This window comes from Marmota monax, unplaced genomic scaffold (genome assembly GCF_021218885.2).
Source record: "Marmota monax isolate L192 unplaced genomic scaffold, Marmota_monax_Labrador192_F-V1.1 WCK01_AAM20220418_F8-fsc00106, whole genome shotgun sequence".
Lineage (NCBI taxonomy): Eukaryota > Metazoa > Chordata > Mammalia > Rodentia > Sciuridae > Marmota > Marmota monax.
The window spans coordinates 6,045,685-6,259,596 of NW_026695218.1; the positions used below are offsets into that span (position 1 = coordinate 6,045,685).

Consider the following 213,912-nt stretch of genomic DNA (forward strand, 5'->3'; position numbering starts at 1 on the left):
TTTCCTCAGTACTCAAGTATGATTCATCACTAGTGTCATTCTAGATGCATAAGATTTAATGTGGTGCATACAAGGGATGCCTTAAAATGTTGGGGCTTAATTCCCACAGAACTGGTTGACAAGGGTTGCTGTGTCTTGGTACCAGATAGTCTTCACTCATATTTCCAAATTTGGCTTCTCTGGTGCTAAGGAAATTGCAGATCACACTGTCCTTTTCCTGAGATTGGATTGTATTCCTGTCCTTTCTACCCAAAGTGGTGGCCTGGCTTCTGGTTGGTGGTTAAGACACTAAGGGTCAAAGGACAACTTCTGGTGGCACCTTCAGAACAGGACTTTTTTCTTCATCCTTTTCCGTTGGTGGTAGTTTCTCACCATCATACTACTTTCCTGAGTCCAAAACTCATGCACTGAGTTGTCTGAATGGTGGCTACCTCCCTTGGAGCAATCCACAAGTATCTGTCTCAAAGGCAACATGCCCAAACTGAAATCCTCTGTGTCCTGGATGTGGCAAGCCACAAACCTCTTTGTTTACTCTCTTTAGTTAATTTCATTATCAGCCCTGTTCAGTTTTTCCTTCATTACTGGCTCTCAAGTCTGTCCACCTTTTCCCATTGCTTCTAACTCTGTATAGAATATATTGCTTTGGGTAACCTAATTTCCATTGCCTCTTTTGAGCCAGTGCCAGTAGGGTCTTTCCAAAATGCAAACTGGTTTGTGTGATTCCCTGTTTTAAATCTTGAAATGAACCCTCCAACTACATTTTAAAGCTTATATAAAATCCTGATATTCTTTCTCTAAACATCTATAATTTAAAATTTAACTTAACTACAATGGCACACAAGGCTATCAGGGATTTGGGTCCTGCCCACCTCTTGAGCCTTTCATGGGGCTACTTCTCCAAATATGCCTGATGGTTCAGTTTTAGTGAACCCCTACAGTTTCCATGCCACTCTATGCCCTCTCAGGCCTATTCTTATGAAATGAGAGGAGAATGCCACATACTTCCCTCCTCTCCTCTGTATCTCTATTTTCCAGGCCCCATTCTTCAGCTGAAGACTCATTCATTTTTTGAGATAGCTCTAGTGTGGCAACCTCAGGAAATCTCCAATCCCTGTGGCTTGTTAGGTATCCTCTTCTAAGGTAGTAAATAAACTAAACCTTTATTCCAGTATGCTTGGGCTCAGTTGCTTTATGATCTGGTAGGGTTTCTAATCTAATCCCACAGGGTTGTTGTGATGGCTAAATGAGTAATACATGCAAGCATCAAGCACTGTGCCTGGCACACAGTAGGATTGCTTTCCTTCAGTACCTACTCCTGTAAGCATCTGTTTCTATTGTTATTGTTAGGTAACTCCTCTAAATCCCTCTTCAGACTGCTTGAAAATTGCAATACAGTGTCTTCCTTCTCTGCATCCCCCCAAACACAGGAGAAGGCCACATGTTTGAGGAGTAGGTGAGTTTTATTTTGGTCATGAGTTTGAGGTGCCTGTAGGAATGTTCAAGTGGAGATATCCATTTGGCAGTTGAATCCAATTAGGTGAAGCTCAGCCGAGAAGTCCAAATTGGAGATAAAGTTTGGAGAGCCAGTTGGGAGCATGTCAGTGGTTGAAGGAATAGTTTGGAAGTAGTCACTGCTATAATTCAGGTTACTTAGAAAACTGAACCGGAGTCAGGCATGATGGCACATGCCTGTAATCCTAGCAGCTTGGGAGGCTGAGGCAAGAGGATTGCAAGTTGAAAGCCAGCCTCAGCAACTTAGCAAGGCCCTATTTTCAAAATAAAGAGGACTGGGGATGTGACTCAAGAGAGTAAGCACCCCTGGTTTTAAACCTGGTACCAAAAAAAGAAAACTGAACCAGAGGTAAAGTTTAAATGCCAGTACTTTATTGGAAGGTGCAATCAAAGAGTGAGAGTGAAAGGAAAGGAGGAGGAAAAAAAATCAAAGTTTGTAGTGAGTTGACTGCTGCTTCACAAAGACACAGCTGGCCACTTGCCCATGTGAGATGTCTCTGTGTAGACCATATACAAATCCTGTGCTTGGGGTTGATGGAGGATAGAGAAGTTGCCTGCTCTCCTTGCCTGTCCTTCACTACTTAAACATTGCCCTGAGGGGTGTCAGCTCCTTCTCACTTCCCAGGATTGTGTGCAACATGGCATTTCACCCAAGACCTGAATGGCTGAGGGGAACAGAATGTGAGCAGGAGCCTGCAGGAGTTAATGAGGGCAGAGCACACAGCTGGAGCCTAGGATTCAGATAAGTCTGAGAGAAGCCAAAGTGACAAATCAGCTGAGGAAAGTGAAAAGAGGAAGGTGGAATCCTTGGCAACCTTGAGAAGTAAGGAGCCCACAGCACAGCCTAAAGGAGCATCCACCAGGAGCAGAGGACCCCTGGAGAAAATGCAAGAAGGCCAAAGGGGATGAGAGATTTAGGAGCTCAGAGAGCAAATGAACCCTGGGAAGTGGCCACTGTCATTCACAGATGTCTGGTAAACTGGCAGAGCAGTCTCCCTGAGATAGAGGGAGCAGAAGCGGTGATGATGATGAGAAAGGGAAGAGGAGCTTACCTGTACTGCTGTGTCCCAGGTGGCATTGAGTAAGTGGGAGTTGGTAACTAGAATGTGATGGAGGAGAGGACTGGCAAAGAGCTCTTTGTACCAAGGATGGAACATAGCATGGTAGTAGCCACTTTTGATCTATCCAAAACCAGAACTGCTTTGTCACAGAACCAAAGATTGACTGGAAGTTGGCAGGATGAGGTATGGTTATTCTCAACTCTATCCTGGGAGCCTCTCTCTTTTGGGGGATCTATGGCCTATTGCCAGGGCCAACATCACCTACACCAATTTGGAGGCAGCTTTGTGAAGTAAGAATAGGGCTAATATCCCAACTCTTCATTTGGGGAAGTTGTTTACTCTCAGACTCAATTTCTCTATCTGTAATACAAGAGCAGTAGAACCTTCCTTAGTTGTTATTAACTTCTCAGGTAATCTTTAGGGGGAAGATTAAATTAGAGTATGCTTGACACAGGTGCTCAATAAAAAAAGGATACCTGGGAGATATTAAATTAGAGGAAAGAAATACAAGCAGCCACATTCCCAAGATGTACATGTGATGTAGATAAATCATATTTTGAACCTGAAAGCATAGGTAGTCCTGTTACCCCAACTTTCAGATGTTTTTATCGGTGGTTACTATTTTATTTTCTACCACGTTGGCACTGTTTTATCTTACTCTAAGAAAGTCAAGGCCCTATCTCAAGAAATGAAACTTGGAAATACTCCCCTTACCCTCCCACAATTTGTTACCTGCTCGGTTTACATTTTTTTGTGCTATCCTACAATGGGGAGCAAGGTAGGGGCAATACAGAGATCCAAATCTGGCTAATTCTAGGAAAGGTGAAGGGATCTTGAGCTTGATACCTCCCTGACCTTAAGCTGAATCTGAAGGTGTGTTCCACAGCTCAGATGCCAAACTGGGCAAGTATCATAGTACTGATAACCTTGGCCCCTGAGAAGTGGGCCCAACACACCTGAAGAACACAGGGTCTGAGGGTGATTGGCATCTCTGCTTCTCTGTGGGCATTATATTCCATGTAGCTGGCTCCTCCTACATTAATATAGAGAAGTGTGTCCATTCATCCAGCCTCCCTTCATCTGTATTATGTATGCCAACCAAAACAGGCATTATTGCTTCCAGGGACAGACCTCAGCCCTGCTGAGATCCTCAGAGCAGCAGCCTGGGACATTCCTCTTCAGAAGCTGGGGATTTGGGGGTGTGGGAACTACTCTTGCTCAAATAACCAGTATCAGAGTGAATATTTGTCTTTCACCTGTGTTTTATTACTTTTTATTGTGGGAAAATTTAATATACAAACAAGGATAATAGAGTGTTATGAATCTCTGCGTACTGTATTTATCATTTCATGGCAGTTTCTTATTTCATCTGGATCCCCTCTCTGTTCTTTCCCTACAGATTATTTTGAAGCAAATTCCAGACATTTTATCATTTAATTATTTTATTTGAATTTATTCTAGTATTTCTAAAAGATATAAAGGTAAAATACCATTATCACACCTAAAATAATTCATCAAATGTCCAATATTCAAATTTCCCTGGTGCCATATTAAATAGCTGCAGTATAGCCTATAATGGCACACAGGCACCTAATGCAAATACTATTTCATTTAGATGGTCAAAAGTCAGAAGGAATTGCATGATCTGCAAGGTTCTTTAACTTGTATGTAGTTATTAAAACTTAAATAATTCAAGTATGGTAATATAAAGGTAGGCAATTAAAGTCTCAAATATCATTCTAAAATTTTAAACACAAAAACTGTTTTTCCACTCATCATTTGCATGGTTAGATATTAGAACCTTATTGTAGAAAACATTCAGCTACTATATATGGTTACCCAAGAAGATAACCTTCAGAAGTCACAGAAGGTGTCCAGATCCTGATCATCTTCATGCTTTCTGAGTTCGTTTCACTACTTTATTCATAATAACCAAGTCCAGCAAACCTCTTTTCAAGTCAAGATGATATCTTCAACTTGTATGCAATCTTTTTATCCTATTGGCATTGGAAATTCAACATTTTGTTAATGAACTTCACGGCAAGGTCTTTGAGAATATCCACTGGCTCTGATCATTCCCTAAACCTATATATCATACACCATAATTCTATAGAAAAAAGTCTTGACTAACATACAAACAAATGTATTTAATACACTTTGTAGTGGTGGAGCTTGATTGTAGTGTTTCTTGTACTCAACTTTATGGTCTATCCTTGAAGTCCAGATGCAAGTTGGGATGAGTGTCAATTTCTGAGATCTTTGGAACATCTCAGATGCCTCTCATCTCACCTGCCTTATCCACTTGAAATTATTTTGTAAGGAGATGCTAAAAGACATCATTCTGATCTATGAAGCCAATGTAGGCACTATGAAAAGCAGAATGAAAGCACTATGCCTGCCCACTGTCATCCTGGAACCACATTACAAAGTAGTTGAAATATCTGTTTCCTCAGCAATGCCAGGATATTATTCTGCTGGTGCTCAAGGAAATTTTATACCCAAAATACGGACTTTGAAAAATAGTTCTTTCAACAAATTAAATCTTGATCAGGATTTGGACACCTTTTGTGATTTCTGAAGGTTATCTTCTTGGGTAACCATATATAGTAGCTGAATGTTTTCTACAGTAAGGTTCTGATATCTAATCATGCAAATGATGATGTTTTATACCCAAATTGGCTTAGGTAATTTTCCCTTTTGAAATAATTTTAAGGTGACCAATCTAAGTATCTGGTCCTGATTTCAACATGTAGCACTTACTGGGGCAGAATCTGGTAGATCTAGCTCATATTCAGGACAGGTTTATTTTCTGACTGGGTCACCATCTTGACTCTTTCCTCTGTGCCTATTAAGTCTCCTTTAGTGTCTAGCTTCTTTCTTGCATGCTTATATTTTCCTTTATTTTATTTGTTGAAAGAACTATTTTTCAAAGACTGGATTTAAAAAATCTGCATCTTTATGATATTATCAGTTTCCTCTGTCTTATGCATTTCTTAATTGTTAAATTGTTAGTTGGATAGAGCAATGATTCTCAAAGTGTAGTTGGCCAATAGCATCAGTATCACCTGGGGATCCTACCTATGTCAGAGAGGCTGGCCATACAGGTCAGCTTCTTGATGAAGTCTAGCATCCCATTTCTGTGAAGTTACTCATGTAAACAGAAAGATCGAAACAGGATGAGGAGGGATGATATATTGGGTGAGGTCTGAGTAATTGGTCTCTTGATCAGGTAACATGCTCATTATTGCTAAGTTTTTATTTTCTATCAATGAAAAATTTGGATTTCTTTCTGCATTAAGAGCAAATGGAGAGTTGAACATATTATGATTAAATATTTAGCTGATTTAATACACTTTGAAAACTCTATCATTACTCATGATTCAGTGTTTCCTGCCCTTCACCAAGTGAGGGGATAAGGGTTTACACTACCCCAAAGGTTAGGCCATCAAATCTTGACACTTTCTGGAAGATAAGGTAGCTCAGATATGGCAGACCCTTCTCTCTGAGATTGGAGTTTTAGGCCCTCTACATACTCCACAGACAAAGGTACCTGGTTTAGAAAGGTCCTTGGCTTGGGCCCTGTAGTTGTAGGGAGACTATAAGCCAGGCTTGTTTTTCCTTTTCAGAAGGGAACTTTCTGATCCTGGTAAAAAGGGTCAGTCCAGGACTGGCCATCCACAGATAATCAGAGCCTACTCAAGCAATTGAGCAAGAACCAACAGGTGAAACTGAACTTTTGTGAACTTGGGAGTAAACACAACTTGCCTACCATGTTGTGAAATCAAATTGTTTTCCAAAGTCTCAGTGAACAAATCTGAGGTAAACCACTTTTAATCCAACTTGGTACTCTTTTGTAAAAAATAAAAAGTAAAGGATAGGCTCTAAGTATTTTTAAATACTCATAGAACTGAAAACTAAAGAATGGATTTTATTGCATATAAATTTTAAGAAGTGAAATTTACACTTTTTATTTTTTAATACTGGGTACTGGGGATTGAACCCATGGGTGCTTTACCACTGAGCTCTATTCCCTGTTCCAGTCCTTTATTTATTTATTTTTCTTAAAATTTGAGACTGGGTCTTGCTAAGTTGCTGAGGGCTTCACTAAATTGTTGAGGCTGGCTTCAAACTTGCTACCCTCCTGCCTTAGCCTCCTGAGTCTCTGGGATTACAGGCATGCACCACCATACTTAAGGAATGAGTTTTTAAAAAGGAGTACTTAAATTTACAATAAGACATGAGAACACTTTCTTAAAGTTTTTATACATTTTAATGGTGATATTGGAAATTCATTTTTCACTGTGGAAAAAAAATCCTAAAATATATTTTAGAAGTAGGTAGTTAGGCTCCTGTTTTAAATGAAGATATGTTGTCTGAAAAAGTAACATGCAGAGTGAAAAGCAGTAAAGAGACTGCAATTTATCCTTTTTTTTTTTTTTTAACAGGGATTGAACCTGGGGGCACTTTACCACTGAGTCACATTCCCAGCCCTTTTTATATTTTATTTAGAGACAGGACTTGCCCAGTTGCTTAGGGCCTCTTAAATTGTGGAGGCTGGCTTTGAACTTATAATGCTCCTAGCCTTCCAAGCCTCTCAGATTAAAGTCATGTGCCCACACCCAGGGCCATTCTACTTTTTTTGTGGGGAGGGTGTAAACTGGGAATTGAACTCAGGGGCACTCCACCACTAAGCCACATTCCCAGCCCCCCCCCTTTTTTTTTTTTTTTGCATTTTATTTAGAGATAGGGTCTCACTGAGTTGCTTAGCACCTTACTTTTGCTAAGGCTGGCTTTGAACTCAAGATCCTCCTGCCTTAGCCTCCTGAGCAGCTGGGATTACAGGCATGTGCCATTTGCTCCTGGCCTCATTGTACTCTTTTTTTTTTTTTTGGAACTGGGGATTGAATTCAGGGGCACTTAACCACTCAGCCACATCCCCAGTCCTGTTTTGTATTTTATTTAGAGATAGGGTCTCATTGAGTTGCTTAGTGCTTTGCTGTTGCTGCAGCTGGTCTAGAACTTGTGATCCTCCTGCCTCAGCCTCTTAAGCAGCTGGGATTATAGGCATGTGCCACTGTGCCTGGCTGCATTTTACTCTTGATGGACCTTTGGCTTGCTTCCAAGTTTGAATAGCTACAAACCATGCTATATAAACATCCTTCCTTGTTAATGTGCCTTGGTACACACATGCAAAAGTTTCTCTAAGGAGTGAAATTAGTCATTTGGTATGTGTATTTTCACATTTATTAAATATTGCCACGTTGCTTTTACAGAGTGGCTGTACCGGTTTACACCTTCACCAGTAGAATGGATCCCCTTGGCTGGATTCAAGTCTGTCCCTTTGGGGGAGGGGTGGGGTGGGAAGATAAACCTGGGAAGGAATGAGGAAGCCAGGCAAGGGAGGCCCTCAGTGCCAATTCAAGGAGTTCCAACTGGATTTGACTGCACTGGCAAGCCACTGGTGATTTTGGAACAGGGAACAAAGTACAAAAATGGGTTTTTAGAAAGGTGAGTCTTTAAAGCTCTCTTTTGATTTGGGTTGGGAGAAGGGTGGTAATGATGGTGGGATTTGGCTTAGGCCAGTGGCAGGACTCAGGCTCACAGGAGAGGAGATTTGTGGAGAGAGGGCACAAAGGGGAAACTAAGCAAATGCCTGGGTGCAGAGAACTGGAGCATCTCAGATCTACCAACTGGTTGTCCTTACATAATCCAGTTAGGTTCTCACATACTGTTTGTGGGAGTGTAAGCTGCTACAACCACTCTGAAAAATAGTGTGGCATTATTTAGCAAAGATAAAGATGCATATGCCCAAATGGCCAAGAAGTCCCAAAATATACCAAAGCAAAACAAATAGACAAACAAAAACACCCCTAACAAAAGAAGGAAAGAATTGTCAACAATGTGAGATATAGTAGAAGAGTCTATGAAGAAAAGACCTGAAAAGCGTCCACTGACTTTGGTAGTTAGGAGTCCGATGATATACTTTACCACAGAAATGCTTGTAATTCTGTAGGGAATGTGGTGTCAGAGGGGGGAGGGGGGAGGAAAGGGAATCAGTACAGGGCCTACTGTCAGGTTGGTTGGCTTAGAGCAGACTCAAACATATGGAAACACTTAGTTTGTGATCAAGGTAGCATTTCAAACCAGTGGGTACAGGATATATAATCTGACAATTGGTGATAAAACACATGGGAAAAACAAAGTTAAATCCTTGTCTGACACCATATACCAAGTCCAGATGGATTGAATATTTAAATATAATAAAACACAACAACTAAACTAGGAAAAAATATAGATGTATGTAAGCTTGGAGATGGCTAAAGCTTTTTTCAAACTAACAAAACTAGAAATCTTAAAGCTTTAAAAATATGGATAAATTTTACTTCATTAAGCTTCACATACGCACACACACACACACACATACACACATAAAGAAGAAAAACAAATGACCATAAAATTGAATGAAAAATGACAAAAATATTTACAAGACAATCAGTCCCCTGTGTGTGTTTTATTTCCATGGATTCAACCAAATTCACACAATATATTCAGGGAAAATAGCTGCGTCTATACAGAACACAAATAGACTTTTTTCCATGTCATTATTCCCCAAACAATAGAATATAACTATTTATATAGCATTTACATTGTATTAGGTATGACTAATATAAAGATGATTTAAAGTACACGGGAGTGTGCTTAGGTTCTGTGCAAATACTACACCATCTTATATAAGGACTTGAGCATCTTAGGATTTGGGTATGAGATGGGGAGGGTGGAACCAATTTCCCATGGATACCAAGGGACAAAAGGAACTCATAAACGAATAGGAAAAAAACACATCAATGTCAATATGAATATGAATATACCCCAGGTCACAATTGCTCAGTACCAAATGAAAAAAACAACAGAAAATGGAAACTCTTAGTCAAGATGATGAGTTGAATTTTTGTATTCTCTTTCTTTCCTAAATCCAACTGGAGCTGTATTTTATAAAAAAGGAAAGAAAGAAAAGGGGAAAAAATTCCCAAAGCAGTGCTGGAAAACAGAAAGGTTTACAGTAGATATCTATCTCTCCCTTCTGCAGAAAAGTCCTATATCCCTGCTTCTGTCATGGGTTCCATATGGGATTGCCATGTTCTTACATAGAGCTGGCATCCCAGCCATGGAAAATGGCCCAGGCATGGGCACTGTTAGGGGTAGGGATGCCTCTCCCCACCTTAGGTTCTGTTTCATAGAACAAACATGAGAGTCAATCAGAAAGCCAAATATATTTTTACTAAGTTGGTAAAGAGAAACCCTGTGATAGATTCTTGGATTGGCTCTTAACTTCCTTTTCATCCTCCTAATTGAAGAGATTAGAAAGCTGAAACTTTTATTTCCCAGAACCTTTTTACTACTAGAGTTTTGGGTGTGAATTAGATACAACTATATCACCTTTGCTGAGAAACTTGCCTCCTGGTAGAGGAAAGAGGAAGTCACCTAAATGAGTAGAATGGGAAATTCAGGCTCAGAGACAGTAGAATCAGGGAGCCGCTTCAGGGCACTGTGGCAGTTGTGGGGGCTTCAGGTTGTGTTCCTCACCCCTCCACTTTGCCTCTCTCTTTGCTCACACAGAAAAGTCAAGTGACTGTCCTTGTGTAACAAGACAGAAAGACACTGTAAGTAAATATGGAACATGTTTTGGTTAACAGCTAACTAGGCATTAGGGCTGAGCATTAGGGAAACAGGCGGTGTACCAGCCAACTCCCTGGACACTGGACACAAAAACAATGTTTCCAGGGTAATTCCTTCCATATTTCCTCTCTCAGGAAGAATCCTCAACCTGTTCTCTTTTTGTATCCTGGAAGGAAAGCTCTCCACTTTATATCTTTCTTTCCCTTCACTTTCCCAAGTGAAGCTCACCCTCAAATCCTTATATCATGAGGAAAAAAGAAAAAACAACTAAAATATTTGAAATAATTGTCCAAATGATTTGAACAAAATCTGAGTAGGTAGAAATCAAAGGGTTTCACTTGAATGCTTTGGAGTAATGTCCCAACTGATCTTTCCACCTATGTTACAATCCATTCTTAAGGCAATTTTTCTGTTGTTGTACAAAGTCCCATTCCACATTTCTCAGAATTCAGGCACTTTTGGATGTTTAGGTTTCTCCATAGAATGGCCCAGCCTGTCGTTACAGGCTTCAGCCTTTATCTCCCCAACCTGCCCTGTGCCCAGGGAAGATGTTCCCCAGTTCACAGGTATTTAGACTGTGTTCTTATACCTATCAGGTCTTTTTTTAAAAATTTTTTTTTAGTTGTAGATGGACAAATGTAGATGTATATTTCTAAGGCCATTTCCTCCATAGAGCATTTCTTTGTCACAGAGAGTCCAGGCTAGGTTTAGGCCTTTAGGAGGTAACCAGTGAACATTTGTGGAATGAATTAACACACACACACACATACACACACACACACACATCCAAATGATTTGAACAAAATTATGTGTGTGTATGTGTATGTGTGTGTGTGTGTGTGTGTGTGTGTTGCTGCACCTTTCTCTCTGCTGCTTTTTGGGGATTCATATTCTGCCTGTGAATTTGTCTAATTCCCAACTAGCTGGAAACTCCCTAACAACTGAGACCATACTTTAACCTTGGACTAAAGGGGTTTCCTGGGTCACAGACCTTTAATTCTTAAACCAGGAAAGTCTCAGTCACCCCACAATGTGTTGAACTCCCTAATCTTGCTTTTCTTTGTTTCCATGGATTATTAAGAGAAACTAGGATGTAGGGTTTATGTGTTGGCTCAGCCTTGGCTTCCAAAATGTACCTTTCTATGTGCCTGTTGTTGACCATAGAAGTGAAAACCATGTGATGTAGGAATAAAGAGGTCTTTAAATTGGAAGGTAAATTTCCTATATGAAAGAGAAGGCAACCCATGAAATATAAAGACTGAAGACACTCAGGCCACAAAAGGGACTGTAGAAGAAGAGGGGCAGAGTTCATTTTTTATTGGGGCTTCCAACCTCTGCTTTTCCTCCTGTCTATGAGTCCATAGGCAAGTATTATTTTCTGAGCATGTTTCCAAATCCATAAGGTTAGGGATGAGGATGTTCTCCTTGCAGGACTGTGGAGAAACCTCCACAGGGGAACATGTGTGTATGTTCAAGCACAGCACCTGGTCCCTGGAGAGGCTGTGACTTCCTGGCATGTCCTCTCCCTGTCCCCAACACTGTGTCTCTATCCTCTCTACTTGACCTTCTGTCATTTTCCCTCATGTCCACTCACTGACTTTCTCTTCTTCCTTCCTACTTCCCTTCCCACTTTCTATTCCCTACTTATTTCTCTCTTATATCTTTCCTACTTACAGAAAAAAAGAATTGATTTTTTTAAAAAAGAAGCCCCCAAATCAGTATAAAACCTAGAAAACCCACAAAGCATACAACATTTTTCTTACAGAATGTGGCATGTTCAAATGCCTTCTTGTTTTCCTTGTCCGCATCCTCTGAAGTCAAGATTTGGGATTTGCAGAGTTGGGGTTATAAGTGGGATATAGAATGTTCTTGATGTCAGGACCATGGAGAAAAAAACGTGAAAGTTCTAACATCTTTTCTGAGGATTTTCTATTCAAAAGGATCTGACTCTCTTCTGGGAAATGCCTTGGTTTTGTTGTGCTTGGACAAGCTGAACAGGCAAGTAACAAATCTACCTAGGACACACTGATTAGATAAGCAATGAAAACCATTGAAGACACAGACATGAGATTAAAAAACATAAATGTTACTTTTATAGTGTCTAAATAGACAAAGACTTTTTGATTCAAAAATAGTTGGTTGGTGAGGCAATAGAGGAGGGGCTATGTTAATAGCAGAGGTGGGTGGGTTCCATCTGAAAGGCCCACCCTTAGGGATTGAATTCAAGGGCCCAGGACTCACGGGCCACTACATTGGGGGTGAGTAGAGTGGATTTTAAATATATGGAGTTATAGTTTAATTGTAGATTCTGGTTTGGGAATGTGAGTGAAAGGAAACTGGGCAGTACAGGCAGGAATCCCCAGCCCACTGAAGGTCCGGTGAGAATTTTATTGCTTTCTGTTAAAGGGTGGTGCAAGACCTAGAGAGCAAAAACATAGGGCAATCTGATTGTTTAAATTAATCTGTAACTATTCCTACATAGTAAAGTGCGAAAACAGAATGTTGGCGTTGTTCTGTAGTGTTGGGCTCCCCTGCTTCCCTTGGTTTCTCTCCTTTAGAAAGGGGATCATGTATTTGTATGCACATCTGTGCAGTGTCAGATGTCTACACTAAGGGGCTGAGACCTATATCTAGTTATATTTTCTGCACAAATGTCTGACTTTTGAATCCTGTGCTCTTGAGCCATGGAAGGCACAGTGTTTTGTAGTGTGCCTACTTCACACTTCCAATTCAATAAGGGTTATTTATAGCATCTTCTCTGAGTATACTTGGAGTACAGAAAAGATAGACTTATATAAAAATCCCCACTTCAGCTAAGCTTTCTGGCCTGCAGAAGGCATCCTTCTTATCAAGGATTTGCTTCTTGAAGTTTTTAGAGAATGAGTTAGAGGGAATACAGATAGAGTGTCCAGGGAGCTTATTCCCATCTCCTTAGAAGGGAGGGGCATATCATTCTTGGGCAGCAGGACTACTGGAGATGGGCTGGCTTTCCAGAGAAAGACTCACTCAGCCATTGATGAAATTCTGACTTAGAGACCCAGTCCCTTAGCTTTGTGGGCTTCTGTCCTGAGAGAGCATCTTATCCTTATCCAAGCAGGCATCCTGGGATTTGGAATTCATCTGTGAGCTGATAAGTATGTGATGTTCCTAGGAGTACCCTGGAGACAATCCAGCCATGTTATTACCTACCCCTCACTCACTTATTTTGGGTGGACCAGTCTAAAGAGAGTTCTCTTTCCCCATCCACTGACTGTACCCAGTAGGTAGCTCTTGTTTGACTCACTTCTTGCCCACCCTATCACCAGTCAAGTTTATCTTCTAAGAGAGGCACTAACCAAACAATTAGTAATGAAGACACTCAACATCTCTTCCCTCTACTGCCCTATGAGCAGGGATGGTGGCCATGTCAACAACAGAGGCATTCAAGCACCAATGATAGCATCATGAGAAATGGATGATAGGGTATATTTTCCAGTGTTCCCATTCCCCAAACCAGAATCAGTTGGTTTCAAATTTCCTTTTCTCAGCCTTCATCTATAGAAGAGTTTCTTTCTTGAGTGACTTAAGATCTACTTCCTTATCTTAAGAGTTGGGCTCTGTGCAGTTTCTGTTAATTTGTTCTCTCAAAAGTATATAATTTGGATTTTGAGAACCGGGCCCTCTAAAATTCTCTTACTCAAAAAATGGTTTTAGCTCTGTTTGAGGCCTACTAGGTAACTGTAGTATCCACTTCTGGTACCACAGGATTTAAGCTGGGTTGGGCTGAGACCTTCTCTAATGTTTAAGCCTTCTTATTACAGAATAGGAGCAGCCTTAACAGAAACAGAAAGTTTCCACAACATCTTTGTTTCTGCCATCTTACCCTGTCTGGGACACCTGCAACACCATTATCAGACTTACTAGAAAACAGACTCACTTTTTAGGAAGAGTCAATTCAATTTTACCAGGATTTATATCCATCTGTACTGTGCTAGACACCATGTAAGCTTAGCAATGTCATGGTGCTGCCTAAGGTAGAGTAATCCCTCTTGATCAGCAGTTTAGTCCACAGCCTATCAGTGTCTCCTGGGTTTGTGCAAGGCACTTTCCTAGGCTTTGGGAGACTAGCAAAAGATATGGGGATAAAGAGCATATGGGCTGGGCTGGGGTTGTGGCTCAGTGGCAGAGCGCTTGCCTAGTACATGTGAGGCAGTGGGTTTGATCCTTAGCACCACATAAAAATAAATAAGTAATTAAAGGTATTGTGTCTACAACTCAAAAAATTTTTAAAAAATGCACATGGGTTGTCATGTAAACTAATTAGAACAAATTTTAAAAAAATAATTAAAAAAAGAGCACATGGGCCTCTTTGGAGAGCTTATAGTCTAGTGGGAAAGACAAGTTATATGCATATTAATCAACAATCAAGATAATATTATGCATCTGTTCCATTGGATGATCATGATTCATGGGGTAAGATTAGAAAGCAACTTGATTTTTGCCTCTCACTACTCTTTTAAATTTATTCTGAGACTCCTGATCTTGCTCTGTCCCTGAATGATTATTCTGATCACATGATTGTTCTGGTCATCCTTAATCTTAGTTTCATTTCAAGAATTATAATGTCTACTCCTTTCAAGTTTCCATCCTGATGAGGCCTCTTCTGCCCATCCTTGGGTGCTGCAAAAGGGAAGCCTGAGGGCGAAGGAGGGTGAGGAGTCCCTGGTTTCCACTCTTCTTCACTCATTTAGCTACAGGGTTCTCCAACTCTTTCAGGGTTGTTGCCTGGAGATGCAAAGAGGTAAAAGATACAGGAAAAATTTCTCTACATATTTTTAGTCTTAAGCCTCACCAGGATCCTTGGTGAAATGTGGTGATTATTTTATGAGTTCCTGCTCTTACCCCTGTTTTTCCCCTCAAAAACCAAACTTAGAATTCCCCATCTGCTTATCTCCCTCCTCAAGGAGAAAGCCTATGTGGCCAGGTGGAAATTTCTCCATTTCTACCTGCAACAGTCATCTTTTCCTTTCCCTTCTTTCCCCTGACTTGGGAAAGCTGCTATCCTTCCCTGGTTTAATATCACAGATCCCCAAAAGTCATCCAGCAGAGTCAAGCAGATCTGTTTGGCATAGAAAATGAGACCAACATTCCTTTTGTGTATAGGACCATTCTTCACCAGGACTCATAATACATCTTGTAATTTATCTCTACATTTAACATAACCCAATCAAAGTAATAAAGGTATGTTTTATTGTTCTTTTTGTGGTAAAATAAACACAACACAAAACATACTAGTCTAACCATTTTTAAGTGTGCAATTCATTGGCATTAAGTACATTCACAAACAACCATTGTCACCATCCACCTCCAAAACTTTCTCATCATCCCCAACTGAAACTCTGCACCCACTAAACATTAACTCCTACTCCCTGCTTCTCTAGCCCCTACTTTCTGTCTCTGTGAATCTGACTAGATTCGTATAAGTAAATTATACAATATTTGTCCTTTTGCTTACCTCATATAGCATAATGTCCTCAAGGTTCATCAACATTTCATTACTTTTTAAAACTGAATAACATTCCATTATACATATGTATCACATTTTGCTTATCCATTCTGATGAACATTTAGATTGTTTCTACCTTTTTTGCTATTTTAGCTATTGTGCAAAACACTGTTGTGCATATTGCCTTATGAGTAGCTCTTTGAGTTCTGGCTTTTTAGTTCTCTTGCTACATATAATCGGAAGTGAATTTACTTAGTTGTTTTTGATTAGGAAATACACATATAGTAGAAAATGTAAAAGGCACAAGAGATCATACAGTGAATGACCTGTGAGGCCCTGCCTCCCAGTTCCTCTCCCAGGAAGCATCACTGGAACCAGTTTCTATGACTTCTTCCCTGGAGAGACCATGTACTCATAAGCAACCCACATACAAATGGTGGCCATAAACACTCTTGTACACCTTGATTCTTCCACTTACAGTATTTTAAATTTTCTTTTTCTCTTTTATTTCCTTCCCTCTCTTCCTTTCTCCATGGAAAATGAACCCAGGGACTCACATATCCTAAGCAAGTGCTCCACTGCTAAGCTAAACCCCTGGCCTTTTTTTTTTTTTTTTTTTTGAAACAGGGTCTCACTAAGTTGCCCAGGTTGACCTCAACTCTGTGATCCCCTTGCCTCAGCCTCCTGAGTAACTGAGAACTGAGATTACAGGTGTGTACCACCATGCCCTACCACTTACCAATATTTCCGTTTTCTTTCCTTCTTCTTTCTCCTCGTTCTCTTCCTCTTCCTCCTTCCTCTTCCTCTTTCTACTATTCTTCTTCTTCATTTTTTAAAAAAGAAATTCTAACCTTATTTTTTTTCAATACTGGGAATTGAACCTAGTGTCTTGTGCATGCTAGGCAAGCCCTCTACCACTGAGCTACAGCCTAGCTCTTCTTATCAATATTTCTTTTTTTTTTACTAATAAAAATTGTATTTAATTAGAATCATTCAGAATGTCAACAAAACAGCTGCAACTTTTTTTTTTTTTTGCAATTACAGAGTGGTATTCAGTTAACAGAACAACAATTATTATTATTATTATTATTTTAATATTTATTTTTTAGTTTTCGGTGGACACAACATCTTTATTTGTATGTGGTGCTGAGGATCGAACCCGGGCCGCACGCATGCCAGGCGAGCGCGCTACCGCTTGAGCCACATCCCCAGCCCCACAACAATTATTTTGTATATGCTGTATCAGAGACAATTGAAGATGAAAAACTACCATCCCCATATATAAATAATTTGTGCTGTGCACCAACAAGAACCTGCTTTAAATTCCCATGCCAACTTATAACCCCCACAGTGCACCAGGCAAGGTTAGTGGCTATTGAAAATACCATCAGGACAAGGCTATCTAAAGACATATTCGGTAGTGTGTTAACTATACCAAAAAAAGACACTGTATAGTTGAAAAACAAATCTTAGCCTTACATTCCAATTTTTTTTTTCTTAAAGGGAGTGAGTTTTTAAAAGGGGGGCTAAATACTTTATAGTAAAGAAAAAAAACTGTGCTAGAACCAACTTATGTATCATCATTATTTTCTTCATCATCTTCTTCTTCCTCTTCTTCATCCTCTTCATCTTTGTTATCTCCTTTCTCTTCCTTCTTTTTGTTGCTTTTTTCATTCTTGACAACTCCTTTTTCTTAAAATATTTTATTAGTTGTTGGTGGAGCTTTATTTTTATGTGGTGCTGAGAATCAAACCCAGTGCCTCACGCTGGGCACACTCTCTACCACTGAGCCACAACCCCAGCCCGACAACTCTCTTTTTTGCTGTATCAGGTTTGCCTTTAGCTCAGTAGGCAGCAGTATTCTTTCATATTTTTCCTTCAGCTTAGCAGCTTTCTTTTCATAAGGCTGCTTGTCATCTGCAGCAGTGTTACTCCACATCTCTTCCAATATCACCAATGGATAGGCCAGGATATTCTCCTTTGATTTTGGGGCAATAACCAGAACAGAACAAGAAGAAGGCCGTCGGAGGCCTCTTTGGTGCATTGGGATCCTTGAACTTCTTTTTTGTTTCCCCTTTAGAAGGAATATAGATTTTCATTTCTTTTTCATAACGAACCTTTTCCACCTTTGCCATGTCTTCATATTTTCCCATCTCTTTAGCAAACATGGTCTTCCACCTCTCTGAGCACTTCTTAAAAAACTCTGAGAAGTTGACGAAGAATCTGGATGCTTCTTCTTGTGTTCCTCCTGGCAAGTTTGCACCAAGAACACATATGATGACATTTTGCCTCTCAGCTTCTTAGGATCTCCTTTGCCCATGTTTAGTTGCTTTTCCTCAGTGAGGCACAGTCGCCCAGTGCCCATCTGGCTCTCACTTGCTCCAGCGCTATCTCCATGGAACTCAATGTACTACAATGGCTGTGAAAGCTGGAGCCGCTGCCACCTCCTCACTCTCTCTGCTCTGTACATTAGTCTCTAGCCAGTGAGACTCCTATTGGCTCTCTTACCAATATTTCTAAAAGACCATGTCATAGTACTATCCTCATTCTATCTAAATGCTTCATGGTTTTCCAAAGTACAGAAAAAAATTTTTTTAGATCAATTCTCTATTGATGGGTATTCAAGTTTTTTCCAATGTTTTGTTGTCACCAACCATGCTATAATAATAATAGTCAGAATTTACTCCATGCTAATAATGTCCTAGGCCCTAGTTAAAATCCTTTCCATGTACTTATCATGTGATTTCCATGACAACCCACAAACATGTACACAGAGAGGTAAGTAATTGCACCAAACCATTTATCTATCTTTGTCCACAGATGAGAGTGTGTCTCTAAGATAACTTTCTAGATGAAGAATTGAGGTTACCAAAAAGTATGTGCATTTTGAAGTTCTGTATATACTGCCTAAGTGGTCATGTTGAGGCTGTGCCTATTTATAGTCTCCCTGGCAAGTGTATATATGAGAGCCCATTGCCCTCTACACTTGCTGTTGTGAAACTTCTTGATTTGCTAATTTGAAAGATGAATAGTGGTATTTTATCATGGTTCTAATTTGCTCTTTTTTTTTTCTTTTCAAATATTTAAGGGCTGTTTGATTTACAATTACTGGTTTTTTTTAAATTCATAAAATGTTTCCATATTTTATCTAGCGGAATCTATGGGCAAAGTGGCCTGGTTTCCTCTAAATTTTAGTTTTGTTTATAAATTTTCTTTTTGTGGCTCAGAGACAGAAGCCCAGGGCCTCCTGCATTCTAGGCAAGCATTCTATCACCACTGAGCCATATCAGTAGCTACATCCCCAGTCCTTTTTGTTTCATTTTGATACAAAGTCTCACTAAGTTGCCCAGGCTGGCCTTGAACTTGATGTTCCTCTTGCCTCTGCCTTCTAAATATCAGGGAATAAAGGTTAGTGCCACCATGCCCAGCTTATTTATAGATTGATGTTTGTTTGGGTTTTTAAAATAAACAATAAAGACACAAGATAGAAAATTCAAAAGGAGCGAGGGTAGAGATAAGCTCCCTTCTGTGTCTTTTCTCAATTCTTGTTTAAGGCAGGAATTAGGCCTCGTCTTCTCCAGTGTGTTCTAATGGTCGTAAGCTGGGCTGTGCTGTTACCCTGAGTTGCTCTATTTCTGAAATGTTAAATTCTAACATCCCACTCTGACCCCACCACTGTCCTCTTAACTCCACCCAGCACCTGACCTTCAACTTCAATGTGACTCCTCTTGGGTCCTTTAGAGAATGAAAGGAGCACACTAATAATTAAACCAAAACAATAGGGGCAGATGGTGACTGCCCAAGGCAAATAAGGATGTAGTTGTCTTAAGGAGTAGTCACATTTAATGTCAGGGTAGGGATGAATAACCTGAGCTGAACTCAACCAGGGGGTAGTTTCCTGCATCCACAGCCTAAGCATCTCTTCTAGCTTGATTTTTAAAAATAGTTCATTTCCCCAATACTATCCTTAAAATATCCTTTAGAATACCAGTTTCAGATTCCCTAAACTCAAGTGTATAGAAACATGTTTATTTGTAAAACTTTCATCTGTATTTTGAGTCCTCATTTTTAAAATGTCACTGACACTTAATCCCAGTTGGTTCTGAGTTTCCTTTGTAATTTCCATTTTGAAGCCAGTTAGAATGGAGTGGAGGATTCTAGACCCTTAGGGGCCTTTGTCCTTATCTTATTTGGTCTTGGTTATTGGTACCTGCAGGCCATGGTAGGAATTAGTCTTTCTCCCTCTTCATGCTGACTACTGAATTTGCCTGGGTTCCTCTTGGCTCAGATACAACCAGCAGCCTTTCTCTTTATACCTCGGAAGCAAGACACAGTTTTTCTCTGCTCTCAAACCCACAGAGCTATAAGGTATGCTACCTTCATTTTGGGGCTCAGCCCAGGAAGAGGGATCAAGACCTTGGTCTTCAGGACCCACCAACATCAGTGTCTCTCAGTGTCTCTTGTCTTTGTCCTAGGGAACCCTTCTTGGATGAGAAGTTGGGGATGGTCTTGAACTTTCTTGTGATCATTTTCTCCCTTACTTTACTTTAGGTCTAGGCCAGGAGTCTCTCCTATTCCTAAGTGAAGAGGCTATTTTACCTATTTTTATTTTCACACATCCTCTCTGAGGCACTGAGCTTGGAATGGCTGAGCTATTAGAATGGGGGAAAGGAGGGAGGTAAAGGAAATATTAGGCTGGTGGAGGCAATTGATAATATTGCAGAATGTAATTTTGCAAGGCATAAATAAATGTCTTATTCTAAGATGTGCTTCTTATATTAACTATTATGATTTTATTATTTTGTAGATCTTGTAATCCTTCCTACCCTCTTCCTCCAGGGCAGTTCAGCTGTTCGCCAGCCGTGTGAATTTGGGCAAATTACATTATCCTCTTTAAGCTTTAGTTTCACATCTATAAATGAGAAAAATAATAGTTCCTATCAATTAAGTACTTATACTTGCCAAGCACTGTTCTAAATAGTTTGTTTATTGGTTCATTTAATCCTGGCCATAAACTTCTGTGATAGCTACTATTATTTCCATTTTATGGGTAAGGAATCACCTCTCACAATTGTAAGCAACTTGGTAAAAGTCATGTGATCTAGCCAGGCATGGTGGTGCCCGCCTGTAATCCCATTAGCTTGGAAGGCTGAGGCAGGAGGATCTCCAGTTCAAAGTCAGCCTCAGCAATGGCAAGGGACTAAGCAACTCAGTGAGACCCTGTCTCTAAATAAAATATGAAAGCGATCTGGGGATGTGCCTCAGTGGTTGAGTGCCCCTGAGTTCAATCTCTGATACTTAATAAAAAAAAAAAGTCCTGTCATCTACATTTGACCTCTGTTCCATCCTGTCCTTCAAGAATATTAATAATGACTTCACAGGGTTACAATGAGAGTTAACCGAGGTAAATTATGTAAAGCTCAGTCCAGCATCTGGCAGAGTTCTGAACTAAAACTTTAGTGATGCTTTTTTATTTTTGTTTTATTTTATTTTATTTGGTCATTCTCATTTAAAATGCCACTGGAATTGTATTTGACATGTATATAAATTTCTGAATATTTAACACATTTGCCCTATTCAGGTTTCCCATCCAGGAATATGATGCCTCATACATGTTCCTTAGCAAAGTTGCTTTTTTTTTTTTGTATATGAAACATGCATTTCTAGACAAGTATACTTCTAGATGTTTTTACGGTTCTGTCACTATTAAAAATGACCCTCCCCCCCAAAAAAAGTCATTTCCTTCATGGTATCTTTTAATCAGACAGTGTTGGTGTCCCCAGTTTCCTTTAAATTAATCACACCTCCCCACTAATGCCTCCAGAGAGGTGGTTTAAATAATTTGAGCCCTCTCATTTTGAACTGTTGACATAAAAATCACTTTTCCCATAAGGCAACATGCTGTGACACAATGTGAGGCACAGGGCGAGAAGCAGCTTTCCAGGGTGGCTCAAATTGGCCAAGGTGACCAGAGCCTGTCCCCTAGCTGAGGAAGTACAGTCTGGGGGACAGGGGGAAGTGGCCAGCCCTTCTTGCTGCCTGCCTGCTCTGGTTTCATTTAGGGGACATGTCTGAGAGGGGTTCCCAGGTACCTGCAGCAACTCTGTGGTCTTAATGTATTCCATTTGTGTTTGCCAAACGATGGCTTCAGTGGCAGCTTTGCCAAGGACCAAGCTTGCCACCTTGAGGGTCTGTTTGCTTAACAGAGAGATGTCATCCAGTAAAGCTTCAGTTTTCTCTGTGGAAAATAGGTAGTCATCCGTGTCTCTGAACACAGTTGACTGCCTCCGTTTCAGACCTCAAGTGGGCAGCAGAGAGCAGGCAAGAGGAGAGAACAGGACCTTGGTTCAGGGTTTGTTGGGGATATTGGTCCTCAGAGAAGCAACAAAGTCTGCTCTACTCCTGCAAACTGCCAAAATAGCACTCATCCCCACACCCCACCTCCTTAGATATTGCCAGCTTCCACGGGTATGATCATTGTAATAATGTTACCAGTTAATAGTAATTACTCCCTGTGGGCCGGATACAAAGATTTCACATACATTGATTTACTCAGATAGCGGTAGATGTGATTATTCATCTTATTTTTTTCAGTTGAGGAAATTAAAAAAAAAAAGAAACCTTAAAATGACTTGCCTGAGGTCCAACAGATTGTAGAGCTGGAGTTTGAATCCAAAAAATTGAGCCAAGCTTTATTCTAGGTATCAGAGATACATCTGTGAACAAAATAATTCCTTGCCATACTAGAGGGAAGAGACAAAAAATAAATAAAAAAATTAAACAAAGCCAGGTGGTTCACACCTGTAATCCCAATAATTCAGGAGATTAAAGCAGGAGGATCTCAAGTTTGAGGCCAGCCTCAGCAACTTAACAAGACCTGTCTCAAAATAAAAGTAAAATGGGCTATGGGTGTAGCTCAGTGGTAGAGCACCCTGGGTTCAGTCCTCAGAACCACAAAAACAAACCAACCAAATAAAAAACCCAAACAAGTTAAGATAAAACAAAATAAACAAACACAGATGTGGTTTGGGATAGAAGTGATATATGTGCAAATAAAGTAGAGTTAAGGACAGAGAGGGGCATTTTAGATATGCTGTCAGGAAAGATATTCTTGGTAGATGGCATTTGACCAGATAGTTGAATACATGAGGGAACAAGTCATGCTGAAAGTTGGAGAAGCAGTAAGTGCAAAAGTCCTGAGGTGAGAATGAGTTTGGGGTGATGGAGGAGCAGGAAGGCATACATAGTGGTTGATGCAGTGTGAGCTGAAGCTGTAGTTCACAGCAGCAGTCAGAGAGGAAGGGAGAGCACCATCCACAGCATAACCTGGGCACGGCCTCCTAAATTTTCCCAGCTTCTCTTTAAAATATCTCTCATCATTTTTTGCCTTCCCGTGGCGTTCTGATACCATCACAGTATGTCCCCTGCTCAACCCTGGATACTGTTCAAAAGCAGCTAAAGCCGACAAAAATCTGGGGCAGCCAGTTATTGTATCACCTGCCAAAGCTTGGCACTAACAATCTGGAAGCCAAAGAACATACACACTGGAGTGAGTCTTGCCCAGATTAGGGGGAACTTCTTGTAGTTAAAGTTCTAGAAAAGTCTGCCAGGGCCTCCGAAATGACTCCTTAGTCACACTAACAAGGATAGAAAGCTTCTTCTGTCTTTGTGGAAATTTGCCCCATGTTAGAGTTCTTACCAAACCTGCCCAAACCCTGTTGAATGTTAAACCCAGGTAGGATTCAGATGGATGTGGCCAGGAGATGGAAAGGAATCTGTCTCTATGAACAAGTTTACCCATCTCCTAAGGAAATGGAGGTAACAGAGGTCAAACGCTACAAATTACTAAGAATCTTTGGCTCTCCCTCCTGGTAGAGTCCTGAAGAGTGAAGTGGCCCCATATTGAATTTTCCATTTCCTGGGTTAGACCCTAGGACTAGAGGAGCCGGAATGGTCTAATCCAGAATTTTTTTGACCACTGGGGCTAACTCTCTTTTGTGGAGGCTGGCCTGTGTATTATAGGATGTTAGCAGCAACCTTGGCCTATCTGCACTATGGGCCAGTAGTACCCTCCCTTTGGTAGGGATCTTCTCTCCAGTGTCTTCAGATGTAGCCAACTGTCTCTAGGAGGGGAAAACACCTCTGGTGGAGAACCACTGGGGCCAACAATCTTCCCCTTTCCCCAACCAATGCACAAGTCTCAGTTGTTACCATTCTGTTGGTGAGAAGGATTGAAAACACCCCCAAATATTTACTGTACTACAAATACCAACTGGTAAACTAGCCTTCTTGGCAGAAGGCCAGAGGACAGGGAGAGGAGAGAAAAGGGGTGGTTGGATCTTCTCTCAATATTTTTTTTTTCTCACAAAACTAAACCATGGGAAGGAGCAGGGATGGAGTTGGACATACACATCATGGAACTAGATCTCTCTCTTACCACCTCATCCTTTCTCCAACACACACACACACCTACACCTCTGCCACTGTGTATTGGCTGTGTTGCTGTGTTCTCTCACACTAAAGGCTGTGTTTCTCCAGAAATGAAAGAGAGCTTAGCACAGGAAGAGAAGGTTAATGGATGGGCTGATTTAGACCAAGAGTTGGCAGGGCAGGAATAAGAGGCTAAGATTATCGTTGAGGGAGTCCGTAAAGGGATCTGTCATGAAGTCCAGGTCTAAAGGCAAGTATATGAAGTCATGAGGAGCTGGCATAGAGGGAGAAGAGAAAGATGTTTGAAGATTAGAATATTTTTTGAGTGGGGGTGGTTGAAAAGCAAGAAAGAAGGGAGTCAGAGATTAAAAAGTTGTTCTTCTGGGTCTCAACATCTGACCCATCTCCATGAATATATGGTTGTTCTGCTCCAAAGACAAATCCACTTAGACTTATAGAATCATAAGATATTAGAGCTTGAAGAATTTAGAGATCACTGAGTCCAGTCAACTCCATGAAGGCTCTTTCACTAATTCCACAGTATGGGACTTGTCTATGTCCTCTCTGTGCTTATGAACAAATGAGAAATAAGACACAGAAGCCAAGCAGCTAAAACTTGAAACAGATTTATGACAGAGCTGATTGGAGAAGGTTGTTTAGATGTACAATCAGGCCTCCTAATTCTTTTTTTTTCTTTTTAAAAATATTTTTAGTTGTAGATGGACACAATACCTTTATTTTGTTTAGTTTTTTTTTTTTTTTCATGTATGCTGGGATCGAACCCAGTTCCTCATGCATGAGGCAAGTGCTCTACCACTGAGCCACAATCCCAGCCCAGGCCTTTTAATTCTTTCTCACAGAATTAAACTTATCTACCCAGAACTGGAAGACTTCTCTGTCCCTCAAGGTAAGAACTCTGGGAAGTTTAATGTGAAAAGAAGAGGAGAGGAAGGAAGTGCAAGCCTTCTCTGGGGCATGCAGTTCCCAGGAGAAGAAAACCCAGAGGAATCTGGGTCATGGCCCCGGCCTGCTGTATTTTACCAAACTCCCCAAGCACATGAGCTACTCATCCCCAACTAGAGGGGGATGAGTGAGTCTAGATTTTCTCAAGACTTCAGAAAAGACAGAAGCTCCTAGCTTACAGGGCAAGGTAAAAAGGCTAGGAGGGAGAGTGATAGGTTGCCCTCTAAAAACCACCAATTAATAAGTGCAATGTCTGAGATAAGGACATTGAGGCCCAGAGAGGTGAAGCAATTTCACAAAGATCACACAGTTGGGGGACAAAATCAAGTTCTCCAGACAATGGCAAAGTTTGATCATTTCATTTGTGTAATTGCAGAAGGTCTTTTCTCCAGGTAAATCAGCATAATAATAAGAGTTTCCTATCATTTAGAAGGATTTCTAACTCTTCCTCCATCACCGTACTGTTCCCACTTCCTCCATCTACATCTCCACCTCTGTCTATACCACACACCTCCATTCTACCACTTATTACCTCCATCTACACCTCCACTACCATTCTGTTACTTCCATCATTGACATCACCTCTGTCATGTCCTGCATCATTGCTCCCACCTCCCCATTTGTCAGTAAGCAGCCACCAGCCACCCTCTGTGGGTGGAGAGGCAGGTGTAAGGCTACTTACATGGTTCAATCTAGAGAAGTCTCCAGTGCCTTACTGATCAAAGGTATCTCCAGTTTTTGGTGTCATTTGATGCCTCCAAAAAGATCATCTTACAGAACTTTATGAAGATCGAGACAGTAATAGCTAAATGTAAGTATATGTTTTTATACAAACTCATAGTATTGAGCGCCTAAATCCTAAGTCATGCCCTAAGTTGACATCTACATCTATAGGTACCTACAGTGTGATAGGATCCATCACCAGCATTTCAGCTATCTTAAAGCTCTTATCACCTAAAACTTGAAGATGTTCAAATGAGCTGTAACTTTGAATCCACTGGGGTCATCCCAATATGTAGCAACAGGCTCAGTCCTCTGTAGGATCCTAGAAATGCTGTCGTGCCTCTCTGGGCCTCAGTTTTCCCCAGTATAAAATGGGCAATCTTGGAGTAGGGCTAGATCATCTCTAAGTTTTCTTGTAGCTTTAACATCCCTCTAAGTCAGAATCCAAAAAAGACCTGGGATAAAAACCATGCAGATCGATAAACTGGCATTTGAAAAATAAGGCTGGAATATACCACAGCCATAAAAAGATCTTCAAGTTAAAATCCAAGAAGAAATTTGGAGCAAAGTCATCAACCTATGACTCTAGTCAGACCCTGCCCTACCCTGGTCAGTCAGCCAACCAGGCATTTGTCCCTGACCCTGCAGGAGTGTCCCTTCCCCCACTCTGGTCACATGGCATGCTGCCACTGAGCCCCAGAAGTCAATCTCCGATGCCCCAAATACAGTTCAGCCTGGAAACCACAGAGAGCCCTTCGTGCTACCCAACAGGAATAGAGCAAGTGGCTCTGGCCTCCCTGGGACTTGGATCCTGGTTTCCAGCACTAAGAACAGGAAGGTAAGTTTGCAGCTTGAAGCTTCAGAGAGTAGATGAAATCATTGAGGTGAGGCAAATGTGCTTCCTAGTATGAACAGAGCATTTAAAAGTGAGTTTCCCACATTCTGAGAAGGAGAAATACCAGGAAAGCTGGGTAAATCCTTCAAATGAGCATTGGATGCTTGCCTTTCCTTTAAAACTTAATAGTGTATTTGTTCACGGTTTTGGATGCAATTTTCATTTCAAATTAACAAAAAAGTTCGGAGACTCATACTATCTGACAGCCTGGTGGATTAGTTCTATATTGTTCTCATCTGATGGAACTGAGAATCTTTCTCTTCTGGGCATATAAATTTCTGTTGTGTTTGCCAATTGTGTGAGATTGGTTGAAATATTTTCAAAGTAGGTGAAAAGCCTGAGACTCTCTTCTTTCCCAGAGAAGTTTGGGGAAATAGATTACAACTGTTAAAATAAATAAAGTAAATAGATAACACCTCTGAATAGAAATAGAATAGGGACTAGCCTTATTTCATTAGACATTTTTGTTTCTGGGTTTTGAATATGGTACCTGGTGTTATTATTGCTAGGTTGCTTATGGATATTTGCTTGTTTTGTCCTTCCTCTCCAGGGGCATGCATGGGTGTTTGCTCTGCAGGCCCTGAGGCAATGGACAAACCACAGTTGGAAGGTGGTGTTTCCCTGGCTTCTAACTTAGCTTCCTAAAGCCCAGCAAGATTCTGTGTCATTCTTGTTGATTCAGTTCACAAAAATAATTCCAGGTCGACCCTTGGGGGAGTCCTTTCTGAAATACTCTGGGCCATCAAAAGGGCTCACCAGATGTCATGTGGATTGGTCTACTTCTTAGATGTTAAGGTCAAATGCCTTTAAAATACAGGGTGGAAGGAAAAAGCTCTCAAAGGGCTGATTAATGAGTGTGGTGCAAACATTTTTTCTAGTTATTTTCCTTCCAGAGACATGGATGTCTAATCTTGCAGATTTATTACCATACTTTGCCCTTCCTCCCTATAATTAAGCTGTTTTGTTCTGTTTGTTTCCAGCATCTAGAACAAATATCTGGAATAAAATTGGATACTCAATAGGATTTGTTGAATTGAACTGATGTATCCTTGTGGATGGGGAGGGAGTGGGTACTTAACTGGCAGATAATTCCATCGCCATGGTTTTGATGACTAAAACATGCTGGGCATCTTTGGGATGGCTGTTATCATTACCCTCTTTCTGTGCTGCATGTGACAGCTATTTGGGGAGGGTGCCTTGAGCTTCATTTTCAAGGGTAGCATTCTGGTTCTTAGCCTTCTAGACTTAGAGTATTGATTTTGTCAGTAGCATTTTAGATTCTTAGGTATTGAATATGGTATCCCAGATGTAATTCCAGGGTAGTGGTAGGGGAAGTGAAACGGAAAGGAGCCTCTTAATGACCAGGAAAGTAAAAGATTTAGTCTGATCTCATTGATTCAAAGGTGATTTATAATATGAAGATAGATGGGAGAATAATGGTGACCGTGGCAGTGGAGGGCCTGGTGGTAGGAAAAGCTGCCCTTACAAATTCTTCCACTTGCTTATGAGTTCTTCCACATGCTGGGACCATCACCATAATTCCTGTGGCAACATATTATAGTGGATGGTTTTACTGGTTAGAATTTTTGGGCAAAAGTAACTCAAATCAACTAAAGCTAGCTGAAAAGAAAAGAGGGTCTTATTATGAGGCCATTGGGGGGGGGGGACGTGTTTTGTATATAGGAATTCAGGCAGACTTCAGTAAAAGCCTGGGACTCAGAAGTGGAAGGCTACCAGAAACCTATACCAGACACCCTCTACCTCTCACATCTTCACTTCTCTTTATCCTCTTCCCTTCTTTTCTTTTCTTTCCCTTCCCATCCCTCCCTCCATTTCTCCCTTACTTCCTTGGGTTTGTGAATCACAAAGAATCTATTTGAATCCTGGCTCCACCATGACTGTCTCTATGACCAAGGACAAACTACTTACTTCTTTTTGTTTCAATTTCCTCATCTGTAAATGGAGATGAAAATTATGTGTTTCACTGAATTATAGTGAAGATCAAATGAGATTATAAAAGCAAAATATCCAATATTTGATTAATATACATTATATGAAATGTTAGAGATAGAAATTGTTTCATAAGTTAGGTCAGGGCTTTTTTGGTGGGCAGTGCAGCTGCTGATCAGAGCAGTAACTAACCCAAACACTTCCCATATGGCCAACACTCAGTTTAAGATGAATGGCTTCTTTTGATGATCAGGGGTAGCCTGGGTTCTCCTGATTCTGCACATTTCTAGAAGGGAACTTTTTTCAAGCTGTGAGAAAGTAGGAACTAGCATAGAGGAGGTGACAGGTCAATGGTGTCATCTGGTCCAGAACTGGGAGGTATGCATCTACCTGAACATTAGCTACATCATATCTCCTTATGTTATGGTTTGGCTATAAGGTGTTAATGCAGGAATATTCAGAGTTGAAATGATTAGATTATGAGAGCTATAACCTACCCAGTTCACTCTAGTTTGAATGGATTAACCGGGTGGTAGCTATAAGCATGTGGGGTATGGCTGGAGGAGGTACATCACTGGGGGTGTGCCCTGGAAAGGCTCATCTTTCCTGCAGCACCTTTGTACTCTCTCTGCTTCCTGGCTGCCAGGAGTGGAGCAGTGCTTTTCCACCACACCCTTCTGCCATAATATTCTGCCTCACTTTGGACCAGAGCAATAGAATCAGCCTATCATGGACTGAACTTCTGAAACTGTATGACAAAGAAAACTTTTCCTTCTCTGAGTTGTTCTTGTCAGGTATTTTGGTTATAGAGATGAGAAGCTAACTGACACAGCACACGTCTAGTTTTATGGAGTTCTCATCTCTATTTGTGTCTGTATCATCATTTTGTATTTAATTTTCTCCCAATCTGAGAGCCCACAGTACTTCAAATATGAAAGAACACATTTTCAGGGGATGGGGTTGTGGCTCAATGGTAGAGTGCCTCCTAGCAGATGTGAGGCATTGGGTTTGATCCCTGGCACCACATAAAAATAAACAAGTAAACTAAAGGTATTGTGTCCATCTACAATATATATATATAATATATATATATAATATATAATAATATATTAATATATAATATATAATATATAATTTTTAAAACATGCTGAAAAACGATTTCATTTGTGTTAGTCAGGAACTCTCAGTTTAAAACATCAGAAACCCAATTCAAAGATGAGAAAAAAAATGTAAATTTAACAGCTCAACACAACTGAGAAGGTCAGTTCAGGATTAACAAACTCTGGGAATCATCAAGTGAGCACTTCTCTGATTTTCTTCTCTTGAATACCTCCCTCTAAATGACAGGCACAATAGTAGCCCCCAAGCTTATTAGTTTAGCAGTGCCAGAGTGAGCAGTGTTTGGGGATGGATCAAGCAGAAATGTCCTGGAAATTCTGATGGGCCCACAATCTCTGTGACTGGGAATAGGGAGTGTTTGATTGGCCAGGCTGATACATGTAGCTTTTCCTGATTGGGGCTGGAGAAAGGTGGAATTAGCCCCCACTAAGCCACTTGTAAGAGCTTTTATGTGGAAAAGGGAGTCTGTTACTCAACTTCTCTGTACTCTTCACACTATGGTGGATAGCTTGACCAATTTTTTAAAAAATGGGCCCAATATAATGGAAAATACAAATTAGACTCTGAAGGTCAAGGGTAGTTGGTATGTTTTCTCTCATGTGGAAGCTAGAAAGGACAAAGGAAAAGAAAGGTGGTGAGGAGAAGATCTCATGAAAATCAAAGGGAGATCAATAGAGCAGAGGAAAGGGAACGGGGGTGGGGCAGGAAGAAGGGGAGAGAAAGAAGAAATAATGGGAATAATGCTGGCCAAATTATATTGTTGTGTATATGTGTAAATATGTAATAACAAGTCCTATCATTATGTACAACTATAATGCACCAATAAAAATACAGAAAAAATTACACATAAGGAGTTATTGCCTTTAAAATGGTGATTTTAAAAGTGCCCCTAGATCAGCAGCTATAGCTATAGCTATAGCTGCTTGTTGAAAATGGAAATTCCCAGTCTCTACCCCAGATCTACTGAATTCAAAATTCTGCCGTAGGATTGACATGCTGCATTTTAACAAGCCCTAAAGTGACTCTGAGGCACCCTTGAGTTTGAGAACTACTGCTTCAAATTGCTGGTCTGGGGAAGTAGCTCAGGGGTAGAGCATTTAGTGCAAGACGGTGGGTTCAGGGGGCTGGAGGTGTGGCTCAGTGGTAGAGCTCTTGCCTAGCATGTGTGAAGCACTGGATTCAATCCTCAACATCACATCAAATAAAACAAAATAAACTTATTGTGTCCATTTACAACTAAAAATATTTAAGAAAAAAAAAAGGCCCTGGGTTCAATCCCCAGGGCAACACAAAACAATAACAAAAATATAATTCATGGCCTGGGATTGTGGCTCAGTGGCAGAGCGCTTGCCTCTCAAGTATGAGACACTGGGTTTGATCCTCAGCACCACATGGAAATAAATAAATAAAATAAAGGCATTGTGTTCATCTACAACTAAAAAAAATTTTTAAATACAATTTACTATGATATATCAAAGTGCATAAATATATTCTACAGTCATCTATGACTGATTAAAACAAAAAAAAAGTTTAAAAAAGAAACATGATTCACTTTGAACAAGTAGATTTAATCATGAATTTTCAAGGATATAATTATCACATAAAGTGGGGACACATGTATCATATTAAACTATTTGCCTTAAATTTTAAGATAAAAATAATATAAAGCCATAATTTAAAAACCAATTAAAACATGTAAGAGCTTATGATAAAAAGCAATATAACTCCATCCTGACTTTTCTCATACTCCAAAGTGACACTTCCAAAATCCAACCAAAAAGGCTTCTTTTTAGCTTTTCTGTTGATTATATATAGAACAACAACAATAATAATTCATTTATGTAAAACATGGAAGATATAAGTAAAATAACACCGTTAAATCTTACCTCTCTTGGAGGTAAACTGAAACTAGTGTGTGTTGATTCTCTGCATGATTTCATACTTATAAATATAACAATAAGCAAGATTGGTGGTGTTTTACATGTTTTAAAATTTTATATAAATAGTACTTTGTAACTTTTTATAACTTGCTTTTTTAAATCATTATGTTTTTGAGATTTATGCTTGTTATGGAATTCATGCCTAGGGTTGGGGGAAGTGACTATTGGCAATCAAGGGCCTGTGTCACTACCTGAACAAAATGGAGTTCTGTAAACAGGGAAGAAGAGAAGGGAATGAATGTTGGACAGTGTAGGAGACACTTCTAGATGATCACTCAATGCCATTTCTCCTTTCTTTCCTTACTAAAAGAATGCCCTAATATAGCATATTATTTGCCTACTTAAAACTTGATTACCCAAGTCCTTTGTGACATTGTTCCAGAGCTAAAGCCTTTTGAGAAACTGAGGCAGTTTGAAGATCCCCCTATTTAAACCCCGATTCTTGCGACCAAGTCAGAAAGATTTCAGACATATTGCTTGGAGTAATAAGCATGCTTTATTGAAGGGCTGGGAAAAGGGAAAAGGAAATTCTCAAGGGGGAAAGTGGGTCCTCTCAGAGAGGAGAGAAATGATGTGTCTCTCCTATATTCCAGTTTTATGAAGATCCTAGAGAATCTTCCAGAGAGTCCTGCCCAGGTCCACCTCTTGACTTTTGACTGACAGCAAGGTGACATCAGACTTTCAAGTCCCCAATGTCATGGCATGTCTAGGTCCCCTTAGCCCATGCTGAACCATCTAATTGGCTTCTTAATCATACATTCTTATAGATTTTATGGTTAGGAGGAACTATCCTTATCTTCCAGAATCTGGTCTGTGCAAAGGGTCACAAAAGTCTCTCCATTCAACTAACTTCCTCTTATCAATGTTATTTCATGTCTGCATTTCCTTGCAGATAACAGGTAGTTTGCTGAGGAATCAGACATATCCTTTCCACTTAGGCCAGGCAGGGCTGCAGGCAAATTGCTTTTTGGCAAAGAAAGCGTGTGGGGGTCAGCACAGTGGGTCCATTTTATAGAATTTTTCTCTTAACCTAGTGTTCCCACCATCCTCATCTATCTGTCCCTTAACAATATGACTCATATGTGGTTGAATGACAAAAGATAGTTAGTAGTTTAAACAGGTAAATGGTTTCATTGTTCTCCATAACAAGATGTTGAAGTACAGGATATCCGGCACTGGTAGTATGAAGACATTAAGAACCTGACTTCTTCCTCCCTGTGAATTTGTAGTTAGCTTATGACCTTCATTCTCTACACTCCAGGAATAGTTTGCCAGATAAAACATAGTTTGCCTAGTTATAATTAAATTTCAGCTGTCAATGAATTTTTTTTAGTACAAATAGAGCCTAAAAATTGCATGGGACATAACTTACATGAAAAATCGTCATTTATCTGAAATTCAAATTCAACTGGGCAAACTATTTTGATTTGCTGAATCTATAAATGCTATCTGGAAAGAAAGAAGGAAAAGCAAAGGGACTTTCTTTTGTAGAGACTTTATCTAGGAAGGGACTCTTCCCAGATCTTTCTGATATTTCTTTAGCCAGAAACAGCTAAAGGGCATCTTGGGGAAGTGATTATTTTTAGTTGGCCACAGGGCTGCCTTGAATCCAATCAGAGCAGAAAATGAGATGGATATCAGGCAGGGAGTTTATAGCATCCACCACAGATGTCCTATGACATCTTTTATCTCTCCATCCTCTGAAATAGTTATATCCAGTGGTGATATTCAAAGTATTTAACAATCAATATGACTTTGACACTGACCAATTAGAGTGTAGCTGACCATGAAGAATAAGCACCTGCCAAGATCAGCAGCCAATGTTAGTCATATTGGTGGGTACCTGCTAATATCACAATTTTTGGTAAAATTAATATTTACTTTTATTTACTAGGACTGTAAAAATATTGATTACAGTTGAGTAGAGGGTGCCATCTTTACTTTCCATTTTTCTAACTCTTTATTCTTGACAGATTTTTGATATCCTCTCAAATACATCAGTCAAATATATCAAAATAATTTTTTCTTGAATACATCATGTCCAGAGCCTGCTCTAAGACATCCTCATTGTTTTTTGAGCCTCTGTGTAGCTCCTCTGCTAGAACTTCACTTTGCTAGTCTCTTTCTCTCTCTCTCTCTCTCTCTCTCTCTCTCTCTCTCTCTCTCTCTCTCTCCCTCTCTCTCTCTCTTTTTTTGGTAGCAGGAATTGAACCCAGGATGCTTAATCACTGAGCCACATCCCCAGCCCTTTTGATGTTTTATTTTGACACAGGGTTTCACTGAGTTGCTTAGGGTCTTGCTAAGTTGCTAAGGATCTTGCTAAGTTGCTGAAGCTGGCTTTGAACGTGTAATTCTCCTGCCTCAGCCCCCAAGGTTGCTGGGATTACAGGTTTGCTCCACTGCACTCAGCTACCTTGCCAGTCTTTTTTTTTTTTTTGGTGCTAGGGATTGAACCCAGGGCCTTGTGCCTCGTGCATGTGAGGCAAGCATTCTACCAACTAAGCTATATCCCCAGTCCCTTGCCAGTCTTTTGTGGTAAATTTCATTTCCCAAATCCTTGCTGTATTCCTTTCTTAATATTCCTTCATCTTGCTGAAGTTCTTCCTTCAATCATTTCCTGAGGGAAAAAGTCATAATAAATAAATTTTTGAGGCATTTTTATGTCTTAAAGTGCCCTTAATCTACGGTTTGCATTTGATCGATAGTTTGATTGGGACTGGAGTTCTAGATTGGAAATATTTTTTTTTCCTCACATTTGGAGGTACTCTCTTATAGCTTCCACTGTAGTGATCGAGATAATGACAATTCTCATGTCTTATTCTTTGTAGGTGACTTATTTTCTTCTGGAAGCTTTTAAGATTTTTTAAAAATTTTTGTTTTTTAGGAGTATTTTTTTGGTAAGTACTCTTAACCCATGATGTTCTAACACTTTATGATGATGTGACTTGCAGTCTTACCTGAATATAAATATAAATGTGTGTGTGTGTGTGTGTGTGTGTATGTATATATCTTTGTATTTGTGTTCTATTACCTGACATATTGACATATTCCTTCAGCTTTATGTTCTCTTTTATTAAAGGTTTTTCTTCTAGAATTTTAATTGCCAAGTATTCTTTCCTATTTGAAAGTTCCAGATTTATAGCATTCTACTTTTATTTTTGTCACAGATACAATGCTTTTTCTTGTCTTCTTAGAAATGTTAATTATGTAGGTTGTTTTCAATGGTTTCCTTCTCTGCTTTCTATGGTTCCTTGGCTCCTTTCTCCTAGGAGCCTTCTTGTCTATTTTGGTCTCTGTCATTCTGATGATTCCTGTCTGCCTGCTCATATTTGGAGTGGAGCTGTCAAGTCTGTGTGGACAGGCCAAACTTATTGAACGATGGGCTTACAGTGGGCAGTTGGATGGAGCCTTCACCATTTTGTTAGAGGTCCCCAAAATATAGAATCTGTAAGTCTTCCAGTCTCTTACCTGGAGGATCTAAGCTTCATTTATTTTCTAGGGACCAGATAAGCAGAGAACTGTGGAGTAACGGTCTTTATTTCACTCCCTTTCCTGCTTAGCTATCTAGGGGCCTTCAGATTTAGCCTCTCCTTCTTCCAGGAGTTTGAAGCCTAGAAGAAATCTGAGATTTTTTTTTCCCTCTGTACCACTAGTGATTGAGCACAGGAGCGTTTTACCACTCAGCTACATCTCCAGCCTTCTCTCTCTCTCTCTCTCTCTCTCTCTCTCTCTCTATATATATATATATATATATATATATATATATATATATATATATATATATATATATTATTATTATTATTATTTTGCTAAATTGCTAAGGCTGGCCTCAAACTTGGGATCCTCCTGCCTCAGCCTCCTGAGTTTTTGGGATTTTAGGTGGGCTCACCACACTTGGCTGAGATCTGAAGATTTAACTGACTTTTTAGGAAGATTCTCAAAGCAATTCCCCTGTCTTCAGCACCACTGTACATCCTGGTCTTCAGTTGTAACTACTGCCTCTGATTTCCTCTTTTTCTATTTTTAAGAAACATTTTGCATAAGTAGAAGCTATCTAATCCCTGAAAGTTCAGATAAAGGTTTTTTTTTTTTTAATGTGTTCCTGGTATTTATTTATTTTTCTACAAAAGTAGAAAAACCAATGATGACCCTTTTGAATCTATTATTAATAGTTATTGTTGATTCAGGTTTTCTAATTCTTTTTAAGTCAATTTTGAAATTTCAGTTATTTTTATAGTAAAGTATCTTTTATTAACCTTATGACTAAAAGATATAGTTCCAGAAATAAACTATATGGGTTTGAACCTATTTCTCCATCTGGACATTAATTTAAGCTCTGTTTTCCTCAGTTTGCTCATCAATAAAATAGAAATAATCAGAATAGGGTTATAATTCAATGGTAGAGTACTTGCTTAGCGTGTGTGAGGCCCCGGATTTGATTTCTAAGACCATAAAAAGAGAGCAAAGTGGTAATGTTATTTATCTCTTAGTTGTTGTTGAGAAAATTCAGTTAAGTAGTACACACAAAGCATTTAAAATAGAGCCTGTCACAGTAATGGCAGCTATTTTATCTAAGTTTTAAAGTCCATTTGCATGAATTTTTTTCATAGAATTCTCTTATAATCCTTGAATTCTCTACTCTATTTTTAGTTATGTCCTTTTTTTCATTCCTTATGTTGTTACCTTGTGAATATTCTCTTTTATTCTGGAATCATCTTGTGTAGCGTGCCTTATAAATAACCTTTCCAAATAATTGCCCTTGGATTCGTTAATCATCTTTATACTTGTTTTCTGTTTTCTGCTTTTATCTTTTATATTTATATTCTTCTACTTTCTTTTCTTTGGGTTTTAGTTCTTGTTCTTTTGGCTTCTTTAGTTGAATGCTTATCACATTTATTTACTTCCCTTCTTTCCTTCTCCCTCCCTCCCCCCTTTTCTCCTTCTTTCTAATTCCTTCTAAGTGTGCTGCATTCCATACATTTAAATATATAGTAGTTGAAACTGTTGCGTTCCAAATATTTAATAATTTCCATTGCGATTTTCTATCAAATCATGACTAGAAATTATTTTTAGTAACACACAATAGAAATACTGAGGCTTTTTGTGGCCTGCTATGTGTGCTCTCTTTGTAAATGCTCCATTTTTACTTGAAAAAAAGATATGTTCTATTTGTTGGAAATGCACACATATATACATATATATGTATATTTATACACATACCTATATATGTAAATTTGAGAATCTTCTTTTGCTTTAGTTTTTTTCACGTGCATTAAGGTCTCCCACTCTGAGTACAGGATCTGACAACTTGTCCTTGAAATCCTGGCCTTTTTTGTTGCATACATTTTTGAGGTTTTGTTCATCTTTTACTTTATAGTCATGAAGGTGGAAGAAGAGAAGGCTGGGGCAGGAAAACTGGACCCCATGTACTACAGGAGATGTCCGGATCAAGGTAAAGACACTTTGAAAACATGATGCAAATCCTAGGAAACTCTGAGAATTCCTTGGTGTCAGGCTCGGGATAGAGCTCAGAGATAGAGTGTGGGCTCAACATGTGCCAGGAATTCTCCTGAGAATTCCTGGTCATAACAGCATTTCCAGTTAGACACTCTGGAGAGCTGGTCTTTTTCCTTGACTCACCAGTGTCTCCTCGAAGCAGGTAGGACCAACCTTCACCATGTGTTAAAGTGACCATGTGATTGGGCAGGAGATAGGAAACTGGCACTCTGCCTGCATGAATTAGGTCACAGCTTCATCAGCATAAATTTACCTAATTTTACCAGATTTACAAACTATGATTAGTGTTAAATAGCAACATTTAGTAGATTCTGAAAATGGCAGCTTAATTAAAAGCATTGCAAGAGGTATTGAAAGGGTGTTTTTGTTGTTGCAGAATTGCCGACTCAGTGGCCCTAAGCTTTCAGCACAGACAGATGGTTTCTGATTTAACAACATTTTGATGTGATTTTTTGATTTTACTATTGTGCAAAAGCAGATACATTCAGTAGAAACTGTGCTTTAAATTTTAAATTTTGATCTTTTCCTTGGGCTAGCAATATGCTGAACAATATTCTGTCATGTTGCTGGGCAGTGGCAGTGAGCTGCACTGCCAGTCAACTAGGAGATCTTGATGGGAAACCATTGATACTTCCTCACTCAGCCAGGATGCTAACTGCTCAGAAGGTTCAATGTATTAAGTGCATTTTCAGCTTATGATATTTTCAGTTTATAATCGGTTTATCTAGATGCAACTCACTGTAAGTTGAGGAGCACCTGTATTCTATAGAGTACAGATCTTAGGAAGGGGCAACCTGGTAGGCCTCGTGCTCCTACCATTATCCCAGCCCTACTTGGAAGGAGGCATTAACCTTGCTTCCAGCTGGACGCTTGCTGAGCTGCAGAATATGTAGGACCTCTCTGGGGCTGTTGATGGATCAAGAGGAATGCAGTGTAGAGTTCCTAGGAGAGCTTGGCATGTGTCCTGAGCCAAAGTCTGCAAGATATTCACCATGGGAAAAGAGATCCTGCAGAGCCAGGAAGGAGAATTTGGGGTTAAGGGAGGAATAACCTCTCCCCACAGTTCACCAACTAAACAGTCATGCTCTGATGATTATGATAGGAGTCAGGAAAAAGTGGGACAAGTTAGATGTGGGGCAGAGAGTAAAACATTCCCCCAATAGCCATGTCCTCTGGGTTCTTTAGTATGCATATTCTTCATGTGTATAGTCCCATGATTACAATTTTCATAAGCATGTTCCCATACATGATCCCATCCTATCCTCTCAAATACCTTGCCAAACCAGTAGAGAAAAGATTTTCATTTCCATGTTACAGATGAGGACAGTAAGTCCAGAGAGGTGGGAGGCCTATGGCCACAGAGTAGGTAAAAACTAGCCAGAGATTACTGAGGGTAGCAGACTCTTGGGTAGAGGCTTTTCTGATGCACGTATTGCTTCTCATTTCTGTTCCTGGCCTCAGTGGTAAAGAACAGGAACTTGAAACTCCCAAGCATGCTAAGCTCTTAGACTGGAACTATTTACCTCAAAATACTGGTGTTCTAGAATTACAGCTTGCTTAAGAAAATGTAGTGCAGCTTAAGAAAATGTAGTGTAGGGTATAGACCAGTGGTTTAGCACCTGCTTATCAGGCATAGGACCCTGGGTTCAATCCCTGGTGATATACACATATGAAGTCACACTGTACTGGGGAGGTAAAAGGATGGAAGAGAGTTTGTCATTTTGATACTATTGTAGAATTAAGCAACCAATCTATGACAAATAAAAAAAAAACAGGTCCATCCTGAAGCTAAACTATGAGAAATTTCTAAAATATAGTAGTAACAAACAAAAATGACCACAGAGATTTCCAGTTTTCACTTTGACATGTAAAGAGCTTCAAAGTTGTCACTCCCACTCACACAAAATAGCTGAACAAGCTGAACAATCAATCATTTTTCTTTAATGCAAAAAAGAACTGAGGCCACAGGAGCAAAATACCATCCCAGTAATTGGAAAGCAAATATAGAGAATACAGGTCAGCTTATCTAAATCCAAACCTGATAAAGCAAGTAACTGGTACCAACACTGAAATGGTAATTTCAACAAATCAATGAGGGCTGAGTGTGGACTAATTTGAGAGTTAGAGATTCCCAGGGCCTAGTCTAAGAAGCCCTCACAATTTCATGACTCTTACCTCCACAAGTCCTACAACCATCTTTCAGTGAAGATCAGCAAAAATTTCTCTCATGTTTGTTCAGGAGGGGAAATGTTTTGAAATATGCCCAGAGTGTTATCCACAATAAAGATCTACCCATGGGGTGGGGGGAGACTTTGCCAGAGCCTAATCCAACTTTGTGGAAGAGAAAGTACCCAACTCAGTTTTCTGCCTCAACTAAGTTGGGAAAAAACACACTTGAAAGACACAGCACATGGATACTGGCTTGCTAAAAGGGTGGGACCTAATCATAGGATTATACAATTCTTTGCTTCCTCCCATAAGTCGCCACCACTTCAGCAGGGCTTCTGTATAATAGCAGTGGCTCATAACTGAAAGAATTGCAAAGCTCAGACCCTAAGAAGGAGTTTCTAGGGAAACCTAAAAACAACAGAGGTACAATAACAAGGACACAAGAGGAAACGGAAAATCTCTGACACTACTATAGCAAATAGTAAACATTGCCTAATCACTTACTAGAGAAACATAAAACCTCACACCAAAGGCTTACTTACCTCATAGTAATTCATATTGGGACAAACAATATCTTTGACTTTTAATTTTCTGGTATTAAGGCTCTAACTTGAATCACTTACATTCTGAATACTGATGCTACTTTCTTCTTTTGGATGTTACACTTCATTTGTTTTCCTTTATTCTTCTCCCTCCTCCTCCTCCCCTCTTCATATTCCTCCTCCTCCTCTTCTTCTTCAATTATCAGAACTTTACACTTTGTTTTGTTTTCTTTTTTTTTTTTTTGAATTATCAGAACAGAAATTTAAAAATAACTATGATGAATATGCTTGGAGTTCTAATGAGAACAGTGGAAAATATGCAAAAGTAGGTGTATAATCTAAGCCGATAACACTCTAAGAAAGAATACAAAATAAGTGCTCAAAAATACTATAACAGAAATGACTGATGCCTTCAATAGATTTATTAGCAGACTTGGTATGGCCAAGAAAAGAATCAGTGATCTTGAAGCTATGTCCATAGAAATTTCCCAAACCCAAAAAGAAAGGGGGAAAAGATGGGGGAAAAAATGAAACAAAATATACAAAGACTGTATAGAACAACTACAAAGGCAAAACATACACATAATAGGAATATCAGAGGGAGAAGAAAAAGAGAAAGGAACAGAAGAAGTATTTGAAGTAATACTGGCTTAAGATTTTCCAAAATTAGGGCTGAGGCTATAACTCAGTGTCAGAGTGCTTGCCTAGCACACGTGAGGCACTGGGTTTGATGCTTAGTACTACATAAAAATAAATAAATAAATAAATAAATAAGGGCATGCTGACCATCTATAACTACAAAAAAATTTTTAAAGATTTTCCAAAATTAAAGAAAGAAACTAAATCGCAAATCTTTAAGGAAGATCAGAGAACATCATGCAGGATAAATATCAACAAGCTAGGCATATCATATTCAAGTAGGAAAAAAAAACCAGAAGAAAGAGAAAGACTGTAAAAGTTGGAGGGGAAAATCTCTACCTCTATGGAGGAACCATGTGAGCAAAAAGATAGTGGAATAAAATATTTACAGAATTAAAAGGGGGAAAAATTCCACTACCTAGATTTTTTTATCCAGTGAAATTGTCCTTCTAAAGCAAAGGAGAGAAAATGACTTTCTCAAACAAAAACTGAATTTGTTGTCAGTAGACCTCCTTTGCAAGAAATGTTAAAAGAGCTTCTTCAAAAAAAGGAAAATTATATAGACCAGATACTCAACTGTATACAAATAAAGAAATAGCATCATAGAAGGAATAACAGAAAAGCATTTGTTCAAAATAATAATAGTAACAACATATTAGAGATTATGCACATGGATAGGTAATATGAATGGAATGAGTGGTTAAGAGGTGGGAGGGAGAGATTGCTTTTTTAAGTGTCCTGCACTACCCAAGAAACAGTACAATGTTATTTGAAAGTGGACTTAGATTAGTTGTAAGTATATATTGCAAACTTTAGGGAAAATACTCGAATTTTTAAAAATGTATACTGGGACTTGAAACCAGGGTTTTGCACATGCCAGGCAAGTATTCTACTGCTGGGTTACATCCCAAGCTCTAGAATTCTTTTTTTTTTCCAAGTCCAGTTGATTTGCTGAAAGAAGGTGAAACCATATAAAAGGCTCAATTAAAACCAGAGTAGGGGGCTGGGGTTGTGACTCAGTGGTATAGCGTTTGTCTAGCATGTGCAAAGCACTGGGTTTGATCTTCAGTACCACATATAAATAAGTAAATAAAATAAAGATTCATGAACAACTAATAAAAATATTTTTTAAAAAACCAGAGTAGGCATAACAATGAGAGAAGATTTCAAAAATAAATAAAGAATAACTAACATGAACACAGTCACAAATAGAGTAGACATTAATCTAATTATATGAATGATCAATTTAAATACAAATGGTTTAAACATATAAATTAAAAGAGTGTCAGTGAATAAAAAAACAAAATTCATCTATAGGACAGGAACCCCTACATTAGATATACAGGTACAGCTAGATAAGGGGGCTGGGGGTGTGGCTCAGGGGTTAATTGCCCCTAGGTTCAATCCCTGGTTAGGGGGTGGGGGATAGAAATAAATAAATAAATAATGAAGGGATGAAGCTGGGTGCTATGGTGAATACCTATAATCCCAGCTACTTGGGAGGCCGAAGCAGGAGGATCACAAATTCTAGGTTGACCTGGGCAACTTAGCGAGAGCCTGTCTCAAAAAAATTTTTAAAAAAGTAAAAAAAAAAAATAAAAACTTAAAAAAGGGTTGGAAATGTAGCCTGGTGGTAGCATGCTCTAGGTTCCATTGCCAGTATTGCTGGAGGGGTCTGGGGGCAGGGTGCAGGAATAGAAAAAGATAAATCATGCTAACACTAATCAAAAGAAAGCAGTAATAATTATTTTAATTCCAAGGTAGACTTCAGATCAAAGAAAATTTCTCTCTTTTTCTTTTTAAACACGGACAGAGGTAAGCATTACATAATGATAAAAGGGTCAATTTTCTACAGAGACTTAAGGATCCTTACCATGTATGCACCTAATAGTGAAGCATCAAAATACATGTGGCAAAAACTGATAGCACTGCAAGAATGACAGGCAAATCAACAATTATAGATTATAGTTGTGAACTTCAGTATCCTCTATCAGTAAGTGACAGATACAGCAGGCAGAAACTCAGTAAATATATAGTTGAACTGAACAGCATCACAAATCAACTGGATTTCATTGACATTTATAGAACACTTCATCCAGCAACAGTAGAATGTACATTCTTCTCAAGCTCCCAAGGAGCATTCACCATGAAGATCAGAATCTGGGCCATAAAATATAACTGAACAAATTTAAAATAATAAAAGTCACGCAAACTATGCTCTCATATCACATTGGAATTAAATGATAAATCAGAGAGAGAAGACATATTATTAGCATCAGAAATGAAAGAGGGGCCATCACTACTGATCCCATGGACATTAAAAGGATAATAAAGAAGCTGGATGTGGTCATGCACTCCTGTAATCCCAGTGACTCAGGAGGCTGAGGCAGGAAGATTGCAAGTTCAAAGTCATCCTCAGAAACTTAGTGAGGCCCTAAACAATTTAGCGAGAGCCTGTCTCAAAAATAAAAAATAAAAAGGGCTGGATATATAACTCAGTGGTAAAGTACCTGGGTTAAATCCCCAGTACTAAAAACAAAAATATTAAAGGAATATTTATGAACATTCTTAAGCATACAAATTTGATAATTTAGATGAACTGAATTAACTCCTTGAAAGACACAAGCTACCAAAATTTACATGGAGAAATAGGTAATCTGAATAGGTTATTCCTATTAAAGAAACAAATAATAATAACAACATCAATAATAATAAACAACTTTCTAAAAAGAAAGCACCAGGCCCAGATGGTGTTAGTAGTGAATTCTACCAAACTTTAAAGGAAGAAATGATACAATCTTCTACAACCTCCTTCAGAAAATATAAGCAGAGAGAATATTTCCTGACTTATTCTGTGAAGACAGTGTTACCCCGATTCTAAAACCAAATAATGACACTATGAAAATGGAAAACAATGGGCTGGGATTGTGGCTCAGAGGTAGAGCGCTCACCTAGCATGCGTGAGGCACTGGGTTTGATCCTCAGCACCACATAAATATAAAATAAAGACATTGTGTCCACCTATAACTAAAAAATACATATTTTTTAAAAAAAGAAAATGGAAAACAACAGACCAATATCTCCCATGAACATATATGCAAAAGGCTAAATATTAGCAAGTTGAATTCAAAATATATATAAAAAGTATTGTATGCCATAACCAAGTGGGGTTTATCCTAGATATGTAAGATTGGTTTACTAATTGAAAATCAATTAATGTAATCACATAAATCATGTTAATAGCATAGAAGATGCCAAAGAATTGACCAGAAGACTTCTGAAACCAAAAGGTAATTATAGCAAGGTCATAGGCTATAAAGTTCATAAACAAAGTCAGTTGCTTTCCCATATACCAGTCGTTGCAATTTGAACTTTAAAACATTTGCATTAGCACCAAAAAATCATAAGCATAAATCTAACAAAATATATACAGGATCCGTATGAAGAAAATTGTAAAACTGATCAAAGAAGTCAAAACACAGAGAGATTTCATGTTCCAGGGATAAGAAGATTCAATATTGTTAAGGTGTCAGTTTTCCTAACATGATTCAATAAAGATCCCAGCAAGTTACTATTTGGGATACTGGTAAATTTGATTCTAAAGTTTATAGGGTAAGACAAAAAGCCCAGAATAGCCAACACAATATTGCAGAAGAATAAAATGACACTATCCAACTTTAAGACCTTCTATAAAGCTCTGATGGTCAAGACAGTGTAGTACTGGCAAAAGAATGGACAACTTGGTCAATGGAACAGAAGAGACAGCCCAGAAATGGACCCAGAAAAATATAGTCAATTGATCTTCGACAAAGAAGCAAAGAGAATTTAATGGAGAAAGGATAGTCTTTTCAACAAATGGTGCTGGAACTAGACCTCCATATTTTAAAAAATGAATCTAGACATAGTCCTTACACCTAAATTAATTTGCCAAATTAATTCATAGTGGATCTTAAACCTGAAATTCAAAACCATAAAACTTATAGAATGATAGCATAGGAAAAAAATCTAGGCGACTTTACAGTTGGCAATCAGTTTTTAAGATACAACACCAATGTACAATGTGTGAAAGAAAAAAATGAAAAGGTAGACTTTATTAAAATTAAATTTTCTTCTTTGTGAAAGACATTGTTAAAAAAATGAAAGGAAAAAATCATAGATGAGGAAAACATATTTGCAAAATACATTTCTGGTAAAAGACTTGAATCCCAAAATATACAGAGAACTCTTAAAACTGAACAATAAGCAAACAAACAACCCTTTGTGTGTGTATATATGTGTGTGTGTGTGTGTGTGTGTGTGGTGTTAGAGATCAAATCCAGGGCCTTGTGCCTTCAAGGCAAGCACTCTACCAACTGAGCTATATCCCCAGCCCAAAGAACCCAATTTTTAAATGGGCAAAACAAACAGACACCTCACCAAAGAAGATACCCAGATGGCAACTAAATATACAAAAAGAAGCTCAAGGTTGTATGTCATTAGGAAATTGAAAATTAAAGCAAAAAACACTATGCTCTTGTTAGAATGGCTAAAATCCAAAACAAATAACCTTGACAATGTCAAATGCTGATGAGGCTGCAGAGCAACAAGAATGTTCTTCCATTGCTGGTGGAAATGCAAACTATATAACCACTTTGGAAGATAGTACGGCAGTTGTTACAAAGCTAAACATAGTCTTATCGTATGAACCAGCACTCGTGGTCGAGATATTTACTCAATTTTATTAGAACAAGCAGAACTCCCATCTCCTCATTCTTGCTTGTCTATAACATTGATGACCAGATATGGCTTTGACAGGTAATCCAGGAGCAAGATTCTCAGTCCAAAATGCCAACTACCCTCTTTGGTTGTTACTGGAAATCATGCATTCCACTGAGTGCCTTTTTTTTTTAAACTAACAACCAAGAACTACACAGACTACTTACCTAAAAACTTTTTACCAGAAAAGGGTGTATTTAGGTTTCTCAAAGTCAGCAAGAACCTTAAGTCAGAATTCCACCAAGAAGCCCAATTGCCATGTAACCCTGGATAATACACATTGTCCCCAGTAAGTCTGTGAACAGAGGCAGCTGGAATTCCTCAGTTCTCAGGAGGCATATTCTGTTACTAGTTTAACATCTGAGTTGTCTTGAATTAGTCAACAAATTTAAAAATAATTAATAAAGTTAGTACAGTTTTAGATTTACAGAGTAATGAATTCCTTCCTACTCCCACCTTTACCCGAGCCCTACCCCCACATGGTTTCCCCTATTGTTAACATCTTGCATTAGTGTGGTACATTTGTTACAATTAATGAATAAATATTGATACATTATTATCAACTACAGTCCAAAGTTCACGCTTCCTGTTGTACATAGATACTTCTGTGGCTTTTAACAAATGCATAATGACATGTACTTATAAACCATTACTGAATCATATGAAATAGCTTCACTACCATAAAAATCCCATTTCATCTACTAATTCTTCTCCTCCCTTCCCCTAGGTCTCTTTTCTACTATCTCTATTATTTTGCCTTTTTGAAAATGTCAAATAATTGGAGTTATACATCATGTGGCCTTTCACACTGGCTCTTTCAGTTAGCAATATACATTTAAATTTCATGCATGTGTTTTCATGGTTTGGTAGCTCATTTATGTTTATCTCTGAATGATATCCCATTGTAAGGAAGTATCATTCTTTTTTTATTAATTTATTTTTTTACACAAATGGAGTACAACTTTTCATTTCTCTGATTGTATGTGACGTAGAGTCACACCATTCGTGCAATCATACCCATACATAGGGGTAATAATGTCCATCTCGTTCCACCATCTTCCCCCCTCACATATCCCCTTCCCTCCCCACCCCTGCTCAATCCAAAGTTCCTCCATTCTTCCCTTGCCCTGCCCTCCACCATTATGGATCAGCATCCACTTATCAGAGAAAACATTCAGCCTTTGTTTTTTTGGGATTGGCTTACTCTGCTTAGCATGATATTCTCCAATTCCATCCATTTTTTACCTGTAAATGCCATGATTTCATTTTTCCTTAAAGCTGAGTAGTATTCCATCATGTATATATGTATCACAGTTTCTTTATCCATTCATCTATTGAAGGGCATCGAGGATGTTTCCACAGTTTAGCTATTGCGAATTGAGCTGCTACAAACATTGAGGTGGCTGCATTGCTGTGGTGTGCTGATTTTAAGTCCTTTGGTTATAGACAGGAGTGGGATAGCTGGGTCAAATAGTGGTTCCATTCCAAGTTGTCTAAGGAGTCTCCATACTGCTTTCCAAAGTGGTTGTACCATTTTGCAATCCCATCAGCAATGAATCAATGTACTTTTCCCCCTACACCCTTGCCAGCACTCACTGTTGCTTAAATTCTTGATAATTGCCATTCTGACTGCAGTGAGATGAAATCTTAGATTGGTTTTGATTTGATTTCTCTAATGCAATTTTTTCATAAATTTGTTGATCAATTGTATTTCTTCTTCTGTGAAGTGTCTGCTCATTTCATTAGCCCATTTATTGACTGGGTTATTAGTTTTTTGGTGTTAAGTTTTTTGAGTTCTTTATATACCCTAGAGATTAGTGCTCTGTCTGATGTGTGTGTGTGTGGTAAAAATTTGCTCCCATTCTGTAGGCTCTCTATTCACCTCACTGATTGTTTCTTTTGCTGAAGTAGCTTTTTAGTTTGAATTCAATGATATAATGCCAATGTATAATGTGTGAAAGAAAAAAAAACTTGTTACATACTAGCGTACAAGGTACTCCTTCTAGCAACTACTAAGGTGGTTCAGAAATGGAATTCTGTCAAACCTAAGTCTTGGGACTTTGGCCCCATCCAGGCACCCCTTTGGTTTTCATTTTGCTTTTGTGACCCCATCTTTTTGTAACTAGTGGATATTATGGAGAAATGCCAATGTTTAGTAATTCTGCATCCCCTTCTCTTTTGTGCTGTGTTCGTAGACTGCCCTTCCATCCATATTGGGCTTCCAGTCCCACGTTACTCTCAAAGAAAAAGTGACCAGAAGGGACATCTTTCAGGCCTACAAAAAGTTCGTTGGGGACTGCGGCCAGACAAGCCACAGCAGGAACAACTGAACAACCCAGGGAGAGGAACAAGCAGTCAGCACGGCAGCGTGGATTTTATCAGCAGGACTCGTGAGTTCCTTGACGGCACATATATTATGGGGATTCATCCTGCTAGTGGGTCCAGAGGGGCACAGCAGGGCAGAGGAGATTCTCTGGAGAATGTGGGTAATGCCCTTGTGGCTCAACTTTGCTGTCAGGGCCCCTACTGCTCTGGTTCCCTTGCTGATCAGCCTCCGTGCCCATGAACGCTTACAATCAGCCTGAAGCCCTATGTCTCCCTATGTGGATTTTGAAACCTCCACATAGGTGTGTATGTGTATGTCAAGGTTTAATTCTTGGAATTATTTCTCTCTAAATTCCTAAATACTACACGGTTGTCTTAAGAACCAATAACAAACATGAGAATTTTGCCTGGGATGTTGCACTCAATCAACTTAACTCCTTGTTATATACCTTGAACGTAAAGGGTTGGGACAGAATTGTCCAGTAATCTTGCATCATAGGGACCCCTCAGAAGCATTCTTTCAGGACCACAAAGCCCCCCCAGTACTTTCTCTATTCCTGTAGAAATCAGTTATAGGCTAATTAAAAGTCAGTATCTTGCTCCTTCCTGTGGAAAGAAAATTGTTAATCTTTAAAGGAGTAAAAAAGGATTGGAATTCTAGAGAATAGCTATGACATTTGATTCTTTCTAGGCTTTAAAATGTTTCTGGGTACATGATTTAACCCTCAGCATATCTTAAATCTACCTAACAATGGTATTTAATTGGTTTCTACTATATACTTGTACCATCTTGAGCATGGCAAAATGAGTTTATTTTACTATCTACACTTTCAAAAGAGTGTCAGATCAGTGACTGTGTCTTAGTGTCCTGGTAGGAAACCTATGCACCTCCTAAAGGTCACTGGAGCCACACTCTATCATGCAGATTCCTATACCAAATAAGACTCCTCATTGGCACCAAATCTACCAGGGGCCTGTGGCTTTTCCAGAGTAAATATGTCTGTGTTAAAGATGGAGTAGTGAGGAGTCCTTTGAAAGAGTCCAGAATAAGAGATGTACTCTGATTAAAATATACATGCACCCATAAAAACGCACATGCGTAAGTACACACACACACACACACACACACACACACTCAAGAGTAAGAACATTAGAGGCTAAGAAGAAACCAAACCTGGTGGGCAGACCTCCTGCTCCCCATGTGAGTTCTGGATGCCAAAAGCATACTGATATGGTCTCATCCCCCAGAGCCCCCCACCTACATTCAGGGGTGAGGTTGCCCTTTGAAAATTTAATCTGCTGAGTCCCTTCTGAATTAGAGAAGAGGAAAGAAGTTTAGAATTGATGTTCTATGCTCAAAGGGTTTGGAGGAGGTAACACACCATATCACAAAAGTGACTATGAACAGTGGGGTTTTGGTTGCTTTGGTGGTTTCTGATCCAGTTAAGGGAACATTGGTTTAAACTGGAAACCAAAGGAGAGAGAACCAAAGGAATCCTTTGGTATATTTGTTCATTAGATACATTTCCTTTGTGGCCAACTCACATACCGTGTGCATTATTGGCTTGTCCCTGGCATGACTATGGAACAGGGGAGATAATGGGAAAGCCTAGTAGGTCAGGACACTTCAGGTCATGTCTCCCAAGCTGGAATGAAGTAAGGATCCCTTTTGAAGAGAAAATAACTTCTTATGATTTCATGAAAATGTATTTGTATTTATTCTTCATCCCTTTTGTCATTTGATGCCTTAAATCCTGAATCTCTAGTAATCACCATTGTAAACAGCATTCCCTCCTCAAGCACAAGAGTTATTCTCCTAAAAGCAAAACAAAAAACTCTATTAGAAGAAAACCCTGAGTTAGTAACCCCTTAAGGAGGACTCATGTGGAGCACCCTAGTTTGCAAATGAACAAATGAAAACCCTGATAAGTATAAAGTTTTAATAAACTTATTCTTTAAGAGTTACCTAAAATGGACTCCAGCCTCCTCACCCACATCCTGGGGAGGTCTATGCCTTTGCTTAAATGTCTATGGGTTTCCAGAGGCTTCTAGTCTCAGTATCACCCTGGTTCTGAGTTCATGCCTGTGAGCTCAGTCTTGCTATGTTTTGCCTCCTGTATCTGCTCACTGCTTTCACCTCAGCGACAATTCAGTTGTGGAGTTTTGTTCTTTGGTTTCCATTAAATTGGTGATTTAAGGCCTATGTGTGAGCAGCAGGCTTTGTGGAAGTTTTGGATTCGTGAACCTTGCAGAGATGCACAATCTTGAAAATGAGACACTAGGTATCCCTATTGTTAAAAATTCTTTGACCACTGAAAATTTGTCCTTGGACACCATGGTCTGTAGTATCTCAGTCTCCTACCATATTTTTGGTGCTTCCTAGCCCACCATCACCGCCCTTTTGGGTTTTCTCACAGTACCTTGTTGCTTGGTTTCTGAGCTCCCTTTTGGCTTAGAAAGGAGAAGAAGCAACTGTGTTGGTTTTAAATGATAATATCTTTACTTTATTGCATTCATATTCACAAAAACAAAATAATAAAAACAACATGCAAGTGGAAGACTGAGACATTTTATACTTCCTAAATTATGAATTATGTGGAACATTCAACTGCCTTCTTCCATTTTGGTTCTCTCAGAGTGGGTGAACGCCAGCAAGATGGGTGTCATCATTCTCTTTTCCCCGTGGGGTCTCCTACAAATGCTCAGGGTCTTTTTAATTTCACACCGAAGTTGATACCCTTTCTAAAACTGGAGGAGCACAGTGACCTGGGGGACTCAGAAGAAAAAGGCTGAGAGATCCTTTGTTTAAATTTCTCAGCGAGCCTTGGCAGAAGTCCCCCTGCTCCAATACACTTGAGATCTTTCTGATCATGCATGAGCATTTTGGGGGAACTAGCCATGCACATGCCAGCATCTCCCAGTCCCCCTGACCCAGCTGAGCTTTCTTCCTTCCTCAGAGCCAGGGCCAAGGTGACTTTCCTTGAGCTTAATCTGCCTCTGCTTTGCTCCACTTTCTTTGACCGATTCCCCACACCTTCTTGTTCTATTTCATCACAGTGACTCAGCATTCCTTTATAACTCTTAGACTTACAGTTTTCAAGAAGGTTCTCCATACCCTAGAATTTTACATGTGGAGACTCATGATTGAGAAGGTAATTTTATCACAGTATCAGAAACCTAGTTGAGCTGGATTGGGCAAGGAAGAAGAGACAGAAAGAGAGAGGGGAGGGAGGAGAGAGAAATCACTTATATTGTAAAAGCAAAGGAGTTTCTTACAGTCCCAAGACAGTAGAACAGTCAGGCTCCAGTCGGAGGATATGACATCTTCTCAGTCCCCTCTCTGGGGCTGCATGGTCTCCTCTGCTTCAGCTCCAGGTCTTCTTCATTCCTGTTTCCCTGCAGCTCAGCCCTTTCTGCCTGTCTGTGCCCTAGGCTAACTACAGTTTATATGTTCTCTCTCCTGGGAACCATTAGGAAAGGCCCAGCTAACTCAGAGACATGGTTCAAAATTTCAGGCTTAGGTTAGGTGTCCAATTTATTAACTGCTCCTGATCCAGTTAATTGTGGCCAAGGGCATAGGTCATGTGTTACCCAACAGCTCCCAGCAACTCATCCTTATGAAGCTGGAAGACATGGCTGGACAGACAGACCCATATGCACAAATGGGAGGAATCTCTCCTCTTCCTCTCTCAGAAAGTACATTTGAAGTTTATGTACAGTTTCAGAGAAAAGAATTTGCCCATGAAACTAGTACTGGGAGCCTCCAAGTTCCCTCTCAAAGGCTTTCATGCCAGGTGTAGTGGTGCTTAACATGCTTGTAATCCTAGCTACTCGGGAGGCTGAGGGAAGAGGATGGCAAATTCGAGGCCAGCCTGGGACAACCTAGTGAGACCCAGTCTCAAAGTAAAACATAAAAAGGGCTGGGATGTAGGTCAGTGGTAAAGTGCCCCTGGGTCCAATCCTCAGTCCTAGGGCATGGGGAGAGGCCTGCTTAATACAATGGGCAAGAAAGACTTTAGCACTCTCAGGTTTTGTCTCCCACTCCCCAATACTCTGTGGCCTCAAGCCACTCAAAGCAACTCCTGCTACCCCCCTGCTCAACCCCCAGCTCCATTTCCTTATTCTTGGCTCCTTTCTTGCTGCAGCTAATCCCAGCTGATGTGCTCATGAGTGTTAATCAGTCAAATTCACTCACCCAGCAAATATTTATTGAGTGCCCTTGCTGTGTGAGCCCCATGTCAGGGGCCAGCAGCGTGATGTGAACAAGACAAACTCTGACCTCCAGAGCTGAGTGTCATTTAATGTGGAGCCTAAGAGAGATGGAATCTCTGAAATCCTGATGCTGACTTCCTGGAGGTCAAAAATACCTCCTGAGTCTTTACTAGGAGTTGAAGTCTCCACCCTGCTTCCTGAAACTCATCTCCACTGAGCTTGTGTTTCTCCCAGTAACTGCTTGTTGAATTCATTCCTCCATTTGTGCCCATGCTATGTGACTCTTACAGTTGGCTAGGTGGCATTTCTCATTATGCAGATGAACTTGTAAGTTACTGTATGCATGTAGGACCTGCAGTACATTAGAGAAACCCTGATGAGGTAGGCCAGCTTGTGGTGAGCTAAACTTTCTGTGGGCAGGAAGGAGGGGCATCAAGGCAGGGGAAGGACAGGGGTGTTTAGAAACTGGAAAAGACTGAGCCCTTGGAATGCTCAGAGAGGACAGGCTGGTGACTGGTAATAAGGGAGGAAGGGTCACACCTCCTAGATACAGCAATAATAGCAACATCATGTATTGAGTGTTGTATTCCAAGCACTATGCTAGCTACATTATATATATAATCTCCTTTACTCTCCAACAATCCAGGATAGTAGGCATAATTATTCCCATTTTATGAGTGGGAAAACTAAGGCTCAGAGAGTTGAGTGCCTTACCAAGATCCTACCACTAGTAATTAGTGTAAAGTGTTGAACCCAGGTCTTGGCTGATGTTAAAAGAGAGGATCATTCTGGCATCCTTGGTAATCTCTTTTTCATGTTTTGAAGCCACCTGATTTGGTGTGACCTGCAGTGGCTGCTCTGCAGCACTTAGGAGGGACTGGGCCAACCTCAGCCACAGTGCAGTGCAAGCTGTGGGGCCCAGGACCCTCAGGGGAGCCCAGCCACTCACTTCCCATGAGGGCAGAAACTCTGGGAGGCTTGCTACAGAGGTCTATGTGATGGAGGCTTTGCTTGGAGCCCAGCATTCAACACATGGCCCTCACTCTCTGCCTCTGTTTTTTCACCTTTATAATGGGCATGTCAGATTTTCAAGACTTAGGTATGAACATGTAGTCAATAGTACCAGTCAATGGGACAATGTGGAGTGGAAGATGTCAGAAAGTGTGGGCTCCCTCTCTCCCAGACCCTGCACTGAAGCCTGGGGGGCCTTCTGTGGTGTAAAGTGAGTGTCAGTTTTCTAATCTGTGAAATGAAGTGTTTGGACACAGCCATCCTTCAGCTCCCTCTCAGCTCTAAGACTTAGTGAAATTCAATGTTTGTAGCTTCTTGGAGCTGCCACCACTCAGTGACCTCTAATCAACCTTGGCTTATTCTAAGTACTCAGTAAGCACTTGCTGAACTAAACCCAGGAGATTAGGAGTTTCTCAGAGGAGCAAAATAATTCCCCAGTGAGGTTTACCACACACCCTGAAGTGACCCGTTCCCACTAACCATGGGCTCTCAGAAAACACCCACATAATAAGAACTTTTGGAATTTTATCTCACATGGTCAAACAGGAAGAAGACCCAGAGTTTGCATTTAAAGTTGGGAAAGGAGAGAAAGCAGTTATATGAAATGCTATTGAAGAAACATTGCTTGCTATGAAAGGTTGAGCCCCCACAGCAAACACCTTCTTCCAGCACCCTACCTCCACCCCAAGGCCTTGCCACGCCACTCTCCAGACAATTTACCCTAGGCAGGGGCTCTTAAGGAGGCCCCGGGAGTCTCAAGGCAAATCCTACCAGGGCCTTTATAAAGGAGTCTGAGGAGAGGGGCCTGGGCTGTCCTGGAGCTTCCAGGAAAGGAGGAAGGGCACACTGGGAGAGGGAGGGGCAGCTCTGCCAGTCCTCTCGCAGGTCCTTAGCCGCCGCCAACCGTGCTACTGTAGGGAACAGCTTCTTGCTAGTTTCCACTGCAGCCACTCAGCCCTTTTTTCCAGTGCACCTGAGATCTCCCTCTCTCTCCTTCTCTTCTCTCTCTCACATACTGTATCTTTAATTCACTTTCAATGTAGTGTTTCTCTCTCACATAATTTCTTATAATCTCTTTCACACTTACCACATCTCTGTTCTCTCTACATATAGCCCTCTCTCTCCATCACCCTAGTCTTCTTTCACACATTCTTTCTCCTCCTTTGCTGTCTTCTTCTCCTCCTCCTCCTCCTCCTCCTCCTCCTCCTCCTCCTCCTCCTCTTCCTTCTCCACCTCCCACTACATCTCTCCAGCTGCTTAACTGGAAACAAAAGTGAGTTTGTTGTGTGAAGAACAGGACTTGTGGAGGCAGTGGCCAGAGTGACAGCAGGAAAAACAGGCTGGGGTCAGAGGCAGCACCGACAGCCGGAGACTCCAGCACTCGGCTATTCCAGGGAGCAGGTAATGCCCCATTCAGGGTTGGCTCAGGCCTCCTGCCCTCTGGCCCACCTCATCTCTCCATGGTCATTCCATTTATTTTCTTTCTTCATGGCTTTGAAGGGGGAAGGGGACTCCAGAGTTATGGAGTACTAGGCACAGAGTCTCAAGGGGTGGCTTGCCCTCCTCTTCAGAGAACCATGTGTGCTCTGGTGTGGCTGGGATCAGCAAGAGCTGGGGTCAGGACAGCTGGTATCCAGGGTTGCTGGGATCCAGAATGGCTTGGTAAGGGACACACCAGAACCTAGAAAGACAGACAGGTCAGGGCCAGATCACAAGAAATGTTTTGAGTCTTATCACGAAACTTAGGCTTTAGGCAGTGGAGAGCTGGTGAAAATTTTTCCCCTGGATGGTAACATAATGAAATCTACATTTTAAGAGTAATTATTGAGGGCTGGGGATGTGGCTCAGTGATAGAGTGTTAGTGTGAGGCTCTGGATTCCAACCCCAGCATTGCCAAAAAAAGAGTAATTATTAAACTCTGATCCCATGGAGAATTGGTGTGTGGTCCCTAGAAGCAAACAGTCATAGTCTTCTCCCAATTTGAAGAAAAAATAGAGTTTTCTCAATTGTTGGTTTTCTTCTATAAAATTTCCTTAAATCTTGTGACTGTCAGCAATCAATAAGCCAGTGAAAAGGAAATAAATTAAAAACAATAATAGAAACTTTTAGAAATAAAATCAACATAAATAAATGAGTTACTTTGATCTACATAGTGTTTTCTGCTAGTAAAATTATTTTGAACTCATGCATGATATTCTAAGGTACTACCTAAAGAGCACTGTGACTCCCAGGAATCCACTACATGAACATGTTTGAAATGTGTTAAAAACAAACTCTGTTGCTACTTGGGCCATGGTGATACCTTGCAACCAGAGGCAGTGGGACAGAGGGTGGCTACTGCAGTGATAGGAGCAGGAGATGATGGAAGGCAGAAAGAGCCATATTAGTCAAGAGGAAGGATTCCTTTTGTTCAAAGATGGATGGCAGTAGGAGTGAGGACACAGAAGGACTAAAGAGAAGACTCTTGATGGATTTCATGCCTGATAGCCTTTATTTTCTTGGTGAAGTGGGGTAGAAGATGAATCAAGAAGCTTAAAGAGAGGAGCAAAGGTTAGGAATGGCATCGAGGGTAAGAAGGGTACAGGGAGGGGAACTGATGGGGATGAGTGGGAGGTGGCTGCACTTGAGACCTGCTGAGGGTAGACCTCTCCATTTGCACTGTTGAGTGGTTTCTATAGCAGGGCTCATGTACCTGAGGTCTGGGATTGGCAGTGAGGGGAGGTAAGCACCTGTGAAAGTGGCTCACTTTCATCTTTTTCATCTTAAGCCCTGTGTCAGGTATTTTATTCTCCTTAAATGATTTCCTCCTCCCCACAACCCTGTTCACTTAGGCTGAATTTACCCATGAATAAGTGACAACTCTGAGATTCGTGCCCAGGTCTGCATAGATTAGAAGTCCATTGTGCACTTTGCCTCCCCCTGGAAACCTCAGACACCTTTGCAGAGAAGAACAGGTCAGTGAATTCTTGTTTGGGCCTTGACTGGCTGGTTTTATCAGCAAGTCAAGAAGGAATCAAGTGAAAGACATGATGAAAGAAGAGTTGAAATTACTGACCATGGGGGGCCTGCTGAGAAATGAGTGAGGGCAGAATGGAATGACAGACTGAGGGTATGAGAGACTGGAAGGAAGGAGAGGGTGATGAGGTTGGGAGGCAGTTGATGGGAGATTGGATCAGGACAGGTCAATGGGGTTGAGGAGGAGTGGATGTATCTTGAAAATTCTAATGTGGAAGTGGAGATAAGGGAAAGACAGGTGAGGTGATGAGAACCCTAGGGTATCTAGCCTGTGCATTGGAGGGGACAGAGATGCCTTTAGCCAAGGCATTGCTCACCACTTCCACATCATGCTATTCTTCTCTCCCACTTGCTCACCATGTTCCAGCCACACAGACTGGCACATTCCTATCTCAGGGTGTCTGGAACATCCAGAATGCTCTTCTTCCAGATGTGTGGAAGTGGCTCACTTTCATCTTTTAAATCACAATTCGAATGCCTTTCATGATCTTTCTATCTCCTGTAGCTTCCCTGGTCATGTTTTGTTTTTCAGAACACGTATTATTATCTGAAAAGGTCATTTATGGGTTTGTTTACTTATTTATTATCTGTTTCTGCCACTAGAACAGAAGCATAAGACAGCAAGGACACTTGGGTCTTTTCACAGCAATATAGTCCAATATCTAGAACAATGCCTAGCACATAATAGGCTTCCTAAATATTGGAAGGAAGGAAGGAAGGAAGGAAGGAAGGAAGGAAGGAAGGAAGGAATGTTTGGGAAGGGTGCATGTTCAGTATAGGTCACTGAGATTTGAGGAGACACTCAGATGGCAATTTCCAGTGATCCATTGGGGATCAGGCTGGGCACTCAAGAACACGCCCACCTTGCCAATGAAGAAAGTGGCCCACGTGGCACATTGGTGCAAACATGTTCTTTTGCATAGCTAACTACCTCTTAATGATCACCTTCCAGGAGGTAGTCAGCTCCTGAAAGAGTTAGTCAAACCAGTCAGTTTTGGAAAAAAAGGACCCTCCTGGGTTTGTTAGGATCAAGTTGGGTTACAGCATATTTCACTTTTCTATTCTGTTCTTGGTTCTTGCTGCTGTCCTGACTTTGGCTATTTTCCATCCTTCTCCACTGTTCAACCACCAGACTCTTGAGTCTAAATACAGACCAAATCCTTATCTTACCCACATCCAACCAAAGTAATGTGAATTCAGCTTCATCCAGAAGCTAGACTTAGTTTTACTAAATCAGGACATACTTTTCCTTTTCCTTTGACTCCTGCCCCATTTCTTTTTTTTATCATTTTTTTTAGTTGTAGATGAATACAGTATCTTTATTTTATTTGTTCGTTTTTATGTGGTGCTGAGGATTGAACCCAGTGCCTCACACATGCTAGGCAAGTGTCTACCGCTGAGCCTCAACCCAGCCCTCTTGCCCCATTTCTGTTGGTCTTGTAGCCCTCCTGCCTTCCATAGGGCACTCAGCACAGCCTCCCACCCTTCCTTTTCAGGGTCTCCAGCTGCTGAGCAGCTCCAGGACATCCTGGGGGAGGAAGATGAGGCTCCCAACCCCACTCTCTTCACAGAGATGGACACTCTGCAACATGACGGGGACCAGATGGAGTGGAAGGAGTCAGCCAGGTGAGGTGGAGCCCCAGGAGGGAAATAGAGGGTGGCTTCCCACTGCAGTATTCCCCAGGGACCCAGTTGGGCTGACCCTCCCAGTGGGAGTAACACCTTGCAACTTGAGTCTGCCAGGGAACTTTCTGGACCACACATACTCTCTTGCCTTTCATCCTTTGGGTCCACAATTGTATTGGATATTAAAGAGCAAACAGAAACTTGTTTTTATCCTTAAAGAAATAAAAAGCGGGAAGATAGCACAGTCACCCATGAGACCTTGAAAGAATAATAAAAGAACATATATTCTTTAATGGTAATATCAAATGGCTGAAAGTATATGCTGCAGAAGGGAAACTACCAAGCAACTGTGGTGGGGGTGGGGCGGGGGCTTCCTGGAGGAAGGAGAATGTGTGCTATGCACAGAATGATTGTAAAATTCATTTTGTAAAGTAGGAGCTGGGGGTGTGGTGGGTACTGGCTGCAAAAATTCTGACCTTTCTTTCCCCCAGCAATAAACTGTTTCTATAGGCCAGAGCCTCTAGAGGTTCTTGTGGGAATGGGACCCATACTGGAGTAGGGGCACCAGGGTACCCAAAACCTCACAGGTACTGTGAAGAGTTCATTTATTGGGATGATGGGATCGCTGTGAGTGGCAGGGAAAATCCAGATGGAAAGGTCTAGTGGGCTGCTGGGGAAAATAAAAAAAAGATGTGGTATAGCATTTTTGGCTGAACAAGTAGAATGAGCTTCAGAGGTGAAGCCATGAGGAAAGAGGGGGTGCAGAAAGAGCTTTAGATACAGGGGAAGGAGAGAGAATAGGAGACCTGGAAGGCTGGAGGGGAAGTGCTTGGTGGAGTCACAGGAGCTGAGGGAGGGTCAGAGTAAGGAGTGGTTAGTGCTGCCCATGTCTCTGGTGCCTGCCACTGAGTGGCCCCTGAATTGAACTGGTCTGGTCAACAGTGTCACATACTCCAAAAAGCCCAAGAAAAAGGAAGGAAATGATAAGAGCAGCAGGAGGGACAATGGGAGGAATGTGAAGAGGGTCTGAAAGATAGTCTGTCCTGATGTTTTTCAATCGTGTGTGTGTGTGTGTGTGTGTGTGTGTGTCTGAATATGCCCCTCCTCCCCCAGGATGGAAAATAATTTTAATTAACTTTATGAATTAAATTTTAGTTTATTCTAATGAGAGACATTAAATATTAAGGAATAATGTTGGTCATATTTGAGCTCTGGAGTACTGCAAATCACTAATGGTTAGTGTCAGCTACCATTTTTTTTTTCATTCTCTTAAAAATCGGTTTTTCCCTCCTGGAAGGCAATAGTGCCCTGTTGAGAATGCATGAACTAGCTCCCAGCTGTGCCCAGGACTGGCTTTGTGTGGCGGCCACCATGATACCCAGGGCCTCTTTGTGTGGCGGCCACCGTGATACCCAGGGCCTGACAGCTCTCTCCAACTGTAGCCTGGGCTCCTCCCTCACCCACCTTCCTCAGTGGCCTGGGCAGTTGCTGTGCAGTGAGAAGCAGCAGATTTCAACATCCTTGGGATTCCCTGGGGCAACTGGGAAAAGGCCACACTGGACTAGCAAGTCCCCACAGGCCTCGGGAGGAATGAATCCCTGCTCCACAGCTGGGCCCAGCCCTGTGTGCAGTACCAGGAGCCTATTCATTGAACTCTACCTGCTGAGTGATTCACAGTCTCATCTCATTCAAGCTACACCAGTGACCCTGATGAAATGGAAACTATTTCCTGTTTTATTGATAGGATCCGGGGGTGAAGAAGGACAAGCAGCTTGCCAAGGGTCAGAGCACACAGGTGGCTGAGTCTGGATTCTAGCCCAGGCCTGTCTGACTCCCCGGCTTGAGGGCTTAGACACTTTGTTGGGTTTTCCTTATTTTCTCAGCCACTTCCCTGCCCCTCTCCAACTTCTAGGGATTCTATTTTGACTTCAGAGGAGGACTAAAGGCAGGTCTAAAGGCAATTTAATATTAGAGTTAGAGATAAATGGGAACAGCTGCTGAGCCCAGCAACCCTAGAACTCCATCTATCCAGAGTTGACAAGAGGGGGCAGGATATTTCAAATGACCAGTGCCCAACCTAGATTATTGTGGCTGTGAGGGCCTGGGGCCAAAGCCTGAAGCCCTGTGCATGTGTCTCTTCTGCTCAAAGTGTGTGCAGAGTGAGAAAAGTGTCTTTCAGAGGTCTAGAAAATAGACGGTGCCTTCTCCCCACCCTGGGCAAGCTCTGCACTCAGAACATCCCCCACCCCCGGAATAATTGCCCGAAAGGATCACACCCACTATGTGGGACTATCACATACCCATGAGCCCTTGCTGAGAAGGCTTCAGGGCCCTCAGAGACCCTATTGTTGCCTGTTTCTATTCTTCCTGTTTGGATGCATAGTGCCCCCAGCACCACAGACCAAGCATTGAAACTGATATAAACTGTAGAAGAAAATGTTCTAAGAGGCTCCTCTTAAACTGTAAAGTGTTCTGGCAGGTACCATCTGCAAGGTGGTAGGTTTTTCTGCAAGGCAAACTTTCTGAGGACAGCATCTGAGGAGACCCTGGAAGGGCCTCAATATAGCTGGCTCAAACCCATGCTGAAAAGAGAGTGGTGACCAGAAGTACAAATGGCTGAAAACAATTCCAGGCAGATCCCAGAGGGGACTGGCTGAGGGCCAACTTGGAGGCAGTGGAGGAGAACACCTGAGGGCCTCCAGACCTGACTCCCTTTCTCTACTTCTGCCCCATCCTCCTGTAATCATCTCTCCAGCTAACTTTTCAAGGTATGACCAGCAAACCCCCAGTGAAGTCAGAAGGATTTGACCATTGGCTAAAAGGCCCGCTGTGGCCTGGACCACTTGTCTGGGTCCTCCTCCCGGAAAACTGTGAGAGAAGAGGGGCTTGAGTCAGACCTATTTGGAGCCTATCACACTATCAAAAGAATGGGAAGCATTTCCCTGAGCTAGCAGACTCTGGGACCCACCTCTGGGAAGCCAGAGTTCTCAGAAGTTTGCAGAATCCAAGAATTAGAAAATTCTAGTCAATTCTGGGCCTCCTTGAAGTAACAGAGGACAATGATGGAGAGTGGGAGACATCCCCCCACGAAGACTCTCAGGGTCCTACAATATCCACATCAAAGAGAGTGGGGGAGGGAACCCTTTAATAAAAGTATTTAATTTGTTGCAGGGAGTGTTTGCTTTATTGAGTTAGGAGATTAAAAGAGTGAAAATCTCAAATCCGCAAGGAATTTTCCCTGGCGGTGCTTTGTCGGGGTTATTAGTTTGGGGGATGTTTCAGGCCCTTGAAGGAGTCACTCCTGCATGGGTTTAAGTGGCTTTTTGAGCTCGGCTGAGCCTTGCCCCGTGCACATAATGGGGACTGTGTGTGCCGCGTCATTTCTAATGTGATCAATGCTGGTAGGTCAGGCTGTTAATAAGATAGATTTTTATTAACTCTCTCTTTAACATTCCCATGAGAGAAATGCAGCTTGCCTTTTGCTGATAATGACCTTGCCTAAAGGGAGGGCTGGATCAGGTGGGGTGGGGGTGAAGTCCTCACCCTGAGTAAACAATTTGCCCAGAATTCCTTCCTCTATCAAGCCTACCTCTGCCTGATTGTAAGGGGAGGGATGGGGAGGGGTTGGAACCCACCCAAGTATGGAGGGCCCTTTGGGGTTACTCAGAAATAACCAGAGCTTAACGCCTTCTAAGAGCTCTGAAAGCAAATTCCAAATCCAAGCTGTTCTGGCCTTAGCTCTGAGCAGACCAAGAGTGTGAACTTGCCAGAAGGCTCTTATGAGATACATAAGTACTGAGAACATTCTACAATGACAACAAAAGAGCAGAAAGAAGTGCATGAGAAGTGGGTCAGCTTAGTTGGGCCAAACCAGAGCAGTACATTTTCAAAAGCCCTGTATGGTTCTCCACACTTAGGCAGAGATGCTTTTTCACTCCATACAGGATAGAGGAGAAAGCCTGTACTTCCTGTCTCAACTCTGAATCTGTTCCCATTCAAGATCTTGTGTAATGCCCTCTTAGGATCATTTTTCCCTCTCAGTGTGAGGCAGAATGCATCTCCTGCCTTCCAGTGTCTCACCCCACCACCTGCTCCATAATCAACCTTATAGGGCCCTACATTAAAGCAGAGCAGACAGCTGAGAGCTCCCAGTGCAGAAGTCAACAAACTTTGTTCATTCATTTGGGTAATGTTTACTAAGTGCTTACTATCTGCAAGCCCTGGGCCAGATGCTAGAGAAAGAAAAATGGCCAGGGCAATGCCAGCCTTGCTCTTTTGGACTCTTTTGGATACCCAGGGAAATAAGTAGGTTCTGGTAAGTGGGGGGGGTGTGTGTGCTGTGAATGCACAGCATAGGTACATCTAACTCAAGCAGGAAGGGCTGAGGAAGGCTTCTGGGAGGAAGAGGTGTTCCCACTGAGAACTTAAGGATGGATCAGAGTTAGGTAAGAGAGGTCAGCAAAAGGGGAAGAGGCTCCTAGGCAGGATAAGCAGACACATAGAGGAATAGACAGAAGTTCCCTGTGGCTGGACTAGAAAACAAGGGGCAGAGACTGATCATGCAAGTCCTATGCACACTATGCTGTGGAGTTTGAACTTGAAGCTGAGAGACTTAGAGGGCCACTGATGGGTTTTAGTTAGGAAAGGGGCAGAATTGCGTATGTATGTGAGAGAGATTATCTGACTTTAGTGTGGAGAATGGTAAAAGGAAGCAAGACTTGGCTAGGAGGCTGATCCAGGGAAGAGATAATGAAACCCTGGACCCCATGTTGGCAATGGGGATAGAGAGAAGGGATGTACTTGAGATAGAACTTGAAACATAGTGTTGGAAGGACTTGGTGACATGTGGCATATGAGGGAGAAGGATAGTCAAGGGAAATGCCCAGATTTTCAGTCTGAGCAAATGGATACCTCCTGGTAGTAGTTTAGGAAACATAAAGAGTAGTAAGGTTTTAACGTGTTGGGCAGTTTTGTTTGTTTGGGGGCCTGGTTGATGATGAGTTCTATCTTGTATAAGTTATATTTGAGGAAACTCTAAATGGAGTTGTCTAGCAGGTCATCATATGGACATCGAGGTCTGGAGTTCAGTACAGAGGCAGAGAACTGGGAAGCATCAGATCTAGATGGAAATCAAATCATAGAAAAGTCTAGGGCTACCCCCAGGGTCTGTGAAGTGACAAGAGAGCCCAGGACAGAGCCCCAGACTTTCAGGATGGGTAGAGAAAGAGAATGAAGCCTGAGAGGGAGAAAACTGAGAGCTAGAAGGGGAAAGAGTAGGGGCTTTCTCTTGAAAACCAAGGGCAGTGAGATATTCAAAATGGAAAGAGGGGCCCACAAGGAGGGGAGGAACTGTAGAGTATACAGAGGGTAGAGCATGGAGAGCAGTCTCAGGTGGCAAAAGCCAGACAGCAGTGGGTTGAGAAGAGAGACAGAAGGAGAAGGTGGTTCAGCTAGACAGTTCTGCCAAGATGTCTGTCTGTGAAGGGCAGGAACAAAAGAAGTCTCTGGAGACATAAGCATGAGCTCAAGAGAGGTTTGTTTGTTTGTTTGTTTTTTAGGGGATGTTAGATTTGAACATACTTAATGCTGATGGGAAGAGACCAGAAGAGAGTTGTTTAAAAGGGCTACTGGATGGAGTCAGGTCCTGGGAGCAGGTGGAGGGGCTCCTTGCAGTGAGTTGAGAGAACTGTGGGCTAGACACTTTGCTTTGAGGAGAGGGAAGTAGAAGAGCAGATGGATTGCTGGTATACCTGAGCCAGGGAAGCAGGTCCAGCCCCATGGCCATGGCTGTCCGGTTTCATTGTAACGGAGTTATGCATGAAGATTTGCAGTCAGATGAAAGCCTTTTGAAGGCTACTTGATTTCCATCTTCGGCTGACCTACTGGTCTGAATTACCATGCTATTTGCCATAACCAAGCTGCTTTTATATCCAATATCTAACTTGGTTCCTTCCCTCTTTCTTCACTAAACACTAACACCTGAGGCTTATGCTAGGCTAGCAGGGATTTTAAAAAATAAATCTGAGCCGAGCACAGTGGTGCATGCCTGTTAATCCCAGCGGCTCAGGAGGCTGAGGCAGGAGGATTGAAAGTTAAAAGCCAGTCTCAGCAATTTAGTGAGGCCCTGTCTCAAAATAAAAAATAAAAAAGGGTTAGGATGTGGCTCAGTGGTTAAGTGCCCCTGGGTTCAATCCCTGGTGAGAAAGAAAAGAGGATGAAGGGAAGAAGAAAAAAAAAATCTGAACTTGGATCAAATCCCAGGTAAAAGAATGCCTGTGGCCTGAGAGGCCCTGGGTTCCAGCCAGGGCCCTCACCTGCTAGCTGTGTGCACACAGAATAGGGGTTATCAAGGCACTCTTGTTCCCCCAGGGACTTAGTGATCACATACAGTTAGCAGAGCTTAAGACAGGGCCACACAAGAGGAATCCAAAGTCCTGCAGACAGGCTGGGGAAGCATCAGTCCATGCCTAAGGTGACAGCCAAGCAGTGACACAGGCCACACATGGTTGCTCAGTATGGTAAGATTGAATTAGTTGGCAAGTAAGTGTTATAGGAAGTCTAATTAAGTGAGGAGAGACTAGACCATTCACATCTTCATCCTAGATAAAGTGTGACTGGCAGCTCTTCAGAAACCCTGGAGGGTGGCTAGCAGGAGGATGACACAACCAGAGGCATACTTGGACAGTTCCTTCAGTGGCAGTTGTCATGAGGGGAGGAACCCTACCATCAGACCACTTGCATGCCAAAACCTCCATTTAATTTTCCTGCCTATTTTTTATCTATCTATCCATCTATCTATCTATCCATCCATCCATCCATCCATCCATCCATCCAAAGCCATATCTACATATCTCTTTTTATGGAACATCTCAAACACAAAAAGTAGAGAGAATAATATAATAAATCCTCATGTATTTATCACTCAGCTTTATTAGTGATTAATATTTATTCATCTCCACTACCTTTTTTGTTTGCTCTTAGGAATTTAGTTTTGTTGCTTTATTTTGCTCGAGCATTTTAAAGATAATCCCAGGCATTGTGAACATTTCAGTATATATCTCTACAAAAATCAGACTTCTGATATAAATATAACCACAATGCCATTATCTCTCCTAACAAAATTGAGAATAATTCCTTAATGTGTGTGGATATCTAGACTAGAACCAAATTTCTCTTGCTGTCTCAAAAATATCTTTGTGCTGTTGGTTCGTACAACTTAGGATCAAAACAACGCCTACACACTGATTTGGGTGCCTGTGTCTCCCACCTTATCAGATTTAGAATTGTCACATAGCAGAGGCCAGAGAAACAGTCCCCCTGAAAATCCTTCAGCAACAGTATTTTATACTCAAGTCAAATGTTCCTGTCTTGATGCCCATGTCTTAGTTCCTGTAGCTAAACTCAAGTGATCTCATAGAAACCGTGAGTGATGCTCAAGGAGGAGAGCAATGTCACTGTCATTGTTAGGACATTTTAGGCTGCGAGTAACTGACTCCCACACAGCTAACTTATGCTGTAACCTCATGGCACTCAGGGGCAGTGATCTCTCCAGTGCCTGCCCTCTTTCTCTACTTCTCTCAGGACTTTTTGTTTATCCTCTGCTGCTGGTTTCTTCTGTCTTTGGCCAGCCTCAGCCTCCATGTTTACATCTACTCAAGGGATCCTCCTACAGTGGATGCCTGTTCCTTATTCCCAATTCCAAATTCTTCAGAGATTGATCTGCCCAACTTTGACTGTCCCATCACTGTGGCCCAGATTAAAATTATGGGAGGTTATGGGAAGGACTATCTATATCCTGGGAAAAACATCTCCATGGATGATAGGCAGAGAATATACCTCAAATAGACCTTTAAAACTTAGTAGTAAAGATATGCACTTAATATGACCAATTTTTTCACCACAGTGAATGCATCGAATGCCAACCAGGACTTTCAGGATGCTTCAAGTTGCTCTTGAGAGTTCAGGTGGTGGAATTTTGCAAATTCATCCAGCTCTTGGAGGAATCACACCCTGTATTTGTCTATGGAGATCTGATGTCTTGGCAGTACTCTATTAATCCCAGAGCAGTGGAAAGGTAGAAGCTCTACCTGTGGGTCTGATAGAACTTTGGAAAGTTTGTCTTATCTATACTGCTCTTCTTTCATTCTGAAAACAAATGAGGGAATGTTGTATTAGGTCCCATAGAAGAATTAAAATCAGTAAGGTAGGAATTTTTTCTCAAAGTGTTCCTGGCATCCCTGGCCAGAGGCCCTACTAGGGTTCCTTCCCATGAACTGATTTGTCCACATCAGAATAAAAAATTACATAAGAAGGAGAAAATGAATTTAATCACAGTTTGGTTCAAACTGGGAAGGCAGTTAATCTGCCTTCACCATCCTGTGGAAATGTTACAATTTATAGGATTTTTTTTTTTTACATTTAAAAATTTTATTCCACTTTAAAAAAAAAAGACTGATGTAATTCCCTAAATTGATTTCATTATGCACACTAATGGGGGTTAATCCAGTATGAAAAACTACTTCAGGTACTCTTTACTGAAGGTAGTGGTGAGCACTAAGCAGTCATGTGCTTTGGGAGAATCAAATTAGCCACAAAAGTGATTAATATAGACCAGGCAGGAGAACGCAATAGTGATACAAGACCTTTTTTCTTTAATATTTTTTAGTTGTAGCTGGACACAATACCTTTGTTTTATTTATTTCACATATGCTAGGTGAGTGTTCTACCACTGAGCCACAACCCCAGCCCCTCAAGAGCTTTTTTAAAAAATATTTTTTAGTTGTATATGGACACAATGACTTTTATTTGTATGTGGTACTGAGGATTGAACCCAGTGCCTCACACAAGCTAGGCTAGCCCTCTACCACTGAGCTACAACCCCAACCATCAAGAACTTTTTAATTATTTATTTCTGGTACTAGAGATTGAACCCAGGGGCACTCTACCACTAAGCTGCATCCTAGTCCTTCGTATTTTTATTTATTTATTTATTTATTTTGAGAAGGGTCTCACTAAATTGCTGAGGCTGGCCTAGAACTTGTGATCCTCCTGCCTCAGCCTCCAGAATCACTGGGGTTACAGGTCTGTTCCACCTCCTGGAATTAATACTGTTTTAGACAAAGAATGTTGATGGCAATTGGAAGAAGCTGGTAGTAAGTAACCTGAATAAAGTGCAGTAATTGGGATTTGAATGAAACAGAAACGTAGGGTTTTACTCCAGAGAGGATAGTTCAAGTTATGACAGGGGATGGGTTGCCCTAGGAAGAACACAAAGAAGAAAAAAAAGATGAGGGCAGTATGCCTTTATGTTTAAGAAGCAAGAAAAATCCAAGAGGGGCAGGGGTACCACGAGAAGGTGAATTAAGAGTGACAAAAGCTAATGAGATAGAGAGCTGAGGATTGAGGAAATAGCACGTTTGGTAAACAAGAACAAACGGTATTTTGAGTGATGTAAGAAGCCATATTAAAAAGGGTTAAGCTGTGAGTGAGGGTAAGAAAGAAAAAAATTCAAGTTCATTTAAACCTCTTCTCACCCCTATCTTCTCTTGCCCCCCCCCCAACCATTGTAGTGGCAAAGCTCTCCCATCCCACCCTGCTCCGTGGCCCTCCAGATAGTGACTTGAATGATGAAGTCGCACTTAAGTGTCCTTGTCCCAAGTCAAAATCTGCTTGTTGGTTTCTTTCGCTATGTCACCGTTCAGTACCAGCGCCAGGTGTGTCCCGGCTCCTCGCTGGGTTCCTGGCCCGAACGTGGGAAGCGAAAGCGATGAACATTTCCTGAGCGGTGAGTTGAGCGCCACGCATTATCAGGCGATGCCCGTCTCCGAACAGCACGTCCACGCAGGGCTCGGAGCCGTCATGCCTCATGTCTGCAATAACCATGCAGTTGAGATTGGTGGCGCGGACCTTCTCGCTGCTCACTGCTTGGAGAAAGGTTCTCGTCGACTCCACGTTTTTCTCGAAGGGGCAAAACTGAACCCGAACCTGCTTGACGGATCGCAGCCGGAGCCGAGCCAAGGCCGCCGCCATGGTGACCTTCGCCCCAGAAGGCAATTTATAGGATTAAAAGTCAGGAAATATGTATGTATAGATTTATCCAGGCTATGCTAGCCAGAGGGATGGCATAATTTCAGTTTTTCAAACCTTGCTGGCACCTTCCCAGGCGTTGGGGCCAGTTGCTCAGTTTCCACTCTCAGCATGAGGAAATTCAGTTGCAGAAAATAACTTATCAGAAAATCAGGGACATTGGGGCTTTTAATTGTTTTCTTTTTTTATTTGTTATATATATATATATATATATATATATATATATATATATATATATATATGGCAGTAGAGTATATTTTGACATATACATGGAGTATAACTTCCCATTTTTGTGGTTGTACACAATGTAGAGTTACACTGGTTGTGTATTATATATGAACATAGGAAAGTTGTTTCTGATTCATTCTACTGTCTTTCCTGTTTCCATTCCCTCTTCCTTCCCTTCATTCCCCTTTGTCTAATCCAATGAACTTCTATCTTCCCTCCCCTCCCTCTTATTGTGTGTTAGCATCCATATATCAGAGAGAACATTTGGTCTTTGTTTTTTGGGGATTGGCTTATTTCACTTGGCATGATAGTCTCCAGTTCCATCCATTTATTGGCAAATGTCATAATTTCATGATTCATTATGGCTGAGTAATAGTCCATTGTGTATATATATCACATTTGCTTTATTCATTCTTCTGTTGAAGGGCACCTAGGTTAGTTCCATAGTTTAGCTGTTGTGACTTGAGCTGCTATAAATATTGATGTGCTGTGTCACTGTAGTATGCTGATTTTAAGTCTTTTGGGTATAAACTGAGTCAAATGGTGGTTCCATTCCAAGTTTTCTGAGCAATCTCTATACTTTCCAGAGTGGTTGTACCAATTTGCAGTCCCACCATCAATGTGTGAGTATACCTTTTAAAGGGACTCTGTTTAAAAAGTACTAATGATTTAGTACAGATATTTTTTCTATTGAGGGCCAGGTAGATTTTTTTTTTTTTTTTTTTTTTTGCTCACAAATGATCTCCTCCTGTACCTCTTCTCCCTTCCATTTTCCTCTTTTTAACAACCAGTAAGTATGTCAAAGAGTTCCCTAGCCATCTAGACATACAAAAACAGGCTGTGGGTGCTTGTAGCCAAGTAGGCATGATTTCCAACCCCTGAGATATTTTAAAAGGCAGGTGTGTACTCAGACGCAGTAAAACTTGAGTCAATACTGGCTCAAAGGCCTTTGAGAACACAGGCTCAAAGGCCTTGCCCTCAAACCCTGTCTCTTATAAATTTCATAACCTTAGGCAGGCTTCTCATCTCTAAGAGTCTCAGTCTCCTCATCTGTACAATGAGAACGTGGGAGAGATTTGAGGATTTCATGAAATAATACATGTAAAGCACTTAGCATACACCTAGAACCTAGAAAGTGCTCAGTAAGTTTTAGCCATTAGTCTAAGATAGAGAGCCCACCCTCTGTCATTTTCATTATTAGTAATGCTATGTGATAAATGACACATAGAGCAATGGCAGACAAAGGAAGAAGCAAGCTCTGAAACCTGGGCCCCTGGAGAGGCCTCATCATGAAAGAAGTAGCCTTGGACTAGGACCTAAATAGCAGAGGTGGAAGAGAGAAGACCTAGTGGAAGAGCAGTCCTCTCCTGACAGCAGTGAAGAGAAGGTTCCAGCAGACACTGAGGGAGACTGATGAGCCTGTGAACACTGTTCCCATGGGGTAACTACAGCTACCTCCTAGACACAGACAAGGGGCCCTTAGAGAGGTTTGGTTCCAGAAGACTTTCCCTGAAGGAGCCAGTTCAGGATTTGCCAGTAGCTTTGTCTGATGGCACTCATTTAGCTGTGAGATCCCCTCCCTTCTGAATGAAGGCATCATGGACTTTTCACCTGATGGTGGGCTTTGGAGCAGAGGCCAACCCTCTCCACTCACCACAGTTCCTGGAATGTATACCTCTGCCCCACCTTGCCAGATGCATGGCGGCAGTTACTCCCTCTCTGGGATGGGGTGGTTCTCCAGGAAGTCCTGAACTCCCTGCTTCACCAAGGCCCTTAGCCAAAGCTCTTGGGCAGCAAAAGGAGAGGATTTCAATCACAGGGAGTTGTTCAGCCATGGGAGAGAGTGGGTTCTTTCCAGAACAGTCAAAGATAGAAGGCCCCATCTTTCTGGTCCAGGTCTCAGACATATCTCATCTTCAGAGATGGAGGCTTCCAGACATCTTATTCTAAGTCTTACACATTTGACTCACTTAGTTAATGTGCCTCATTCTGATACTAAGGGACTTACTGATGATAATTTAGCTTTCCCTGTGCATCAGCCTATAAGAAGAGAATGCAAGGGCTAGAGGAGTAGCTGGCCTCTAAAATTGTTATAAATCTCATTTTAAATAAAATAAGTTGGCCTTTAGGTTTATCTAGCAGCTCTCGTGAATTTGGTTATCATTAGTCATCCTGTCTGGACCTCATCATCTCTGGGACACTAAAAAGACAAATTTCTTTCTTTCTTTTTTTTGGCAGGGAAGTGGGGGTACCAGGGATTGAACTCAGGAGTCCTCAATCACTGAGCCACATCCCCAGCCCTATTTTGTATTTTATTTAGAGACAGGGTCTCACTGAGTTGCTTAGCGCCTCACTGTTGCTGAGGCTGGCTTTGAACTCATGATTCTCCTGTCTCAGCCTTCCAAGCTCTGGGATTAAGGCGTGTGCCACTGCACCTGGCTAAAAAGACAAATTTCTGAGTCTAGACTAGGGTGAATACCTCAATAGGCCTGTGAGGTCTTGCCCCTTCTTGGTACTTTCTAAATTTCTTATGTGTGTTGACGTCAGCTCTATGGATACCTGGTCTTTTATATGTTATAATTTTCAGATTCACTACTAAGTTTGGCTCGTGAATATATACACCATATTTGTAGCTTAACACTTAACACTTGTAGAAACAACTTGTTACATTATCTCACATGCATATTTTCATGTATGTGCTTTTATCCAGTATGGATTTACCAAGTAAATTGTAAAAATGGGCCAGAATTTGTTTAGGTGTTCCCCTTTTGAAAATAAAAATTTCTTCCATAGATCATTTCTTGGTAACTATTTCAAAGACAGACACTAGAGAGTACCTGATGTTTCCTCAGACATCCCTAGAAAAAAAATTTAATTGGATCATAAGTGAATTAACATGAGTTTTCATTTTCTGCTGAGTAATTCAGAGTCCTGATATGACTTACCTGTGAAGTAAAATAGCTTTGCTGGATAATGGAGAAAAACTCACATTCATATTACTTATAAAAATGGATCTGTTAAAGTCACAACGTTTTTACAACAGGCCTTAGGCAGAAAGCAAAAACATGTCTTGATGCTTTGTAACCACACATGGGAATCAGGCTTTTGGGTGATGGTGATGAGTGATGGGATGGAGTGGGAGAGCTACAGAATGGTCTGTACAGAATCAAGTCTAAGGCCACATTGGTAATGGCCACAGTGTGGGTGTGCACTTTGCAAATTTGGGGTGAATAAACTTAACTTCATGAAAGAAACAAAGTCACACAAATATAATTCTTCAAACAAATGTTTGAGACAACACGGCCTTAACATTAAATGTTGCATTTTTGTTTATTTTGACAAACTAACCAGGACACAATTTAATAATAATGATATAAAAATAGGTATAGAAAGAAAGTACCTTATCTCTGATCACAATATGTATCTATTATCTGCAGATTTACTCAAATCCACCTAATGCCAGATCGTTTTATTTCCTTCTCAAAGAACTACTGATGTCTGATTCTCTGCTCCCTGAGATTCTAGTGTAATTATACTGAGTTTCAGTCTGGATTTGGAAATCTGTAAAAAGCTGTCAGATGATCCTAATATAACCAAGGTTGAGAACCGCTGATACTTACTGTAGCCAGGCAGGTCTCCACCTGAGGTGGTGGGTGGGGGGGACTAGAATTCAGGTCTCCTGGTGTTTAGCCCTTTCCATATCTTCCTTGAAGCAGATAGCCTCCTGTTCTCACAGTCCGTGTTTTGAGTGTTGGAAGCTCTGGCTGTCCTGGGTGGCTCACCCCATGATGTTTTCTTCTGCTCTTTTTATTAACAGAACAGCAGTGACCTCTAATTGTCTCTATGACCAAGTTACTAGGTATAGAAAAGGCCTCAGTTCTGGACCCCCTCTGTGTGACAGATAACAGCCTTCTGTGACATGTGACTTTTCAAGGTTCTGTTCAGCTCCATCCAAGACGAGAAAGGGGCACCTGGTGCTGCCCCTGGCAAATGTACAGGTGGAGTCTACCCGGCTGCCCAGACCTGAGCGAAGTCCCTAAATGTCTTTTTCCAACCCAGAGACTTTTCTTTCCACTTGACCTGCTTTTCTAACTCTAATTCCCCACATATTGAAGCCAACTATGGTATAAAGGTCACTTTGCAATGAGTTGTTTGGGATTACATTAACCATTTTATCAGCCTTCCATGAGTTTCTAAGCCTGTTTTTGACCAGAGACTTTTTAAAGAGACCATTTCTTTATTCAGTTTAGAATGGTTTGAACATTTTATTATGGAAAATTCAAATTTCTACAAAAGCAAAATGCAGTAGAAAGTTCATCACCCAGCTTCAACAGTTACCAGCTGACTCAGGGTCAATCTTATCCCTCTATTCTCTTCCCCAACTAGTTTTCAGACACCATATCAATCTATCTGTAGATACTTCAGTGTGTGTCTCTAAAAGATAAGGCCTATTTCTTTTCATTTTTTAATTTTTTTAATATTTATTTTTTTAGGTGTAGATGGATACAACACAATGCCTTTATTTTTATGTGGTGCTGAGGATCGAACCCAGGTCCCGCCCGTGCTAGGCGAGCGCTCTACCACTGAGCCACAATCCCAGCCTCCTATTTCTTTTTATAATAACACTGTCATATATAAAAAGAAATGATAGGAATTCTTAATTTCACCAAATTATCCAGGCAATATCCATATTTCCCAGATCATTTCATATTTTTTCATAAATGCAATCAGTCTACCCACTGCATTGGGGGAATATATCTCTTAAACCACTTTCAGTCCACAGTTTCCCCTTCCTTTTTTCCCCACTTGCACTTGTTATTAAAGGAACTGCATCATTTGTCCAGTCTGGTTTTCCACATTTTGTTCATTGCATACCTGTGAGGTTGTTTAACATGCTCCTCTGCCCCTTGTGTTTCCTATAAATTCATGGTTGGGTCCAAGCTTGTCTGACTCCAGTCTGACTTGATTTTTCTTTTAGTACTGGGGATTGAACCAGTACTAAATTGAATAAAGAAATGGGGATGAGCACGTTACCACTGAGCTATATCCCTACCCCTTTTTATTTTGAGACAGGGTCTAACTAAGTTGATAAGGTTCTCATTAAGTTACCCAAACTGGCCTCAAACTTGCAATCCTCCTGCCTCAGGCTCCCTGGTTGCTAAGATTATAGGCATGCACCACCACACAACATGCCCAGCCATCCTGGCTTTTCTACAAGACCATTTCATAGATGGAGGTATACACGTCCACCAGAAGGCTGCTCATGTCCCACTCATCTTTGTGCATACGTGCTTGATGTTGCTAGGCTATGATGATTCTTGCTTATGCCATTTGAGTATTTTAGGACTTTTTTTGCAATGCTGGGGATCCAACCAAGGGCCTCATGCATATTAGGCAAGCGTTCCACCACTGAGCACATCCCTAACCCAACCATTCTGAGTATTTTAAAGTGTACTAAACAGCCTGAGTTTCAAGCGGTTTTGTTTTTCTCAGTCATTTTGTCACGGCCAAACTTTACCCAAAGTGATCACAGAGGTCTCACAACCCTTAGGCAGTATGGGGAAGCATTTAAGGAGAAATAATTGGGGGACACCAGAGAGGAAAACAGTGGTCCCTGTCCTCAAGAGGCTTCATATCTATTTAGTATTTGTTAAATACCAAAACTGAAAGCAGTATTGACTACAATTAATTGTTATTTTAGGGTCTGAGATGTTGTCCTGGTGAAGTTCTCTAGTATCCTGGAATTTTTAAAAATCCAGTTTTTAGGATTCTGGTAGTAGGATTCTGGCAATACCTTGACCATGGAGACAGGTAACTTTGTTTTTCAGCAGATTGTGCTCAGGTGGGTTGGTGCCCTTGTCTCTGTGTGCATGGAGTTAATGTATGGTAACAATACAAATAGTTGAAGTTCTGGGAAGCAGAGAAGGTACCTCATCTTTGCTATCTGGAGTTAATAGAAGAGGCCTCAAAGAGATGGTGTGCTCTTACCCACTCCTTACAGATGAAGTTGAGTTTGCACAGGCAGAAAGTCGAAGCATGGATGTTAGGGGAGAGATGCTGAGGATGTCCAGCATAGGAAATTTGTGAGATAGTGTAGACAGCAACAAATCCAAGTTGCCCGACTGAGCCACATAACACCCTGGAGTTGGTAGATGGAGTAAGGATGTAGAGTAGTATCAGAAGCATCTTTGGCAACAAGCTGACAGTATAATTTATCTTGTGTATTTTTTTTTTTTTTTTGTACCAGGGATCAAACCTAGGGACTCTTAACCACTGAGCCGAATCTCCAGCCTTTTTTTATATTTTATTTAGAAGCAGAGTCTCACTGATTTGCTAAGTGCCTTGCTAATCTGCTGAGGCTGGCTTTGAACTCACAATCCTTCTGTGCCTCAGCCTCCCAAGTTGCTGGGGTTACAGCCGTGCCCCACCACACTGGCTATCTTGTATATTTTTTAACAGCAGAAAGAACATACAAAATTTATTACATACCTAAGGCCTAGGAGTATTATCAAATGTTCATGTATTTTTGAGCAAATTTGGGGCCAATCTGAATAGGAGAAAGGTTGAGCATCCCCTCAACTGAAACATTTGGATTTGTCTACTGATCTCTTCCTTGAAAACTCTTAATACAAAATAAAACTTTTTGATGCTATACAAACTTGGATCTAACATAATTTAAATGATATTCCCCAAAATGGATTTTCCATTGAAAAAACTCAGCTGCAAATTGGAAGTCTCCAAGGAACTCTGTCTCCAGTCCTGTTTTAGGTGTTCACATTTCAGCCCTCTCCTATCAAATCTTACCATCTTGTGTCTAATTCTCCCAAGGCTTGCCAGCTTCCTGGTTCACTTGTCTCAAATAATTTGTATTCAATTAAGAATTAAATACTGATAATGCATAGGACTTATACAATTATGTGAAGAGGAAATCTAAGGAAAAGTTGTTCAACTGTAAATGAAAGAATACAAATGTGTAGTTTTTCAAGTAACAAACAAAAGAAAAAAAGAATGAAAATTATAGAATCTGAGAGACTTTAATGAAATGTATGGGCTCATGAACATTTTAAAAGACTCTAAAATGATGTGTATATTTATGGACATGAAAGAATGCTCACTAACTTCTATGCCCTATGGCCCTTGTGATGCCATTAATGTAAAGTTAGTTAATGTAAAGATCTAGAATGGTGGTCAGAAATATCATCCATGATGTCATCTGGTTGGAAACACTTTGAATGATTTTACTTTCTTCTTTTTTATTGTTTTTGAAATCACAAGAGTTGAATTCTGTATTTTTAACTTATTAACTAATACTATCAGAGTGTATTTTATGTGCTGGCACTTCACTGATTGCTGTACACGATTATTCCTGAAGAAAACAAAGGTGATAAGAGATTAAGGAATTCACCCAAGGTCCACTCTAGGAATTGATGGAGCTGGGATTCAAAACCTGGTAGTGCTGCTCCACAGACTGGGCTCTTACTACACTAATTGCCAAATAGGATCAAATTAACTTAAATCCTGCCCCCTCAAAGGCCTACTCCCTTGCTCAAAAGTAACTATGGGTAATAGGTCCTTCAAAAACTTTTGCTAGGCATTTTCAGACGTGTGTGTGTGTGTTTTTCTTTTTCATAAAATGGGGTGGATATGTCCCATCTATCAGTATGTATAATTCACTCTCATGATTTTTATTTACCTCTGGAGGGCATTCTGCAGTATGGATGTGTGGAATTGATGGAACCATGCTTCTGCTGAAAAACTGGTGTGTGTGTGTGTGTAGAGCTAATGTTTGGTATATGCCTACCACAATGCAAATAGTTGAAGTTCTGGTGGGCAGAGAGGTTTTTTCCAGTATTTTCTTCCTAACAGATAAAGTTACAGTGAACACTTTGTATGCATATTACTGGATATAGATGTGCAATTGAAGTCCTGTGATAATCTCCTGGAAACAGAACCGATGGGTCAAAAGGCATGCACACAAAGTGGAAAGAAGCTTCCCACATCAAGAAGACCATGCCAGGGGCTGGGGATGTTCCCCGGTTAGTGTGAAGTGCTGATCACGATCCCCAGCACAACAAAATAAAATAAAATAAAAAGGCTGTGCCATTACACCTGCAGCCCATGAGTGGCCCTGTCCTCATATGTTCACCAACATAAGAAGTTGTCCGGGGCTGGGGATGTGGCTCAAGCAGTAGCGCATTCACCTGGCATGCGTGCAGCCTGGGTTCAACCCTCAGGACCACATACAAACAAAGATGTTGTGTCCGCCAAGAACCGAAAAATAAATATTAAAAAAAAATCTCTCTCTGTTTTAATTCTTATGAGAAATGAAAGAATGTTAGTTCATTTGTAATAATTTAGAAGCTCTTGATTACTAGTGAAGTTGAACATCTTTTCATTTGTTTCTTGGTCACCTTCTTTTTATTGGATAATTTGTGTTTTTCTTATTAATTTGGAGGATCTCTATTATAGATATTGTCTTTTTTTTTTTTGATACTGGGGATTGAACTCAGGGGTGCTCAACCACTGAGCCACATCCCAGGCCTATTTTGTATTTTTATGAGAGACAGCGTTGCTTAGTGCCTCACAGTTGCGGAGGCTTGGCTTTGGACTCACAACCCTCCTGTCTCAGCCTCCCGAGCTGCTGGGATTACAGGCATGTGCCACCATGCTCTACTAGATATTGTCTTTTTTAATATTTATTTTTTAGTTTTAGGTGGACACTATATCTTTATTTTATTTTTATGTGGTGTTGAGGATCAAACCTAGTGTCTCATGCATGCTAGGTGAGCACTCTACCACTGAGCCACAACCCCAGCCTCTAGGTATTGTCTTTTGATGTTCTGTTTGACACAAATGTTTTCCCCAGGGCATTTTTTTTTCTTCAAACTAGCTTATTTTTTATATTGAAGTTTGGTTGTATTTATTTTATTTTTATGTAATCAAATCTGTCAATATTTTTCCTTTTTGGTTTTATATCTTGTTTAGAATGTCTTTTCCACAATATCTACCAAGAATATAATGCTCTCCTAACCCTCTCTTCTTGTACATCTACGTTTTTGATTATACATTTATTTCTATATTTTAATATTAATGAAGAATTTGATTTTGTTCAGTGAAAAGGAGAGATTTATTATTTTTTTATTTTTAGGCTGGTCAACTTTAAAACAACTCCTTCATCTAAACCCAAGTTCTGTTTCTAGACTGTTCCTTTCATCCCTTTTTCTATATTTGACCTAGGATCACATTGTTTAGTTACTTATGCTTTTCACCAGCAAGTTTTTGTATCTGCTAAGGTATGTCCCATCCCCATTTCTTGTCTTTTTAAAACTTTCCCCAACCCTCCCCAGGCATTTACTTTTTCTGAGTAACTTCAGAACTAGATAGTTAAGGTCCAAAAATACTCCTTTGAGATTTCAGTTGGGGCAGATAGAATCTTCTGCTAATTGGAGTCTGTAGCCTGGACACCTAGATCCCTTGGCAGTTCTCTAGGCTGTCCAGAGCTGCCCTCTGATGGGGAAAGACAGGAGGTGCTGCCTCTACCTGCTCTCCAGGGTCTTCCCACTCCACCATCTCCATGAAACTTGTGATTTCCAGTCTTCATGGAAGCACGCATTCCTGGTTAGTTATTTCCTTCTCTAAGTGACATTTGGACTTTAATCTGAACTTTCAGAGCCAAAACCCAGAATGAAAAATTTTGGAAACCTCAGACCCTGCAGCAGAACCCAGAAGGAAATACTTTTGTCAAGGAACAATTTCCTTCTCCCAGAACGCCACACTGACCTGCCTAGGGTAAAACAGGTTCCAGTTGAGACTTAAAAAACAAACAAAATTAACAATATTGTTATAAAATAACCTAAATGTATCAAATTTTAAGTGTATAGGTAAATAAGTTTTAGTTAATGTCGAGTTGTGCAGTCATCACCATATTTCAATTTTTAAAACACTTTCATTACCCCCAAAAGATTCCTCAAGCTTATTCAAGGTCATTCTCTGGATGCAACCTTGTCCTTAGCATGACAGCATCAGGAGGTGTGGGGACAGTGAAGGGATCCCCAAGAGAGCCTCCATTCATGAGTCTACAGCCAGTGCTCCCAACAACATGGGCCCAGAGACCTACATACTCCTGGGGATACCCAGGTGGGGCCTCTTCCTGGGGGACTGGCCATGCTGAGCCCCATCCTTACCCCTTCCAGGTGGATAAAGTTTGAAGAAAAGGTAGAGGAAGGAGGCGAACGCTGGAGCAAGCCCCATGTGTCCACGCTGTCCCTGCACAGCCTCTTCGAGCTCCGTACCTGCCTGCAGACGGGGACAGTGCTGCTGGATCTGGAGAGCGGCTCCTTACCACAGATCATAGGTGAGGTGGGGGCCACCACAACATCTCTCCTGGGGTCCCTACAAACCAGGGCAGCTCTTCCTGCCTTGTGCCCATCTTCAAGTCTTGTGACTGGCTTATCCCTGACACCTGCCTGATTCTACAGAGACCAGCTTTGGCTGTGATGTCCCCCAGTCAGCATCCCAGCTCCTCCAAGTTTCAGCTCCATGTATATCTCCCTCAGGGAGGAAAAGATCATCCTCTGAAATGCTGTCCAGGAATGCAGCAATAAGAGAGAGTACTTCTACCATGGTCAGACAAGTATGGCCATGACAACCTGTTTCTTTTCAGGGTAAAATGGATCATTGTTCATCTGTAGGAAATTAGCTGCCACTTAGAGGAGTGTCAGAAGGAAGAAGTGGCTTGCCTTATCCTCCCTAAAATGTCTATGTGTTTTGCTGTAGCACATTTGATTTTGCCAGAAGTATTTTGCCCAAAATGCTTTTCTTAAAAAATCCATTTTAGGACTAAAACTATTTAATAACAGTACTTTGTGCTTCCTGGGACACTTCCATATGTTCTATTTCATGGGATTTTCATAACACTGACAGAAAGATAGATGCTTCTATATACACATGCACAAACACAGAGACAGGCACATGCTCTTGTACATGAAGAGACTGTTTGTGATGTGCCCAGGTTTCCACAGTTAGTGGCAAGGCTGGGACAATTTCCACATCCCCTGTCACCTTTAGCTCACTTTCAGTCCCACTAATAACAGGAGAAATTGAAGACCCTCACCTTGGGTCCATTCTGTCCCACATGGACCGGGCATGTTCGTTTCCCACTCAGATGATGTCATTGAGAAGCAGATTGAGGATGGGCTCCTGCGACCAGAGCTCCGGGAAAGGGTCAGTTATGTCCTCCTGAGGAAGCATCGTCACCAAACCAAGAAGCCCATCCACCGCTCCTTAGTGGACATTGGAAAGTCAGTCTCTTCCACCTCAAGTAAGTTGGGCTCTCCACTGCTAGCCATTGGGTATATGAGGACAGTATCAGGCCCCAGTGCCCAGGTGAGCCCATCTTGGTGACTAGGAATATCTGCCTTCATGACCTGGAGAAATTCTGCTGTTGGGGATCCCTCATCTTCCTTCTCTGGTAGGCTTCTGAGGACTCCAGTTGCACCCTAATGTGACTTTATCACCAGAGCAGAGCAATTCCAGGAAGAGAGTTGGTTCTCGGCCTATTTTGCATACTACAATCACTTGGGATGTTGGATCTTGTCCTAATGCCTGGTCCCTGGCCTGGAGAGTGGGATTCAGTTGGTCTGGAGCATGGCCTGGGAGAGAGAAGAATGTTAGAAAAGTGCCCAGGAGATCCTCCCATGCACACAGTACTGAGGAATGCTGATAGGATGGCTTGTTTAGGAAAGGACCTGAGAGTTTCCCACTGAGCTCCCAAGAGGAGCTAAGAGCCTTAGCGGGAAATGTCACACATGGGGGTTTGTTAGAAGTGGCTGGGTTTGCCTCAAAGGTTCCAGGACTTACATGCCTGGCAGCTGGTATCATTCTGATTAGCAGAGCCTCAGGCCTGGGAAAGAGGATTGTCTATCTCCAGCCCTCTGTTCAGTATCTCAGTAGAGATGCCCAGAGACACTGACCCTCCTGAACCTGTCAGATAAATGCAGGAACCAGAACAAAGTTGATAAAGTTGCTAATAAAAACCCTTCAGGACTGGGTGATGTGGTGCACACCTGTAATCCCAGCAACTCAGGAGATTGAAGCAGGAGGACTGCAACTTTGAGGCCAGCCTCAACAATTTGCTGAGACCCTCAGCAACCTAGCAAGACCCTGTCCCAAAATAAATGAGAGCAGGGGAAGTGGCTCAATGATAAAAGACTCCTGGGTTCGACTCCCAGCACCAAAAAAAAAAAGAAAGAAAGAAAAGAAAAAGACAGCAAATCCTTAAAGAATCTCTTAAATGAATTATGTAAAATCAGGAAAGTGTTTAGCATATCAGTATAACAGCAGCTACATACTCAGCACTTTCCATGTTCCAGGCAGTGTTGGGAGTGCTTCCTCCTCTGTGAACTCATTCCATTCTCACAATGACTTGTAGCATAGGTGCTGTTCTCATCCCCAGATGAACTGCCTGAGGCAGAGAGTTTAGATAACTTGCCATAGGTCACCCAGCCAGTAAGCGGTGAACTCAGGCATGAGTCCAGGTAGTCTACTATACCTGGCACCAGTTTAATCAATTGTCTATCACTTTCAACAGTGCAAATATTTCCTCTGTAATCTTGTTCAGACCATTAACTGACTTCTGGAAAGGAAAAGGACACACTTGTGCAGCAAGCTTTATTTAGTTGAAGTAACTGTACAGGAATAGCCTGCTAATCGGAAAGACTGCACTGTGCAAGCCTTCCAGAACCAAGTGTCTTCTTCTTGCCCCAGATCGCAGTCCTGCCCGGAGCCCTGCAGCTGGCTCAAGTCTACACCGCTCCACTGAGGACCTGAGGATGAGACAGAGCACAAATTATGGACATCTGCGTGAGTGTGTCCTCTACCACTCAGTGACAGCTTCGTTCTGATCATGACAGCTATGGAATGTCCATGTTTTCATAGATGGAGGAGGTGGAGGACAGGATCTATCTAGAATTCTCAGAACATGTACCAGGAGTAATTGAACTTTTACTCTAATTTGGGTTGTTCTGAGGGTCTGATTGACTCCTACAACTATTCCAAATAATTCCTCTGAACAATGGAGCTCAAAGTCAATCCCTGGCATAACTGATACCAACCCTGTGTTCTAGGCATGTTTCTCTTAGTCTAAACCTTGTTTTCATCAAAACGATGACTTGCCCTGTTTTCTGGTGAAAAGTCTTCCTAGAAATGGAATTAAAAACAGGTGAAATCCTTTACCCGCAGGTCAATTAGACAGCATTTCCATCCCTGATGACAATCTTTCCAACAGGAAAAAGAAATGTGGGCAGAGTTGTTGCCTTTTATTTGCTATGAATGGATTAGGGGGTTTGCGAGGTGAAAGGTCACTGACAGGTGATGATCAGGTGAGCTATGAGAAAAGAGAGAACTTAGAAAATGAAGAGAAAAACAAAAAGCAATGTGGCATATTTTCCTTCAACTACTTTTACTAAAATTCTGACATTTGAACAGGTGCAGCCCAAGACTGTGCCACTGACCAGGTTGGAGGAATGACTTGGGGACCATGTGCCTCTGCCCATGGCCTCTGCTACTGAATGCTCATTTTTTCTTTGTACCAATGCCTGAGTCCCAAGTCTCCCACCCTGTTATTCCACATAAGGCTGCTAGGGGACAGTGGGTCAGTACACAGAATGGGGATTGGGCAGACCTTCCCTTCATTATCATGGGAATGCCATGCCTCCCTGCTTCCTGGTGGGAACCCCAACAACAGGCTTGAGTAAGTGACTACAGGTTTGTGTGAACTGTGTCATAGTCAAGGTGTGCACCCCACCCCATGACCACCCACTGAATGGGCCACAATGGAGAAACCTCAGTGAGGAGGGAACACACAACTGAGTCTTGGAGATAAGCAGGTTTCCAGAAACAAGGGGGAGGAAGAGGCTGTTCTAAAACAAAGACACAAACAGCAGGCAAAGGGAAGGAGCTATCAAGGGAAAGAACACTGGTTCAGTTCACCAGGCGCATAAGGGTTGGGGAAGAGAATGTCAAATCAAACAGGGCCTTGTGTGCCCAGAAAAAGTACCCAGACATCATTCTGAAGGTAATGGGGACCACTACAAAGCTCAAAGCAGGAGCAGGCCATAATCAGAATTTTATCTGAGAAGAATAAACAAGAAATGGGCAAGACTGAAAGCAAGAGACTGAGCCGGCATTCAGGAATACAGAGGAACGGACCAAGGTGGCATATAACCACCTGTGGGAGTAGGAGAGGAAGAAGAGGGAATAGCCACAGCTGGCTCCTAGGTTCCTCTCTGAGTGACCGGTAGGCGAGAGGGAGGAGGCATTGAATGGAATTGAGCCTGTGGGGAGAATAGTTTGGTGGGAGATAATGAGTTGAGTTTGAGGTGCAAGATGAGGCTGCTCTAGTGAGTCTGGAGTTCAGAAAAGAAATGGGACTGGAGATTTATCCTCAGTGTCATCAGGCCAGATTTGCAGTAGGAACACCAGCAGTGAATATGATTGGCCAGGGAGGGAGAGGTGAGGCCTCTAAGGGCCTCTTGACAAGACAAGACCCCGAGGCAAGTCAAGAAGGAGAGGATCCTGGGATGGAAACAAGAGAACAATGTTCTGGAAGCAAAAAGTGATCATAGGCCAAAATCAAGAAATTCTAGATCTGAGAGGGTCCACTGGATTGGCTGCTTGTGGGAAATGAAAACTGATTCCCAGAGGAAGGAACTCTTGGCAGTTCAGATGATACTTTGACTGTTGGAAGCCTATCTTCCTTCCCTCTTTCAGCCCCTCTCCAAACACTGTCATTGGTCATGGAGGATGGAGGTGAAACGAGTCTCTCTGGCTGACGTATTTTAAGCTTAGTGACATCTGGCTCCTCACCTAAAAGTGCATCTCTGTACCTTCTCACATCTGGAACAGACATCTTAGTTAAGTCCAAGAAGTTGAAGCCAAGAGGTAGAGACCAGAGTGAAGTAGATTCAGAAGTGAAAAGGAAGAAGAGGAACCAAGAGTCTAGTTATTCTTTCAAGAAAGTCACCAGTGAAGGGAAATAGAGTGAGAGGATGTTAGCTTAAGGGGGCTTCAGGATTAAGGGGAGGAGTTCTTATTTATCTTATGAACATGGGAAAGGAAGGAGTAGGAGCCAAGGGAAAAGGACCTGCAAGATCCTGGCTTCCTCTAATGACCTTCTTTTCCTTTTCTCCTAGGTCACGCCCAGAGCAGAAGTATGAATGACATCTCTCACACCCCAAACACAGACCAGGTAGAAAAGCCCCTCAGCTTGGCTGCAGAAGGGCTGGGCAGGCAGATCCTTTGGGTTTCTTTCAGGGGCAGAGAGCTCCTAGGGGAACAACAAAGGAGTGGCTGTCCCCAGGAAGTACTCTTGAGGAGGACTCTGGGCTGCCTTGGTGACAGCCTTGCCCATGAGTCAGGTACTGACTGAATTTGCAGTGCTGGCTCTGTTCCAGGCCGCGTGGCCAGGAGTGGGGGACAGATGAGGTACCAGCTGTCCCTGAACTCTGGATTTGCTGGAGAGAGGACACAGCAAGAACATATAGCTTCACCTTCACCTCATGTACCACTTGTACCTTTAAAGATGGGACAGGAATTGAGAATGGCAGAGAGGAGAAAGGGGAGTCTCCCCATGGAGGAAATGATGATAGCTAATTAATTGGACTGTCCAATGGTGTATCTTCTTTCTTAGCGAGGGCAGGAGAACATTGACCTAGTCTCCCACAAGCTGGGCTGCTTGATGAGATCAGAATACCACAAAAGGCTGAGTCCAAGTCCTAAGGCCCACAGCCAGGAACTCAGGGACCTTACCACCGGGGGGAGCTCACAGGAGGACCCCTCAATCCTGACCTCTGTGTATCTTAAGGGCAGGATGTCCTGTGCCCCAGAATAAGTAAGGAAGGTGACAAAGAAAACTGAAACAAACTCCCTGAGGAAGGGGATTCTGAACTGCCTTGGTGACTCTGCCTAATCCATCAGTCAGGTACTGACTGAGTCTGGCTAGAGTGCTGCCCCTTCAAGGCACCCCCAAGTCTGGTGGAAATCAAAACAAAAGCAGTCCTCATATCCAAAATACTAAAATAATAACAATAACATGAACCAACATTGAGGGTCCATATACAGCATGTACTACACTGAGACTAGCATTTTCTGTGCATCATGAAGGCAACACCATCATCCCCATTTGACCTATGAGAGAACATTGAGGCTGGACATGGTTAAATAACATGTCCAGGGCCATATTGCCAAGAGGTGGCAGAACCATGACCTGACCCAGACAGTCTGACTTTAGAGTGCTTACTTGGGAACAATTTAGAAAGCAGTCAGTCTCCTGAAATATTATTTGAAGAGGAACACCACTTCATTATAGTCATGCACACTGACAATGGAGTAGGATAAGAAAGCATTACCTAGAAAAATCTTTCATAACTTATTTTAGTAAAAGTCTCAGTGGAGTTAAGAATACTAGCTGTCACTGTACCAGGCAATGCTTTGATTTAAGGATTGGAACTTAGCACCTGATACCAGCATGTTTCTCCTGACTGGCACCTGATGCTGCTTCTCAATATTTGTGACATCAGTGCTTGGTACCCCTTTATCTACTCTTTAGGTGTGAGCCCAGAGGCATTGACCCTACACTCTTTCTCCATCATTGGTTTTGCAGGGTTAAGCTCCATGCTCACCTCCAGCTGGTGGGTTCCACATCTCCCCCTGCTGCCGACCCTGTACTGCAGGACTAGGCCAGAGCCTTCTGGTTCAGGAAGTAGGGTCCCATGGATCCCTGGTTGGACAAGCTTGTATAGGCTGTAGCCAAGTCAGTGTGACCAGAAAACCAGTATGACTCCATTTCTGTGTTGCCACTACCCTGATTTCCTGATCAAATGTGTCACAACCTGCAAGAAAAGACCAAGGCCCTGTTTTCAATTCCTCTTCTTTTCTAGATTACAAGTGGGTGTGTTGGGCCACTCTGTTGTGGTGTTGCTCTCAAAGCCTCATTCTCCAGGGTGCTCCTACCCACCCCAACTCTTCTTTTCTCCCCTGGACTCCTTCTCCTCCCCCACCTCCCTCTCTTCTACCAGTCTGATGCTTGGGGGTTTGGGTGCTGGCATGGGGACAATGGGTTTCCTGGCACACCCAGCCTTCCATCCTAAAGAGCACTGCTTATTAATCAGCTGACTGTGCCTGAGACAAAGAGATTTTTTGAGTATTAGGGACTCTGGCCTTCCCATCAACTCCTGCCCTTGCTTATTCTCACCATGTTAGGATCCTCAGGACTGTTGCTGATTGCCTGGGAAGTTGTAGAGGTTTGTTTTCTTTCCCATTGAATTTAAAAGATTATAAGGGTGCAGGCCTTGTTCACGTGTTCTTCCTTGTGTTGGTGGACCACCCTATCCAGTGTGTATCATACCCTCCAAGAACTAAATCAGGAAACAATTGGCATAGAGGGGAAGGACCTGTTGGCCATGTCCATGCCCACAACTGACCCCTCTACTGGTACAAGAAGAGACACAGGGGACCTGTGTCTTCACTGAGCCTAACAAGAAACAGATATTACTGTGCCCACTGGAGATATTCCAACAGAGAGTAGACTGGAGGGCAATCATGATGTCCACAGAAGCTCCCTTCAACCCTGGCCTCCACCTGAAGGTGCTGGCCTCCACTCTGTCTGCCACTGTAGACTGAAACCAGCCTTGCCCTCCCTCTCCTTCCTCCTACAATATCACCTCTGCCTCTTATCCATCCCCTTACTGCCCAATGAGTAGGCAATCTGAAAAAGTAATTTATTTTAGGATAAGGAGTAAGAAGAGTTTGTATGTGACTGTCCCTGGGGCATTCGTATCATAAGAGGACTCAGGGGAAATACAGTCATAAACAGAGAGAGTGGGAACAATACCTGGCATATCCGACCCTATCACTGTATTTTATCTTCCTGCCCTGGACAGACACTAATCAGAGAGACTCCCCAGTCCCAGGCCACCTTGAGAGTCTCACCTGGAAAGTTGCAGAAGTTATGAGTTTCCTAGGAGGTCCTGTGGTGATCAACCTGGGACAACTGCAGACTTAGAGAATGGTCACCAGTCTTCCTGTGACCAGGAAGCATGTAATGAGGGGAAAATTAAGCCATTCCATGCTGACCATCAAAACAGGCCTCACCCACCCTCTACCACCAAAGGTGAAGCAGAGAGGAGAGGTCTGGTCAGCTGGACTGTAAATGCTGAGATTCCCATCTGCTTGGACAAAGGAGGTTGTCCAACAGATCTCAGGGCTCTCTTCTCAACCCCTTGACCCACACTGCAGTTAATCAGTCTTCTCCCATCAAAGAATACTTCAAGGGTCAAGTCACTATCTGTATTTTCCCATCTGCAAAGACTTAATTGGTCTCTGGGGTTAACCACTATTCAGTCCCTCATCTGCAGAATCAAGGAAAGTGTTTGATTATTTCTTTTAGTCTTTTGAGAAGTACTGGGAAATTTTTTTAAGTTAGGCTCCCAATGAGGGAGGAAGAGCATGTGGAACATTCTTGGGTATCTCATTTCCCCCTCCCTGAGCAGCGGAAAAACAAATTCATGAAGAAGATCCCCAAGGACTCAGAAGCCTCCAATGTACTTGTGGGTGAGGTGGACTTCCTGGATCAGCCATTCATTGCATTTGTGCGTCTCATCCAGTCTGCCATGCTAGGTGGAGTGACCGAGGTGCCCGTCCCTACCAGGTGAGAGAGAGCCTCAGAAACCTGCCACCATGCCAGTCCTGAGAGTGCCAGCTGTCTGTGTGTTCAGCAATCTGTGCTTATAGGGACACCCCTAAATGTAGATATTTGCTGGAAAAGAATTTTATAGTTTATTCAAAAGAATCATAGAAGAGAAGGCGGCAAGAGAAGAGGGAGAAGCACTTGGGTGGGCTCGGGCAGCAAGACAAAGGTGAGGATGCTCCAGGGGGAGCTTAGTGCAAGCGAAAGAGGAATGTTTCTCCAACAAAAAGATTCAAAGGAGGGAAGCTAGGGGCTGGGGTGTAGCTCAGCAGCAGAGCACTTACTTGCCTAGCATGCATGAGGCCCTGAGTTCAATCCCCAGTACTGCAACATACACAAAAAAGGAGAGAATTCAAAAATTTAGCAATGGATACTACCAAAGAATCCTTCTCTTCAACTTGATCCTATTTTTCTTTCTCATTTTTCTCCTCCTCCTTATACTTCATCTTCTTTGCAGATTTCTGTTCATACTGCTGGGACCTTCTGGGAGAGCAAAATCCTACAATGAAATTGGCCGTGCCATTGCAACCCTGATGGTAGATGATGTAAGTGGTGACTCCTGAATGTCATAGCTCCTGCACCAGCACTGTTCCTTCATTCACTGAGTCATCTAACAGGCACATTTGAGCACCTACTGTATACCAGACCCTGTGCGGGATACTGAAGATTATGAGATTCAGGGAATAGTCAATGGGTCCTTTAGAAGCACCTATCAAGTGGGAAGGACACAGTTATAATAATAAAATTAACCATGTGCTAGCTGCCTAGGCAGTCAAGGAGGGCTTCACAGATGAAGAAGCTGTATAACTCAGATGAGCAGGAAGTAGGTGGCCCAGTACCAGTCTAGAAGACAAACCCTCCCAACGAAAGGAACAGGGATCAAGGCTCAAAGAAGCTGGATGGAAGTGATCCAATACAGTCTCAGTATAAGAACTTTGAGGACAGGAAGTGATACCAGAGAGGTGAGTCAGAGATTATGCAGAAATTGTGAGCAGATTCTAGAGTTCATGAACTCTGTCCCCAGAGTGATAGGCTGCCCAGAGGACTTTCCACATTGGCATAATCTGTAAGTCAGACAGCATGCTCTGGAGACAGCAGGCAACCTGACCCTCTAAGAGTGAAGGGCTAGAAAGTAATATATGGATTTGAAATATGAGCGTCTTGGACTGGACTTTAGGTTTTCTAATGTGCTCCTCTGTGGAAAACTGAATCCAGAAGTGTTCAGCAATTCAACCAAAGCCCTATAGAAGGAATATGGAAACCTGGGCTTTGGATAGCAAATAGGCTGTCTTGCCTTGGTGCTGGCTCTAATTGGGTCCTATTTTCCCCCTGGTACTGTGTTCTCACCCACCACAAACTAAGTAAGTTGGCAGTGGGAGCAGCAATTGAAAGTGATTCCATTGCAGCTAGCTGTGATGTGCTCAGGAAGGTGGAGAAGAAGGGAATGTCAAAAAGAGAGCTGACCCCTTTTTTGTCCCTTGATCCTTGCCAGCTCTTCAGTGATGTGGCTTATAAAGCCCGCAATCGCGAGGATCTGATTGCAGGAATTGATGAGTTTTTGGATGAGGTCATTGTTCTTCCCCCTGGAGAATGGGACCCAAATATCCGAATTGAGCCACCCAAGAAAGTGACCTCTGCTGACAAAAGGTGTGTATATGAGTGGAAGGGATGGGGATGAGGAGATGAGGGAAAGCAATTTTGTTGGTATCATTTTGTTTCTCTTTGTAAAAAATCAGAGATAAATATGGCTAAATGTGAACATTTGTAAAATTGGGGTGACCTCTGTGTGGGTATTGTTAGAGCACTTTCTGCATTTTCCCATCTTTTGAGATATTTATTGAAGACGTGAAGATGTTCCAGGGACAGTCCTGAAGGGCTGGGACTCTCCTAGCATTGGAAACCCCACTCGTTCCCATCCCTCTTCTTCTTTTTTTTTAAATTTTTTTTTTGAATTACATTTTTATTTAATTGCTCTTTATTTGTCAGTGGTATGATTTCAGATATTTGTGCAGCCATTTGTTGATGCTGTTTAATGTCTAATACAATCTCTTATTTAAAGTTGATATTCCAGTTGGGTATGGTGACGCATTCTCATTCCTGTAATCCCAGAAGCTCTGGAGGCCAAGGCAGAAGGATCCCAAGTTCAAAGCCAGTCTCAGCAATTTAGCAAAGCTCTAAGCAATTTAGTAAGACTCTGCCTCAAAATAAAAAAATAAAAAGGGCTGGGAATGTGACTCAATAGTTAAGTGCCCATGGATTTAATACCTAGTACCATTAAATAAATAAATTTTATTTATTTATTTTTCATGTATTCAAACTATATTTTTTATTGGTTGTTCAAAACATTTATTGTTCAAAACATTTATTTTTATTGGTTGTTCAAAACAAAGCTCATGACATATCATCTTTCATACATTTGATTCAAGTGAGTTATGAACTCCCATTTTTACCCCAAATACAAATTGCAGAATCACATCAGTTACACATTCACAACTTTTACATAATGCCATATTAGTGACTTGTATTCTGCTGCCTTTCCTATCCCCTACTATCCCCCCTCCCCTCCTCTCTCATCTTCCCTCTCTACCTCATCTGCTGTTGTTTAATTCTCTCCCTTGTTTCCCCCCCGTTTCCCCTCACAACCTCTTATATGTAATTTTGTGTAACATTGAGGGTCTCCTACCATTTCCATATGCTTCCCCTTCTCTCTCCCTTTCTCTCCCCCCCACTTGTCTCTGTTTAATGTTAATCTTTTCCTCATGCTCTTCCTCCCTGTTCTGTTCTTAGTTGCTCTCTTTATATCAAAGAAGACATTTGGCATTTGATTTTTAAGGATTGGCTAGCTTCGCTTAGCATAATCTGTTCTAATGCCATCCATTTCCCTGCAAATTCTATGATTTTGTCATTTTTTAGTGCTGCATAATACTCCATTGTGTATAGATGCCACATTTTTTTTTATCCATTCATCTATTGAAGGGCATCTAGGTTGGTTCCACAGTCTAGCTATTGTGAATTGTGCCGCTATGATCATTGATGTGGCAGTATCCCTATAGTACACTCTTTTAAGGTCCTCAGGGAATAGTCCGAGAAGGGCGATAGCTGGGTCAAATGGTGGATCCATTCCCAGCTTTCCCAGGAATCTCCATATTGCTTTCCAAATTGGCCTCACCAATTTGCAGTCCCACCAGCAGTGTACAAGTGTACCCTTTTCCCCACATCCTTGCCAACACTTATTGTTGTTTGACTTCATAATGGCTGCCAATCTTACTGGAGTGAGATGGTATCTTAGGGTGGTTTTGATTTGCATTTCTCTGGCTGCTAGAGATGGTGAGCATTTTTTCATGTACTTGTTGATTGATTGTATGTCCTCCTCTGTGAAGTGTCTGTTCAGGTCCTTGGCCCATTTGTTGATTGGGTTATTTGTTATCTTATTGTTTAATTTTTTGAGTTCTTTGTATATTCTGGATATTAGGGCTCTATCTGAAGTGTGAGGGGTAAAAATTTGTTCCCAGGATGTAGGCTCTCTATTTACCTCTCTTATTGTTTCTCTTGCTGAGAAAAAACTTTTTAGTTTAAGTAAGTCCCATTTGTTTATTCTTGTTATTAACTCTTGGGCTATGGGCGTCCTATTAAGGAATTTGGAGCCCGACCCCACAGTATGTAGATCGTAGCCAACTTTTTCTTCTATCAGACGCAGTGTCTCTGATTTGATATCTAGGTCCTTGATCCATTTTGAGTTAACTTTTGTGCATGGCGAGAGAAAGGGATTCAGTTTCATTTTGTTGCATATGGATTTCCAATTTTCCCAGCACCATTTGTTGAAGATGCTATCCTTCCTCCATTTCATGCTTTTAGCCCCTTTATCAAATGTAAGAAAGTTGTACTTTTGTGGATTGGTTTCTGTGTCCTCTATTCTGTACCATTGGCCCACCTGCCTGTTTTGGAACCAGTACCACGCTGTTTTTGTTACTATTGCTCTGTAGTACAGTTTGAACTCTGGTATTGCTATACCTCCAGATTCACACTTCCTGCTTAGAGTTGTTTTTGCTATTCTGGGTCTTTTGTTTTTCCATATGAATTTCATGATTGCTTTATCTATTTCTACAAGAAATGCCATTGGGATTTTGATTGGCATCGCATTAAACCTGTAGAGAACTTTTGGTAATATCGCCATTTTGATGATGTTAGTTCTGCCTATCCATGAACAGGGTACATTTTTCCATCTTCTAAGATCTTCTTCTATCTCTCTCTTTAGGGTTCTGTAGTTTTCATTGTATAAATCTTTCATCTCTTTTGTTAGGTTGATTCCCAAGTATCTTATTTTCTTTGAGGATATTGTGAATGGAGTGGTTTTCCTCATTTCCATTTCAGAAGTTTTGTTGCTGATATACAGGAATGCCTTTGATTTATGCGTGTTGATTTTATATCCTGCCACTTTGCTGAATTCATTTATTAACTCTAGCAGTTTCTTTGTAGACCCTTTTGGGTCTGTTAAATATATTATCATGTCATCCGCAAATAGCAATAATTTAAGTTCTTCTTTTCCTATTTTTATGCCTTTAATTTCTTTTGTCTGTCTAATTGCTCTGGCTAGTATTTCAAGAACTAAATTGAATAGAAGTGGTGATAGAGGGCATCCCTGTCTTGTTCCAGATTTTAGAGGGAATGCCTTCAGTTTTTCTCCATTTAGGATGATGCTAGCCTGAGGTTTAGCATATATAGCTTTTACCATGTTGAGGTAAGTTCCTGTTATCCCTAGTTTTTCTAGTGTTTTGAACATAAAGGGATGCTGTACTTTGTCGAATGCTTTTTCTGCATCTATCGAGATGATCATATGGTTCTTGTCTTTAAGTCTATTGATGTGGTGGATTACATTTATTGATTTCCGCATATTGAACCAGCCTTGCATCCCAGGGATGAATCCTATTTGATCATGATGCACAATTTTTTGACATGCTTTTGTATTCGATTCGCCAGGATTTTATTGAGAATTTTTGCATCCAAGTTCATTAGAGATATTGGTCTGTAGTTTTCTTTCTTTGAAGTGTCTTTGTCTGGTTTCGGGATCAGGGTGATGTTGGCCTCATAGAATGAATTTGGAAGAACTCCTTCTTTTTCTATTTCTTGAAATAGCTTGAAAAGTATTGGTATTAATTCTTCTTTGAAGGTTTTGTAGAACTCCGCTGTATACCCATCCGGTCCAGGGCTTTTTTTGGTTGGTAGTCTTTTGATGGTTTCTTCTATTTCTTCTTTTGTTATTGGTCTGTTTAAATTGTGTGTGTCTTCCTGACTCAATCTGGGTAGATTGTATGACTTAAGAAATTTATCGATATCTTCATTATCTTCTATTTTATTGGAATATAGGGTTTCAAAATACTTTCTAATTATCTTCTGTATTTCTGTAGTGTCTGTTGTGATATTGCCTTTTTCATCCCATATGTTAGTAATTTGAGTTCTCTCTCTTCTTCTCTTCGTTAGCATGGCTAAGGGCCTGTTGATCTTATTTATTTTTTCAAAGAACCAACTTTTAGTTTTTTCAATTTTTTCAATGTTTTTTTTTGTTTCAATTTCATTGATTTCTGCTCTAATTTTAATTATTTCTTGTCTTCTACTACATTTGCTGTTGTTTTGCTCTTCCTTTTCTAGGTTTTTGAGGTGTAGTGTGAGTTCATTTATTTGTTGGTTTTTTTCTTTTTTTGAGGAAAGAACTCCAAGAAATGAATTTCCCTCTTAAAACTGCTTTCATTGTGTCCCATAGATTCCGGTATGTTGTGTCTGTATTGTCATTTGTCTCTAAGAATTTTTTTTATCTCCTCCTTTATGTCTTCTGTAACCCATTGATCATTCAGTAACATATTGTTCATTTTCCATGTGATGTAGGATTTTTCCTTCCTTCTTTTATCATTGATTTCCAGTTTCATTCCATTATGATCAGATATGGTGCATGGTATTATCTCCACACCTTTATATTTACTGAGAGTCGCCCTGTGGCATAATATATGGTCTATCTTTGAGTAGGATCCATGTGCTGCTGAGAAGAACATGTATCCACTTGATGATGGTTGATATATTCTATATATGTCGGTTAAGTCTAGGTTATTGATTGCTTTATTGAGTTTTATAGTTTCTTTGTTCAGCTTTTGTCTAGATGATCTGTCCAATGGCGAGAGCAGTGTGTTGAATTCCCCCATAATTATTGTGTTGTGGTCTATTTGACTCTTGAACTTGAGGAGAGTTTGTTTTATGAACGTTGCAGCATCATTGTTTGGTGCATACAAATTGATAATTGTTATGTCTTGATGGTGGATGGTTCCTTTTAACAGTATATAGTGTCCTTCTTTATCCCTTTTGATTAACTTAGGTTTGAAGTTGATTTTATCCGATATGAGTATGGCCACTCCTGCTTGCTTCTGAAGGCCATGTGAGTGGTATGATTTTTCCCAACCTTTCACCTTCAGCCTGTGTATGTCTTTTCCTATCATATGAGTCTCCTGAAGGCAGCATATTGTTGGATTTGTTTTTTTAATCCAGGTTACTAGCCTATGTCTCTTGATTGGTGAATTTAAGCCATTAACATTTAAGGTTACAATTGAAATATGGTTTGTACTTCCAGTCATGTTTATTTATTTATTTATTTTAGTTTGGCTAGTTTTTCCTCTTTGGTTATTTTTCTCCCCCTTTACTGAGATACCTCCCACTGTTAGTTTTGGGCACTATTTTTCAATTCCTCTTCTTGTAGTATTTTGCTCAAAATGCTTTGCAGTGCTGGTTTTCTGGCTGCGAATTCTTTTAGCTTTTGTTTATCGTGAAAGATTTTAATTTCGTTGTCAAATCTGAAGCTTAATTTTGCTGGATACAGTATTCTTGGTTGGAATCCATTATTTTTCAGGGTTTGAAATACGTTGTTCCAGGATCTTCTCGCTTTCAAAGTCTGTGATGAAAAATCAGTCGTTAACCTAATTGGTTTACCCCTGAATGTAATCTGCCTCCTTTCTCTTGTGGCTTTTAATATTCTCTCCTTGTTCTGTATGTTAGCTATCTTCATAATTATATGTCTTGGAGTTGGTCTATTACGGTTTTGGATGTTTGGGGTCCTGTAGGCTTCCAGGATTTGGCAATCCATTCCATCTTTCATCTCTGGGAAGTTTTCTAGGATTATTTCATTTAATAAGTTCTCCATTCCTTTGGTTTGATCCTCTGTGCCTTCTTCTATCCCAATGACTCTCAAATTTGGTTTTTTTATGAGATCCCATATCTCTTGGATAGATTGCTTGTGAGATTTAAGCATCTTTTCTGTGTTGACTATATTCTTTTCAAGTTGATGAACTTTGTCTTCATTATCTAATGTTCTGACTTCTACTTGATCTAGTCTGTTTGTAATATTCTCGTTAGAGTTTTTAATCTGGTTTATGGTTTCTTGCATTTCTAGGATTACTGTTTGGTTTTTTTTTTTTTTTTTAAATCTCTATCTCCTGGTAAAGCTCGTTCTTTGCAGTTTGAATTTGTTTGTTTAGTTCGTTTTCAAAATATACTTTCAATGCTTGGACTTGCTGTCTCATGTCTTCTCTAATATTCCGTTCCATCTGAGTTAGGTATGCCTTGATTTCTTTCCCTGTCCATGTTTCTGATGCTTCTAGGTCCTCCTGTAGATTTAAGTTGTCCTGCATTGTTTGTAGTCCTTTTTTCCCTTGTTTTTTCATGTTGTTCACATTACTTTCCAGCTGTTTGACTGCTTTGTAACTGCTTTCTCCTATACATTTGTTTTGGCTTTGTATATCTCTGTTGTCTCTCCTTTGTGGTGGGAGATTATGTCTAGAAATGTTGGGCTTTATTGTACTTTAAAGCTGATTCATTCAATTCATAAAAGGCTTCCAGGTTCTGTATGCATATAGTGATTTGTTGTTTGTTCTTAGGACTATATGTTTAGGTTAGGTGCTATGATGGTACGAGGGTTAGTATGTCTTGGCTACTTTAGAAGATTGCTCTACTGAAGGTGGATACTAACAGGCAATTGGATCAGGGTGTTGGTAGTAGCTAGGTATTTAGGAGCCCTATAGACAGCCTTGAGACATTCACCTATTTACATTTAGACAATTACACGTAATGGAAGACGTAATGCTTGGGATGAAAGTTGGGGGGTAGGGGAATGAAGGTGCTCTTAAAAAGAAAGGAGAGAGAGATAGATTAGAGGAGAATGAAAAGAACAATAAAACTTGAAACAGGAAAGAAAGAGAGAAGGAAAAGGGGAGAAAGGAACAGAGAGAGAAGAAGAAAAAAAAATATATTGAAGTCTTAGAGATCCATTTTCTTCTCTTCCAGTAGGCGGAGCTGTGCCCTCCGAGCGGAGCTTCTGCTCTCTACCTGCCCATAGCAATCCCTGTAAGGCGTCTCCTGGGAGTCTCTCAGACTTGTCAGTCCAGAGCCGTTTCACTTCTCCGGCCCTTACCCCCCTTCCTCCTGTCAGCCAGCCAGCCAGGTCCTGTTCACCAGAAACGGTTCCCCAGAAATCTAGTTACACTTGCAGCCCCACCGCGTATCCCATTTAAGCCCCAGTGCTGTGGTAAACTGGCGGCTAATACCTTGGGAGTCACTGCTGGTGATATGGGGGGTTGGGGGTCAGGGATCCCCTCTGTTTCCCTACAGACACGACCCCTGAGAGGTCCATGAAGTTTCCTGGCTGCTTGTATCTGGATGGGGAGGGAGTCACACACCTGCTAAAGTGGATTCTGCTGGGAAGGAATTCTGTCAGCCAAACTCCGATGACGTCACCTCTCTGCTATGGCAGGCCCCAGGCTCCTTGCCGGAGTGTCCAAAGGGAGGGGTGGGACTGGTCCATCCCCGGTTGGCTTCAGCTCCCAGCTCGCTATTTCATGAAGGCTTGGCTAAAGACTTCTTCCTGCCAAGCTGTGTCTCGGAGGCTAGCGGGACCCAGTCACATTTGCTGCTGGCGGACAGGCCGGCAGCCGCGCCACAGCACACGGACTGTGGCTGGCAGATCTGGACCTCTGTGTCTCCTGGCAGGGATTCGCTCGTCTGGGGCAATCTGTCGCTTCAAAAAATCCTAGTAGCTCCCGGCCGGTCTCTCTTCAGTGGAATTTTGCTAGGAGATTCTCCGTTGGTAGAATCTAAGCGTTATCTATGCGTCTTTATGACCCCATCACTGGGGGGGTATTGAAAACGCTGCCTCTCCGCCCGCCGCCATGTTGGATCTCCCATCCCTCTTCTCTTCCAGGAAATCTGTGTTCTCCCTGGCTGACATAGGCCAAATGAATGGCTCCGTGGGAGGAGGTGGCGGCTCAGCTGGAGGAGGAGGCGGTGGTGGCGGTGCTGGTGGCGGTGGCAGTGGTGCAGCAGGCGGCGGGGATGATGGAGAGATGCCAGCTGTGCACGAAATTGGGGAGGAGCTTATCTGGACAGGAAGGTGCACACCCCAGACCTGAGAGAGACCCTGCTGTGCTTTCAACTTCTCTCCTTCCCACCACTTTTCCTTTCCCACCACTGGGTACAGCACCAACATGGGGCCTTAGAACAGACCAGTCTTTTTCTTTTTCTTAGTCTTTTTCTTTCTGAGCCCTCCAAGCCCCTCTTGGATCCTGAGGAGGGTTGCCAGAGCAGGGAATAGGCAATCTGTCCCAGGAGTGGAGGAACCCAAACTTTTCACTAGACATCCTTTGGTACCTGTATTCATTTCCTAGAGCTGCCAAAACAGAGCACCACAAACTAGGTGGTACAAAACAACAGGTTATTTGCCCACAGTTCTGGAGGTCAGAGGTTCAAAATCAAGATGTAGGCAGGGCCATGTTCCATTTGAGACTCTGGGTAGAATCCTTCCTTGCCTGCTCCTAGTTTCTAGTGGTAGCCTACAGTCTTCATCATTCCTTAGCCTGCAGCTGTGTCTCTCCAGTTTCTGTCTGTGTCATCATGGGCCTTCTTCTCCGGGTAGGTCTGTCTTCATGTAGCAATGCCCCTTTCTTTTTTCTTTTTTATAAGGACACCCATCTTATTGGATCATAGCACACCCTAATGACTTCATTATAAACTTGATCAAATCTGCAAAGACCCTGTGTCCAAATAAAGTCATATTCATAAGCCCTGGGGGTCAGGGCTTTAATATATCTTTTAAAATATATTTTTGATATATTTTTTGATAAATTCTCCTAGCCTGGGTTCTTTGCCAGCTCTTAGTGTCTCTCAGGTTAATCTAGGCTTCAGAAAGGACTTTGAGAACAAAGTCATGCTTTATATACCCTTGGCTCTATACCAGTGATTTTCAACTGAAAACAACTTTTCCCTTCTTTAATCTTCACCCTACCCTCACTGGCTCCTGCTGCTCTCTCTACCTTTTGGCTCAGGGAATTTGGCTGCAGACCAAATGTCTTTTCATTTGTCATAACTGGAGAGGAAACACTACTGGCATCTAATGTGTAGAGGCCAGGGATACTGTTAAATACCCTACAATACAAAGAAGAGAATCATTCCAATAAAGGATTATTCAGTCCAAAATGTTAACAGTACTGAGGCTGAGAAACCCTGCTATAATAAGTGCTGGTTTAGGAGCTCTGTGGAATAGCATGCTCAATAAAAACTGTCCCCAAACCTAAATTTCCCACTCAATTGTTCCAGGGAGCAAAGAAACCAATTATCAAGGTTTGAATGTACCCTCAATGAGTTCACGTTATAACCTGGGATATCTCCATCTTCTATAGTTGGCCATACCTATATTTACCATGCACAGGGGCCCTGTAGATAGTCAGGGATGTGAGGAGGACCACCATCTGAGGATCCCAGAATGTTCATTCCTATGGGATAGTCTCATCGGAACCTTCCTCCCTAAAACAAGTTATGTCCACCCTTCCCAGGGTGAATGGTGCTGACTACAAATTTTGGATCCTGCAAGAATTCTGCTCTGGTTCCAAATGTGCTGGTGAAAAGATTCTTGTCCCTAGCCATCCCCAGTCAAATTCCCTTCCTCACCCCAGATTCTGCAGGACCCTAAAAATAGCCCTGCCCCTGCACTGGTGTTTGTGGTAAGAAAGCTACCCATGGGCCTGTCTCAAACAGGTTCTTTGGTGGACTGTGTCTGGATATCAAGAGGAAGTTGCCTTGGTTCCCAAGTGACTTCTATGATGGCTTCCACATTCAGTCCATCTCTGCCATCCTATTCATCTACCTCGGCTGTATCACCAACGCAATCACCTTTGGTGGGCTTCTGGGAGACGCCACCGACAACTATCAGGTGAGTGTGAACAGGGGACATGACAGAAATTGTAAGTAAAATCTGCTGCCACATGGTGGCAGGTTTCAGTCACTGTCTAGGTTTATGCCATTCTTTTTTATAACCCTTTACCCTTTCAAAAGAAGGAAGGAAGGACAGAAGGAAGGAAGGAGGGAAGGAAGGAAAGAAGGAAGGGAGGGAGGGAGGGAGGGAAGGGAAGGGAAGGGAAGGGAATGAAATTAATAATTACTAAAGATCAAATTTAAGGATGATATAAATATGCCAACATTTAAAGGGGAATTATTTACTTTGTTATTTGGCACTTTACCCCCTGATAATTGAACGAACTTAATCAACACAATTAGTTGAGTTGTTAATTGTGAACTTCTCCCCACTTTTTTTTACACCAACTTTGGTTTCTTAACTTGGAGTTAAGACATTTACAGAAGGATGGTAATTTGTTACCATGACAATAAGGCAGACCTCCCTGGGGAAAATAGCTCAGCAGAGACACCCTCCTTCCTCTCCAGTGAACACCTTATGGGGATAGAGTCATTGGGAAGCTTAGGGTTCCAAGGAAAGGACTCATTTCCCCAGGTAGGTCAGATGAATGCCTATTGCCAGCCCTTATCTCTTCCCTGAGTTTCAAGTTGAGTATCCAGCTACCTCCCAAGCATATCCCTATGACTGCCCCTTGAGATCCCCCAACTCACACAGATGGCATTGTGTCCATTATCTTCTCTCCTGACCTGTTATGCATAAGCCTTTCCCAGTATAACAAGTGACACCATAACGCATCCAGTTGTGCATGCTAGAAACTAGGCATCATCCTTAACTCCTAAATCCCGGCTTCCCCTGGTGGCCCTTATGGCATGGCTCTACTTGCCTCTTAAGCCCTCATCTCCTGCCATTCTTTCTTAGAATTCCTGATCTACTCATCCATTGTATTATCTGTTTTCTATCAATCCTGATCATCTTTAAGTTCTTCAAAGACATGCTTCCTTTCAGCTCCAGCCTTTGAATACACTGTTCCCTCTTTGAGGACACTCATTCTCTTTACTCCAGTTAACCCTGTTCTCTTGAACAATCCCTGTTCATGTTTTCGGTCTTGGCTTCCATGTATCTACATCTAGGGTGGCCTTTCTGACTACCTTTTCTCTCCTATTATATATTCCTATGACACCCAGAACCCATCCCACCTTATTGCACTCCTTGACAGAAGTTCTCAATGGGGACAGTTTTGACCTAGGAGACATTTGGAAATATTCAGAGATAGATTTGATTATGACAACTGGGAGGAATGGCTACTGTCTTTTAGTGGGTAGAGGCCAGGGAGGCTGCTAGACATCCTATAATACACAGGACAGATCCCACAACAGAGAATTAGCCTGGAATACCAATAGTGTTGAGGTTGAAAACTCCTGATATATGGAAATTGGTTCCTTATCTATATCCCACTAGACTGAACATGAGTTATCTTATTCACTGATGGGTCTCCAAACCTAGCACAATGCCTGGTACCTAGTAGGCACTTAATGGATTTTGAAAGAATGAATGATCTTAATTCTAAAGATATCAAATAGATGTTTAAATGAATGAATATTTAGATGGATGAATGGGCTGTCCTCTGTGAGTAGGATGGACACAAAACAAGCATATCCATGGTTTTCCAGAACCTGGAGTGCCAAAAGCAGGTCACAAAGGACCTTCATCCAAATTGAATTAGGTTAAAACTGACATGGTAGCAAACTGTGGGAGATGGGAAGCAAAATTTGGGGAGAAGAGAGGCCAGAACAAAAGATGAACAAAAGCTCTTGGAGAGATACCTGGGTTGCAACCTGAATGCGGAAGCCTCTTCTACTACTTCTGCTAAGTCTCACACTTCTCATGCCCCCAGGGAGTGATGGAGAGCTTCCTGGGCACTGCCATGGCTGGCTCCTTGTTCTGCCTCTTCTCGGGACAGCCTCTCATCATCCTCAGCAGCACAGGGCCCATCCTCATCTTTGAGAAGCTCCTCTTCGACTTTAGCAAGTAGGTATCCTTTTGGTGATGCCCCCTGCCATCTCTTGCACTTAGGGCTGTTAGCCAAAGCCAAGACACAGTAATAGGCAGGGACTAGGAAGTGCCAAAGCTACCTTTAACAAGGGAGAGATTGTCAGGTGGATCCTCCTGGCTTCTGCCAGCTACCTGCCTTTAAGATGACTATTTTAGTGTGTATTAGCACAGCCCACAGGGAGCAATCCAGGCAAGACAAGGGAAGAAGACTCATACCATTCTGTTCAATTAAAAGTCAGTGTAGTGTTTGAAAGTCTTGGGCTGGAGGTCAGAAGGCTGCACCCAGACCCAGGCAACTCCCATCACTCCAGGCTCTGCTGCCTCATCTACACCCCAAGGGTTTGACTCAACTATGCCTAAGGCCTGCTCCAGCCCTATTCATCTGAAATTTCCTGTTTTTCATTGACGCTGGGTGTCTGTGACCAACTATGTGGGCACTGAGTCCCTCAGCACCTTCCTGCATACCTCCATGGGATCTTTTCCTAGACTTCTCAAAGATCAGGCAACCCCACCCAGGAATTGTCCCTGTCCCCAGTCCTTTGACTGTCCCTAGGAGGGAACCTGTGCCATGGGAGGGGAAAATGAGCTGCTAAGGGTGGGTCTGGGAAGCCAAGCACAGGAATCCTGGACTGGAGGACCCCCCCCACTTTCCCTCTGCCTTCCAGAGGCAATGGCCTAGACTACATGGAGTTCCGCCTCTGGATTGGCCTACACTCAGCCATCCAGTGCCTTGTCCTGGTGGCCACAGATGCCAGCTTTATCATCAAATATATCACCCGCTTCACCGAGGAGGGCTTCTCCACCCTCATCAGCTTCATCTTCATCTATGATGCCATCAAGAAAATGATCGGTGCCTTCAAGTACTACCCCATCAACAGGGACTTCAAGCCCGACTCCATCACCACCTACAAATGCGAGTGTGTCGCCCCTGACACAGGTGACCGGTAACCCCAGACATGCCCTGCCCACCCCCCAACATACTCTCCCCTAGGACCACAGCTCTGTCAAATGCAGGAGAGCCTGTTTGAGAGGGGCTGTTCAGCCCATCATTCCAAGGGAGCCGCACAGGGTATTAAGCCCAGTTTTTGGAAGGAAACCAAGAGAACAGTAGCCTTAATATCAACTCCCAGGGCTATGATCAGAAGGGTATGGGGGTATCTCAGGAAGGCATAGGCACAGTTTGCCTCAGTGCAGGGTGATGTGGAGGCTACACCTGTCAGCCTGCTACCCAAGCCAGAGGTAGATCTTTTGGTGCCTAATGTCCCTCCTCATATATTTTTTCTATCATTGCATGACACCTTATTCCCAAAACATTGCTGCCAATGTGGTCTCATACTTTATAAGGCGAGAGCACATCAGATGGATGAACATCTTTATAAACAGGAACACATCCAGTGTGGAGGGCTTGCCAATCATGCCAATAGAAAAACAGTTGGATAACCTGGGGTTATTTAGCTTCTTAGGGATAAGAGAGGCATGAGAGAAGAACTGTCATGCCACAAGGGACACAGGATGTAGAACAAATGGAGGAGCCGAAGTTTCAGGGAACCAGATGCTAGCTGACTCTGGGAAAACTGTGCAATGGTGGGAGTCGCTATCATGGGAAATATCTGCCTCTTGGTTGATAGCCAGTTACTTGGACTCTCTGGAAGTCTGTGTGCCAAGAGATCCCCATACTAGGTGGGAGGTTTAATCAACCCACTGGTCAACCTGATAATAAGTATTCAGTGCCATTCTTGTGGAGTTACTTTATGGACCAAAACCTGTCATCTGGAAACTTAGAATTTCTCATAGAGTCTGATCTCCTGACCTCCCTTGCAGCCATAAGCATGGCCCTGAGAGCATTCAGTGGGGTGTACCCAGGGTACTGCAGAGCAGGAACAGGACATCCACCCCACTTCTCCAAGCAGCACCAGGCTGGACTCACAGAGAGCAAACTGAGGCCCAGAGGCCACCCAAGGTCACACCAAACCTCAGTTTCCCTAGATATAAAAGGGGGACGTCAATGTTGGCTCTACCAGTTTTGTGGGGCTCTTATGAGGTTTTCAAATCTATGCCCAGGTTTGATTAAAGGAAATAAGTAAACATTTGGGGTTTTCAGTCCCTTAATACATTACTATGAGCCAGACAGAGTGATCTCAGCCTCACCTGTGATCGTAGCTACTCAGGAGGCTGAGGCAGGAGGATCACAAATTTGAGGCCAATCTGGGAAACTTAATGAGACTGTTTCAAAATAAAAGTTTAAAAAGGACTGGGGGTGCAGTTCAATAGTAAAGTTCTTGCCTAGCTTGATTAAGGCTCTGGGTTCAATCCCCAGTGCTATCAAAAAATACAAACAAATAAGCAAGGAATTCAAAAGCGTTACTATGTATATTAAAAAAAGGTGATCACAAGTCAATCAAAAATATTGGTGGCACAATTTTTTAGGGTCTTTGGAACTTTATGGAAGATAAAATGCCTTGTCTTCAAGGAGTGTGGTTTTGATTACACCCCTGCTCCCTGTCACTGCGCTGATTTTGTAAAGAAGTCAAGATTTAATTTTTTCTTATATTTTTCTATCATTAATGTTGGGTTATTCTATTAAAATCCAGTGATAGGTAAAGCTACCCTTGGTCCTGAGTCAGGGCACATCGCTTGTCCAGAACATTGAGGAGATGCTACCCACTGGCCCTTTTTATTCTGCCCTGGGGCAAACCCTGCCTCTGGGCCAGGTTCCATTTGGGTGCTCTTGTTTACAGCTTGTACATTCCTGACTCCAGATTCATTACACTGAGCACAAATTTCCCACAAACATGACTTTTAGAATCATATTCCTTGATCTCTTTCTATAGACATTCGAAATTCTGGAGTCATATGAAGACCTTCGGCTATTCTGAAAATCATCTACCCACAGGAGAAACCAAACCTAAAAATGCCCTAGAAACAGAGGATGAAGGAACATACAAAGTAGCATTCAAGGAGCATAATGAAGCCACTTCATTTCCAAATAGCTTCCTCTCTGGTCTTGCCCAGAGGCTTCATGTCACTTCATTCTGGGTCATGCTGTTGTCATGTTTCTCAAAGTGTGGTCCCCAGACCCACAGCTTTAACACCATCTGAGAACTTGACAGAAATGTAAATTCTTGGGCTCTACCCCAGACCTTCTGAATCAGAAACTGGGGCAGGGTCCAACCATCTATGGATTAACAAACCTTCCAGGTAATTCTGATGCCCTCTCAAGTTTGAGAGCTTCTGCTCTCTTGAACTATTAATTAATACGCTGAGCCATTATTAACTACTAACTCCAAAAAGACTAGGTCTTCAGGGGTTGGACTGTAGTTCAGTGGTAGAGTACTTGCCTCTAATGTCTGAGACACTGGGTTCAACTCTCAGCAATATATACAATTAAAATAATTTTTAAAAAGATTAGATCTTCAGTTTCTTCACTGAGAATAAAGGAATTGGAACCAGAACAAGTTAGTTCTGATTAGGAGAATATAGAAAGGAAAGTTCTAGATATGTAGGAAACTAGGGAGTGGGGAACTAACTGTGGTTTCTTTCCAGTTCATGAGTCATCTAATTACTAATTGTTCCATATTCTTAGGTTTACTGAAAAGAAAAAAAAAACAGTTTAACTATGGCATACTCTCATTCTTTGTCATTCTTCCTAATAAGCGCTTTTTCGGGGGCACTTTCTTTTTATATTTAACTTTGTTTCCATTGTAACTGATTTGTATTCTGTTTATGGATGCTGCAAACACTGATTTGGCTGCTTTCAATCCCAAGTGAGTACCACTTTTTGCACACTAGAATTTTACAATATTTTTGGACCCTTTCTGGAATTTTCCATGTTATATTTCTTCCATCTTCATCTTGAGTAGCTTTCAGATAAACTCTATAAAGTTCTTGATATAAAATAATTGATAAGCCTAAGGAAGACATCAGGAGGATGTCTGGCCTGAAAACACTGGATGGTGGAAAATGTTTGACCTCCCCAAGTTTAAGCACTAACAGGGAATTCTCTAGCATGTCAGTGGGTCGCCTAGAGGCAGCTTCTTGGCCAGCTTCTCTGTCCCTAATGTTAATTGTGCATCATGTTCTTTTGGTCAACAATGTGAGGAAAGGCAACAGATGTCCTTGATTTCTAATAAGTAACACTTTTGTCAGAACAATCTGAACAAACCACTGGGTTTATAGAACTCCTAGTAATGTTCTACAAACTGAGCAAGACCGCGTTTGTCAGCAACCCAGTCCAGCTGCCCCAGAAATGAGCACCTTAGCAGGGCCCTGTAGTCTATCCAACCCTGTGGACAGCTTGTTAGTGGTTGGGAGAAGCTTCAAGATTAAGCTCTTCTCTCTGAGTTCCTAACCAAATGTGGATAGTCAGCAGGGGCCAAATGGGGCTTGCAGAGCCTCTCAGGCTTATTGCCAGCAAACTGGCTGGGGTTCCTTGATCTCCCCACACCTGCCACAGGAGAACTGCTTAGTCTGCCTTTGCTTGGAGGAGGAGAGTGAGGCAGGCCTGGCCTTCACTTCCACCCCTGCAGTTCAGGAGGAAGAGAGAGGGCAAGCAGTGGTCCTCCGAAGCCTGCCTTTGTCATGAGTAGCCACCAACCCTGGGGAGCCCCCCATGTGGGTGATGAGCTCTCCCCACAGGAAGGAGCAAGAGAGGCCCAACAGAGAGAAGGGAGAGTGGAAAAGTCCACATGGAAATGAGAGAAGGCAGATTATGTTTCCTCCAGCTTTCCTCAGGAACTGAAGGGACCCATAGGTGCTCCACTTAAAGGGACACTGAGGCCAGGGAAGGGAAGTGCCCAGCAAGAGACACAGTGAGAACAAATAAAAACAGAACCTTTGGGTTCCTGATTCTTCTTCAGGTCCTACACCCAGGTTATATTTTCCTTGTCTTCTATTAAAGGGGCAGATTAAATAAGAGACTATCAAAGCCAATAAGTTCAAACAGGCCCAGCTGACCTTACAAAAAAAAAGCACATCTGGAAAGGGGCAGGAGAGAAGGGAAGTGTTGGTGGGGGGCGGGGATGGCAAAGCTTGCTGTACCGAACTGGGAGGTTTATATGCTCTGGGCCAGCCTGCCTGGGATGGGATCATGGCTCCAAGTATGAGCTCTGTGACCTTGGGCAATAGGCAGGTTAACCTCTCTGGGCCTCAGTTACCTCATCTGTAAAATGGGGATACTTTACGGAGATTTGGGAACTTAAATGAGTGTGTGTGTGTGTGTGTGTGTGTGTGTATATATATATATATTTGGCATAGTGCAAAGCATGTAGTTAATCCTTTAAAAATGTTAAGTCTAACAGCACCCAAATGGGTCTAGTGGCCAGTAGAGATTCACAAGGCACATTATTCACCAACTTGTCTTAGCGTCAGATTCTTTATTTCAGTTTTTTCAAAACCAGCTGTTTATTGTCAGGCAGAAGATGTCCTACAACAGCTGGCCCAGCCTTATGTCTGAGTTCTGGCCCAGGCCCCCTCCCACCAACCCATCCCTAAAGACAGGGGCAAGAGAGGCAAAACAAAGAAGGTGAAGAAGGGCCAGATATGATGAGCTGTCCTCATGATGGGAACCAATTTGGCTCTAAGGAACTGGAGTGAAAGGAGAAAGGGTGGGAGCTTCGTGGGGATTGCAGGTTCCCCATCCCAAAGCCTCTGACCTTCCCCATGTCCTTGCTCATCTACAGTGAATACAACTGTGTTCAATGCCTCAGCCTCGCCAGCACCAAACCTCAATGCTTCTCTGGTAAGTCCCCTCCTCTTAGGTCAGACGGTCAGGTGCTGTTTTGTGGGTGGGGGTAGTGAGAAGAGACTTGGGAAATTGAGACCAATTCATGGCAACTCAGACTCACAGAGGCCAACCCCAGGGGCACCCGCAGAGCTTTGTAAATGTGTACTTTTATTTTAAGATGCTTATGTACTGTAAGCATCCCATCTTAAAACATGCCTCTTCTATTGCATGCATTGCAAAAATATGATATATACCTACAAATGAAGGGGAGGTAGCAGTGAGGATGGTAATAGGGCTGTACACACAATTGGAAACAAAGTTTCCCTTTCATCTTTCTTGGTTTTCCTTCCCTTTCTACCTTGGACCACTAGTTCCCACCCAACAATTCTCTAGTCCCAGAAAATTTAGTAGTGCTCCCCGTCCCTAATGAATCTGACCTGTCCTTTGACCTCCTTAGTCCCTGGGACTTCTAGGTCTGGCCTACCTTTCCCAATAATGACGGGTGGTGGCCTTCAGGAGCCAATGTCCCAGCCTAAATGGGTCTAATGGTGGGAAGCTCAAATCCAGGTGAAGGGTAGCCTTCATAGGCCTTGGGAGAGAAGTGGATGCTTTTAGGTTGCTTCTTAAGTTACCCTGCACAGGCAGTTGGTGACTCTGCTCAGACAATTCCAATTGACAATTTAACCTAAGGTTTTCCAAATCCCAGGTCTTGAGAGAGAAAGAAAAGAATCAGTCAGTGCCTATTTCTCAATTCCTATTGTGTTCAAGATGCTATGTGCACTAAGAAATCAATGTGGGGCTGGGGGTGGAGTTCAGTGGTAGAGCACTTGCCTGGCACATGAGAGGCCCTGGCTTCAATTGCCAGCATTGAAAAAAAAAAGAGTAAATAAAGAAGACATAGATAAAGTTGGTCCCTGCCTTCCAACTTCCTTTTGATGTGCTTGTGAAGATGCACGTGAATAGTTATGGGAGGCAGGGGCTGGGATTGTGGCTCAGCGGTGGAGCGCTTGCCTATCACAGGCTGGATTCGAGTTCGATCCTCAGCACCACATAAAAAATAAAGGCATTGTGTTGTGTCCATCTACACCTAAAAAATAAATATTAAAAAAAAAAGAGCTATGGGAGGCATGAGCAGGGCATGCCATGCATCAAATCTAGGCCATGTATGTTCTTCCAACCCTGGTGGCAGGAAAGAAAACTAGCCGAAGAGTCCAGAGAAAGCCTCATGGAGAAAGTGGAATGTGCTATAAATATATTTATAGTCCGTGGAAACATCCATATCCCTGTATCTGCAAAAAATTTTAGAAATTAATAAGCCCATATGATTTTTAAAAAAAGACAAAGTGGAATGTTTAAGGTTGGGAGAAGGTTGATTCAATAGAGAGAACATTCCAGGCGGATGGAACATCAAAGACAGAGGGCCAAAGAAGAAAAGCACAAAACCTGTGCAGGAGACAACGAGTGGACTAGTTCAGCTGATATGAGAATGGAAGATTGGGGAAATCCCAAGAGGCAAACTGGAAAAGAAAAGTAGGACAGACCTGTGGGGCAGTAGAGGAACAATATCTGCAGGGAGCATTTTAAATTATATGTGGTGATTGAGGGATATGGCTGACATTCAGTGGATGGGGTCCCAAAATGCAAGACAGCATGAGACAGTCTCACACCAGACCTCCTCACTTATGTGTCATTAGCAAATCTTGAGGCTGAGCGGGAGGATCGTAAGTTTGAGGCCATTCTGGGAAATGTAGTGAGATCCTGTCTCAAAATAAAAAATAAAAAAGGCCAGGGGTATGGCTCACACATAACACACACACACACACACACACACACACACACACACACTGGATTAAAGCAATAGAAGCAGCAATTATAATTCTCATAATTCTGTGGGATGACTGGCTAGTTCACTGATTTCACCTGAACTCAGTTTTGTGGCCTTTCAAGCTGGCAAGCCTGGTAGGGATTTGTCACAGGTGGAACAGAATGGCTCTACCTGTCTCTCCATGTGGTTTTCTCAGTCTTGAGTTTGTCACAGCATTGTGTTATCAGGTTTCCAAGAGTGTGAAGGCAGAACCTGCAGGCTCCTTTCATTGCCTCCAAGTCACTTCCTCCCTCACTCTGTTGGTCTAAGCAGGTCAAAGACCAGCCCATATTCAAAGGAGTGGGAAAACAGACTTCCCCTTTGATAGGAGGACCATCAATGCCACACCGTACATGAGTGTGGATGAAGGAAGGCATGATTCATTAGGGACCTTATTGTAATGCTCTATTACACTTGTCTTAATACAAACATCCCTTATAGCTAGTTGTAAGCATATGTTTACTTCATTATGTAACGTTTCTAAATATTTACACATTAACTTTTTAGGTTTTTTTTTTTTTTTTTTTAGGTTTTGTTTTGTTTTGTTTGTGGTGCTGGGGATTGAACTCAGGGCCTTGTACATGCAAGGTAAGCACTCTACCAACTGAGCTGTATCCCCAGCCCTTACACATTAACTTTTAAAAATATGTATTAAATTGGGGCTGTAGCTGTGGCTGTGGCTCAGCGGTAGCGCATTTGCCTGGCATGTGTGAGGTACTGGGTCCTATCTTCAGCACCACATATAAACAAATAAATAAAATAAAGATCTAACAACAATTTTTAAAATGTATTAAATTGTATTATATTTATATAATACATTTTCTTCCTTCTTTTACTACTCTTAGGAATACATAAATACAGATATTCTTCAGTATTCACAGAGGTTTAACTCCAGGATCACCCAAAGATATCAAAATCTATAGATGCTGGGGCTGGGGTTGTGGCTCAGTGGTAGAGTGCTTGCCTAGCATGTGTGAGGCGCTGTGTTCAATCCTCAGCACCACATATAAATAAATAAAATAAAGTCCATTGACAACTAAGAAAATATTTTTAAAAATCCATAGATGCTCAAATGCTTTATATAAAATGGTATAATATTTATATGCCCCATCTCCTGGATATTTTAAATCATCTTTAGATAACTTATAATACCTAATACAATCTAAATGCTATGGAAATGGTTGTTATATTGTATCATTTAGGTGGTAATAGTAGTCTGTACATGTTTAGTACAGATGTAATTTTTAAAAAATATTTTTGATTCACAGTTGGTTGAATTCAAAGAAGAAAAACCTGTGGATACAAAGTATATAAAATTTATATTTATATATAAAATTGCGTTGTTTTGCATGCCCTGAATTTTAGGATCTGGGACACAAACGAGGGAAATAGCTGAAATGACTTAAGAATGGACTGGCAAAGGAGTGACAGAAGGGAAGGAGAGGAGAGAATAGTGTGAGATGTCAATAGACCCATGGTTGGTGGACAGGGACAGATGTCCAGCCTACTGAAGGGGAGGGCATTCCCGCCACTGCTGCATAGTTTCTCATTGCTAGCAAAGATATAGGGTGCACCCCAGAACACAATGAAAAAACAAGTGTCAGCTTCCAGTCCTCCCAGGGTGCTGCCTGCTTATGACTCCTTGAACAATCCTGTCCCCTGGAACACCATTCTGTTACTGAAGGCATCATGGTGGTGGGTGTGTGGGCTGCCTGGGATAGCAAGGGGAAGGACAAGGCCAACCTGCCAGGAAGGTTCTGACCCTTTCTCTCTTATGTTTGGTCTCCAAGTATGATCCCCTTAACCTCACAGCACTGGACTGGTCCCTGCTGAGCAAGAAGGAGTGTCTGAGCTATGGTGGGCGCCTACTTGGGAACTCCTGCCAGTTCATTCCAGACCTGGCACTCATGTCCTTCATTCTTTTCTTTGGGACTTACTCCATGACCTTGACTTTGAAGAAATTCAAATTCAGCCGCTATTTTCCTACCAAGGTAAGTGCACCATGCAGTTAGGAAGAACCTATAGTCAAATAACTATTGAGAAAAATGTCATCAGCTGGGCTGGTGATGCCTGCCTGTAATCTCAGTGGCTCAGGAAGCTGAGGCAGGAGCATCCCAAGTTCAAAGCCAGCCTCAGCAAAAGCGAGGCACTAAGCAACTTAGTGAGACCCTGTCTCTAAATGAAATACAAAATAGGGCTGGGGATGTGGCTCCGTGGTTAAGTGCCTTTGAGTTCAATCCTTGGTACCCTTTGAAAAAAGGGCCACCATGTGGGCACTGGCTCATGTGGGTTTTTCAAGTTAAAACACATACTTTGGAGTTAGGGAGAATTGGAATCTCTTGTTGATAAGCACTTTGGCAACAAATATTTCATATTTTCAGACTTTTACCTTTAGTCTTCCTGTGCAATAATACCTCATGTGTTTTTTAAATTTTTCAGTGCACCGACAACTAATGAAATTGAAAATCTTGTCATGTGTTTATTGACCATAAGGCCATTTGACTTTCTTCTTGGAAGTCTCTGTTTAAATCCTCTTGCACAGTTTTTATTGGGTTGTTCTTTACTTTCTGATGTGAAAAAGTTCTTTATATATTCTGAATACAAATTTTTTCATGTTGTGATATCTTTTCCCACTCTGTGACTGACCTTTTTACTTTTTTTAATACATTTTTTAAGTTGTAGATGGATACCCTATCTTTATTTTATTTGTTTATGTGGTGCTGAGGATCGAACCCAGGGCCTCATACATGCTAGATAAGTACTCTACCACTGAGCTACAACCTCAGACCCCTTTTTACTTTCTTCTTCTTTCTTTTTTTTTTTGGTTGGTGCTAGGGATCAAACCCAGGGCCTTGTGCACGCAAGGCAAGCACTCTACCAACTGAGCTATATCCCCAACCTAATTTTTAATGCTATTATAAATACTCACTGCTATTTTTTAATTTCAGTTTCTGTTTGTGTCTGGAATAAAATATGTATTAATCAAAACTGCACTTGCAGGCTGGGGTTGTAGCTGAGTGATAGGGCTCTTGCCTGGCACTGGGTTCAATCCTCATCACCACATAAAAATGTAAATAAACAAAATAAAGGTGTTGTGTCCATCTGCAACTAAAAAAAAAATTAACTGCATATGTGAGGAATGGCTGTGCCATGGGAAGGGATGTTTGGAAGAATTTTAGCAATTCACTCATACCATAAATCCCATGCATGCTCTCCTAAAGCCATTTTAAATAAATAGTATGACTAAGGGCAAATGAATATTATGAATAATAAACTCATTTAATAATAAATGAATATTATAACTATCATATGAATAGTTGAATTTTCCCCAATATTTTCTAAAGACTAAATAAAAGGTTCATTAGGAAGCTTTGCAAAAAAACAACTAAGTAAAAACTCATGGAACTGCAACACAAATGAATCCTAAAAACAAGCTTCCTCACATCCTCCCCACTCCCACCTACATCATCTCCCTAATTTCTTCTTACGTGAAAATGCTAGAGCAGTGGCTGATTCAGAGAATGTCTGTTATTTTCAGGATGAAAAATAATTTGCATAATATTTCTAGGGCCACCAATATTTTTGCCTTAAAATACTTAAAAACTGTTTTCTTGTCTCCTGGAATTTTGTGTTGCAGAGAAAAATGAGGTTACACTATTTTACACTCATCAGGTTGGTTAGCACTCCAAGCCTTGGAATATCAGGTATTGGAGATTGAAAGTGATAGATGAGAGTGTCAAGAGGTATGTTCAATTTGGAGGGCAATGGGCATTCTATGATAAAGCTGGAGATGACAGGACCTTCAAACCAGTACATCCACTCCCAGGTATATACCCCAGAGAAATTCTCATGTGTGTACAAGAACAGTCACAGAAACATTGATTCCAAGAGAAAAACTAAAATGATCTAAATGTAACTATTAATATGAAAATAAAGAAACAAATGGAAAATAATCATGCAAAGATTGAGCTGCAAATAATATAGACTACAGCTACATTTATCCACAAGGAAAAATATCATAAACATAATGTTGAACAAATAAAGCAAATTGCAGAAGATTACAAATAACATGTTACCCTTTATGTAAAATTTAAAAACAAGCAAAGCAATGCCATGTTTTGTTAAGGGATATGTACACACTTAGTCTAAGTAGAGACTTCATGGGAAAAGTAAACTCTGAATTCAAACTAGTGGTTCTCTTTAGAGAGCTAGTACAGGGATGTCACTGGGTGACAGGAGAGATCGTCCACTGGATGGGTAAATTTTTATTAAGGAGCAGGGGAGTTCACAGCTGTTTATTTTGTCTATCTTCATATGGGATTGGACCATATGAAATGGCCTATATTTGACTGTTTTGTCCTACAAAAAAAATGGCAGATTCACATAGTTAACTTGATAACATTTTTATTTCAGTGCTAGGAAAATTGTGGAAAAGAAATATAAATGTAGCACACTACTTGGTTCTGCTGTGACCAACGCTGATATGATCCTAACAACATAAAGATGTTATTGCTTTTCACCTTTCGGAATCCACTTACAGATAAAACACAAAAGATGTGTCTACACAACAGTGTATGATCTCCTCAGCTTTGACATGTAAAGATCAAAGTGAAGGCATCATAGGTGGAAGGGGGACAAGTAAGAGAGGTGGTGACAAGCTCAAGTACAGTGATCCTCACCTCACGTGACAGAGAATGAGAGATATTGGCAAGAGTTATGAGATATTTAATTACATAACACAAAAGTACAAAGGAAGCCCATAGAAAGAGTTTTAAAATGAATAACAGAAATTAGGAATGGGGAAAGGGAAGGAGGGGTAATATAAGTAAGTCTAAACTTTATAGTAATGCCTTTAATTAGTAAATCAAAATATGAAACTATAAACATATTAACTGTCATGGAATAAACCTCCAGAAACAACTAAAACCAAGACATATGTCAGGAAGGTGGGACCAGAATTAGAAAAGCTAAGGTAGGGACTTTGCTCTCCACTGTCTTTTTTACACTAAGTGATTTTTCAGTCAGTCACATGTTATATTAATACAATTTGAATGGGAAGTAGGATGTGTCCTCACCTGCCTCTGCCCCTTCAAATTGCTTTCTCTGAAGAGATATAAAATAAAGGTGGCAGATAGACATTGGGGGACCCTGTGCCCTGAGACTTCCCAATATAGAATAAGGGGAGGGATGGGGTCAAGAGGATGCTTTCAGAAAGGGCAGGGAAGTCAGATCCAGAACTAGCCTGGAATAGGTCTCCCAGAAATAAGAATAATGGGCTGGACACTCTTGGTGGACAGGTTTGAGAGTAGCTAGAGGTCCCCTATGTAATTGGGGCAGGGGTGAGAGTTTCCCTCCCAGCCCAGGGGTGTGACAACCTGTCATGTTTTTGAGAGCTAGGGTTTCCTTCCAAGTTTAACACTTGCCCTCACCACCCGGCAGCTGGCCCCGTCCAGTGTGTCATATCAGAACACATCTTCAGCAAGGGTTTCCAGGGCCACCCAACATCCTAACAACTCCCACTTTGACCACCGGTATCCCAAGCACTCTAAATGTGCCACAGCTCCTTTGCACCTGAAGGTAGGTGCTATCTTTATCTTCTTTTCATAATGGAAGAAACAGACTCTATGGCATGCTTCCCCAAGGTCACACAGCCAGCAAGGAGAAGAACCAGGATTTGAGCATAGGCCTGCTGACTTCAGGGTCCTGCCTTTAAGGGGTCTCCTCTTTGCCACCTGCAGATTGGGTCAGCCTGGAGCAGGGTGGATGTTTCACTCACTAGCTTCTCTTTTTTCTGTAGGTCCGTGCCCTGGTGGCTGACTTTTCCATTATTTTCTCCATCCTGATGTTCTGTGGAATCGATGCCTGTTTTGGCCTGGAAACCCCCAAGCTGCACGTGCCCAATGTCATCAAGGTTTGCCCCTTGCCCCTGATCCAGGCAATTGCCCTGCCTGCCCATGAGCTATAGTCCTTATCTCCTCTATGCTCAACATTCTTCTCTCAACCAAGTCACCCTGTAGGTTCTCAGTGTACGCTCTACCATTTTCTGCACAGCCTCCCAGGGGCAGTCCTTTGAGAGGTGGGTGGGGACATATTTAGAATGAAATCTTGCTGTGTACCCTAAGGAGTAGGGAAGGTGCTAGAATCCACACTCCAGTCCAGCTGAAGCCTTTTGACTTCTATTTATGGGTTTCCAATTTCCTCACCTATGACAGTCTACAAACTTGGCCAACTGGAATCTACTGAAAATGACCCCTTGTAACAGTGATTCTCAAAGTGTGGTCCCTGGACTAGTGTCACATTGTCACCTGGGAACTTGTTCTTGGTGAGTCTGTACTCCAGCACTCCCAAGGTGGGAGGACTGCTTGAGGTCAGGAACTCCAGACTAGGTTGGGCTAGTGAGTCCCTTCCTAGAGAAATGAAGGAAGGAAGGGAGGGAAGGAGGGAGGAAGGAAGGAAGGAAGAAAAAAAGGAAGATAGGGAAAGGAGGAAAGAAGGAAAGAAATGCAAATTCTCATATTCTTATTCCCATCTCAGAAGTATGGAATCTGAAAGTCTTGTGGGTAGAACCCAGCAATTTGTGTTTTAACCGGCACTTTAGGTGATTCTGAACATGTTTAAAATTCAAAACCACTGTCAGAAATTACCCATTAGTCCATAGTTGGTGCCATTTGTTTGTGGCTAAGTTCAAGCCCTGTTCCCTCACAAATGCACCTGCCATCTAAGCAAGGTAGGAAGTCCAGGTTCTAGAATGTTCCTCTGCCTTTGAGGCCTTGATCTTCATGATATTTTTTCAGGGTTTTACTGAGTAGCTTAAACACATCTCATACAACTCATGCTGGCTCTTCAAAATAAAAGTGTCCCTTTCTTTTAAATATAAAATATTATAAAGGTCAGCTTCTGCAATAGCTAACCCCTTTGTCCCCTTTGCCAGTCTGAGTTGATATTCGGTGCTTTGTTTTGAAGTACTGGGAATGGAACCCAGGGCCTCAATGTACGCTAGGCAAGTGTTCCACCACTGAGCTACATCTCCAGCCCACGGTGTTTGTTGTTTTACAGACAATTCTATAATGCACTGAACCCAGAATGCTTTATTCTTGTCTCTTGGACCTCATTTCTGCTTTTTGTTCTTTTGCAATTAGTGACTGCATATTCAGCTGCCTTCTGATCTTTATTTCTGTTTCCCAACCAATCCTAGGGCAATCACAGCAAATTATCCCATTAATTCTGTAGCCCCCACCTGTATTCATGCCACTTCCCATAGCTATGTGCCTCTGTGATCTATTTAAAGTTGTAGGTGCCTAATGTCCTTAAGGGAAAAATATTGTTCTTAAAAAGTTCTCCCAGTTGGGGAAAAAGTGAGGTGGTAGGAAAGGGGCCAGCAGGCAAGCACCTGGCAAGAGAGAGAGGAAAGGGCCCTCTTCATTTGCTCTGCTCAGCCCACACGGCCTGACCGAGGCTGGTTCGTGGCCCCCTTTGGGAAGAACCCGTGGTGGGTGTACCTGGCGAGCATCCTGCCCGCCCTACTGGTGACCATCCTGATCTTCATGGACCAGCAGATCACAGCTGTCATTGTTAACCGGAAGGAGAACAAGCTGAAGGTAAGGCTATCCTTTGCCAGGAGCAAAGTTAGAAGGATTAAAGGAGGGAGAGGCTTCTTTCAATACTTTGAGCAGAAGACAAGTTCCCACTTGATGTGTTGTGGAGTGGGTGGGGGTGGGGTGACTTCCAGCAGGGCCAGATGATTTTGAGGACCAGGACCAAGCCCAAGCCCTAGGCTGGGCCCCTGCATACAGAACCCTTGCCTCTTCCAAAGTGACCCTTCAACTCTGTACCTCCTGAGAGTGAATTTAGGAGTCTAAGCAGTTGCTGACAGGAGGACAAGCCTGAAGTCATAAGGCAGAGGAACTTCCTTAGCCTCCTTGGTCCCTGAAACTCCTCTCTCTCTATGCCTCTGGGTCCAAGAAGACTTGGGCTACTCTCTCCTTGACCCCAATATAGACCAATCGAGGGTCCCAGCTGGGGCATCTCATTCAGGAACTGCAGATACTGTGGCCACTGGGTGGAAACCTTTTTCCCCGGGGACCCAAACCTAGGACTTTTCCAAGCCGGAACATCCCTCTCCTTCATTACCTATGTCCCTTACTTGGTTCACCCTTTCAGACAAGGTGGCAACTAAAGCCACCTTTGAGGGAGGTGAGACCTGAACACCTCTAAAGTTCTTACAGAGAGCACCTCAGAGTGGTAGCCCCTCAGAGTGCACTCTGGAAGGCAGGGGAGCCTTTGACTGTGTTCCACAAAATGGCTGTTCTGAGGAGAAACAGGCTCCCAGAAGCTTCTCCCATCCTACCACCTGTGCAGAAGGCTGCTGGCTACCATCTGGACCTCTTCTGGGTGGGCATCCTCATGGCCCTGTGCTCCTTCACGGGGCTCCCCTGGTATGTGGCTGCCACAGTCATCTCCATTGCCCACATCGACAGCCTCAAGATGGAGACGGAGACCAGCGCCCCTGGGGAGCAGCCCCAGTTCCTGGGAGTCAGGTAGGAGGAGGTCAGGGCCTGGATCACCTAAACAGGAGTGACCCATCTAGGGAAGGGGAAGGCAGCTATTCTTACCATTAAGGAATCTAGGGACAAAGGGTCCCTGCTCTGACAGCCCAGGAACTAGGAACAGGAGTGATATTGGAAGGGAGGGAAGAAGGGAGATGAAAATTTATTTCTAAGTGGTACTTTCTAAGAAAAAAGTTAAGACTATTAAGAAATAGTCTCCAAGTAGCACATGCACATGCACGCATGCATGCACACATACATATACAAATATGCCTATACACACGTGAACTCCAAAGATTCACCTCATAGACCATGATAGAACCTCTTCCTGTCCTTCCCTTTTCTCTTCTTCAAGACCCTCCAGTCCCCTGGGTCTCCTATTTTCCAATGCTTTATATTCTTCCAGAAAGCCTTCCTGGGACCACCACTATCCTCTATACCTGGTCCTGACATGTTCTTTCCCTTGCTCCTCATGTCATGCCCCACGCCAGGTCCCTAAGCTGTTTTGGGCTGGGAATCACATCTGCCCTATAGAGCCTCTGAGGCTTACACCAAATCCTAGCATTCTCCTAATGGAAGTTTCTCCCTACTGCCTTGGGATATGTAGGCTACCTGATTTGCTCTGTGAGAGGCTTCTCTGCCTCATGTAGGGCTCAGGACTAGATAGGACACTGTCCCCTTCCTGTCTCCTGAGCTCCTGGTCTAAGCCATCTTCCCCAGAGCCCAGGGCTCCAACCTGGGCTATGTTAGTGCCTGGGCACTCAGGAAAACTTACCTGCCTCAACCTCTGACATCTCCTCCACTGGAAGCCAGGCCCCCTTCCCCAGCATCAGTCATGCCCTGCCAAAGTGGGATCTTACTTCCAAAAAGCAAGGTAATCAGCACTTTTTATTACAACAATCTCCCAATGTAGATGTCATTATTATTTCTATTCTACTGGCTCAAGGTATCATGGTCTTGTCTGATATCCCACAATGAGTAAATGGCAGAGCCAAGATTCAATGGAAGTCCATCAGGATCAAGCACCCAGCTATTAGGCACTGTACTGAACAAGTTCCTTGATGCCCCTTAAAAATGCCGTGGCCTCCTTCAGGGGCGCCCCTGTCTTCCCTGTGTAGGGCAGCTGGGCCTTAGGCTAAAAGGCAGAGCCTGATGCAGAAGCCATGGCCTTGGACACAAGTTTGAGGGCCCACAGAGAGGCAGGAGGCTGGGAATGGTCACCAAGTATCTCTGGATCTCCCCTGACTGTGCTCTTCTCCACCAGGGAACAAAGAGTGACTGGGATCATTGTCTTCATCCTGACAGGGACCTCTGTTTTCCTGGCTCCTGTCCTGAAGGTGAGGCTCTGCATCCCACCCAGGGCCCCGTCACACCTGAAAAGACACAAAGCAGAAGACTCAGGCATGGGGAGTGTCCCTACACAACCCAGATATCACTGGCCAACCGATCCCTAAAAAGGCAGGATTTTCAGTAGGCTAAAGTGATATTTCAGAGCCATTGCCACTGTTCTCTGTAAAGTGGTATCATCTGTGATCATCACCCATCCTCTCTGCTCTCTCACAGCCGCCCACACTCTCACCTTCCCAGAGGACACTGTCCCCTGGGAAAATTCTGCCAAGTTCTGTCCCTGCTTAGATCAGGAATCACCCAAGCTCACTGGAGGCCTTCTTGCTCACCCATTTTCTGAAGTTTAAACCTCTGAGAGGAGAACTCTTAAGCTGTGTTCCAGGCCTATTCTCTGCTCCTCTGATTTGAATTTGTCGAGCTCCTAAGTGACTTTTTCCCATACAGTTGGAAGATTCTCTTGCTCATGTCCCACTGGACCCGCTGGAAGAGACTAACTACAACAGGGGGACATTGAGCCAGAATGGTCACTTTCCAGTCAGGACTAGGGTGTTCCCACCAGTTCTCTCAACTGCAGCCAGTCGCCTATCAATGGCCCTTTCCCTCAGTCAGTGCACACATAAGACTTTCATTGCTGAATTAAGGTTACCTGTAATTGCTCCAATCTTTGCGGTTCTTTTCCCTCTCTGAATGTCTTAAAACAGCTCATTTTGGGGTTGACCTTATTAAAAGACAAAGACTAGAGAACCATGATGCTAATTGATTCATTTAGTATAAAAAAAATATTTCTGGCTTGAGAATCAGTGCTGGGCACACCTGAGCAATTGGTTTAAGGTTGGGGAGTTTTAAAGAAATGTTTTCATTGTGTAGGAGACAGGTTACACACAGATGGTTTCGTTTATTTAAGAGTGTATTTTAAATGGCCAGAGAATGCTGACTTTTGTGGAAAGGGCTCAAAAGAACCATCATGCGTATCATTCCTGATACCGCCTGACAAGCATTTGTGTAAAAAAATAATTTGAACCTAAAAACAGCATACTTTAGTGGCCAAAAGTTACTAGAAACACTTTGCACATAGCACCTCTGGCTATCTTTGCAGACTCAGACTTCAGGCAGTCCCAGGCAGGCCACCCAGCTGCTGAGCATGTTCATTAATTCAGTCTTTGCACACGAGCTTTTGATGCATAGCTGAATAGAAACAAAGCAGTTAGAAAATTCCACTATGGTTTCCTTCCTTTTGTTCCTTTTACAACATGATGGATTCTTTCATGAACACATTTCTCATATTCTGTGTATACATTTTCTAGGCCTTTACACTCACACTTTTGACCTCTGATTTTAGTAAATTATTGTTTTTGTTCTAATGTTGTATATCTTCTTAATGTAGGTCACATGCTGACTGCAGTATAATTAAAATAATTGAAATGAGGGCTGTGGGGTATAACTCAGTGGTACAGCACTTACCTAGCTAGCATGCAGGAAGTCCTGGGCTTGATCCTCCGCCCTATAGGAAAAAAAAGAAAAGAACAAAAAAGAAGAAGAAGAAGAAGAAGAAGAAGAAGGAGGAGGAGGAGGAGGAGGAGGAGGAGGAGAAGGAGAAGGAGAAGGAGAAGAAGGAGGGGAGAAAGGAAAATAGTTCTGTGCATAAAATTTGCATTGCTAAAGCCTTTGGTGTGGTCATCCTTTAAATGATGTACAGTCACATTGCTCCCTCTTGGGTGACATTTTGAGCAATAATAGAAATTCCCTTTTGTTACAATTCTTGGGCCAAATGTTGTAACTCTTTCAAGCTGTGTACTGTATTTCTCTATAAATGTATGCACCTTGTAAAATACATTGTTTAAAGAGAGTAAGTCAGATATGGGGAAATGTTATTGTTCTGACAGTCAAGGAAAAGTTTGCAAGGTTCCATATGGCTCCAAGTGCTTTGATAGTATCTTTGCATTCAATCAAAGCACAAAAGGATTTGAAAATCTGCCCACCAGTATTCTTCCAGAATAAGAGTACCCCCCCAAAAAAAAGATCAATACACTTGATTTATCCAACGTTTAATCTATTTGACAAATTTTGTAGCAGAACTGACCTGTCTAGGGTTTTAAATTATAAGATTTAGGATTTCTGATTCAATTTTATTAAGGTATGTACTTTTTTTATAAAGCTAGGCTTTCAAAACTGTTAGCTAACTAACTAAAGCATAATTAGTAACTGACATCAGTACTAAATACTGGATTCATTTTATATTTAAGACAAGAAATTTGGTGTAGCTGTTCAAGAAAAATATAATTAATCAAGACGTGAGATCCTAGACTCTATCTAGGAGCTTCTCTCTCTGCCCCTTCCCCCTCTTGTTCTGTATCAATGAATGGTTGTGTTGATATTAGACAATAATTTTTATTGTTAGAGGATCAGTGATATTCTTTAGGCCTTCCATCACTGATTTGTAAATATTTCATTATCTTGTCAAACGAAGCTTCAGTAGGAGGAAGTGAGCATGTATTTGATGGGTGATGTAAATTACTTAACATATTGAGCAAATTTCCCAGTCCACCCCAAGGCTGTGAAGTTTTGTTTTGTTCACACCTTCCCATGGCTTTTTGAGACCGAGGATTTCTGCATTCTGCCTCAGAGGAACTCCTATGACGCCTTAAAACTCCCTTATGGACCCCATGTTATTCTCCTGGTCCCTAACATTACAGAGGAAAGTTCTGACATCCTTATGATTGTAGTACTGTGATGATTGTTGATCTAAAGCTGACACTAGAGGTAACTTTCTGCCACTTTTTAGTTTCATTAATGTTTGAAAAGGGCCTTTTCCTGGACAGTCAAGGAAGATTTGTGCTGATGAATCCAGAATTCTAGATCACAGCCCTATCACTGGTAGGAAGAAGAAGAAGAAGAAGAAGGAGAGAAAGGAAAATAGTTCTGTGCATAAAATGTTATAGGCATTTGGGATTTTCTGGGAAAGTTGCAAATTACAAGACAATTTCCTTGACTTGAAAATGAGGTAACTTTTTATCAGTCACTGATGACTACAAATCATTTAAGACTTAATCCAGTTTGTTTTCACACTTAGTAGAGTAAAAAGGGAAATTGTAAGTGAACTTGAGTTTGTGTTGCTACAGATGATAGCTAAGTTTTTAAATTTAAGTGTTTATTTCTCTCTCAATTGCCTCCACACTTTGAGGGTGATTAGGACAGTGATTCCTTAAAATTTTTACCTTATCTCATAATTTGGCAAAAATCTCATAAACTATGTGCTAATGAAATGATGGAAGGGCCACATATTTCCTTTTATTTTTTTTTTGGGGGGGGGGTACTGGGGATTGAACCCAGGGCACTTTACCACCAAGCTACCTTACCAGGTCTTGCTAAATTGCTTAGGGCCTTGCTAAATTGCTGAGGCTGGCCTCAAACTTACAATCTTCCTGCTTCAGCCTCCTGAGTCACTGAGATTATGGCTGTGTGCCACTGGCATATATTTCCTTTTTTAACCTTTAGTTCAAATGTCTTGGATTGTTTATAGCATGTAGGTCCAAAGTGTGCTTTGTATGCAAACAAATATAACTTATCCTAAAATAGAAGTTATTTACTTGTCTGGATTCATTAACATTCTTAAATGGCATCTACAAGTTGAGCAGCCCTTGTTAGCATCATACTTTGTGATCACCAAAGAGTTCTACCACAACCCAGAGCAAGGCAGGACAGCCTTTGTTCACAGTGGCAAGAATTGGGTACAGCTAAAGGAGAGGATAAAATAGCAGAAATACAGCTTGGACAGAGGTGAAGAAATGCCTCAAAAAGTTTTTAAAAGCCAGGTGTGGTGGTGCACATCTATAATCCCAGTGACTTGGGAGGCTGAAGCAAGAGGATCACAAGTTTGAGGCCAACCTAAGCAACTTAGCAAGGCCCTGTCGCAAAATAAAAAATAAAAAAGCTGGGGATGCAGCTCAGTGGTAGAGTGCCTCTGGGTTCAATCCCTAGTACTCAAAAAAAAAAGAGTTTTAAAGATTTGAAATGCTGGGGACAGGATTGTGGCTCAGTGGTAGAACACTTGCCTAGCATGCATGAGGCATTGGGTTTGATCCCCGATACCACATAAAAAATAATAATAATAATAAAATATTTTCTAGTTGTGTCCATCTACAACTAGAAAATATTTTTTTAAAAAGATTTGAAATGATGATGGTAGTGCAGTATGAATTACATGAATCTACTTTTGAAAAAGAAAACAACTGCTGATGTGTGTGCACATCAAACTCCTACTGTTAGTTGATGATTAGTGGTTTTTATGTTACTAACACATTTGTTGGTCCCCCTGGAATATAGAACTTAAAGGGGTCCTTTTTCCATTCAATATCACAAAGCAAGTAACTAGACTGACTTGAGCATCCATGGCCCGAGCCTTTATTCAGTGACTGAAGAATGGAGAAGTAGGTTCCCAGCTCACATTTGACTTAACTTACTTAGAGCTGATAAGTTGGGTATAGAGCAGCAGAAATGAGGGGAGGGAATAGGTTAATGAAGGGAAGGAATATTCATGTAATTTCCTGCAACAGGTAGAGACTTCTACAAATTCAGATGCACTCTCCTTTTTGATCTACTGTTTCTGGACACTGTGTGGCCAGTGAGCGTGTCTTTAGCATGGAAACTAGATTTTAATGAAGCTGGAGATCAGCTGTTACTCTGGCAAACATTTTAGATCCAACTGGTTTTGGCTAGCCTACCTGAAGAGGAACTTTTGGTGTTCAGACATCCTGTCATCAAAGGATGAGGTAGAGATTTAGTAGGCAGTACCCTGGGCAACAGTTTACATACTTCTGTTTTGCTTCTTTTTTGTGATTGTGTATGATATGTGATTTTTGTTAAGTGGCCTTGGTACTTCCTATGATTTAGGTCAACTCACCAAAGGTCCCTGGCCCCCTGCAGGCCCAGCAGCTTTAGGGGCCTCAGCTAAGGCTGAAAGTGGAAGGGGCTGGCAGGAATAAGCAGTTTGTGGAGCTTTCCCACTTTCTAGAAATGTCTTCAGCCAGACCACAGGGCTCCCGTGGGGCTGGGAGATGGGCCAGACCGGAAGAACAGCAGCATGCTGTGCATCCCCACCTGCACCCACACTCTGGTTCCAGATCTTCTCTCAGACACCCTCAGTTCCTCCAAATATACACCTCCTTGGCTGCCTCTATGGTTGGCAGACACATTTGTCCAGAACAAGGAGACCAAGGACTCATCCCAGGCAGAAGTTCAATCCAAAATTCTGCTCTCATTTCAGTACATCCCCATGCCTGTGCTGTATGGAGTCTTCCTCTACATGGGCGTGGCCTCCCTGAATGGCATCCAGGTAAGGCCCTCCCCTCCCCACCTGAAGTCAGCACTCCCTAGTGTCACCAAGACCCCAAATTCTTACTCTCCTGGTTCAGTGAAAGAATAATAGCAATATTCTATGTGAAGCAAAATAATTATATGAGGCACTTTACAGGTGTCATTTAATCTATATAATTAGGTCCTTTGATCCCAACCTCACAGGTGGGGAGACTGCAACTCATAACTCAAAACCTGGGTCAAGCCAACTCCAAAGAGCACTTCACTGTACCTTTCTCTTCTCTTCCCTAAGACAACTCCACAGAAGAAAGTTTTTTGCTTTGTTTTGTTCTATATTAACCACAAAATCCCAAGATGACTTGGATAGTTCATGGGTCCATTAAATTGCATTTTCCTTGAACAGACCATGTTCATTTTGCAGCCCCACCTCCAGGTCCATTACCCTCACCCAGGCCTCAGGATCCTCCCTCCCTCCAATATTGCATACCTGTCTAGACACCTCCAGAGTGTCTTACTTAATGCCTGAACAAGAGTCCCCTCCTGAGACCCTACCAAGTCACCCCTTCCCTTAACCCCATACCCCAGCGGACCTGCGGAGGGATGTCGGGGCGGGGAATATTTCCTGGCAACCTTGCTGAGCCCTCACTATCCTTGTTAGTTCTGGGAAAGATGCAAGCTCTTCCTGATGCCGGCGAAGCACCAACCAGACCACGCCTTCCTTCGCCACGTACCCCTACGCAGGATCCACCTTTTCACCCTGGTGCAGATCATCTGCCTGGCTGTGCTTTGGATCCTCAAGTCCACTGTGGCCGCCATCATCTTCCCTGTCATGGTAAGGTGGGCGCGGGCTTCGCCGCTGCTGGGCAGGTTGGTCTAGGCAGGCTTCGCCTAGGAGGTCCAGCAGTGCCACAAGTGCGTCACCTTGCAGCACCCTTAGCTTTCTCCCCAGTGGCTTGGTTTGGTTCCTTTGGGTGACAGAAGCCAGTCCAGAACAAATTTAAAGTTGTGAGGCCAGACCAGGTGGAGGATAGAGAGAAGGGTGGAGGAAAGAATGTCAGTGTGGCAGGTGGATCCTGCAGTGACAACCCGCATGCTGAGGTCCCCACCCAACTTTCCTGCTGGGGGAAGGCCGGAATGTGGAGAAGCTGGACACATTCAACTTCAGACCCGAATTCTCTACTGCCAAACCTCAAGCCAATCTCGAAAGCCGATGCATACTAAATATAAATCTTCTCTCCGTGCAAAATTAACGAATTTGAAATGGTAAATAGTATGTTAGTGGTGCAGAGAGGGAACAGAATCAGAGATCAGGAATTTCAAAAACCCAATGACAATATAAAGTTTGAGCTGGGCATTCTTTGACTATTCTTTTATATTTTATGGAAATTCGAAGTTATTCCAGAATAAAAAGTTAAAAACAGCCATGCCTGTAATCCTAGTGGCTGGGGACACTGAGGCAGGAGGATTGCAAGTTCAAAGCCAGCCTCCGCAATTTAGAGAGGCCCTAAGCAACTCAGCAAGACCCTGACTCAAAATAAAATATAAAAAATGCTGGAGATGTTGGGCTAGGGTTGTGGCTTATAGGTGGAGGGCTTGCCTAGCATGCATGAGGCACTGGGTTTGATTCTCAGCACCCCATAAAAATAAAGGCATTGTATCCATGTACAACAAAAAATATTTTTAAAACAATGCTGAGGGTGGGGATGTGACTCTGTAGTTAAGTACCCTGGGTTCAAACCCTGGCACTAAAAATAAATAAATAAGGGCTGGGATGTTGCTCAGTGGTTAAGCCCCCTGGGTTCAATCCCTGATCAAAAACAAACAAACAAATAAATAAATAAAAATAAAAACAAACAAAAACCTGTTGCATCTGGCCCTCTAGATAACCCCACCAGAAGGAAGCTGCCCAGCCCTTGCTGGGGGACTGAAGCTTGGGGGCTAATGCTCCCAGAAAGCCTGCAGGCCTAGGTTAGGAACCAAATCAAGGACACTTGTGGAAATGTGCACTCCTAGGAGATCTCTAGTAAGTGGTTCTTGACTCTGGCTGCTCTTTAAAAACTATGAAATCAACTAAATCAGAATATCTTCAAGAATCCCAGGCTTTGGTATTTTAAGTAAGTCTACAGGGAGCATAAATATGCAGCCAGGGTTGAGATCCACCACTCCAGGGAAAGGGACATGGATCCTCCCCAACAGTATCCTCCTGGGCCTCAGAGATTAGGAAGGGAAGGATAGTGATAGTCATGATTGCCAGTACTGAGTGCTGTTCCACTCAGCCCACACCAGCCCCTGAAGCACTACTACTTACCCATAGTTTACGATCAGAAAGATGAGGCTCAGAAAGCACAGGGAATGACAAACTCAGGACAGGACAGAGCAAGATCTGCACCCCTCCTGGCCTTTTTTTTTTGGTACCCAGGATTGAACTCAGGGGCACTTGACCACTGAGCCACATCCCCAGCCCTACTTTGTATTTTATTTAGAGACAGAGTCTCACTGGGTTGCTTAGTGTCTTGATTTTACTGAAGCTAGCTTTGAACTCTCTATCCTCCTGCCTCAGCCTCCCAAGCTGCTGGGATTACAGGTGGGCACCACTGTGCCCAGTGCTCCTGATTATTTTTAAATACAGTAGAATTCACTCTGCTCTGTAGTTTTGGCAAATGTAAAGAATGGTGATTCTACCACTGTAGCTGTGATACAGAACAGCTCCATCACCCCCAAGTTCTCTCTTGTTGCCCTATATGTAGACAACCCTTTGCCACCCCTGTCCCTAGCAACCATTGATTTGCTCAGAGTCAGGAGTTTATTGTTGTTGTGGTGTTTTGATTTTTTTTTTTTTTTTTTTTTGTGGTACTGGAGATTGAACCTAGGAATGCTCTGCCACTGAGTTACATCCCCAACCCTTTCTTAGTTTTTTATTTGGGACTGGGTCTCTCTAGGTTGCCAAGGCTGGCCTTAAGCTTGCAGTTCTCCTGCCTCAGCCTTCCAATTAGGTGTGCACCACATGCCCTGCCAGATCCAGGAGTTTTTAAACCCAGGTTTATCTGACGCCTGAGCTCTTCATGCTCAAAAAATTATATCAGTGAGGAACCAGTATTAAATCCAGCTAGAAGGGTTTGCTTCCTTGCCTCATTTAATGGCCAGTTTTCAGTGGTAAAAAAGACAATATGTATAACAGACCATCCTGGGTCCACTGAATTTGTTAAAAGATCACTTATTTCTCCCTTTAATTTGTCCATTCTGAACAGAACCAAACTTTCTTTAGAAATTCCATATAGCTTACTATATTTTATTTGGCTTTTGTTAATGGAGAGTTTGACAGTTCTTAAAAATGGGAACAGAGCAATTCACAATGGCCAGGCTATGGAACCAACCTAGGTGCCCTCCAATAGATGAATGGATAAAGAAAATATGGTATATATACATGGTGAAATATTACTCAGCCATAAAGAAGAATGAAATAATGGCATTTTCCAGTAAATGGATAGAACTGGAGTCTATCATGTCAAGTAAAATAAGCCAATCCCCAAAACACCAAAGGTTGAATGTTCTCTCTGATATGTGGATGCTAACACACAACAAAGGAGGATGAGGAAGGGAAGGATAGAAGTTCATTGGATTAGACAAAGGGGAATGAAGGGACAGGAGGAGGGATGGGAATTGGAAAGACAGTAGAATGAATCAGATATAACTTTCCTACATTCATATATGAATACATGACCAATGTAACTCCATATCATGTTCGACCACAAGAATGGGATCCTAATTAGAATAAGTCATATTCCATGTCTGTATAACATGTCAAAATGCACTATACTATATCAAAAAAGAACTAATTTTAAAAAGAAAAGAAATGGGAGTAGAGAGGCAATGGGTCTCAAAATGTGATCCCTGGGCCAGCAGCACTAACATCACCTGAGAAACTTATAGAGATACAGATTCTCAGGCTCTACCCCAGACCTGATGAATCAGAAACTCTGGGGTGGTACCCAGCAATGTTGTATTAACAAGCCCTCCAGGTGACCCTAAAGCACACTCAAGTGTGAGAACCACTTAAAGAATGACTATGGTTCTCCAGCCATGGTCTCTGTGCTGGCTCCCCACTTCAGCTGACACAGGCTCTGTCCCACACAGTCACTGGTAGTCATAGTCACTCACCTGGGAAGCCAAAGGAGAGGAACCAGGGGAGCAGGGGAGGTGAACATGGTTTGTGGGGACTTTGGAATGGCTCCAAAGACCGATCACAAGAGCTGCCTGAACTCAGCTGACTGAGGAAGAAGGAATTATTTAGCCTATCATTTTCTCTGAACTCTCACAAAACTTCAGCCTCTCTGTCTTCTACCACAGATCCTGGGCCTCATCATTGTCCGAAGGCTTCTGGACTTCATCTTCTCCCAGCATGACCTGGCCTGGATTGACAACATCCTGCCAGAGAAGGAGAAAAAGGAGACAGACAAGAAGAAGAAGAGAAAGAAAGGGGCCCACGAGGATAGCGATGAGGAGGTGGGGAAGATATGAGGCCTGGGCAGAGTCTGGGGACCAATAGATCCTTCTGCTTCCACCAGGGCCAGGGAGAGGGTGGCTTTTCACGCAACTGTAAGAGTGCCTGCACCCAGTCCAGGATAAGCTAGGGCTTCTACTTGGCCTTGGTCTGGGATGCTGAGAGCTCATCTGTTCTTGTAAATGTCCTCAGGTTGGGCCAGAGCCAGTGAGCCTCCCTGCCCAGGAGCAGTTGACTAGCAAAGCTCACTCCCATTTCTGGTTTTCAGGGCCATTGTCAATAGTGGCACAGATTCCTGAGAGAATGGCCCAGGAGATGGTTCCAAAATGGAAGCCCTTTATAAGGAGTATCCTCCAAAGAATGGAGCAGGCCTGTGGGGAGAGGTCTGATGGGGACTTTTAAGTAGACTGGACTCTGGGATAGGCAGGAGGAACTAGAGATAAGCTTTGCTTGGGCCTACCCCGAAAGTATTGGGAACAAAAATTGGGGGAGAGGTATGTGTCCTCACTGAAAAGAGAATGGCTTCCTCTTCCATGCCTGGGACCACCTGATTGCCCCATCTATCCCTCTCCTCTCCCATGCTTCCTCCACATCCCACCCCCAAACACTCAGTCAGCAGACAAGGAGCCAGCTAGAAGTTATAGCAAATCTCAGAACATTAGGCAGAAAGAGTATCTGGTTCAAATGTTCATTACAAATGGTGACACTGTCCCTCCAAAGGGAAGTGTTTTACCCAACATAGACAGACAGCTAAATGTCTAAGAGGGAATTAGGAAATCATTCTTGAACTCATGCTTTCCATATACTGAACTGCCATGTCATTTCCTGAGACCATGCCTGACTCCCAATCTCCCGGTCTCCCAATTGTATCTGAATCACAATCCTTTATCCACCTTGTCCTGTTTTCCTGGGATCTCACCTTTTGCAAATTAAAGCTGTTCACAGGCAAATCCTTGCTCACTGGTTGGTGATTAAACCATCCTTTGATGGTTGTAATTGGCCAAAACTTCCTCTGTCTTGCAGGAAGGGGAAGGTCTCAATTTTTTTATTTGTTTATTTTTTTATGTGGTGCTGAGGATTGGAACCGAGTGCCTCACATGTTCTAGGCAAGCGTTGTACCCCTGAGCCACAACCCCAGCCCCCTTATAATTTATTCACATGTTTTTTTGTAGATAATTTTCAAAAGTAGATTCTAAAAGAAAGAAACAGAGTCCAGGTGTCTTTTAAAGACAAATGCTTATTTTTTTTTTCATTGGTTCATTCAGTAAATATTGGAGTGGATCTCAAATGTCAGGAACTATTCCAAGGTTGAGGGTAAAGCATCTCAGGATTATGTGATACATTTAATGGAAAAAAATGGGATTCAATGTTCACAAATTCATTTTATACATGTCTTTATAGCAACACAGATATTGTGAGGTTCAGTCCCAAATGACTGGTTGCATGATAGATGAAACTGTTCTGAGGAGCGACATTCCTGGATGAATTCCTTTCCTGTCTACTGGGTATCTAAAATGGTGGGCCAATTGTGTCCATTTTTCCTTAGTGGGTCCAAGAGCATTTGCAGCACCCCCTGTTTAGTCTGAATGTGGAGGAATGGTGGTTTGCACATTGTGGATGCATGCATTTTCCATTTGGCAAGAAAGACAAAGTGGTTGTGTTGGTGTTTATCAGCTTTTCCCACTGTTTTTCTCCAGCCCCAGTTCCTCCCTCCCTCAGTTATAAAGATTCCCATGGAAAGTGTCCAATCAGATCCCCAAAACGGTATCCACTGCATTGCCAGTAAGTAAAACACATGGTGTCTCTCCCTTCTTACTCACTACTAATCCTCCACCTATTTTCCTAAGGAGCTTCCATCTGTAACTCAGGGGATCTAATCATTTTATATGCCAGAGTGATGAACCCAGCCTAATTCCATCTTAAGATTGGGAGCCATCTCGTCACAAAGTCATGAAAAGTTAATTTCTGTTTTACAATAAATTATTGTGATTTCTAAACTTGCTTGGAATGCCAGCCCATGCCTTGAACTCACCCATGCCTGGTTTTCCCTGACCAGATAACAACCCTCTCTGAAACCTTAGTGGCGCCTCATAAATTCTGGTGTTGGGATCTGAATTTACTCTCTAACTTGAAATGTTGTATTATCCTTGTCAAAATCCTATTATCTGTAAGTTCTCAAGACACCCACCTTTTGTAACTTTTTGTGCTATAAAACCATGTTCCTAGAGAGCTGGGGTACTGTTCTCTAACCCAAGGATTTCGGGAGAGACAGTCCCGGCTGGAATTACAAGCCTGCTTTAATTTGATTTAAAATTGGAGTCGGTGGTCTTTTCTTTGCGTCGTGGTTAAACAAGAGGACTCCTGTGATAGGCAGAGGTTAAAGTGAACTGGGCCATGAGGGTTGGGACTCCAACCAGATGAAAATTTCAGAGCACACCCTGAAGTCTACTCCTTCACTTTAGGCAAAACTCCCCCATTTCTGCCTTTCCTCTGGCGCCTGCAGCACCATCCTGCCCTTTCCTGCCTTGTTTCAGACCACATCAGTCCACCTGGCCCATGGAGCTGCCCATATCTTCCAGTCATTGTTGAAATGATTGCAAGCTCAAATCAGAGCTGAGTGTTCCCCTTTAGAGAAATAGGTAGGCATCTGGGCAGCAAGTCAGAACTGAAGGTCCTGGGGTTGGGCTGTGATTCTGTATGAAGCACAAGCATCCTCCATGTGCTGAAAGAGAAGGCTTCCAATCAGGCATTGCTTACAAAGACCCTGCAAGATTCTCAAACTGCTTCTAATCCTTCCCAACTGCTGGACAGTGCTGTCTTTAAGACCACACAAATATCCTGATCCAAATCCTGACCTGGTGCTCCTAAGATAGTGCTTACTTACCACTGTCCTCAAAGACAGAGACTGGGGGAGGTCACCAGAACTCCTGCCAGGACACTCCAGAGCCCCAGAGGCTTCCCCTCACCTCTCTCCATCACATTGCCTCAAGGTGTTTTTTGTACTCCTCACTCTCCCTCCACCTGCCTCCTGCCTCAACCTCCCAAGCTGCTGAGATTACAGGCATGTACCATGCACCACTGGCTCCCCATTCCCTTTTGTTGACTTCCATCATCCTTCCTCTCTCCTCCCTGGGCCTCCCCATGCCTCACTTCCTCCTATCCTGGCTCAGATCCCTCTCTGTGAAGGATTAATTGACCCAGAGCCACCCATCTCTGTGAGGCCCCAGTATTCCTCTGGTATACTGTTGGCCATGGATCACAAAATAGAAAAGAGGAGGAATGGTGGGGAAGCACGGAGAAATAGGATGCTCTCTGGCGTGACTCTCAGATCTGCTTCACATCTGACTTTTTCTTCCAGGAAAAAGATCTTCCAGTTGGAGTTATTCACTCTGATTCTTCTTTCAGTGGCTCAGAACTCGATCGAAGGTAAGGGCTATTAGGTAGATTCCTTGGGTATTAGCTAAGAGACTAAGGAATGGTCAGATTGGGGGACTAGGATTTCCCAGTCCAGCTGACATCTTAGTAGAGGAAGACAAAGGCTGACCAACCTGATTATTGGGGGGGTCAAGTAACAAATGTGTCTTCTTACTGACATCAATCACACAGTGACAAGCATCTTTCATGTGCTGATAGAGTACACAACTTTAGAAAAGGAAATTTAAAATATTATGTAGAATACTGAAAGTAAGTATTGAAAAAAAAGGAAACAACATACAAGAAAGTTAGACATAGCTTAAGTACATGTTAATAAAAGCCCAGATACTAAGGATCAAAATACTAGGTTCGCAGGGTACAATGGCGCACACCTCTAATCCAGGCAGCTCAGAAAGCTGAGGCAGGAGAATCACGAATTTAAAGCTAGCCTCAGCAAAATTAGGTGCTAAGCAACTCAGTGAGACCCTGTCTCGAAATAATATACAAAATAGGACTGGGGATATGGCTCAGTGGTCGAGTGCCCCTGAATTCAATCCCTGGTACCAAAAACAAAAACAAAAGCAAACCCACTAGTTATTCTAATACTCTATGGGGTCACATAACAGCAGGACCAATTATCACTGGTCATAAGGAAAGCTAATTAAAAATCAAATATTAAATGAAGATAGAAAGTCAAAAAAGGATTCAAGACCTATGCCAACAATGTGATTCCATGGTGTTCTTGATGGTTAACTATCCATGAAAAAAGCAGAACTGCTTGATGATTATACAGGGGGCCCAAAAATGAAAAAGAATTCAGGGACAAGGAAGTCTTTGCCTATTATTACTAGGGAAGCTGGCAGGGACTGTGCTAACCCTAATGTATTATTCCCTAAATTGGACAAGGAGTCATTCTGTATAAGATCCAATTCGTAAGTGTAGAGGTATCCCAATTACAGAGGCAGGTAATTTTCCATCCTTAGATAGCACTCAAGAGTTTTTCAGGAAGCATATAGGATCTCCTGAATTTGGGGGCAAAGCTGCTTCACAATGCTAAAATGGAGATACTTTTCACCAGTTCAAACCTCTGAGCTGCAGGCTCAAGGACACTATATCTCAGAAGTGTCACATCTCAAAATATGTTCCTTCATATCCCATAACTCCAATCTGGGCTCCTAAGCCCTTACTGACACTGATCTTTATGTATGGATAGTCACAGAATAACAATTTGTCTATCCTGATTTATCTTCATTTAAAAAATAGTCTACACCAAATCAAATCTCTTAATTGCCCCCAATTTTAGGCAGTGGAGAATTTGGACCAGGAAAGGGCATTTCCAAATGCCTGATAAATTATACAGAGCTATGGTAGGGGTCAGAAATGGAAAAAAAAAAAAAGTCATAACTGGATATTTCCCAATCACACTGGTGCCTTACCCAGTCTATGGAATTAGATGGAAGCAAAGATGACTAAATAGCAGGATTTTGCTTTGGTAAAGAAAAATGCTTAGCAACATGACCCAGTTAAGTAAGGTTGAGCATCAGAGATCTACCAGGCATGATAGTTGGTCCCTGGGGTTGTAGAGGGACATGTAAACAGAAGGGGAGTACCATGTGCAAGAACAAGAATGGGTACACAGGAGAGAAGGCCAGTGGTCTAAGGAAGGTTATTAGCCTTATCAGGAGAATCTACCACAGATAAATAGGACCCTGACAGAAGTACAGTGTGGGACAGAGCATCTTAGGCAGTGGGAACATGTCTGAAGCACCATTTGAAAACATACAACACAAAGAGGGGACAGAGTGGCACTCAAACTAGGAAAGTAGGCAGGAGTTCAAGCATAGGTGGCCCTGTCTTGCTTAGGAGCTTGGATTTTATTCTTTAAATAATAGGGAACCAGTCAAATTTGTGATTTAGAAAGTTCGACTTGGTAGCAATTTGAAGAATGGGTTGAAAAGGCATGAGATCAGTTCAATGGCTGTGGCTAAAAGCCCAGCAGACTGGATGCTTTGTTTCCTTGGTGTGTTGAGAATTCATAAGCAAAGACAGAACTGTTTGCATTAGAGCCCTGCTCTGGAGAATAGGGTTCAAAACACCCCAAATTAGCTAATCATTCTTCCCTCCTCCTCTTTCTTGTTCAGCATCACCTTGCACTTCAAAATCTCCTGTCCAACTTCACCTGCTTTCAGCTATCCCAGGAGCCCAGTCTTCATGGTGCCACAGGTGAAGATAGAGATGGAGTCTGACTATGACTTTACAGACATAGAAGAATATGGAAGAGAGGCCCACGGTGAGACCACCCTTTAGGATGATGCAGCTTCTCCCTGCCTGGGCAAGGGCCTGGTTTAGTTTTAATTGAGTCTTAACTTCTCTGTGCCTGTCTCGTTATGTACCGGAGTGGGTCCTTCTGCCCTATAGAAAACTGGCCATCCTTCAGTGGAAAGTCCTACTTAGATGCAAAGCTCTCTTCATCCCTTTGTAGTTATTACAATATCTAAATGTAAACATTATACCTTATTTTAAAATGCAGTTCAGCATAGAAATCATAACATTTCTTTTGAAATGAAAAAAAAAATGCTTGCCTCTTAAAACCATAAGATAAATGGGCAATAGTCAATTTTATACTTAAGACAAGTATTAATTAAAAATTTTAAAGGTTAGATTGAAATCTAGGTGGTTTTAAAGAACTCTTAACATACTCTTACAATAGGCCAAGGCTGGAATATTGTTTTGCAAAATTGCATATTTTTATGCAATTTTGGTTGGCTTTAACAGGTTGACATGTTATTACTTCTCCATGCAGAGTGATGCTGGAAAGGTCCTACCTTTTCTCTGAATCTCATTCAGCTCAGTTTGAATCTGCATTGTGGGCCTTGGTCTAGAAGTGTGACTGGGGCTTTCCTAGATTGAAAAGCCAGTTCCAAAAGTCTGTTAATGAAGGAACCAATGCATCAGAGTGGATAAAGTTTTTTAAAATGAAATAGTCACTGTTAAAGTGAACCTCAAATCACATGAGATCCACAAAGTGATCCTTTAAATTTATTCACTGTTTTTTTTTTCACACCTGGATTCCAATTTCTTTATTTGGAATAGGTCCTTCCTACAAGTTTTCAATGACTGATCCTCAAAGTCAGATTTCTATTTACATGAACATTACATGTTAGGCAGCTAACACTTTGGAAAATTATAACTTGGCAATGTTAGTCAAACTAGTCCTTTAAAAGAATGATTAGAAGCAATTTGGGTAGATTAACACCAATTATTAATGAAGCAGACCCTTTCCCCATTAAACTTAAAAAGATTAGACATTTTAGGTTTAATACACATTGAATGAGTGAGCACCAACTGTTTATGTAATACCTGCTATTGCCAGATAACCACATGCATCTGACATTTTCTTCTCCAAAACAACTATGGATTTGAATTTTCCTTAAATTTAACCTCAGAGCTCCCTTCCAAGGAATACTGCCAAGAGGTAAAGCTCTAAACTTCTACCTGATAGCAAAATTATTTAGCTGTTCACTAATCCAGAACCATCCTATTTAAGTACAAAGTCTTTATCTTCATTTGTACCAATCCTGGGAGAGCTAACAATCTAACATTTAAGTTTTAAAGCCTGGCTGATTTGAAATAGTACTGTCCCCATTAAATTGTAGAAATGTTATGGATTCAGGAGTAAATGTGCTTGATTAATAAAACAAACTGGAAAAGTATGATGTTAGTTTTTTGTTGTAAATTGATCCATGTAATTTTTACCTTATATATCCTTTATATTTTGTATATACATGAACATTTTAAGTCTTTAACAGGTTGACATGTTATTACTTCTCCATGCAGTAATTTTTTCCACTTTTAATGTAACTAAAATTCAATAAAAATTAATCCTGTCTGCTCATCTGACTCCAGGTTTAATAATTTAGGAAAGTCAGCAGGCAAGACATATAGACATAAGCTATACCTCACTTACAAAAATATCGCCAACAAACTAGCAAAAGAATAAAGCAAGCTAGAAGAGCACAAGGAAGGAGCAGATCAACTCCCCAGAGTTCTCTCCCTTTTGGCTTCAAACTGCCTAGAGCAGGAGCTACTTGCATGAAAGTGCAGATACATAGCTGTGATTCATAATACGCAGGGGCCTATGTCAAGTATCAGGATGTGCACCACACCGTCCCTAATCAAACTGATACTTTAAACACATGCACACGCATGCACGTGCACACACACACACACATGCACATACACACACAGGGTGGGCAGAGGTGGTGATGGGGAAATAAATTTACTTTTACTATGTATGTGTGTGTTGAGAACACAGAAAGGAGAAAATCCTTTGTAGTGATGTGTAAATTGAATGCCTGGTTTAGAAAACACTCAGAACCATTTCAATGAAATTTACAGATTAAGTTCCTAGTTTGACATTACCTGCTGGGATTAAGGACTAGGCTGGTTTCTTCACAGTTCTTTAAACCAATTTGTTTAAGGTTAGAGGCTGGGTGTTACCAAATATAGAAATAACTAGATTATATCCAATGAGAAAAGTTCACTCTGGTTAGACTACAACTAAGACAGTAGTAGGAGACAGTATTTCAGAAATTCATTCCACACCAGACAAATGTGTTTTATTTAAAAAAAACAAAAACAAACAAAAAAAACCCACCTTTCTTTAAAAAACAAAAACACACACACCAAAAAAACTTTCATCAGAAAGTCTAAATTCAATATTAACTCAAGCTCTTTAAAAATCTTTCAGGAAAGCTCACAGAAAAGCAGGCAGCTGTGACAGTTCTTTGGTGGAAAAGTTGCATATTTACACCAGCTGCCCAGTGATTATCAAGCCCAAGTGTTATTTTTCAAAAATAGGTTTCAAGACATAACAAAGAACCATACAGATACCCACTAAAATACAAAAACTGAATAATAAAGTTTAAGGATATAGCAAAATGGATTTAGCAAAAAGGATACAGCCAAATATGGCAATACACATGAATAATTTATAAAACAAGCCTTTCAATCCTAGAAAACTACAATGGGGAGAACTCACTGAAGGCCAAGGAACACAAAGCAATAGCAAATGGAACAACCCAAGACATTTCCTAACAACGAAGCCAAAAAATAAAAAAAAGACAGCTAGTAATGTTGTTTTTCTTTTTTCCAGCCAATTCAGTTCCCTTTGGATAAATTTGGTTATTGATCAATATGTATAAAAATTATGGTGACTTTTTTTTTCCTCTACTCTATTACCATTTCTTCCTTTCCCCTAATTTTCTCTAACATTTTTTTTTTCCTTTGGTTTGACCAGTTGAACTCAAAAGGCTTGGAACCTAAAATGAGTATCAACTCTTATTGGAAAAGCACTTGGGAAATGCAATCCTAGAAAAGGCAAAGTTTTAACCAGAGTGGCTTGACAAAGTTAAGCATCCATTCTCGATGTGACAAGTCTCTTATATTAATCACTAGATTAATGGCTTCTCTTGGCTAGATCATATGATCCAGCATGACACTGGTGTGTTCCCTGGTGAGGTACTGCAGAGCTATGTGTGCACAAAACCCACCCATTTTAAACTTTCAATAAATACAAAGCATCATTTTAAACCATTTCAGTAAAATAAATTAAAAGTATTGCATTTCTAATGACCTGCTTGATCACCTCGTGGACTGGCTTGAAGTGCTATTCATGGCAGAGTAAACACAACAGTTAATTGGTGGCTACTCCAAGTTCTTTAGACTTCAGCACTTCCCGCTCTTCAGGCCTCAGCACTTTTTTTGCAGCAATAATGGTATTCTTCATTAGCATTGCCACCGTCATGGGACCAACACCCCCAGGGACAGGAGTGATATAACCGGCTCTCTTCCTGACTCCTACATGGAAACAAGACAGGCTGATTCAGTTACGGCAAAAAACATTATGAAAGGTGCATACAAAAAAAAAAGCAATAATAAACATAAGCACCTTCATTAGCCTCAAAACTCATTAAAAGAAAATTATATCTACATCACTGAAGAGTAAATGATTTTGAACACACTAGTGAAATAACATGCACATAACATGCAGTTGTTCAATGAATATCTAATAACCTATAGTTTTCTGGTCATACTTTTCTTCCATGTTAAATAAATTTAAAAAGAAACATCTTGGTAGGTTAACTGTAGGGGAGGTAGGGAAGGGTGTAACTGACAATAAGCATTACCTCAATACCCGCCTACAACATTTTTTAAATCTTGAGTATAATTTGCCCAAAGTACCAAAGAAATTTTGTACATCTAATAACCTGTAGTTTTCCAGCCATACGCCATGATTTTTTTTTTAATTTGGTTACCAAGGATTGAACTCAGGGGCATTCAACCACTGAATCACATATCCTTAGCCCTTTTTCGTATTCTATTGAGAGACAGGGTCTTGCTGAGTTTCTTAGGGCCTCACTAAGATGCTGAGGCTGGCTTTGAACTTTTTTTTTTTTTAACTATTCATTATTTTTTAGTTTTAGGTGGACAAAATAAAATATCTTTATATTTATGTGGTGCTGAGGATCGAACCCAGTGCCTCATGCATGCTAGGAGAGTGCTCTACCACTGAGCTACAACCCCAGCCCCAGGCTTTGAACTCTTGATCTTCCTGCCTCAGTACCCTGAGCTGCTGGGATTACAGGTATACACCACCATGCCCTGCTTATTTGTTGTTTTTATATATTTTTAAAATTACATCATTTACCTTCAAAGTCTACATCTCCAACCAACTTGGGTTTAGCAGTTATAGGATCCTGAATTCTGTTAATTCCCACATCAATGACTGCAGCTCCTTCCTTGATCATATCTGCTGTGATCAGATTTGGAATGCCTGGCCAATGGAGATAGGAATGATCAACTTAGTACTAAAAAGAAGATTCCACCAGTCAGATTCTTGCCTTTCAATTTCTAGAGACTTAAAAGAGCTAATTAACGTATTTTATAACATGTTAAAGAATCAAGGGACCATTTAAATTCATATAGTAAATGGAACTATTTTTAGGTGTAAGGAAAAACTTTCACCTATCCAGTCTATAATGGAGTGCCAGAAACCAGTATTCCAACCATAACTCCACCCTCATCTTTGAAGGCAGCTCAAAAAATCATTACGAGGGGAAGGATGAATGGCAATGAGGCAGGTGGATCCTAAGAGATGAGGTACAACTTCACTCTTCTGAAGAGAAGTCCTTCAAGCCCTCTCCCTTGAGTTCTTACCTGCAGCAGATATGACAATATCTGCAAGAATTGTGTGCTTCTTCAATTGTTCTTTGGGAGTGTATCGATGAGATATTGTAACAGTGGCATCACCTAAGGGAAAACAAAATGGATGTCTTGATTACTGAATCAAAGCTGATTAGGTCTCAATTAATCAAGTCATTGTAGAAACTGATCTCTGAAAAATAACTGACTTAATGCTTGTGCCCTATTTTCTGGACATCTAATTGTTATTTGCTTTTGAAAATTAATGCTCAGTATAGCTCTTACCCAGAGTCTTTGCTCTACCCTTTGGAATCATACATAATTAACTTTATTCCTTATTGTACTTCACAGCTTTCCAAGAATTTTATCTTGTCTAAGATATAATTGTCACGGGGTTACAAGTGTTATTTATTTATTTATTTATTTATTTAGTACCAGGGATTGAACTCAGGGGTGCTTAAACACAGAGCTATATCCCCTTTTTTATTTTGAGATAGGAATTCATTAAGTTTCCCAGGACCTCACTATATTGCGGAGGCTGGCTTTGAACTCGTGGTCCTCTTGCCTCAGTCTCCTGAGTCGCTGTGATTATAGGAATATACCACCACACCCAGCTGCTTTTTTGTTTTTTTAAGTTAATGAAAAAGATAGCTGGAAATATAGTTTTGCTACTATTTCTGATATAATCATGTAAGGTTGTTATTGCAACAATTACATGTGATAAATGATTTATGAGGCTTTTTCTTAGATAAAATAACATAACTTGACATGACACATGGCAGTCATATCAAATCAACCCTTTGCAGTTGTCTGAGATATTTTTCTACCAAATGATACAGAACACTATATTAACTTCAAATAAGAAGTGCTTCTTAGCTCCAACCATCAAAGCCACACCTGAAAATTTCTAATTGCCTACAAAATGCTTTACTCAAAACTCAAATTGATTTCTAGGTTAATTCCATAATAAATGAATTGAAACTCCTTGATGATACTGAGTAGTTTCTATACAAAAGTTACTCACTGAGTAAATGTTAACAGAATTATAACAAATATACTTCTGTTGTCTCTGAAGGTTCTCCAAAAAGGGAGAAGAGAACACTGCTCTGAAAGCAATTTCCTTACCTCCAGGTCTTTCATGAGCCCCATCTGTGTGTAGTAACATTGCAATGGGCATTCCAACATTTTTTGATCTTCCAGCCACAACCACATTCTTCCCTAGGGTTGGAATACCTATGAAAAAATGTATATTTTTGCATTAAAAGGAGTGTCAATCCATTGAAAATGTGCAAAAAAAAAAAACAACAGATGACCTGGGACACGAATCCAATTTTAATAGTGAAGGAAATCACTAAGTTTATTGCCTCATTAGTCAGTCAGAGTTAATACTTGCTACACATAGAAAGGGCTAAAAGAAAACAGGATAGCCAGGTGCAATGGCACATGCAGGTAATCCAGTGACTTGAGAGGCTGAGGCAGGAGGATTACAAGTTCGAGGCCAGCCTCAGTAACTCAGTAAGACACTGTCTCAAATAAAAAATTAAGGGCTGGGGATGTGGCTCAAGTGGTAGCGCACTCGCCTGGCATGCGTGCGGCCCGGGTTCGATCCTCAGCACCACATACAAACAAAGATGTTGTGCCCGCGGAAAACTAAAAAATAAATATTAAAAAAAAAAAATTCTCTCTCACTATCTCTCTCTCTCTCTCTGTCTCTCACTCTCTCTTTAAAAAAAAAAAAAAAAAATTAAGGGCTGGGGATGTGACTCAGTGGTAAAGTGCTTCTGGGTTCAATTACCAGTACCTAAGAGAAGAAAAAAGGAAACAAGAGAATATGCCCTATAAATTAGAAAATGTTATAAGAATGTAGACCACCACCACTATTAAATCTTAAGTTCCTTTCCTGAGGTTTCTGAATTAAAGTCTCCAAATATTCACAGACAAGTGTCAAAAGAGGTAAGCACAGCAGAGTAGGAATAAAAGATGTGGACTACGGCTCCACTCATTGGAACTGTAGGAATTTTTGCCATTTGTAAGTATAGGTTGCATATTCCTTATCTGAAATACTTGGGACCAGAAGTGTTTCAGATGTCAAGAGATTTTCAGATTTTGGAATATTTGTATAGAAAGTTCATCTTTATAATTTTATCATATTGTGTGTGTGTGTGTATGTGTGTGTGTGTGTGTGTGTGTATATATATATATATATATATATATATATATATATATATTAAATAAGTTTATCACTTGAGAATCCCTAATCCAAACATTGACAACGCTTTACCCATACTTCCTTGATAATTCTAACAAGACATAAGATTCTGGGATATACCTACCAGTTCGCTTAATTATTTCCCACACGCCCCATGGGGTAGCAGGTAACATGGAATACTGGTCCAAACACATTCGCCCTACATTAATTACATGAAAGCCATCAACATCCTTGTCTGGAGAAACAGCATTGCAGATCTTTCTCTCATCGATGTGTTCTGTAAAGAAACCAAAGCCCAGCTTTAAATCACTATATTGTAGTTGGGGGTATTTGACTCCATCTTATCTGATTTGTTATACAAATCCATCCCATTTCTGACTTGCCTCCCTAATGCACTTCATCTTTACAGATGTCAAATGCCAGTATGGCAGCCAACAGCCTTTTTTTTCCATTGCTTCCCTCCACTGTGGTTTGTACAAAGATTTCAATATGGAGACAAGTGGTATTCTAAGTAGATCCGTCCCATTTCTAATAAAATAATCTTTTTACCTTGCCTTTAAGTCAAATTCACATGAAGGGCCAGGTGTACAAGGTAGCCAAGCCTCTCCACGGCTCAGACACCATTAACTAGAATGTAAAACTCACCTGGGAGAGGGAGTTGAACAAGCAGACCATCTACATTTTCATCATTATTTAGTTTATTGATTAAATTCAACAGCTCTTCCTCTGAAATTGAAGCTGGTTTCACAATTGTCTCACTGTTGATTCCTATTGTAAGAAAATGATGAGTTACTTACTTAGTGAGCACTACTATGTTGCCAGCCAAACTCTGCTACCACAGGGGTTTTTAATCATTGGATCCACCCTGGCAGCTGAACCAGCTCACAAGAAACCTAAGAAGTTTAACTTTGCACATATATAGGCTACAGAAGACTAGCTCGACACTTTCATACATTATTCTATGCAATTTTCATTACTCTCATTTTAGAGACAAGGAGACTAAAGCAGACAGATTAAAAAGCTAGCTTAGTGCTAGGAGTGGTGGTGCATGCTTGTAATCCCAGCAGCTTGAGAGGTTGAGGCGGGAGGATTGCAAGTTCAAAGCCAGCCTCAGCAACTTATGAGGCCCTAAGCAACTTTAGTGAGACCCTGTCTCTAAATTAAAAAAAAAAAAAGTGATGGGGGGGTTGTGGGGGGAGCTTGAGATATAACTCAGATTTTCAGCTAAAATGGCAGGAGGTCTCAATTTTCAGTGATCACAGAGTACACCAAGGGTTCAGAGGCTGGTAACTCCATCCAGCCACACTGGAAGGCCAGAGGAAAGGGCACCTTTTGCTCAGACCACTGACCCACAAGTGAGTGGGCACAGGTGAATCCGAACCCACCACCTCTTGTCCGAAGTCACGCAGTAATCTGTGGTACTGCAAGACCTACAAACCTCCTACCACCTGGACCCAAATCACTTCTAATTGCATGATTAGTTTTGCAATCAATCAGTGAAGAAGTCAAAAGCTATTTCTCAGAAGTTGGAGTCATTTCCTTCAAATCGGTGACTGTTTAACCACATCACTAAGATGACTTAATGTCGTATTGCTCAATCTTTCCCCATTACCCTGCTGCTTTAAAACTGCTACACCCAAGTCAGAGACTCTCATTATTCCTCAAGAAAAGCAAATATAAATATCAAGATCACCTGTAGAATGTTAATGCCAAGAATTTAGCTCACATTCCAGAAGACACCAAGAATGCCAATCAAGTTCCTCCTGTCCCAGGCAATAAGCCTCCCCAGTAAATTGGATCTAATTTCTTCACAACATTTTGATACAATTCAGTCATATTAGCCTCCTCTGTCTGAGTTTTCTAATCAGAAAAAGGAATCATAAATTATAATGGCGTCTGCCTCAGATAAACTTCAACTGAATGGCAGAAAGGTCTGATAGTGATACGTACCCACATCTGCAGCTGCCCTGGTTTTGTTGAGGACATAGGAATGACTTGCAGGATTCTCACCAACCAGAATCACACTCAGATGTGGCCGCTTGTTGCCAGAGGCTACCCACTCTTCCACCTCCTGCCGCACTTCCTGCTTGATCTGCTGGGCCAGTTTCCTTCCAGAAATGACAACAGCTTCATTTCTGCAGAAGGCAACAGAGTCACAAAACCAAATAGCTTAGATTTCTGTAAAAGTAAGTTGTTATTAAACTCCACACTTTTAAAGCTTAGATTAAAATGCCTGGTGCCTAGTATGAGGTGGTGAACATGTGTCCAGCTACATGTTTAGTAAAGTGCCATTACTTACAGAAAAGAATCTTGTCCTTAAGCAAAAAGATCCCACAAAAACAAGTCTTCTCTTTAGGCTTCTGCCCTCAGTGTCATATGAGCATTGCTCCAACCTTAAGAACAATGAAACATCAATTCCCCTTATAAATACATGTTTAATTCTCAGGGACACAGCATCTTGCATGGTCATATAGGGTTAATACTCAAGGCCAATGGTACTTAAGACAGAATTTCAAATCTTTAACATCTTTAAATCTTTTTAATGCCTGTTTTTATTTGCATTGTGAACATCTTTTTAATGCCTGCTTTTTATTTGCATTGTGAATAAATACCTACTCTAAACCAAATCTCAATGTCTTATAGTAATAGAGAAAATTTGTAGCTAAAATTTATATTAATCTGTACTCTATCTTGTGAGGTATTAAGATCTCAACAAGAACAAAAAAAAAGACAACAAGAACAAAAAAAAAAAGGTACCAAGATCTCTACCCAGATTTAATGTAATGATACTAATATGGTACAAAAATATATAATAGCATTTAATTTATATTGAAAACATTCTTAATATTCACAAATCATCTAGAGTTGAATAGAACTTCATTAAGAGCTTTGCTGATATAAATACCCCTGGCAACATTCCTGATATAGATCAGGAATGATTAGTAAGTATCTGGAATACCTTTCCTTGACCAGAAATACATCCTCAACCCTAGAATGCTACAGTATCAAATACTTCTTAAAAAGAACATAAGATAGGGGCTGGAGTTGTGGCTCAGTGGTAGAGCACTTGCCTGGCTTGTATGAGGCCCTAAAAGATCCATTTACAACTAAAAAATATTAAAAAGAAAGAAAGGAAACAACTTAAGATAGTCATGTGTATTGAATGAAGTAATGTATATAAAAATGTCAGGTATGTATGTTCAATAACATTAATTTCTTACACTCTTCTCTTGGTTGTATGTACACATATATCCTTAATATACAGTGAATATATTTTCGCATAGTCAAAAGGAATTATTCACACGCACAAATGCACACACATATACTCAGTGAGAAGCACTTAGCTTGCCCTTCATAAAAAATTTCTTTGAAAAGCAGTAACTTAGAAAAATGGTAGCAGCTCACTTGGACTAAAAATGATATGCTAAAGTTAAGGACACAGGGTTCTTGGAGAAGCCAGTGTTCCAAGCCCCAATCTTTGCTTCCAAAAGCAGGTTCTGGGTGTTTTGCCAATTTGCTTTAAAAAAAAAAAAAAAAAAAAAAAAAAAGTCAGAAGAGCAACATGAACTAAAAATAAAGCCACAATGTAATGAAGATCTTTCATAATATAACTGCATTTTAGCCCTCCTCTGCTTCTCACAACTCTTGCAAAATGTGAAAACATTAACTAACTTCCTATCATCTCTTTTGCCCAGGGGCAGATAAGTCATTGCTATCCTCAATAAACAGGGAAATGGGAAGAATCAGCCCAGTCCCATAAGAAATCCAAACATTATAATGCTTTTAGCTAACACATATTTAGGAATTAAGTGCTTTTGCAAATGTGTTTAGAAATTTTTTCCATTCAAACAATGAATCAACAGAATAGAAGAAGTCAAGAAGTCTGTTCCAGTAAATTTGAAATTAAAATTCAAGTCAGCACCATCTTCACTTTCTCTTTAACCCAATGGCTTAGTCATTTTCCATCAAACATCAACCATCAGGGGCATTTTACAGCTCAAAATCAACTTATTTTGGGGAGAGGTCTATTTCTTCTTACTAATAGTACCAGTAATTAGTGAAGAAAGATACAAAAGGGAATGGAATTAACATTTATTTAATAGTAGGTACTCTGTTAAAACTTTTACATACATCACTCTCAGTTACCCTGGGGTTATTATAATAACCCTCTTGCACAGAAGAGGACACTGAAGATAGTAGAAACAAGACTCAAATGCAGACTTCTGCCTCAGAGTTCATTTACCCCTCTCCCCCACTATCTCCTAGGCTATAGTACTCATCTAACCACAGTGTTTGTGTTCCTGAAACTCTCAAACAGCAAAACATGGGCTCTGTTAATAACAAATGTGCAGTGCAGAGCACATGCATTGCCTTCAAACATGTGGAGCCCACTAGTAATTCAGAAAGGCAAGCAGTAAAATCAGAACATTTGTCATCAGTGTTTAAGCAAACTGGTTTAGTTCTAAGATCTTTATAAATATCTTTTCAATCAGAAAAGCCTATGAAGGCTCTGTCCTACAAGCACATGTGGTCAGCACTTAGGAAGAGGGAAAAGAACAGACAGTAATGAAAGAGGAGACCAAAAGGCTGATCAGAATCAGACCAAAAAGTCTTGATTGTCCCCTTCCACATTCTCCTTCAAAAACTCACTCATGGTGGAGGATGGGAAAGGCAGCGGAGCACAACAGACACTAGTATGGCAATTTGTAAATCAATGGATGTGTAACTGATGTGAATCTGCAATCTGTGTATGGGGTGAAGGTGGGAGTTCATAACCCACTAGAATCAAAGTGTGGAATATGATATGTCAAGAAATTTGTAATGTTTTGAACAACCCACAATAAAAAATTAAAAAAAAAAAAAAAAAAAAAAAAAAAAAAAAAAAAAAACTCACTCATACTACACAGATTCTACATCATGAGCTGTAACCAGCAGTGCCTTGGAAATACCTTGTGTGTGTGTATGTGTGTGTGTGTTTTAAGTTGTAGTTGGGCACAATACCTTTATTTTTATTTTTATGTGGTGCTGAGGATCGAACCCAGTGCCTTGCAAGTGCTAGGCAAACGCTCTACCACTAAGCCACAACCCCAGCCCCTTGGAAAGATCTTTAACAGCATTTTTACAAGAACAGTGTTTTATCCCCGCTAAATCTGCACACCTTAGCAGAGTGTCTGGAACAGTGAATATATGTTGGGGAAAAAAATAAAAGTTACTTTTAAAGATATAGGACTCTAGCTGCAAAAGATCTAAAGATTGACAGGAAAGAGGGTGCAGAAATGTGGGAAGAGAAATCATAGTCCCTCAAAAGACTCTTCAAGCTAGGTTTAGGAATGGAACTTTGAGGTTCAAAAAGATCAAGAAAAACCAATTACCTACCTCCCTAAGGAAATTCAACCAGAGCTTTCCCTGTCTTCCTCCTGGTATTTTTTTCTCCATTTTTTTTTTAATTGTGGTAAAGTACACATATAAACTGTGCCATATTGATCACTTTTAAGTTTACAGTTCAGCTGTATTAAATAATTCATATTTAATAGAAGGGCAACCATCACTGCTATTCATCTTCAGAACTCATCTTGTAAAACCGAAACTATCCATGCAACAGTAACTCCCCACTCCTCCTTCCCCAGTCCCTGGAAACCTCCGGGTATTTATCACCTCAAGTTACCCAGGTTGGCACGGGTCACTTCGTGGAGTGGATTGCAGTCAAAGCCCTGAAGACCTCAGTACATTCATTCACAGCCGCGAAGCCGCTCTAGGAGCGCAGAGCGAGCCACACCCACCCCCCGGAGGAGGAGCGAAGCGTGGGTACCCCTCTAGCAAGCGGGCTCCGGGATTTCATCAGACTGCACCAACCCCATCCACCGCTAGGGTCTCGGGAAAGGACCGCTAACAGAAGGCGGCTCTTTCGGAACCCTTCCCGGCGCTCGCCCAAGGTTTCCCAAGACGACTCTCCGCCTCACAGCCAGCGTCGGCAGGTTCTGGCCGATAACCTCCTTATGTTCCCATGTAAAAAGGGGCACCCCAGAGTCCTCTGAACCTTCGCTCCGCACTGTCGGCTGCGGCATCACTCGGTGCCACGTCGCCCCGCCACACCCCTCCAGGAGGCCACCACCGCCAGGGCGATGCTCAGAAAGACGTACCTCAGCACCCCACCGGAAGCCTGGCGGCCCCTGTTCTCCGTTTTCCCCGGCTTTCCGTGCTGTCCCGCTTCCAGATTCACTTACCGAACTGCGGCCAGGTGGAAGGGATGATGGAGGAGGTGGCAGCTTTGCGCGGGCCGGAGCAGCCGGGTGGCCAACGCAGATAACAGTGAAGTTGCAGCCATCGCCAGGGTTGGTGCCCGTGCCGGGAGAGAAACGCGCGCGCGGGCCTTGTGGTTATACCTCCACCCCGTGGTAGGCCCCGCCTCCCACCGACACCCATTGGTCTCTGCCCCACTCTGCCGGCTGTCCTGGAGCCGAGAGAGCCAATCGGTTGTCTCCATTAAACGTAAGCGGTGCAGGATAGAGCCCGGCTTATGATTGGAGCAAGAAGAGCCGGCAACCTGGCTCTAGAAGGCTAATAAGTCTGAGTAGAATGGCCTGATTGGCTGAGGAAGTCAAGCCCCTGCCTGACGCAGCCATTGTCACCCACGCCTGGCCGACAGGAATTAGAGTTCATTCATTCATTCATTGAACAAATGTCTGAGGGCCTACTGTGTGCCGGGTCACTCGTGGAGTGGATTGCAGTAAAGTGTGGATAAAAAGGCAGATAATCAACAAAGAAATAAAAATGGAGTTGGAAAATCAATATTTGGTAAAGTCATAGTAAAAACTGATTCGGAATCCTCAATGAATGTCGAAGCAACTGGATGAAAGTTGGATGTGGAATGAGATACTTACATATAGGTTCACCAGATGTAGCAAATAAAAATACTAGACGTGCAATTTTTTTTTAAGAGAGAGAGAATTTTTTAATATTTATTTTTCAGTTCTCAGCGGACACAACATCTTTGTTTGTATGTGGTGCTCAGGATGGAACCCAGGCCGCACGCATGCCAGGCGAGCGCACTACCGCTTGAGGCACATCCCCAGCCCCTAGACGTGCGATTAATTTAGAATTTTAGATAAATAATTTGAGAAGGTCAAATTTGTATTTTAAAAAGCACTTATTATTTTTCTGGAATTAAAATTCAACTGGTTTTTCTGTATTTTATCTGGCAGCATTTTTGCACAGTCTCAAATTCTCTCTCCAGCAAAATACTTATTAATAACAAAATCCAAGTGATCAAATTTAACATCGCCACATGAAACAAACATATTATGAGTTTCTCAATAGATGCACTGAGGACACATCACTTCATAGCTTCAAAGAAGTCTGAAAATTAAATGCAGTGATTTAGGAAAACTATAAGTCTCCTATAAAGTGTTAAAGATTTCTCATTTTCACATTGAGAAGAAAGATCACAGACCTGCAATGTAAAAACTGTTCAAGAACAAAAACATAGTCCTAGCCAGGCAAGGTGGTGTACACATGTAAGCATAGCAGTTCCAGAGGCTGAGGCAGGAGGATATCAAGTTCAAAGCCAGCCTCAGCAACTTAGGGAGGTCCTAAGCAACTTAGCAAGACCCTGTGTCAAATATAAAAAATAAAAAGGGTTAGGATGTAGCTCAGTGGTTAAGCACCCCTGGGTTCAATCTTTGGTACCAAAACAAAAACAAAAATAAAACATATTCCTAAATATGGGGGGAAAATACATATTCCTGAAATTGGTAATATGCTATAAGGTTTTAATCTAATCATGAGGAAATATCAGACAAGCCCAAATTGAGACACTCTACAAGATAAAACATTTGTACTCTTCAAAAATGCCAAGACCATGAAAAACAAAGAATGAGGAAATGTTCTAGATTAAAAGAGTTTAGTTATGACAACTAAATGCGATATGTGAGTATGGAATGGGTTCTGGACCCTCTAATATTTTTGTTTCTCTTCTTTTTTCTCTTTTGCTATAAATGGCATTATAGGACAATTGTCAAAATGTGAATAAAGTCTATAATTAGTTACTAGCATTGTAACAATGCTAATTTCCTGATTTAGCTAATCATATTGTGACATGTAGGAGAATGCACACTACTTGCCTTTAGAGATAAAAGGACAACTTACTTTCAAATGGTCCAGAAAAAATAAGGATATGTAATTAAAATAAGGGTATGTATATAAGTATGTTTGCTGGGTGCTCCTTTTTCTATCTTTCTCCCTCTCCCTCTCCATACTTTTGTGTGTGTATATTTAAATATATATATACCAGTTGCAGTGGTACACACCTGTAATCCCGGGTGCTCAGGAGGCTGAAGCAGGAGGACTGCAAGTTCAAGGCCAGCCTCCTAGGCAACTTAATGAGAACTTGTCTCGGAATAAAAAAATAAAAAGAGCTAGATATGTGGCTCAGAGGTAAAGCACCTCTGAGTTCAATTCCCAGTATCCAAAAATAATTAAATAAATAAATATGCATATATGTGTGTGTGTGCGCATGTGTGTATAAAATATATATGTGTGTGTGTATATGTATATATATATATACACACACATATATATATGTGTGTGTGTGTATATATGTATATATATATATATACACACATATATATTTTAAATATCTTCTTCTTATAAGGACACTTATAGTCAGATTGTATTAGAGCCCAACCTAATGCCCTCATTTTAATATAATTATTGTTTAAGGCTCTATCTCCACATATAGTCACACTCTAAGGATAAGGTTTTGGGGCTGGGGATATAGCTCAGTTCATAGAATGCTTGCCTTGTATGTACAAGGACCTGGGTTCAATGGCCAGCACCCCCACACACACACACACACACTCACACACGATAAAGTTTCAACACTGAATTTTAGTGGGGACACAATTCAGTCCATAGCAATGTGTATACATAAAGAGAAACTGATCAAACAAATGGCAAATGTAAGATAGTAACAGTTGGGGAATCTGAAGGAAGAGTATGCCAATATGCCTTTGAACTTTTCCTGACACCTTTCTATGTCTGAAATTATTTCAAACTTTTAAAAAAGTGATGTTTCTGACCTCCTGGGGCTTAGCATAGGCAGACATACAGTGAACAAGAAAAAAGACTAAGAAAAAGAATATGGTGCTGAGAAGACAAGACAATGGATGTGGGAGGTCGTATAGTCTGGAGCATGGCCTACAGGTTATATGACTAGGTACAATGATTCCCAGAAACTGTCCCCAGAAAACTCCATATGGAAGTACCTTATGGTTGGCTACCTGGGCTTATAACTGTAAAGAAGGAAAGGAAATAGGCATGCCCAGTTTCAAAAAGCCCAGCCCTCTTAAAATTTTGAGAATTCTCTTTGCCAAAAGTGTGAACTCTCAAGAGTGAAATTATATGTGAACATCATTGTAGGTGTTTATCATGCTTAACAAAAAGGACGTGTTTCTATGTTCCCACAGTATTATATTGAAATACGATTTGTGAAATAAAAAAAGACTTTATACGACAATTTTTAAATCAAGTTCTGTGGGATGAGGTGCTCAGGCTCTTCTATACCCAATCCCAATCAGTCTTCCTGCCTGCTTTCTTCCCTCAGACCCAACAGAGCACAGCATGTCCTTTTATAAAGTGGTCACATTCCTCCCTGGTTCCTAGAAGCACTGTTACTCATCCCCTCAAGGCTGCACCCCCAGACTATCTGACCTAAAAGTTTGACCTCTAGACCGCCACATCTAGTTCTTCACTGGGACTTGTATAATTTCTCTCCAAAATATCTCTCAATTTCATCTACAGCTCTCCCCACTGACCTATTCCTGGTCAACTACATCTCCACTCAGACAAATAAGATAACCTCTTATCTGTTTTGGCTTTTAAAAGAGTATACAGCATTGTCCTTCTGAACACCTTTCAAGGGTGACCACCTGGCTTCAAACAGGTTAAGATTCTTGGTGACTGCTTTCATTTCACTTCACGTTCCCCCTTGACAGTCACATTCTCACCGCACTGGCTTCTTTCAGTTCCTTGATCACAGCAAACTCCTGACTGCTTCAAAGCCTTTGCATACTCTGTTGATTCTGAACAGAACCCCACTTCTTCTTTCGATCAGCTAACTCATCCTCTGGAGACTTAGTTTAAATGGCATTCAAACTCCCCAGTCTCTCTTTGGTCCTTCCTGTCACATTATTTTAATGCTCTTAATGCATTCAATGCTCTTCAGTTTCTACAACTGTAATTACATATCATCTACTGGTATAATCATTTGATTAATATCTATATTCTCCAACTGAAGACAGAGGCCAAATATTTTGTTTAGCAATGAATATGGCTAACACCACAGTCTGACTTCAGGCTTAACCATTTTCAGAGTGGAAACCTTCATGTGGCTTTTTTGCTCGAGTGAGTTTTTAGTGTCTGATAAATTGGATTTCTCTTTCATAGTCTACAACCTGAGTCCCAACATAATGGGCAGGGACATCTTAGCAGTTTTACTGTCCTTTTATACTTACCTGTGACTGAGGCTAAAACATGAACTCTGAAAGCACCAACTGGCTAGGAGAAGCAGGAACCCTCTGTGACCAAAGTGGATTTAGTTGATAGTGTAAAGCTAGAGGTTTGCAAATGATGAGACAGCACACTTACACAGAATGAAAATGCAAGGTTGCAAATCCTGTCCAAGGAAGCTGGAAAGGGGATGAATAGGGGGTGGGTGAGAGGTTCAAGAGAGGAGGGACTGGTGTCTTTATAATTTGCCATTTAGCTTTTGTTTTCAGCATCTGCTATAAGCAGATGGTGTGCAGTGATCTCTCTGTTCAGCTGAGATAAGGAGGGAATTTTAAAAAAACCAAACTTCTCCAGTCTTTGGATAGCCCCTGTCTAGTGGAAAACAAATTGCCCTGAAGCAATTAGCAATCAGCAATTTCTCTTTCTCCATTTGCTTCTCTCACCAGGAAATCTTATTTTTTTTTATTCCTAAGGGGACTATACTGATATCAGTCAAATATTGACCTGGGATTTTCACCTAATCCTGAAGATTATCTCTTTTCCTCCATAAATCTAACAATATTAAAAGCTTTATCTAATAAATTGCTGATCTTTCATTGATTTAATAATTTTTTGGCTTAAAAAACAATCCAATTTTTAATTCAAAAACATTCTTGAATCCTTTATTCTCATGATGTTTTTATGATAATTGTATTACTTAGGGAATATAAGTTATGAAAAAAAGTATGAGTCTGCATCCTTAGGTATATAGCTTCTCTTCAGGTATATCAAATCATGTTTTAAATTATAAACTACAAAATTCAACACAATAAAAAAATTAATTCAACACAACAGGTGATATTTCAATGAAATAAAATCAACATGAAAATCATGGTAACAGGTACAGGGGACAATCTTATTTACACCAGACCTCCTGCACAACCATTTGCTGAGGTATTTCTCTAGTCTCCCACAATTTCCCTTTTCCTTGTGTTCTTCATTCCACTATGGTGTGTGTTAGTGGTCACTTGGTGTTATTGAATCCTTCACCCACATTAAAAACCTGTACATGGATGTTCATAGTGACCGAAAAATAAAAAACAACCCAAATTTGTCCATCAATAGATGAATGGATAAACAAAATTTGGTGTGTTCCACAATGGAATTTTATTCATTTTGTAAAAGAAATGAAGTCCTCAAATATGCTAGAGGCGTGAATCTTAAAATATTATGCTGAAGCCAGTCACAAAAGATTACTTACTGAATGATTCTATTTATATGAAATGTCCAGAATAAGAAAATTCATAGACATAGAAAGTAGAGGGGCTGGGGTTGTAGCTCAGCGGTAGAGCACTCGCCTAGCATGCGCGAGGAGCTGGGTTTGATACTAAGCACCACATAAAAAGTAAATAAATAAAACAAGGGTAGTGTGTCCAACTACAACTAAAAATAAACAAATAAATAAATAAAATAAAGTTTTTTAAAAAGTAGACTATTGGTTGCCAGGAGTTGGGAGCGACAGGGAGTGGTATGGGATGAAAACGCTCTTAGAACTAAAGTGATGATGGTTGCACAAATCTTAATACATAAACCCAAAATAAAAAAAAAAACGCAATGAGATGTACATTTTGAAGGGGAGAATTTTATTCTATGTAAATATATCTCTATTAAAAATTAGTTTAAATTTTTTAAACAACTGCAGGGGTGTATATTGCTCATAATAGCGCCTCGGCTACCTGGGTAATAAGGATGAAACACAGCAACACCAAGCTCCAGCAAGTGCAAAGCCAGCCCCTCTTCCGTACCACCGCGTTCCCTCGCCACGCCTCCAGGAGAGGGAAGTCCCGACATCCAGAACGCTGATTGGCTTATCTGTAAGAGCGGGGCGGGATGAAAGGGATGTCAAGTCCCTTTCTGAGGGGCGGGGCGAAGGCTTGGCTCGCGAGATTTTGCTGGTTCCGCATTTCGGATCTGTGAGGTGGGGGAGGCGGGGGAGCCAGACGCAGCGGTTCACTCAGGTCTGCAGCCTCTAAAACCCGAGCTCGGAGACCCTGCTGCCCTCCTTCCGCTGTCCGCGATCAGAGGACCGTTCTCTTCCTCTCGGTTCCCGCGCCAGTTCCGAATCCTGACGGGGCGGGGGCCAGCGGCCCCTCCCCTGCTCTCCTAGGACCGAAGATGAGCTTCCTCTTGTAAGTAGGGCCCGGCGGAGGGCGCCAGGCTGAGGGCGGAGGTCGGGGACGGCCAACAGGGTCCCGAGATGGTGACCCGACCCAGGATCAGGGTCGGGTGGCTGGCGTCCACTTTGCCCCTCCTCGAGTCCACGGTGGTGGCCGACAGTAGGGAGGGCCTGACGGAGATGAAGGTCGAGGCAAAGGAAGCTGAGCTTGAGGTTGGGGCGCTGAAAGGCCCCGAGGCCGACAGAGCCTTCAAACTTTTCCGCTCGAGCACCCCCGAGGGCGGGGAGGCGTTCTGGAGGCCTGGCCTTGCCCGGGGTTCCCAGTTTCTCTGCAGTCTCGAACTCTAGTGACGATTCTTGCTGACTTAGCTTTTTACTCTATCGTATGTCTGGTTTCGTCATTGTCAGTATTAAATTACCCCCATGGAAAAATGCTGCCCCAGGAAAATGTGTAATATCATAGTTGGAGAGAGCTGGAAGTAAGATGTGGGCCTTGCAGCCAGACTCTCCTGTCCACTTTTGTTTCTGCCCACTTACTGATTTTATGACTTTTTAACTACTCTTGGCCTCAGTAGAATCTCATTTTAGAAAGAAAGCTTGGGCCCAAACGAGGCTTAAATGGACAATTTTTAAGTTCTCAGATTTTTATGCACATTGAGATTTGAGAAGCCTTGCTCTATAGCATCTTATTCTTAGGTGGTTCTCTCTCATACAGTATTGCTCAGCTGTATGCTTAAATAATCATTTTAGTGATGAACATGATCCACTTGTTTGGCATTTTAAATTTTATTGAAATACAGTGTTTCATAACCAGAGTTTACCCCTTCTTTAATGTGAGAAATTTTAGATTCTTTCTAGTATTTTGCTTGTTGATGGACACTTGAGTTATTTACACATTTTGGCTATTCATGAATGCTGCTATGAACATGTTTTTGTGTGGCTACCCCGTCTTGGGTATATACCTAGGAGTGGAATTGCTGGTTTATATGTTACTTCTGGGTTTACTTTCTTGAGGAACTGCCAAATATACAGCATTTTACATTCCCATCAGCACTGTGAGAAGGTTTCAATTTCCCCACACCCTCTCTAGCACTTGTTAGTTGTCATTTTGATTATAGCCATCTGAGTATAAAGTGGGATCTCCTGATTTTATTTGCATTCCTCTAATGACTAATAATATTGAGCATCTTTTTTATGTAAAGTCTATTCATACCCTTTATCAGATTGTCGTTTTTAAGGTGTAAGAGTTCTTTATAAATTTTGGATAAAAACTTCTTACCACATCTGTGATTTGCAAGTATTTTCTTCTATCCTGTGGATCATTTTCACTGTCTTGGTGGTGTAATTTGAAGTGCAACAGTCTTGAGTTACACGAAGATTATATTGAATCTTGAGAAATTATTTCATGTTAGTTTTCTAGATTTAGTGATTAACAGCTTATTTCTGTGTGTAAAGGGCTGGTCCTTCTAATTTAATACTCCCTCTTAAATGTAGTTCTTTATCATATTAATAAAATCTTTATCTATATTTGATTTTTACTGTTTTCACAATTCTTTTTTTCTTCTTTTTCTTTTTGGTGGTGGTGGTATGAGGTATTGAACATAGGATTTTGCATATGCTAGACAAATGCTCTACCACTGAGCTACATCCCCAGCCCTTTTTATTTTATTTTGAGACAAGGTCTCACTAAGTTGCCAGGCTAACCTGGGTTTATGTGCCCCCATGCCTGGCTTTTTTACTTCTTACACTCTTGTTTAAATTTCAAAATCTTCAGGTAAAGTGAAAGTCCACTGTTTATTTCCTTTCCCTTCCTAGAAATAATTACCAGTTTTAACATGTATTGCTTTGATACTCTATGCATTAACAGATTGGGCTTCTGCTGTACATTTGGTTCTGTAATGTATTAGCCATGTTTTGAATCTTTCATGTGAACATATGTATGACATATGTATTCTGTCTTCTTCTTTACTACAGTACAGTATTCCATGATGTGGATGTACTATAGTTAGTTTATTCATTTACTGGTAAACTTTAGGATCGTTTCAGGTTTTTCACTTTTTTTTTTGGACACTAGGGATTGAACCAGGTGTGTACCCCTAAATCCCCTCCATGTTTTTCACTATTAAAAATAATCTTGGAGCTGGGCACAGTGGTGCACACCTGTAATCCCGGGGGCTTGGGAGGCTGAGGCAGGAGGATTGTGAGTTCAAAGCCAGCTGCAACAATATAGCAAGGCCCTAAGCCACTAGCAAGACCCTGTCTCACAATAAAATATAAAAAGGGCTGGGGATGTGGTTCAGAGGTTAAGTGTCCCTGGGTTCAATTCCCAGTACCAAAATCATTATCATCATCATCATCATCTTGGAAATCCTTATCTACAAATCCTTATCCACATCTAGCAGAGTTACCTAAAAGTGGAATGGATTGATTGGGGAGCTTTTCAAAAAGTGTTAGAAGGTACTGCCATATAACCCTACTAAAATGTTATTCACTTTGCACTTCCAGTGATAGCATGTTAAGATACTCATTTCTCCATACTTATTAATATAATCATTTTAACTTTTGACACTCAGACTAGGAAAAAATGTATCTTATTTAAATTGAACAATTTTTCTTCACATGTTTATTGATCATTGTACTTCTAAATTGCCTCTTTTGTCTCCTTAGCCCATTTTTCTAAAGGGTTCCTTAACAAATTCTAGAAGTCCTTTATTCAGTTAATCTTGTGTAAATATGTTGCAAGTACTTTTTTGTTGTTGTTGCCTGTCTTTTTGCTCTTTTATGGAAGTTTTAATTGTTCTGATTTAAAATTGTTCAATTTTTTTCTTTAAGATTTCTAGGTTTTGTTTCATTTTAGGAGGACCTTGTGGATGGTGTAAAATAGGAGTAAAAACTTTCCCCATAACAAGTTACATCTGTCTCATTTATTTTCCCTGCTACAACTTCAGATTGTTTGTTTCTTTTTCTGCGGTTTCCTTTGATAGCATCTCAAATATTTCAGTGTAGAAAACTGGATTCTGAAACGGAGAACTTCAGAGCTAACTCCCTCTCTTCACTATTTTCTGCAGGTGGAAATTAGGTCAAAAGGTTAGGATTCTCAGGTAGTCACAGAGCTAGTGGCAGATCAAGGACTAGAATCCAAGTATTTTCTTTGGTTAAAGTATCCTTTATAGTAGGTTTTCATTCCAGCAAAATTGCCTTATTTGTAAAATTGTGCTATTCTGTTTTCATGAGTGAAAAATATAAACCTTTTTTTTTTTTTTTTTTTGAGGAGGTGCTAGTGATTAAAATCAGGCCCTTGTGCATGTTAGGCAGGCAGTCTACCATTAAGCTACATCCCATCCCTAAAACATTCTTTTTATTGTGGTCATCAAATCCCTTCCATCCTGTCCTTTTCCAAGGAATTTTTTCTTTTTTGGTACTAGGAATTGAACTCAGGGTGCTTAACCACTGAGCCACATGTCTAGTCCTTCTTTATATTTCATTTAGAGACAGGGTCTCACTGAGTTGCTTAGGGCCTTGCTAAGTTGCTGAGGCTGACCTGAATCTTGCGATACTCTTACCTTAGCCTCCTGAGTGGCTAGGGTTATAGCGTTGCCATCATACTTGCCTTAGGAATTTTTTTTTCTCATTTTACACAGTGATTTATATGCCTAAAATTGTGCCGTTCTGCTTTTAGTACTAAAAATTCATACATTTTTACTTTTGATCCAACAGCAGTAGCCGTTCTTCTAAAACATTCAAGCCAAAGAAGAATATTCCTGAAGGCTCTCACCAGTATGAACTCTTAAAACATGCAGAAGCAACTCTAGGAAGTGGGAATCTGAGACAGGCTGTTATGTTGCCAGAGGGAGAAGACCTCAATGAGTGGATTGCTGTTAATAGTAAGTTTTTAACAATACTTAACTTCATTGGTTTTTGGAAAGATCTTGCTAAAATCTTGTTAATGAGGTTTCTTTTATAGGCATAGCTTTTATAATATAGTATCTGTAAGGAAACATAAGCACGAATACATCCAAAGCTGTGTTCTTCAGAATACGTAATTGTGGCTTGTGTGATTGAGTAGAGAAACGTGAGTTTAAAAAAAAAAATGAAATGCTTTGAGGTAATTCCTAAGGAGAATACCATGAAGAGCTGAGTAAGGTCAAGTAAAAGATTAATACATGCATGAATTCTATCATGGACCATGAGTTTCTAAGGAATCCATCTGGGCCGTTTTGCCTGCACTCCTAGTAGTACTCATTTGCCTATACATACAGAAAAATTGATTGCAGTTTCTATGGGCAATCAATTGATTTATGACTTAGGAATAGTCAAAGGAAATTGAGAGAGAAAATTGACGGATCCATGTGCCAAAGGGTCATTCTGAGTTCAAGAGAATGATGTCATGGCATGGACTGATGTGTTGAGGTTAGAGTGCCTCTTGTTACTGAGATGAGATAGTTCTGAGAACTTTTTAATAGAAAATTTCAAACATAGAAAAGTAAAGAAACTAGCGAATTCCCAGGTATACATTATCCAGCTTCAGCATGTATCAATTTGTGGCCAATTTGTGCTTCTGTATCCCCCGTATTTTGAAAAAAATCCCAAACATATTATTTCATCTATAAATACTTCAGATGTATCTCTAAAGACAAGAACTCCTTTTAAAAATAATGATAGTACTGTCATTCTTTAATGTTTTAATTGTCAGTGTTCACATTTCACTGACTATCCTATATATAATTTTTTTTTTTTTTTTTGGTATTGGGGATTGAACCCGGGGCACTTAACCACTGAGCCACATCCCCAGCCCTTTTAATATTTTATTTAGAGACAGGATCTTGCCAAGTTGCTGAGGCTGGCTTTGAACTTGTGATCATCCTGCGTAGCCTTCCGAGCTGCTGGGATTACAGGTGTGTGCCACCTCACCCAGCAATTTTTTTTTTTTTTTTTTTTAATTTAAGCTTGGTTTTAATTAGGATCCAGGAAAAACCTCTGTGTTTCTTGAATCTCTTAATCCAGGTTTCTCCTCATTGCAGTCCTTTTCCCCTGCTTTCTTCATTGTTGAAGAAACCACATTGTTTATGTTCCAAAGTATTAATTCTGCTATTTGGATCCCCTAAGTGTCTATTGTGCTGTCCCTCCTTTTATCTCCCATATTCATTGTTAGATCTGAAGCGGCTCTGTCCAATAGAACTTTTTGTAAAGATGAGAATGTTCTATATCTTGAAATGTAGCTAGTGTGACTAAGGAACTGAAATTTTAATTTAATTTGAATAAATTTTAATATAAGTAGCCATGAATAGCTAATAGTTACCATGTTATTGCAGATTTGGAATCTTGATCAAATCCAGATTTGATTTTGTTATTATTTGTTTGTATGGTAGACTACTTGATAGGTAGTAGTATGTATATCCATAGAATCTAGTCCTTTTTTTAATCATCCAACTTCCTAGTTTATTTTGTCGATGGTGGTGGTGGTACTGGGGATTATGGGTACTGGTACTGGGGATTATGGGTACTTGACCACTGAGCCACATCCCCAGCCCTATTTTGTATTTTATTTAGAGTCAGGGTCTCACTGAGTTGCTTAGAGCCTTGCCATTGCTGAGGCTGACTTTGAACTTGGGATTCTCCTCTCCTGTCTCACCTTCTAGAGCTGCTGGGATTACAGGCGAGTACCACCATGCCTGGCTCCAACTTCCTAGTTTATAGTAGAGTTTTACAGGTTTGGATAAATTTATAATGATATATAACATTATAGTATCATCACAAAGTAGTTTCACTGCCTTAAAAATTTTCTATGCTTTGCCTATTAATCTCTCCTTCCACAAATCTTCTGGCAGTCACTGATCTTTTTTTTTTTTTTTTTTTTCTGTCACCTTATCATTTTTACTGTCTTCACAGTTTAACCTTTTCCAGAATGTCATATAGTTAGAATTCTACAGTGTGAAGCCTCTTCAGAATGGCTTCTTGTACTTAATAATATTTATTTAAGTTTCTTCATGTCTTTTGGTTTTTAGCCCTAATATTTTTAGCCCTGAATCTTCCATTTTCTAGATTTATCAGTCACCTACTGAAGAATATACCAGTTACTTCCACGTTTAGGCAGTTATGAATAATTCTGCTGTAAAAAATACCTGTGCAAGTTTCTCTGTAGATAAAAGTTTTCTTTTTATTTATTTATTTATTTTTTAATTAGTTCCTTTTAGATAGACTTGTTTTTTCCCAGTAATACTTGGACTTACTCTTGACTTTCGGGTCTTACCTTTTTGTATTTTTGTATTGTTCATTTCTTTTAATTTTGTCCCTTCTGTTAGATGGAGACCCCAGGGCAAGGGATTTTTATGTTGTCAATATGCTGGAGGCTTCAAATATTTATGCTGAATTAGATATTTTAAATGTTTGTTGATATAGCTAATATATCTACTCACAGAATATTTCATAGCACCTTTTTTTTTTTTCCCTCTTTCCTAACAAATCATACTGTCTTGGTCCGATTAATAAGCTATGGATTTTTCATTCCCTTGGATATAACCAAATTATCTATTCTAATGATGTGTAATATTAACAATTAAGTTAAAGTTTTATCTCTAGTATTTTGCTTTTCTAAATGCTGGTTAGAAGTTTAGTATATTAAAAGTTAACTTAGAGTCAGATATGGTGGCAGGTGCTTATAGTCCTAGTTATTCAGGAGGCTGAGGCAGGAGGATCATTTGAGCCAGGGAGTTTGGCACCATTCTGAGCAATACAGAGACCCCCATCTCAAAAAAAAAAAAAAAAAATCATCCACTTGGCCCTCAACTGATAGGTCTGACATTTTTATTGTGTTTATACAGATATTTAACACAGTTATGCCATTCTCTCCGCAGCTGTGGATTTCTTCAATCAGATTAACATGTTGTATGGAACTATTACAGAATTCTGCACTGAAGCAAGCTGTCCAGTCATGTCTGCAGGTCCCAGGTGCATATACAGCCTATTATATAGGTGTTTGGATTATCTTGCTTTCTCACAAATTGATATATAAGTTAAATAATAAAGACTTTTTGTTTATCCTTGTTTGCTTATGTAAAGGTAATTCAGTTTTATTAGTTCTTGAATACTCACCTACTATAGCTATGGTTGCTTTGTTTTTGTGATGCTGGGGATTGCACTGGTGCTTTACCAGTGTGTAACTGTTAATATTAAATATTTTGATATGTGATTTCTCAGTGTTTGATTTATATATATCATAGTGAGTCTGAATAAAAGTATAGAAATTTGACATAAGTTTATCTTGCATCACAAAAATACAAAGGTTCTGTTTTGTTTTTTTAATTTGATTAACAGATTAACATTTACCATTCCTCTTGCTAGTTTTTAAATAAATTTCTTAAGAGTTTTTAGTTGACTTTTTAAAAAATATTTTTTAGGACCTTTATATGGGCCTTTATTTTATTCATTTATTTATATGTAGTACTGAGATTTGAACCCAGTGCCTCATGCATGCTAGGCAAGCGCTCTATCACTGAGCCATAACCCCAGCCCTTTAATTGACTTTTTAATATTTGATTGTTTTTAAATTTTGCTTATTTAGTATTAACAAAATGAATACAATTTAATAAAAAAGATGCTAGGTTGAAAACTATTTTGACTGTAATAATTTTCAAGAAATATTTTAGAGTAGAACTCTTTCTTACTTACATTGTAAGTGAGGGTGTGATGAGATTAATATTTTTGTTGTATTTCCTTAGTGTTTTCCCGTCCTATTTTTATTGCTGTATTTTGGGAGGGATATTGTTATTTTATGTTATAAGTTTTATTCCTTAAACTTTAAAAGAAGTTAAAATAGAGCCAACATGGTGGCACACATCTGTAATCCCAGCAACTCTGGAGGTTGAGGCAGGAGGATTGTGAGTTTAAAGCCAGGTTCAGCAACTTAGGGAAGCCCTAAGCAACTTAGCAAGACCCTGTCTCAAAAAATAAAAAGGTCTGGAGAAGTGACTCAATGGTTAAGTGTTCCTGAGTTCAGTCCCTGGTACCAAATACAAAATAGGAATTTTAAACTTCTCTGTAGCTTAAATACTTTATACAGTTTTGCATAAATCTTGTTAATTGTTCTAGCTTAGCAAAGGTGAAGGGAGAAAATATACATGTCCAAAAGGTATTTCTCTAACATTCTCCAAGAAACAGGATTTTATAATCTTGGTTCCATTGGTGATAATAATTTATGGCCAAGGATCTTAGAATGTAGTGTATCCACCACCTCCTTGCTCAGTCCTTAGCACTGTTCTCCTTAGACAGGAATGCAGTTCCCAAAGCTGTCCTATAAAATATCTATCAGCTGCCACATTGTCTCCCCTTTTTCTTCCAGTTACAGTTGTCACATTTTAGAATATTCTATAGGGAACTTACAATAATCTTCAATAGAACTTTAGGTAATTTGTTAAAGTTACATATAGTATATTGATAAAATGTGGACCTGCTTTGATTGTAAGTTACACATTTGTTAATGGTTTTGAAAACTATGGGTAAAACACTTTTCTTTCCAGATATGAATATCATTGGGCAGATGGTACTAATATTAAAAAGCCAATCAAATGTTCTGCACCAAAATACATTGACTATCTGATGACTTGGGTTCAGGATCAGCTTGATGATGAAACTCTTTTTCCTTCTAAGATTGGTGAGTTAATATTGTAAAACTTATTTTTCTTTCTGAATGATAGATGTAATCTTTTTAACACTTTTTTACCTTAAAATAATTTAATAGAGACTACTATCTTTTTCTCCAAAAAGTTTTTCTCACTGTATCATTGTACCTCCATTATGTTTGTGTCTGTTTCTTCATCACACTGTTTATTTACCCGTTTTAAAATCTTTACCAAATTTTTTGAATTTGTTTTAATGTGCATTTTAAAACTATTGATGAGATTGAGCATTGTTTTGTTTATTGATCACCTATATTTATTTTGACCTATTAATCATTTCCTTTATGATTTGGATTTCAGTAGTGATGAAAAAGCTTTCCTTACTTCCAGGTTATAAAAAATACTTATTTTGGGGCTGGGGATGGCTCAAGTAGTATGTACTCGCCTGGCATGAGTGAGGCACTGGGTTCGATCCTCAGCACCACATAAAAATAAAATAAGGATATTGTGTCCACCTAAAGCTAAAAAATAAATATTTTTTTAAAAACTATTTATTATTTTTTTAGGTGTAGATGGGCACAACACAATGCCTTTATTTTTATGTGGTGCTAAGGATCGAACCCGGGTCCTGCCCATGCTAGGCAAGCGCTCTACTACTGAGCCCCAATCCCAGCCCTAAAAAATAAATATTTAAAAAAAAATTGCCATTGATATTCCTTAACAAATTCTTTAAAAAAAGAAAAAAAAAATACTTATGTTTTCATCTAGTATTTTTGTTTTTCCATGTAAGTCTTAGGTCAGGATTTTTTTCTTGTGAATGCCGCCTTCATTTTTTTCCAAACACGATAGCTAGCTACTTTGTCCCAATATTACTTTTGAATATACAGTATGTCTTTTCTCTCCTGATTATCTCATGTACACAACAAACTGCCATATTTTTTAGGGTCTTTTTATCTCTTTATCTACTGCTATGGAAATTCCACTGTTTTAATTCACCTTGTCATGTATCTTTTAGCGTCTTCTAGGACTAGTGTCCCTTCCCTTCTCTTTTTTTTTTTTCAGAATATTCCCAGCTATTCTGCGATATTTGTTCTTCCAAAGAACTTAGAATCATTTTCTTAAGGTAAAAAACTGTCTTAGATTTTACTTATGATTACATCCAATTTTTACAGATAAATACAAGGATTCTTGTTCTCTTTACAATACTGAGTCTTCTTAGCCAAGAAAAACAAGATAACATTCTTTATTCACTTTTGTCTTTTATCTGCTTATAAAGTTCTATAGTTTATTTAATCCTTCAAGTTTCTTAAATTTATTCCTAGGCATTTTATACTTTTTATTGATATCTGGTTTCTGATTATTATTTGATATGTAAGAAAGCTGTTGATTTTTCTATAAATTTTATAACATCAAACTTTGTATCCATTAGTTTTTGGTCAGTTCTCGAGTTTTTTAAGTATATAACCTCATATGAAGATGATGTTAATTTGGCCTCTTCTTTTCTGCTATGTATTTTTCTTGTTTTATGCTTATCTAATTGCACTGACTTCCAGAAAAATGCTGAATTATAGTGACAATGGCAGAACATCCTTATTTTGTTTCCTTATACTTATTGAAATACCTGTAGAATTTCCTCAATAAACAGGAATTTCTTGTTAAGGGGTATGGATTTTTTTTTTAAATCATATTAATGAAATATTGATTCACTTCTATTATAAAAATGTTTTAAAATCTGGAATGGTTGTAAGTTTTTTTTTTAATCAGAAATTTCTCTTGTATCTACTATTGATGACTATACGACTTTCTCCATTCTTATTTATTTATTTATGCTAACCTTTTGCATGCTAAAGCACACACTGCCACTGAGCTATACCTGCAACCCCTTCTTTTCTTTTTCTGCTAGAAGAGTTTTTCTTACTTGTTAGTATTTTGATGAAGATTTTGGCATCATTATTCAAGGAGGAGATTAGTCCTTGTCATTTTCAATTTGAGTATCTCTGAGCAACATATTGTTGAATTCCTTTTTGCAATCTAAGTAGAGGCTTTTTCAGGAGAAAAATTTATATCAAGTTGGTGCACTTGGTCTGTTTGCTGTGGTCACTTTTTCCATTCTGTTACTTCCTTTCTCACAGATTCTTTATTGTATACTGCCTTTGCTCAAATATGTTAAATTCCACTTGGAAAGTACTTAGATCAAAACAAATTACTTTTTTACTCACTAAGGTTTCCCTCTTATAGACAGAAAACATTTTTTACTTTATTCTTTTTTCTGAGATTCCCATTCTTTGATAATTAATTCATTCTGATGGTCTAGAATCCCCCCTTATGTTATGACTTACTTTTATTCATTATTTATTCTTATTAGAACTGTTTATTATTAATATTTAGTAATATATTCAAGTTATTAATATTAAAATTCCCATTTGTACATTTTGAATGAACGGGTATTTGATTTTTTTTATTTTTATTTTTTATTTTTTAGTTGTAGTTGGACACAATACCTTTATTTTATTTATTTTATGTGGTGCCAAGAATCTAACCCAGAGCCTCGCACATGCTAGGCAAGCATTCTACCACTGAGCCACAATCCCAGCCCTGGTATTTGATTTTTAAAATCTGCCTTTTTAATACCCGAATACAAGATCCTGCCCACAGAAACATTTCCATAAGCTCTGGTGTAATATTTGAAAAGTCAAGTTTGACAAGACTTGGGAGGGAGCAGAATAACCACAAATCTGCAAAATATACTTGATTTTGAGCAGTTAAGGAGTAAGAATAAAAGAAAGAATGCAGGGAAAGAGTGTTTAAATAAGCCTTTGCTTTCTAAAGGGTTGAAAAAAGGAGGTATTTTAAGAATAGTATTGTGGAACCGGCATTTAAGGCTAACTCATCTTGGTTGTTTTGGAAGCAGATGCCTTCTTAGTGTTTATTCTCTGTAGCCAGTGTCAATTGTATTCTTTCTTACAAATTTGTCAACCAAAATTTGTAGGAATGAGCTAGACACTGTGATGCACACCTGTAATCCCAGTGGCCTGGGAGGCTGGGACAAGAGGATCACAAGTTCAAAGCCAGTCTAAGTAATGTAGCAAGGCCCTAAGCAACTTAGTAAGACCCTGTCTGCAGTTAAATATAAAAAGGACTGGGAATGTGGCTCAGTGGTTAAGCACCCCTGGGCTCAATGCCAGTACCAAAAAAAAAAAAAAAAAGAATTGTTAGAAATGTAACCAGTTGCAATCCTGTCTCCACTGTTGAGAGAGAGAGACACCCCCCCACACACACACACAGCCACCTCTTTAAATTGGTGTTTATTTTCTTTGAAAAATAGGGAGGTTCTCTTTCCTTTTTTCAGGGTTCATACCCACCTTTTAGGCTACAGGAAAATGAAAACTGGCTTTTCCAAAGTAATTCAGAAGATAAAATGCTTTTTGTGGGGGTGGGGGTACAGCGGATTGAACTCAGGGTCTCACTGAGTTGTTTAGCGCCGCCTTTTTGCTGAGGCTGGTTTTGAAATTGCGATTCTCCTGTCTCAGTCTCACAAGCTGCTGGGATTACAGGTGTGTGCCACCGTACCTGGCTGAATATAAAATACTTTTTACATGTGGATGTTAATGACTCAAAATGTACCTGTACTTCTCTTTGGGTAGGAAAGTTTCCAGTCCCAGTTGAGAGAGAAAAAGTATACATGTACTTTTTCTTAAGAGTTATAAATCACAAAACAATACTCTATTTATAATTAAAATACTGTTGGATTTAATCTTAGGAAGAAACTTTGATATTAAACTCTAATAGTAAAATTGCTTATTTGAGCTGGGCACGGTGATGCACACCTATAATCCCAGTAGCTTGGGAGGTTGAGACAGGAGGATCATGAGTTCAAAGCCAGCTTCTCAGCAAATACTGAGGCACTAAGCAACTCAGTGAGACCCTGTCTCTAAATAAAATACAAAAAATAGGGCTGGGGATATGGGCTCAGTGGTCAAGTGCCCCTGAGTTCAATCCCTGGTACCCCAACCCCCCCCCAAAAAAATTATTTATTTGAATTTTGATTCAGCAACATCTTGTATAATTTGATGCCTGTGCCTGCTGTTCTGAGGCAATCAGAAAAGGGTGTTTGTGAGGAATATACTCAGATTTGGGAGTTTTTCACTTTGTCTTTTCAATATATAGAAATAAGCTTGTGTGTGCTTATAAGTGTATATGTATGTTGCAGGTGCTTATAGCACTGTCAAAACTTGCTGCTATTCAATTAGATAAAAGATTGATATATGTGTATTTTGGGTTATAGGTGTCCCATTTCCCAAAAACTTTATGTCTGTGGCAAAGACCATTCTAAAGCGTCTGTTCAGGGTTTATGCCCATATTTATCATCAGCACTTTGATTCTGTGATGCAGCTGCAAGAGGAGGCCCACCTCAACACCTCCTTTAAGCACTTTATTTTCTTTGTTCAGGTAAGTGAACCATATTGATTTCTGAGTCATGCAACTTGGACTTGTTTGTATTGGTAACCTTAGTAGACCAGTGTGTCTTATTTATAGAATGTAGAGCAGCTAAGCACAAGCAGGTTTTCTCTTCTGTTTTATTTTTTTCCCCACATTGTCTTTATTAATCTATAGAGCAGCATCAAAAGGTATTACTTCCATTGGGCCTTCTGCCTCTGGCTTCCCCAGGTCTGTGGTTAGGATGTATCATTGAGGGACATGGCCTATTGTCTTTAGAGCACTTAATTAGAATGATTACTTTTAAAAATCAAAAAAGGGGCTCAGGTTGTAGCTCAGTGGTAGAGTAGAGCACTTGCCTTGCACATGTGAGGCACTGGGTTCTAGCCTTAGCACCACATAAAAAATAAATTAATAAAAATTTATAAAAATAAAAATAATTCACATTGTTTGAAAAAAGATCAAAGAATTGGGCTCCTTCTAGCCTAACTTAGAGTTGTATAATTTTGTATGTAAAATATAAATATGTCTGTCTAGATATCATTTTATGGAAGGAAAGCCTAATAGCATTTCAGTAGATATTGTGTACTCTGGTTCTCTGTGTAACACAAAGGAAAACATACCATAGTCTTTCTTTTCTTCCAAGATTGTTACATGTGAATGTTTGGGTGTAAAAGTAAAAAGTCTTCTACCCCAGAGGTGGCCACTATCAAAAGTTCAGTTTGTAGTTTTCAGGTAATTTCTATGTAAATTCAATTATGTTTATATATATATATATACACACACACACACACACACACACACATATACATACAAACACATATGTATATAAATATCGTTTATACACAAACACATGATATGATCGCTATAATCAGTTATTTAATAAGTCCTCTAGCAAAGAATATGGAGTGGGGGATAGCTCCTACTTTACTCTCACAACAGATCTAATGTATGGGTTTTCCCCCATATACACTAAGCAGGCAGTCCATTTTACAGCAGACACCAGCTAGGTGTCCTCTAATCTAACTCAACTAAATTCTGACACTAACTATCTGGAGATAGTGTGAGATCCCACAACTTCAGAGCTTAGTCCCACAAGTCCTGCCCCCAACTTCAGACATCAGTCAAAAGTAGTGGGTTGTTCCCACCCACCAAAAAAAAAGTAATGGGTATCATTTCTGATAGAGCAGCTATAAATCAGGATTCCCAGGACACCCTCCTTAAGTTTGATTAATTTGTAGGAGTTATTCACAGAACTCAGGGAAACACCTTTACCATTTTATTATGAAGGATATTTTGAGGGATACAGATGAATAGCCAGAGAGAAGAGATGCAAAGTGTTGAGTCCTGGGAGAAGGGATATGGAGCTTTAATACCATACCCTTTCCAGGCATAACATCCTCCAGAAACCTCTATGTGTTCATCTATTATCTAGAAGCTCTCTGAATTTTGTCTTTTTGGATTTTCATGGGGAGTGCATTACTTCGCTGTAATTAATTACATCATCATCCGTTAGTGATTAACTCATCCTTCAGCAGCTCTTTTCTCTCCATGGTTGGGTGGGATGAAAGTCCCAAAACACAGTAATCATGCCTTGATCTTTCTGGTGAGCAGCCTCATCATGGTACTCTTCAAGGGCTCCCAGCTACCAGTCATCTCATTAGTGCCCAGAACAGACACTCTTGCCACTCTGAAGACTTCGAGGATGTTAGGAGCTGTATGTCAGGAAAACAGCCATGAGGAAGACCAGTATATATCACAATATCACATTTGTGGGGCTTTTAGGGTTTTTTCAAGAAACACTAGTATTTTTAAAAAGAATAAAAAATAATTGCTTTAAAATGTTTACAGAGCTCATTAGATAATTCTTTTGAATTTCAGAAAACTAGGGTTGTGAATCCTTTCTCTAAAAATAAGAAATTAAAAGAGTTTTAATTTAGGACCATTTTTAAATTTTGTTTTTCTTCTCTTTTTAGGAGTTTAATCTGATTGATAGGCGTGAGTTGGCACCTCTTCAGGAATTAATTGAGAAGCTTGGCTCGAAAGACAGATAAATGTTTCTTCAAAACAAAGTTACCCTCTTGCTTCATCTACTGCTAGAGATATTTCATTGTTATCTGTTATAGACTAGTGATACAAACTTAAAGAAAACAAGATAAAAAGATACCTGTTTTCTGTGTCTACAGGTAAAATTGTCCCAAAGGTAGGTGGGCCTGATAGTTTCAGAATGAGACCTTAAGGACACAGCAAAATCAGAGGGACTGTGGGACCATTCCCATTATTGTCAGAGTCATACTTGGTTGTAACATGTAATTACTAGCCTGTAGTTTTCTTTTTTGCTCAGCAAAATGATTGAATCTGTTTCAGTTGACAACATAACACATAGTTTTTACCAATAATTTATTAATTAGTTTTCAGAACAAATTTCCTAATAACACAATCAGATCAGTGTTATTCTGCTTTTATTTTACAAAAAGGAAAGTTATTTTTAAATTTCCTTAACATTTAGAACTTTTGTGTCACTTTGGATAATCTTTAGTTTCAAGTTTGAATGCTAGTGTTTTTATAGATAAGAATATATATGTTTTCAAAATCCACAATCACAGTTTAAATCTCTTATGGCATATGTGGAATGGGGAGTAACCAAAGTTATTTTTAAAGTGACTTTATTTTGTAATCTTTATTTGGGATTGTATTCACATCTATCTAAATTATTAGGAATGTGTGTGTATCAGAGATAATTTTTTTTTTACATTCTAATGATGGTCTTGTAGGTTTTTATTTTGAAATGCTTCTTTCAAATCAATTAATATATAGCTTTTGATTAAGAAAAAGTTTCCAAAAAAAATTTGGCAAACAGGTCTCAAAGCCACTGTTCATTTATGTTGTTTTTCAGAGGCCTTACAGTTCTGGGTCAGAGAGTTGTAGAAAGTACTCAGAGTATTTTATTATTTTATTTCTTAAAAATGTTACTTCTGTATTTTTAAGAGTAGTATAGAAATGCACAAACTTTATCCCAATAAGGACAAAATTTAAAACCACAATAAAAAAAAAACATGAAGGTGCATACATTTTATAACACAGCTAAAGGTTTGGTCTGCTACCTATACTTGACACAAAGTGTGTATATAAAGTCAACATAATGGGAAAATAGGTTTAAAAAAAAAAAAAAGAACAATTTTATATCATTCAGTTAATTACTCAAAGGTGGATTGAGTGTCCATAGGGGTTTTATCCTGTTTGTATCAAAACTTGAAATTCTTCTCTTTCTACTGGGATAAAAGAATCTTCACATTTAGTGAAGAAAATGCCTGTTTTTTATTTGATTCTTTGAAGTCTGTCAAAGCTTTCATTCATCATCATTTTGTGTTGCAGAGCTTTGGATTTTGCAGAGTACTAACCAGACTCCTTGATGTCTTTGATTTGATGAGGTTTTTTAATAGCTCAATTTCAATAAATTCTTAAACAATACACAGAATTTTAAAGGACATTATTTCATTTAATTTAAGCTGAAACCATCATTGTTTAAGGAATTCAAGAGTAGTGTAATCACGAAAAAAAGAGAAAAGCCCTCTGTAAACCATTCTATAGTTCATATTTTAAATGTATTGAGAGGTCCAAATGTCAGTCATTCTGCACATTTTCTCTAATTATTGGAAATGAGAGTGGGTTCCGAACGTGGCTGGGTGCGGTGGCGCACACCTCTAATCCCAATGGCTCAGGAGGCTGAGGCAGGAGGATCGCAAGTTCAGAGCCAGCCTCAGCAATTTAGTGAGGCACTAAGCAACTCAGTGAGACCCTGCCTCTAATAAAATACAAAATAAGAATAGGAATGTGGCTCAGTGATTGAGTGCCCCTGAGTTCAATCCCTGGAACCCCCTTACCTCACTCCTCCCCCCAAAAAAGAGTGGGTTCCTGAATGACACCTAGAATGTAATTACCTCTCAACCTCCAACCCTGTGGACTTTTTATTTTATTTCTTGTGTTACCAAGGATTGAATCCAGGGCCTTGCACATGCTAGGCAAGCGCTATACAACTGAGCTACATCCCAAGCCCCTTTTTAAAGTTTATTTCAAGACAGGGTCTCAGAAGTTGCCAACTCTGGCCTGGGACTTCCAATTCTTCAACCTCGGCCTCTCAAGTAATGGGATTACAGGCAAGCACAATGGTGTCCAGTGGCTTTAATTTTTTTAAGTCTACAAGGAATGAAATTGTTTCTCAATTAGGTTATACTTTTATCATAATTTCTAATATTTCAAATATTCTCAAAAGGTTTTTCACTTCTCTCCACTATTTTTAGTGACAGAAATTCTGTTTTCATGAGTAAGCCCCAAAACAAACCAAAGATGGTCACATGGTAGGACAGTAGTAAAGGCAGCTTATTAATGGGTTGTAAATTTTAAAATTGTTGGTAATTTGAGATTTAGAATGTAGTTTTTTATTTTGTTTTCTTTTACTTTTTAATGAAAACATTACTAGATTCCCAAACCAGTTTGGCTCAACCAACAGTGCCACCTAAACATTACGTTCTTTGTCGACTTCTTACAGCAGGAGAATTGGAGGAATGGGAAAGGATGGGAAGTGAATGGTGCCTTCCTGACATGGCTGAAGAGCCACTCTTTGAAAAGTGTTTGAAGAAATCATTGTGTCTTGGTCTCACTTTTGATTTACCTATTCATATTCAGGGTTTCCCTGTTCTTCAGTACTCTCTTCTCTTCCCTTCCTAAGAGGAAGTAGTCTCCTCAGAGTCACATCTCTGCTTCTCATAACATGATTACCATCATGGGGTGGAGAGTGCTTGCTAAATTATGCAGCTAATCCTGTGGTGCTTTAATTTTCAGGCCTTTAAAAAAAAAACTTGGACAATGATGTATAGATTTTTGTTTAAATATTCAAACTGCCTTGTACTATAGTTTTTATATTGAAAGCCAGTTGTATCCTTTATTCTTCAGATTTGCATGAATAAAGTGTCTTTATGGGCTGTCAGCTAACAGGTATTTCTTTCATCTTAGACTTGCAGAGCTCTAGCTTATGTGGCTGCTTACTGGAAAATGCAGATATGTATTCACCGTGACTTTAATAACAAAGACAAAGTTTTTCTAGTAGTGCAGAAGCAAGGGGAACAATCCTCATGGTGATAATAACTTGCAAAGTGACAGTAACTCTTGAAAACCTTGTGGAGGTTCCATGATTATACTGTTAGCTTCTGTCTGAGCAGCAAGACACACCATAAGTAGAGCTTCTGAAATGTGAGTCCTTACCTCAGAAGTACAAACAGATCAGGCCCAAAGAGTGTAAGTCCTAGAAATGTGTTTCTAAGCAGACCCAGTTATGATGCTGGAGCTTTTTCTGCCTCATGACAGGAAGCTATCTTTGTCAGTATGGAACTCTGGCCAGAAAAATGTTGATCTGGACACCAGACTGAGCACCTTCAACAGACACAGTATTTCCCTCCAGAGATTAGTTCACTAAGTGGACTTGGTTTCTACTATTGTAGAATTCTGGCAAAGAGGGAAAATAGTCTTTTGGTCTTCCTATTTTTGCATTCAATTTTGACATTTCAGGCTGTAAGAGGAGGGTGATATTACACATGGTAGCAGTTATTTTATTGAAGTATCTGCACTGAAATTCACTTGGGTTTTCTTTTCATTATTAGACTCTGTTCCAAACAAGTGTTCTGTAAATCCAGATGGATTACCAGTGGGCTATAGACTTATTATAGAGCAATATTCTGTGTTTGTTCTACATTGAAAGTAGTTTGCATAAGTTAGTCTTGGTTACCATCTAAAATATTTTAAAATGTTCTTTACATAAAAATTTATGTTGTATTTTTAAACCTTTAGGGGCTTTATCTATTTTTCTAAGTCAGTTAACTGTACTTTTAAAAAAAGTATTTTGTATCTACTTTTGTAACTTCATCAGAATAAAATATATTAAAAGCAAGAAATGACTGATATAAAGTATGTCTCAACACACTGGCTTCTATTTAAATATGAAAACTTGATTTTTGAAGGTTCTGTGGATATTGAGTATATCTTAAATTTTGAAAGTGACTACCATTGCATATCATTTAATAGCTAAAATATTTCCTTAGCACTTACAGAAGAGTTCCTAAATAAAACTAAGTATCTTATTTACCAGGACCAACCCTAACCCCAAGAAACAGATTGCTAGTGCATATAGTGACTGAAATCCACACCAGACAAAAAGTAGTCTCCTCCCTACCAACCTAATCAAGTTTTGCACCTCTTTTGTATATTCCTAGGTATAAGATTGGAAAGTGTGACTGGAATCACTGATTTTCTTACCTTGAAATTGAGTATTCAGTGTATATCTTTAAAACACTCTCCACTCCAAGCAGCCATTTTTTTTTAATTGTTGGAGAAATATGGTATGTGAGGTCTACAGCAGTGCTAGAATTGTTTTTAACATTTTTTTGAGTAGAGTTAAAAAGTGACTGATGTGGCTACATGGGGGTTAATAATAATTTTTTATAAGATAATGGGTAATCAGTTTGGGATTTTTTTTTCTAACATTTCGGTAGGCTTATAAGCAAACACAAAATGATGTTCATAAGGGTTTCTAATGGCTAAGTGTTTCAAAGCTATTTCATACTTTATAAAAAGAGTGAAATCCAAATAATCTTGGGGCATGCCAGAGTCAGAATTCAAAACTTCACATACAGAAACCATGTCCAAACCATGCCTTGGATCTTCTCAGTAAATACTCTGATAATGTCCTCTCTACCTAGGGACACTACAACCTGTGCCATTATCACTGGCCACTAGATGTCAGTGTCCCCTGCCACAGATGTCTGATAGTCCTCTAAACTGAGGGTATGGGAAGGAAGCAGGGTCGGGCAGAGCCAATTATTCAGAAGTCATAGAATAATATGGGTAATTGTTGAAAGTTGGAGTCACGCTTTCAATAAAGGAGGAATTCTTCAAATACAAATTTGTGAGTTTGATTTAATCAGAGTCGCTTGGTTACAAGTGACAGATTCAGTACTTATTTCCAGCAATGCTGGCTCCCAGTTGCACAAGCACAAACATCTGTCTCCTCTTAGCTCTGCTTTCTTCTGTGTCTGCTTTATTTGTAAAATAGTTCTGCCCAGATGGTTGCCCCCAAGCAGCTCCAGGCATTCTATCAGCTTAGCTAACCCAGTTGAAAAGAGCATTTCTTTAGTTCTATGTAAGGTCACCTCACATTGGTCTGGTTCAGATCATGTGATCAACCCCAAGCCAATCCCCATCTAGTTATCCTGAGTTGGATCCTGTGTTCACTCCTAGAGCTGGAATTGGGTGGGCCTCATCTGAACATGTGGTTTGAATAACAGTGGTTCACCACTACATTGCTTGAAAAAGTTGTTTTGACAGTTTTAAAGTATCATTGACCTCAATGAAGAAAATTGAAAAATTAACAAGTTATCCCCGATCATACTAACCATAACTTTTTAGGAACCAAGCAGAAAGTGTGTCCACTAACAGTAGCCCAAAGGAGAAATGATGAGGGCGGATACATAGGAGTCACTCAATATCAGAATGAATGAGTATATTTATAAAGAGCAAATATTGGTCCAATCCATACAAGTACAACACTAGAGATATTGATTACATAGGCCAGAGTGCAGTGGTAAAAAGCTGATGAATCCTTCAGGGCAGCACTAGATCACATGCTGCAATTACAGCTCCCGAAAGGACTTGGTTGTATTTTGGCTTTGACTTGTCTGACAGTGCTCCATATCCAGGCAGGCTTGCTGACCAATTGCCTCAGCTTACAGAACTCCTATGATGTGTGGGTCCAACCTGTGCCTCTGCTGGGCAATGTCTAGCAGCATCTTAAACCCAGACCTTTCCTACCTCATCCGCAATATCCAGTCAGACTATTTATTCCACTCACCTCCCAAATGTCTCAGTTCACTCCACCCATCCCTCTTGCCACTTAATTAGTGGCAGGCCCCTCATTTCTCACCTGGACACTGCATTATCCTGGGACCTTCTGTCCTTGTCTCCAATTTCAGCCCCTTACATTCCACCCTTTCTCACAGAAGCCAAGGTGATCTTTCTAAAATGCAAATCAGAAAATGCGTCCCTTGTTTACGTCCTTCCACGAGAGAGACCCTGGAGAGAAACCCGAGCTCCTCAGGTCAGAAGCCTGCCCGGCTGCAGCGATGGGGAACGGGATAGGAGAAGTTCCACCAGGGCACCACGGTGAGGAAAGGACGTACCGCGCTCCCAGAGCTGGTGTTGCTGGCTGCGGAGGAAGGGGATTTTGACCTGGCCAAGCCTCTGTCTTGAACCAAGACAGCAGAGGCCGGAGGAGCGCGGTGCTGACCAGACCCAGTCGGGGCCCGAGCTGGGCGGGCGCCGAAGTTCTGGGCACCGACTCCCCGCGGCCGGGGCGGGGCCGGGCAGACTCGCGGCCTCCGAGCGGCAGGGGGCGGCCTCGCCCACAGCGACAGGTTTCGGCCCTGGCTCTGCATCTCTCGGGAGGAACGGCGATCTCGGGCTGCGGGCCGCTGCGGCCCGGCATGGCGGCGTGGAGCCCCGCCGCGGCAGCGCCTCTGCTCCGCGGGAGCCGCGGGGTGAGCGGGCTGGGTCGGGGCTGTTCTCTCCGGGCGAAGCTTCAGGGGGACATGGCCGGCCGCCGTCGGGGCTCTAAGAAGGGCTCCCGGGGGCGCGGGCAGTGCCGGAGGCCGCGCTCTCTTTCATTTTGTTCGTTCATCCGTTCACTCCACGGCCATGGGCGCGCGGAGGAGTGTGAGGCCCTGCCTGGCGCGATCTGCTGCAGCTTCGGCACTGGGTGGAGGTCGGGGTCCAGGGGGACAGACACATAAACAGTTGTGTACACCCGGAAGAGAAATGTTGATTCGCGAAGCGGAGGGCAGTTGCCTCGTCCGGGGTCCAGGCGTGGGTGCCAGGCGCTGCGAAGAAGGGTGGTCTGGGCCATGGGAACTTCGGCCGAACCTCTGACCTTGACCCTCCAAACTCCGCAGCCCCGGGCAGAAAGCCCTGTAGAGGGCACTCCACTCTTGCCCTTCCAATCCTTTCTGCCCCTTCTTGACTGTCTACTTCTTTTCCCTTTGGGATTGATCCTGCCTCCCTGGTGCATGCAGAGGTGTTCTACCAGCCGGCTACTGTCAGCTTGGGTAGTGGTCCACTGGGGACTTCGTCAGGCCTTTTAAGGCGCTGCCCACAGGTGTGCTAAGATGATAGATGGCTTCTTCCCAAGGATTCTGCAGCGCTAACCACCCTCTTCCACTTACTGGTTGCCCATTCTGCTTGCCATCTGGTTACCCTCTGCCTTTCCCTCCACCAATATTCTGTCTCCCAAAGCACCTCCACCCCTGCCCCTGCAATCTCACCCAACCTCAAACATCCACTTTTTGCTTTTCTCTACATAGCACACAGACCTAATTCCAGATTCTTCTCCCGACCTGCATTTCAACTGCCTGCCAGACTTTCTTTGCCTGTGCCCAGTGGGCATGCCCCTAATCTGCTCAAAATTCATCCATCCATGAGGGCTTCTGAGAACCAGCACCAGGCTTCACTGCAGGCTGCTATTTCAGGACAGTTGCTTTCTTGGCCTTTAAGAGCAATTGGTGAGAGAGTCCCATTTGCACAACTGAGATTCTATGACAGGACCCTACTCTGGGCCATCAGGAAAGACGGGTGAAGAAGTGGCACCTTCAGCACCAGCACTTGCTAATAATCCTGGGGTTTTGCCTGCCTTCCAATGCCAATCAGGGACCAGCCCAGTGATTCTCCTTCCTGGTGTCTCCCTAGACTAGCTGTACAAGTCACAGTTTTCTGCTGCTTGCTTTGGTACCAAGAGCCTAGGTCACACCTGGGGTTATATAGCCTAAGAAGACGAAAATCTCTAGCCTGGCACTCAGCCTGCCATGGTCTATTCTCAGCCTCTGCTCAGCATGTGTGGGGTCCAGCCCCAATGGCTGCCAACCTGTTTTTCTGCTGCTTCCCTCCTAAGGTTTGAGACATGTTCCTTCTCAAGCACTGGCTTCCTCTGGTAACCATCTGTGAAGTGGAGGTGGGGGATTGTTTTCAATGGTGAATAACCCAAAATTATTCCTTCTTCAGGACATTTAATACAACATCTGTCTCTTCTCTCTAGTGAGAGTTAGTACGTGGTATAAAGGGGAGCTGGCAGTAGGTTGTGAAGTTACCTTCCCTTGCGGAGGGTGCATTCTGTTAATCAGACCTCAAAAGTGAGTGGGATTTGACCCCACTCTGCAGGGCAGTAGATGGGCAATGCCATAGTAACCTGGCAGGGTAGGTCTGAGGCAGGTTCCCTGGCCTTTTCTCTGACTCCGAATTTTTTTTTTTTTTTTTTTTTGTACCAGGGATTGAACTCAGGGACACTAAACCACTGGGCCACATCCCAGCCTTTTTTTATATGTATATTTTATTAGAGACAGGGTCTCACTGAGTTACTTAGGACCTCACTAAGTTTCTGAGGTTGGCTTTGAACTCATAGTCCTCCTGCTTCAGCCTCCTGAGCCACTGGGATTACAGCCTGGCTCTGAATCTTACTAACAGAGCCATCCTTGGGCACATTACTTAGCGTCTCAGTGTCCTTGACTGTAAAACTCTTACAGTACTGTCAAAAGGTAAACGTCTTTTGGATTGCGTCTCAGGCCTTGTCAGAGTAAATTATTTATGATTTATCTTTGCTCCCACCCCAAAAGTTCTGTTCTGTGTCCTCGGAAGCTAGATGGCCACTTGATAGCACATATTCCCTCTGACATAACTCATGGCTGTGCAGTGAGGATCAGGGGCCTGTCTTGTAGGGGAATGGCAATAGCCCTGGGGGCAGTACTGTCTTGCTCTGCCATGAGCCTTTTCTCTTCTATGGCAGTTTCCTTTGCACTGTGTCCACCGGATGTTTGCATCCCAGACTGAAGGGGAGCTCAAAGTGACTCAGATTCTCAAAGAAAAGTTTCCTCGAGCTACAGCTATCAAAGTCACTGACATTTCAGGTAAGGCTTTCTCGTCATTCCCACAGAACTTTGATGAGATTTTAGCCTGTGGAGAAGCAGACAGCAAGGGGCTAGGGAGGGAACTTGGTGCCATACCAGTGGCCTCTCAGTATGTGTTGCTTTGGGACAGAAGGACCTTGGCCTTTCCTACCTGATGTTTTGTGGAGGTGGAAGTTTCAGAAATGTAAGAGGGGGAAACTGTGAGGGGAGGGCCTTGCTGGGAGGATTCAAAATTGCAAGCCTGGCCTATCATGAATGAGATCCCTCTCAGTCACTCCAGAGTTTCTCATTTCACTAGAGGTAGGCCTTACTCTGATTCCCCCACATTCTCCTGATACCCTAGAATGTCAAAGCTCCAGCTGCCTTACTTTCCTCAGGATACAAGCTCAGAAAGGCCAAAGGATCTTTCCAGGCCCTTGAAGAGAGGAGGCAGTAGAACCAAGGCAAAACCAGGACTCTCTGCTAAGCTCAGTTACTAGCCCAGCCAGCCCACCCTTTCTCAGGCAGCCTCTGATACTCAGAAGTTCAGGCTGACTGTAAGGAGCATGCTGGGGACACAGCTTCTGCACTCACAAGATGGGGAAGACAGGCCCTTTATCCAGACACACACATGGGCAGCCAGATAGGCTTGTATCTCCACACCCAGACTTAACCACTGCTTTGCCACAAGAGCTCACCAACAGCATTTACATGGATTCTGAAAGAGTTCTAGGAAGCTAAAGATCTGTCAGAATGATATGTCAGGGGACAGCTCTGCAGGGTCGCCAGGCAGTGCTGAGACCTTGATGTCACCAGGCCTTTACCTGTCCCAGGCCTAGGGCAGAGCTGGAAGTTTTCCCTCAGTTTGGCGCTGCCCAGCCCTGGATGGAGTTCTAAAAGGATGTTGTGATATTATGGTGTACATATTTTGGTTTTTGACCACAATTCCTGGCTTATAGCCCCTTTCCCCAAAGCAGGCCAGAGATATTAGAATTTCTCTTTCCCAAGACATTTCATAGAAACTAGTTTTCTCCCACCTTTTTTTCTTGGAGCTGGCCATAAGGAATTCTCTGGTGATTATACCCCTTTTTCAGAAGGAGTCCTGCCCTGTGTTCACAAGGAAGAAATTCTGCACAGAGAGGCCAGGAGGAGTCTGAATAGATAGCTTGCTGGGTTTCCCCACCCAGTATATTAGCAGTTGTGCCTTTGCAATGAAGTCTCCAGAAAAATATCAAAGGACAGGATTCAGAGCTTCTGGGTAGCCGAACACATGGAGATTCCTGGAGGTAGAGCTCTGGACAGGCTATGAGAGCTCTGTGCCCCTTCTCCCATACCTTACCCTTTGCATCTCTTCCTCTGTATTCTTTGTATTATCCTTTTTTTTTTTTAATTGGTTGTTCAAGACATTACAAAGCTCTTGACATATCATATTTCATACATTAGATTCAAGTGGGTTATGAACTCCCATTTTTACCCCAAATACAGATTGCAGAATCACATCGGTTACACATCCACATTTTTACATAATGCCATATTAGTAACTGTTGTATTCTGCTACCTTTCCTATCCTCTACTATCCCCCCTCCCCTCCCCTCCCATCTTCTCTCTCTACCCCATCTACTGTAATTCATTTCTCTCCTTGTTTTTTTCCCATTCCCCTCACAACCTCTTATATGTAATTTTGTGTAGCAATGAGGGTCTCCTTCCATTTCCATGCAATTTCCCTTTTCTCTCCCTTTCCCTCCCACCTCATGTCTCTGTTTAATGTTAATCTTTTCCTCCTGCTCTTCCTCCCTGCTCTGTTCTTAGTTGCTCTCATTATATCAAAGAAGACATTTGGCATTTGTTTTTTAGGGATTGGCTAGCTTCACTTAGCATAATCTGCTCTAATGCCATCCATTTCCCTGCAAATTCCATGATTTTGTCATTTTTTAGTGCAGAGTAATACTCCATTGTGTATAAATGCCACATTTTTTTATCCATTCATCTATTGAAGGGCATCTGGGTTGGTTCCACAGTCTAGCTATTGTGAATTGTGCTGCTATGAACATCGATGTGGCAGTATCCCTGTAGTACGCTCTTTTAAGATCTTCAGGGAATAGTCCGATGTATTATCCTTTATAATAAAACCAGTAAACCTAATGTTCCCCTGGGTTCTGTAAGCTGTTTACACAAATTGTACCCTAGAAGGGGGTTGTGGGAACCCTGATTACAGTGGGTCAGTCTGAAGCACTGGTGAAACAACCTGGGGCTTGTGTCTGGCATCTGCATCCAGGTAAGTGGGGTCACACTGAGTTGGATTACAGATATTCAGCTGATGTGCTCTGCTGTAGGATGGCTTGCTTGCCAGTGGAGAGAAATTCCCCCCACCTGTGAGGTCATGGGCAGGTCTGTTGTGAGTGCGTAATGGGAGAAACCGAGTTTGAGTGGGTTTTTCATTCTCAGTCATTGAGTCCAGGAGCCTGAGTGTAACCAAAATGTGGATTCCTCAAGCACATGACATGAGAAGCAAAACAAAACCTGTTGAGTAGATTGTACTTCTCAGATAGTGGCCTGGTGTTCCCAGTGCAGGGGACGTTCTCCTGTGCTTTGCTTTGTTTTAGTGCACTTGGCCAGAGCTGGCAGGGCCCACCTGCTTTAGGGCTTCACTGTAGCTCCAGGTCCAAGTCCAGCATATTCACTGTGCCCCTGGTTCTCTCCTGCTTCTTTGCTCTTTTCTTTTCTTTTGGATGGGATCACAAGTACAGCCTTTAAACCAAATTTAGTGTATTTTTTGCATTTTTAAAAATACAGATTGCAGATCCTTTGGAATGAGGAATACTGAAATTTAGTCCTTCCCACTCTCTGCCGTGGCATTTGTTGTCCTACTAAAAGAAAATACTCTATATTCCTTAAGTTTAACGTGCTTTGTGCCTTATATTTCCTGCCCACAAGTGATAATCCTGGGTAGCACAGTGGCCTTCCAAAAGAAAGAGCACATTTGGGTTGAGGCAACCTGGAAGAAGCCTGCCAGGAGGTGTATGTGGTCAGATCAGAAGCCGTGATCTTTTTTCTACCTGTCTTAGCAACATTCCTAGATGCCAAATAATAATACTTAGACCTTCTTTGGGTTGTATTGTACTTCCAGGACACATGGGACCATGGCTGTCACACTTAATAATCAAAACACTTTTGACTTGTGTTTATTTTAGGAGGCTGCGGGGCAATGTATGAAATTAAAATCGAATCAGAAGAATTTAAGGAGAAGAGAACTGTCCAGCAGCACCAGATGGTTAATCAGGTCAGTGGAGGTACCAATGATCCTTTGCCACTGGCCTTCAGCACCTGGGGGATGTGGGCAGAGCACCGTGGTTTTCACTGGCAGTCCTAGGAAAGAATAATTCAAATTCCACAATTGCACAAACAGGACTGGAGACCTGAGAAAAATGAGATTGTGGGCAAATATGGATTTTATTCAAAATTGGAAACAAGCCACCCAATTGTTATTTTGTAGTTGCTTGTCTAGTGAATAGTGTTTGTAAGCAGGCGCAGTGCTAAAGGATAAGTGTTTTTGTAGATTTGGGCTTTTTTTTTTTTTGCCTCCATTTAGGCCTACTTTATAGGTGGATGAATTCATGTACAGCATGATTGAGAATGGCTCCAGCTGCCCCAACCCAGTGACAGAACATTTGGGCCCTGGAACTTCATGTTCAAACAAACTAGGGTCCATTTATGCTTGGTTTAATTTGAACTTATACCAGCTTTGGCCCTAGGGCCTGTGTCTGTAACTCACCCTGTTCAGCAGGTGGTTTTTGTTTTGTTTTGTTTTGACATCATTCTGAAAGGTCTTGCACATTGTAAACTAGTTTAATTTTTGTAAAGCACAGCTATAGTCAACAAGATCTGCAGTGGCCCCTCGTACATTGCGTTCAGGTGTTCTGCACTGCCATTTGAAGACACCCTGCTTCTCTGCACACACCATCCAGCAGCCTGCTGCTTACTCATCTATTCTTTCTGTATCTGTATATTTGCCCAGATCAGATCTCCTGCCTAGACTGCCCTTCCCCTCTTGCTGGCTCAAATGCTCTCCCCCTCCCTCCCTGGCAGGCCATGAAAGCCCCTCCACCCTTCGACTCCCTCTGTCAGCTGCCAATGTTTTCTGCCTTGTGTCCTGGATACTTATGCCCCTGCCGTTTATCCCTTGGAACCTGGGAACCCTTTGTGGGCTGGTTCCATCTTTTAATTTCTCACAGCACATAGCCCTACAGCCCTAAGGAATGCTGGTGTCTGGGCTGTTGCTGACAGCAACATTCTTCCATGGGTCAGAGTCCAAATAGAATACAGGGGAGGGAAGATGGGGTGGCTCAGCTCATCCTGATCTGGTGGAATTTGGGTTTTATTCTCAAAATTATGTGGTTGCCTGATGTAACCTACTCCCCAGGTGCCACAAATGCCACAGCACATGGTTAGGGCCCTGATGAAGATATCTAACTATACCAGGTGGGCAGTGTCTAGATGATTAAGTTTGAGGATATTAGCTTTGATAGAGTCACATGGGAGGGACAAAATGAAACCTCTTTAAAGAGCAGGTCAGTTGACCTGTAGGGGTCTGAGCTGGGGCCTGGAGTTGCCCTGCTTCAAGCAGGTATTAGCACCCATCTAGGAGGAGATGAACCTGGGAATGACCAGCCTCTTGTGCCCAAGGTCAAGCTTCCCAAGCACATTGTTTTGTCTTCAAAAGTGGAGTGAGAGTGGGGTAGGAGCCTCATCCAGCACACAGGATGTCAGAGTGGGGCCCTGGCAGGCCTGGGTCAGGGTAAAGCTTTCCTTCTGGATCTTTTCTGGCCATCCTCACACCTAGTGATGTTCATCTTGGTGACACAGGATCCAATTCTTGGTCCGGAAGTCCCTTGCTGTGGTAAATAGCTGTTGCCCCCTCCCTCCTGTGGCCTCTTTCCTGTCTGCTGCCTGATGGCCCTCCCCTGAGGGCACCTCTGCTCATGTTTCCCCTTTTGCTCAGTGTTCTTCCTAACCTGGGATTTCTCACCCTCAGGGGATCTGTGCCTGCTCTTGCCTGTTCTACTCCAGGCTGTCCAGCTCTAGGGCTGCCTCCTGCTGGGGCCCCTTCTCACCCACTTGAAAACCAGTGTACAGGAGCGCCCCCCTAAGGACACCTGTAATGGGGCTGCCAGGCTTGCAGCCTTCCAGGGCCATTGCTGCCGGCCTGGAATCTGATTTTGTTGCTTTCTGTTTTGTGAACTTTTACCTTTATTGTTCTTCCACACCTTCTCCTCTGAGTCCCCAGCTCCCAAAAATGTGGTGGATATAGCAGAGCTCGGAAATGCTTATCCAAGGGCTGGGGCTGGGGCTCAGTGGTAGAGCGCTTGCCTGGCATGTGTGACGCACTGAGTTCAATCCTCAGCACCACATAAAAAAAAAAATGAAATAAAGATATTGTGTCTACCTTAAGAAAAAAGAATATGTTTCTCCAAGCTATGTCTTCTCACCATGCACTTTGGCCAGGTTACCTCTCCCCCTAGGGCCTCAGCTTCCTTCCTCTCCTGTAAAGTGACCCAGGTGATCTCAAAGGCCCTCTAGCTGTGGCATGTGATATGTGTGATACTGTGGGGGTGTTGGGAGCCTTCAAGGAGCCGCACAGAATGCAGGGAGAAGGTGTTAGGAGAGAGAAGTGTGGAGACCTGAGGTGGCAAAGCCCAGAAGTTTCCTCAATCCAGGACCATCAGCTGAGCCGTGATTGGGCCCTCATCCAGCCAGCGAGGCCCAGGAGTGTCTTTAGCTTGCAGAGGGCAAGTGGTCCCATGTGCTGTACACTCTTCACCCAGCTGCCATATGAGGCTGTAAAAATGGGGAATTTGTGGCATTTGTGTGGTTTTAAAGAATAGCTGCTCATGGTTTGAAATAGCAAACATAGAAACAGCTCTAAAGTTCATTAGGGGACAAGTTGAAAAGTTATAATACATCTGTATCGTGGAACATGATGCCAAGGCAAAGAATGACACTTTATGCTTACTATGGAAAGGTCTCCAAGGTAGATGGTTAGGGAAAAGCAAAGTATAGAACAGTATGTTTGAAATGTTAGCCATTTGTGGTTTTGAAAGGCAGTGGTGTGGAATATACATTCATGTCTTTATGCATTTTACCCCTGTAAATATATACAAGAAACTACAATAGCAGTTTCCTGTTTGGGATGGGAGATGAAGGACAGGTGTGGAAGGGAGGCCTCACCATATACCTTCTAGTTTTTCAGCTATGGTATTTTTTTGTTTTTGTTTTGTTTTCAGATCGAGTCTCACTATGTTACTTAGGGTGATCTGGGATTCCTGAACATAGATGATCCTCCTGCCTCAACCTCCCAAATGCTGGGACACTAGGCCCGTGTCATTATGCTCAGCTTAGATATTATTGATTAAAATAATTATAAAGGAAAAAATTTCTTAGACAAAATGTGCAAAGTCTATTTCAAATGTATAAAGATATTCTTAATTGATGGCAAGTACATAAAATGATGATGCTCTTTTACTTACTCAGGCACTAAAAGAAGAAATCAAAAGCATGCACGGACTGCGGATCTTTACCTCCGTCCCCAAGCACTGACCACACCCTGACTGCACAGATGCTGCTGCCTGAAGCCCTGGGTGAATTTCACTGATGGCATTCTTCCCAAGGCATTTGCCAAAAACTTTATCTATTTTTGGTCATAGACATTTCTATATTATAATTATAGAAGAGATGTTATCTATTTAGATGTTAATTAAAGGCCACAGATACCTGACACTTTGGGAGGGTTGTGACTAATGCTTAAAGTTCATTTATTTCAGGAGTATGTTCCCTTTGTCCAGAGTGGTCATCTTTGGACAGTTCTGTCCTGCCACTAAAGACAGAATGAGCGCCATCTTTTTGTCTTGTGAAGAGGTTTTCTTAGAGCTGGGGGTGTGGGCTCAGTGATAGAGCGTTTCCCTAGCATGCATGAAGCCTTAGGTTCCATCCCCAGCACTGTGAAAAAAACAAAAAGTTCTGGTTTCTTTCCCTTTATGAAACTGCTCAATTCTCTTTATCATATCAAAAGGAAGAAAAGGTCCTTTGCTTTGGCTCTTCCTTCATCACTCTTGCCTTTCCCTCCAAACTTCTTCCAAGAATTACCTTGGACCCTTTTTATACTCTGGAGCAGACCTAAGGATTTAGGGTTGCTGAGTCTGCATCCTCTCCTGTGTTTAAAGATCCCCTACAGTCTGCCTTTCAAGGGAGGACTAGCCCGCCTCCTCTGATAGGAGCAGGGGGTGGGGCTGGGCCTTATCAGACTCCTTTGCAACTCAGCCACAGGCCATCTTGACTCAACCCCCGGCAGACAGACCTGCCCTGAATTTCTCAGCAAAAGACACTACGAAGCAGGGATATGGGACATGAATTCCAGCTGCTGTGGCTGCAACATCTGGTGTTCTGGGTGGTGGCTGCATAGTCAGTGTTATAGGCTGCTGTCTCTGAGCCCACAACAGTAGCTTCAGTATCTGGGTCTGTAGCACAGTTTGGGCTTCAGCTGCACAGACTGCCTTATTCCTACCTGTTTTCAGAAGCTAGCTTTCCAGTGTTCTCAGAAATCCTGTGACTTTTCCTGTATCCTTGCACTAGATTCTTCCCTGATCACAGAAGTCAGTCATTGGCGGATGCTGGTAGCTGAGAGCCCTGGTGAGTTCACCAGCCCTTTGCAATGTGGGCTCCTGCCCTCCCATCCCTACCTTTCTACTGTTCAGCTTCCTCAGAGGTGACCACATCTACCGCCTCTCTCAGTCCTCAGCTCCCTGGTCACCATGCTGGTGGAAAGTTGACATCTATTCCTTCCTCAAACTCCTTTTTGTATTTCATAGGTTCGACCACCAGAGAAGTCAGTGGTCATTGTCTGTTCTGCAGGTGCCTCCCTAAGAAACAAGGGGATATAGGTAGAGCAACCTTAGGTCCCCATGTTTTTTGGACAGCACAAATTTCAAACACTGTTCACATACCGTCTCCCCATATTGTGGTTTAAAAATATTCTCTTGTCTACACCGTGGGGTTGGGAGGAATTGATATCCTGCTAGGGCAAAACTGCCTTTGACGTGGAATGGTCACTCAATTCTATCAGTGCTGAGAAGATGGGGCAAAACTAAGAAAACTGTGTCCGAGGGCCCAAGCCACCTCCGAAAGGGTTAGATAGCAGGAAACATCTAAGACCATAGTCCCAGAGGCTAGCCAGATGGTAGTGATCAGCGAGGATGGAGAAGCCACAAAATTAGACCCATCAGTTACTTGTATGGAACCTAATTGTCCTCCTTTTAAGGGTGGGCTCCACATACTGATCTGCTCCTAAAGAGTAGAATACAGGGTAAGTGATGTGCAATTTTACAGACAAAGTCCTAGAAGGCACTATGACTTTCCTCGTCACCCCTCTAAGCACCCTGTTGTGAGGACACATGAGCAACCTATGGAGAGGACCATATGGTGAGAAACTGAGGCCTCTCACCAAGAGCCAACCTAACAGACTTACAAACAGCCAGCCAGGAGCAGGCCTTTACCAAGACAAGAGCCATCTTGGAAGTGGATCCTTTGGCCACTGTCAGAAGATCGCAGCAGGAGCCAGAACCACCCAATTGAGCCATGCCACACTTCCTAACCAAACTGTGAGATATAAATATTTGTTTTAAAGCACTATGTTTTGCAGCAATAAAGAATGTATTTGCACATTAATGAAGCATCTCATTGATGAAAGGGTTGAAGGGCCAAACTGCCTTTTAGATGGGGGCACATCTAAATATCAGAAGCAAAAATGCCACCGACTCTCCTCTTCATCATTTGTTTCAAGATCTGCAGGTTTTTTTTTTTTTTGTTTTTTTTTTGTACTGGTGATTGAACCCAGGGGTGATTAACCACTGAGCCACATCCCCAGCCCTTTTTAATATTTTATTTAGAGCTACCGGGATCACAAGTGTGTGCCACCATGCCCAGTCTGCAAATCAGCTTTATTGTTTCTCATTCTAGATTGGTGTCCACTATATCACTTAGCCACCAGGAACTCTTAATTTTAACATCTTAATGTTCAGGACATGAAAAGGGCATACTCTCCTTCCAAATTCCAGGGAAAGCCTGGTGTGAAAAAGTCAGAGAGGAGTGCTCCTGAATCCAGAGCCACCTGGACTGATGAGCTGAGGGCCAGGAATCTTGTAAAACCGCAATCTCTGACTGGACTCTGGTTTGGGGTGAAGGAAGGAGTTCCCAAAAGAAGCTGCAGGTGTCAGGACAGGGTTGTTCCCCAAAGAAGGGGTTGGGGATGGAAAACCAGGTGTTCTCAGGGTGAGGAAAAGGTTAGCAGGCCTGCCCTCCTAGGATTGTCCAGATGCCAGAGACAGACATTTCCCCAGTGTCTCCCCCTGGGACTTGAGGCCAGTGAACTGTCCATCCTACCACTTTCCAGGCCTCTGCTCCTGATTCTGTCAATAAGAATGCTTTAAAGTAGCCTCTCTACCCCCATTGTGCTTCCTCCAAAATTAAGAGGAAAGACCAGAGAGGAATCACAAGTTTTCTTTTAATTGATTAAAAAAGAAGAAATTGTTTAATCTCAGCAGCTAGAGTAGAACATTGCAGACTGATACAGCAACTCCTAGCTTTTTGATTAGATGCTACTTGTGGAAACTGCTGAAATTATATAATACATTTCAGAGCTGAGTACTCTTAATTTTTTTTTTTTTTTTTTTGGATATAGGCGATTGAACCCAGGGATGCTCTATCACTGAGCTACATCTCCAGTCCTTCGAACTTTTTATTTTTAGACAGGATCTTGCTGAGTTGCTGAGTCTGGCTTCAGACTTATGATCCTCCTGCTTCAGCCTCCCTAGTCACCAAGATTACAGGAGTGTGCCACAAAATCAGTCTGAGTGTCCTTCTAAAGGACAGTGGCAGTGGGAAATGCAGTTCTGCGTGTGTGTGTGTGTGTGTGTGGGTGTGTGTGTGGTACTGGGGATTGAACCTAGGGTCTTGTGCTTTCCAGGCAAGCACTGGGAAATGCAGTTTTGAGGAGGATGGCTTGCTGATTGAAACTAGGGGAAGCTCCCCAGTCCATAGTCCTCACCCTAATTCCTCTTGTGCCCCCTCAGCCTTGGGTGTCTAACACCCAACTAGCAGGGTCCGCAACCTGGGAGAGGACCTGGTGCCAGACACAGACAATGGTGAGGAGCCAATAGTCCCCAACTTCCTCTCTAGGGAACTCAAACTGGGAAGGGAGAGTAAATGACCCAAGACAGCCAATCCATAGACAGGCTAGTGGCTGTTGGGAAGTTCAGGGCAAACAACCCAAGGAATCCAAATTGGGAAATACGGAGAGAAGCTGAAGTTGAAAAAATGGATGGAGAGATAATCATCCATGAAGGGCCATAGCAAGTAGGATGAGGGAGATGATAGTGATTCCAAATCTGGCTGCAAATTAGAACCACCTGGGGTATTAAAAAATGCCCACATCTGAGTCCCTGCCAGGTCTGAGGCTGGTTAATGAGGGTTGGAGACGGTGGCGGCTCAGAGACTAGGTAAGCCATGTGAAAGTTAGAACCCCTGGAGGGAACCACTTCAGACTCTAGAGCCTCATGAAGCAGACTCCTCACTCCTCGCTGACTTCTTCCCATTCCCTTTTCCCTCCACAGAGCTACTGGTCACCATTGATTTACCAGCTCATCTCCATCTCCTACCTGCTTGGGGAAATTAAACTCCTCCATTCCTTATGAGGAAGGCAGAGGGCGGAAGAACTCAAGGCAACTAGAGCTGCGGCAGGTCCCAGCCAAGCTTGGCACAGGACAGGCCTGTCCTAGGAAGTGGTTGTAGCCACAAGTGGCCAGTTTATCCTCTGCTTGGAAAGCAGCCCAATGAGCCTGTAACCCCATAGGCTGGTTTCTAATCACAGGGTGCCGAGGCACAGAGAGGAGGTGTGGGTGGAAGCACAGGATCAATCCCTAGCTCCAACTGTTGTGCACTCCTACTCTGTACTTCCTTGTCATGACTGTCAGAAACCTCATTTTGCTGGGCACAGTGGTGCACACCTGCAATCCCAGTGGCTCAGGCGGCTGAGGATTGTAAGTTCAAAGCTAGCCTCGGCAACTTAGCTAGGCCCTGAGCAACTTAGCAAGACCCTGTCTCATAATAAGAAGGTATAAATAAAAGGGCTGGGGATGTGGCTCAGTGGTTAAGCACGCAGGGATTCAATCCCTGGTATGGGGGAGGGGGGAATAATAGAAAGAAAGGAAGCTCATAGCATAAGTCAGCAAAAGGTGGCTTGCTAGCTAAAGTTGGCTTTCTAATAGCCACCTAAAAACCCTGAATCCACACCACATGCTTCCTTACAGCTCTCCTCTATTGCACCAAATTGGAGCATGTCTCAACTCTTCTGCCCAATGATCTCAACCTTTCTATTTCATCAGGTCTTGTTAAATAACACTCTGTAGGAGGTCATGGATTTGGATTGGCATCTGCATGGGGCCCAGTAGACCAAATATAGTTTAATCACAACAGAAGCTGTGGGCTGGCTGCAGAAGGCCCTATTCTGTTAACTGATTAGGCTGTAAATAACTAGTTAGGCTGTAACCCATTGACAAGGCTGTGGTCAATTAAGTTGTTTTTGACGCCTTGCACCTGTTTTCCTTAAGTGCCGGTCTGATTGCTACGTTGACACAAGTTCTCAGAAACTGTGTTGGTTCTGGGAACTACCTTCTTCATGAAAAGGGTTTTGTTTTGTTCAAATAGAGTCCTCTAAATTCAATTGGTCTAAAAAAATTCTCTTTTTACAATATTGACATAGCAGGATCCAAAACAGAGCTCCAGAGACCCCCAGGAGCACTAGGTAAGCAGAAGGGGTTACCCAGTTGGGCCCATCCTGAGCACTGAGATCTTGCTGTATCTGGAATGGTAGGTAAGTTTTATCTCAAATCCCAAAGTTCCCCAAGTTTTTGTTTTGAGCTATCTGAGTCTGCATGAACAAAATTTTGATCTGGATGGATCAAAATTTGGATGTTGTGGCAGAAACGGGACTGGGCCCTCTAGGGAAGTCTCAGGTTTCCAATTGGGTCAGACAGAAATTGAACTGGGTTCAGTAGGAACAAACCAGACTGTCCTCTAGAGAGGCCTCAGATACATGACCAGATCAGAGGAAAAAACGAAAGAAGCAAAAACTGATGGGGTTGGGGATTAGCTCAGGGGTAAAACTTGCCTAGCATGCTGCCATTTATTTAATAACAAATATAGTACTAGTCTCAGTTTGATGTTTGAATAAATTTGAGTACTGAGACATCTTGTTTTAAATGCAGTGTAGGGAAGGTCAGTGTTTTGGGTCTGTTTGTAGACAGGAAAAGTATTGACTATGAAGAAACATGTTGGCAAAGATTTAGAAATGGTGCCCATCTACAAAATGGTGCTATGGAACAGCTCAAAACTGCTTGCTTCCTAGGTTGTCACTAGAAACTAAAGTTGCTGGGAGTTTAAAAAAATCATAATATGTGGTAATTACAACTAGAATCAACTCCTTATGCAAGGAAAGTAAGATGTATTTGGCAGGTAAAGCAATACCGTATGAAAGATGTGTTTTGCATGAGGGGAAAGTATTAGATCTAAAATAGAATGACTGCTTATCTCAAAACGAGAGAGGGAAAATATATGACAAGTAATTGAAGGAATGTAAGAAGGTTGTGAAAAGCTGGAGAAAGATGAATCTTGTGAAAGGAACTTTGTTTCAAGTTCACTAAAATTAAAAAAGAATTACTTAAACTTGCTAAAAACCAAACTTCCTTTTTTTTTTTTTTTTTTTTTGTGGTGCTGGGGGTTGAAGTTGGGGCCTTGTGCATACAAGGCAAGCACTCTATCAATTGAGCTATATCCCCAGTCCCCAAACTAAACATTAACATCAAGTATAACTATGGCTGTGTGCAGTGGTGCACATCTGTAATCTCAGCCACTTGGGAGGTTGAAATAGGAAGAGCACAAGTTCAAGACCAGCCTTAGCAACTTGGCAACAAAAAACTGGAAAATTAGAATATAGTTCCTTATGTTAATACAAAATTTTGAGAATTGGTCTGTTCTTACTAAGAAATAGGGCTTCATTAGGTCTCTTGATTACTTAGGAAAACCAAGTCCTTTTTATTGAACAGCTTGGATATTTTTCCTATGACTCTGCGACTTTGTGTTTGCTTTTGAAGTTTCTTGACCATCACTGTGGTTAGATGAATGACTTGAAGTGACCCATGATCTTATTTTGATCAAGAGTTTTGAAACTTTCATATCTTTTTTTTTTTTTTTGTACTGTGGATTGAACAAAAAATGGTGGAGTGATTTTCCACCAAGATGCATCCCAGTCCTTTTTACTTTTTTATTTTGAAACAGGGTCTCACTAAGTAACTAAGGATTTTGTAAGTTGCTGAGGCTGGCCTTGAACTTGTGATTCTCCTTCTGCAGTCCCCCAAATCACTAGGATTACAGGTGTGCACCACTAGTCCTAGTGAACCTTCAATACTTTTGAGAGATCTTCCGAAATCACATTCTAAGTTATTTTATTTGTTTGTTTGTTTTTTACCTGAAACTAACCTTGGGATGTTCCAGAAAGGCCCCTGGACCGTCTGAAAGGAGATGTGAAATGAGCATATCCAGTAGGACTAAGTAAATTGTATGGAAAGAACTGTCAAATAAGTGAGATTGGATCTTCTTTGAGTTATATTTATATGAAGATGTTGATAATGTATTTCAAAAATCATACGAAATTCTTCACATAGTCCTGATGTAAAGCTGTCTGTCATAATTCTGGTTATTAAGAAGTAGTCTGTAACAGAAATAACTGAATTTCCTTGTGAATTGTGGTGGTGTTACTATAATAAACCCTCATTTCACAGAAGGTTAATTTACTCTGGTCCGTAGTCTTTCTTCAAAGAGGCTCTGGAAAGGACTCCGTCAAGTGAAGGTTTTTGATCTCTGTGAGATTATATAATTGGACTGGGTAAGGCTTCTGGAATTCTAATGGAGAGATGGATTAGTCATAATCCTGTTAATCCAGCATCAGTCAGAACAGGAATTGACTGAATACCAGGGAAATAAATGCCTTGGGAAATTTTCATGCTGGGTCAGCCAATACTGGAGCTGCTGCGATGCAGTTCTGAGAAAACCTGGTCCCAGTATATGAGAGCCAGCCACAAGGTGCCGTGAGATCCAAGAAAGAGACAGAAAGATCCAGGATGGTAGAGTCCACTTTAGTGGAGACAGTGATAGAAATGTGGTCCCAGGTGCAGCAAGGCCAGGGATCCCCATGATTTGGGTCAGAAGGAAGGGGCTTATATAACAGTCAGGACAAAATGACTTCATCTGTGCTGAATCATGGTTTGATTTTGTTCAAATAGATGCTACTAAACTTAATTGGTCTCAGGAATCTTCCTTTCGACACTCTAATTAAGAGAAGGGTCAGTTCTATCATTAGGCACCTAATTTCAGGGAGCTGATCTCATTTCTCAGCTTGTGGTAAAACACCCCATCACTGAGTTCAGACAAATTTTTTTTAAACATGCTTATTAGGCCAATGGGAAGGTACAACTAAAAGATGCTGGACAGTCTTTTCTTCTACCATAGAACTAGAAAAAAGCAATTTTTTTTTGTGTGTGTGTGGTACTGGGGATCCAACCCAGGGCCTCGTACATACTAGTCAAGCACTCTACCACTGGGCCACATCTCCTCAGAAAGAAACAATCCTATTGACTACATTAAAATAACCTCAGTGAAAACCCAATTGTCCATAGAAGTCCAGTGCTGAGCAGCTGGCAGGGAACTTGACTGTGAGTAGAGCCGCCTTACCATCGCCCGCAGTTACAAAAACAAAGTTCATCAGGGAGCAGAAAAAAATAAACACAAAGAGTAAAATGTTAAAATAACTGAGGGTCAAGTAATTCTTTTAGTATTTTCTATCAAAATAGTCTTTATTGTGTTAAAACAGTCTTAGACTTACAGGAGAATTTTGGAAATGGTACAGAGTTCCCATACACCCTACATCCAATTTTCCTGAAATTAACATCTTACATTAAAATGGTACACTCATTCCAATTAATGAGCCAATACTGATGGACTATGAAAGCACTTCACTTATTCATATTTTTTCAGTTTTCCCCAAATGTTGTTATACCACATTACATTTAGTTGTCACGGCTCCTTGGCTCCTTTTGGCTGTGATGGTTTCTCAGACCTTATTTCGGTGACCCTTCAGTGTTTTCATAGCACTGCATTCAAATATATTGTATGAGGGAACTGTGGATCAGTTAGAGCAATTTAAAAAACAAAACCATAAAAGAAGAAAGTCGCAATTGGTTGACCAATTGGAAGTTACTCTGTTCTGAACAATCTAGCAAACATTAAATAATCACATTTTTAGTCACCACACTAAAAAAGTGCACTGATATTTAAATAAATAAAAATAAAACAACTGCCAAGTTGTGGATATTGTGAAGAAGCAGTTGCACTTTAAAGAGGGTGGGTTTAAGAAGGGCAGTGTTTGAAGCCAGGCTTGGCAGGCTAATAAACAGGGTTAGTGAGAAAAGTCTTCTATGTTCACACTATTGATATATACATGTGTCTTAAAGATATATGAAGAAAACCACATATAAAGAAGATTTTTTTCCCCTTATTTAACAGACCTGTTAGAAGAAGACAAAGAATAATTTAGGTGGAAATGGAAATTCATGTGTCTTGAAAATATAGGAAGAAAACTACATATAAAGAAGCTGAGGTTTTTTCCCCTCTTATTTAACAGACCTGTTGGAAGAAGACAAAGAATAGTTTAGGTGGAAATGGAATTCCTGGTCTGCTGGGAATTGTTTCAATGCTTTTCTGAATACTTCAGGCAGGAACTGAGACTAGAAAATACCTTTATCTGTTTAGCCAGTGTCACACATCATTTAACTTAAAACACTCATCATACATTTATGTAGTGACCCCCTGTCCCCCTTGCTCCATGCAAACTGAACTATTTTCTGAATCAAATTTGTACAAATTTTTAAAACTTAACAGAATAACACGTTTTACAAGGCAGGCATTTTAGAAGCTAATATTGATTTGCCCTATTTTGGACTTTTCCAGTGTTTAGTCTACCTTAGATTGGAAATAAGTTCATCATCTGATATTAAAAAGTCTGATTTTTTTTTTGAGATTCTGGGGATTGAATCCAGGGCCTTGCACATGCTACGCAAGTACTCTACCACTGAGCTACATCCCCAACAAAAATGGTCTGATTTTAATATCTTCAGTATACCATTTTCTTGGTTAAATACCTAAAGCTGGTGATTTACAAGTACTAAAGAAAGTGGCAGAAGAATTTATGGCTCATTAGAACAAATCCCTGTTTCTCTTTGTCATAAAACTTCCTTGAAAGAGAACCAGGGGATCAAGATGACATGTACTCTTTTTATTGAAGGTTCTCTGTGTAGTATCAAACGCTGGATCTAAGTGGATGTAGTGGTGAATGCCTGTAATCTCAGTGCCTCAGGAGGCTAAAACAGGAGAATCACAAGTTCAAGCCCAGCCCTAGAAACTGAGCAAGACATTGTCTCAAAAATAAATAATAAAATGGAGTGGGATATAGCTCAATGGTAGAACCCCACTGGATTCAATCCCTAATACCAAAAACAAATAAAATTGAATCTACTATGTTAATCTGGTGGGGGAAGATAAATTGGTGTCATATAAAAATCAATAGGTTAATCAAACATCTTCAAATTTCAATTAGATCTTTAGGATCAAATGTATATTATAGGACAATCATGACGAAAAAGATGATCTTAACTATGCTTTAGGAATAATACAAGACTTTTAGTAGTGCAAGTATTTATTCTTTACTCAAAAGGTGAGATTTTTGTTTGTGATTTGCTCTAAGTGAATAATGATAAAATTTAACAAAAGAGCATAGTTCAATTCATGAAGAGATACAATATGACATCCCAGTGTATTTCAATTTATGGCTGACACTCTGTAGGAGAACTGAAGTCTTTGGTTCCCCGGTGATACTATACCATACCTTTCAAAAAAATTAGAATTAACAGAAGTTAGAACCTGATTTTTATTTATAGATGCTGCCAAAAGAAATACTCATCAGATTTCAAATGGCACACTCATAAATTGGCAATTGGCAGTGTTTCCGTGTAAAATACCATATCAGTGAGAGAAACTTGATTAGAGTCAAAACTGGCCAGGAAAACTCAGGTGTAAGGATGCCTAAGAGGTCACTATTTGGCTTTATGAAGACTTGTGACTGTAGCATGGTGCTCTCCATCCATCCAGCTTTTGAAGAACTATCTATTACAGGCACAACTGGGGGAAGAGACAACTCCAGAATTTTTAAAAGTCTGTGATATTTAACATACATCTTAACACCTTTGGTAAGACCTCTCTGGGGTCCTGGGTTTGCGTAGGTTGTCAGACTGTCACATGGTGGTGAGGGCATCCCCTCCACCTCAGCCATCTTGACTTCAAATGGCTTTTAAAATTTTAAAATTTTTAAAATTTTTGTCTGAATTTTGTTAATTTGTGATCCAAGCTAGCCAGGTTTTCCCATTTGAAGATTATTTAGGTAGCTGTTCAATTTTTAAATGCCCTTCTCTGAACCATCTGCATTTGGATTTATATAATTCATTCCTTTGTAGCTTTTCCCATCTTTGCTGAGGTAGGTTTCTGAAAACCTCCACACTTTAGACTTTTAAAAAATATATAATTTTATTTATATATTTATTTTAATGTGGTGCTGAGGATCAAACCCAGGACCTTTCATGTGGTAGACGAGTGCTCTACTACTGAGCCACAATCCCACACTTTAGACTTTTGAAGTTGTGAATTTGGGGGTCTCAAGATTATGAGCTCATTGCAGCAATGTCTTCCTTCTTGCTGGTCGGAAGACCTATCTATCTATCTATCTATCTATCTATCTATCTTTGGGGTGGGTACCAGGGATTGAACTCAGGAGTAGTCAGCCCTGAGCCACATCCCCAGCCTTATTTTTGTATTTTTATTTAGAGACAGGGTCTCACTGAGTTGCTTAGCACCTTGCCATTGCTGAGGATGGCTTTGAACTTGTGATCCCCCTATCTCAGCCTCCTGAGCCTGCTGGGACTTATTTATTTTTATGAACAGCTGTAACATGCCTTTGGATTTGTTCCCAAATTTGATTTCTGCTCTGGAGTTTGAGTACACTACACTGGCATGCTCACATCTCCAAGAGGCTCAAACTCTGACTTAATAGTTGCTTTTAGCAGCTTAGGATGTTGAGCATTGATTTAGCTGCCATCACATTTCCCTCCCAGCAGTTCTCATTGACTGCTGTTGCCTGTTGATCAGCCTTGGCTGGTGTCTTCATTGTTTCTCCTTTTGCGATTTTCGTTTCCTCCATTGCTTGTATTTTCTGAGAGACTGGAAATAATAGGGTGGTAATATTCATGCAGTTCATGGTCAAACTTCTTGAGTTGATAATAATCTGCTTTGCTATCCTCTGCCACTGGTGACTTTTTTTTGCGGGGGGGGGGGTGGTGCTTGCTAAGTTGCTTAGTTGTTTAGGGCCTCACTGAGTTGCTGAGGCTGGCCTTGAACTTTTGATACTCTTGCCTTAGTCTCCCAAGTTGCTGAGAGTACAGGCATGTGCCTTCGTGCCCAGCTGGTGACACTTCTTGAGCTTACTGGTATGAATTTTCTTCTACTTTTAAAAACATGTATGTAAGCATCAATTTCTCAACATACTGCTGTGCTCTCTCTCTCTTGTTTTCAATCAGGTTCAAATTGCCTTTTATGATGATTCAGGTTGCTTCCAGCAGGTCTCTGTTGGAGTTTGTGCTTTCCCTGCACCATGAAGGTACAATTTTCTCTCCCACTTCAGGTCTTGAACCTCACCAGCTGAATCCACAGATCTGGAAGGTCCAGTTCTCTAACTTGTATGGCATGATGGTCCATTTCATTGGCAGGGTGAGATGGAAAGCTTTGCATGAGGGACACCTGTAATCCCTTCCTCCTCCCAGTCCTATGTAGGTTGATATTTCTTCAAAAGATTCCTGAATTGAAGGCAAACACCTGTAGTTCCAGTGACTCTGAAGGCTGAGGCAGGAGGATGGCAAGTTGTAGACCAGCCTGGGCAACTTAGTGAGCTCCTGTTGGAAAATAAAAAAGGACTGGACACGTGTCTCAGTGGTGAAGCATCCCTAGGTTCAATCCCCATACCAAAAATAAATAAATAAATAAATACTGAGCTGTTTTGCATAATTGGGTTCAATCTATCTTTTCTTGACAAATATAATGAATTTTCCAAGAATATCAATTCTCCCTCTGTGTGTTTTTTTAGGTGGTCAATATGAACTCAACGCTTAATGCAGGGGGGCAGAAAGGGATAGTGATCACCCATAGCAGGGCTCTTACAGGTCCCCCCACCTCCAGCTCTTCCCAGCCTCTTGTCCTCCCCCAAATCCTGGTTGCTCTCCTTGGGCCTTTTCAGCTTCTATTCCTCACCAAAGTGACCCAAGGAGCCCATGCAGGGCCCGTCATCCCAGGCCCTGAGTGCTATGACATGTAAGTGACCTGGGTACTGGCAAGCCCAGCAGAGTACACACATGTGTTTCTTGCCTCATCCTCCTGAGTTGCTGAGATTTCAGGCATGCACCACCACACCTGGCAGAACAGATTTTTTTTTCTTTTTTTTTAACGAGAGAGGCTAGTTTTTTATTTCACTCATTTTTAAAATTAGTTTTCCTCCCCCCTCCTCCTCCTCCTCTTCTTCTTCTTCTAGTTGTAGATGGACACAGTACCTTTATTTTATTTATTTATTTATTTTTTATGTGGTGCTGAGGATTGAACCCAGTGCTTCACATGTGCAAGGCAAGCGCTCTACCACTGAGCCCCAGCCCCAGCCCCTCGCTCATTTTTTTTTATGTGGTGCTGAGGATTGAACCCAGGGCCTCACATGTGCTAGGCGAGCGCTCTACTGCTGAGCCACAACCCCAGCCCAGAATAGAAATTTTTTAAAAAATATGTGCAGCTACAAAATCCTTTGCACATTTTATGCAGATAAATTTTAAAAACATAAAAATAATCAGAAGAAAATACATTTTGCCAAAATTGACTTCAGTAAATAGAGAAAGCATTACCAATCTCTATAAAATAATAGAGAAATCAAATATACCTACATGTAGAAGAATTCTACCAAGCCTTTAAATATTCAATAATCCTTATACTACACAAATTTTTCCAGAGACTAGAAAATAAATGAGAGTTGTCAAACTTTTTAAAGCAACTTCAAAACTCATATCAATCTGATGTAGCTTATACAAAAATAACTATAAATCAAACTCACATAAGAATTAAAATAGTTTACTCCTAACTCAATATGCTATTAAGGAAATGAATCCCTATGACCCAGTGGGTTGTGTGAAAAAAGAAAAATGAGATCATACCTGGAAATCCATTAATATAATGTATCATACTTTTTCCATATATCCTGAAAAGAACTTTTAAAAAGATGTAACACCAATTTCTAATATTTACAAAAACTAATATGAGTAATTGGATTTTTAAAAACATGATAATACATATACCTGCAAAACTCAACATCTTACTAATGGGTAACAAAACAAGATGCTCAATATCTTTATCTTTTTTTATAGTATGAATTGAACCCAGCCACATCCCCAGCCTTTTTAATTTTTTTTAATTTTGAAACAGGGTCTCGCTAAATTGCTGAGACTGGCCTTGAACTTGTGATCCTTCTTCCTTAGCCTCCTGACTTGCTGAGATTACAGATGTGTGCCACCATATCTGACTTTCCATCACTATTTAGCATTAAAGTGGAATTATTGGCTAAAGCAATTACATGAGAAAATAACTGAACATAAGAATTGGAGAGCTGGGGATACAGCCCAGTTGGTAGAGTACTTGCCTTGCATGCTCAAGGCCCTGGGTTCAATCCCCAGCACCACAAAAATAAAAGAAAGAAAGAAAGAACCACTTCAATTATTAAAAATATAATTGGAAAAGAAAAGGTAAAACCATCTCTATACAAAAATGATATAATATAGCTGGAAATCCCCCAAAAGATCTATATTAAAGCTAACTCAAAATAATTCAACAAAATAGTAATATATAAAATTAATGCAAAAAGTAAAAGCCTTCAAATGTAATAACAATAAACAGGATTAAAGAGTACCCAATTTATAATATAAAATCAAAAGATAAATATTTTGGCATAAACTTAATCAGAAATGTGTAAATCCCATATGCAGACAACTTCAACACATCCTAAGAAGATACAGAAGCAGACTTGAGCAAATGGAAAATGTAACCTTATTCTTGGATAGAATGACTCAACAGTATAAAAGTAATTCCACCTACTTTGATTTATAAAGTTATTGTGATTCGAATCAAAATGTCAAGTTTTTTTTCTGGCACAAAACAGTTCATTTTAAAGTTCAGATAGAAAGAAAAACATGCAAGAATAGCTAGCAACTCTTTAAAAAAAAAAGAGCAATAAGGAAACACCAGCCCCACTAGAAGTCAAAATATACTTTAAATGCATTTAATTAGTATGGAAAGCTAATATTAAAATATACCATAAAGGGACTGGGGTTGTGCTCAGCAGTAGAGTGCTTGCCTAGCACATGTGAGGCCCTGGGTTCGATCCTCAGCACCACATAAAAATAAAAATAAATAAATAAAATAAATGTATTGTGTCCAACTACAACTAAAAAATAAATGTTTAAATATATACACCATAAAAACACAAAACATTGAGGTACATAAATGGACTGACCAGAGGAACTGACCAGAGTATGAAACTTTAGAATGCTAAGGTGGCATCTTAAATCAGTAGGTTAAAGGCAGTTTTGATTAATGCTACTGGGATAATTAGCTACTTGGGAAAGTATAAAATTGGATCTGTTTCTAGACTGTGCATGAGAAAATGGATCAGAGATTTAAATGTTAAATTTAATCTCTGATTTAAATTTAGGGGCTGGGGCTGTAGCTCAGTGGTAAAGCGCTTGCCTCACATGTGTGAGGCACTGTGTTTGATCCTCAGCACCACATGAAAATAAAGATATTGTGTGTTCATCCACAACTAAAAAAAATTTTTTAAAAAATGCAAGACAGTCAAAGGCTGTACGTTTTCTCCTATTATGTGGAAACTAGAGAAAGAAAAGGAATAAAAAAGGGGGAATCTTATGTAAATAAAAGAGGAAAGGATGGGGACCTTGGTGAGGATGGAGGGAAGGAATAGGGAAGGTACTGGGGAATGAAATTGACCAAATTATGTCATGTGCATGTATGAATATATGACAACAAATACCACTGTTATGGTAATGTTAAGACACCTATTTAAAAATTGCAACTACATAGCTGGGCTCAGTGGTAAAGCCATTATCTAGCATGCCTGAGGCCTTCAGTTTGATCCCCAGCATTGCAAAGTAAATAAATAAGACAGTATTTATTAAGTATTAGAAGAAAGTATGGGCCAATTCCTTTGTAAGTTAGGTGATATTTCCTAAGTATGAGAAAATCTAAATGGAACAAAAGAAAGATAATTTAGATAACATAAAAATATGGGAAAAAAGTCATGAGCAAAGACAAATGAAAAATGAGGATAAAATATTTGCAACATAGAATAGACCACAGATAAAGTTTAAAGTGCCAGTTATCTAAAGAAATCCTAAAAATTGAGAAGATAGGCAATTGAGGGAAAGTAAAAAAAACAACAACAACAAAAAAAAAAAAACATTAAAACGATGGATAGGGGCTTGGGATGTGGCTCAAGTGGTAGCGTGCTCGCCTGGCATGCATGCGGCCTGGGTTCAATCCTCAGCACCACATACAAACAAAGATATGTTGTGTCCGCCGAAAACTAAACAATAAATATTAAAATTCTCTCTCTCTCTCTCTTAAAAAAAAAAAAAAAAAAACGATGGATAAAATACACGCATATATGGGCTGGGGTTGTGGCTCAGCAGTAGAGAACTTGCTTAGCACATTCGAAGCCCTGTGTTTGATCCTTAGCACCACATAATAATAAATGAAAAATAAAGGTATTGTATCCAACTACAACTAAAAAATAAATATTTTTTTAAAATACACACATATACAGATAACTAAAATATATATCTACAAATATCTAATAAAGATATGAAAAATGCTCAACTTAAGAGAAATTAAAACTATGTTAAAATGCTTTTTCTTATTGCTAAATGTTCAAAAATTGGAGAACAAGATAGCTGAGGCTGTGGAGAAACAGATGCACTCATACGTTGTTGATGACAGAGCCAAATGTCAGGGGATCTGGGAATACTTTGGTTAAACAATCCTATTTCTAGGAATTTATCCTGAATATAGCACACAATGTGAAAATAAGTATACAAACGTTTATTCACTATGGCATTATTGATAATAAGTATAACCAAATGTGCAGACATGAGAGACTGGTCAAAGGAACTATAGTATAGCCACACAATCAAGTACTATGAAGGTGTAAAAAAACAATGGGAAAGTCATATTTTAAAAATCATAAAGAATGTACATACACACAAAAAACTATCAAAACTGATACATGAGCTGAGTGCAGGTTGCATGCCTGCAATCCCAATAGATCAGGAGGCTGAGGCAGGAAGATCACAAATTCAAGGCCACCTTCAGCAACTTAGCAAGACCCTGTCTCAAAATAATCAATAAAAAGGAAAAAAAGTGTTAGGGATATAACCCAGTGGTTAAGCACCCTTGGATTCAATCCCTGGTATTAAAAAAAAAAAAAACAAAAACAGGGCTGGGATTGTGGCTCAGTGGCAGAGGACTTGCCTCACAAGTATGAGGCACTAGGTTCGATCCTTAGCACCACATGAAAATAAATAAATAAAATAAAAGTATTAAAAAAACTAATACATGAGGTAACAAGGTTGCAGAATATAAGGTTAATATACAAAATCAATTGTATTTCTGCACCCTATCAATAAATAATATGAAGAGAAAACAATTTCTTGTATAATATTATAACAAGAATAAAATACTTAGGAATAAGTTTAATCAGAGGGGCTGGGGTTGTGGCTCAGAGGTAGAGTGCTCGCCTAGCACGTGTGAAGCCCTGGGTTCGATCCTTAGCACCACATAAAAATAAATAAATAAAACAAAGGTATTATGTCCAACTACAACTGAAAAATAAATACCTTTTAAAAAAGTTTAATCAGAGATGTGAAACTTATGCACAAAAACTGTATAATAGGGGCCAGGGTTGTGGCTCAGTGGTAGAGTGCTTGCTGAGCATGTATGAGGCACTGGGTTCGATTCCAGCACCAAATAAAAATAAACAAAATAAAGGTATTGTATATATCTACAACTAAAAAAAAATTTTAAAAATTATATAATATTATTGAAAGAGACTGAAGAAGACCTAACTAGAAAGACATTGCATTGTTCAGGAATTAAAATATTATTATAATAGCAATACTCTTGGGCTGGTGTTGTTTGTAGCTCAATGGTAGAACACTTGCCTAGCACCTGTGAGGCATTGGGTTCAATTCTCAGAACCACATATAAATAAAATGAAAGTTCACTGACAACTAAAAAAAAATTTTTAAATGGCAATACTCTCCAAATTGATCTAAAGATGCAATGAATTAATTTTAATGCAACACAGTACTCCTCAAGTTGATCTAATAATGCAAGATAATCCTATCAGATTTCCCTCTGTTCTTTTTGCAGAAATTGACGAGCTTGTTCTGAAATTCATATGAAGATGGATCCAGTCTAGCCAAAATATCTTGAAAATGCATTTGGAGTATTCTCAATTCTTAATTTTAAAAAAAAAATCTACAGTAATCAAGAGAGTGTGGTATTAAATTAGAATAAAAATATAGATCAAAGGAATATACTTGAAAGCCCAGAAAAAACCCTAACACTTATGGTCAACTAGTTTGCAACAAGGGTGCCAAGGTAATTCCATAAGGAAAGAACAGTTTTTTCAACAAATGGTGCTAGGACATGTGGATAGCCACTGCTATAGTCTGGATGTAGAATGTCCCCAAAGGTCCATGTGTTAAAGGTTTGGTCCTCAGCTTGGTGCTATTGGATGGTGATAAAGCCTTTAAGAGGTGTGGCCCAGTGGGTGGTCTTCAGATCATTGGGGGCATGCCCTCAGAGGGGAATGTGGGACCCAGCCTCCTCTTCTGGCTCTCTTTCATGTCCTAGCCATGAGGTGAACAGCTTTGATCTTCCATGCTTTCCCCGCCATGTCATACTGCCTTGCCACTGGCCCCAAAGCACCAGAGCCAAGCAATCATGGACTGAAAGCTCCAAAACTATGGGCCACAGTAAGCCTTTTCACCAGGTGCAGTGATGCACACCTGTCATCCCAGCAACTTGAGAGGCTAAAGCAGGAAGGTCATAAGTTTGAGGCCAACTGGGCAACTTAGCAAGACCCTGTCTCAAAATAATAAAAAGGACAAAGGATGTGGCTTGGAGGTAAAGCACCTCTGTGTTCAATCCCCAGTACCAAACAAATAAAACTTTTAAAAAGTATTTTTCTAGTTGTTGGACATATGCCTTTATTTTTACTTACTTTTATGTGGTGCTGAGGATTGAACCCAGCGCCTCGCACATGCTAGGCAAGCACTCTACTGCTGAGCCACAACTCCAGCCCCAAATAAAACTTTTTTATAAATAGATTATTTCAGGCATTTATTACAGTAACAAAGTTGACTTATATAGTCATATTGAAAAAAGTTGAACCATTTCTTCACCCTATACACAAAAATTAAACTATATCACAGATCTAAATGTAAGAGCTAAAATTATAAAACTCTTAATAAATTTGTGTGACCTTGGCTTAGATAAAGTCTTTTCAGATATAAGATCAAAATCACACATGATAAAATAAGCAATAGTTGGATTTCACCAAAATTCAAAACTTATGCTTCAAAGGATACCTCCAAGAAAATGATAAGACAACCTAGAGATGTGGAGCCAACTTTTGCCTATCAAGTATCTGATAAGGAATTGGATCCATTTCTCACATCCTATGCAAGAAAAATAAGGAAATGGATCAGAGTACTAGAGGAAATCATATACAAAGAATTAATGCAGCTCAACAATGAAAAGATAACCCAATTTAAAATCAGGCAAAATATTTGAACAGATATTTATCAAAGAAGATACACAAATGACCAAAAAGTGCATGAAAAAAATTCTGAACTAGAGTAGCTATTGGGAAAATGAATATGGTCCCCACTGTACATATGCATCTACTCTTGTTGCAAAGAATTGATCATTTTGTTCAAACCTGGGGTGTTTTCCTGGTGGTCTCTGGCAGAAGGGAACTTAAAGTATAAATATGGGAAGGAGAGGAGAATCCCCGGATGTTAGATTGGAACAAGAGCTATCAGTTTGAACTCATAATTTAAAAAAAAACCAAAACATGTATCTCCTAAATCCATCCACTAAAAGGCCAGTAGCATCAAACATGTCTGTTTCCCAGATTTTGGTTTCTAAATATTCTCCCTTAGAAAAATATCACAGCTTCTTAGAGAAATGGCTGGTCCTAGGACAGGGTTGGGGAAAGCATGAAGTAATGGTGGAATATCCTGCTGTGACATAAAACAAGGAAGAACTCAGAGGGATGAGTTGAAAAGCCACAGGATCTAACAGGGCTGCCATGGTAAAATTATGTGCAATTTGAGTATCAAAATGAACAACAATAGGTATTTATTTTAAAATACTCAATCAAAAACAAGAATTTGACTTCCTATTACTACTAATACTATTGCTAATAACATAAAATGAGAAGGGAAAATGCTTTCTTATCACAGAGAAATGGCCACAAATGAGTGTAGGAATTATAAGATTGAAAAAAAAAATTTTGCCACAACCATGCCATTGATGCAGGGAAGAATCATTGTTGGAAACCAAAACCACTAGGCAAGAGATTTTTGGGGAACAGATTACTCAATCACCCCCCCCCCGGCCAGATCACTTATTAATTACAAAAGGGAAAATTTTTAAGGCACCTCTGCAATAGAGAAATTTGTTAAATGCTACCAAGTAACTTAACATTAATAATAGGACAGAGCAGCCCCATGTACCATCGCAGGTGATGAACTGAGAACATAAGTCTGGGTGGTAGTTTCATCAAATAGTTTTAATTTGAATTTAACAACAAGGAAACAATTAGACAAACCAAAACTGAAGAACATTCTGCAAAGCAATTGCCCAAGCCTCCTGGAGGATGGCAGCATCATGAACGAAAATAGTAGTATGGCCGTAGGCTGCAGATGAGAGCTAGTGCAGCTGAATGTACCACGTGGTTTGGGATTGGATCCTGGCTTAGGAGAAAACACATTCACAAAGGACATTATTGCAATAACTGAATAAATTTGAATATGAAATCTCTATTAGATAATATATCAATTTCCTGGGTGGAATAATTATTTTGTGGTTGTGAAAGAGAGTGACTGGCCCACATGTCCTATGAACAGTATTTACAGAGTATGTATCTTGATATCTGCCACCAACTCCCAAATTGTTCTCTCATATGCTCGTGTGTGTGTGTGTGTGTGTATACCATAATATATATGCATACAAATAAATTCTGCATGTCAAAACACCTGAAGTCAAAACATCACCAATATGCCTTTTCCACCCCAAAACTTTTAAAGAAAACTCCATAATTGCATACAAATATACCATGCTAAGTGAACTTCAACCCAGACATAATAATGAATAGGATGAAAAAAACTATTAGAAAACACTAGGTACTCACTTTCTTCTCATTGCCTTCCAAAAAGTAGCCTTTAAAGAATAAAAAGGTTTTGTATTAGATTCTGTAAAAGCTGAATTCTTTTAGATTTGTAAAGTGTCAAATTTATAGAAAAGTTTGTAAAGGGACAATGAGCACCCATAACCCTTCACTTAGATTCACCAATTTTTATCATTTTGTTTATTTGCTGCTGCCTTTTTTTTTTCTTTTCTTCTTTTTTTTTTTCCTTTTGGTACCAGGGCACTTAACCACTGAGCAACATCCCCAGTCCTTGTTCATATTTTATTTATCCACAGGGTCTCACTGAGTTGCTTAGGGCCTCTCTAAATTGCCAAAGCTGGCTTTGAACTCTCAATGTTCCTGTCTCAGCCTCCAGAGCTGCTGAGATTACAGGCATGCACCACCACACCTGGCTATTTGCTTCTCTTTCTGTGTGCGCACGCGCGCACACACACACACACACACACACAGAGAGAGATACACTTCATGTGCCTCTGCCTCTGCACTCCTCCCAGGATCTCCCCTGCCCCATTTCCTCCTAGCTCTGTTCACCCCCTCCACTGGCAACTGGGGCTCTGCAACTGGGCCAGGGCTGCCAGTCAGGATTGGCACTCATTGCTCTGTCCATGAAACACTCTTCCCCAAACATCCACTGAAATCCCTCTTTTCTTTCCTTTCTCCCAAATATATCAGAATGCAATTTAAAAGTATTGATCCTGGAGATAAAAAGAAATGAATTATGAAGTCACAAAAAAAAAAATAGAGGAACTTAAAAGGCATGCTGATAAGAGAAAGAAGCCAATCTGAAGAGATGATGCCAATTATATGGTATTGTGGAAAAAGAAAAATGATGGAAACAAAAAAGATAGATCAGTGGCAGGGGTGGAGGAGGGTGACGAGGTAGAGCACAAGGGATTTTAGGGCAGCAGAACTGTTCTGGTGATATTGTAATGGAGGATACATGAATGAACCCTAATGGAGTTTAGTTACATATCTATCAGTATGAACTCATCAGTTCTAACAAACCTACTAAACTAATGTAAAATGTTAATAAGGTGGTGGGGGTTATGATATGCTATTTGGGAACTCTGCCTTTTCTGCTTAGTTTTTCTATAAACCCAAAATTGCCCTAAAAATTAAGTGTCTTAATTTTAAAACCAAGAAAGTATTAATTCCCGCCCCCCAATGCACGCCATGGTTCTGGGGACCAATGTTCTTCCACCGAGCTATATCTCTAGCCCTTTTTATTTCTTCTTTTGGGATAGGGTCTCACTTAGTTGCTCACTTTGGCTGGCCTTAAACTTGCAATACTCTTGCCTCAGCCTCCTGAGTAGCTGGGGTTGCAGGCATGCACCATTACACCCGGCCACTTATTCCTTTGTTGTACCATGATATTTATTTTATTTCACAAGAATGTTAGAATTTCTAGCCACATGGGGTGATAATAAACACCCAGACTTTTAATCTCAGCATGGGCCTCTGCTTTGAATGGTGTGGACATCTGACCCAATCTCACACAGCCTCTGCAGCAAGCTCCTCCTCTCCCAATGCTGCTTTTCTGTCATTTGTTCATAACTGTGTAAATGGCAAATTTTTTCTTCCATTTATTCAGACTAAAATATGGGAGCCATCCTCATCTCCTCCCTTTCCCCCCACCCAACCCACATCCAACCCCCAAACAAATCCTGATTTATCTACCTTCAAAACATGCTCAAGCTGACCGCTAATCACCTCTGCTTCTCCAGCTGCAGGATCCTTGCCGGATGTATTTCCCATTTCCTCTTCCTAGGCTCTCTGCTGCTCCCTTCCCATGTGAGTTGGAGCTCCAAGTCTGGTTACCCATCTCTCTCCTCTTCCTGGCTGGCTGCACAGTGTCCAAGCTCCTGAGGACCCAGAACCAAGCCCCTTCTCTCTCCCTGAGGCATCTCAAACACAACCTGGACTTTGATCACCATGGACTGCTGATAGCTTCCACAGTGGCACCCAGTCCCTATCCCTGTCCTGAGGACCAGACCAGAATTGGTCTCTTGCAAGGTTGTTGTTTAGCCATCTAACAGGTCCCTCAAATCCTTTATACTCCAAAATGGAGGTGAGCATCTTTCTTTAGTTGCCTAGGTTCTTCCTCTCCTCCCCTATACTAAGGGAATGGTGTCATTCTGGTGCCCAGCTCAGAAACCTGGGAGTCATCCTAATGCCTACCTCAGCCTCCTCCATACACAATCACCAAGTCCTCCTCTTTCCCCTTCCATTTCTCTCTCCAGGTGCTTTCCCTTCCCTTTGCCACCTCCATTGAGACCATAGTTTTGTGGCCTCCAGCCTCGTCCCACCAGTCCACCTTTCTCACTGCTGAAGCTGACCTGCCTGTCCTTGCTCACCCCATGGGTTCCCACTGCTCTGTGGGAAGGTCCACCTTCTCAGCATGGTTGACAAGTTCCTTCTCTAGCCCTGCTCACCTTTCCATCTCTTCCTGCCTGGCATCCTCTTTTCTAGCATGGAATGACTTACATTTTCTTGAATGGTCTGGATTCTCTTCTCTGGGCCCTTGCCCTTGCTGTGCGCTCTGCCTGGAATGACTTCTTCCCATTCCCACTGGCTGTTTCCCACTCATCTTTGGTCACCTACGGTAGCTAATGACAACAGAAACATTATTAAATGTTCTATTGAGCCCTTTAACATGCCAGGCACTGTACTAGGTGCTTTATAAACATTAGCTCATTGGATTTTTACAACAATCCTAAAAGAAAGAATGACTTCCATTTTACAAATGGGGAAACTGAGGCTCAGAGAAGGCAGGTGAGCTACATTACTGAGGTCATGGAGCATGTGGGCCAGAGCTGGAAACTGACTCCAGATATGTCCAACTCTCTCCCCTGAACCACATGGCCTTGGCCTCAGTTTACCTCATCTATGGAATCTTTTCTGAGCCTCTTGCCTAGATATGACCTGCTCCCAAGTGTTCCCAGCACCCTCCATGTGGACCCAGCTCTTGTGCTTTACCTACTTCCTACTCTCTATCCCCAGAGCAAGGTTTGTGGTGCAATTGTGAGGAGGCCTGTGGACTACAGCTTTCGTTCAGGTTCCAAATGAAACCATGACTGAAGAGCCAAGATGTGTGTTGCAGAAATGCTTCCTCTGCTGATTAGGAGGAAGAAGTTTCTAGGACTCTCACTTCTTGTTGGAATGAGCCACTTTCGACCAGGTTGTGAGGCTTCTGTTCTTATTTGGCCCTATTCCGGACATTTTTTCTTCCTGTAAAGCTTTGTTTACTGATTTTGAATCATTTACTCTGTGTCTTTTATGGGGAATTCCCTGTATTCACAAGAAGCATATCCAGTCAGGGTTCTTTGTGGGTTTTTAAAAAATGACTACTGTATCTCATTATATATTCTTTTTTATTCCAACTTTTTATTATAAAATGTTCAGATGTATGGAAAAATCTTAAAGAATAGTTCAATGAATACCCAAACCCACCAATTATTTCAATTTTTAAATTTTTTCCACATTTTTATTGGTATACTATTTTTATTGGTATAATTATACATAATAGTGGGACTTCCCATTACACATTCTTACATGCATATGGCATAGAAATATCATTTCCCTGATAATGGAAATGATATTTCTTCTCCCCACTCCCTGTGGCCTTTTGCTATACTGGTCTCCTTTCTATTTCATGAGGTTCCCCCATACCTTTCTTTTCCTTTTTTAAAAAATATTTTGTTTTTAGTTGTAGTTGGACACAACACCTTTATTTTATTTATTTATTTATTTTTATGTGCTTAGGATTGAATCCAGTGCCTCGCACATACTAGGCGAGCACTCTACCACTGAGCCATAACCCAGCCCCTATAACTTTATTTTATTAATTTATTATCTTATGTGGTGCTGAGGATCAAACCCAGTGCCTCACACGTGCTAGGCAAGCACTCTGCCATTGAGCCACAACCCCAGCCCCTCTTTTCCTTTTTCCTCTCTAGCTTCCACAAATGAGAGAAAAATATGACCCTTGACTTTCTGAGTTTTTTATTATGCTTAACATAGTGCTCTCAAGTTCTATCCATTTTCCTGCAAATGACATAATTTCATTCTTTTTTTAATATCTAAAAAAATGTTCCCACATTTTTAATTGGTACATTATAGTTGTAAATATTGATGGGATTTGTTTCATAATCATACATGCACACAATACACAATATAAAAATATAAACTTGGCCAATGGCACTCCCTAGCACTTCCCCATCCCTCCCGACTTCCTACTCTTTGGTCTCTTTACTGATCCCCCTTTGGTTTTCATGAAATTCCCCCCCACACACACACACACCTTTCTTTTTCTTTTTCCTCTCTAGCTTCCACATATGAGAGAAAACATATGACCCTTGACCTTCTGAGTTTGACTTATTTCACTTAATGTAATGGTCTCTAGTTCCATTCATTTTCCTACAAATGACATAATTTCATTTTTCTTTATAGCTGAATAAAACTCCATTGTGTATATACACTACATTTTCTTTAGCTGTTCATTCACCTAGTATGGTTCTATAATTTGCCTATTATGAATTGTGCTTCCATAAACATGTACATGCACATATCATTATAGTATGATCACTTTAATTCTTTAGGATAAGTATGGATGGGTGGTATAGCTGGGTCATATAACAGTTCCATTCCTAGTCTTTTGAGGAAATGCCAAACTGATTTTCATAATAGTTATACTAATTTACTTTCCCACCAACACTGTGAAGGTGATCCTTTTCACCGTATCCTCTCTAGCTTTTATTATTTGTATTTTTGATGGCTGTCATTCTCACTTGGGTGACATAAAATCTCGGTGTAATTTTGATTTGCATTTCCCCAATTGCTAAAGCTGTTGAACATTGTTCACATTTGTTAGCCACTTGTATTTTTCTTTTGAGAAGCATCTGTTTAGTTCATTTGCTCATTTATTAATTGGGCTGTTTTTTGGTGATGAGTTTTTTGAGTTCTTTCTACATTCTGGATATTAATCATGTGAGAAGAATAACTAGCAAAGGCTTTCTCTTCACATTCTTGTTTTCTTTGTTTTGTAGGAGTGTTTTAATTTGATGCCATCCCATTTATTAACCTTTGGCATTATTTCCTGAGTTTTAAGAGTCCTATTAAAGAAGTCATTGCCTGCCCCTCTGTATTGGAGTGTTGACCCTATGTTTTCTTCTAGGAGTTGCAGTTTCTGGCCTAATTTCTAGGACTTTGATCCATTTTGAGTTGAATTTTGTGAAGGGCAAGAGATAGAGGGATCTGGTCTCATTCTTCTACACACAGATCACCCATTATCCCAGCACAATTGGTTGAAAAAGGCTATCTTTTCTCCTACATATATATTTTTTGCAGCTTTGTCAAAAATCAGATGACTATAGATGTGTGGTTTGTCTCATGTCTTCTCTTTGTCTATGTGTCTGTTTTATGCCAGTACCATTCAGTTTTTTTAATATATCTCTTCGCTATTATTTGAAGTCCGGTATTGTGATGCCTGATTGCTTTTTTGCCTTAGAATTTCTTTGCCTAGCTGTACATGGTGATGCATGCCTGTAATCCCAGTGGCTCAGGAGGCAGAGACAGGAGGATTGCAGGTTTTAAGCCAGCCTCACAACTTAGCGAAGCTGTAAGCAATCTAGTGAGAACTTGTCTCAAAGTAAAATGGGCTGGGGATGTGACTCAGTGGTTAAGTGCCCTTGGGTTCAATTCCTGGTTACCCTACCCCACCAAAAAAAAATGGCTTTGACTATTCTGGGTCTTTGGTTCTTCCAAATAAATTTTAAGATTATTCTTTCTAGTTTTGTGAAAAAGAATGTCATTGGTATTTTTATAGGAATTGTATTGGAACTATGATGTTTTGGTATGACCACCATTTTAACAATATGAATTCTGCCTATCCATGAACATGGAAGGTCTTTCCATTTTCTTGTGTGTTCTTTGATTTCTTTCTTCAATATTCTATAGTTTTCATCACAGAGGCCCTTTACCTCCTTGATTAAATTTTTTCCTAGTTTGTTGTCACTGTTGTTTTGAGGTAATTGTGAATGAGTTGTTTTCCTGATTTCTTTCTCAGCAGGTTCATTACTGGTACACAGGAAAGCTGTTGATTTTTATATGTTGATTTTGTAACTGCTACTTTGCTGAACTTATTAGCTCTAGCAGTCTTCCGGTGGAGCTTTTTGGACTTTCTAAGTATAGGATCATATCATCTGAAAACAGTGATACTTTGACTTCTTCCTTTCCTATCTTATTGCTTTTATTTCCTCCTTTTGCCTAATCATTATGTATATATTTTAAATTGTTATAGTTTAGATTTGAGGTAACCCCCAAAAGCTCATGTGTAGTCAATGCAAGAAAATTCAAAAATGAAAGGATTGGGTTAGGAGAGCCATAACCTAATCAGTACATTAATCCCCTGATAGAGATTAACTGGGTGGTAACTGTAGGCAGGTAGGGTGTGGCTAGATGAGGTGGGTCACTAAGGGTGTGCCTTTGGGGTTTATATTTAATCAGTGGTGACGGGAGCACGCTCTCTATCTCTCTCTATCTCTATCTCTATCTCTCCTTCCTGGTGCCATGCTTATAGCTGGTTTCCTCTGCCATACTTATCTGCCATGATGCTCTGCCTTACCTGGGCCCTGTGCAGTGGAATTGGCCATTTATGAAACCATGAGTCCCCAGATAAACTTTCCTTTCTGTAATTTTTTTTTTTTTTTGTCAGGTCTTTTGGTCACAGCAGAGAAAAAAATGACTAAGACATAAACTTTTTTTGTGTGTGTGGTGCTGGGGACAGAGCCCAGGGCCTCACCCATGCTAGGCAAGCACTCTACCACTGAACCACACCCCAGGCCTTTACTGTGTATTCTTTCCTGTTCTATAGCTGTTTCCTGGTCTGGTATCTACTGGTCTTGCTTTAGTTGAATAGGTAAGATGTCCTTTTTAATCTTTTTCAAGTATATAGCAGTTACTGGCTACCCTTTCATATTTCTTGCAAAGGACTCATTGCTAGTTTTTGAATTCTTTTTTTAATTTTGTTTTTAGTTGTTGGTGGACACAATATATTTCATTTTTATGTGGTGCTGAGGATCGAACCCAGAGCCTCAAGTGTGCTAGGTGAGTATTCTACCACTGAGACACAACCTCAGTCCCAATCTTTGAATTCTTAATGTTTGTTGTTCTTTGTGCCATAAAACTTTTAATTTGGCTTTAGATTCATTTTGTTTCCTGTTTATTCATGTTTTCTTGAGTAGAATCTTGCTAATCTTTTTTGTTCTTATTGATACTTTTCTTTATTTGGAGTACTTTCAGAGTTTAAGTCAATCTTTTAATGGAATTTAAGAGGAGTGAGTTTTTGGTGGTCCTTCAGGAAAGATATTCAGCCTGGAAACCCTTTATACTGAGAGGCCACTTGAAGGCACCAAGGAGATCATTAGACAAAGATACCAAGAGGCCTATGCAGTCCTGGAGATGCAAACTGGGCCAGGTCCTGTGAGACTCTTGGACATAGTTAAGATGGGTACCTTATCCTGAGAACTGCACCACATGGGGAATTTTGAGCAGTATTTCAGGGAAATGGTATTGTTCAATTTGTTTTTCAGGAAGACTGTGTAAAGAGATTGGCTTTGGTAAGCTGGGTAGGCAAATCAAACAGGGACTGGAATCCAATCCTTTCAATATCAATATCTGTTGAGAATGCTCTAAAGAACATCAGTTTCTTCCTGTAAAGCCACCTTGTTACAATCTGTGCCTCTCTTGCCCATAAACTTCCATCCCCTAAGCTCTGCTTATGGGTAGAGGCCCAACAGCAAGGACAATGTGTGTCTCTTGGGCATACAGGTCTTAGGGTGCAGAAAAAAATGAGCAAGAGATTCTTCTTGTGGTAGAATCCAGATTTGATGGGTGTCAGAATATGACAAGGAGAAAAATGGGAAAGTTGACAGAATTGAGATGTCAGTTTTAGTTATGCAGCATTTAAAATTTTGACTCTGCCAAAGAGCCACCTAGAGCTACTCAGTAGCCTAAACCTTCAAGGGAGACCAGGGCTAGACATGGTTTTGAAAAGCATTGGCATTGGCGTCATAGTTGAGACCTGGTAGCTGAACAAGGTTCCTGAGGGAAAGCCTGTAGCTGTGGAGATTAAATCAATTATCTTGTGGACATTAGTATTTAAAGGACATGAAGGCACAAAGGGGCCCATGAAGAGGGGTAGAAGACTTTGGGGTCCTGTTGTTACCAGCCATGGAGCCTCGGAGCAGAATGTTTCTTGATGGACAGGGGACCAAGAGTCAAGACTTCAGAGATCAATGAGGACAAGGCTCCTGAGCCTGGAAAATGGCTCTTTATGCAGGAACAGGGATGGGTGAGTGGGTGATATTAAAGTGGAAACCTGCAGAGATTGGGTAGTGGTAGGATGACCCAGGAAAGTGTAAGCCTGAAGAATAGCAGCATCCTGCCTGGGCAGCCCTGAGAGTCTGGGATGGGGAGAAAAGGAGTAACTGCAAAGCATGTTCCCAAGGAGCAGCAAAAGTAGAGATTTAGAGTAAGTCAGTGGAGGGGGCACCAAACAGCAGGGGTTGGAGTGTGTAGAAAAGATAGTGAGGATACAAGAGGGTGGCTTGAGGTGGAGGACAGGAAGTTGGGCAAAGTCCTTCAGGCCAGTGGGGCTTCTCAGTAGGGGAGGGAAGGAGGCGTTGCCAAGACTTCTGGGGGTGGGAAAGAGGATGGGCTTGGAGGGATCCAGAGTTTGACAAAGCTTTGTCTGTCTTCTGTGATGTCCTTGCAGCTCTGACAGGAGTGTGCCCTGGACTATGTGGGTTGAACATATTTCCAGGGCCTTTTTCCTCCTCCAGGATGGGGAAAGCCTATTATTTACAGAGTACAGTGGGAGGGATAATGACGACTAATAGCTCTTCAGGATTAAGAAGGCTGTAAGAGCATCAGTGGGAGAACTTCTGATAAGGTTGTTGCCCGTGCTGTGTATCTGGGCAGGGACAATGAACACTCTGACAAAGTGAAAACTCAAAATAGGGAGGATGGGTGAGAGTCCATTTGAGATGGCTAAGCTTCAAGTGCTGTGTGAAGCATTCGAGAAACTAATCTTGGTCAGTGAATGAAAGCTTTGTATACGTCAAGAGTGATGCTGGCTGTGATCAATTAGTTGTAAATACCACTGATCTCAGACCAGCAAGTCTGGGAATGGAACCACCATTTGACCCAGCTATCCCTCTCTTCGGTCTATACCCAAAAGACTGTAGTAAGCATACTACAGGGACACAGCCACATTGTGTGAATAGCAGCACAATTCACAAAAGCTAAACTGTGGAGGCAACCTAGATGCCCTTCAGTGGATGAATAGATAAAAAAAAATGTGGCATATATACACAACGAAATTTTACTCAGCAATAAGAGAATAA

General features: G+C 41.1%; 5 protein-coding genes, 1 long non-coding RNA gene and 1 pseudogene across 13 annotated transcripts; 3 read left to right on the plus strand and 4 right to left on the minus strand.

The window, feature by feature from the left end:
• The first annotated feature begins 7,979 nt into the window (after positions 1 to 7,979).
• On the plus strand, positions 7,980 to 134,497 carry Slc4a5 (solute carrier family 4 member 5). Of its 3 annotated transcripts, none has more exons than XM_046432348.2 (27): positions 7,980 to 8,081; positions 37,133 to 37,207; positions 47,573 to 47,767; positions 57,437 to 57,566; positions 78,074 to 78,234; positions 79,045 to 79,200; positions 80,646 to 80,741; positions 83,072 to 83,127; positions 86,429 to 86,586; positions 87,083 to 87,170; positions 88,118 to 88,272; positions 95,858 to 96,046; positions 97,687 to 97,861; positions 99,738 to 99,871; positions 100,561 to 100,832; positions 105,574 to 105,632; positions 109,272 to 109,472; positions 113,279 to 113,392; positions 114,918 to 115,079; positions 115,840 to 116,018; positions 117,292 to 117,364; positions 122,638 to 122,706; positions 123,346 to 123,519; positions 127,035 to 127,190; positions 128,886 to 128,970; positions 130,547 to 130,614; positions 132,744 to 134,497. In XM_046432348.2, exons 2-26 carry the CDS (start codon positions 37,135 to 37,137, stop codon positions 130,579 to 130,581), a joined length of 3,345 nt encoding a protein of 1,114 aa, XP_046288304.1. In that variant the 5' UTR covers positions 7,980 to 8,081; positions 37,133 to 37,134; the 3' UTR covers positions 130,582 to 130,614; positions 132,744 to 134,497. The 3 variants fall into 3 exon arrangements, with proteins under 3 accessions (XP_046288304.1, XP_046288305.1, XP_058431078.1); XM_058575095.1 differs by lacking the exon at positions 7,980 to 8,081 and adding an exon at positions 16,339 to 16,446; XM_046432349.1 differs by lacking the exon at positions 37,133 to 37,207 and having other exon boundaries at positions 8,016 to 8,081.
• LOC131423738 (high mobility group protein B1-like) lies at positions 17,200 to 18,055 on the minus strand (annotated as a pseudogene).
• LOC124084902 (uncharacterized) lies at positions 49,397 to 51,278 on the minus strand. Its single transcript, XR_006849287.2, has 2 exons — positions 50,979 to 51,278; positions 49,397 to 49,518 (listed from the first exon to the last, which is right to left on the minus strand). It is a non-coding gene; the product is annotated as an uncharacterized LOC124084902 (long non-coding RNA).
• On the minus strand, positions 66,853 to 67,600 carry LOC124084901 (large ribosomal subunit protein mL53-like). Its single transcript, XM_046432350.2, has one exon. It carries the CDS (start codon positions 67,593 to 67,595, stop codon positions 67,257 to 67,259), a length of 339 nt encoding a protein of 112 aa, XP_046288306.1. The 5' UTR covers positions 67,596 to 67,600; the 3' UTR covers positions 66,853 to 67,256.
• Positions 134,498 to 135,195: 698 nt separating the features above from the next.
• Positions 135,196 to 146,381, minus strand: Mthfd2 (methylenetetrahydrofolate dehydrogenase (NADP+ dependent) 2, methenyltetrahydrofolate cyclohydrolase). Its single transcript, XM_046432390.2, has 8 exons — positions 146,239 to 146,381; positions 141,965 to 142,149; positions 140,660 to 140,782; positions 140,139 to 140,291; positions 138,931 to 139,038; positions 137,821 to 137,913; positions 137,312 to 137,437; positions 135,196 to 136,461 (listed from the first exon to the last, which is right to left on the minus strand). The coding sequence occupies exons 1-8, from the start codon at positions 146,337 to 146,339 to the stop codon at positions 136,298 to 136,300; spliced, it is 1,053 nt and encodes a 350-aa protein (XP_046288346.1). The 5' UTR covers positions 146,340 to 146,381; the 3' UTR covers positions 135,196 to 136,297.
• A 6,067-nt stretch (positions 146,382 to 152,448) lies between these two features.
• On the plus strand, positions 152,449 to 170,719 carry Mob1a (MOB kinase activator 1A). Of its 3 annotated transcripts, XR_009225672.1 has the most exons (7): positions 152,449 to 152,688; positions 156,393 to 156,559; positions 159,530 to 159,623; positions 161,192 to 161,325; positions 162,353 to 162,413; positions 165,576 to 165,739; positions 167,704 to 170,719. XR_009225672.1 is itself a non-coding variant. In XM_046432224.2 (6 exons), the coding sequence occupies exons 1-6, from the start codon at positions 152,675 to 152,677 to the stop codon at positions 167,779 to 167,781; spliced, it is 651 nt and encodes a 216-aa protein (XP_046288180.1). In that variant the 5' UTR covers positions 152,451 to 152,674; the 3' UTR covers positions 167,782 to 170,719. The 3 variants fall into 3 exon arrangements, 2 of the variants coding, with proteins under 2 accessions (XP_046288181.1, XP_046288180.1); XM_046432224.2 differs by lacking the exon at positions 162,353 to 162,413 and having other exon boundaries at positions 152,451 to 152,688; XM_046432225.2 differs by lacking the exons at positions 162,353 to 162,413; positions 165,576 to 165,739.
• A 3,473-nt stretch (positions 170,720 to 174,192) lies between these two features.
• On the plus strand, positions 174,193 to 185,421 carry Bola3 (bolA family member 3). Of its 4 annotated transcripts, XR_006849275.2 has the most exons (6): positions 174,193 to 174,312; positions 176,604 to 176,724; positions 179,895 to 179,983; positions 183,232 to 183,338; positions 184,330 to 184,386; positions 185,083 to 185,421. XR_006849275.2 is itself a non-coding variant. In XM_046432227.2 (5 exons), the coding sequence occupies exons 1-4, from the start codon at positions 174,259 to 174,261 to the stop codon at positions 183,295 to 183,297; spliced, it is 330 nt and encodes a 109-aa protein (XP_046288183.1). In that variant the 5' UTR covers positions 174,193 to 174,258; the 3' UTR covers positions 183,298 to 183,338; positions 184,330 to 185,421. The 4 variants fall into 4 exon arrangements, 2 of the variants coding, with proteins under 2 accessions (XP_046288183.1, XP_046288182.1); XR_006849274.2 differs by having other exon boundaries at positions 183,232 to 184,386; XM_046432227.2 differs by having other exon boundaries at positions 184,330 to 185,421.
• Positions 185,422 to 213,912: the final 28,491 nt, after the last annotated feature.

What these genes read in the sequence shown, in the direction of transcription:
- Slc4a5 (XM_046432348.2), top strand. Translation starts at nt 37,135, where the DNA reads ATGAAGGTGGAAGAAGAGAAGGCTGGGGCAGGAAAACTGGACCCCATG. An exon ending in CACAAATTATGGACATCTGC is followed by an intron (nt 80,742 to 83,071) that starts GTGAGTGTGTCC and finishes CTTTTCTCCTAG; the next exon opens with GTCACGCCCAGAGCAGAAGT. An exon ending in GCCGCTATTTTCCTACCAAG is followed by an intron (nt 109,473 to 113,278) that starts GTAAGTGCACCA and finishes TTTTTTCTGTAG; the next exon opens with GTCCGTGCCCTGGTGGCTGA.
- LOC124084901 (XM_046432350.2), bottom strand. Translation starts at nt 67,595, where the DNA reads ATGGCGGCGGCCTTGGCTCGGCTCCGGCTGCGATCCGTCAAGCAGGTT.
- Mthfd2 (XM_046432390.2), bottom strand. Translation starts at nt 146,339, where the DNA reads ATGGCTGCAACTTCACTGTTATCTGCGTTGGCCACCCGGCTGCTCCGG. An exon ending in TATTGTCATATCTGCTGCAG is followed by an intron (nt 137,438 to 137,820) that starts GTAAGAACTCAA and finishes TCCATTGGCCAG; the next exon opens with GCATTCCAAATCTGATCACA. An exon ending in TGGAGATGTAGACTTTGAAG is followed by an intron (nt 136,462 to 137,311) that starts GTAAATGATGTA and finishes GTTTCCATGTAG; the next exon opens with GAGTCAGGAAGAGAGCCGGT.
- Mob1a (XM_046432224.2), top strand. An exon ending in TCTTTTTCCTTCTAAGATTG is followed by an intron (nt 161,326 to 165,575) that starts GTGAGTTAATAT and finishes TTTGGGTTATAG; the next exon opens with GTGTCCCATTTCCCAAAAAC. An exon ending in ACTTTATTTTCTTTGTTCAG is followed by an intron (nt 165,740 to 167,703) that starts GTAAGTGAACCA and finishes TTCTCTTTTTAG; the next exon opens with GAGTTTAATCTGATTGATAG.
- Bola3 (XM_046432226.2), top strand. Translation starts at nt 174,259, where the DNA reads ATGGCGGCGTGGAGCCCCGCCGCGGCAGCGCCTCTGCTCCGCGGGAGC. An exon ending in TGCTCCGCGGGAGCCGCGGG is followed by an intron (nt 174,313 to 176,603) that starts GTGAGCGGGCTG and finishes CTTCTATGGCAG; the next exon opens with TTTCCTTTGCACTGTGTCCA. An exon ending in CAAAGTCACTGACATTTCAG is followed by an intron (nt 176,725 to 179,894) that starts GTAAGGCTTTCT and finishes TGTTTATTTTAG; the next exon opens with GAGGCTGCGGGGCAATGTAT.